Source organism: Myxocyprinus asiaticus, chromosome 35, assembly GCF_019703515.2.
Source record: "Myxocyprinus asiaticus isolate MX2 ecotype Aquarium Trade chromosome 35, UBuf_Myxa_2, whole genome shotgun sequence".
Lineage (NCBI taxonomy): Eukaryota > Metazoa > Chordata > Actinopteri > Cypriniformes > Catostomidae > Myxocyprinus > Myxocyprinus asiaticus.
The window spans coordinates 36,192,268-36,480,625 of NC_059378.1; the positions used below are offsets into that span (position 1 = coordinate 36,192,268).

The following is a 288,358-nucleotide window of genomic DNA, read 5'->3' on the forward strand; positions in this document are numbered from 1 at the left end:
AACTCCTACAATTAGATACGTCCTTGTCAAAATGAGACTAGTCACCCCATGCCAATAATACAGAGTCTTGAAATGACTCGCATTACATTGGAAACAATCTACAAAGCTCCAACAATGTGCTTAAGTTTATAACATCAGACTACGGTATTCATCTGGGCACTCTGTTTCAGGTGCCTTCTAATTTCATGACAACCAACTTTAAATGACATCGTTCATATGCACACGCAAGCATGTTTCCTGACATTGTTTCACATATGTTCCCGACATTTAATCTAGCAACAATTTTGTTCAGGCATCCGCAGTCGCTACGTTTACCACATTTTCTATTGACCCAACACAACCCTAAGCAGCACAAATGTGCTGTCCAGGTGCCGCAACTGCGGCATCTTTCGGATTGTGCATCTAGACCTCCCACTACACCATAAACAGTGCAATGCACTGACCAAACGGCGCAACTGTGGTTTCTTTAGGGACATACGACAGACTTCCACTACACCCACTACACCACAGCACACGCGCTGTCCAAGTGCCGCAACTGCGGCATCTTTCAGGCTGTGTAACCAAACCTCCTACTGCACTGCAAACAGTGCAAATACACTGTTCAAGCGGCAAAACCGGGGCGTCTTTAGGGCCATATGACAAACTCCAACTACACAGCAAACAGCACAAACACACTGTCAAAGTGCCGCAACTGTTCACGTGCCACAACCTCGGCACGTCTTTCAGACCATACATGTCAGCCCCCACCTAGTGATTGACAATCGGGCCGCTTTAGGTCTTCCCTAAACTGTCCGCCACAAGCTGACATCCCCGCATCAATCAATTTCAATCAAATATTGCCTACTATACACCCTCACATCGAACGCCACGCTTGATGACTCAACCCATTCATATCGCAGAGTGAGTTCTTGCTTATATGTTCACATGAATACACAGGCTCTTCCTGTTAACGGCATGTGATCCAATGCTCGAGGATTCTGCCCTTTTCGCATAGGGAGTTTCCTTAAATGCATCATCTATCACTTCCACAACAATCTAATGTCCTACCGTCGTATGCCATGCGGGCCCACGCCTATTGATTCAGCCACTCGCAGCTCTGAGCAAGCTCAGTATAATACAGCTAAAATATTCTCACACGAATCACACGCTCTCCCATTGAATGCTGTGCGGTCCAGCGCCTGAGGATTCAGCCCGTTCATATCGCAAACGCACATGCAAGCATGTACCCTGACATTGCCTCTAATGAGGGCATTTATTTCATTTTTAATCTGCCAAATCCCATACAGCCCTTCCAATCGCTAGCACACTATCTCCATTACAGAGGATCCCACTTAAATCCGGCATCTCAGAAAAAAATATACTCAAGACATTCCTTCCGTATTGGCGCCACAACCACAGCAGCCTAAAGGCCTGCCCGAGCACCACATCTGCTCTCTAGGCCGGTGGTCATCTGATGCATTCAGTAGTTACATATGTACAAACCATCTAAAAAATCAAGAAAGCGCACCTTGCCCTAATAAAATAAAAAAGGATGGGGCCACTCTCTCTACCTTGTCCACATTTCGAGGGCCTTTCTGTTCGGATGCTGCGAGGGTCCACCCCGGCCGGACCGGAAGCCCTCCCATTCATACTGCTGCGAAGGCCCTCCAAACTACAAACATCCAAGTGCTGTCCTGTTCAAATCACAGTGAGGGTCCTCCCTTTTGGATGCTACGAGATTCCACCCCGGCCAGCCTGGAAGCCCTCGCGTCTGTACCGCTGAGAGGGCCCTCCCACATACATATATCCAAGGGCTGTCCCGTTCAAAATGCAGGAGAGTCCTCCCATTCTGATGCTGCAAGGGACCACCACGGTAAGCTCGGAAGCCCTCCCATCCGTACTGCTGCGAAGGCCCTCCCACACACATACATCAAGGGCTCTCCTATTCGAAATGCATTGGGGGTCCTCCCGTGCGAATGCCGTGTGAGCTTACTCACGTTTATTTGTATCGTGTGCTCTCTCGTACGTACCGCTGTGAGGTCCTTCCCATTTTGAGTGCAGTGAGGTCCCCCGTTCGATTGCAGGATGGGCTCGTCCGTTCGAGTGGCAGCCGAGCCCCACACACGTTAGGGTTAGCCCTTTAGCTGCGCAGGCCCCTCCCGTTGAATGAACTGCATCTGGAGGGATGCTTAAGGTTTGGTCCAGACGGCTCGGTTTCTCCCACGTCTGGGACAGACCTGCCCCCCATTCTCAGGTGTGGCAAAGCCCTCCAGTTGCAATAACTCTCCACGAGAGCTCATTTCTACGCGGCCACAACCGCCACTGTCTTTCAGGGTTTCATCCTACATTTCACTCTCCATTCCTCCCTATCCTGCACCTATTGCTTTCCTATCCCCCAAGCAGACCCTAGTGTGAGACTTCCTCTGCAAGCGGCTCCGTTTTTGAGCTCAGGTCAAGTCTCAAGCCTCGATCCCTCTGCCAGGGACAGCAAGCCACATATGTTTATGCTATCCTCACTGCTGGATTACATTAACTGCAAACTACTGAAGTAGATCTGGTTGTCGTCTGCATAGCTATGGTAAGAAATCTGGTTCTTTTTCATTATTTGGCCTAGTGGGAGCATATACATGTTGAACAGAGTCGTGCAAGGATTGGGCCTTGTAGGACTCCACTCGTCATGGATGTCTACTCAGGTTCATTGTTGCCAATGTTCACATGGTAACCCCTCCCTTCTAGATATGAACTGAACCAGCTGAAGACCATCTCAGAGAGTACTATACCCAGTTTTCCAGTCTGTCTATAAGTATGTGTTGGTCAACAGTGACAAAGGCAGCACTGAGATCTAATAATACCAGCACTGTTAATTTGCTTGAATTTGTATTTAGGCAAATATAATTTATTATCTTTGAAAGTGCAGTCTCTGTGCTGTGATGCAGTCAGAAACAAGATTGGAAATTGTCCAAGTAGACATTTGAGGTTAAGAATTTTTTCAGCTGCTGGAGTCACATTACGCTATGCGAGGGTTGGTCGCTTAAAGGCGAGCTACACTTAAATTTTGCTACAATTATCCATTTAAACAATTTTAACCAGTGAGAACTGTAATAGTTTTGTTTGTTAAACTGTGCTGAGAGGGCAGGATGTCAGCCTGTGGGGACATTAAAAAGCACTCATGCTCTCACGTGTCGGACGCCTCACAGGATCAAGATGGCAGAGGTCCAGTCGATAGTGACAGCAGCGAGCTTCGTGACATAGGTTAGGATATCTCAAACATTTATGCAGCGCTGACGAAAATGTCAGCCGACATGGAGGGCCATGCAGAAATATGTCGAGCGATCACATCTATGAAGGCCAAACTTTCCACCAAAAAAAGAATATATATACATATACTATATGTAAAAATCTCCGGACTTGAGCAATCTCGTAGCAATAGTGTCGCGGAAAGTCTCGTTTGTGTGCATGGACCGTCGGATTTCCGAGTGATGGACATCAGTTGGAACTGTTATGCGCGAGGCTGAAACACATTTTTTTTTTCCTGATCTGTGGGTTATTAAGAATGTTTTGGTTACATCAGTATTGGATAGTGGTCTATGTAATTTAGCCTTGGGTACACAATTTATCTTTACTTGTCAATATGTCACACTTTAATATAGGTAACATTTTTCTCTTCACGTGGAATGTTAATGGGCTGGGGCACCCTATAAAAAGAAGGAAGGTTGTATCTTTTCTTAAGTGTAAAAAAATCGATATAGTGTTCCTTCAAGAAACGCACCTTTCTTCACAGGAAGCTGAAAAACTTGGCAGGGCATGGGGTGGGCATGTGTTTTGTAGTGCTGGTTCAAGTAAGAGCAGGGGAGTCATCACATTGATAAGTAAGCATTTACAATTTAAATGTCTCAAACAGATTAAAGATAATTTAGGAAGAGTCATTATTGTTTTGGCTGAAATACAGGGGCAAAATCAGATTTTGGCAAATATTTATGCACCCAACGTTGATGATCAGAACTTTTTCATAGTTGTTGAGGGTAAGCTACAAGCTGCTGGAATCCTTCATGATATGATTTTGGGTGGAGACTTCAATCTTTTAATGGATCCGGTCCTTGATCATAGTGATGCAAAGGTGTGTATACCATTTAGGGCAACATTGACACTACAGAGGATGTGTAAAATTCTTGGTCTTACAGACATTTGGAGACTTCTGAACCCATCTTGGAGGGACTAAACCTTTTCATCAGTTCATAAGATTTACTCTAGAATAGATTTTTTTTTTTTTTTTTTTTTTTTTTTAAAGTCACTTATTCCATTTGCCACTGACTGCTTAACTGGGAACATTTTAGTTTCAGATCATGCTTTGGCTGTGTTTAGAGATGTTGCCACATATAGAGAAAAGGAAATCATATAGATGGCACTTTAATACATTCCTTCTACAGACCCAGAATTTCAACAAATGTTAAAGATAGAAGTTAATACTTATGTAGAAACCAATTGGTCCTCAGTGCCCTCTGTGGGCATGACATGGGAGGCGCTTAAGGCAGTTCTTAGGGGCCAGATCATACAATATTAATTAATTAAAAAAATTAAAGCACAGGAATTCATAGAACTGGAAAAGAGTATTAAAAATGCTGAAACAGAGCTGAAGTGCAGAATGTCATCCAATTGTCTTATTGAGTTGACTCAGCTAAAGTATAGGTACAATACTATTTTGACACAGAAGGTAGAGTTTTGGTTATTCAGGTGTTTTGAGTCGGGGGACAAGGCAGGGAGACCTCTTGCCAGATACATAAAACAGAGAGAGTTGTTTTCCACCATTCCTTCAGTGAAGTCTTCTGGAGGAAATATATTTACTTCTCCCACAGATATTAATAAAGCCTTTAAAGAATTCTATTTCGATCTTTATAGTTCCACATCTTCCGATAAAGATATTAGCAACTTCATAGAGCCATTAGAACTGACGAATGATCAAAAAGACTTTCTTGACTCAGACATTACTTTGGAGGAGCTTGTTGAGGTAATTAAAGCCTTGCCAACAGGTAAGGCACCAGGGCCAGATGGTTTTGCCGCAGAATTTTTTAGATCTTATGTCACAGAACTGGCTCCACTTACTGTATAAGTTTACACAGAGTTATTAAAGAAAGGTGAACTACCTCCAACCATGATGCAATCCCTGATAAGTCTCATTCTTAAAAAAGATAAAAACCCAAATGAATGTAAAAGTTATTGTTCTATTTCCCTGATCTAGTTAGATTATTAAAATATTGTCTAAAAATCTGGCTAATTGATTAAGCAGAGTAATTACATCGATTATGCTTATAGATCAAGTGGGGTTTATACGTGGTCATAGTTATTCTGATAATATCAGACATTGTGGCAGCAGGGGCGTGGTCAAGCATCTGTCCGGAGACAGAGAAAGCAGTAAGGGCACTTGCACCTGAACTAAATTATGTCTAACACATGTCTCTAATTACAGTGAGCACGGGGAGAGTGGCATAAAAGAGCCACACTGCCAGCAGACCAGGGAGAGAGAGCCTGGGTCCATAAAGTTATTATTGTGAAGCTGAAGAAATTATTATTGTGAAGCTGAATTGATTATTATTGTGAAGCTAAGAAGCTGAAGTGTGGTCATTAAAATCCTTACCTATGAGTGGAGCAACCTGCCTCCCGTGCACTCCTTATCAACTGTCTTTACAGACATTTTATAAATATTATATGTGGTCTCTAGCGAATGATCAGACCCTGATCGCTGCAATCTCACTTGATGCTGAGAAGGCGTTTGATAGGGTGGAATGGGACTTTACTTTATAAACAACCAGTAGCGGCAGTGCAAACTAATGGATTAATTTCAGATTTTTTTTTCTCTTGGTAGGGGAACCTGGAAAGTCCTTTTCCTCTTTCCCCTTTATTGTTCTGTCTTGCCCTGAAACCATTAGCAACCGCAATAAGAAAGGAGGCATTGTAGCAGGAGGTGTGGTGCATAAACTTTTACTCTATGCAGATGATATATTATTATTTGTCTCCTACCCTAAAAGATCTATGACTAGCCTCCATAGAATTATTAATTCTTTCTCCAAATTTTCAGGATATAGGGTGAATTGGTCTAACTTGGAAGCTCTTGCTCTGACAGCATATTGCCCTGCCACTGCTTTCCAACCTGGCACCTTTCAATGGACCAAACAAGGCGTTAGGTATTTACTGTAGGTATTTTATTTCAAGCAAATTGTAGAGATTTAGTTAGAGTTAATTTTGACCCTTAATGAAAATGTTCTCGTGTGATGTGGATAGGTGGGCTTCAATATACACTATATTGCCAAAAGCATTCGCTCACCCATCCAAATAATTGAATTCAGGTGTTCCAATCACTTCCATGGCCACAAGTGTATAAAATGAAGCACCTAGGCATGCAGACTGCTTCTACAAACATCTGTGAAAGAATGGGCCGCTCTCAGGAGCTCAGTGAATTCCAGCATGGTACTGTGATAGGATGCCACCTGTGCAACAAGTCCAGTCGTGAAATTTCCTCCCTACTAAATATACCACAGTCAACTGTCAGTGGTATTATAACAAAGTGGAAGCGATTGGGAATGACAGCAACTCAGCCACGAAGTGGTAGGCCACATAAAATGACAGAGCAGGGTCAGCGGATGCTGAGGTGCATAGTGCGCAGAGGTCGCCAACTTTCTGCAGAGTCAATCGCTACAGACCTCCAAAGTTCATGTGGCCTTCAGATTAGCTCAAGAACAGTGCGTAGAGAGCTTCATGGAATGGGTTTCCATGGCCGAGCAGCTGCATCCAAGCCATACATCACCATGTGCAATACAAAGCGTCGGATGCAGTGGTGTAAAGTACGCCGCCACTGGACTCTAGAGCAGTGGAGACGCGTTCTCTAGAGTGACGAGTCACACTTCTCCATCTGGCAATCTGATGGACGAGTCTGGGTTTGGCGGTTGCCAGGAGAACGGTACTTGTCTGACTGCATTGTGCCAACTGTGAAGTTTGGTGGAGGGGGGATTATGGTGTGGGGTTGTTTTTCAGGAGCTGGGCTTGGCCCCTTAGTTCCAGTGAAAGGAACTCTGAATGCTTCAGCATACCAAGAGATTTTGGACAATCCATGCTCCCAACTTTGTGGGAACAGTTTGGGGATGGCCCCTTCCTGTTCCAACATGACTGCACACCAGTGCACAGAGCAAGGTCCATAAAGACATGGATGAGCGAGTTTGGTGTGGAAGAACTTGACTGGCCTGCACAGAGTCCTGACCTCAACCCGATAGAGCACCTTTGGGATGAATTAGAGCGAAGACTGCGAGCCAGGCCTTCTCGTCCAGCATCAGTGTCTGACCTCACAAATGCGCTTCTGGAAGAATGGTCAAAAATTCCCATAAACACACTCCTAAACCTTGTGGAAAGCCTTCCCAGAAGAGTTGAAGCTGTTATAGCTGCAAAGGGTGGGCTGACATCATATTAAACCCTATGGATTAAGAATGGGATGTCACTTAAGTTCATATGCGTCTAAAGGCAGATGAGCGAATACTTTTGGCAATATAGTGTATCTGTCTATGGCAGGGAAGGTCAATGTTATAAAAATGAACTGTATCTTCAAATTCAATTATATACTTCAGTCTCTCCATCTAGAAGTACTTCTTTCTTATTTTAAACAATTTCATAGAATATCTAAGTCTTTTATTTGGAATGATAAACAACCTCGGTTACATTTCAGTAAGTTACATAGAATTGTCAAAGGAGGCTTAGGCCTCCCCAAAATTTAGTTTTATTACTATGCTTTTAATCTCAGACACCTGGCCCATTGGTCTCTTCCACCTTAGAGAGCCCCTCCCTGGTACAACACTGAACAAGCATCCTTGCCCCAATCTCACCATTGCAAAGTCTTTCTATTAAATTGCCCAGAGAAGCAAAAATGCATTCTATTATTTCACATTTTCAGTCAGTATGGACAAAGTTTTCTTGCATGTTTAATTCTGATACTTACCTAAATGTTTCCTTAAGTATATGGCTGAACCCCAAATTATGTATTAAAAAATCCCCCTTTTGCTGAAAAGAATGGATTGAGAGGGGTGTTGCTACACTTGATGACCTTTATGAAAATGGAGCTTTGAGATCATTTAAAAAACATAACCCAGCAATTTGGGATTTGGTCTGTAGTTTAATATAGAGTTATCTAGATTGCTCTTTTTTAAGAGGGGCTTAACAACTGCGGATTTCAGGGACTTCGGAAAAGAGCCTGAAAGTAGTGAGGCTGTAGTGGGGTGACAGAGACAGAAACAGTGGGTGTGGCGTCAGGCCTTAAAGAGGCATTTATTTTAAATAATAATAAAAGAAAAGGGGTTTAGTGTCCAAAATAAAGGGGAATCTGGTATCCTCACAGTGAATGGGGCTATGTGAAGATGGGGAGTGAAAAATGTGTAAGGTGCAAGATAATGGGTGGTGTCCGTGATGTACTCCCCTCCTTGGTCCGGGCGCGAGGGACGGCGGCTTCCCTGGGCTGTGGCTTGTGTGGGGAATGGCAGCCTGGCATCCTGGCCCAATGGCTACGATGCATACTCTAAATCCACCGGCGTCACATCTAATTCGTATCGGGGTGTGGGGACCTTCCAGGACGCCAGCGTGAAAAGACAGGTCTCCTGTCACAGATGCATTTACTATTTCTAAGAGATCTATTTCTAGACAGTTAAACACATTTTTGATAAAGGATGTGGGGAGTGTTCCAAGGCAGTGATCGACGTTTTAAGATGCTGTATTGCTTCCTCCAGGGTTTAGCCATCAATTGCCTAGAAATAAGACATAGTGCATATTTTCTGAAGTTGTTGTGGTGGGGGCTGTCTGACCTCAGTGCAACATGAGGACGTGCTGATCGCCGTTCTATTGTTATTGATTTTCTTCATGAAAAAGATGCAAACTCGTTGCATTTGCTGTCAGAGAGCATTTCACAGGGAACCTTTGTTGTGGGGTTAGTTAATCTCTCTACAGTAGCATAAAGAAGAAGTCTGAGAAGAAGGTCTATCTAGCTGTGCCTAGTTTCACATTGAAAGCATGAAGGCTGTCTTTATAGATATTATAATGGATTTCAAGTTTTGTTTTCCGCAACATGCACTTAGCTTTCCTGCATTTTCTTTCATGCTTTGTACTTCTGTTGTTTCTCCAAGGTGCTTTACGCCTACCAGTAATCTTCCTGACCTTTACAGGAGCAATATCATTAATACTATTTTTTACTTTTGAGTTAAATTTATCATGGAGAACATCAACCAAGTCTGCAGATATACTTGTTGTCATAGATGTACTGTAGCTTTCATAAATAGCATGCTAGTATTCTCATTTATGTACCTCTTTCTGCCAGAGACAGATCTAGCATCAGTGACAGGAGAAATCAATATATCAAAGAAAATACAGAAATTACAGATCCAGAGGGTGTCCACAAGTGTGTGGGTCCATCTACATGCTGAGTCAGATCAAAAGTGTTTAAAACTGTTATGAGTTAGTTTGCAGTGTTATGTTCAGGATTATCTATATGAATATTGAAATCCCCAGCAATAACAAAACAGTCAAAGTCAGAGGAAGTTGCTAATACCAGTTCTGTAAAATCATCAACAAAGGCTGGAGAGTATTTCGGAGGCCTATAAATAATCATAAATAGAATGTCTGGAACAACTTTTAGCACAATACTTAGATATTCAATGGATAGGAAAATCCCCAAATGATGCTTGCATTGAAAGACATCTTTAAAAAGAGCAGCTATTCCTCAACCTCTACTTTTATGAGTGTCTGCAGAGCTGTCAGGAAAGTATGGAGGGGCTGATTCAATGAGGACTGTTGCACTGCAGCTGATATCAAACCTAGTTTCTTTTAGAAGCGTAAAATCCAGGTTGTTTGGTGGACGTTTAAAAGCACAAACTTGACAGTATCTGTTTTTGGCCCCACATCAATCTCGGATTGACGTATAATAGGAAACAAATTTGCCATTTGTCTTGAGAAGGTCTTAAAGCATGGTTACGCATACCTTTGCACAGCGAAATTCCACGAATATGGCATGGGTGGACATTGAGCACATGTGAAACCAGCTAAAATATAGTTGTCAAGCAGCCTCTTTTAATGCTGCACTCTGTGAGACTTAAGTTAAAAAGAAACTCACCACTAAAATAATATCCTTGTCCATTTTGAATATTCATTGAAGCTGTGTACAAAGCACCGCTCACACAGAGGTCACTACCAAACCAAGCAACTTCCAATTGGACACAACTGGACAGAACTTTTAAACATTCAGAGTGTCACTGAGGCATTTCACCCACAGAATTTCGCAGTGTGAAGGTATATGTGACCGTGCCTTTATTCTTTCTATCACTTAACATAACAGATATAGAGGAAGCTACAGGCAAATTGGGTTCCTGCTTGTTCTGTGAACATTTATGGATGTCGGCATCCCAACACATATCAGTCAGAGCTGTTATCAGTTGTATGTTGTTCACCTAGAGCAGATGAAGGACAATGTGTGCCCTGGCATTGTGGCAGCGACTGGAGAGCTTTCTTAGAGGGAGGACGAGTTGGGCCCACAGGCTTTGGTTGAGCAGCCCACTGTTTTTTGGTTGGTATCTGGGGCTCGCAACAATGGAGTGGAAGAGCTTTGGTCCAGCATACAATTGTTCCTCCATTTTCTCAGAGAAGCTAAAAAGTGGGGATGTTTGAGAGGGAGAAAGTGTGAGGTGAGAGGGGCTGTGGCTCTGGTGTTTCTGGAGACTGAAGTAAGTTATCTTGGCTTCTTTGACTTTTTTCCAGGAAGTCATCCTTTGGTCCTGAATCTTGCAGTTCTTAGTCATCACAGTCAGACTGTGGCATGCTCTGTGGGTGGGGCTCAGTCTGGGTTGTTTCCCTGGGCAGTGGTTGTTGTGGCTATGCTGTGTAATCGTTTACCTTGTGGGATGCATCGACAGAATGTCCATCCCGGTACTGAAGTGTGATCTTGTGGTCATCAAGACACTGGGTGGATTAGCACACATTGCAGATGAATGATAAAATGAGAAGTAGATATTGTCCTTTAGCAAATCAAAGTTTTTTGTGTGTGGAGGCCATCAGATTTAAACAGTTTTCTTTGACTCCAGAAAAGTTGTTAATGACTTAGATGTGTTGCAGAGGACTGAAGTACGCAATGCGGCCAATGCGTCAGGATCCCGGCCGTCATACCACTCATGCACTGCTTGCCCGTGAAAGCTGAGCCACTAAGCAAGCCACCTCTCCTCATGCCCCGGACAAGGAGGGGAGTGTGTGCGGCCACCGGACCCCTCTCATTTACCTAGACCGAACCCTTTTGTCACCCAGCCACAGTGGTGGAGAATGTGGGCAGAGGTTGAGCGGAGACAGCGCAGTTGGGGAACAACAATGATGTCATCTGCCCTCTCACTCTACAGTTTTCTGGAAAATCCTAGAGGGGGACAGAGAATTCACGGGGATGACCACCCAACCAGCAAAAGAGTAAGTGTTGCATCTTAATTGCCATTTACCGGGAGATCTTGGTATCCCCGACACACCCACTCCAACAGTAAGGCCTTGAGGAGGTAACATTCCTATGTGGATGGCTGAAGAGGGTGGATTTCCAGCTCTCCCTCTGGAATTAAAAATAGCCAGAACCCTTGGTGGGAGTTAGATGTGTCACTGAGTACTCGAGCACACGTCACAGCCGACAGGCCACAATTAGAGATGTGCACGGCAACCGTTTGTAATATTCGGTTAAACGCAAGGGTTCACAAATGTTAATTCAGTTATTTGTCGGGAGTGGAGACTCGGGAATAAAAAACACTTATTGCAATAAATATGCATCAAACACTATTCAAAATAGCAGGATATAAAGTGCAAAGTGAGCTATGAGCCTAAATAACACAACACATAGATCTTCAAATGATGAAATCACTTACATTATTGTCAAACAAAAATCAAAACAAAACGTAAAATGTAAAAACCATTTCTGCCTGGAACAAAGTATTCTTCACCAACGAAATAAAGTGCTAAACCTGATATGTGCTCTGCCTGGGCAGGTTCACATTTCCGCGAGGCTGCGAATACTCATATTGTCCTGTGCTAGAGTTACACTACTGCAGTTTATTAGCCTCTTTGGGATGCTTTGATTTTTAAATGGTTTAACATTTAACTTGTGGAATCATTGTCTGCAAACTAGAGCTAAAAGGAAAAAAAAAAAAACGCCCCGGATGCCCCCTCAGACCCTGGACCCCACCCTTTTTAAATGAAAGAGTGGCCATCTGTCTTCACAGGGATGCATTTGCCTTTTTATCTCTTTTGTTCCTTGACTTAAAACATATCAATTTGAAGCACCTTCTCTAAGTGTGGAACTTGCATAATTCAAAGGCCAGCCAATGATTTTGTTGAGAGAGGCTAGTGCCTTTTATCTCTCACCGTCTGCATGTTGCCATCGTGAAATCTGGAGAGCCGCCACACAGCAGATTAAGGAGCAGACACGGATGTGAGGGAAAGTTTTGGTCTCATTTTCACACTGTAATAAGACACATAAGAGAGCTTCTTTTAAGAAAGGAACAGAATGAGACTGCGAAGGTGATAGTTTTGTTGCTTTGTCATCAGGAACATTTGAGTTTAGAAGTTTTTTTTATCCAAAGTGTAGACTTTCATATAAAACTACCTTTTAGAATCAATTCAGTGAAATTTACGGTAAAATACTGGCAACTGAGGTTGCCAGAAATGTACTGTAAAAATACGGTGCCCATGTTTCAGGTTTTACGAGATGTAATTTTTATGCCTGTATATCTTACGGTTCACTAACGTTTATATTATTAAATAATATAAACTTAATATTCTATCTTTCTGTAACTATAAAAATCTGCTTTTCACTTTAAAATGTATTGTTTATCACTGTAGTAACTACAAAAGGCCACATGATGACTTAAAGTTAATCAAAAGTGGCCCTTCCAGGAGCAATAATTAATACGCATGTAGAGACAGTGCACAGTGTCACTTACACAAGCACAAAACACCATCTGGGTAACATGTGACACTAAAATTATGCAATAAACATTAACTAAACTACATAAAATATAAAACGGAACACCCCAATGCAAATAACTTGTATTAAAAAATAAGAAGAAACATAACTATACCCATAAAATGTAATGAAATATAATGGACTTGTGGGAATGCCAATTATTGGTTTTTTTACCATCATTTTACCATATTTTTACTGTAAATTACACTGTAAAATCATACTCTTTATATCTAAACATAATAATAACAATTTTTACCACGTTATCCAATTGAAATTTTTTAAATGTAGTATTTTTACATTATTTTACAGTTAAAATTATGGAAATTTTTACAGTGGCTACATTTGCAAATTGACATGTTGCTCTGAAAGTTCATTTACCCTGAAATCAACCCAACCAAAATAATTCAGCCGTATTACTGACAAGCACCATCCCCCATCAGACATTTTTGCACCAATTCAACTGTGATCATCTTTCACACTAGTGCTACTGGCAGCCTTATGCATGAGCAACCTCAGAGACACTGATTCTGGGTGGTTGCCAGGGTGTTGCTATGCGTGAGTTGTTTTTAGCTATTTGTTATGCGGCAGCTATTGTGTTTTGGGTGGTTGCTTACTGGCACAAGTCAAAAGAGCCCACCCCCAAGTCTCTATGATATTCTGCTCTCTAGATATGGTTCAGGTCCCTGATTCAATGCAAGTCTATGGGATTTTTTCACCTGTTTTATCGCCTGCCAGGGGAAAATTATATGCGTGATTGCTTTGAAAAGTATTTAAAATAATATGCGTGATTGCTTTAAAAAAAAAAGCTTGCCATGGCAAGGGCATCAAATGAGGGCCATCAGATAAAATTTACAAGTGCTGGCTAATGCTTAATGTAGATTTTCTAAGATTGTTATTCTCATTGGCACTAATGATGTCCAGCTTCGTAAGTCAGAGACCACTAAAGATAACGTTAAAGAAGTGGGTGAACTTGTAAAAACAATGTCAGACACTGTAATATGCTCTGGCCACCTCCCTGCTCATCGTAGTAATGAGGTTTATAGTAGATTAGTGTTACTGAATAGCTGGATGTCTGATTGGTGTCCGGTGAATAGCATAGGATTTATAGACAACTGGACAAGTTTTTATGGTAGAGATGACAAGCTAAAGAGAGACGGACTCCATCCCGCCAGGGAAGGTGCCACTCTCCTCTAGTAATTTGGCTCATCGTCTTCTTTATTGTTATAGTATTTGATAAACTGGGGCCCAGGTCAGGAAGCAGACAGACTGGCTAATCCGACCATCTGCTAGCTGCCTTGAGATGTCACAAAGGTCACAAAAACACAAGCTTCGAGCCAGACTATGATTCACCTCACTGACCTCTGCTTGCATCATCTTGGTCAAAGGATGGACTACACTCTCTTAAAATGGAATACATAGACAATAAATTTGTAGTGGTGGTGGCGTAGTGGGCTAAAGCAAGGAACTGGTAAGCGGGTTCGATCCCCACAGCTACCACCATTGTGCCCTTGAGCAAGGAACTTAACTCCAGGTTGCTCTGGGGGATTGTCCCTGTTATAAGTGCACTGTAAGTAGCTTTTGATAAAAGCATCTGCCAAATGCATCAATGTAAATGTAAATAAATTAATTGCCAACTAAAGCCTTCATCAGCCAAATAACAAATGACAATGCATCCATGTGCACTTCCGCAGTTAATTCAGGATGTACTTAAAAGACTTTTAGTCATTAATCTTACCGTTCATACAAAATCATTTTGTTTAAACACTGACCACCAATATTTACTTAGTTTACCCCCCAAGTGAGCCTGGTTTCCCCAAGGTTATTTTTCTCCATTAACCAACATCTTACGGAGTTTTATGTTCCTTTGGATTGCTCACTGGGACTCTAAACACAAATAATATATATTAGAATATATATTCGGGTAAATTCTAGAGACTGTTGAGTGTGAAAATCCCAGGAGATCAGCAGTTACAGAAATACTCAAACTAGCCCATCTGGCACCAACAATCATCCATACAATTATCTAATCAGCCAATCATGTGGCAGCAGTGCAGGGCAAAAAATCATGCAGATACAGGTCAGGAGCTTCAGTTAATGTTCACATCAACCATCAGAATGGGGAAAAAATGTGATCTCAGTGATTTGGACCATGGCATGATTGTTGGTTCCAGATGGGCTGGTTTGAGTATTTCTGTAACTGCTGATCTTCTGGGATTTTTACACACAACAGTCTCTAAGATGTACTCAGAATGGTGCCAAAAACAAAAAAAACATCTAGTGAGCGGCAGTTCTGTGGACTGAAATGCCTTGTTGATGAGAGAGATCACCAGAGAATGGCCAGACTGGTTCAAACTAACAAAGTCTACGGTAACTCAGATAACCACTCTGTACAATTGTGGTGAGAAGAATAGCATATCAGAATGCTATTCTGAGATGCAGGTTGGTGCTGTTTTGGCGGCACGAGAGGAACCTACATACAATATTAGGCAGGTGGTTTTAATGTTGTGGCTGATCGGTATATATATATATATATATATATATATACACACACACACACACACACACACACACACACACACACACTGGGGCCAAAAGTTTGGAATAATGTACAGATTTTGCTGTTTCGTAAGAAAATTGGTACTTTAATTCACCAAAGTGGCATTCAACTGATCACAAATTATAGTCAGGACATTACTAATGTAAAAAAAAAAAAAACAGCACCATCACTATTTGAAAAAAGTCATTTTTGATCAAATCTAGACAGGCCCCATTTCCAGAAGCCATCACTCCAACACCTTATCCTTGAGTAATCATACTAAATTGCTAATTTGCTGTTAGAAAATCACTTGCCATTATATCAAACACAGTTGAAAGCTATTTGGTTCGTTAAATGAAGCTTAATATTGTCTTTGTGTTTGTTTTTGAGTTGCCACAGAAAGAGATGTGGAAGACCAGATGTACAACTAAACAAGAGGATAAGTACATCAGAGTCTCTAGTTTGACAAATAGATGCTTCGCATGTCTTCAGCTGACAGTTTCATTGAATTCTACCCGCTCAACACCAGTTTCATGTACAAAAGTAAAGAGAAGACTCAGGGGTGCAGGCCTTATGGGAAGAATTGCAAAGAAAAAGCCACTTTTGAAACAGAAAATCTAAAAGAAAAGGTTAGAGTGGGCAAAGTAACACAGACATTGGACAACAGATAACTGGAAAAGAGTGTTATGGATCTTAACCCCATTGAGCTTTTTTGGGATCAGCTAGACTGTAAGGTGCATGAGAAGTGCCTGACAAGACAGCCATACCTATGGCAAGTGCTACAGGAAGCGTGGGGTGAAATGCCACCTAATTTTCTGGACAAACTGACAGCAGAGAAATGATCTGCAAAGCTGTCAATGCACGTGGAGGAGGTAGTTTAAGAAGTTCTGAACTTTTTTTTCAAATTGTAATATTAATTTTTCACATTATTAATGTCCTGACTATACATTGTGATCAGCTGAATGCCACTTTGGTGAATAAAAGTACCAATTTCTTTTTCCCATAAGAGCAAAATCTGTACATTATTCCAAACTTTTGGTATAATATATTTATATATACACACAACCCCAATTCAGAAAAAGTTGGGACAGTATGAAAAATGTTAATAAAAACAAAAAGGAGTGATTTTTTAAATTATATTCACCCTTTGCTATATTGAAAGCACTACAACTAAACATTATATGATGTTTTACCTTGTGAATTTCATAAGGTTTTTTTGTACAGTAATTTCAAATCAGATGATTGCAACACACTCCAAAAAAGTTGGGACAGTCGAGTGTTTACCACTCTAAAACATCACCATTTCTTCTAATAACATTTATTAAGCATTTAGGCACTGAAGACACACATTTGTTAAGTTTAAAAAGGGGAATTTTCCCCCATTCATCCATTATGCAGATCTTCAGCTGCATAATTGTATAGGGTCTTCGTTGCCATATTGTGCGCTTCATAATGCACCACACATTCTCAATTGGAGATGGTCAGGACTGCAGGCAGGCCAATCTAGCACACGCACGCTTATTCGGACAGTATGTGGTTTGAAGTTGTCCTGTTGAAAATTCCGGGACGTCCCTGGAAAAGATGGTGCTGGATGGCAGTATCTGCTCCAAAATGTTTACATATCTGTCTGCATTAATGGTGCCCTCACAGATGTGCGAGTTACCCATGGCACCAACAATCATGCCACGGTCGAAATCACTGAGATCACATTTTTCCCCGATTCTGATGGTTGACGTGAACTTAACTGAAGCTCCTGACCTGTATCTGCATGATTTTATGTACTGCACTGCTGCCACACGATTGGCTGATTAGATAATCACATGGATGATTGTTGGTGCCAGACGGGCTGGTTTGAATGCTATTCTGAGATGCGGGTTGGTGCTGTTTTGGTGGCACGAGTGGGACCTACACAATATTAGGCAGGTGGTTTGTTTGTGTTGTGGCTGATCAGTGTGTGTAATATATATATATATATATATATATATATATATATATATATATATATATATATATATACACACACACACACACACACACACACACACTACCAGTCAAAAGTTTTGAAACACTTGACTGAAATGTTTCTCATGATCTTAAAAATCTTTTGAACCGAAGGCGTATGCTTAAATGTTTGAAATTAGTTTTGTAAACAAAAATATAATTGTGCCACCATATTAATTTATTTCATTATAAAACTAAAATTTTATAAAAATAAAAAAAACTTTTTGACTTGGACCAAATAATAAAGTAAAGCAGCCAATAAGTGCCCAACATAGATGGGAACTCCTTCAATACTGTTTAAAAAGCATCCCAGGGTGATACCTCAAGAAGTTGGTTGAGAAAATGTCAAGAGTACATGTCTGCAAATTCTAGGCAAAGGGTGACTACTTTGAAGATGCTAAAATATAACACAGTTTTGATTTATTTTGGATTTTGTTTAGTCGCAACATAATTACCATAGTTCCATTTATGTTATTCCATAGTTTTGATGACTTTACTATTATTTTAAAATGTGAAGAAAAAAAAAATTATAATAAAGAATGAGTAATGTTTCAAAAATTCTGACCGGTAGTGTGTGTGTGTGTATATATATATATATATATATATATATATATATATATATATATATATATATATATATATATATATATATATATATAAGCCATAATCTACAATCATGTTTTTCATCAAATCACACACTGACTTTAAGTCATCACTGTGCTAAAAAGTGTAAAAGTGCTAATCACATTGGCTAGCACTCACAAATCACAGTCCATGTTTTTATTCTGCAAATCAGTTTGAGTGAACGCAGACAACGTAATTAATATTAATGAGCTCAACAACCTGCAATGCAGTCTACCTCAGACAAGATGTGAGCAAATAGTGAAGTCATCTTTGACTATTTTAAGTTAATATTGTTAAACAGATGAAAACATTATAGTTATAGTGATGCTTTCCATAGGAAGCACAGCTAACTTTCTTTTAGAATCAATAAACGTCTAAAAAAAACAGAAGATAAGGTATCTAAAGGTCATGATGATATTTATTCAAAGGCTAGATCTGTTATTTTTTTTCCCTCTGAGAAGAAAGGGTGAATAAACTCAAGAGTATTCCCAGAACACTGAGGTCAGTAGTCGCACTTTCTGTGAAATCTCTTTTGTTCCGGCCAGCGACAATATATCAACTTCACGCAGTGTAACAGAATGATGACATCACGGTCTGATAATGGAGCTTTTATTGCCACCAAGGTCATCAGAGAAGTAGCAACAGGCCCCTACTGAACACAGCATGTATGCAGCCCTCCAACAAAGAGCATCACTAATTAACCCTGACAGAGTTCTCAAAAGTTATGAATTCAGAAAAACATAAGGAACACAGTTGGCTTTTAAATCTGCTCACCTCACGGTTGGATTCAAATGAAATTTCCACCAGGAGAATAATCACTCTTATTTTTGTGACCTTGAGGTGTGATTATATTTATTGTACCACAGAGTGCAGAGAAATCATGCATTTCTCACAATCAAGGATAAGATAAACAAGTGTAGTTTGTTTTTTGTTGTTTTAGTGGTTGTGTAAAGTTCAATAATTCTATTTAAAGTCCACGTGGTATTCACAACCCACTTTGCTTTCATAATGTGAAGTATTTCAGAGTTAAACTGGATTTTTGACTAAAAATTAAATAAATTAGATTGGGACTTGATGGATTGTGAAAAGTAGGTGTTCAAAATCTGAATGTAGTTCGCACCAGATTGTGGGGGACTACTTCCCTTCAGAAACACCACCTTCACACAGTTTTGAGGAAGATTTTTGACCAGGATGTGGAGGCTGAAGGTCAAGTTCATCCTCAAGAGCATCTCCACGAATCTTAGTGCTTCTTTTTCAACTCTATAATTATTTGATATTATTGCTGTAATCATTACTATAGCCTAATTCCAAAAAAGCTGGGACAGTATGAAAAATGCTAATAAAAACAAAAAGGAGTGATTTTTAAATTATATTCACCCTTTGCTATATTGAAAGCACTACAACTAAACATTATATGATGTTTTACCTTGTGAATGTTATAGTTCTTTTGAATGTACAGTAATTTCTAATCAGATGATTGCAACACGCTCCAAAAAAGTTGAGTCAGGGGCAATTTAAGACTAATAACAATTTGGCAAGTTAAAATAACAAGGCAATGTGAAACAGGAGATGTTAAACAGGTGAGGCAATCGTGTCATAGTACTGTATACTGTATAAGGAGCCAGTGTTTAAACAATCTAAACCTAACTGTCAGTGGAGTGAAAATATAATTTTAGAGCGAAAATGTGACCTATGAATGGCACTCCCCATTGTTTACGTGAACACGATTACTTCCTGGTTTCTGTGCATCTATGTTCGTTTGGCCCCACTAAGATTAGAATCCACTATGAAGGTTTAGCCTGCTGGGAGAGAATGCTGTCCCTCTACTTTTCATTCTCTCTCCTGTCACTCGACAAGGTCAATTGGCTGCTGCTTTTTCTTTGTCAGCTGAGTTTCCCAGGTTGGTCGGCTGAGTGACTCAGGAGAAAAGGTTTAACGTGACCAACACACTTCTGTTACTTATATACGTAATTTTTCAAAGATCAAAGGGATACTGTAGTTCACCCAAAAATCATTTATTCACCCTCGTGTCAAATTCACATGACTTTTTTCTTCCGTGGAATGCAATAAGAAGATGTTAGGCAGAATGTTAGTCACCATTCACTTTCATTGCATCTTTTTTTTTAGCCAGATCCCATGATAAACAAACGTGCTATGACAACATTTTTGCCAAACGATATTACGTGGTTTCTTACACGTAACATGGCAGTTTTGAATTGAAATGCTCACTTAGTGGCGCTGAAAGCAAGTTAAATTTTCTCCCAAACAGATGAGGGTTTTAAATTGAATGCTCTATTGAGATTTAAATCAACAAAACCTACCTCTCTACCCTAAACCTTAAACCTAAACCAATAGTGTAATAAAAAAGCAAATGTGAGATGAAAAACACAATGGCAGAAGCAACCATGTCATTTTGTGGTGCTTCCAAGACTATTTTTACTCATATGTTGGCATTCGTACGTCAGATGGTACATCAGATGGCATTTTTACAAGCACAAGTACAAGTACATGAGCATGGTATCGGAACCGTTCCCTAATTAAAATGAATAACTCATTCTGGGTAATTGTACCCTAGGGACCTATTGTGTACCTTTAAAGGTACAGTTATGTTTTGTTCCTCTGTGAACAACAAAAAAATAACTTTTTTCTCCTTAAGGGTACAAATATGTACCCAAAACAAGGTACCAGCCCAGCGAAGACTTTGTTCCTTAAACAGTACCTTTTTTCTGAGAGTACCAAATATTTTTTTTTCCTAATGCAAAAAAATACTTTTTTCCTTCAAAAAAAACATTTGCTTACTGCAATGTATAATACTATACACTGCAGAAAGAGAAGTTACGTAAATTTGCTATTCCGAATGAGCTAAAAGGCTATGTGTTTTGGCATCACTTCAGAACAATTAATCTAATAAGCATAATCAACATCAGCTGTATATGACTGTGACAAGGAGGAGGGCGGGGCTGGGCCATGAGTAGGCACGCCCGCCCCCAAAATGGGCTCACCAGCCGAGGAGAGGGATAAAGGCAGCCGGATGCGGCAGTTCGGGAGAGAGAGCCACACGCAGCTGCCGTGTGTGCGTTTGTGTTTTGTCTTTATGTTTTAATTTTACATTAAATATTACTTTGACTGTTCAGCCAGTTCCCGCCTCCATTTTAACCCCCCTGTTACAATGACCTTCTGGAATAATTAGGGGTCACTGGTTCCTTTTTTATGCCAACAAAGCCTTTCAATTTTAATCTTGTACAATACAAATCACCACCGAATCCACCATGCCCCATATCTCCTAGCCAATTCACTGGTGCTGTTATGCCCATGAACAAAGTCTTTCCTTTTGAAATTAGGTGGAAAAGCTACAATGAACATCAGCATAAAAAACTAACTTGTAGTGCTCACTGGAACAACAAGGTTAAAAGGCAAACACAAGCTTTGATCATGTTCAGATAGAGGAAAAGTGAGGAGGGCTGTTTCGCAAAAAACTGTTTGATGTTTGTTGGTAGTTTCCATCTGAGCAGAGCATGTGATACTATAATCAAGTCAATCCTGAGAGCTCAAAGCGTTTGACAGCTTCAACAGGGGGCCAGACATCTTAACGGTTCACTAATGCTGTACTTTCACTCTACTGTTATCATCAAAGTTGATAAATGATCAAAGATATCAAAGCTGTCAGAGTGGGTAAACATTCTCGAATTCTAATATCACATCATATGACATCATTATGTTTATCAACTCTTTTTATTCATATTAAGACTTTAAAGGAATAGTTCACCACAAAATGATCACTTATTCACCCTTATGCCATCTCATTTATTAATTTAGCAGCTGCTTACTGTATAACCAAATTGATGTAGATGTGAATAATACAAGAAGAAGTGATTAAATCCAAGGGGAAAACAACAAAAGTAGTGCTTCCATTAGTCATATTTTTATGATTATTTCATATCTATATAAGTTTACTATAACAGGATGTAATTCTTTGTTTATTACAAGACAACTGAGTACTATATTCATACAAATTACTACTATATAACATTGATTTTCTGTGACAATGGCAAATTATCAGTATTCCATAGGCGTGTGCACATACACTGATGAGCCAAAACATTATGAGCACTCACAGGTGAAGCGAATAACATCGATCATCTCCTAACAAGGCCACATGTCAAGGTAGATTAGATGGTAAGCAAACAATTAGTTCTCGTAGTCACCGTGTTGAATGCAGGAGAAATGGGCAGGAGTAAAGACCTGAGCGACTTTGAGAAGGGCTAAATTGTTATGGCCAGACGACTGGGTCAGATCATCTCTGAAACGGCAAGGCATGTGGGGTGCTCCCGGTCAGCAGTGGTGAGTACCTACTGACAGTGGTCCGAGGAGGGACAAACCACAAACTGGCGACAGGGTGTTGGCGCCCAAGGCTCATCAATGCACGAGGGTTACGAAGGCTATCTGGTCCGAACCGACAGAGGTCTGCTGTGACACAAGTCACAGAAAATGTTAATGATGGTTATGGGAGAAATGTGTCACAACACACAGTGCATTGCATCCTGCTGCATAAGGGGCTACATAGCCGCAGACCAGTCAGCGTGTCCATGATGACCCCTGCCCACTGTTGAAAGTGCCTACAACAGCACGCAAGCATCGGAACTGGACTTTGGAGCAGTGGAAGGATGTCGCCTGGTCCGATGTCTCCCATTTATATCACGTGGACGGCCGTGTACGTGTGCGCCATTTACCTGGGGAAATGATGGCACCAGGATGCACTGTGGGAAGATGATCTGCTGGGAGATGTTCTGCTGGGAAACCCTGGGTCTGGCCATTCATGTGGACATCAATTTCACATGTGCCACCAGCCTAAACATCGTTGCAGACAAGGTACACCCCTTCATGGCAATGGTATTCCCTGATGGCAGTGGCCTCTTTCAGCAGGATAATGTGCCCTGCCACACTGCACACATTGTTCGTGAATGGTTTGATGAACATGATGAAGAGTTCAAGGTGTTGCCCTGCCCTCCAAATTCCCCAGATCTCAATTCTATTGAGCATATGTGAGCTGTGCTGGACTAACAAGTCCGATCCACAGTGGCTCCACCTCGCAACATACAGGACTTGAAGGGTTTGCTGCTAATATCTTGGTGCCAGATACCACAGGACACCTTCAGGGGTCTTGTAGAGTCCATGCCTCGGTGGGTCGGTGCTGTTTTGGCGGCACGCGGAGGACTAACAGCATATTAGGCAGGTGGTCATAATGTTTTGTCTCATCGGTGTACATGCTGTTTCTTACCCAAAGTGGCACTAACGTTTCAGTGATTTACATCTGACATTGCTATTTGATGATGAAGAATCATGGAAGTAAGCTATAGCAGTGTAACACATGAACATTATGTTTTGGCTGTTGTCATTTGTGTGTGATACTGAAATTATTTAAGTTGTGCGGTTTTTTTAGACTCAAAAATTGCCTGAGAAAATACATACTTGTAGCTTATGTGTTATATGTGTAGCTCAGTAGGTGTTTGACAGCCATTTGTGTCTCATGAAATTTCAATGTGGAGGTAATTAGTTCTATTCTAGATTTGTTGCATTTTCTCTTTGATATATGACAAATAAAACCTCAAAATATATCAGAATATATTCTATTTTATTATTTTCTTGAAAATGCTTTGAAAATTTGTCACTATCTGGGCATTTTGTAGAACCATTTGTGATATATATATACAGGATGTGCTGGGTCTCTAAAGACCCCAGTACGTAATAATGTTTGGCGAAACACCCTTGCAAAGGTTTAATGTTTGTATTGTACATAAAATATCCTGAATTTAAGAGATATGTGGAAATAGAGAATAAAACCTGCATCTCATTTCAGTACATTTACTGTACTTTTTCTAATTCAGGTCTGAAAACATAAATTGGATGATTATTATTACTGAGCATTATCTGTTTGTACTGTTAGTCAGGTGACTGACTCACCTACTAAAGGTAATATGCTGTGCATACTGTGGGTATAAACAAACACGGATATGCACACATCAACAATCCTTAAAACTTGTTTGAACATCTGAACTGCTCACTTGATGAACAGGATCTTTTGACTGAGTTTGAGGGGCGGAAGATCTAAGATTTTGTTCATACCTATATGTTTTAATAGACTGGTTTGTGTTTTAAGAAACATTTTAAAGGTGTAGTTCAAATAAATATGAAAATTCTGTCATAATTTACTCACCCTCATGTTGTTTGAAACCCATATGACTTAAAGGTGCTGTAAGTGATTTTTTGTTTTATGTTCCTTCTCCCTGAAAGATAATGTGGGCAGGAGACACATTCTTTGATCATAAAATGAGAAGACTTTGATGTGCTTTCTGCCTGTCAATCATTTTGCGCATTCTCATAGTGTAGTAGTTGAAGGGGAACATTCAGGCTTAATGTCATATTCAGACTCATAACTGCTGAGGGCACTATTTTGCTACTGTTTTGTTTGACAACTGTGAGAAGTTCGGTTATTTGGTGACGGTCTCAGCGCTATCTTTGGAAAGCGATGTTTTGGAAAGAGGGGGTGTGTCTAATTCAACGACTCAGTCTCGTGGAAGTTCCAGAACTGCTAAAATCACATACAGCACCTTTAAGGCCGGTTTATACTTCTGTGTTGAACCTACACCATAGGCTCTTTGTTTTGGCCAACATGGTTGAAATACAAAGTTACGTTCACCGATCAGTGGATATGCATAGATCTTAGAATAATCTTTGAGAAAATGAGACGCTTACATTAGGCATCTTACATAATCCTGGGGGATGGTCTCTGGTTACAAAGTGGGCCAATCACAGCTGTTGTGGTCTGCCTTGATGCTACGCATGGTTAATTTTTTTCTAGAGGTGCACGTATGGCTATGGCCTAGGCTACACCGTAACTGTCATAATTCATATGACTTGTGCACTATACTCTAAAGCCATATGTTAGCTTTGTGTGACCAATAGTCTTTATTCACTGAAAATCTTCCTTTGCGACATCAACATGATTACACAGGAAGTCAACATGTTTCTTTTAAATGTTCATGTACCCTGAAATCAACCCCATTCAGTTGAACTATTGACAAGCGGCATTCCCCCAATCAGACGTTTTTTCATAATTTCAAGCATGATTCAAGCATTTACCTCTACAGCTACTGATTGCGCATAGTGCAAGCAACCTCCTAGACATGGGTTCTGGTCCTGTGGAAACCAGTAAGTAATTGCGTTCACATAAGCAAAGTATTTTCGCTCAAAAATTACATTTTTACATCACTGACAGGTTTAGGCTTGAGGTTTGTGTAAGGGGGTAGGGTTAATAAAATATGCATTCCTGTTGACAGTCTTACATCACTTACAACTGAAAATACTACTTGCTTTTGGTGTCACTCTGTGGACATAACACCCAGGAACTGGAACTCACACGTGCCCATATACATTCAACAACACTTCCAGCCTTGGCCACTGGGGGCAGTGATTAAAATTTCGAAAAGCACTGACTGATTTCAGCAGCAAAACTTTTGTTGTCAAATTAACAGTTGGATCCGTTTGGCATAATAATTCTTAAATCTCAACTGTGCTTCCACATATTGTCAAGTTTTAATTACAAGATACGCAAGAACCAATGGCGTTCGGCATTATTGATGGCAAACCTTGGGTGACTCAGCGTGACGCACCATCAGTATTGGGGAAGCTACTTTGAAACTTTCCTTCCTAAGCTACAAACTGCTCATTATTTAAAGTAGTTAAATGACAGTTAAGCTACTCTTGAAGCTATTTAAAGAAGAAAATGTGGTAACATTTTCAGCAAAGTCCCTTTAAGGCTGTTGCGAGGCTCAAGTGAACCAGTGACACATTCAAGTGAACTAGTTCATTTACATGAGCTGTTCAAAAGAACCGACTCACTAAAATAAAGCTTAGTTCCCAATGCTAAATATATGGGATTTGTTTATTTGAACTGGTTCATGTATATGAACTGTCCAAAAGAACCGATTCACTTAAATGATTCAGTTTTCCCAGCACTACTTACAGTATGAGAGAGAGAGAGGACGGTTTAGGTGTGTGTTCGATGACTCCATCAGCTCAATTGATGCATGAGAAATAAAATATATCAAAAGTAGCGTTTTGTGATGCTACAGCGCTACTTGTTGGAGAATGTAGCTTTTACTAGAAAAGCTACACCATTCTGAAAATAGCTGAACAACTGTCACCCTACTGAAATTTTTTAAGTTAGCAGCATCTTAGTTAACTTCTCCCCAACAATTTGCAGGATATCTGAATGTTTGTGAACGCAAATAAGACTTCAGAGCAACGACAAAGGGGAAGATTTCCGGTGAATAACAACTTGAATATCAGCCTGTTTCTCGCACAAAGCTATCGTATGGCTTCAGAAGACTTGAAATATGATGCACAAGTCATTTGAACTACTTTTATGGTGCTTATTTTGTCCTTTTTGAAGCTTGACAGCCCCTGGTTACTAAATACATTTGTTGTATGGAAAAGAGTGGCTCGGACATTCTGCAAAATACCTCCGTTTGAGGTTCCATGGAACGACATGAGGTTAAGTCATTTATGACTTTCATTTTGGGGTGAACTATTCCTTTTATGTGCATGCTTTTGTCCTCAGTGGCATTCAAAATGCCTAATTAGTCTATTGTGATGTCTTTGATATCTCTCTTAATAACACACACTAAGAGCTGTGGGTAAAAAAAAGTAAACCACAAAGGAGAGAATCTAACTGGTCTGACAGCATATAGCAGCGAAACGCAGTGTAGTGTAACCTTCCACTAGTCACATCAGCTAATTAATGGCATCCAGGACCATGACAAACACACAAACACTATAGCCATAATCAACAAGATCTAGTATGAAAGAATCACGGTGTCTCTGCAGGCACAGAGGGCTTGCGTTATGAAGTGCTCCGATTGGCCGTTGCTATAACAATAGGGGAGGAGAGACAGCCATGTGGGGGGGTGGAGACCCAGCTTGATTATAAAATCCTTTAGACATTTGCTTCCTGTTTTCTTTTTTTTTCTTTTTTTTCTGTTATGTTTTGGTGCATCTCCTCCTGTCAGGAGGTCTCTCATGAATAGAGGTAGGAGGGAACATAGAGAGCAGGGAAAGGCAAGAGAAGCGGCTGTGCCTGTGTCTATTGCATTCATGCTAAATAAGACACCTCCAGTCTTGGATTATCTGTCTGGCGGTGCACTCGCAGCCTAGGACCCGGAGGCCGCCACCCCTCTTCTCTTTCTCCTCCCTTTCATACTGAAAGAAGAGTAGAGACACAGTCTACTGTTTGCCTCCTGCAGACTCCATACACTTCTGTGAGTATGCAGCTGTGCGTGCAACCATATCTGTGTTGTTTCTGCATTGGTTCAATGATATAAACTGTTTTGAACTGTTTTGAGTTTTAGATGCATTACTAATTGCTGACTAATTCAGACTGTATAGGCACTGAAATGAATTTCCACTGTTTTCATTTCATGCTAGACTTCAGTTGTGCATAAAGTTAAACACTTTAATACTATCTTTATGAAGTCGGACGCATGTTTTGCAGGCTCAGGCTGCTTTTAATCCTTGAATAATGGCATACATGTGCTGTTTTTGTCCTCTTAGGCTTGTTCCACACATTTACTCATCTTTCTAAACCCACACACAGGCGTTAGGGCTGACGTACTCTGATGCAACATATGCGGCTTTGGGGTCATGTGTGCTTGACGACGTGGGCTTTGATGTGCACATGATTCATGGTTGCATGTATACAGCTCAAACTATAGATTTCTGTAGAGTGCTCTCAGCCACCGCCGTCCTGAGAGTGGTGAGATGCTTTAAAGTGACACATTGCAATGTTATCATAACATGCCTGCTTCTTACACTTATATCTGACACCACTAAACCACAAATGCACACACAGAGTCACTCAATAACATGTATTTAAAGCAGGACCAGTATGAAGCAACAATAGGCAGTCAGTGGTGCCTCATTAGAGAAGACAAAAAAAGCTATTAGTAAAGTAGTCATGCATTTGAAAGTAAAAGGCAGTGACAGCTCACTGGTTGTGGATGCACTCTACATAAATAAAGGTTCTTTTTTTTTTTGCCATATAAGATTCTTAAGTTGGCTGTATGGTTGTTTGGAGTTGCTGCATTATTGGTTCTTGCGTATTGGTTTCCAGGGTCTTTAAACTACTAATAGATGTTTTTTTAGAGAATAAAAAGTTCTTTGTGGAACTTTGGAAGGTTCTGTGGCATCAGACTTGTTTTTAAAGGTATAGTTCACCCATAAATGAAAATTCTGTCATCATTTATTCACCGTGTCATTTTGTTCCAAACCCGTCTGACTTTCTTTCTTCAGCCGAACACAAAAAGCAACATAGTCTCATGACAACTTATTCATTTGTACGAGATGGCAAAACTGTAAGATATCATATGACTTGGCCAGTAAGAAAAGGTACAACTTTTATTCCCATAGAGATCAACCAATCAACAAACATGCATCACATTTTACCTAGCCTTCTATCCAACACTTTATTTTAAGAAAGGAAACATCTGTGAATACATTTTGTTACTAATTCCATATTTATTTATACAATTCAAATGACCGATATATGTCAATAACCTGTAATACGCTTCCCTCGCTCTGTTCCAAACCCAGATGTTTTCTTTCTTCTGTGGAAAACAAAAGTTATTGTTGTATTAAATTCACGGTTTAGGTTTAGGGTTTGGGTAAGAGGTTAGACTTTATGGTTAGGTTTGGGTTTGGTGTTAAACTTAGGATAAATCGCAATAACATTATTCATTAGTGTGTTTATTTTTCTCTGTGGGAGTAACAGTCATATGTTTTCATATGAGCCAACTTTTAGGAAGTCTCCTACTTAGACTTTTCTCCTGAGAAAAAGACTCCAGTAATTTCACATGTGTTTCTTTTAGAGTTTAAGAAGAGGTCTCAACATTGTCTCAAACTGTGCTTAGATTTGCCAAGATACCAAAGTCTGCAATCAAAAGTCAGAGATTTTAATATGAACACAAACATTTCACAACAACACCAGATTATGTGCTCTTTGCAATCCACATTAATTTGTATAGCTCTATACACTTACTGTACGTTAACAATTGACTCATTTATGTCCATTTTTGTTTCTCCAAAAGAACTGTGTCAGAATCATCTGAAACTAAGTCAATACTACTCAGTTAAATCTCCTGAGATATGAAAGATCAACTTCTGAGCAATAACACTGTCCTATGGGCCAGTCCCAAATTGGTTTTAACTTTTAAATAAAAGGAAATAAATGTTATTTTCCCTCTAGCAAACAAACATGTGTCTTTCCATCTGCCCTCACTGGCTGATCCTTGTGATATCACATGTTCTGAGTATTTCGAGACCTTCAGAGTCAAAAAGTTCAGTTGCTGATTGAAAGTTGTTTGATTCACACTTTCTCTGATCACAGGGTACCAAATCATGGTATACTCTTAAAGGTATAGTTTACCCAAAAATGAAATTCTGAAGTCATTTACTGACCCCAATGTTGTTCCAACTCACTATGACTTTCTTTCTTCAGTGGAACACAAAAGAAGATGTTAGGCAGTATATTAGTTTCAGTCACCATTGCCTTTCATTGCATTTTTTTGCCATACAATGAAAGTGAATGGTGACTGAGACTGATAACTCTTTTTGCAACTCAGTAACGTCTCATGTCAAGTCATAATAATAGATGGCAAAATCGTATGAGTTGGCTCGTACAAAACCCCTAACCCCTTACCCAAACCCTAAACCTAAACCATGGTTTTAATTGGAAAATAACTTTTGCATTCCATGAAAGAAAGAAAACATTGGGTTTGGAACAGAACAAGGGAAGCGTATTACAGGTTATTGACATACAGTCCATCATCATTTGTATAGCATAAATAAATATGGAATGAGTAACCAAATTTGTTCACTGACATTTCCTTTCTTAAAATAAAGTGTTGGATAGAAAGCTAGCTAAAATTTGTCACTTGTATTGAATTGATTTGAAATTATTTTTGTTGATTGGTTGGTCTCTATGGGAATAAAAGTCATACCTTTTTCTTTTTGTTGATTGGTTGGTTTCTATGGGAATAAAAGTCATATCTTTTCATGCAAGCTAAGTCTTATATATTAAGATTCCACCATCTCATACGAATAACTATGAGTTGTCACATGACTTTGTTGAGACTTTAGCAAAAGTTTCCATTTACTCTCCATTTAATCTTACTGCTATGAAACAACTGTGGAAATGTTTAGTCCAGTACAAGAAAAGGTTATTTTTATGAGTTAGTCATGCTGACCAGTCAGTTTCCTCATAATTTGCTCCACAAATTGTATTCCATTTGTGGGAATATAACCTTCATTTAATAGAAATAGAAACTATAAGGACAAACATGTAATTTAGAGAAGATACTTTTATATTGCCAGTTTATGAGTTCCTTTATAGGTCAAGAGTATGACAGATATTATCGCCAAAATCTAGACGGCTCGCATTTTCTCCCAATGGTAATAGTGCATTCAAGAAGGGAAACTGCTGTTTGTTGGTCTTCTATCTCTGTTAATTTCATTCCTTGGCTGTGCAAACATACTTCGCAAAGACTATTGAAGATAATTGTGCAATTGTGCCTTGGAAGAGAGCATCAAATGAGGGGTTTTATTGCTCATTTGAGATAAACTGTGCCTCCCATTGAGGCGTTTGTGAAGAGTGGATTCATATCAAACATTTCCTCAGGATAAAGTAAGGGCAATATATCAAGTGCTCGGATCTGGTGATGCTAATAGGTCAGAATAAGTGAGCAAAAATCCTCCATTAAAACATCAAGGTTTGGGTTCAGCATGTATGTAAAGTAACATGAGCTCACTGTTTTAAACTTCATCTGTGAATGTCCATATCCCACATTTCAGGCCTCTCGATTATAAAGGTGTTCTCTCTGCCTTTCTTCTCAGCCTTTGTTGTGTTAATGACCTGAAATTCCCAGTCCAACAAGAAATAACACACCAGGATATTTAATGTACACAAACACCACCCTGTATTGTGGATGATTCTTTTTAGTCAAAGCACTGTTGTGCTTTGATGGGAACAGGAAGAAGGTCAACCAAACATGGGCACCAGGGTACATACCTGGGGCAACGAGAGGCTCTTGATTCAACCTCTTCACCATCTGCCCTCTTTCTCTCGCATCGCTGGCATCATTGCTCACAGCACTGTGAACTAATAACCTCTCTTCACACCGCTAGCTAGCAGTTCTCAGTAACGTTTACAGCATGGACTGATTTATGGCTGATTTAAAAAGATGCTGTCCATCAGTGGTGATAGATTGCGATTGTGGTTGTGAAAAAAAAGTTTAAAACAGTTTGTTTTAATACACTTGAAATTGGCATGAAATTGCCTGAAGTTGAAGAAACACCTATGACCGTAATATTATAAATCACAATATAGTTATTTTTCTCTAATAATTCAATGAAAATATGGTTTATATTAAGTAACCATGTGGTATTGCCAATTTTGTAATAATCCAGAGAATTAAAACCTTTGTTTAAATGATTAAAAGCAATATTATTTACTTTTTTATTTTGAAATTAATGAACCAAAAGTTAAGATTATTCATAACACATGAATGACAAGTCCTGCATTGCATAACATTTGAGTTAAGAAAAAAAAAAACTAAAAACGGTAAAACTATCATTGTTCTGACTCTAAATTTTGATTGGATGAGCTGCGTTCAAAGCTGTTCTACAATAGCCGATATATGCACACCTGTGACAGCACTGTACATATGTTGATTTCTGTTTCTATGCTTCAAGTTGCGACAATCTGCAATCATAAACAACAAAACTTCAGTCACTTTGATGCTACGTCAGTAGCTGACACTGTGGGAGCTCCTCTCTGGAGTACTGATCTCTGAAACCATATTCAATCACGAAAATTACATACTTGTAGGTAGCACTTTCCTCCCGCCATATTTTTTCTGTGACAAGCGAGAGCAGGATATAGAGTACGGAGAGTTTGAGGATGATTTACCACAGACTGAGCCTTGTGTCTCTCCTCTTCTCCATTTCAAGAGCCTTCACCTATTTAATACAGCCGTGATGATGTATGCCTTACTTGGTGTGCATGATACGATCACGTTCTGCTGAGATTATGATATAGGTGGATGCTATATTTCTGGAAAACGATTATCCCTGATCAGGCAAAAAAAAAAAAAAGCTTATTTTTGATTGTGTTCATTGTGAGAGCGTGACACTCAAAATGCTTTGCTCTCAGCTTGCTTTCTGGGAAAGCTGATGCCGCTCCCCTCCCTAGGTCTAGCCAAGTGTGGATACAGAGCAGGAAGAGTTTTAAGATGATTTGTCACCGGCTTGAGTCATGGGTCTCTCCTCTTCTCCATCTCAACATTCTTTTCCTGTTCAGTGTGCCTGTGGCAATTTGCGGCTCACACCGCTGTGCTGTTAACGTTCACATTCGGCGATGATGATGATGTCAGGGATATTTTGTTGCAGACTTGCATTGGTGAGACATGAATGCCCAGGTAAGCACCTACTGTAATTTCCCCCTTGGAGCAGAAAAAGGGTACAAAGTGGCCTCTGAGACTGGAACGGGTTGGCAGCAAGACGCAGGTCACTTTCAGTGCCTGTTTCACCGTTGTTGGTGACGTGTCAGACCACTGTTACTGTATGTCGCAACATGGGGAATTAAGGCATACACAGTGCTTTCTTCATGCCTCATGATGGCCTGGTAAAGCGGCCTTCTTGCTTCCCCACCATCGACAAGCAGGAAACCAGAACAAGGTCCATTGTTACTGTTAGCTCCGTGTCATGATTGTCACCTTCCAAAAAAGTTTTTGAACCCTTTTGCTGTTGCATGGGGCTCACAACTACACACAAAATTTATGAAAATTCAATTTAAACCGGAAAACCTGGTGGTGGTAAACAACCACCACCGAAGGTGGGCTTGAGTTCACGAGGCTGCAGGCATGCCAGTTTTGCACTCAGAGGTACAATGTCTCCTTGCCAAATATTTGATAGGTAGACAGGGCTTCTACACCCGCTATTTTCTGCCAGCACCAAGAAGGATGGTGGGCTATTGCCTATGTTGGACTTGAGAAGCTTGAATTGGACACTCAGGAAGTCTCCGTTCATGATGATTATTTAGAGACCGATTATGTCTCATGTCCGTACTCTGGACTGATTTGTGTCAATCGATCTGATAGACGCGTTCTTTCATGTGCAGATAGTGCCTCGTCTCCGAGGGGACTGCATACCAGTTCAAAGTCCTGATCTCCGGGTTGTCTCTGGCTCCCCTCACATTTATGAAATGTGTTGAAACAGTGCTTGCTCTGCTGAGGCTGAGCAGTGTCGGTGTAATAATACTTCGAAGATTGACTGTTATTAGCACAATTCTAGGGACAAACATGCCAGCATAAGGATCTGCTGCTTACACTTAAGGAGCATTTGGACCTCAAAGTCATTTAGGCAAAAAGCTTGTTGGTGCCCAATCGGCAAGTTACCTTCTTGGAACGCACTCAATCTATACTCCGGTGCTTGATGAATTCAAGCCAGGATAGCCCTACTGCTTCAAACTTTCCAGTGGGTTTTGGGTTTAACAGCCACCATGACTGCCATAACCCCTCTGAGCTTATTACATACAGTTGTGGCCAAAAATTTTGGCACCTTTGGTAAATATAAGCAAAGGAGGCTGTGAAAAAAAATCTGCATCGTTTATGCTTTTGATCTTTCATTCAAAAAAATCACAAAAATCGAACCTTTAATTGAAGTCAAACAATTGAAACAGGGGAAATATCTCATTATTAAATAAATATTTTTCTCCAAAACACATTGCCATAATTATTGGCCCCCTTTTATTCAATACTTTATGCAACCTCCCTTTGCCAAGATAACAGCTCTGTGTCTTCTCTTATAATGCCTAATGAGGTTGGAGAACACCTTGCAAGGGATCTGGGACCATTCCTCCATACAGAATCTCTGTTGGTGGACTCTCCTCTTTAGTTCACCCCACAAATTTTCTATGGGGTTCAGGTCAGGGGACTGGGATGGCCATGGCAAGACCTTAATTTTGTTGTCAGTGAACCATTTTTGTGTTGATTTTGATGTTTGTCTCGGATCATTGTCCTGCTGGAAGATCCAACCAGGACCCATTGTAAGCTTTCTGGCAGAGTTAGCCAGATTTAGACTTTTTATCTGTTGGTATTTGGTAGAGTCCATGATGCCATGTATCCGAACAAGATGTCTGGCAGAAAAACAGCCCCACAACATTAAAGATCCAGCACCACATTTAACCGTGTGCAATGGGTACTTCTTCATCTCTGTGTGCGCCAAACCCATCTCTGGTGTTTGCTGCCAAAAAGCTCTTTTTTTGTTTCATCTGACCATAGAACCCAGTAGCATTTGAAGTTCCAATAGTGTCTGGCAAACTTAAGACACTTTAATTTGTTGCTGGATGAGAGCAGAGGCTTTTTTTCTTGAAACCCTCCCAAACAAGGTGATGTCTGATATTTTTTGAGACTTTCTGACCCCAAGACCCTTTCTAATTTCTGCAATTCTCCAGCTGTGATCCTTGGAGATTCTTTGGCCACTTTAACCATCCTCCTCACTGTGCGTGGAGACAATATATACACATGTCCTTTTCCAGGCCGATTTTTAAGATCTCCAGTTGATTGGAACTTGTTAATTATTGCCCTGATGGTGAAAATGGGCATTTTCAATGCTTTGGCTATTTTCTTATAGCCACTTTCCATTTTGTGAAGCTCAACAACCTTTTGCCGCACATCAGAACTATATTCTTTAGTCTAACCCACTGTGATTGATGATTAAGGGAATTTGGCCTGTGTGTTACCTCATATTTATACCCCTGTGAAACAGGAAGTCATGGCTGACAATTTTATGTTCATAGTCACCCAGGTGCACTAAAAAATTTAAAATATGAATGGGAATATACTTCAGATATATTTTACTCATAAGAATTTTTAGGGGTGCCAATAATTGTGCATTCACTCCCATCAAATTGCTGCACCAAGTGCTGTGCAAGGCTCACAAGACAGGAAAACTATGTTGCTGGTTGTGACACTGTGGCCCAACAGCATTTGGTTCCCTGAGCTGGTGGAGCTGTTGGATGCTCTCATGGAGCTCTGGAGACCTCATTTATGACCCCTGAATGGGGCTTGTCTGGCACAGTAGGGCTGTTGCAGCCAGTGCTCAACACCATACTACAGGCCAGAGCCCCCTCAATGAGGTGGCTGTATGACTGTTGTTCCTCTCTTGGTGAGGACCCAGCGTATTGCCCTGTACAGATGATATTCTGCTTCTTGCAAGAGCTCTTGGATGCAGAACTTACTGCATCCATACTTAAAGCATATTTCACTGTAATAGTGACCGGCCATAACCCCTTGAGTGGTTTGTCTGTAGGCAAACACAGTAAATATTCACATAGTGCAAGATGGCTTAGACCCTCTCTCCCCGCTACAGTCCCAGTCTTAGACTTAGCTTTGGTAATAAATATGCTCACAGGTACCCCGTTTGAGCCAAAAGAGGCTAAAAGCATACACATTCTCTCTTTGAAGACTGTGCTGCTACTCACTCTGGCATAAGTCAAAGGTGTCGGGACCATCAGGCCTTGTCAGTCAATGACTCTAAGCTTGGACCAGGCTTGTCAAAAGACATTCTCAAGCCCAGAGAGGGTTATGTACCTAAAGTGCTGGCCACTCCAATTAGGGCACAGATTGTTACCCTGCAAGCATTCTCTCCTCCTCCTTTAGAGTCGGATGAGATTAAGAGGCTGTATATGCTTTGACCGAGTCAATTCAGGCTTTCTGAACAGCTCTTTGTATGCTTTGGAGGCCATTCAAATGGTTTGACCATCTCCAAGCAAATAAATTCCCGCTGGATTGTGGAAGCCTTTGCATTCGCTTTTAAGTTGCAAGGCACACAGGGTCCCATTGGTACTAGTTCATATTACCAGGAGGTTGGCTTCCTTCTGGGCATGGGAAAAGGGCATGTCCTTAGAGGACATCTGTCTGGCTGCAGGCTGTATGTAATTGGCATGATTGAATAGGATTTCAGAGATCGATACTCCTGAGAAGAGCTCCCACAACAGCAGCTACTGACACAGCATCTCATTCCCTCCTTTCAGGGAACCACGTTACATTAGTAACAGAGACGCGTTACACCCTCTACTAACAAGTTCTTCCACATCTTGAATTTTTTGGGGTATGTTACGCTCTGTAATTTCACTTTTCTCATAGTTTATTTGTCACTCTCATATGTAAATAATGTTAAGCAGTTCTGCCAACAGATTGACACACAAATATATCTAAACAGTATAGCAAAATCTCTACCGGTTGTAAGATTTCTACCGCCACACTGTTAACAGCATCATACTGTACCACAGCTCTAGTTTGCAATGTATACTTTAGCAGTAATGTGTACAGTATGTTGATATTTAAGCAAATGTGATTATTGCTTAGTCCTTTAATTCATGTACAATTGAAATAATGAGTAATTAAGACTCTGCTAATTCAATTCACATATGGCAATTTTCCACTGCACGTTACGGTTCGACTCGACTCTGCTCGCTTTACTTTTCTGAGCTTGCTTTTCCACTGCAGTTTAGTGCCGCCTCAATGTGGGTGGGATTATAGGCTGATCGTCATAGTTGCGCCACCTCTACTGCCATGACATCATCTTAAACGCGACACAAACATTACTGACCATAAACAATAACACAACCGCTAGCTGTTAGCTACTAGCTCATTGTGCTGCATAAAGCAGTTGTTGCATGGTGATTTTACACAAGTGTAACAGTTAAATTGCCCTGGTTGTTTTAGAAGCAAGCTTTCCAGTAGCTGGTCAACTAAATAAAGTGAAGCTTTCAAGCAGAATATAGAGTTAACGTTACAAAACGTACCATCCTCCATCGTGGACCCCAACAACGCCGAATCCAGGGCACTCTCCCTCCCATTGCTCGCCAGTCTATTGCCATAGATAGCATCCATTTGGTCGAACCACTTCCACTTTCTTCTATTTGAACCACTCCGGCTGTTGTGGTCCTTGATGGTTCTGTAGTCACTTTTAAGATTTTTAACTTTTCCCTACACTGTTGGTAGGTCCGGTAGTAGCCATGTGCTGCCAACAGCTGAGACACTTCCTGAAAGACTTTTTCGTTTCGTACCGTTTCGTTCGTCGCTAACGAGAGGAACGTCTGCACCTCGTTTATTGACCACGGCGTGGTTTTGCACACAGCCATTTCTTTTTACAATTTGAAAGTCGCATGAACAAATGATATTGCTGTCAATGTTACTAACTTTAAAACTAGCGGGTTGATGTCCCGTGTCGCAAATCCAGTGACGCTGGTAGTGACGATTCTCTCTGACCAGTCAGTGATCAGCAGTGGTTTGACATCACATTTAGTATCGGCTCGGCTCGCTTGGAACCTCGACTGAGGTGGTACTAAAAAAAGTATCAGGTACCAGGTACTATCCACAGTGAAAAACCCCCAAAAAGCGAGCAGAGTCGAGTCGAGTTGAGCTGTACCGTGCAGTGGAAAAGCCCCATTAGAGAAATTATGTATTCTAGAAACACAGTCTGTGTGCAAATTATATGATGAATTTCAGGCGGTATTCAGGATGACATTCACTTCAACTTTTTAAAAGGAATTTCTATAACAAATTTTCAGCGCACCACTGATTGCAGTAATTCACATGACACAAACTGTATTTTGAAGTTAACCAAAAGTCAATTATCATTTTTCTGGTTAATCTATAAAAATACAATTGTTCACTGTAGACAGGTAGACTTTTACTGTTGAAAATGTATTAGTATATGTTCAAATTACCATTAACCAAGATTAATATGCTTGTATTCATTTACGTAAAGTTAAATTAAAACTCTTTACTGTGCACTTCTTTTTTAAACTTTAACTCCCCTGTAATTCACACCCTGAATATAGTCACGGCACGACATCAAGAAAGAGAGACAGAGAGATACACTATCGATCTACAAATAGCAATTATGGCTCTAAAGGTCTCGGCAACTATTGATTTACTACAAATAACTTATAGAACTGAGTGCTTATTGATTTTTGTTTTAGATAGCAGACCTGATGACATCACTATAAATATGTGAGCGATTACAGTAGATTAATGGACTACTAACTAGACAGATAATTAGCCTGTCATAATTTAACCCATGACTTCCACAGTTATTTATTACATAGCATATGGCACAAGGAAAAAATGGGCAAAGGTTGTCTGTTCAGCTCTGCATATTTAATTATAAGGGGCAAAGGTTGGCTATTTTATGCTGTGCATTTGAACAGAGGGTTATCTATACAGATATACACAGACTTAGCATTTCTGTATGAACTTCAATGCTGCTTCTGTTGCAGAATGGATATACATAAGCCGCTTTGTTTGTCTACTGTTCTGCAAGATCTGCAAAACTTCATTTTCTTAATACATTTTTGTTTTGTTTTCTAGTAAAATTATCTAAACATCCTTAAAAGAAGATAAATTGAATTTAGAAGCAAAAGGACATAAGATAGACTGTAACAACTTTTTCCTAGTAACATTAAGAAATGTGTTTTATGTCGAAACATCTAAATAATTTGTTCATTCAAGTCAAATATGTTATTAAATATTAATTAATCAACTCAACAAAATAGGTTATACCAACAAAGTTCATTTTTGAGGGTTATATCAAGTAGAAATAGATCATTAAGGTTCCCACTTTTTTGTGTATTAAAGGTCTGGTTTTCAGAGTAAAATTTAGTGAGGTTCATGCTTAAAACAAGTAAAGACTATTTGCCAGTATGGCAAGAACAATATATTTAAAGAGAGAGCTTTAAATTCCTTTGTTACAACATCAAGTTTTGATTTTGTATGTAACTTTATCTCGCTGTCCTAGACTTATCTATGAAAGTCCATATCCCACATTCACTGAATGCTTAGCATTGGTAATTGACAAAAGTTTTGGATTTTCCTGTTAATTTCATATAGGCTATTTGATTTCTGATTACTTTGGGTGTGAAGGTTAAGCCTTTTAAAATGACCCATGGAATTTACTGTATGATGACTCATATATCAGCGCAATGTGACACAAGAATCTGTAATAATAAATGAACAGTGATATTAGTCACAGTAAATCCCCTTTGTGTTGCATGTATTGTGTTTAATTTTGTCACTTTTAAAGAATAACAAACTTAGATCAGTGTCATCTCTGAGAATATCAGGGGGACGACATTCTACCAACATCACAAACAGAGCTAGTCCACCAGCAGCACTGAAAATGTCACCACAGTTTTATTTCTATAAATCATATCTCGTTGAGGCCATTAAAGGGTCATAAACTTGTACGCGGCCTCAAGCAAACCAGCACGGGACCAGTTCCTTCAGCACAGAACATACTGCCATGTCAAATCCTCCACAGAAAAGCATTTTTCATATCTGGCTAGTTATTAAGCTGTTTAGATCTATATTCTGTAGTATAGCCAGACATAGTCTGGAGTCCATTAGCTTTGCTAGCGTTGTACCGGTTGAGATTTATAAACACTGTACTGTTACTTTATGTCAACAAATGTCTCATTTGCGTTTTGTTTTCAAGGGAATTTTAGGAGAAACATATGAGACAAAGTTGATACCATAATATAACTGTGAACTCCGTAAGTCCCTTAAGCTAAGAAAGAACAACCTGAGAGTTAGCACTCATGCTTATGTATGCCTCAGCCTAGTAGTTAATTCCCGGTACTGTTTACGGTCTGCTGTTTGCTGAAAAAAATTAATTACTGTCTTTTACAGGAATATTTTCCAACACTTCAAGCAAATCCAGTTTTACTATAAAAGGTGCTACACACTGACCTTTACAGTAAACTAAACAAAAGTAGAATGTTGTTTTAACAGATCGCTAAAGGTTTTCATAGCGACTCAAGCCTGTTAGCAATTGGCTACAATCTCTGTGGATACAAAGCATGACAAAATGACCATGTAGTCTTCACCAGGCTTAGTTTCTTTTCACAAAGCCAGATGAACAAATAAAACTATGTCAAATGTTTAGCTGCTAGTTGGCAGTTCTCTTTTGTTTTGTCATCAGATGTTCTGTATTTTAACTAAGAGAAACACTGGGGCCATTGTTTTAGCTTATCGGTGAAAGATTCTTCTTTGTGCATCTACATATCTAAAGAAAGAGCTCCTTGTAGTGGTACAAGACATCTCGCTAGTCATAGGGACAACAGACTGAGAAAACAAAAGGTCATTTTTTTGCTCCATCAAAAATGGAGGCAAGAATTAAAGGCATTTTTGCTGCAAGGCTTCTTTCTAAAAATATACAATCACTCCATCCCCCAAATTTATGCGTGCTTCGGATTTGAACCCATGTCAAGTGTTTACTCAAGTAATAAAAAGCATACAAGCAAATGAAGGAAAATTATACGGAACCGGCACTAACAACATTACTAATGCATCATTCACAGATTGCTCCTTTTCAAAAAAGACACACTAATATGGCAATCCATGTAATATGCATCTTTATCTATGTCCACACATGCCAGGGAGCCAAAAGGGATGACAAATAGCCCTTCCTGACATGTCATTTGCAGCTTTGCCGAATATTGAACTGTCCTTGTCTACATGGAATCCATTTGTCTTCGTTTAGCTGCCGATTTTCAGCTTGACAGGCAGGAATATTGTTCGGGGAAGGGGATGGGGTCACACATGTAAGCACTGCCATCCATCTTAAGGCGGGCGTCTCAATTACACAAGCACTGGGACGGGACGGGGCGTCGCACAAGGTCTGTTACAGTGCATTCCATCAATGGAAAACAACAGCTGAGGATAATTCAGTATTTTGCTAAATACTTAATAGTTAAAGACTGCATAAAATTGAAATTGGAGTTTTGTGGCTTTAAGTTCATGTGTGTTAGCTTTGAAGTTGCCTATGTTGTAAATGTTGACAATATTCACTTTAAGCAGATATTCACATTTAAAATTTACAGTCTCTCTCTTCTGGGAACATACACCAAAACTATTGATGACTCATCTTGCACTCACTGATTTTGCCCAATAAAATGCTCTCTACAAAGATAATGTCCCTCCCCACAAAGACAGTCACACACCGGATGAGAAGCGCCATGCCATGTCCTTCCATGGGTAGGAAATGAGTGGAAAATATAGGCTACGGTCAATAATGTTTATTGATTTAGGTCGAATTTTGTGGAAGAATTTTGAGTAGCCCCCGGAGTTGTAGTTGGGTGCCACCGAAGGCATTCGAGAAACCCTAGTCTGCATGAAAAGAAAGTCCGTGGTGAACTCTGGTACGGTTTTCTGCTGAAATGAACACAATCATCCTAAAACACGGATGTGAACTGCTATTGATGATGAATAATTTGCGTCTTTGCATGCTCTTTAAATAAACGCCTTCAGAGAGCAGCTCACATTCATCACATCTTTACAAATTCAATGCATCCGCAGAAGACAGACGCATGTGCCGTTCTGTGCATGTAAAGTTTTGTTGCTAAATCCAAAAAGACAAATACTTCCATTACGCAGTGGAACTGAGTCATTACCTAGTTGAAGAGGTAAACAGCTGCCATTAGTACTTGCGTTGATGACACAATCGTACTGCGGTTCGGACTCAAATAATATGATGTGAACAGAGACCAGCGGGGACAGGGTGAGGGGTGAGGAATTGAACTGGGGTTTGAACCAAGTGTGAAAGCAACCCTAACCCTAAAACAAACCCTAACCCTTAAACAAACTAGTTCAAATGTTTTACTTTTCTTTTAGCTTCCCAAAAACATACAGGCAGTTGTAGACCAAAGTATAAAGGAATATTGTCTGGAGGAATACAATGCAGCTGCTTGCAGAGTTGTCGCTTTGAAAACAGGGGCAACACTGTGTTGCCACTTTGTGAGTAAAACCCCAACAGAGCATGCACTTGAATGAATGTTCCTACATAGCGTGTACGCCACTGGAGTGAAAACTAATCTGACCACAGGGTTGAGGCTGGCCTGTCTTTATTTGGTCTTTACTGTCTTTATTGAGTCAGAATTGAAAATTTGGGTTACTTGCTAATGTAGCCATTACGGACATTATTCCAGAGGCAAACCATCTTGACACGATAGACACTGAACATTTTAATGGACAGGTAGGCTAATTTATTGAATGGAAATGATTCCGGAAACTGCCTGTAGGGAGAAAAAAAAAAAAAAAAAAATCACAAATGAGATCTCAATATCTCAACTGTTTCCCCCAGACAGCAATAAGATAAAATGGAGAGCATTCATTTTGCTCGTCTGCTTCTCAAGTGTTTCTACTATAGTTTAAATGAGAACATTGTGTCTCCTGAGAAATACAATTTTCCTCTGGGCACATTTACATATGTATTTCGAGACATGTCTGGTTATTTAATATAGAGAAATTCTATAGCGAGAGTATAGGAGAGTATCCTGTAACTCTCTGAGAAAGTATCCATTACATTTTGGTGGTAATTTCAGAAAAAAATGTAAAATACATTTTATATTTCTGAATGTGGACCAGGCAAGGTCATAGTGGACAGGCACAGCCTAGTGGGCTCTTCTACTCATTAATCTGTCTAGACCCCCGGCCGTCCCTGTTTATTTCACTTTCACTGTGTCCTCATGACTTCCCAAAACAGAAAGAGAGAAAAATGAAGAGAGAGAGAGAGAGAGAGAGAGAGAGAGAGAGAGAGAGAGAGAGAGAGAGAGAGAGAGAGAGAGGGTTGTTTTTCCCCTGAGTTACTATCCCTTGTTAGTGATTCCTTTCTTTATTGATTTTACTCAAAAAACAGCAAGGCTAAATTACACGTCTGTTCCAAATTGCTATTGTTTTTACTCACTTTACTTGGAATATTGGTAAATCTGAGAAAAAACATGTTATCCACTGCTGGCTTTTAATTTCCCTTACCAATGGTAAAAAAACAGCTTGAAAATTTCAGGGTTGAATGATTTTAAGAATTTAAACACTATTGTTTCACAGATATGTTGAATTTAAAACCAAAAGGAAGTGGCTTTTGAAACAAAGTATACTGAGTTCCTTTATTTTGAAGCCTGACAGTCTTTCCTTTAGTAGACTAGCACCTTCTTTGCTCCAGGGATGATATTACAGGAGTGCACTTTCAGATGAATGACTCATTGAGTCCCTTGGGCATCTGATAGGATCTAGGTCATCTTTTTACAGGCACATGTTTCCAGAATCAGGAGTTTTGTACAAAATATGGTGATTGTTTCTGGATGATTGGTTTTTGGGAAAAACTGCAGTATTTTAGAGCTTAATCATATAAAAAAGTTTCAAAAAATGTGTGTAAATTAAGAACTTAGAGACTTTTTTTTTTTTTTTGTTCATTTGTTTTTTTCTTTCCCTTTCTTTTTTTTTTCTTCCTTATTTACTTACATTTAAGTCAACCTGAAATTGGAATTTGACTTTTCCTTACCTGTCTTATTATCCTATTCATTAGTGCACATTATTCCAAAAAATTTAAAAATAAAAATGGCATTTGTCTTTGTAATCTTTTATTATTCATAATGTTTTGCCTGAAATTACTTTCTTTTCACAAATCCCTCTTCTTTTTTTTAATCCCCTCCTATCACCGATCCCGATATTAATGCTTAAATTCGTAAGATAGATGTTCAACATTTACTTTATAGTTTACTTCAGTTTTGTGTTATTAGAATAAATAAATAGCAATTGAACTGCATAGATTGGGCCCTGTTGTTATTTTTTAATGAATATTTTCGTAATGTACAAAATTAGAAGGTTTCCTGTTTAATTACTGCATTACACAGTGTCCTAACTAGACGCAACGCTGCGACACGCGATAAAAGGTATCTTTTTTCATGTTAATCATAATTTTTGTACTAACCAGCTGCAACACACGACAAGCGACAGGGCATTCTATCTTTGACTTGTTTCTATTTCTGCGACGGATCGTTGGTACGCCACATCCACAAATGAACTCTCATGGGTTTAAAGTCCTTGTCATAACAGTATATTAAAGCGGCATCTTACAAGCCAGTTCAGGTGTCGATTTTGGCCGAGGGTGTCGCACCTACCAACTGTTTTGCTGAGGACTCGCTCTCTTCAGTCAGAGATCTGTCACATATACAATTATTCGGAAATGAGGAGAGGTGATACCCGGCTCGCTCTGACTTTTTTCTCCGCTTTCCTGTCACGTGAAGATCAACAAAATAACAACTAGATATTGCATAAACATTTAGGGTTAGGGTCAGACAATGGTAACAGACTGAAGTAGGATGCCATTCAATGTAACTCTGTCTATGTGTTATTGTATATTTATCGCCTCTGGGCTTGCCGTAAAAAGTGTACACTATACCCATCATCAGCTTCAGTGAGGAAATGATTTATGTTCAATAAACAGAATTTTCCACCTAACACCAAATTTTAGTGTATGAATAACACAGTGTTGCATCTAGCTTGGACAGACAGATTTATTGTCACTGGAATCTTATCACGTTGCGTCTTGTTAGGACATGGTGTTAGCTGAGAGAGAATATAATATTTCATATGTAATCAAAATGGGCATTCTAACTGAAATCTACCAAAATGAATCAGATATAAATCATATCTGAATTGAAAGATTGTGAATGGGAATCGCTTTAAAATATGTCAGAAAAATGGGAACACAATGCTGCCTCAAGTGTTCAATTTTAGATATTTTAGATAACTGAAAGAATTCTTTAAAATGCAACCCTGGTATTACACAAAAAGTGGAATTGCAAAATTGCATAGACACTGTTATTTAACAGTGACATTTCCCAAGTACAAATAAAAGTAACAAGCTGTCTTTCTAGACCTTTTGTGTGCATGAGTAGATAATATCCTCTTTCGGCTTCCAATCAAATCTCAATACTTTTCAGGAACAGTACCATTGGCTTCTCTTCGGGGTCCCTGCATGGCGGCCAACCCTGGATAAAAACTAGTATTTGATCAATTGCAGAATTGAACTCAAAATGAACTCAACCCACAGGCGGTGAAGTATCAATTAAAGCGTAGGTGAAATGAGTTTTATTTCAGTACACAGAGTACTTAGCCTCCACAATGCTTCAGCGCTGCTCTGCTGGAGGGCTCAACCTTGTTTGCCGGAGGCAAATGTCATGTCGTTTTCAATAAATGGAATTGGTAGACGGACATCTGTGCATTAATGCCAGTACAGTAATGGTAGCAACAAAGCTAGATGGCATGGAGAAAAAGCACCAGATTTTATCTTTTATACCAACTCTATAGGGTATTTAGTTGCCTAACAAGTCATAACAAGGAAGCTATGGTAGTTTGGTACATATTTACGGACAACGATAAACAGAATTGTAAAACATTAAGAGCCTGTTCTGACTAAATTTGATTTGATTATCACATCTGTCCATTTTTCAAACAATGGCCATATAATGATGACACCGGAGAAAGCCTGTTGCATAAAACAAGCTCACGGCTCAGTCATATTGGCACTGCATTGTAAGAAATGTAAGACATGGAACAACTTGCATATTAGAGGAATAAAATGCTGCCAAATGCAATCACGAATTGTGTGCAATGGCCTTCCGAGACGAAGAATTTCCCCTTGTCAGTTTCGCTTGGAGTTCAAGTTTGGTTAACTTTGACAGGTGAATTTGCAGCGTTGACCGATAGAAAGTTGCTTGGTCTGGTAGTGACCTCTGTGTGGGCAGTGCTTCGTACACAGCTATACTGAATATTTATATTGGACAAGGATATAATTTTAGCAGTGAGTTTCTTTTAACTAATGTCTCACAGAGTATAAATTGCAGCATTAAAAAGAGGCACATTTTTAAATGATATTTTTGCTGATTTTACACACACTCAACGTCCGCCCACACTGTCTTCGCCCAAGGTGTATGTGATGCAGATCGCTGATGAGATTGAAAATAAAAACTGACAATGAGCAGAGCTGACTCACATGACACATCTTTCCTACATGAAGTACAAGAAAATACACAGCAGGGGGCTTGGATAGCTCAGCGAGTAAAGACGCTGTCTATCGCCCCTGGAGTCGCAAGTTCGAATCCAGGGCATACTGATTGACTCCAGCCAGGTCTCCTAAGCAACCAAATTGGCCCGGTTGCTAGGGAGGGTAGAGTCACATGGGGAAACCTCCTCGTGGTCACTATAATGTGGTTCTTGCTCTCGGTGGGGCGTGTGATGAGTTGTGCGTGGATGCCGCAGAGAACAGCGTGAAGCCTCCACAAGTGCTATGTCTCCACGGTAACGTGCGCAAGATACGCGGGTTGACAGTCTCAGATGCGGAGGCAACACTACGCCACCACGAGGACTTAGAGCGCATTGGGAGTTGGGCATTCCAAATTGGGGATATTTTTTATTATAAAAAAATTTAAAAAATACACAGAGAGATGCACACGCGGAAAAGTCACTTGGAATCAAATAATAAATTACATCTTTTTATTTCGCCACCAGGCATTAGCATAATCACGGAAGTGAACTTGTTTTATCTGCATATAGTGTGGGAACTGAAGATTGGATTTATATCCGGAGACACACTGATTGCCAAGTGTAAATGGAATGGACTTATTCAATCTGATAGCAATCCGATCGGTAAAAATGCATGAAGTGACCAAGTGTAAATAACCCCTAAAGGGAAACAGTCCTTCAAACTGTTAAGTTTTAGAGTTGTTAAAAGAAGATTAAAAAGTTACCCCTTTTATTTTTAATTATTTGCTCATTTATGTATGTCATCTTTCATATTAGCACTACACGTTTTAACATCTGCAACGAAGATGCTCGATGCCATGTCATACATGTTGACAAATACCAGCTGTGTTTTAATGCGCAACCTCCTAATCATGTCGTGGGTAATAGGGGCACCAGTGGTTTTGGATTTATTGGATCAACACTCTTGGTAGTGCCCAAATTCATAGATCGAGAACCACTGCTTTCGGGGAGCAAAGGACAAACAGTCACTCCTGGCAATAAGAGTAATTCTAATGGATAGATTAATAAAAAACTTTGTTTTCTCTCTTCTTGAATGAACACAGAATAAAGGCATATGGTACACATTGAGGGACAAACAGAACTGAAGATCAATAAGGGTCTGTTCTAACTAAATTTGATTTTATTATCAGACCTGTCCATTCTTTGAACAACGGCAACATACATAACAATGACCTTATGGATGGATGATTCTTTAGGGAAGCATCAATGCTGTTCATACAAAATTGGACAGAGGGCAAACCCAACATCAAACAAAATGCAGCTGTCACAACCGGCAATAAGCGAGATTCTAATGACCATATGAGTAAAAAAAACTCCTTGATGTTTTCTCTCTAGTTTAGACAAACTCAGAAAAAGGCGTTCTGACATGCTACCGTGGAGAAAGCAGCTTGAGACATGACTGTTGCACCATCAAGGGCATAACTGCCAAATGATGGGTTTTCCCACTCTGAGCCCTCAGCCAAGTTGATTTGGCGCTAGCAACGGGAGCAGATGCCATTTGATGATGGCGAGCCAGAGATGGGGTGGCCAAACTCTGTCAGAGAGATCAGAATCATCTCATTATTTTCTCACATCTTTTCATGTGGGTAGTTGTGTTCCAAATCAAAAACCACCATGCCCCGCAGAGCATCCAGGCCACAGTCTGTAGAAAACAGAATTAGTCAAGCTACATGTTTGTTTTGGTGTGTGTTTCTCCATGTAGGGGTTCTAGTTGCAGTTTTTGCTCAGTATGCGGGGTTGTTCTCGGCCGTGAATGAGAACTGCGTGGATATTGAACTTTTGGCCAGGCGCACATTGTGCCAGTGTGCTCTTTGCTCTGTGCCAAGCCGGAGCGGTAGTCTGTAAAGAAGACAAATGGGGCACATCCTGATTTGGAATGCATTCATGGCAAAAAGCAATTAAGCTGCTGTGGAAAAAAGAAGGAAAACAAGAGAGGTGAAAAGGTGAATAAAGTTAAAGTGTCTAAACTGTCTTTTTTCAGTGCACAATCTTGCAAAGAGGAAAACATCACTATTACTATTGCTCATACTTGGGATTAGGGATTTTAACTAACCCTTAACCATAATTATTAAACTTGCATAAATCATCCCACACTGTTTGAGCTATGGACATGAATAAAAAAGTGTCTTTTAAAAGAGAGGTGTGCTATTACTTTTCAAAGTACTTTTCTGACTTACAAATTTCAAGTGGTGCAGACGATAAAACGGATGAAAAAAACCCCACAGACTTTTAACTGAGGAACCAGAATATCATAGAGTGAGGTGGGCTGTTTTTAACTTAAGCAACCACCTAGCAACCAGTCAGAACACCCTAGCAACCACTCAGAACAACTTTGCAAGTTCATTGCAATGCTCTGGCAACCATCCAGAACATCCTAGCAACCAAAAAGCAACGTGATAAAAAAAAATTAAAAAAAAAACACTCTAAGCACTTTGGCAACCACTTAGCAACACTCTGGCATGGTAACCATACAGAACACCCTAGCAAATGCCAAGTAATACCCTAGCAACTGGATAGTAACGCGATAAAAACCACTAAGAACACCTTATCAACCACCAAGCAATACTCTGTCAATTGCACAGCAATGTGATAAATACCACTTAGAACACCTTACCAACTGCATTAGAAAGCTCTGGCAATCACCCAGGACACCCTAGCAACCACCTAGCAACATTTATACATTTATTACATTCATTACATTTATATATTGTTTTTCTAGACACTCAAGCACTTTACATAGCATAGGGGGAATCTCCTCAATCACCACCAGTGTGCAGAATGCACCTGGATGATGCGACGGCAGCCATAGTGCGCCAGAACACCCACCACACACCAGCTGTTGGTGGAGAGGAGTGTACAGTGATGTAGCCTATTACTATATATAGGGGATTATTAGGAAGCCATGATAAATAGAGGCCAATGGGCAGATTTGGCCAGGACACCAGGGTTACACCCCTATTCTTTTACGAAAAGTGCCCTGGGATTTTTAATGACCACAGAGAGTAAAAACCTTGGTTTAACGTCTCATCCGATAGATGGCGGTTTTTTACAGTATAGTATCCCCGTCACTATACTGGGGCATCAGGACCCACACAGACCACAGAGTGAGCACCCCCTGCTGGCCTCACTAACACCTCTTCCAGCAGCAACTGTAATTTTCTTCCATCCGGGTACTAGCCAGGCTCAACCCCGCTTAGCTTCAGTGGGTAACCAGGCAAGAGCTGCTGGTGGTAGATACCCTAGAAACGGCACAGCAGCGTAATAAAACCACTCTTAGAACACATTATTAACTGCATTACAATACCACTAGCAACCACCCAAAACCCCCTAGCAACCACAAAGCTAAAAAAAAAATCTAGTTGTATCTGCTCATGTGTGATTTGTTTTTGTGAAACAAACACCAACATAGGTCAAACATTCCCCATTGTCTTTGCACATCTTTCCAGTGTTAATGTGATCTTTGATTTTGGCATCTGGCAGGAGAGGTAGTCAAGGACATCAAGGGCTTTTTGGTTGAGGGGTTGGGGTGGGGTATTTGCACAGCTGTGCCTGGACTCTCTCTATTTCTCTCTCTCGCTGCCTCTCGATCATCAACAGCCCCATTCAGGGGTCAATACGTACATTATCAGACAGTAGTTTTTGTGCTGTGCTAACAATGGAGAGCTAAATTTAGACTATCGCTACATATTGAATAATTTGGTGAATATAAGCAGAGATGGCTGTGACTGAGGGAAAACCAAGTATTAAGCATCAAAACAGCTGGAGAGAGAGTGGGAAAGTGGTGTTCGATTAAAATGACAAATAGAGGATGAATCTTCATGATATGGGTGTCATTTATTGCTGAGTTGAAATGTACTTAGATCTGAAGTGTATTTAGTTGGTTAATTAAGTAATGGATTCTGAGCCACAACATCAGGGGATAAGGGTATTGATATACACCATGGTGCTTACATGATAGGTACCTGAAGTATCTCAGTACTCTAATTTATTTTTATTAGAGCTGTCGAAATTAACGCGTTAACGCATGCGATTAATTTTTCTTAATCGTGCTTTGTTCGCAAAGGCTTTGGTTGGAAAATGTCAATTAAGGATTATATTATTACATATTGTTTTGCATTCTTTCCTAAAAAAGAAAGAAATGCATTTTGACAAGAAAATAATTATATATAGTCAAATTCCAGCACTTTCAAAATCTGTAATTAATCGCGGTTAACTATGAAAAATGATGTGATTAATCGTGATAAAACATTTTTAATCGACTGACAGCACTAGTTTTATATAATTTAAGCATCTGGAACCTTCTGAATTTGACAGAACTGTGCAGGTGAAAACAGATGTCAAACCAGGTGCAATGTGTCAAGGGGCTATTTTTTCATCTGAATGCGATTACAAGTTAGATTTAAAAGCTTCGGCGAAGGGACTGATTATCTTTGAATAAATAACAACTTTATTTTTTTTTTCTCAGTTCTCCAGGTTCCTGTTGCTCAACTGGTAGATTATGTTACTAACAATACCAAAGTCATGGGTTTAATTTCCAGGGGAGACATATACAGTATATACTGATAAAATATATATGTTTAAGTCACTTTGAAGCATCTGCCAAATGAGTAAATGTAAATGTAGATCTCTAAGGCCACACCACCAACAATACCAGAGAAGAAAGGATTAAGGATTAAATGTTGTAAGAAATGTAAATTCACATTTCTATATGGCTAGCCTGACTACTTTATAGTGCACTTAGTGAAACAGTCATCATCATGTTAATTGTATTTTAATTCTAGTGATTGAGCCCACAGCTATAGTATATCTCCCATTAAGAGCTCCACCCGAGAGAATCCAGAACAAGTCATAACTACAGAATTTAGTTATTTTAGAGGATTATGAGCGATCTGAGCAATCATAATCTGCTGGTTGATATGACATCTGGATTAAACATTAATGCATGTAGTTGTAGATGATTGCATGAACAGGAAAACTAGACCTAAAACTAGATGTCAGCTGCTCAAAATGCTGTTGTAGAAGCCAACCCTGCTTAAAAAAGCCTAGATGCTAAAGCTAAAATTCTTTAGATGCTGATCATCTTAAATGACCAGAGAAAACTACTGGTCAATAGTATAAGTATGTATACTGTAATTTGGGCACAAATTGACCAGCTTTTCCAGGTTGTGCTAGTAAAATACTAGCATTTCCTTCAGAGAAATTTAAATATAAACAGACAATCGTTGACGTACAGTAAGAATATAGAGACATAAAATTAATGTTATAGCTCATATAATTTGGTCTTGGAGGAATTTAATCAGAAATGTTTATATTAAATTTATATTAAAATCTTTGACTTTTGATTGCTAATTTTGGCATCTTGAAAAATCTGAGCACAGTTTGAGACACTGATGGGATCTTTTCTGAAATTTAGACTAGAAAAGACACTTGAAATTACTCAGGAGCAAAAAACAAACAAACTGGAAAGCAGTTGCCCTCCAAATATTCTCATTGCTGTCTGAGAGAAATAATTATTACTATTAAAGAAATCTCTTTAGTGTTTTTTCTTTCTTGAGGGACATCAAAAGAAGAGAACTCCACGCACCAGTCATTTTTATATTACTTTTCGCATATGTAGTTTCTGTAAAATTCTCCAGGGCCTGGTGTCTCAGTCTAGCTCAGATCCACAAAAACCAGCCCACTCCAGGAACGCAGAGTTCCTCGGCCTCCATATGCCACCAACCCACCGACCAAACAAAAAACGTATTAATAGATTCCCTGTCAAACAGAAGGCATGTCTCCACTGAGCATAGTGTCTACAGAGTGCTGAATAACCCAGGCTGAGTATCCAGAGCCGCCTCAGACGCATATGGAGGAGATCGCATCAGTCGTAGGATAGCTATCTCTATTTTGAGTCATCGCCATCCCCACTGAACCGAAGGAACCTTTGCAGCAAAAAAATTAAATAAATAAAAAATTGGGAGGCCGATTGGCTCAAATGAAACAAGATTGAAGTCTGAATGCAAGTAAGTTAGCAGCACATTGGTAAAGTCAGATAAATGCAAACTTATTTTGAGCAATAGAATTAGAAAGAAGGAATTCACCTTCAGAAGAAGAATTGGAATAAATTATGAATGGTAAATTAGCCACCAAAAGAAGTTTTGACAGAGAATACTGTATAAGGTCACTTCTCTGGATAATTCGGTTAACTTCTGCTTCTGACACCCTCACATCTTTGGGGGCGTCCCTGGAGTTCAAGACGTAATTACAATCGTACGCATGGATTACATTTTGGATTGAATACAGAAAAGCCAATTCTGAGAGACAGCATCAATAAAATATATTTCCACTGTGTTTGATTAATGCGAGTGAGCTATGAAATGCTGACGCCTCTTTAAAATCATGTTAATAATTTGCCCTTACATTTTGTGCTACCCTGGACTTTAACAGTGGATATTTTGAGTCATCTCAGTGACTTGAATCTTTTGATTCTGTTCACCATTTAGACTCATTCTGAAAATGTATTTTCCATCCAGTTATCTTGTGCACACTTATACACTGGTAGTATGCTATTCCAAACATAGCCAAAGAAATGATTTACGAGTGAAAGTGCATGGAAGTACACAAAAACGATTCATTTCATAAAGGTGAAGTGTGTAATTTCTGTGCTACTAGTGGCACCAAATGGAATTACAAAAATAAAGTGTGCTTTCAAACAACCTTTGCCAACACCACTTAGACTTATCACGCCCTTTCACACTCTCTGATTCCCTATGAACAAATAGGCCATGCCAAATAAAGGTGAAAAACCTTTAACGTCATAATGAACAAGACCACTATAACATATAAACACCGGACAGAAAGTGTAGCAGAGGAATCGGGTCATCCGATAACATCGCCAGATAGAAAGGCAGCTGTGTACGGTGCAGGGGATCCAGCACATGAGGTAGGATGGTTCTTCTTGGTAACTAGAAAGCATAACGTCAGTGCCGTTTCTGACCATTTTGGTGGAATTCGCCACTTTCAATATTTACATGCAACTGAGCTTTGCGGCAAACTGTTCATTGTTGCCGAATGTTTTCCCGGAGGTTAACCACTACCAGCGAAGTGCTGCAAACTTCTGGCAAACATTTGCGGTGAATTAAAAGCTCATTTGCATGTGAAAATAATGAGCAGCAAATTTGCTGCAAGTTTGCAACTAGTTATGATTTTTTGTAAGGGTGGGTGGAGCTGAGCAGGTCGCTCAAAATATAAATATCAATGTTTTGAGGTAGTCTCAGTGTTTATACTTTTGAGGAACCCACGAATGGCTTACTTATAGTTGTCAATGAACAATAAACTGGGATAGTAGTACTTATTTTGACATCAAAAAAGTCACATACTTCACCTTTAAAAGATTTGTTCAAACAACTGAAACACTGGACTTTACCAGAACACACTGTGTTCACACTGTGAATTTGGCAACACTGGACCCTTTTCACAGACCGCGTTTCCGCCTTCTTTAACAAAGTAAATGTAGCAAACTTTTTATATTTCCAATTCCAAGTGTAAATTTATAACATTGTACTTTGTATTATATTACCCTGGAATAAGTTTTAAAAAAATCAGATACCATAGCTGCGATGAGGCTTCTAACACAGCTGCTGAGGGAGTGACAGAAAATTCAGCCTGTTTCTCTCTTCTTACTGATGTTATCCAGCGCTGTATATTTTTTCTTATTTAGCAAAGCTGTAAAGCATAATCGTTTTCTTTTGCTGTTGGAGCAAATGGTTAAGCAAAAATGTAATTTGCTGTGGTCCCCCATTCAAAGCAATTCAAGTTTAGCCAACTATGACAACTTCTGCTTCGCAGCACACGGACATGTGAAAATGGTCCATAGGTTGAAAGTTCTTCGCCTGAAATCAGTCTGTGCTTACCAAACTTTGAATCATTGCCCCAGTAGCCAAAGCTGGAAGTGATATAAAACAAATTGAAAAGTTTGAGCACCAGTTTCCAGGTGAAATATCCATAGTGGTGCTAAAAGTGAGTTGTTTTAGTTGTAAATTATGTAATACAGTCAACAGAAATGTATATTTTATTAACCATACATCCTTACCCAAACCCCATCCCTAAACCTAACCGTAAGTGGAGTAAAATTTTTATTTTAGAGCATCAATGCAACCTCAGAATTGTGCTCACCATTGTTTATGTGAACGCCATTACTTCCTGGTTTCTATGTGGCTAAAATCCGTGTCTCTGAGATCGCTCGTACAACACGCTATCAGTATGCCACAGGGAAAGGTAAACACATTTGAATTGATGCAAAAATGTCTGATGGGGAAATGCGCTTGTCAGTAATTCGGCAAAATGAGGTTGATTTCAGGGTATATGAAAATTTGGAAGCAGCATGTTGATTTCCTATGTGATCATGTTGATTGTACATACTATAAACTGCAGAAATAGTATGGGTAGTATGGTAGTCAGCTATTCTGAACACAGCCAAAGAAATGACTTACGAGTGAGTTGCTGGAAGTAAGCAAGAACGATTCATTTACTTAAAAGTTTTGTTCAAACAACCGAAACACCACTGGATTTTTAACAGAACATTGTGTGAAATGTTGTTCCATATCGAAGCCACTAACCTGCCAGAAATATGAGCTAGTTGATGAGATTATTCAGACAGATTGAGGTCTGCATATCATCAACTTCATGACAGGACTGCATAAAACAATTACTGTCTTAAGAGAGTCGTGTTTCACAGACAGGAAGACTAAATTGTTATCCTTAGCAAAAAACACCCACCCTAATAAAAGTGGAGGAGAAAGCAAGCAAGGAAATTAGTTTGAAGGAAAAGCACAGACAAAACCAGCACGGAAGACAAGGGAACTTTTTTAGCATTAATATTTATTCTATTTTTGTTTCACAGGGTACTTTGAGAAACACTGGTGCTTTGACACACAGTTATGACGCTAATTGCAATAAGAGTATTGGCTAGTCTCCCACTTTGATTTCAAAATAATTAGTAAAGCACACAGTGCAATCTCACACCCAGAATTAAACGAACGGCAGTGGAGCCCTTAGCAACCGCTCTGCCTGGTAACGTGGGAATGGAGAAAAAGAACGAGAGAGTTTGACAAGCTGTAGTGAGACTGAGTTGGAGATTCAATAAAATTCTGTCATTAGATTATATCGAGTTGTTTTTGCTACTGTACCTTTAAGGACCTAGTGAAACAGGAGTTCGATGCAGGACATAATGTCCATTTTCTTAAATAGCCAATAGCCTTTAGCTTACATTACAGTCGCACAAAACCACAGCTTGAACCATGGACTAAGACCATGTCCACACTAATTCGTTTTTGGTTTTCAGTTTCCAAACGTCATTGTTTTGTAGTTACTGTATGGAGAGCATTTTTTAAAAGTCTCCATTTTCAGTGGAGGAAAACAACATTCTAGTGTGGATGAGTGGGCGTAAACGTAGTAATATCAATTCATTGTCAGACAAAAATGCATTAGTGTGGAAGTGGCCTAAAACCGCATTTCAAAATCAATATATTCCAGCCACTTTCTTCACAACCAATTGATGGGGAAAAGGAAATATAATAGGGGAGGTTATAATAAAAAAAAATCTAATAGTTGGGAAAGGAAATGTAATATGAGTGTTAACACAAACAAAGACATGTTGCAGACTATGATTTCTTTTTTGCTAGTAGGAGGCAGGTGGTATTTACAATTTAGGGGGAGGGGATCTTCTCGCTCTAGAGTGTATTTCAATGGACAAAAATTTGTATACATCCATGCGTGCAAAACGAGTCATATATTTTTGGTCTGTTTAGCTGAAATTGAACATTTGTTGGTTCGTTTTCCTGGATTTTTTATGTGTAAAATTGCTAAAAGTTTTCAAAACTTTTAGGAGTACACTAGCATATAAATGACCTCACAGCTAATGAGGTCATGGACTATAAGCTACAAAATGCCTATTTTAAATTCACAGGGTCTTTAAGACTTCTATGTAGACCTAAATTACCTCTGTTGTGATTGGCTATTCTAAGCGTACCAATGTAGATCACACTGCTGATCATCGGGGCAGGCCTAATTGTATAAGCATTGTTATGTAAATATGAGCAGTTATATGGGCTCATAGTTATGACATTATGAGCATTACGACTTCTGAACAACACTTTTTTTGCAGTTTCAATAAATGGTCTGTGTGGATTTGTTTAGGAGCATTTCGTTGTGAATATTAGATTATTTCTACATAGTACATCCAACTTTTATTGGTAAGAAGCAAAGAACATTCTAGGGGGAATTCACTAATAATGAATTGCTTTTTTCATAATCCATAGTGCTGTCACAGGTAAGAAAGTGTTTCTTCTTGTGATGTTTATTGGCAGTTGGCAATCCAGCTTTTGGTGCATTAGCACCACCTACTGAGCTGTGAAGTGTCACAAGAAAGTCTTTCAGTGGGTTCAAACATCTGCTTAAGACAATAAAATAAATGGGTGGTTAGTGAATAAGACAGGTTTTTGCACTGAAATACCACGTGCAAAAATGAAGAAACTGTCTTGAATTCGCCCCTCTGTTTTCCATGAAATGTACTGTTTAAAATGCAGCAATTCTTTGTGTAACGAACACTGAATTTAGCACTTTTACTGTAGTACAAGCAGCCAGTGATGACAGAACAGAGGCAAAACATTGTGAAAAGCTGTAAACATTAATTGCAGCACGACTCAATGTAACCACTTCAGTTTAAATTAATTGAAATTTGAAAGAGAGAAAACAACAATAGCACGAGAGAGCAGACACTGTGAGAGGCACATAATATTTTAACAACTTGTGTGTGCACTCATTGACTTTCATGTAGAGAACAAAACAAGATGAATGACCTCTTCTCGAGTTTGAAGAAGAAAAAAATAAAAATAGCACATGTGGACATTAATTCAAACAGTTCTTGCATCCCCACAGGAATTCTGGTCAAGCGAGATGAACAAGATGAAGAACTTCAAGAGGCGTTTCTCACTCTCCGTGCCACGAACAGAGACAATAGAGGAGAATGAATTTACGGAACAGATAAACCAGCTCAACATCCGCTGCAATGATGGTACGACTTTTCTCTCAATATTCAATTTTCTCCAATTCACAGTGCAAGATGTCCAAACAAATTTAGAACTTATTCTGTCATACACACTAGTCTAATTTACACAGTATTAACTGTTTGTTTTGTATTATAGGTGTGCATAATCAAGTGTGCTCATAGCTTGTATTACAGAATCTAATACAAAAACACATTTCAACTTAATTTAGACACTTTTATTTGAAACTACTGTGCAAAAAATTGCATATCATTCTTTGGTGGTTTGTTACATCTGTTCCAGTCTTTTAAAATCATTAAATCCAGACATAAAGTGTGAACAACTGTAGGTTTCTAAAGACAACATGAAACAGCATTTACAATGGAATGTGACACATTTCTGAGTGAAAATGTAACAGTATATTCAGTAAGACATATTGTAAAGCGGACTTGATTTTATCCATCAGCATTTGATTGGATGCCGAAAAGTGGGCTGTGATGTTATTGGTTAATATTTTTCCCCACCAACATGGCCTTGGTGACATCAGCATAAAGGAATAGTTATTTTAGTTTTGATGAAGGATTATGAAAACCAAACTTTTTTTATTTTTATTTCAAGTGAACATGAAATGGTTTTCTCAATTAATTTTACTTCCATAATGTAACGTATTTCACAATGAAACAGGATTTTTTTATGAGAAAATGAGGGCAAGACTTGATTTTATCCATCAGGAATTGATTGGATCGTGATAAGTCATTCTTGCAAATTACTGAAATGCGGCATATCCCATTAGACATTTTTGCATCAGTTCAAGTGTCAAGTGTGTTGCGCAAGGAACCTCCAAAACATGGGTTCTAGTCCAATGGAAACAAGGAAGTAATCGCATTCACATAATTTATGAGCACAATCTGCAGGTTGCATTTTCCCTCTAAAGCCCAAAGTATACTTTGGTCAGACCTGAATTGCGTATGCACCTGGAATTATTTGCATTGATTAGAGGGTCAACAAGGTGGCAACACTCACATTTAAGCTGTTGCTGTCACGAAGAAGCGATAGAAGAACATGTAATCGCTGGGAAACATCAGGAGACGAAGGTAAAAACAACAACAGTGAATGTGCACGTCAAGAGCGCATATGTGGGGAGGTCAGGAGATAAAGACAATTTTATGGTTCTAAACTCCCCAAGAGATGCTGAGCTTTCGCATCAAAATCGAAGTATACTTTTGGCTTAGGATTACATTTTTACTCCACTGACCGTTAGGTTTAGGGTTGGGGTTTAAATGAGGGAATATGATTAATAAAATATCCCTTCCTGTTTACTGAATTACATCATTTACAACTAAAAATACAGTTCGCTTTTGGCACCACTCCGTGGACATTTCTCCTGGAAACTGGAGCTTACACGTGCTCATATGTTCAACAAAATTTCTAGCTTTGGCAACTGGGGGCAGTCGTTTGAATTTTGGTAAGCAAAGACTGAATTCAACAGCTTAATTTTTGATCTACTGTTGCCGAATTTGCAGTGAGATCAATCTGGAAAAGTGGCTGTTACATACCAGAATGGAGCCAAATTTTTGGAAGGGAGTTGCTGAAAAATAAGAGGGCTTGGTGATGTCATCAAAAATGGAAAAGTGATTTAATTTGATTTAAGAAATATGAAAACAAACTGCTGTGATGGACTGGCCACCTGTCCAGGGTGTTTCCCTGCCTTTGGCCCGAGACAGCTGGGATAGGCTCCAGCACTACCCGCGACCCTGTATAGGACAAGCGGCTATAGAAGATGGATGGATGGATGGAAAACAGACTGTTTAAGAATGACATGTACATATGAATCTTGCCCATAAGACCAGAAACATGTATTAAAAAAATTAAATAGGGTCAATTTTGATTTCATGTTGACTTGAGTGGGGTTGCCGGAAGCCAACTGAGGGTACCTTTTTCTGATTTGAACCCTCTGGCTCTTTTCAAATGGAGTAGGATATCACAAAGACGCATGGAGAGTTAGCAGCCCATAAGAGCTTCTAAGTGATAGAAAAGTAATGTGAGGGGATTTGGTGGATCTACCAGCCTGTGTAGATCTCCAGGGGTCAGGGCTACTCCAGAGGAGATGGTAAGGAAACAAGTTCCTGGCCCTCCAGCGTCTGCGCTCATATGACCAAACGTCTCAACTTAAATTGCAGTCGTGGTTATCTTTGTGCCTACATTATTAATACAGAGGCAATAACACTATTCTGCTCTCCTGTCTGGCTCTATGGTGCTACTGCCTTCATAAGTCAATATTAAATCGAATTTCAAGTAAAAGAGTACAAGCGAGACCACTTTAAGAATTTAAGGCTCCGTGAAGATCTTCAGGGGGTTTTTGCACACCTGCGGTGTTGCAATATTAAAAAATACATATCTATACTGGGGACAATCGATAATGCTGATTATTGGACTGTCTGCATCTTGTTATAACTCAAAAGAAAGACTCTTTATGCTCGTTATTTCAAATTCCAATCATCTTCATATGAACAAGTCACAGAACACAACATATTTTTGTAACTGGGATTTGAAAGTGAACATAAATAATGATTAAGCCTACAGTCCATTCGCACACCATCTGTATGTTGTTTTAAAAAAAATGGTAAGTGATAGCTGAAATGACCAGTTCCAATGGGATTGGTTGGCTTTACGCAATTTCCGAGAGTGAGGGCACATAGGTTTTGTAATCAGTCTGCTTGGATACAAAGAACTATTGGAAAGAATCATTGGATTTGCCAAAGTTTGTCAGGTTTGTGGCATAAAATCTTAAACACATAAGCAGAGTTTTGTTTGGGTCACTTAGAAGCAAGTAAACTAGATGTCGACAAACAGAACTGTATACTGCCAGATCACACGACAGGAGGTCAAAAATTCTGCTCTTAAAATCAGTTTGTGGCGTCAAAAGCAAGTTGTATTTTCAGTTGTAAATTGTGTCATACAGTCAACAGGAATGCATATTTTATTAACTCTACTCCCTAACCCAAACACCAACCCTAAACCTAAACATCAGTGGAGTAAAAATTTAATTTTAGAGTGAAAATGCAGCCTCTGGATTGCACTCACCATTGTTTATGTGCATTACAATTACTTCCTGGTTTCTCTGGGACCAGAACCCATGTCTTGGAGATTGCCCAGGCAATGTGCTATCAGTAGCACCACAAAGGTGAACACACTTGAATTGCTGCAAAAAATGTCTGATGGGGGATGGTGCTTGACAGTAGTTGGGCTGAATGGGGTTTTCAAAGTAAATGACCATTTGGAAGTGGTATGTCAATTTCCCGTGTGATCATGTAGATTATTCTTTGCAGTGTTTGGGATGCTGTAGCTTGCCAAGCTACAACCTACTCTTAATTTAAAGTAATTAAACTTTAAGTAACCATTAAAGTTACCCTTTAAACCTTTAAGCTCTGAAGGTATTTTTTTAAAGATTTCCTCTTTCAATGGCATACCCAAAATTAAAGGCTTATAACTCGAACACATGGAGGGTCAAGTGTTTGGTATCATTGTAAAGAAAACGTTTCATTTTTTTTAATGATATAGATTATGATAAATTCTGACACTCTCAGCCTAAGAACTGCTGAAATATCACAAAGAAACTGAGCAAAAAATGTACTTTTTTTACTTATTTTTCTTATTTGACATTATATATCTCTGGGTGTAAATAAGGTGGCTCTGAAAAACTGTGTTTGTTTTGTTCCCAGTCATGTCAACTCTATCAAAATGTTTGTGTTGAAAGCAATCAAAAGTTATAGCATTACAGAAATAATTTATCGTAGTGTCTAAAAACGTCACCATGTGCCCAAAAGCCTCTCCAAAACTTTTTTACATAAGAACTAATTACACATGCAAACAAAACAATGACTAAAGGTTTGCATAGCAAGCAGACTTTAGTAATGAGATTTCACAGAATGAGTGCCATTTCACTCAATGAGACTGCATCATTTGAATCTGTGTCATACTTGCCACCATCTCCTGGTGGCCATATGTAACATTGTGCTTCATGTGGATTTTTCGTGAAGTGAAAACACGGCATATAAGAAACACCAATATAATTGTCAAAGACGTATACTTAGCTATTACATGCTATATTTTTGTCTGTGAGTAAAACAAATTGGCTGGTTGTATTCTACTCTTCGAGAGCTTTCCAACAACATATGACACATGTTTATTTGATGAGACTGATGTTTTTACTGATTGCAATAATATGTACAGTGCAATTTTTTTATATAAATAAATTATAAAAACGGAACACTTTGAAAAGTAGTACTACTTTGAAGATTCTTGAAGGTTCTTTGTCAAAAGTCAAAAATCTGGCAACACGACACATGCTAAATAAACACATTCTAAGAAATGAAACCGTGCATTGAACCTTCAGTCAGTGGTAGGACAGGGATTTAGCTCTAGGTGCATGCTGGGACGAAACATTTGTTTGGGGAGCATTCAGGCTCCTCAGCTGTCTGTTTGAGGCAGCTGTTTCCACAACAACCAATTTTTCCCCATCATGAGCCAGCTACACTGACTGGCTCAGAGGACGGCATGCTGTTGCCTCCACCAAGAGAGGCAGTGGCGACGGAGACAGCTGGAGCTGGATGGAGTTTGGAAGGAGGGAGTGGATTTGAAGACAGACAGGGAGGAGATTCGCAAGCAATTTTCGTATATTTACATTGTCACCTTCCCTCCAGCTGCAAATGAACCTCCAAGCCAAGCGTGGCAAGTGTGCACCAACCAGGTCAGGGAGAAAAAGCAATGGTTGAAAGTGCTTTGAAATCGAACACTCGATTCCAATTTGCTTGCCTATGTACAGTTGTGCTCATAAGTTTACCTATCCCTTGCAGAATCTGTAAAACATTTAGCTGCATAACATATATTGGAGTATATTCCACAAGACAAAATAATAACTGATATTACACAAATTATCCTGTTCAAAAGTTTACACACTCTTGGTTCTCAATACTGTATGTTGCAATTAGTATCACTTGCTTGTAGCATTTTGTTATAGTTGTGTATGAGAAACAAGGGTATGTAAACTTTTAAAAAGGAAAGTTTGTGTAAATTCAATTATTATTTTGCCTCTTGGAGTATATGTAAATATCAGGGCAATAATAAATGAAAAACACTGCATTTTTATGATTCCTCTTATTTTTTTAGAAAATGAAAAACATCTAGCAGATTCTGCAAGGGGCATGTTAAACTTACGAGCAAAACTTTACCTTAGATCAGTTTTCTTTTTTTTTTTTGCTGTTGTTTTTTTAATTTTGATGCTAAGTAATATCAATTCTCCAAAATTTTCCATGGACCCCTTGGCACTATTTTGCAGCCCCCTGACGGTCCTTGGACCCCAGTTTAAAATTCTCTGCCTTAGATTATTAGAACTCAGTTTTGGCAAGGTTAATATGGCAACCCGACGGAGACACCGATCTGATTCATGTTACAGAGGCTCATATTTCCTCCCTGGCAGCAGGTCTACCCTCATTTTCTCGTTATATTTGTGATGTATCGCTGATCGCGATGCAAGTAATTCTCGACTGAGTGCCTCCCATGATGAAGTCATCATGCAAATGTCGGAGGCACTCTTTTGGTTAACAAGTGTTTTTTGATTACCAAAAAGATGTAAGCTATACTTAATGATAATGTTTCCAAAATGGCTTTTTTCGACAGATTCCTTGGAGGTTCTAACATAATTAAACACCCAGACACACACACACACAGATCTTTTTAATAAGCACACCAAAAAGCTCATTGAGCAGTTCATACTGCAAAGGATGAATGCAAAATGTGTTAGGCAGAACTGAAAAGAGATGCATCTCATTTCGAGTCAGTCATAAAAATAATCACCAGCTGTTGTGTGGTTCTCTGGCCAGGCATGAATGAAAAGTGTTCTCACTTTTGATGAAAAAAATGTCAAGGACTGCTGTGCCTAGATTGTTCTGCTCAGAGATAAGAATGAAAAATAATCGTATGAACACTAGAACGAGGAATCAGGTTTTTAAATGTCTACTGTATGTTTGCAAAAATTGCTTATATTCCAGCAAAATTGCACATTGCAAAAAAAAAAAAAAAAAAAAACAAATAGGCCAAGTCCATACGAATACTATTTTGGTTAAAAAAATGCATTTATTTTTGGCCTGAAAACTTAGTTTTCAAACCAAATAAAAAAAATACAAAACTCTCTTTTACCGAATACTTTGGAAAAAGGAAGACGTTAGGAAATTTAAAACAAACAAAAATAGACTAATACGTTTTCATTTGAAAACATTATTTTTGCCACGTTTACAGCTCTTAACCACACTGGAACGGCACTGAACACAGAGACTTTCGAAAAAGCAGTCCATTAACGCATACTTAAGAAAACGATGACATTAGGAAACTTAAGATTTCGTAGGTACCTTCACACAAATATGCTATCTGTTAAGCCATTGACTGTCTGGGCAGAAAGTAGGGTGCCTTCGATTCAGAAACAGACAATGTTTAATTTCGCATTTTCAAGCCTAATTATTCTTTGGTTGCCTAGCAATATCATATCAATACTATCTCCCATACCAATTCAAATTCCCACAGCAGCAAGTAGTTCACCAACTGATTTATGCCCTCAAGTGCATCAAAGTAGCTTTTATATAATAGCTTTAAAAAAAAATTAAAGTTTTAAAAAAGGAAGTGAGCCTCAAATGCAATTCCTTAAGGGACTTACGTATGAGCTCTTGGAAGATCACAGAGAAGTCGGAACGTTAATAATAGACCTGATATATGTGTATTAGGTGTACAGACAGACTCTGCTGGAGTCCGGTGGGAGAAAGTGGCCCAGGCAGAGAGATGTTTGGGCCTCGGGGCCTCCAAAAAGTAGGACACACAAATAATCAGACATTAAGGGTCAACAGCAAACTCTCTGAGATGGCACACACAAATAATGTCAGATGAATAAGGTTGCACAGATAGTCATTTCAGAACAAAGCGCAGGAAACTCAACCTGGCAAAAAACAGCTAGCCGCATCGAGATGTTCTTTGACATATCTATATCTATTATTCCTTTTGACCTGTGCCAGTACACTGAGGATGTATTACAACAGGTCAGACTGCAGGGCTATCCATTTTACCTCTCCAATATTATTATCTGACAGTAAACTCTTCTGATCTGTAACGCTCTCTGCACTTTCGTCTTCAAAATTCACCGCTGTGAGTTTCTTCAGCTATGGGCACTTTTGGCCCTGTGTATTTTAGAAAATGCATTTTCACACTCACTAGTTTATTTAATTTGTCTACTAACAATGTCCAACAGCTGATATACTGCACATGCAACACAGGAGAATTCTGTTGTTTTTTCTAATCCCTAATTTTTCTGAATCAGAATCAGAATGAGCTTTATTGCCAAGTATGCTTAGACATACAAGGAATTTGTCTTGGTGACAGAAGCTTCCAGTGCACAAACAATACAACAACAAGACAGATATAATAAAAAATAGAATACAAATATAAAGCGAATAGAAAATTTACGTTTATATAGAAATACACAACAAGACAAATATATATATATGCAGGGTTGGGATGGTTACTACATGAGGTTCCACTACAGATTACAGAATACATGCTGTAAAATGTAATTTGTAACATATTCCATTAGATTACTCAAGGTCAGTAATGTATTCTAAATACTTTGGATTACTTCTTCAGCACTGGTAGATTTTTTCACTTGTTTTGACTATAAAAACTCTGCCAGTACAGTAAGATACAAAATACACGTTAAAAATACATTCTCTGAAAAACCAAAATATCTTATGCAGTGTTGTTTCTAAAACAAGATTAATCAAACTGATCTTGTTTTAAGAATTTTTAGATATTTTTACAGGAAAACAATACAAAAATTATTATCAAGAATATGATTTTTGCCTTAATATCAAAGGTCTTACTAGAAAAAAAGAAATTATGATCCAACATGAATTTTCTTGATAAAAAATTATGATCGTGTCTGGTAACGTGCATGTAAAATGGCTAGAAATAGCATTTTAGCTTAGCGTAAAGCTGACAATTTACACAAGGTTTATTTCTATTTCTTCTGCTCCAAACTTACTTCAAACTTACTTCAGATTTACTTCTCTGTCTGCTTGTATGAATATAACACATCATAAGAAAGTGTTTCACCGCCGTTCAAATGCACTTTGGATTGCATCATTTATATGGATAAATGTTTTCCATCTAAAAGGACTAAATATTAAATGAAACAAATTACAATAAAATGCAAAGTAATCTCTTCAGTAATCAAAATACTTTTTGAATGTAACTGTATTCTAATTACCAATGATTTAAATTGTAACTGTAGTGGAATACAGTTACTTATATTTTGTATTTTAAATATGTAATCCCGTTACATGTATTTCGTTACTCCCCATCCCTGCATATATATATATATATATATATATATATATATATATATATATATATAAATGTATGTACAATTACAAATCTGTTATATACAGATAATGCAAGGGAATGTAATGGCAGAAGAGGTAGGATACATTGGATAAATGTAAATAGACTAAGCTGTGTATTGTACATAATTATTGCTCAATGGGGCAGTTTTAACTGTTCATGAGATGGATAGCCTGAGGGAAAAAAACTATTCTTGTGCCTGACGGTTCTGGTGCTCAGTGCTATGTAGCGCCGGCCAGAAGGCATCTGTTCAAAAAGGTAGTGGGCTGGGTGAGTGGAGTCCAGAATGATTTTTCCAGCCCTTTTCACACTCTCATTTATCTTGTTAAAGGGATAGTTCACAAAAATAAAAAATAAAAAAAATAAAAAAATGATCTCATCATTTACTGACCCTTCTGCCATCCCAGATGTGTATGTATTTCTTCTGCTGAACACAAATGAAGATTTTAAGAAAAATATCTCAGTTCTGTAGGTCCATACAATGCAAGTGAATGGTGGCCAGACCTTTGAAGGTTCAAAAATCACATAACGTCAGCATAAAAATATTACATACAACTCCAGTGGTTAAATCCATATCGTCAGAAGCGATATGACAGGTGTGGGTGAGAAACAGATCAATATTTAAGTCATTTTTTAAAAACATTTTTTTACTATAAATCTCCACTTTCATTTTCACATCCTCCTCCTTTTTGTTTTGGCAATTCACATTATTTGTGCATATCGCCACCTACTGGGCAGGGAGGAGAATTTATAGTAAAAAAAAAGGACTTAAATATTGATCTGTTTCTCACCCACACCTGTCATATCACTTCTGAAAACATGGATTTAAACACTGGAGTGTTGATTACTTTAATGCTGCCTCTATGTGCTTTTTGGACATTCAAAGCTCTGGCCACCATTCACTTGCATTGTATGGTCCTACAGAGCTGAGATATTCTTCTAAAAATCCTCATTTGTGTTCAGCATAAGAAAGAAAGCCATACATATATGGGATGGCATGAGGGTGGGTAAATGATGAATTTTCATTTTTGGATGAACTATCCCTTTAAGGATAATTTCATAGCAAGATTTTTATGTATCCTAAATAATCACAATTAAATAATGTTTTAACACTTTTGGTATAATTTGACAAAATTATAACTTGACTGGAAATGACACATCATAAAATTATTCTGTTCACAAGTGATAATTACTGTGATATTTCTTTATATATTGATATATCTTCACTAATCACATCTCAAACATCATCCTTGGTAACCAAGAAGGTAAACATAAGTAATGTATATGTGTCATTTCCACCAACAAATGTCATTTCCCCCACATCTCAAATTATGAATTTTGTTTTGAAACATTTTGTGGTTTTTGGAATAAAATGTCTGATTCCTTTGTCTTGCTAATGCTAATTTCATAGCTACCTTTTTATGTATATTAAATACTTTTGGCATTACAGTTTGACTGGAAATGATGCACAATAAAAAATATTCCATCTGCAAGTAATAAAAATAAATAAATAAAAACACCCAAGGAAGTAAATAAAAGTCTAATGTCTAAAATTATGAATTTTATTTTCAAATATTCTGTGATGAAAATTATAATTTATTTAATTTTTTATGGAAAATTTGTTTATATTGTTTAGGCTAATTTCATACCTAGCATTGTGTATTTTCTAAATACACACTATTAGATAATGTTTTCAGAATTTTGGTATAATTTGACAAAATTGAAGATTGACTGGAAATTATGCACCATTAAAAATATTCTTATTATAATTACTTTAATTTTTCTTTGTTTTCTTCGCACATGACATCTCAAATCAAACCCTTGGAAACAGAGGAAATCAAACAGAAGTAAAATTGTTAGTTGTGGTAGAAATGGCATCACAATTGAGGTTACAAGTCATAACTTGTAAAAATTGATATTCCATTTTTTAGGATTTTTTTTTATGTCATAAATATTGAAAGGGCTGATGTTTATTTCACTCTTTATATTAACAGTTTAAAAAATGTATTAATGATGGATGTAATATTCATATTTTATATATTCCAATTCATATTTTTAACATTCATTTGTTTATTTCTGAAAGTCTGTATCTGGGACAAGCTTAAAGTAATAAAATCTATACATAAAAGGTGTTTAAAAAGTAAAAAAATAAAATGATGAAGGCATGATAAAAAGGATCCAAGCTAGTTTTAAAGTGACCCTCATATAACAAAAACAAAAAGTTAAAACTCAGACACCCCTCAGACACAAAATTGCCCATAGTTGAAGAAATGCCCAGCTGCTCTTCTTCTTTTTCAATACCCTTGTGCAGCACTACTCAACACATGGCTGGCGATCTTTTGCGGCCCACGTTATGATATCATCATCAGAAATATATCAGCAGCCTATCAAATCTGTATGAACTGTGAGGTGTCCATTTTCATGAGGATTTATGCTAGTTCTCTACATTGCTGAATCACATTAGAGAGGGAATTTAACTGCAAGAATATGTTACAAATAAATAAAAAAAATAAAAAAGTTATATCTGAGCATGGTTGATGTTATGAGAGCAGAACATGTCAAACACGTGTCAAACACACGCGCTCGCAATCTCACTTGAGAGTTACTCAGCACGGCGCGAATCTGTCCAACCTCTTAAATAGAGATATGCACTCGTCATGACAACAGTATTTACAGGAAAAAAATAACCTATTATATAAAATAACATTTTCCTGCAGTGACGGTGTTGAGACGCCTTCAAGCAAATGCTTTTTAGTGATTTACTTCAGCGCAAAATGCTAAGGGGGGTGAACAAATCTTTATGACTTGTCACTGAAGGACATTTGTTGCTAATTTTGGATATAATCGCTCTTATTTTTGAACACATTTCTGGTGTATGTGATGTTGGTGGATGCTATGTTGAACACTCATGGTGTTTGTTGGTTGACAATCTTATGTTTAAAATAAATACTAAAACCAGCCCATCTGGCACCAACAATCATCCATGCGATTATCTAATCAGCAAATCGTGTGGCAGCAGTGCAGTGCATAAAATCATGCAGATATGGGTCAGGAGCTTTAGTTAACGTTCACATCAACCATCAGAATGGGGAAAAAAATTTGATCTCAGTGATTTCGACCGTGGCATGATTGTTGGTGTCAGATGGGCTGGTTTGAGTATTTCTGTAACTGCTGATCTCCTGGGATTTTCACACAAAACAGTCTCTAGAATTTACTCAGAATGGTGCCAAGCAGCAGTTCTGCAGACAGAAATGCCTTGTTGATGAGAGAGGTCAACAGAGAATGGCCAGACTGGTTTGAACTGACAAAGTCTACGGTAACTCAGATAACTGCTCTGTATAATTGTGGTGAGAAGAACATTTGGAGATGCGGGTTGGCACTGTTTTGGCGGCACGAGAGGGACCTACACAATATTAGGCAGGTGGTTTTAATGTTGTGGCTGATCGGTGTATATACATTGGCAGCCAAAAGTTTGGAATAATGGACAGATTTTGCTGTTTTGGAAGGAAATTGGTACCATAATTCACCAAAGTGGCATTCAACCGATCACAAAGTATAGTCAGGACATTACTGATGTAAAAAAACAGCACCATCACTATTTGAAAAAAGTAATTTTTGATCAAATCTAGACAGGCCCCATTTCCAGCAGCCATCACTCCAACACCTTATCCTTGAGTAATCATGCTACTGATTTGGTACTAGAAACTTGGCATTATCTCAAACAGTTGAAAGCTATTTGGTTCCTTAAATGAAGCTTAACATTGTCTTTGTGTTTGTTTTTGAGTTGCCACAGTATGCAATAGACTGGCATGTCTTAAGGTCAATTTTAGGTCAAAAATGGCAAAAAAGAAACAGCTTTCTCTAGAAACTCGTCAGTCAATCATTGTTTTGAGGAATGAAAGCTATATAGTGCTTGAAATTGCCAAAAAACTGAAGATTTCATAGCAAGGTGTACACTAAAGTCTTTAGACAAAGGACAACGGCTCTAACAAGGACAGAAAGAGATGTGGAAGGCCAGATGTACAACTAAACAAGAGGATAAGTACATCAGAGTCTCTAGTTTGAGAAATAGACGCCTCGCATGTCCTCAGCTGACAGCTTCATTGAATTCTACCCCCTCAACACCAGTTTCATGTACAACAGTAAAGAGAAGACTCAGGGGTGCAGGCCTTATGAGAAGAATGGCAAAGAAAAAGCCACTTTTGAAACAGAAAAACAAAAAGAAATGGTTTGAGTGGGCAAAGAAACACAGACATTGGACAACAGATCATTGGAAGAGTGTTATGGATCGTAACCCCATGGAGCTTTTGTGGGATCAGCTAGACTGTAAGGGAGTGAGAAGTGCCCGACAAGACACCCACATCTATGGCAAGCAGTGTTGTAGTATTCGAGATCGGTCTTGGTCTCGAGACTGGTCTCAAAACCACTTTTTGAAGGTCTTGGTCTCGTCTCAGAATCGACCGCATTTTTACTCGGTCTTGTCTCGGTCTCAGACAAAGAGGACTCGGGATTTTATTTCAAGACCGGTCAAGACCACAACTGCGGGGATATCACCAAATCTGTCAGCCAAATCTTCTGTAATACAATTTGGCTACCTAAACCAGTGTTTCCCAACCACTGTGCCCACTAGTGTGCCGTGAAAGATTGTCGGGTGTGCCATGGAAAATTATCAAATTCCTAAAATAAATAAATACAGTTTTTTTCCCCAGTATTTTAGTGAAGGCATAGAGACGGTGGAAGAGTTTTAAAGTTGCCAATTCAGTATATTTTCCATTACAAAGTATTTTATGCAACCAGTTTAAATATTTTGAAAACTCAAGTCGCTCTCAAACGCAACTCCTCACATGCCCATAAAATGATGCTTCATCATCACACTTGTTGTAAAAACATTCAGTCAGTGAACCGAATGAATGAATAGAATAAAACAGATGTATTGTTTTACTCAAAGACTAAAAGCTGTTTATTTGTGCACAGCATAGAGTTACAGATGTTATGAACAGATGTGGCTTACTTGTCGCGTTTCTCTCATGAAACATAGAGAATATGAAAAACTGTTATATACGATTACTAAAAGCAAATTCTCCTGTTTTAAAAAAGTCCAAAAACACCGTGATTCGATGTGTAGATTCTGAGGTACTGTAATCTTCATGGAGGGCATTTGACATCTGAACCAGTAAATGGAGGCCGGGCGGCTGCTCTCGGGTCATAGTGCCTGCTGGATCCAACCTCTGTCAATGTGACTTCATAATAAATGTGCTTTTATTCTCTCTATCAACAACGCGATTTTGACCCGGTGCGACTTATAGTCAGGTGCGACTTTATTTTCGGAAAATACAGTAAATAAATAAATTAAAAATTAAAAATGTATTTGCTGTGCCATTGCAAGAATTTATTTGCAAGAACAAGTCAACAGACTGGAAAAGACACACATTTTTTGTTTTTTCATTATCCAATTAGCACTCTTGGAATCTGTGACCTCATCATACAGTGTACCTATGTTACTTGCGTTATTTGCATAGCCGAATTTCAAACATTACGAGTTCACCCTAATAAGAAAGACAGAAAACATGGACACGTTCTTGAGAAGGAAAACTATCGACGATGGTTATGTGGGATAGTGGTGTGCCATGGGAGTTTTTAATCGTAAAAAGTGTGCCGTGGCAGAAAAAAGATTGGGAAACACTGACCTAAACCACAAGTAATTCATCTGCAAAAAAGTGTCCAAAAGAAAACACACAGCAGTATGTAAATTCTGTAATGCAATGCTTACATAGACGGCTGGGACCACGTCAAACTTTTATCGGCATAAGGAAAGCTAAGCTAAGTGTAAGTGATAATAGCAAAGCTAGCTAGCTAACGTTAGCAATCTGCCTCTTGCTGCATTCCATTCAAATCGGAAAGTTACTATATTGTTTAAGAAAAGACAGAGAAAAGAGAAGACTTGAGTATTATTGTTTGATATATTCTGTACTTAATGATGGTTTCTAGGGAAAGAGTCAACCAGAAAACCTGATGCGATGCTTGCACAAACATTTTATTGTTTTAGGTGGATGGTAAAACTTGGAAAAGGAGTGTTGAATAAAGATGGTTAAGTTGATTTCAGCTCCTTAGTGTTTGTTTGTATTTGTTTGCTCATAGAAAACAAAAGAAAATTCACACATAAAATTCACCTCTGCACTGCCTTTTGATTATTTTATCAAGACATTTCTCATGGTACACTGATACATACACACACACACACACACACACACATATATGGCAATAAAAGAGGTGAATGAAGAGGAATCTTCATTTGTTTTCTGTGGGTGTTTTTATGGGAATGTGGATCTTTCAGATCAATTCGAGGAGTGCCTATGGTTTGCGTGTTCCACATTTTATCGTAACTGCGTCATCCTGTGTGGGACTCGCACTGGTCTGGTCTTGTTATTGACTCAGTCTTGACTCGGTCTCGACTCAGTGTCTACCCCTCAAAGTCTTGGTCTTGTCTCGGTCTCGATACACTCTGGTCTAGGTCTTGACTTGGTCTCGGTTTAGGTGGTCTTGACTTCAACACTGATGGCAAGTGCTTCAAGAAGCGTGGGGTGAAATGTCACATGAGTGTCTGGACAAACTGACAAGGATCTGCAAAGCTGTCATTGCTACACATGGAGGATTTTTTTGATGAGAACTCTTTGAAATAGTTTAAGAAGTTCTGAATTTTTTTTTCAAATTGTAATAGTAATAAAAATCACGTTATTAATGTCCTGACTATACATTGTGATCAGTTGAATGCTACTTTGGTGAATAAAAGTACCAATTTCTTTCCATAAGTGTAAAATCTGTACATTATTCCAAAAATTTTTAATTGATATATATATATATATATATATATACACAGTATATTCATAAAAATTAAGAGTGCGGCCCTCAAGGATACAGGGATCCAGCTTTGCAGCCCCTGACCTTACCAAAGTTGAGTAGCCCTGCCCAAGAGTCTAGACACCTAAAAATAAAGTGGAAAGACAAATCTACTGAGTGCCTCCGCTTTATATGATTACCCCACAAGTTATTTGCTCGTACCTTCTGCGGTGTGTCTATTCTTACTGCAGGATTTCAATGCTAGAGAAAGCGCGGGTGTAATTTGACACATTCAGTAGGTAGATGAAGGCTTGGGCAGGATATGAAAGATACGTGGGGAGTCCAGATCGCAACAGGATATCCTGGAGAGGACAATCTCTGTGATAGAGTGCGATAGAGTGCGATAGAGCGCTGGAGCGGGAAAATGACTCGCTTGCTACAACCCCAATTACCGCAGAGGAGATCAAAGCACTCGCTGCCACTGTGATATTTAAATGATGAGCCTGGATAGGACCTCGCTTTTCATATCTGCAGTGAAGGAAACCAAGGCCCATTGCAGCCCTCTCTCCCGTTCGCTGTGCCTTTGTGCTGTGTTTGAAAGCAATATACAGTTATTGCTTTCGCCTACCTTGGAATATTGATGAGACAGAATGCCAGCCACCCCTGATTTTAAAGGAATAGTTCACCCAAAAATGAAGATTCTGTCATCATTTACTTACCCTCATGTTGTTTCAAACCTTTGACTTTTTCTCCTCTGTAGAACACAAAAGGTGATTTATTATAAAGATCATCCTAACCAATCTGTTCAATATAATGAAAGTAAATAGGGAGCTCCAAACTAAAAAAAAAAAAAACATAAAAACTTGTGTACTACATTCATACAATAGCATTGTGTGAGGAACAGAGCTGAATTTTAACACCAGAAACATACTTTTCTGCAAATGCGCACACTTGGCCAACGTACTGCCAACACATGGTCCTGTTGAACATTCTTAACGTGCGCTCTTGCGTTACTGTGGTGGTAACAAACCGCAGTACTCAAGGGGGTGATAGAGTTACCTTCAAAAGTCTGTGCCATTAAACTGGATGCATTATAGTCAGGTAAGTTGCTATAAATATATTGACTTTAACTTACATGCTCTGCAATATTTTGTTCAAACTGTTGCTCCGCCATGACAGAAGTTGGCTAGAAAGAGAAAACTCACCTTAGAAGCGGACAGTTCACACTCATGTCCACTATAGCGCCCCTTGTGGCAACTTTGAGAATGCAATGGCACTTGCATTGTTATTAATGTAACCTTTAATAAACGGGGCTTGCCAAATAAATTGGTTTAAAGTCTGACACATTTTGGAATGCAATTATTACTGACTAAGTCGTTAGTCAGTAATAATCTTCCCCTCCACCTGAAATGAACTACAAAAGTCGTATGGACTACAGAAATGGTGTCATTGACACCAAATACTGTTGGTGCTAGCATGTCTCATGACTAAACGTCATTGATGTCAATGCCACTATATTTGATCAAGAGCTACAACAGAGGGGAAGATTTTCAGGGAATAATGACTTAAATTTCTGTCTGTTGCTCACGTAAATCTATCGTATATCTTCTGAAGACTTGAAATACAATGCGAAAGTCATATAGGCTCCTTTTATGATATTTCAATGGTTCATTTTTATCATTGTTTTGTCACACTTTCATTTGGAAAAGAGCAGCCAGGATATTCATAAAACATTTATCTTTTTTAAGTTCCACGGAAGAAAGTCATACACATTTGGAACAACATTAGGGTGAGTAAATAATGAAAGAATTTTCATTTTTGGGTGAACTGTCCCTTTAATAAGGACATGTGCACTAGGGGACATTACCTCTCTCCTAACAAATCAAGAATAGCAAAACATTAAGCAAACGTCTGTTTTGAGAAAAACCGTCCCCTGAGGTGTTCCTAGGCCAGGTGTGAACATAAAATGCAATTAAATCAATGTGAGAAAGATAGAGAAAGAGAGAGAGGCAGACATCTAAGGCTGTGTGGGGGACCTGGTATTGAATTTCAGATCTGCTGAAAAGCATGATGTGATATAAATATTGATGAATCAGATGGCTACCTGAAAGACAGAATAGCAATCTCTTGTTATCTAGATCCCAACGTTGCCTTTGTTAACAGTCCTTGTTGCCATAGCAACAAGCAATTAAATAGCAGCATGCATTTAAACATCAGAGATAAGTTGAGTTTCATGGCGAACAATAGAGTAGAAAAAAACGCAGGCTGTGTGTGATTTCTAGGGGAAAATATTTCAAAGTGAGAGAGAAAAGTTGTGAGGTACAGCTGAACTGATGGTACAGAAAAGGACTGTAAATGCTCTTTACCTCTATATTTAACAATATAATGGAGCTTGAAGCCTAATTTTCTAAAAACATAAAATACACAGTCTTGTACCTTTGTCTTTTTGTCTGATTTCCAAATATTTTTTGCTTCAAATCAAAGTTTGTAATGTTGTGATTCACCTCAGAGCTGGTTGGTTTGGTCTTTTACCTAAGAAGACTTTTATGAAATCCCTATAACAAAAAAAAAAAAAACAATTATGGGAAAAAAACTTCCAGAACCAAAAACGCTGAAAAGATGTGCAGGCACTGTTGCGGTCTGTTGCACTGTACCACTTTTATCTGGCCATATCTTTATGCGGCAGAAATAGTAAGAGTATTATGGTAGTATGACATTTCAAACTCAGCCTTTGTCTTAGCAGATTATATGGCTGTATGTTTGTTTATAAACCTGTTAATTAGGAGTACATGCAGTGTATGATTGGTTGAGGTATTTTTCGCCCTCCAATCAGACATCACACTACTGAAAGCACATTAGGAAACATTTGGAAACATCTGGAAGCATCTACAGAGGGATTCCATTATAAAATCCAGTTTAATGTTTAGTTATAGCTAAATTTAGACTAAAAAAAGATATGTTCCATACCGCAATTTAATTGTATGCCATACTGTCAAACATAATTTTTGAATTATTATTTTAAGATTTGCATCACAAATCAGAGCCACCTAGAGGTCATGCGGTAGAAATATTAATTTAAATATAAAAGTCTTTAAAATAGCACTTAAATAGACAAATAATATATCAAATGAAAGCTTTCATTCTCAGGAATGGGACTGTATAGTTTATTTTGTTACACTAATACCACAATTTGAAAGATTTTAAAAGAATAACAAAGTGAAATATGATATTTGTAAGACATCAAATACAAATGTCTCTTTTAGGCACTGATCGCTGCTGCTGTAAGCCCCAAGTAGCTAAAAACTTTATATATCTGCTTTTTCCATAGGCAGTTTAAAAACAAAATTACAATTTTTTACTTTTTCTGTGAGCTTGCTTGTGTGAATAATCCAATGTTATATCTTAAATGTCCAGAACAAAATATGCAGTCCAGCAGGAAATACATGCTAAACAATTCAACGGAAATGTATATTATCGACTACTGATGATAAAATGTTATACATCATTGGGCATGTAATGTTATACATCAAGATATTCGATGAAACAATGGGGGTGGTGCATGAACTGAAAATAAGACTGAATGTCTATGGACGGGCACATCTGCAAGGGCTAAAAAAAAAATTGTCTGAAAAAATTTGACCAATTTTTGGCAATTAGTCCACAGTATGTGTTAATGGTGCGCTTTTATATTTGAGTGTGAAAAATTGCAGGCAGCTGCCCAAAAATGCTACAGAGTTGAAGAGGTTAAGCACGTTGTAGGCCTACTGTTGCGCTGAACATAGCCAATAAATGCAAAATCAAAATCAAGTTGGCCCCATCATAACATTGCATATTAGCACTTAAATCAGTTTGCTGTGTGTGACAGAAAGCATAAACATAATGTTAGTCTACCGATAAACTTAATGAGTCATTATAAATCGTGTAAAACTGCATTGGATCTGGTAAGGATGTGCACGGGTAATCGAGTTATCGTTCTGCACCAGTTAGTTGACTATTAAAAACTATTACTTTGTACCAAAGTATTTCTAGCAAGTCAGTCCACTCTCGGCCATCTTTGTGCAGCTCCTATCTACTTGAATGGAGGAACACCGAAATTCCAAAAATGGTTGGTCAAGATTAAGATCAAAGAGCATATTTCAAATCAGCAATAAAATCGACAATACTGGAATCATAAACTATGATTATTTACCTCATTTTATGGTAAAAAAAATAGCTTGTATAGCTAATGCACATGCGTGTTCTAAAGTTGATTGACAGGTGATGTATTTATCTAAAAGGTGATCAGCTCTTTTAACTGTAAGGCGGGACTTCCTTTCTACATCTGTTGACCGTTGGCTGCAAAGCTCCTTGGTTGAGCGTTCCAATTTCTCCCATTCATTTTAATAGAAGTGACACATCTCTGCTAAATAATCTCTGTTTTTACCAAATCTCGCAGTTACAATTGAGTCCACTGGGGTGCTGTAGATGTGTCGTCAAGGTGTTGGATGAGAGGGAATTATGATGGCATCTTTGGACAAGTGTTAAGTGTGGCAATACTTGTAATATTTTGATTCTTATTGAATTATACTGTATTGGTATTCGGTTCTTGTTGGAGTTATGCCTACCAACGGACGAGGATCTGCTTTTATGTTTGAAAGAAAATGCGATGAAAATTCAGAAGCTTATAAGACCATTACCTGAAACCTCAAATATCTCTGGACGGAATCGGTGATTCATCTGCACAATTAGCCGTGTTAATGGGGATATACAGGTTTTGCCAAATAAAGAACAAAACAGGCTGAAGCGTTAATCTCATTAAGTATGGAGAGGGAGGGGGCGAGACAGGGCTTTTGATCACCCAACAAGGCCTACTGCAAGGCTGTCATTGACATAAAGGAGCATTAGTGATCTTTTGTGCACCTAAAAAAGGTTTTAGAAAGGCAAAGGGAGGAGGCATGAAAGACTACAAAACAAATGAAACTGTGAGTAAAAAGAAGAATAGGGCAATCTGTCCAGTTATTTATACAGAGAGTGACTGTTTAGGTTTTTTGTGAATCAGGGCTTTATCATTTACAGGTACATTCATTTTATCAGTTATGCCACAGTTATTCTTCTTGAGAGGATTGCATTATATCCATCACATAGTAGACACCTGAAGTTTAGATCCAGTAGCATTCGTGTGCGAGCTGATAAAGGGATAGTTCACTCAAAAATGAAAATTCTAAACCTGTATGACTTAATTTCTTAGTGTTATGAGATGTTAGGAAAAAAAGATTCAATAAAAGGCAGATGAACAGTGTAAGTCAAAACACAATGAAACATGACCATCCGGTCTTGCAGTGTTTTTATTATTATTATTATTATTTTTTTTTTTTTCTATGTAAACAAGCAATAGACTGAAGTTTATTCCCATTGCACCGTGTCTCACTGTTTTTTAAAGCACCTTGTGCAGGAGCCGCATGTATTTCAGATGCCATGACAGGTTAAAAAGACAGGTGATTTTCAAAAATGCATTACAAGACACCTGTGTCGTTTTCTATTCATTGCACTGAGCTTTTTTAGCGCAAAAACATGTTCTGTCTGAATGGCTCCTTAGAGCATTTTTTTCATCGGTATGCACTGGTTTTTAATCATTTTAAAGTGTACATGCGCTGTGATGAACATGCAACACATCTCAGGAGAGGCATGTATTTTATATGCCAGTATAAATTTGTATTTTATATGTTCTCAAAAAGAACATAATTTTTAAAAATGCATCTGGAGACACCTGCATTCTGTTCCATTCATTGCATTGACATTTTTTTTTTTTTTGGCACAAAAATGCATTTGGTCTGAATGGCCTCTTAGGACGTTTTGCGTCCATCTGCACGTTTTTTTTAATTTTTTTTTTAGTGTTTTTAAGAAAAAAAATGTTTTGACCATTGTGCTGCATCTAATTTTTTCAGCATCTTGCACAAGAGCAGCATTTATTTTAGTCGGCATGTCAGGTAATAAAAATTAAAAAAAAGAAATTTTTTAGAAAATGCATTTCGGCACCTGCGTTCTGCTTTTTTAGCGCAAGAAAAAGTCAACATGCGCTATATTGTCATTTTTTACCATTGCGCTGTGTCTTGCACTGAAGCGGGGTGTATTTTAGCTGCCATGTCAGGTTACAAAGAACGGTCATTTTTTACGCGTCTCGAGACGCCTGAGTTCTCTCAGAGACTAGTTAGCAGAGATGGGCCACTTCTATTAAAATTAATGGGAGATATTGGATTGCCCTATGACCAACGGATGTAGAAAAGGAATTCCCGCCTTTCAGGTAAAAGAGCCAATCACCTTTAAGATACAGACATCGCCTGTCAATCAACTCGACAACACACATGTGCATTAGCTATACAAGCCGGGAAAATTAAGTAAACTTTTATTAAGTAACTAAATTACGTATTTATGATTCCAGTGGTGTCAGATTTTACTCCTGATTTGAAATATTTTCTTTGATTGTAATCTTGACCAACCATTTTGGAGATTTCAGTCTTTCCCCATTCAAGTAGATAGGAGCTGCTATTGTATTCAACTTGTTTACATAGAAAAATAGCTGTCCAGCATGCCCGAGAGCATTCCAAAGATGGCCGCCAGTGGACATACTTGCTAGAAAGACTTTGGTTCTGTTCAATTCATTGCGCTAATCTTAGGTTAGCACAAGAACGTGTTCAAATGCTGCAAAAAATGCGGGGCTCCTGCACAAACCACTGGAAAAGAGCGAGACACGACGCGACAATCAAAGATGTCGTAGATTTAGTGTATGTTTACATAGGACAACAACTGAAAAACAGTGCAGAGGGACACAAAAACGTCCACGAAAACGTATTTGGTCTGAACAGCCCCTTCGGCTTTGATGAATTTCAAAGCTTCACATCTATCCTGCAGTGTTCGACAGTCAGAACCCAGCAACTGCACACAGTCGTGACAGCCTAGGCTCACGTGGTCATTCGAGTCGATGCAGGTGGTCATCTTTACCTTTCATCATGTCGCTGTTAGCCCTAGCAGAGAGGTATAGTGAGACTGTGATTTTGGAGGTCGGTTAGTGTGCCAGACTGGATCAGATGAGATGGTCTTTGATGTTTGGTGAGGGCCTGAGTCACTCAAGCAGTTCAGATCCAATTACTGACCCACACGCTCAGAGGTCCGGGTTCCTCTCCCTCTGATACCCTCAGCATGTCAGGATGGAGGGTGTCTGATCCCTGCAAAAACGCAGGACAACAGGAAATGCCAAGTAAGATTAGAGCCGCCACCTTACGTGTTAAGGCTCGATATTAACCTTGATATACCAGAAGGAATTAAAATGGTGATAAAGTGAAACAAGCCAAATTTGATCACCATTTCATCTCGCTGCTGTCCAGGGGAATCCATTGAGATATTTAAGAGATGTCATTTGTATTTTTTCTTTCCAGTGGGTGGCGACCTTGAGCGATAAAATCACTGTCAGTGTGAATGACAGTGTGAATCAGATTTGCTCATATAATGACCATCTCTGGCTTGATTGTTGAGCTTTCAGGGTCATATCAGAGATGCACAAAACAGCTGTCTCGATCATCTCCGATAGGATAAAGACAGCCGTGGATAATTCAGCCACGTCAGTGGCCGTCTCTGCCAGATGTGGCATTTTGCGGCATTCTCTCCCTAAATACCTGAGATAAAGATTTCAATCTGGCGGTCTGGAGAAGATGAGACCAGCATAAATGAGAACGAATAAGCCTGGCAGGCAATTCTCATTCAGCGATGAGCTCAGCCCAGTAATGAGGTGGATCTCAATTATGCTGCTACGGCGCTGTGAAATGGACCAGGGGCTCCCACCCTGATGCCTCCAGAGGGCCTTCAAGCCCCCTCGTCCAAATTGAACTGATGGAGCAGAAAAGCCATTTTGATTTTCGTTCTCACCTCTGAAGACACGGTTTGGCATCGATAATGCCAGGCTGCTGTGGGCATCTGCCGTGCGCTTGCAAAGGGGGTCAGGCGTAGCGTCGGTGGGTCCCCATCAGATGTGCCATATATGGGCGTAATTGGATTTGTGCTGACAGTCTGTTGACACAGACATTATTAATTGGGTTGGTTGGATTGACACGCACTAAGATGGCCACATCATAAATGCATGAAACTCTGTGCGATAATTGCTATCAGTCTGGTAACTGTGGTTGGCTTGATTAATGATGGCTCCCGTCATAAGCATATGTCAGCGCTGACCTCACGGTTATTGAGTTAACAGGCTAATCAGAGAAGAGGTGGGACATTTATGGCTCATTCACACTTGAGAGAGCTACAAGAGATGGTTGAATCCCTTTAAAACAACACTTAGAAACTAATGATGGCCATAGTGACCACTGAAGTTTCAAGTAATGGAAGCAACAACCAAACAAGGCACTGCAGGACTATGGATAGATGTACTAAAAGTTTGTACTTAATCAACCAAATTTCTGAAACTTTCCTGGCTGTGATTTTTTTTTTATTTGATAAATTATTTCCTGAAGTAAGATAAATAAACATAAAGGATGATGAAAGTGAAAATATGAAATGCTGTGGATCAATATTTACTGAGTAATCCATTATATTTGAATATCTTAATACCATATTTTGAATATCACGCATGTATTAATGCATTCACCATTTTGTTTTTCTGTTGTTGTTGCTAGCTATTAATATGGACTAATTAAAATGAGGGAAGTTATCTGAAAATCCCAAACTGATTTCTTTTTTCCTGTAATCATAAATTTATTGGATTTATGTTTCATCTGTCAAAGCGTTTCTGTTTTCTGTTAAGCTGTAGAAACATACTTTTTTTAAATGTTTTTATAAACATCTAACAGTGTCAACGATATGTAGGGACAATATGATAAAAATAAAACAAAATGATACATTTGTATTATGAACATTTTAGTGATCACTCTAGTTAATTTAAAATGGAAATGTGCCATTTTCAAAACTAATGGTACATTAAGTTGTGGGGCATGTATTGTCCCATGTCTCAAGAATCAGTGATTTGATAACTTGATCCTAGAACTGAGAACTAATGTGTTAAACCAGGTGCAAATAAAGAAAATAGAGGGATTGTGCTTTTTGCCCTACAGGCGTGGTGCCAAATAGTCTTGGTCTACACAGCCTGCAACCAAGTCCAGTGGCACCAGACAGCGAGGCCCAGTCCCCTACCCAACTGCAGTACTGTAACAAAGTCCAACATCGGCGGTTCTCCATGGAGGTGAGTAACATTTAGGGCCATATTTTAACGCTAAGCTCAGCGCTATGCCATAAGTGGTAAGAACAAAGTCAATGAGCATGGTCATGAAGTTTTGGTATTTTCGTGCAAGTATGCACTAAGTCTAGGCGCAAGTGGGTTTGGCAAGATTGTGCGTGCAAGGCGCAAATGGGCTAGGTCAAGTACAATTTAATTTGGAGGTTCTTATAGCAGTCTATTCCTTCAAGCACCAGTGATATAAACAAAGACAGCACATTCATAAGAGGCTGGTAGTGTAAATGAACTGTATGCAAAGAATTAGAATAACAGAAATATGGAGTTACATTATTTTGTGACACGCTCCTTTTATACGCATGAAAAATGTGGTTCAGGATATGGATGTAGGCTCAGTTAAATTATAGAGAATGAAAGTATAATTAATCATTTTCATTTACTGACACACAAATCATGGCTAGTATTAACAGTGATTGTATCGGCACGCACTTCACCTCTACCGGTTATGATTCGCTGTTGTCTGCCTTGTGTTTTGCCTCTGTCATCTGTTCCTCCCGGACTACACTTCCCATAATTCCCTGCCCTCATCACTGCCAGCTGTCCTAGACTGTTTTCACCTGTCTTTCATTTACTCATTACCCATTGTGTATATAATGCCCTGTTGTTTGCTTAGTCTTTGTCATTTGTTATGTGTTTTGACCTCCTGTGTAAGACCAGTACTCTTCGTGGATGTTTCTTTTGTTCCTGTGTTTACCCCATTATTCTGTACTTTGTTTATTTTATTAAATACTGTTTCGCCACACCTAGATCCAGCTCTCGTGACTTCCTTCCAAATGCAACAGAACAACTAACCTGCAAAATGGATCTAGCAGCTTACTTCGTGCAACTAAGCCAGGCGGACTTATCTATAAGGGAGTTTTCCCACTTCTCCACCATTGCCATCCACACTGGATTTGATGATGCCACCTTAAAATCCATTTACAGTATCAGACTCATAACATGCCAGTGGAGGGAATTGCCGGAGACCAGAAATTACATGTGGGAGGAATATGTGAGGCTAATCTTAGAGACACTCGCTGCAGAGGATCCTCCTCTCTCAATCCCGGTTCTGGCTTCCGAGTCTGCCACACCTGTGTCCGCTCCATGCCATGTCACAGCCACGCCTCCGTCTGCTCTGAACCATGTCACAGCCACGCCTCCATCTGCACCGTGCCCTGTCACAGCCACACCACAGTCGGCTCCACGCCATGTCACAGTAAAATCTGAGTCCGCTCCACGCCATGTCACAGCCACGTCTGAGTCTGCACCATGTGGGCTCCACGCCATGTCATAGCCACGTCTGAGTCTGCTCCACGCCATGTCACAGTCATGTCTGAGTCTGCTCCACGCCATGTCACAGTCACGTTTGAGTCTGCTCCACGTCATGTCACAGCCACGTTTGAGTCTGCTCCACACCATGTCACAGCCACGTCTGAGTCAGCTCCACGCCATGTCACAGTCCAGCCTTCCGTGACTCATTGCTCCAAGCATTCCGCGGCCCCAGTCTCGAAGCCCTTCATGGCCCTTGTCTCCAAGTTTTATTATCGGTGCGTAGGGCCATGAAGACCCTTCCCCGCAAATTGTCAGTGCCCTTGCCTGCCACGGCCGACGCCCATGCCTGCCACGGCTAACGAGCCAATGCCAACGCCTGCCACGGCCAACGAGTCGATGCCCACACCTGCCACGGCCAACAAGCTAGAGGCTTTGTCCGTCCCAGAGCCAGTGTTGTCAATCTCGTCCGTCCCAGAACCAGCGTTGCCAGCCTTGTCCGTCCCAGAGCCAGCGTTGCCAGCCTCATCCGTCCTAGAGCCTGCGTTGCCAGCCTCGTCCGTCCCAAAGCCTGTGTTGCCAACTTCGGCCTCCCGGAGGAGGAGGAGGAGGAGGAGAAGGGCTTCCGTTTCCAAGTCTCAGCCCATGTTCACGACCACGGAGGTCGTCTCCGATTCTCTGCACATATACATGACCACGGAGGTCGTTTCCAAGTCTCTGACCATGTACATGACCACAGAGGTCTTCTTCGAGTCTCTGCCCATGTACACGACCACGGAGGTCGTTTCCAAGTCTCTGCCCATGTATACGACCACAGAGGTCGTCTCCAATTCTCTGCCCTTGTACATGACCACGGAGGTCGTTTCCAAGTCTCTGTCCATGTTCACAACCACAGAGGGAGTCTCAGTCCATGCCCATGACCACAGAGGTCATACCCGAGTCTCAGTCCATACCCACGACCACAGAGGTCGTTCCCGAGTCTCAGTCCATACCCACGACCACAGAGGTCGTTCCCGAGTCTCAGTCCATACCCACGACCACAGAGGTCATACCCGAGTCTCTGAATACGTCACCGACCACAGATGTCGTTCCCAAGTCTCAGTCCACGGCCACGACCACAAAGGCCATTCTCGAGTCTCTGTCCATGCCCACGACCACAGAGGTCGCTCCCGAGACTCCGCTCATGTTCACCACCACTGAGGTCATTTCCCAGTCTACCTTCTATGGCCTCGCCCCTCAAGCCTGCCATGGCTCCGCCTTCTACAACTTCACCTCTCAAGCCTGCCACGGTTCCGCCTTCTACAGCTTTGCCCCTCGAGCCCCCCATGGCTCCGCCTTCCACAGCTTCACCCCTCGAGCCTCCCACGGCTTCGCCCCTCGAGCCACCCACGGCTCCGACTGCCACGGCTTTGCCCCTCGAGCCTCCCATGGCTCCGACTGCCACGGCTTTGCCCCTCGAGCCTCCCATGGCTCTGCCTGCCACGGCTCCGCCCCTCGAGCCTCCTATTGCTCTGCCTTCCACGGCTGCACTGTCAGAGTCTTCCACGACTCCAGTCTCTAGTCTGTGGTCACCACTCAGGCCTCCTGATCCTTTTTCAGCTCTGTGGCCATCAACCAGGTCTCCTGATCCAGTCCCACCCTGAGGTGGTCTCCCTGGTCTCCTGGCTGTCCACCTGATCTGGTCTGGTCTTCTGGGTCTCCTGGCCATCCGACTGATCTGCTCTGGTCTCCTTGGTCCCATGGTCGTCTGCCTGATCTAATCTGGTCTTCTGGGTCCTTTGAACACCAGCTTGTTCTGCTCTGGACTCTTTGTTCTCTGGCTTCATCTTGGCCCTGCCTCCCCTTCCTGCCCTCCTTGGGTGTCAGGAGCCGCCCGTTAAGGGGGGGGGAGGGGTGTTATGTTACGATTCACTGTTGTCTGCCTTGTGTTTTGCCTCTGTCATCTGTTCCTCCTGGACTACACTTCCCATAATTCCCTGCCCTCATCACTGCCAGCTGTCCTAGATTGTTTTCACCTGTATTTCATTTACTCATTACCCACTGTGTATATAATGCCCTGTTGTTTGCTTAGTCTTTGTCAGTTGTCATGTGTTTTGACCTCCTGTGTATGACCAGTACCCCTCATGGATGTTTCCTTTGTTCCTGTGTTTTCCCATCATGGATGTTTCTTTTGTTCCTGTGTTTTCCCATCATGGATGTTTCTTTTGTTCCTGTGTTTACCCCATTATTCTGTACTTTGTTTATTTTATTAAATACTGTTTCACCGCACCTAGATCCAGCTCTCATGACTTCCTTCCAAATGCAAAACTACCTGTCAACTTTTATTTTGAAATATGTAATTAATTTATTCAAGTATTTCTAAATTAAAATTACACTTCAAACAAAATGAAAATGTAATCAAAATAATGAAGTCATCAAAAAAATTATCCTAAATCCAAACATGTTATCCTCTCCAAATTCTTCCACCAGGCTCTTTTTGTAGTGACTTAAAAATCACTCTACAACAACAGGTGGAAAAATATCAATACAAATTAGATCATAAATACAATTGTATTTAAAAAAAAACTGTATTATTATTATTATTTTTCTCCCCTTTTCTCCCCAATTTGGAATTCCCAATGCGCTCTAAGTCCTCTTGGTGGCATAGTGACTTATCTTAATCGGGGTGTCGGAGGACGAATCTCAGTTGCCTCTGTGTCTGAGACCATCAATCCACGCATCTTATCACGTGGCTAGTTTAGCGCATTACCGTGGAGACATAGCACATGTAGAGGCTTCACGCTATTCTCCTCGGCATCCACGCACAACTCACCACACGCCCCACCGATAGCAAGAACCACATTATAGCGACTACGAGGAGGTTACCCCATGTGACTCTACCCTCCCTAGCAACCAGGACAATTTGGTTGCTTAGGAGACCTGGCTGAAGTCACTCAGCACACCCTGGATTCGAACTCGCGACTCCAGGGGTGGTAGTAAGCGTCTTTACTCACTTAGCTACCTAGGCTCCCTATAAATACAATTGTAAATATAAACATACTAATAATAATAATTGAAAAATAAACCATGACCAACTGACCATGAGCCCATAATTAACATGGCAATGTTTCACCAAAAGCTCTTCCCATTACAAACCAAAAGCAAGTCAAATTAAAGGAAGTAATTTTGCCACTCATGATTACATAATCCAGGGTGGTGAGTCCTTGTGATTGATTTTGAATCCTGAGGTTATTAAACTCTTACCTTGATTGATTTACATTTATCCAAACAAATCTAAAATTTATTCTAAAAGGGATTCTAAAACTCTCAATTGCTCAAGGTCTATCAATGGAAGATACTACTTATATAATTATGTATTGGACTATTCATGTTTTTTTCTTACAACCACCACACAGAGATCTTTCCAGAACCTTAGTAGTGACTCTTACAGAACAACACAAAAGCCTGTGCCAAAGTTCTGCTTGGAAGTCTTATCCGAGACCTTGATTATGTCCCTGCCAGAGGCGTTAATGCCTTGTTATCAAATTCTTTGTTTCGTATAAACAAAACCTCTTTAAGCTTAAAGGTGAGAGCAGGTAAATTCAAACCAAAGACTAAAGCAATGCTATGTTTGAGTCTGACAGTTATAAACATACTATACAGTATGTAAAACACTTCTTACAAAACTGTACAATGGTAAGCATACAGTAGTTACAATTACATGTACTGTATGCCTTAGGTACACCTATATTCAAAGTGTACATCAATTTGTGTGTTCTCTGCGAATCGAACCCATGAACTTGGCATTGCTAGCACATGATCTACTAGTTGAGCTAATGCAATCAAAATACCATAGGTATTACTACTGTAAATAATAGTAAATTAATATGGGATCTATTTTAAACAGTCTAAGACCATGTCCACACTAATACCTTTATGTTTGAAAACACATTGATTTTGCTCCATTCATGCCTCCCATCCACAACATTACCACATACTCAGGTAAATGATAATGTTAGGAGACAAGTGAAAACTGATTCGTGTGGAGTTGGTTTAAGGGGTCGTTCAGCCAGAATGCATTCTTGTGTTTAAAATATTTAGACACTTAAGTCTTAAGATGCATTTTTAAAGGTTTATGTTATTTGTAGCTTGACACGGTGCCTTAAAAATGCAGCACTTCTGCATGCAATGCTGAAAAAATAGACGTGCGGCACAATGATCAAGGATGTCCGTCTAACGCATGTTTACACAGAAAACATTTTAAAAATCTGCGCAGACAGAAGCAAAATCTTTTATTTTGTTTCGCTTCATCTATTGATGACAGTGGTATAGATATTACTGTAGTAACTATGATAATTTCAGCAGAAACTACAGTACGGTTACTATAGTAAGGTTTTGTAGTGTACACATCTATAATCATAGCTCAACTGATAGAGCATTGCACTAGCAATACAAAGGACCAGTGTACAAGTCCTGACAAGCACGAGAGTCGACACAGGATTCAAATGCGGCATTGAAGCACCACGAAATGACGAGGTTGTGTGAGCTATTGCGTTTTCTATGTCACATTTGGTTTTGATGACACTATCGGTTAGGTTTAGGGTAGGGAGATAGGTTTTGTTGATTTAAATCTCAGAGCATTAACTTTAAAAACTTTACCTGTTTGGAAGAAAATTTTACTTTTCTCAGTGGAACTCAGTGGACATTTCACCTCGTATCTCAATACGTGAAACGAGCAACATAATATCACTTTTCAAAAATGTCACCACAGTTACATAATTTTTATGAGACCAGGCTGGGTGCATTTCACCTCTTAGAAAATCAAGCTAAAAATAAACCATACCAACTGGACTCCCATATGAAAACAATTGATTATTCAGAACCCCACAAAGCCGCAGCCTTGATCATCTCCCTCTGTTTGCTGCTCTGCTCTTCCTCCATAATAATCCATGTGATTCTATATTGGGTGTACAGGAGAAAACCTTTTGCCTCAGTTGGAGTTGCCATAGAAAGATGGAGTCCATCATTAAATGGAGTGGAAGTATTACCCGTAAGTTAGTCTAGCGCCACAAAAGAGAGATTCCACATTCACAGTGTTCTCTGTCTCGCCTGTCAGCCTTCATATTCAGTGGGCATGAATCTAGAGAGGGAAAATTGGAATGAATGCCCTCTCCCATTTTCAAATCCGAGTTTTTTCTGCACTCACAAACCTTTTATCTGCACTGTGGACCCTTATTTTATTCCTACAGGCTTGACAGGAGAGCGGCGAAGACGTTTTATTCACCCGTTTAATTTAGAAGTGCTAGCTAGTTTCATTGCCCAACCGTACAAACTCAGCCACGAGGCAAAACAAGATAATTCACAGGGAGTGTTCTTATTTTTTTAGGGAACATACGATTCCTCTCATTTCTGTGCTATTTTTGTGTCTCACCTAACTATATTCAAATGAACTGAATTATCCCTGTGTGATACAGTGTAGCCATATGGCAGCAATTTATTTTCTTTCACTGTCTCACATTTTAGACAAAGCTAAAACTTAATGCATTATTGTAAATAAAAGGGCAGTCTTTAAAGTGACCAAATGCAATTTCCAATTGGGAACTGTTATAGATAAGAGCATCTATTATATTATTGCATTTATTCATTTATTTGGGTATGTTTACAATAATATAATTACATTTATGCATAAATAAAACAATCATGATTTGCCTTTGTTCTTTTTAGACAAAAATTAACATGACAATGTTTTATAGAAAGGAAAATTCAGTGATATTCGACAACATTAAAGCATGATATAATTTTATCCCCTTTTCTCCCAATTTGGAATGCCCAATTCCCACTACTAAGTAGGTCCTCGTGGTGGCGCAGTTACTCACCTCAATCCAGGTGGTGGAGGACAAGTCTCAGTTGCCTCTGCTTCTGAGACAGTCAATCCACACATCTTATCATGTGACTCGCTGTGCATGACACCGTGGAGACTCGCAGCATTTGGAGGCTCATGCTACTCTCAGTGATCCATGCACAACTTACCACGCACCCCACTGAGAGCGAGAACCCCTAATCGCAACCACAAGAAGGTTACACCATGTGACTCTACCCTCCCTAGCCGAGCCAATCTGGTTGCTTAAGAGACCTGGCTGGAGTCACTCAGCATGCCCTGAATTCGAATAGTCAGTGTCAATACTCGCTGAGCTTTCCAGACCCCACTAGAAAAAGAACTTGACAGGCAACTATGAATAGTCATTGTTTGGCAAGAGCTGTGCAACAATTCTTCAAAAATGTCTACTTTTGGGTTCCATCGTAAAAAATAACAGCACGAGTTTGAGTAAATAATGACAGAATTTCTATTTTTGGTTGAAATATTCCTTTCAATGTGAGAAGATTGGTGGATAGTTTGTCGAGGTTACACTACTGTATATTGTATTATGCTGCTTTAGCTTGTTGATGCCAGAATCCTTTATTGAGTGCGAATCTTCACACTTGAGAAAAGTGACAGATTTTCTCATTGTCATGCCAGGCTTACATGGTAAGAATAGTGAGCTCTGCCAACAAGCATAGAGTTGTGTTCTGCAGTCGAGAAAGCTGTCATATTCACCTTGACATTCTGTATTTTTATGTATTTTCAAGCTGTACGTTAATAGCTGACAGCTCTTTGATGTTTTGTGCTCTCTCTGTGTGTAGGACGTATCTAAGAGGATGTCTCTGCCCATGGATATTCGTCTCCCTCCAGAGTTTCTGAAGAAGTTACAGATGGAGAGTCCTCCACCATGCAAACCTCTCAGCCGCATGTCCAGAAGAGCTTCACTGGTGAGTGACCGGTTGTTAAAGGGATAGTTCACCCAAAAATTAAAACTATTTCATCATTCACTCACCCTCTTGTTTTTTTCCAAACCCTCTTAAAATCAACAATGAATATGCACACACAAATAAAATGGCATAAAATATGTAAATAAAAGAAACACAGTCTGACACAGTATGCTTTTGTCTTCCAGTCGGACATTGGCTTTGGGAAACTGGAGACCTACGTGAAGTTGGGCAAACTAGGAGAGGTCAGATATTTTCTCTTCTTTGAGTTCGGATAAAGCAAAATAAATAGGCTATAGGCTAGGGTGAAAATTACAAACACAAAACAACAGCATTCGAAATCAAGAATCAAATCTGTTCATTACAATATATGATTCCCTGCAGACGATTATAGTACATGAGTCTTGTTGAATGTAGACTGTGATTTAATGGGCTTCTCTTTGGTATGAAGAGACATCAATCTCCAATATGCTTAAAGCTGTACTACGACAAACCCGTCAATTTTCCATTAAGTGCAGCAAAGCATACACATTGCAAATCATGAGAAATAATGTACTACATGCAACCCTGAGGAAAACCATATCTAATGTCTCTGTGAGCAAAACCTGAAATATTGGAAAAAAAATACTGAACCGTAGTGAATTCGCACAGTGATACCACACAACAGTCAAATTAATTGGTAACACTTTACAATAAGGTTCTATTCGTTAATATTATTTAATGCATTAAGTATCATGAACTAACAATGAACGATATATTTTTTTTACAGAATGTATTAATCTTTGTTAATGTTAGTTAATAAATATACAATTGTTCATTGTTAGTTCATGTTAGTTCATAGTGCATTAACTGTTAACATATACAACTTTTGATTTTAAAAATGCATTTCTACATGTTCAAATTAACATTAACCAAGATAAATAAATGCTTTAAAAGTACAGTTCAGTGTTAGTTCATGTTAAAGGAATATTACGGGTTTAATACAACTTAAACTCAGTCAACAGCATATGTGGCATAATATTGATTACCACAAAAAAACAAAATAAATTTGAATCGTCCCTCCATTTCTTAAAAAAAAAAAAAAAAGCACAAATCTGGGTTCCAGTGAGGCACATACAATGGAAATGAATGGAGCCAGTCCGTAAACAATAAAATACTCACTGTTTCAAAAGTATATCCATAAGAAATAAACAATATGCGTTTTAACATGACTTTAGTGTGATAAAATCGCTTACTAACCTTTTCTGTGTAAAACTGTAGCCAATTTTACAACTTTGTTGCCAGGATGATGTGATGTTAACAAAACCTAAAAGCCTAAAATTACTGTAAAAATCACCATTTAAACAAATTTACATCTCAAATACTGTAATACGTGAGTTTTAACAGAATTTTATAAATTTTATAAAATTATAAGCTTCACATTTCTGCCTTTAAACCCTCCTAAAATTGGCCTCATTCACTTCCATTATAAGTGCCTCACTGTAACCTACATTTTTGCTTTTTTATTTATTTTTTAAAGAAAAGTGGTAATCAACATTACGCTACAATGCTGTCCATTGAGATTAACATGTTAAACTCCCGGAACATTCCTTTCACTAATGATGTTAACTAATGTTAACAAATTATACCTTATTGTAAAGTGTTATCAATTAATTTTATATTTTAGCATCAGCAGTTATAAAAATTTTCATTAACACTTTTAGAGGTGTTTGCTTTTGGCAAACAGGCCTTGCTGTTTGTGATCCAAAGAAATCTGCCAATATTTGCACTGGCCCCACAACAAAAAATTATTAAAAAAAAAAATGTAAGCAATGTGTTTTATATATCCAAAAGAAAAGGTATGTATGTTTATTTCATCAAACTTATTATGCTGTCTTCACAAAAATATTTTAATTTTTAATAAATAGGATTTTAATTTGCAGTAATAACTGGACATTATACAGCTAAAATTTAAAACCATGACACATTTTTTGCTAGAAACAATGGCATAAAACATAATTTGTTTATCATTTTAATCCCATTCATAGTGATGCCTCTAGGACTATTACAGGTCATTCTCGCAATTTCGACAAAACCTCTCCAGTGTTGGCCAGCTAAACAATGATACCTTGGTATCACGTTTAAATCAGCAACTTTCACAACAGGCATAGAAACACAAGAACATAAACAGGCAGAAAATGTATTGACAATGCAACACTGGCCCGATACCCCAATAGACTGGCCCTGTCATGAAAAACTGGAAGTCTCAGGGAATTTTGAAAATGAAAGTTGAAAGTGAAAATGTTATGGAAATTAATACAGTCTTTCAAAAATCACAGATATGTCATGGAAATGGTTTTATTTATTTTTTTACAGTCCGCTCCAAGATGTTTCACTTGCATGGAATCACTCTTTCTGAGTGCAATCTCTATCAAATATTTTTTTATTATTATTTAAAAAAATCATGGGAATTCATTGGTCCAAAGTTGTGGAAACCCTGGCCATGGTATTAACAGGTTTTTTTTTTTTTTTTTTTGTAGTTTGCCCCACAAATTACAGTTGAAGTCAGAGGTTTACATACACTTAGGTTGAAGTCATTAAAACTCATTTTTTAACCACTTCACAGATTTAATATTAGCAAACTATAATTTGACAAGTTGTTTAGGATATCTACTTTGTGCATGACACAAGTAATTTTTCCAACAATTGTTTACAGACAGATTGTTTCACATTTAATTGAATATATCACAATTCCAGTGGGTCAGAAGTTTACATACACTAAACTGTGCCTTTAAGCAGCTCGGAAAATTCCAGAAAATGATGTCAAGCCTTTAGGCAATTAGCCAATTAGCTTCTGATAGGAGGTGTACTGAATTGGAGGTGTACCTGTGGATGTATTTTAAGGCCTACCTTCAAACTCAGTGCCTCTTTGCTTGACATCATGGGAAAATCAAAAGAAATCCACCAAGACCTCAGAAAAAAAAATAACAATAGAAATAAAAAAATTGGACCTCCACAAGTCTGGTTCATCCTTGGGATCAATTTCCAAAAGCCTGAAGGTACCACATTCATCTGTACAAACAATATTCCGCAAGTATAAACACCATGGGACCACGCAGCCATCATACCGCTCAGGAAGGAGACAACATTCTGTCTCCTAGAGATGATCGTAGTTTGATGCGAAACGTGCAAATTAATCCCAGAACAACAGCAAAGGACCTTGTGAAGATGCTGGAGGAAACAGGTAGACAAGTATCTATATCCACAGTAAAATTAGTCCTATATCGACATAACCTAAAAGGCTGCTCAGCAAGGAAGAAGCCACTGCTCCAAAACCACCATAAAAAAGCCAGACTACAGTTTACAAGAGCACATGGGGACAAAGATCTTACTATTTGGAGAAATTTCCTCTGGTCTGATGAAACAAAAATTGAACTTTTTGGCCATAAAGACCATGGTTATGTTTGGAGGAAAAAGGGTGAGGCTTGCATGCCGAAAAATACCATCTCAACTGTGAAGCATGAGGGTGGCAACATCATGTTGTGGGGGTGCTTTTCTGCAGGAAGGACTGGTGCACTTCACAAAATAGATGGTATCATGAAGAAGGAAAATTATGTGGATATATTGAAGCAACATCTCAAGACATCAGCCATGAAGTTAAATCTCGGTCACAATTGGGTCTTCCAAATGGACAATGACCCCAAGCATACCTCCAAAGTTGTGGCAAAATGGCTTAAGAACAACAAAGTCAAGGTATTGGAGTGGCCATCACAAAGCCCTGACCTCAATCTGATAGAAAATTTGTGGGCTGAACTGAAAAAGCGTGTGGAGTGAGGAGGCCAACAAATGTGAATCAGTTACACCAGTTCTGTCTGGAGGAATGGGCCAAAATTCCAGCAACTTATTGTGAGAAGCTTGTGGAAGGCTACCCAAAACATCTGACCCAAGTTAAACAATTTAAAGGCAACGCTACCAAATACTAACAAATTGTATGTAAACTTCTGACCCACTGGGAATGTGATGAAAGAAATAAAAGCTGAAATAAATCATTCTCTCTATTATTAGTCTGACATTTCACTTTCTTAAAATAGTGATCCTAACTGACCTAAGATGGAATGTTTTCAATTCATAAAATCATGCAGATGCGGGTCAGGAGCTTCAGTTAATGTTCACATCAACCATCAGAATGGGGAAAAAATTTTATCTCAGTGATTTCAACCGTGGTATGATTGTTGGTGTCAGACGGGCTGGTTTAAGTTTCTCTGTAACTGCTGATCTCCTGGGATTTTCACACACAACAGCCTCTAGAGTTTACTCAGAATGGTGCCAAAAACAAAAAAACAACCAGTAAGTGGCAGTTCTGTGGACGGAAATGCCTTGTTGATGAGAGAGGTCAACGGAGAATAGCCAGACTGGTTCGAGCTGACAAAGGCTACGGTAACTCAGATAACCACTCTGAGTACAATTGTAGTTCAGTGCAGAATTGCATCTCAGAATGCAAAACATGTCGAACCTTGAGGCGGATGGGCTACAACAGCAGAAGACCACGTAAAGTGCTATGTGAATATAGATCCTTAAGTCACACTTAAATATGTATGAATGTCTTTGCATTAAATAACAAAATATATAAAAAAAATAAAACAATTGTACAAACACATTTTTCATTCCAAACATGACACTCTGTGGTTGTCAACTGACTGACTTGACGCATCCACTAAAAATCACCTTGAGACCAGTTGAAAGTCATTGGAAAAATAGCTCAGGAAAGTGAAGATGGCATCATATGTTTGCAGATGCCACTTGTTTTGATATTTCGTTATCTAATGCAAATACATTGCTAAATTTCTATTTGTGACTTTACTGTCCAAATAATATTTTGGGGCCACTGTAACTATGATTACCATGTAAAACCATCTGATACAATCTCTGTACCATGGTATCACCACAGTACTTTTCTTATAAGGGTGTGTGTATAGAACAGTTTTAAGTTCCTAGCTCGTCCTATCTGACATCATGTTTATAGAAAAACTAAAAGAAAACTAGACCAAAAGGCTTTTGTCCCCAGACTGACTGAAGTTTCAAAACAGTCTGATATTTCACACCACAATCCTCACCATTTCCCAAAAGAGTGATTTTTTTTTTCTCCTTCTGTCTGTCATACAGGGCACATATGCGACTGTATTTAAGGGTCGCAGCAAACTCACAGAAAACCTGGTCGCCCTGAAAGAAATTCGTCTCGAGCATGAGGAGGGTGCCCCGTGCACAGCCATACGGGAAGGTAGCGTCCTCTCTCTCAGACACAACTAACACCTGAATTACTTAAGATCCCCAGTTGTTCAAAACCCAGATTGTCACGAAGAGTATACATTCTAAACTAGCGAGCAACAGGCATCATCTTCGCCCAGCCAGAATCACTCCATCTAAATGAGATTGATTACGTGAGAGGGGTTGCTAATGCAAGACACCTGGCATGAAGCAAGGCTGCCCCCCAGTGGCTGTTGAATGCAAAAATATTGAGTTCACACTAACAGTGGGCTCTTGAGATAACATAATATCATGATGTATTGCATTCCAAAACACATCACTGGAGGTGTGGGTTGGTGAAAATCAGAATTTAAGAGTTTGAATTGAATTGGCCATGCCCCACAGAATTAGATAAGGCTAAAATAGTCAAATCTATTCTTAAAAGGCATTTGAAAAGTACCAAAAATAAATGATGAAGGCCTGGTAAAAAGTTTCCAAGTCAGTTTTAGTGTGACCTTTATAAAACAAAAAGAAATAAAGTTGAAATCTGTTTGTTTGAATAAAAATCAACTCCTGGGACATGAAAGTGCCCAAAGGTTTAGAAACCCTGATTTTCTTTAAATGTAATGCAATTTTAATTCTACGTCCTTAAAGGTGCACTCAGTCATTTTTTTCCTCATTAAAAAAGTTTAACTCCTAAAGACATGAATTGTAATTTTGCAATATATGTAGGAAATCCTGACCACCAGTTATATCAGTAACCATATAAAAGCTGTTTTATTCTACATGGAGGGGGTCCGCACATGGGGGCTGCCATGTTAGAATCACATGACCAGCCAAATACTACTCGCTTAATCTCAGTAACCATCCTGTTATTTGACACTTTCACTCATTGATTAAAGTAATCATGGCTGACTGTGAATACTACATTTCTACAATGGCACCTTAAACTGAAAACTATTGATTTTAAATTATGCTGCAGCCAAGCCGCTAGGTGTCATTGTAAGTCCAAGCTGACACAAAGACAAAAGTGACTGAGTGCACCTTTAAATTCAAATTTGAATTACAATTTTGTATTCTGTTTGCTACCTCAATTTAAATTCAGTTCTGAATGACGCACAACCCACCAGGTTAGTATTTTGGTTCATGCTAATTGTCATTTGGCTGGAGGAAGGGTTCATTGCTGTATTCTTGTCCTGTTTCAACAGTGTCCCTGCTTAAGAACCTGAAACACGCCAACATCGTAACACTGCATGACATCATCCATACAGATCGATGCCTTACCCTGGTCTTTGAGTATCTGGTAAGCCACACTGCACTGCTATTTGACAGCGTCTTTTCTTTTGAAATTATCTGAAAAAAAAGCAGGCTTTAGATGAGCTCCTACCCCAATCTGTTGTCTGCTATAGTCAGAAGGCTAGTGTCCATTCCATGATTCATTGTTATATTGGGTGGGGTGGAATTTTAAGTATTCGTACGAAACTTACATTTCCAAACATTTCGAAAAGTGACTGAACCATTCTGATTTTAAAAGGTGTTGTGACTACAGTATATAACTTCCTGTCTTTCTAGGACAGTGACTTGAAGCAGTACCTCGACAACTGTGGAAATCTAATGAGCATGCACAATGTGAAGGTAACAGCTTTTCAATTCTGTCACTCAAAAACATCACCAGCTTACTAATTAAAGGAATATTTAACCAGAAAAATAAAATCTGTCATAATTTACTCACCCCTGTGTCATTCCAAACCTTTATTGTTTTGTGGAACACAAAATAGGAAAGTATAAAAATCTCCATGCTGCTGTTTACCAAACAGTGAAATATTTTGTTACCAGGCATTTGCAACATAGAGTATCAAAAAATTAGCCCTATAGGACTCATGTACTATATTCCAACTCTTCTGAACCCAAATAGCTTTGTGTGAGAAACATACTGAAATTTTTAAGTGCCGTATCTCTCAAAGTCTCATTCACGCATATTCGGTTACAAGACATTCGGGAACCAATTGCATTTGGTTATACTGACGGCAAACCTGGAGCAACGCATCTTAATTCGCCAAGTTTGAAAACGTGCATGCGCAAATTAAATTAGCTACGACGAAGGGCAAGAGTTTCAGTGATTAATAACTTTCATTAATAATTTTAGTCTGTTCCTCACACAAAGCTATCTTATGGCTTCAGGGGACTTGGAATACAGTGCACAAATCATATTGACTACTTTTATGGTGCTTTTTGAATCTTTTTTGGAGCTGTAAGGAGATTCTTCAAAATATCTTATTTTGTGTTCGATAATGAAAGAAATTCATACAGGTTTGTAATGACATGAGGGTGAGTAACTGTTGACAGAATTTTCATTTGTGGGTGTACTAGCCCTTTAAATGAGTCACCATTTCTCCCTCTTTGTAGATATTTATGTTCCAGCTTCTTCGTGGTTTATCATATTGCCATAAGAGGAAGATTCTCCACCGGGACTTGAAGCCTCAGAATTTGCTCATTAATGACAAAGGAGAACTCAAGCTGGCAGACTTTGGTGAGTCTCCCTCAAAAGACCTAAATATTCATTTCCTTTAGTGTGATCTACAAAGTATATTTGGCTTGTTTTTAGAACATTACCCAGTGGTGGTCTCCCATACGACTCTATCTTAAATCGGCACTTTGCTCAGATTCTGGGTTACCCAGCAAAGTTTATTCATTGACTTAAGCATGTGTCTTATCTTGCTTGATAAGGTTTGGCCAGAGCGAAATCAGTCCCAACAAAAACCTATTCGAACGAGGTAGTGACCTTGTGGTATCGACCTCCTGATGTTTTACTGGGTTCCACAGAGTACTCCACACCAATCGACATGTGGTAAGATATTCTCAGAAACCTGCTGCTATAAAATACCATGATGATCACACTGGAAAGCGACATGTTGCTATCGAATGTTCCAGTTCCCTGAAATCAATATATGCTATAAAATACCAACATGATCACACTGGAAAGCGACATGTTGCTATCGAATGTTCCTTGACCCTGAAATCTCCATCTCCTATCAGACATTGTTCCATCAACTCAAATTTGTTTACCATTTCCTGTGGCACTACTTAGAGCGTGTTGCACAAGCAATCTCTGAGACGTGGGTACTGGTCCCATGGGATTCAAGAAAGTAATCGTGTTCGCATTGAGGTTTTCATAAATTTTCATGAGTCTGCATTTTTGCTCTAAAATTGCATTTTTACTCCATTGACCATTTAGGGTTGGGGTTTGGGTTAGGGGTTAGAGTTAATAAAATATGCAATGCTGTTGACTTTAATTCATCGTTTACAGCTAAAAATACAACTTGCTTTTGGCGCCACTATTTGGACATACGTTAGTAACACTTCCAGCTTCGGCCACTGGGGCATCGCTTGGGTAAAGGTTAGTAGTACCTAACCCTAACCTAACCTAATCCTAACGGACAGTGCTTTGAATTTTAGTAAGCACAGACAGGTATCAGTTAAAGAACTTTTGACCTACTGTGCGTACGAAATCGTGTACTTTCACAGTATGTACTGCATTTGATGAAGGAATTCACAGTCTTAAAATAATTAACACAATAGTATTATGGGCAACCAACACAAATGATATGACAAATGATATTTTGACCCCATACTGGTAATATGCTTTTTAAATTCGCAGAATTTTAGTCTACATCAGCAGTTACTTTTAAAGTCTGCTGTACATCAGAGTAAATAATTTTACATGCGTACGACTTAATTTGCATTTGATTTATTTGATCACGTTTTACTTTTTGGCACTCAAACACGTTCGATTTCAATCTATTTTATGTGTTTAATGTCTCATTGTCAGATGAATGAAATGAATGGCTTCAAGTAACCTTTTGTTTTTTAAAAAATAATCCAATTTATACACTTTTATGAAAAATGTTGTGAAAAAATACATGAAACTGCCTTCTGATCATCTCAAAGTGCTTTTGACTCTCAGCCAGTCCTCCAGACAAAACATAAAGTTCAAAAATGTAATTCTGTCTTTACTGGCACAACCTTTTAACACCATGCATGCCCTGACACAGTCCTCAGGCAACCTCTGATAGCTGACATGTACTCGGACAATTTTAAATTAAGCCGTCCTGCTCAATAAAAATATAGTCGCATTAAATCTGCAGGATTAGTCCAGTGGGCTAATCAATCCGTGTTTGACAGCCGCCACATGTGTCTTTCCCATATCTCGACCTTGCAGACTTCCCGAGTGTACCCTCGAGTCAAGCACATGTCAGATTGTGATAGGAAAATATTCTCAAACATGGCTTATCCAAAACATCTATGACAGTTCCAGTCTGATGTATTCAAATGATGCTCGCTGTTTTCATTAAGAAGTTTTGACATATAAAATAACAGTATTAAATTAAAAATATATTTTATGATCATAACAGAGAGTGGTAGCCCTGCAGTAAAATGATGGATAATTGTTTATGACTAGGGGTGTTGGCTGTATCCTATATGAAATGGCAACAGGGCGTCCCATGTTTCCTGGATCAACAGTGAAGGAGGAATTACACCTGATATTTCGGCTTATGGGTATGAATACATTTCATGTCATTATTTAAATGGTATGCACAAATGTCAGAGTTTTGTCATAAGGAAACACTTTGAAAAATCATTAACACCAAAAAGTGTCATTTGAATCACTTTATTGGTCTTTTATGTGAATTACAAACCTAGTGTTTGTTTAGTTTGCAAGTATTTCTTCATTACTGGAATGGAGGTTTAAAGGGATAGTTCACCCAAAAATTATAATTCTGTCATCTTTTACTCACCCTCATGTCGTTCTAAACATCAAAGGAGAAGTTGAGCAGAATGTCCCAGGTGCCCATTTCCATACCATGAAAGTTAATGGGGTGATTCTCACGAAAACCTGTGAAGAAAATGTGCTGGTCATATTTAACCCCTAATCGACCAAAAAAATTTAAAAAAATTAAAATGTATTAAGAAAATAAAGCCTACAATTATGACCATTATGATTTTTTGCATTGTGACATTATTTTCAGGACACTTAAGCACATTTAACCCACAGTTCTCATTACCGTAACGCGTCTGCTCATTTTACTTTTACTATTCCCATTGTTTCCAATGCTGATTCTCGTTACTTGATTTTACTGTATATTACATTTAAAAGATGATGTTGTACAATGATTTTCTAAATTAAAATCAGCGAAAATGAAAGGGAATAACAAGATAGTACCACTTTGATGTATAAATACTTAAAAATGTAAAAAAAAAAAAAAAAAAAAAATATATATATATATATATATATATATATATATATATATATATATATATATATATATATATATATATATATACATATGTTGTGGTAATGAGAATATCATAATGACCTTTCACATTGCGGTAATGAGAATTGGGGGCTAAAACGTGCGTACATCATGAATGTAAAAAGTCTTAATGGCCCTACAAATAGGCTTAATTTGTTTTTGGTTTTTTTTGGTTTTTATGGGCAAAACCTACATTCAAAAAATATTTTAGCCGATTTTTAAGATTTACGCATTTCAATTTCATAATAAAATTTCATCAAATTGATTTGTGTAATTATTAACAAAATAATGCTTTTATATATATTTAAAATATATTATATATATATTATTATTATTATTTTTTTTTTTTTATTTTTTTTTTTGTGAAAGATTACTCAATTCAATATTAAGGAATTTTGTTATGAAATTGAAATGCATAAATCTTAAATTTATTACTATTATTATTATTTGTGTATGTGGAGGGCGGGGGGGGGGGGGGGGCAGGTTTAGGTGGTTTACTAGGACTTTTTTTAGGTTACAAACTGGTAATTACAAGTGTTTAGGGGTAGGGAAGGATAGCTGCACCAACGTGTGTGTGTGTGTGTGTGGGCAGGTTTAAGTGGTTTACGAGGACTTTTTTTAGGTTACAAACTGGTAATTACAAGGGTATTATGCTAAAAATGTGGTTTATGAGGACATTTCTAGTGTCTCCGTAATTCAAATCGCTTAAACATTCTAAAGGATGTTTTATTGAAAATGTAAAAATGCAGAAAGTTTATTGTGAGGGTTAGTTTAGGGGTAGGGTTAGGATCAGGGGATAGAATCTATAGTTCGTACAGTATAAAAATCATTATGTCTATGGAGAGTCCTCATAATGATAGCCGCACCAACAGGTGTGTGTGTGTGTGTGTGTGTGTGTGTGTGTGTGTGTGTGTTTGATTCTCTTGATTTTGGAGTAAAATAGGACCAGGACATTTTCTTGACAGGTTTTGTGAGAATCACCCAATGGTGACCCAATTTTTGACAAGCTCAAAAAAAGACAAAAAAGCTCCATAAAGAAGTCTATATGACTCATGTGCTATATTCCAAATCTTCTACAGCCATATAATAGCTTTGTCTGAAAAACAGACTGAAATTAGAATGATTTATTTATTGAAAAAGTTGCTCTAAAGTTGCAATTAAAAAAAGCCTACTTTTTCTGTTTCTCTGGGGGGGGTAAATAAGTAAATGATGATATATTTTTCATTTTGGGGTGAATAAATCCTTTAATTATCTAACTTTAGGACACATCTTTTGTTTCTTTGTAACCAGGCACCCCAACTGAAGAGACTTGGCCAGGAATCACAGCTAATGAGGAGTTCAAATCGTACCTGTTTCCTCAGTACCGAGCACAAACACTCATTAATCATGTGCCCAGGTACCAGAAAAACACAAAACACTGACCAACAAGCAACTGGACTAGCCTTTGGCTCCTGTGTATAAACCGCACAACAAAAACACACCTATAACTATAAACAACAACAAAGAATGAATGAGTGTAAATTGTTGATGGGGAATATTGTAATATACTCACAAGCTTTACAGTAGAAGCTAAATAAAGTAAAAAAATATGAACAGTTCTGATGCTGGAAGGGTCATAATTAATATTAATGTTTGTATGTTTTTTTTATTTTAAGGCTCGACACAGAGGGGATAGACCTTCTCACAGCTCTATTACTGGTGAGTGTGAACATTTGAAACATCATGAAATGGTGCAACATTATGACTCAGGGCAATAACGTATTCTATGCAAGTACAAAAATGCAGACGTGGTCTGGGCAACACATTGCAAGTTTACATTCCCATTGGACACACTTTTTCCCTCTTATGCACGGTTGAACGATCAGCCTTTCAAATTATACTCTTTTGACCGTGAGCCCATACAGGCGCATTCGAAGCATGCGCACTGTGCATGAGATGTATTGTGCACCATGCATAGCGGGGTTTAAGTGTTTATGGTTGCTGAGCAAGTTTGCATTAACAGGATTCAACGGTTGTGTGTACATCCTATATTTTACAATGGCTTCAAATGTGGCTCATTCAGTCATAATTTAGAGTTAGAAAAAAGTCTTTCTAGCTAGTCCATCCACAGTCGGCCATCTTTGGAATGCTCTCGGGAGGCTATTTCCAATCATGCAGCTCCTATCTACTTTAATGGTGAAAGACCGAAATCTCAAAAATGGTTGGTCAAGATTACGATCAAAGAACATATTTCAAATCAGCAATAAAATGTGATAATACTGGAATCATAAATTGTGCTTCCTTACCTCAGATTACACTAAAAAAATTCAATTTTCCCAGCTTGTATAGCTAATGTGCATGCACATTCTTGAGATGATTGACAGGCGATGTCTGTTTCTAAAAGGTGATTGGCTCTTTTAACTGTAAGGCGGGACTTCCTATCTACATCTGTTGACAATTGGGTGCTAGAGCTTCTTGGTTGGACATTCCAATTTCTCCCATTCATTTGAATAGAAGTGGCCCGTCTCTGCTAAATAGTCTATGGGTAGAATTACCTGTTTTATAATATTAGTTTTATTGTTTAGACATCTTGTTTTTGCACTGATGCCAGAATTTTCATTTACTTATTATGAATAATCTTTTGGTATACTGTACATCCATCAAGTTACAAATAAAAAGAGAAAATAATCAAACAATTTACTGCATTATCCAAATATAGGTTATCATGTGGTTATTTAATATCTAAACAAATTTTTTGTTAAACTTCCATAAAAATAACTGTATGTGATACAGAATCATTTTAAAATATAAAACAATAAAAGTAAAAAAAAAAACAAACAAAAAAAAACATGTTTCAAGTTCATAGAAATGTCATATATGTGTCCATGTTGGTTTCATAAATTTTTTTTAAACATTTAAAGCATTTTCTCAATAAAAACAATTTCAAGTGGTGTTACCATAATGTATTACAATTATTTCCTTGCTTCTTGAATAGACAATTGTTATTGAAATAACAAAAAAAGTTTTCAAACATATTTTTCATGGTAAAAATTATTTTTAACAAATATTGTGAATTTTTGATTCACAAATATCCAGAAGTTTTCTTAGGGTTAGGCCTGCTTAAAGGTGCTGTAAGCGATTTTAGCCGTTCTACTTCCACGAGACATTGATTTAGCCACGCCCCTTCTTTCCAAAACCCTGCACTCCAAAGATACCAAATTAACTTTATTGAGGCCGACATCATACAGAAACAGTTGTTAAAAACAACAGCAGAAAAATAGCACCCTCAACTGACAACTGTTACGAACAACATGGCACAAAATTGGCAGTAAAGACTCAATAATGCGCTGAAACTACAATACAATGAGAATGCACAAAATGATTGACAGGTCAAAAGTGTCAGAGACCGCGGCCCACGGACACATTTTTGTTTGCTGTTTACCAAGACACGACACTTATTTCAGTAATATTTTTCAGGGAGTAGGAACAAATTGCTTACAGCACCTTTAATTTGACCTGAACAAAATGTGCCTTTTTATAAAATAATCTTATATCTTATATTTTTAAAAAGTTCACACACAGTCATGAGGGTCTAAAGGGATCTTCTTAGTTTTATTTATTTATTGTCTGTTTTTTTTTTTTTTTTTTTTTTTTTTGTCACATGACAACAGAATGCCTGACCACCTGACTTTAATTTAGTGGACACATTTTTTTCAAATATTAATAATATATGAAAACAAAACTTGATCCGGACAAAAAATTTGCTTCATTTGACTACGACTGTCATTGACCCATATTCTGTTACCTTGATCAAATGAAATTACTCATACCATGATATAAGATTTTGGTCATAATGCTCATCTCTGCAGTACTTGCAATGATGCAAGCCATGCATGCATCCATGAATGCAATTACATTTACAACTGCATGAACACACATTTATCTGTAAAATTTCAAACAAACACACACCACATGTGCAAAGGCCAGTGAGGAGTGGTATAAAACCATGGAACTACAACTATCTTGGCTCCCAGAAATCCCTGGGTGAAAAAAGCCCTTGTTAAGAGTTCCATTGCCAAGCCAGAGTGAGCTCAGAAGCTAATTATGGTGTCGACTTCCTCTCTGCCTGCTCTCCTCCAGGTCCAATTAGTCTGATACAGCTAGAGGTGTCAGGCACAGAGTATTATGGCGTTATCAAAACACAGGTAAACAAATGCAGGTTGACACCACAGCACTGCACTAAGGTAGAGACAAGAGTAAAGACTTTTAGGGAGAATACTGCTTAGGGAGATAATGTTGGGGGAACTATTGGACAAAAATATCTGCAAGGGAAGTACATGTTGCATATAGTAGCAAATATGTTTATACAGTGGCAATAAAAAGTATGTGAAACCTTTAGAATTACCTGCATTTATGTGTAAATTTGTCTTAAAATCTGTTTTGATCTAAGTTACAATAATGAACAAACACAATCTGTTTTAACTAATAACACACAAATTATTGTTGAATACAACATTCACAGTGTGGGTCGGAAAAAGTATGTGAACCCCTAAGCTAATGATGTCAACAAATGCTAATTAGTCAGGAGTTGGCAAACCTGGCATCCAATTAATGAAACAAGATAGGAGGTGTAGGTTAGAGCTACTTTGACTTATAAAAAGCACTCAAACATTTTGAGTTTGCTATTCACAAGAAGCATCTGCTAATGTGGACCATGCCTTGCAAAAAAGAGATCTCAGATTACCTACGATCAAGAATTGTTGCTTTGCATAAAGCTGTAATGGGTAATGAAGTTATCTTGAAGAGCTTAGATATTCATCTGTCCACAGTTAGACAAACTGTCTATAAATGGAGACTATTTATTACTGTGGCAACTCTCCCTGAAAGTAGACGTCCAGCCAAGATGACTCAAAGGGCACACCGCAGAATGCTCAGTGAGGTAAAAAAGAACCCTAGAGTGACAGCTAAAGATTTGAAGGAATCAGTGGGACTGGTTAACATCTCTGTTCATGAGTCTACTACATGGGAAACATTAAACAGGCATGGTGTCCATGGCAGGACACCATGAAGGAAGCAGCCGCTTTCCAATAAAAACATTGCTGCGTGCCTGAAGTTTGCCAAAGACCAACTTGACACTCCACAACGCTACTGGGAAAATGTTTGTTGGACTGATGAAACTAAGGTTGAATTGTTTGGGAAGAACACGCAGCACTACGTATGGCGTAAAAAGGGCACAGCATACTAATATGAAAACATCATCCCAACAGTGAAGTGCAGTGGAGTGAGCATAAAAACAAAAAAAGAAAATCCACCTTTAGGTGTGGCCCAGTCAGAGCCCAGACCTTAACCCAATAGAGATGCTGTGGAATGATCTCAAGAGAGCAATTCATACCAGACATCCTAAAAATATGGCTGAGCTGAAACAGTTCTGTAAGGAATAATGGTCCAAATTTCCTTCTGAATGTTTTTCATGTCTAATCCGCAGCTACCAGAAACGCTTGGATATTAATGCTGCCTTCATGTGCTATCATAATTATCCTACTTCCCACTTCTGAAGTGGTAATTACGAGTATGTCGTGTTCACATGCTTTGTTGTCGGAAAGAGCAGGAAACATGGATGACGCCAGGTTCATTCATACATATTTCTTAAGGAACTTTTATGTTGACACTATAATACATATTACTCAGTTAGCTTGCAGACAATAATGGAATTTTGGTCTAATACAAGCTATTTCCACAGTGTAAAAATGTACAACATGCATAGAATGGTTGCTGATATACATAAATGAATATGACCAAAACGGCAAGCGCTAACAATTAGCTCTATTTAGAAAAATGAATAAAACCTGTAATTCACTACAGAAACTGTACTTTCCTAAGCCATGCTGAAAGCTTAGGACATCTCCCACCTCGGAAACTCAGGTATAAAAATTATCTCCCAGTCATAATTACGACTTGAGTGGTCATTCATGTCACAGCTTCCTAGTGGGAAACTCATATTTACGATAATTCTGATAGCACGTTTTCCACAGAACTGTTAATGTTTAATGGGATGTGTTCAATAAATAAATGAAAGATTAAAATAAAATGAAAATGAATGATACCTCGTGCTTCGGGTTTTTCCACTTTTCTACTATTTCAACTGCATGTATTTTACCGCACGCATCTGTTTTCTCTCTTTTTTTCTTTTTTTAACACTTGTCTACATCTCGCGTCTCGACTGCGTGCATTCGTTTCTCCACTGTGTTTTACACGGATTATTGCATCAATCTCAAACATCTGCTGATTAGGAACCACATCGATCTCAAACCCTCGCTGCTCAAGAACAACCATAACAACAACAACAAACAATTATGGTAAGTCATGGCATCCTCTCATGTTATTTCTTCCTGCATTGCATGCCACATGTTTACTATAGCTTCTTCCATCAGCAGTGAGGGATTCACATGTGATAAATGTAAGGAATTAGTCAGGTTGAAGAAGAAGGTAAATGAGTTAGAGGCTCACATCAGAATGCTAGTGGAGGTCAGTGAGAAAGAGAAGCCAGTAGATACTGTTTCAGATGCAGATAGTACAGAGAGCAACACACACACTTTGGTTCCGGATGTAGAGCCCCTGCAGCAGGGCGTTTGGGTGACGTCTCAGTGGCATACTCGCTCAGCAAAGCGACACCACTCTCCCATTCCTGTTAGGGTATCCAATTGATTCTCCCCACTCAGTGATGCACCCACGGAGAATCATGTTGAAAGATCATTAATAATTGGTGATTTTATTGTGAGGAACATGGAAATAGAGACTCCAGACACCATTGTTAAATGCATTTCTGGGGCTCGATCATCTGACATCAGATCAAATTTACAAGTGCTGGCTAATGCTGAATGTAGATTTTCTAACATTTTTATTCATGTTGGCACTAACGATGTCTGGCTTCGCCAGTTGAAGATCACTAAAGATAATGTTAAAGAGGTGTGTGAACTTGCAAAAATGATGTCAGACACTGTAATATGCTCTGGCCACCTCCCTGCTCATCATGGTGATGAGGTTTATAGTAGATTAGTGTCACTGAATGGCTGGATATCTGAGTGGCGTGCGGAGAGCAGCATAGGATTTATAGACAATTGGAAGAGTTTTTGGGGTAGACCTGACCTGCTATAGAGAGATGGACTCCATCCCTCCAGGGAAGGTGCCACTCTCCTCTTTATTAATTTGGCTCATAGACGTAATAGTGATAGTATTTAACTAACTGGGGCCCAGGTCAGGAAGCAGACAAACTGGTTAAACCGAACGTCTGCTAGCTGCCTTGAGACACAGGTCACATAAACTATAACACATAGGGACTGTATCACCTAGATATCATATTGAGACTGTGTCTGTTCCCCGAACTTCCAAACACAAAACCCTCACTAAATAATTTAGAATTGTTTTTATTAAGGTCAAACTTGACAAAAAAATAAATACATTAAAAAAAATAATAATAATAATGAAGATAAACATCATATAAAGTAGGTCTACTAAACATTAGATCTATTTCTACCAAAACACTAATTGTAAATGAAATTATTACAGATCATAGTTTGGATGTGCTCTGCTTGACTGAAACATGACTTAAACTGGATGAATATTAGTTTAAATGAATCTACTCCCTCAGGTTATTGTTATAAACGTGTGCCTCGTCTGAAGGGTCGAGGAGGTGTTGCTACAATTTACAGTGATGTTTGTGGTGTTACTCAGAGGACAGGATATAGTTTTAAGTCTTTTGAACTAATAATGCTTAATGTGACACCATCAGATCCAAATTAAAAATATCTGTCGTCTTTTGCCCTTGCTACAGTGTATAGATCACCCGGGCCGTATTCTGGTTTCCTTGGTGAATTTACACATTTTCTATCAGATCTAGTAGTTAATGTAGATAGAGCTTTAGTTGTTGGTGACTTCAACATTCACATAGATAATGAAAATGACACATTGGGATTAGCATTTATCGATATTCTCAACTCTCTTGGAGTCAGACAAAAGGTGATGGGACCAACTCATCGCCATAATCATACACTAGATTTAATTCTGTCATATGGTGTTGATGTTGATACTATAGAAATTCTACTGAAGAGCGATGACATCTCAGATCATTACCTCGTCTCTTGTTTGCTGCAATCAGCAAATGTCACTCAATCTACACCACGCTATCGTTCAGGTAGAACTATTCTTTCGACCACTAAAGATAGCTTCACTAATAACACCTCCAGAATTGTCTTACATACTCGGTAAGCCAAAAAGTACAGAAGAACTTGATGTAATAACAGAAAATATAAATACAGTCTTCATGAATTTCTTTACTGATAAAACTGAAATAATCAGAAATAAAATTGGAACTATGCAATCAACTGTCACAGCACTGCAGAAAACAGTGTCTCATAATTTTCCTCACAAGCAACGTAAATCCTTCGCTGTCATAGGTCATGAAGAACTAACAAAGCTTATAAAAAAATCAAAAGCCACAAAATGTATGTTAGATCCAATACCAACAAAGCTCTTAAAAAAGGTATTCCCTGTAATCTCAGAACCTCTTCTTAATATTATTAACTCCTCACTACCCTTAGGACATGTCCCAAGAAACTTTAAAATGGCAGTTATCAAACTGCTTATTAAGAAGCCACAGCTTGATCCTGGAGAATTGGCTAATTACAGACCGATTTCAAATCTACCATTTAAGTCGAAAATACTAGAAAAGGTTGTGTCCTCCCAACTATGTTCATTTCTACAGAGAAATGGTATATATGAACAATTTCAGTAAGGATTTAGGCCCCATCACAGTACAGAGACTGCACTTATCAGAGTTACAAATGACTTGCTCTTATCATCTGGTCGTGACTGCATTTCTCTTCTAGTGCTTTTAGATCTTAGTGCTGCATTTGACATGATAGATCACGACAATCTTGAATAGGCTGAAGAATTATGTTGGCATTAGTGGACTTGCATTAGCATGGTTTAGGTCCTATTTACCACTTTGTATGTGTAAATGAGGAATTGTCAAATCAAACAAAAGTTAAGTATGGAGTGCCACAGGAATCAGTTTTAGGGCCGCCTCTTTTCTCCTTATACATGATTCCCCTGGGAGATATTATCAGGAATCATGGAATAAGTTTCCACTGTTATGCCGATGATACCCAACTTTATATTTCTTCTAAACCCAACGAAAATTCACAATTCTCCAAATTAGCAGAGTGTATCAATGAAATAAAAGATTGGATGGCCAGAAATTTCCTTCAACTCAATTCTAACAAAACAGAGGTACTAATTATTGGACCAAAAACCTCTAAAAATAAGCCGCTAAAATATAATTTGACTCTTGATGGATGTACTGTTACGTCATCTTCTACAGTGAAGAACTAAGGTGTTATATTTGATACCAATCTGTCCTTTGAAAATCAAATTTCCAATGTTTGTAGAACAGCATTCTTCCACCTCAGAAATATTGCTAAGTTATGACACATGCTTTCTGTTGCTGATGCCGAAAAACGAATTAATGTTTTCATGACCTTAAGATTATTGTAATGCATTACTGGGAGGATGTCCAGCAAGTTCAATAAATAAACTTCAATTGGTTCAAAATGCAGCTGCCAGAGTGCTGACTAGAACCAAGAAATATGATCATATTAGCCCCATTTTATCGTCGTTACATTGGCTACCTGTTAAATTTCCTATTAATTTTAAAATTCTGCTAACAACATACATAGCTTTGACTGGTCTAGCTCCACAATACTTAAGTGACCTTCTGACACACTATATTCCATCACGTTCATTACGATCACAAAATTCTGGCTTGTTAATAGTTCCTAGAATATCAAAATCCACAAAAGGAGGTAGATTATTTTCCTATTTGGCTCCTAAACTATGGAACAGTCTCCCTAACACTGTCCGGGATGCAGACACACTCAGTCAGTTTAAGTCTAGACTAAAGACTCATCTATTTAGCCAGGTATACACCTAATTTTTCCATCAACTCACAATAAGGCTGCTTAAGTTAGGTCTGCCGGAACCAGAGACATCTATCATGATCTGTAACTCTGCCTAAAATTGAATGGCATCTACGCTAATATTATTCTATTTGTTTCCATGTCTCAACCACGGGATTCATATCCCAAGGTTACCAGAGCTGGCCAGATCCAGCTCTGTTCCTGTTTGGTGTCGGACTCCACTGCTACGTCTCGCTGAGTGATGATGACAAACTACAACCAGTGCTAGCCAGACATTACTTCAACCTTTTAAGATGGACTTCAGAGGATGAATTGATGCCATCTCCAACTGTAAGACATCGTATACTTCATATGCCACTGCCTGAACATTTGACTTAGGATGGACCCCACCGAACCTCACCGAAATGACCTGCCGGTTGAACTGCAATGCACCTCATTGATCTCTGCCTGCATCACCTTTGTCTATTGATGGACTACACTCTTGAAATGGAATACACAGACTGCCAACATCATTTAACTGCCAACAAAAGCCTTCATCAGCCAACTAAAAAAGGACAATGCATCAATGTGAACTTCTGCAGTTAATTCAGGATGGACTTCAAAGACATTAGTCATTAATCTTATAGTTCATAAAAAAATCTTTTTTAAAACACTGGACCATAACACTTACTTGGTTTACAAATTTTAAACCATGATTTGCACTGCACAAATAACTAATATTGGCATCATGTTGTTTAGCCAGAGGGGAACTGGCCCCCACAGTGAGCCTGGTTTCTCTCAAGGTTATTTTTCTCCGTTAACCAACATCTTATGGAGTTTTGTGTTCCTTGCCACAGTCGCCTTCGGCTTGCTCACCGGGTTACTAAATACAATTATTATTTAATTACTTATATTTAAATACAATTTACAATTGTATTTAATCAAACTACACAATGATGACTCTAAGACTTTACAGATATTACAGTTTAATTTTTTGTTAATGCATGATTTTCTGTTAAGCTGCTTTATAACGATGTGTTTTTGAAAAGCGCAGTACAAATAAAAATGACTTGACTATAATTGTTTGTGTGTTATAAGCATATGCACATTGTGTCTGTCTATACTTGTGACTTTGATGAAGATGAGATCACATTTTATGACCAATTAATGCATAAAATCAGCTAATTCCAAGGGGTTCACATACATTTTCTTGACACTGTATGTGTGTTTCTGACCAAGCTATAGGCTACTTTAGGGAACAATAGTTGAAAAATGTATCCAGAAGATAGAAACTATATCTGAAGAAAAAAACAAAAACATCATTTGTGGACTTTCCCTAAGGAGAAATGGTTCTAAATAATGTCTTTAATTACTTGTTTATTCAATAAAACTTGTATTTTTTTAGGTTCTCCAGTATGATAGCTAGATGAAGATTCATGGGGATGTATTTTATATTATTTTTATTTTATTTCATCTTAGTTTATTTTTTACAATACTTGTGTGGGACAAATGTCTGAAAATGTCAAACATTACAAAAGTAAAAACATTACAAGTAAGATTTACTTCATTTTTATTTTGCAAGTTTTTTCACATAGTTTTTCTAATTAAATTTTAATGGTATAAAATTAAGTAAAATCTACTCAACTTCATGACATAATATTGATTAAAGTGAGTTAATGTAAAGTTAATATGGTACCTTTTATTACAAATCTGATGTACATTTAGTAAAATTTAAATGAACATTTTACTGGAATTCTTAAAATTTTGAACTTTCCTTATAAACACGTTTAATCCTGTAATTTTTAATCAATTAAATGTTTAATCAATGTACCACATGACATACAGAACCCTTCCACAGGGAAGCTTAATGCATTTGATGCAGAATATTGGACAACATCATCCTGCATTACAGGCAATAGAAACAAGACACAGGGCTGCGCACACAGACCTCAACACTTGGCGTGCAAAATATGATAACGGTAACAATCAACAGATATTTTTTATTTTATTTTTTATTGTGAACAGGTCATTTTAAGTACAAAATGAACTTCACAAAACAAGAAGTTCCCAAACAAATCAGGAAAATAAAAGAATAAAAACTGTGTAAATAAACTTGCAAACAGTGCAAGCTCGTTAATTATTCAAGCCTGGTACATGCTGGGAACACCAGCTTCGAAAAGTTAAGTACAATTTACTTATTTTATTTACCTTTGAAATGTACTCAAATTGGCGAATAACAATATTCGAATTAATATTCAATATTATGGCGAATAATATAATTGTCAATATGACATGGTTTTCTACTTTAGGATTGATGCATGATGATGCATTGTAAATATATTTACTTATAAGTACAAGAATTTACTTAATATTTTCAAGTTCACGCTTCAACTAACTTATTCAATGTAGAAAGTACTTAATATTTTCGGCTATATTTACTTCACCACAACATATATTTCTTTATTTTATTTTTTTCAGTTTAGATGGTCCTCATTAGTAAAATAAATAAATATTAAACCTTCATCAAAATCTAAAAGTGCCCAAAAGTGTCTGTAAGTGGTAGAGTTACTCTTACAAAAAGTACTGTGGTGATACTATGGTACAGTGATCAGATAGTACTTTGATAAACTATATACCATGGTACTGATACTGGTATTACCATGGTACTTCATTCAATACCATGGTATCATGCCCCAAAACATTGGTAGTAACATCATGATTCTTATTCATTAGTGTAGTCTACTTATAATTAATTTTATTTAAAGAGCAATAAGGTCCACATAAAGTCTCCAGTTTGATAGGTAAATGTATATGGGGTGTATTTTTTCACTAAACTGTAGGCTACTTGTGAGAGCAAAACATATGAGAATTTCCTCCATTTGAACCTTCTTATGAATGTTTCTCACATTCATATTGTCTTATTTAAAATAGGCCTGATGGTATCAGATGTTAATACTATGGTTCTTTGATATACAGTATATCAAGGTAGGCTACTGAATAATTACCATATACATATATGATGGTGTTTTTTTTTTTTTTGTTTTTTTTTAATAAATGAAGGTAATTTAAAGAATACCATGATACATGCCCAAGGTGACAAGGTGTCTTTTGGGTGTAGTTACCTAGCTTAATTTAAGAACAAAGGAAGTCAGATGGAGATATATAGGTTTGTGTGTATATTCAGGTAAAAAATTAGATTTTTGTGTGCAGGTAGAAATGTGAGCGCATTTCTACTCTCTGTGCGTTCTAATGGCGCGCACGCAGTGTGAGTGCGCGCTGACCTGTCATTATGATGAAAGACCGTGGTGCGCCGCAGAGCACTCGATTCGTTAATGGTGACAGCGCCCTTAATGAGTCCGAACCGCACACCTGTTTCTCATCAAACCCCGCTGACTGATTGCCCTGTCAGAGGCACACAATTCACTCTCAACGCTCTGCTAGCATGAAACTGTGCCAAACTTTGCCGGAGACCATTTTATAACTTTGTGTGAGATGACAGCAGGATGATGGGTGCTTCATTATTCAAAACTATTTTATAGCTCAGGGATCAACAAGTCAAAGGAGTAATGCTGAAATCGACACATTAGTGAAGAGCATGCACGACAAGAAAGATCAAAGGCAAGTTGTATTTGCTGTATTGCACAAAATATAGCGAGTGATGCGTTACGCATGCGCAAACGCACAGGGATGTTTAGGAATAGTTCACCCAAAAATGACAAATTTGTCATTTTTGGGTGAACTATTTGTGAACACGTTTCTAACCCTGAACTCACCACTGACGTTTTTTTTTTCTATTGTTCTGAAATTACAATTGTACTAATTCTAAATTATATCTGAACATAAATCTTAAATGTTATATTATTATTAGGGCTGTCAATCCATTAACATTTTTTATCAAATGAATCACATATATAAATGTTTGCTGATAAAGGCCCTCAAATAACAAAAATTTAAATATAATTATTCAATATAATTATTAAAATAATTATAAATATATTATAAATAGAATAATTCCTATAATTAAAATGCATTACATTATGGCAGACGGATAAAGCATTGCTAAGACAACACAAAAAGTGGCCTGAGAAAGCAATATATTGTTTATTTTCGTATTATTGGACATATGCATATCATTGGCCTACAGTCCACAGTAATCCATTTTGTATATGAATTTGTCAATCTGTCCAAGATAGATTTATTATAAGGGCTTTTTCAAGGACACATGCGTCTGATGGACGCTTTTGGAGAGGCTCACTTTGGTCGCGTCGTGTCATAAAGCGGTTTTAGGTCGCTGTGTCAAGTTAAATGTAGTTTGAAACTCGAGATCACCGCATTCGGAATTGCGCTCCATCCAGCTGTGTTTGAATGCAAGAACGCATTCTCATCTTGCGCTGTTGCTAGCATCAAGCAAGCCTGAGTGTTTTTTGTTGTCTGTACCACTGTGTGTTGCCTATAAAGCTGGAGTTTCACTTACTGCCCCCTGCTGAAAAACAGGTAGTACTTCAATGCGATTATCTAAACAGCCAATCGTGTGGCAGCAGTGCAATGCATATAATCATGCAGATATGGGTCAGGAACTCCAGATAATGTTCACATCAACCATCAGAACGGGGGAAAAAATTGTGATCTCAGTGATTTTTACCGTGGCATGATTGTTGGTGCCAAACGGGCTGGTTTGAGTATTTCTGTAATTGCTGATCTCCTGGGATTTTAATGCACAACAGCCTCTAGAGTTTACTCAGAATGCTGCCAAAAACAACCAGTGAGCGGCAGTTCTGTAGACGGAAATGTCTTGTTGATGAGAGAGGTCAACGGAGAATGGCTAGACTGGTTCAAGCTGACAGAAAGGCTACGGTAACTCAGATAAACACTTTGTACAATTGCAGAATAGCATCTCAGAATGCACAACACGTCGGACCTTGAGGTGGATGGGCTACTTTATGTTATAAGCATATTTTAAAGCTGTGTTTTCCCTTCTTCTTTTGTTTTGTTTCTCTTCAGTGCGACACCAGACGCAGGATTTCAGCCGAGTTGTCTCTGAGACACTCTTACTTCTTAAGTCTGGGCGAGAACATCCACTCTATACCTGACAGTGAGTTCATCCCTATATACAGTATTTACATGTATAGAAAGTCTTCTCGTATAATATCAGCTCTACACGAGTCTTACCTGTTTTTTTACCTTTTACCTTTAAAACACAGTCAAGGTTGTAGGTCACTATAAGAGACAACATGGACAATAGATTGGCTTTATTCCTCACCCATTTGTCTTTTAACCTCCCTGTCTTTAATTCTCTAGCATCGTCAGTGTTTTCACTGAGGGAGATCCAGTTACAGAAAGACCCAGGACATAGGAGTTCAGTATTCCAGCCTCCAGGTATTCAGTTCCATTGCTTTGACATGACTCAGCCAGTCTCTTTATTTGCAGACTGCAATTTGATCCTGTGTAGTCATGCATAATCTCTAATAACCACACATTACATACCTAACCGTTAACCTGTGATCTGTCTAACAATGGGTTGTTTTCTCCAGGTCGAGGGAAGAACCGCAGACAAAGCATATTCTGAGGAAAGAATCATAGTGGTATATATGAAGATCACATCACCAGAACAAAATCACTTTGAAGCAAACAGCTGTACATGGCCTATTGTGTTACAGAATTATAGATTTCTCACCCCAAAACGTGCATACATGCATCCATTCATATACACTCCAAAAACATGGAGTACTATTGGCTGTAGCTCAGACAACTGACTGAATAAATCTGAATCAGTCTCAGTTATATTTTGGTTAAGGCCAGAAAACACCAAATCTGATCAAAATTATATTTAAAATGGCCCTAGACAGTACTGACTGGTGCTATGTTTGGAATAAGCATTCTACACTTACTATTTCTTAAGTTTATACAGAAGATACACCAGAAATGTTTAGAGTAGTATAGTAGTACACTATTTTCGAACTTGCCATGTGATTTATCCATAAGACAGACTTGAATTGAACTCAAGTTAAACTGGATCTGTAGTACTTTCAGGTGTTCAGAATTATATATTTAGTATTTTTAAGTGTGTGTGTGTGTGTGCGTGCAGTATATGTGTAAGAAACATGGTAGCTTCATGTCTCACTTTTCCCATTGCTTGAAATTTCCTTCATTTCCTTTTTGTTTGAACTTGTTTTGCCATATGTATTTAAAGAGTCATTGCACAAGCTCATATAACAGTTTATTTTGCAAGCATTTGTTCAATACTATAATATTTGGAAGGGTTGAGATGTATTAAAAATTTAAATTCCATCATAAACATTTGAGCCATTGAGTAGAGAACCCTTCTTGAGAATTACTTGAATTCTGTCATGTTGCCATTGAACTTCAGATATTAAAGGTGCTGTATGCGATTTTAGCATAGACTTCATGTCTGCAAATCCAAGCATCCAAAATGATAGACAGGCAGAGAGTGATTCTGACTGGCTATGTTTTCCTAGTTTTGTTTTTTTTTTTTTTTTTTGGCTGTTTGCAGATAAATCTGTTTGATTTTTCAACACACCCATTTCACTGATATTTGTCAGGTAATAGTGACATTTTATGTTTTGTATTAAAAATTGCTTACGGCACCTTTAATATTCTAGTTACTATTTTATGAAATCATCAAAAGGTGCCTTTTGAAGACCATAAGAGATAAATATTACACCTTCGGAAAATACAATCTACTTCAATTTTTGCAATTATTTTGTTCCTTTTAAGTATAATTGCACATATTAATTGCTAAACCGTATTTGCACATGGCATGCAAGTGTCCTCTTGGATTTAGACTTTATGTTGTTCTCCTACTGTACCTTGTAGTTTAAAAAATAAAGCACTATGACTTTTTATTGTTAATGGCACTGAGCACATACTAGTTTTGCAGTGGACGAAAATCAAAAGTTAGACATTTTCAAGGCTAGAATGACTGATGGAGAGAATGAGAGGTCAGAGCCAATTCTATAATACATTATGACTTACAAGGCTTTCGTTTGACATGACTGCAGCCAGGGGCGTAGATTCCAGGGGGAATCGATTCCGGGGAAATCCCCCCCAATAATAAAAACAAGCAAGTACAACTCCCCCCCCCCCCCCAATATTTATACCATGATTAATGGAAACATTCTTCACACTGTAACCCCCCATGTCCATGCCAAATCTACGCCCTTGACTGCAGCAGTGGCACTAATTTATGTGTTTTGTGGTAAATTAAAATATTTTAAATACTCTATTGAAAATAATTAATATATAAATATATGTATTTTGACAAGTGTTTTCTTTATTCTCAGTGCGTTTATGCCAGAAAAAAAAAAAAAGAGACTACTGTATTACATGATCTTAGATGACGTCTAAATGTTTTATAAAAGATTTAGATTTTTGTATGGAATGTGACATTAAATATTTTGTGTGATTTGTCTATTCTATTATGATATTCCGAAGCTGAATGTATTGTGACTGCGAAAATGCCAAAAGTAATTAAATAGTAAACTAAATAAATTATAAAGTTCAACAAATTGCAAAGAGTTTGGTTATTATTTGGCAATGGGGTGGCCCATGGTGGCCAATGCAGTGTTTCTCATCATGAGAGTAATTCCCTCATCTCAAACAATAGTCTTACTGTCTTGCATGGTGCTGTTTGTCATTAGTACACTTCAAAGTAAACTTAAAATTGTTTAAAAGTAATACTTGCTTACTACTAAATACTACGCAGTACATTATACAGTATATATACTTTATATTTTATTAAACATGTTTCATACACTAGTTTGATACATGACCTCACAATGTTGTGTTTGATTCAGGAAGTGCGATGAACTTGGAAATAAAAAGATTTAATTTTTAATCCAACTTTGTGTACAAATGTGTTTAATTTTGGCAGTCTGATCACATAATGAGTCTATAGAGATGTTTAAATGTAGTAGTTCATCAGGGCACACTATAAAGGCCTACTGCAGAAATACTAAGAGTGGTATGGTAATATGCAATTTCGAACATAGCCTTGGTCCTTTGATATGTCGATTACACAGCCAGAAAAACGTGTTTAAGTGCGTTTAAAGGTGTCTGTCTGTGATTAAAACGCAATGTCAACATGTCTATAAAGGATAGGCTAGACAAGAACTAGTCAGACCTGTAAGTTGCAATGGTAGACTGCAAATGAAATATATAACTAAACGACTCCAAATATGTAGCTATGTCGCCCCAGGCACAAGAACGTGATTTCTTACCCTGAAGTGTATTTTTGCTTTAATGCATTCTGTGGGAGGATTAAACTGTTGCAAACACACCTGTGGAACACTGAGCTATTTTGGACAATGTTTAGCGAATCGGTTCATTTCAAAGAATTGAATCTAAACACGACTCACCACTTTGAGTCACTCATTATGCTCGTATGTCTTTTATGACGTATATTTTAGTTAAAACTACCGATTACCATTACGCCTATGTTTTCGATTAAGTTTTGAATATTTTAAGTAATTTCGAAATGGTCGTTATTTTGAAAATGAGGGCACGTGAACGCCACCAATGGGAACTTTTTTTTTTTTTTTATCGATTAATAAAGCACACTTAATACACAAACTAAACTATTTACTGTTCCAGTAGCGCTACAAAGCTTATCATTTTTGCCGGAAAGTGTAAAAGAGAGAAAGAGGGAACTTTCTAAGCCCAAACATTCGAGTGATTCACAAACGCTGTGCGAATCGACTCGGCCGAATCATTCAAAAGAACCGATTCGATGGAATAATTCATTCGCGAACCGGACAAACATCATCACACACGCGTGTCTTTCTATGAGTGAGGTTTATTACGTTTGGGATGAATTCAATTGTGTAATGCTGAAGAAACCGGTCGAAAACTGCGTCGCGAAACTTTTCCAGCATGAAGCCGTTGCTGAATGAACGGATCTGCGCTTTATTCCGCAGTAACTGGCAGCATACGTTAACATACTGGAGTGTGTTCTTCAGTTTTGGACTGTGTGTCGCTTTTCTGGGTCCGACCATCCTGGACCTGAGATGTCAGACCCAGTCCACCCTACAGGAGATCACTCTGGTCTTCTTCTCCCAGCAGTTTTTCCTCTTCATTGGAAGCACAATTGGAGGATTCTTTAGTAAAACGTGAGTACTTTTGAAAAGATTATACAAAAACTAAATTTAGCCTTTAATTATAACATTATATTATTTTTATATAATTAGATTTTATATTTGACTTTACAGTTTTTATTTTACAGTTGTGAACTATTTAGTTACCTCTTTAAAAAGTAGCCAATTGCCATTCAAAGTAAATACTTCCCTTTAGTACTAATGTTGTTTACAGTATTTCAGTGTTTTCTATATTTAGTGAAATGCAATGTATTCGGCTTTTAATGTGATTCCACTGATGATGAGAGACGTTTTATTATTATTATTATTATTATTATTATTATTATGAATTTACATAAAATAATTAATTAAAATAAAATAATTAACATTTAAAGTACATTTCAAAGTTTAAGTTTCTTTATTTGTTTCCCTCTCTTAGACACCTTTAGAGAAAAATACATAGATATTTATACAAGCATACAATTATGTAACCAAATATTCAGGATTGCTGAAGATGTGTCCCCTTCAGTGTTATTGATGCTTGTGGCATTTACAATCATCTTAATGCCAAAAAAGTATGACAACAGAAAACAAATAATTTTCAAACTTGTTTTTGTCTGATACTGTCTTTTATCCAGTAGAGTTATTAAAAAGAGCATATTTGTCACTTGTTAATTTTTTTTTCTTTTTGTGAAGCATTTTGTTTTGGCATCTTAATGTTTCCTCCCTGTTGTGGTCATGTGCTCATTAAAGTAATGCTGTCTCAGTGGTGTTATTCAGTTAGTGTGGTACTCAAGCCATAAAAACACATGCTGGTTGTTCTTTTGCATGGAAAATATGATAAACAAATTAAACTTTTTCTTTTTTGGCATTTGTAGTTATTTTCTTAGAGATCAAAAATTCCAGTACAGGAATTTGAAAAACATTTGAATTACTGTTTTAATTTGCTTATAATTTGATGGTTATCTTTAGTAGGAAGTACGTCCCTGACATAGTTACTTCTAGTTCAAATGTTTTTTTTATTGTCGTTCAGCCATATACAGTTAGTACAGTACACAGCGCAACAAGACAACGTTCCCCCAGGAACATGGTGCTACATAAAACAACACAGGACAAACACAGAACCACATGAGACTACACAGACTGAATAAGACCTACACATTCCTACATAAAGTGCACATGCAAACGTGTGCAAAAAGTACAGGACAGTACAATAATTACTAAAAAGGAAACAGGACAATAGGCAAAGTAAGAGACAGTGAAAGACAGTGCAGCACCGACCAGAACACATTTCTAATCTGAGTAGTGCAAAAAGATGACACTTTCTAAAAATGCCGAATGTAAACATAACTTACTATGAAATAGTGTTCTATGGACATAGCAGTTATTGAGGTAGCAGCCAGGTATAAAGTGACAATGAATTAAGTGCAACTCTGGACATGTGCAAAAGTTGGATGGTGTACAGGTGTGTGTGTGTGTGTGTGTGTGTGTGTGTGTGTGTCAGTCCAGTCTCTGAGTATTGAGGAGTCTGATGGCTTGGGGGAAGAAGCTGTTACACAGTCTGGCTGTGAGGGGCCTGAATGCTTTGGAACCTCTTGCCAGACAGCAGGAGGGTGAATAGTTTGTGTGAGGGGTGTGTGGGGTCATCCACAATGCTGGTTGCTTTGCGGATGCAGCGAGTGGTGTAAATGTCTTTGATGGAGGGAAGAGAGACCCCAATGATATTCTAAGCTCTCCTCACTATCCTCAGCAGGGCTTTTCAGTCCGAAACGGTGCAAGTCCCAAACTAGGCAGTGATGCAGCTGCTCAGGATGCTCTCAATATTCCCTCTATAGAATGTGGTGAGGATGGGGGGTGGGAGATGTGCTTTTCTCAGCCTTCGAAGAAAGTAGAGACGCTGCTGGGCTTTCTTGGTAATGGAGCTGATGTTGAGAGACCAGGTGAGGTTCTCCGCCAGGTGAACACCAAGGAATTTGGTGCTCTTGATGATCTCCACAGAGGAGCCGTCGATTTTCAGCGGAGAGTGGTCACTCTGTGCTCTCCTGAAGTCAACAACCATCTCTTTTGTTTTGTCCACATTCAGAGACAGGGTGTTGGCTCTGCACCAGTCCGTCAGCCGCTGCACTTCCTCTCTGTATGCTGACTCATCGTTCTTGCTGATGAGAACCACCATGGTCGTGTCATCGGTGAACTTGATGATGTGGTTCGAGCTGTGCATTGCTGCACAGTCGTGAGTCAGCAAAGTGAACAGCAGTGGACTGAGCACACAGCCCTGGGGGGCCCCAGTGCTCAGTGTGGTGGCGGTGGAAATGCTGTACCCAATCTGGACTGATTGAGGTCTCCCAGTCAGGAAGTCCAGGATCCAGTTGCAGAGGGAGGTGTCCAGGCCCAGCAGTTTCAGCTTTCCAATCAGATGCTGAGAAATGATTGTGTTTAATGCTGAGCTGAAGTCTATGAACAGCATTCGAACGTATGAGTCCATTTTATCCAGGTGGGTGAGGGCCAGATGGAGGGTGGTGGCCATGGCATCGTCTGTTGAACGGATGGGACGATACGCGAACTACAGTGGGTCTAGTGAGGGGGGCAGCTGGGTCTTGATGTGCCTCAAGTATGATAATCAGTATCTTATTTAATGTACAGTTTGTTTTGTATGTCATTTTACTGCTCTGATACTACCACTATATGGCATGGAAACTTTCCACATGTATATACAGTGTGTGTATAAATATACACTTGCAATCGGAAATATTCAACCCCCCTCATCTTAAAAGGTATTATGGTGATGTGTATAGAATTTAATGAAAATATACAACAACAAGTCTCAGTAAACAAATAAAGAATATTTGATTCTTACAAGCAATTTTGATAACACATGTTTACATAATTTTGAGTTTTAATGAAAAACATCTAGTTCTCTTGACAAATGTTCATGTGCACTATTATTCAACCCCCAACCTCAGCACTTGGTGGAACATCCTTTTGTCTTGATAACCTCTAATAAGCAATTTCAGTAATTGCTGACAAGCTTCTGACACCTCTCTCATGGAATCTTTGCCCATTCTTCTCATGCAAAAGCTTCCAGCTCATTGAGGATTGATGGCTTCCATGCTGCAACTGCTTTCTTTAAATCCCACCAAAGATTTTCTATGGGATTTAAATCTGGAGACTGAGAAGGCCACTCCAGGACTTATTCCTTAACCAAGCTTTGGTTGATTTGGAAGTTTGCTTGGGATCACTGTCTTGCTGGAGAGTCCAATTATCACCAAGGTTCAAGTCCACCACAGAAGGCATAACATTCCTCCTTGAAATGGCTTGGCATTTCTGTGAATCCATGATGCCCATCACACGGTCAAGATGGCTAGTTCCTGCAGCAGCAAAACATCCCCGCATAATCACTGACCCACCTCCATGCTTGACCGTGGGGATAGTATTCTTCTGGTCATAAGGCTCGCCTTTCTTGCACCAGACAAACAGCTGATCCATATGGCCAAACAGTTCCAGTTTTGTTTCATCACTCCATGTAACTGTGTCCCAGAACTCTGCAGGCCTATCCAAATTCCTTCTGGCATATTCCAGTCGACCCTTCATGTGCTTCTTGGTCAAGAGTGGTGTGCGTCGTGGAGTCAAGCCATGAATTCCTTGGTTGTTAAGTGAGCTTCTTTTGGTTGCCACTGACACATTTGTCCCAGCCTTCATCAGGTCATCCTGTAAGTCTTTTGCAGGAACACCTCTTGATGAAATTTTGGGCTTTCTCCCATGGCCAGGCAGGTTTGCTGCTGTGCCATAAGTTTTGAACTTCCGTACAATGCTCCCAGTATTGTCTCTAGGCATATTCAAGGTCTTGGAAGTCTTCCTATACCCATAGCCCTTTTGGTGCAATGAAATTATCTCCTCTCTCAGCTTTCGTGATGGCTCCTTAGTCTTCACCATGATTGCAACACAATTGAGCACATCCCTGGGTTGTGTTTATATAAGCACATCACAGCTAAAACAAATTAAGAGTCGTTATTGAGTTCCCAATGGGTTAATCATGTTTTAACCCAACTTTAGGTCATACAGACTAGCAGTAGGTTTTAAAATCAGCAATATTATTTAGGGGTTGAATAATTGTGACATGGCAGTATTAACAAGATGTCCTGCTACTCTAAACTATTACATCATTCATTTTATTTGTTCATTTGCTCTCTCATTCAACTGAAAGACTTAAAGCAGAATCTAGCTCTGCAGAAAAGTTAAAAGTTTATAAATGCTTACTTCCTTTGGGGGTTTGAATATTTCTGATTGTGTGTGTGTGTGTGTGTGTGTGTGTGTGTGTGTGTGTGTGTGTGTGAATCCATGCATACAAAAAAAAATATTTGCATTCCGTACCAATGTACTATGCAAGGAGGAAGCTGGCCTGAAAGTAATAGTGCATTACAGGGTCAGAAATTTGCAAGGGCTCGTGTCAAAAATGCCATTTTTATTTAAAATGTGGGTGGCAATAAATGCCTCCATTGTGCATTTCTCTTTTTTTATATGTTGCATGCTGTGTGGTCATGAAAATGCCCTCATGAAGGTAATGCAATCCCCTGAAAATCAATTCCAGGGGGCAGATATTATCTCTTAGTAAAAAAAAGTTAATTACTGAAACACAGAATTATTATTTATTTTTTTTTTTACGTTGGTTTAAATTAATTAAATTGTGGACACTGGTTCCACAGAATGAAAATTAGTTTAGTTGATATTAAATTAATTTGTAGGCTCTTTGTAGCGAACACCTAAATGAACTGAGTTAACCTAACTTAAATTTGATCTGTTCAAATATCTCTATTGGACCTTGCAGCTTGTTGCTAGTTTGCAAAAAAATAAATAAATAAATAATAATTTAAATAACACTTAATTTTAAAATGTACTCTCCCAATCCAGTCCGATGCAAAGCATGCTGGGAACTGGAAATCCCCTGCCTGGTTTCAACACTACACTGATGCAGTAAATATTCACATAGTCCTAACACAATTGAATTATGTGAACATAGATGGATTTTACACAATGAAATTAAGTTGAGACCAAATGCTAAAGAATTGTGTTGCATTAACTCATTTTAAATAAGTTAACTAAGCAAGCAGTAAAAGTCACGTTGAGTGAACACCATCCATTAGATATCTGAATCTATTAAAAAAAAAAATGTAATAGCAATGTGATCATATCACTTTTTGATGACTGTTAAATATCACTTGGACATTACGCAGTATAATTATGTACTCTCACACATGAATGTTTTGAGTTGATTTCAAGTGTACTGGTTTAGTATTTTAAATAGAGCTGCTTTCCCTTTTTCCAGTGCAGGTGCATTACATACGCACTCATGTGGCTGTATTATCAATATTTGATAAGCCATGTAAACAGAATTTTACTGGGCCAAGGTAAAAATGAAGCCAGTGATATTGATGCCTTAGGCAGTACAGATAAATGCCACACAGAAACAACTTTATTTCAAAAGACTCACCAGAGGACATTTTAGGTTGGATCTGTTTGTAACTATTATTTACCGGTATATAGTACACCACAGCAAATTAAAGGTGCAAATAACTTCCACTGTAATGAAGTTTTCCCCCCAAGGAAATGAATTGTGCTTCTGACAAATATGTTTAAAATGATGTATGAACATAAACATAAAATGACTTTGTGCACCTTGAATAATACTGCTAATAGTACTGTTGCTTTAATGCAGTTTTGTGAAACGCATCATTGTTTAAAGGATAATGACTTGTTCTCCTTTGTCGTAGGCTTGTGAGCTCTTTGTCAGCCCTGGCTGTGTCCACCCTGATCATCTCTGTGGTTTTTGCCGTCATCCCACTATGCCATAAATTATTCTTGCTGGCGTTCGCCATGGCGGTGTCTGGTCTTGCCATGGGCAGCATTGACACGATATCTAACCTGCAGTTGGTGAAGATCTACCAGAAAGACTCCACAGTTTTCCTGCAGGTGGGCAATGGCTCACTATGTGGTCAGCGGGATGGTTTCTCAACATTGGTTAAGGATAATTCAAGGCTTAAAGGGGTAGTTCACTCAAAATGAAAATTCTTTCATCATTTGCCTTCCCAGATGTGTATGACTTACTTTCTTCTGCTGAACACAAGCAAAGATTTTTAGAAGAATATCTCAGCTCTTTAGGTCCATACAATGCAAGTGAAAGTGAAGGCAGCATAAAAGTAATCCATACGACTCCAGTGGTTAAATCCATGTCTTCAGAGGCAATATGATAGATGTGGGTGAGAAACGGATAAATATTGAAGTACTTTTTTAAATTCGCCTCCCTGCCGAGTTGGTGACGAAGAATGCAAATCGACAAAAACAAAAGAAGGAGGGCTGTTTGAAAGTGGAGATTTATACCCTGCCTACACTGGGCGTGTCTGTTGACAATATGTGACGTGCCGCAACGGCTTGAGGCTGTCTACACTGGATGCGTCGATGCAAACGTTCTAAATCGTTTATTGGTGTTGTTGGCAGTAGTAGCGCCAGCGCATGCAGCGCAAAATGTAATGGGACACCCGTTTACTGTTGGTGCGACGGATGCGCCGCAACGGACGATTCCAGTGTAAACAGCATCATTGATTATAATGGGGTTCTATTGCTTTTGAAGCGATGCGAGGCGCCGCCCACATCCAGTGTAGAGAGGGTGTTATATTGTGTTATATATAGGAAGTTGGTGACGTATGCAGACTGCGTTATATGCGTATAGGGAGTGCCAGTACTGGTCCTGTACATTAATTCCGTAAGAAGGAATGTTCCTACCATCAGAGCATTTCAGGCTTGATATACCACCTTGATGCAGTAGAGGGCAGTCAGCACTCCAGCTGTACAGGCAACACTCCTTCGCAAACCAGCGAGCAGGCAGCACAGCCTTCCACAGATGACACGCTCTTGCGCTCAATGACATCTGGACCAAGCACAACAGAATGCAGGGATCTTGCAATAGATTTTTGCATTTAACTTGACACAGCATTTTAAAAGCACAGTGTTTATAATAAGAGGCACTGAAAACTACTGAGATGCAATGCAACAAAAGTAAGATGCTCCAAAAGTGTCCATCTGATGCACGATTAGATAGACCAACAATTAAAGTAGAGCAGAAGATAGTAGGTCAACAATAGTGTTATGTTCAATGACATGGAAATAAAACAAACAATATTTTCACTTTTAAAGCCTATTATTGTTTTATCTAAATGGTTCACTTGTCTGTTGCCACAATATTATATATAAGTATTTGTACATGAAGTATCTGAATTATTAAATTTGAGGCCTACATATTATTTTAATTATTCGAAATTACCTTTATTTGGGGGCCTTTCTCAGTAAATGTTGGTTTATGATTCATTGTGATTTAATTCTATTAATTAATCAGTTTAAAAAAAAAATTAAACTATTGACAGCCCTAATTTTTAGGGTGGGTTTGGGGTTAAAGTTCATAAAATATGCATATTATAGAGTCAGTACCATCAGTTTTATAATGCTGCTTTTAAACTTTTAAAGCAGTATCCTAGCAGGATTGCTGATTCTCCTAACTGTCTTTGTTTTCTCTGATCTCTTCTCAGGCTCTACACTTCTTTGTCGGTCTCGGGGCATTAATGAGCCCCCTTATAGCTGACCCCTTCCTGTCTGATACCAACTGTGTAATAGGAAACAGCAGCATCAATACAACATCATTAAGTCATCTGAGGAACACACTCGCAGGCAGACAAATACACAATGTGTCCAGTGTCCACCTCCACACCGAGGGCGAAGTGGTGACCAACATCTCCTACGCTTTCTGGATCATGGCTCTCATCAACGTAGGGCTGGTCTTTCTTGTGTCTTTAAACAAAAATGAAAATTTTGATTTCTGGGTGAACTATCCCATTAAACAGTTTTTTGAATCCATATTCAAACATTATTGATGGTGGCAAGCCATTAGTAGAGTAACCAATGGATTTCAGTACTAACGGAAACATATTAAAGTAGTGTGCAGTTAGTCTGCATACTAAATGTTCTGTCAGCTCTAATGTCAGAGTAAGGGCCAGCTGGGAGGGTATTTGAATACGAGAAATTAATCGAGATTGTCTCCTTGGCAACCATCTTCCATCCAATAGTTTTTGCATACAAATTGGGTATAATGTCTTATGGCTGTGTTTGGCCTGAATTAAATAAAAAGTAATAGCATATTGTCATAATAATGGACACACAATTACAGTATAGAACTATTTGCACACATCTTGATAATTTGGGACAAAAACTTTACATTCCATTTGAAACTATATTTTTGATGAATTGGTTCAAAAAACAATTTGAGTCATCACTCAACAATTTCCATTTAATAAATTAAATGACATTTAATTCATTAAAAATATATTTTAGTTAAATACTACTGTTTATCACTGTGTTTTTGATTAGGTTAAATAGATTGCATCAAATGTTGTACAGTTTATGGTTCAAGTTATACCTTTAGTCCAAACCCTTCTTTGGTTTTCCGCATACCACTACTTCTCGTACACAGTGTGCATGACACAAATTTTTTCATCAGCACAGTAAGCGTACTGTACAGTTTTTGTAGACAAGCGGACAATCTACATAAGCATTCGTCGTCTGCGCATGCTGCGAATGCGTCCATATGCCATGCGATCAAAATAATACTTTAAAAGGCTAGAGCGCTCAAACGTACATGAGTACCAAGAACAGCACGCGGAAAAACAAAGTATACCCTTCACATTCCAGTTATGTAAAACCGCTTTGCAAATAGATTTGTTCATTAAAAAGAATCAGGTCATATAAATTATTCCTTTCTGGACATAAATAATTGTTACTGGTTGTGTGTGTTCATCCATGTCTAAATGCATGTGTAACTTTCTCTTCTCTGTGTGTGTGTAGCTGCCTATACCCATTGGAATATTCATCCTGATGTATCGGGAGCATTTGTTTGCATGCGGTTCCCCCAGTCGCCGTTTGCTAGATGGAGACGTTCTGGTGAAAAAAACCTGGGGAACCACAGGACAGTCAGAAGAAAATGGGCATCAGAAAGAGGATCCTAAAAGTAAGAATTAAAGCTGAAGTATGTAATTTCTGCGCCGCTTACGGCTACATTTTATTTTTGGAATTCCATTTAGTGCTACTAGTGGCACAGAAATTACATACTTTGGCAATTATAAGGGTCCAAGCAGTTTGGAAAAGTGGAGAAAATGATCAAAATTGCTAAATTTGAAAGAAAAGAAACAAAAAGAAAAATAATTAAAATAAAATTGCAGTTCTTGAGTTAATACCAAAAAAGTAGATATTAGCTTATTATAGTGAGACCTTGTGGCCGATTCTTACAAAATTTGGTATACAGCATCATTTTGGCAACCTATAAGCGAATGCCAAATTTCATAAATATCGGCCATTCACAACGCAAGTTACTAGCTGCTAAAATTTGATTGGCTTCTGGAAGCCATTTTGGTTGAGTTGGCCAATCAGTATTTTAAGGATATGTTAGCACTTGACCCAAAGAAGATGAATGCCAAATTCTAACTTCCTCGACCAAACTGTTGTGGAGTTATATTAACTGGTTTTTAGTTGTAGTACCTCTTTAGATAGAACAGGACAAAATTTGGCTTGCACCCTTGAAAAAAAGTCTTCATGACGAAGATTTGGAAGAAATATGTCGATTTGGGCCACGGTCAAAAAAATTAACTGGCTTCTAAACGATTTGATCTTTGGTGCTGGGACCCCTAATAATTGTTTTCAAACAGGTTTCCCGAACACTCCCCCATCTGCCTTTGGTCAAGAAGCATGTAGTGCCACCAAAAACTCATGCCATTGGTAGAGCCAGTGTCGTTAAGTCGAGCTGCTCAAACAAATGGATTGCAATTTCATTTGGTGCCGCAATTGATGCAGAGATTAAACACTGCTCCTTTAAGGCAAGAGCATTTGAAGCTCTTTCCACTCAGCTTGTACACCCACCTCACTTCTATACCAATGACATTGACGAAACAATCACTGCTTTGGATCTGACATGAAAGTAATATATGCCAAATACTGTTAAAACTGCAAGCATAAGTTCTAGTCTCTGTACATACTATGTCTGTGTACAAGATGTGAGAAGCAGCCTAAAAGGATGTTTTTGTAATCTTCCCCCCATATATCCGAGACTTACTGTGCTGTCTCCACAGGCCAAATAGAACTGTTCAGCTGCTGTCTCCTTGGCAACATGCACAGGCTTCCGTTGTCTTTCTTTGGTATCCATATCCTTGGGGGTCTGGTGCTCTTTTTTTACGATGGTATAGTGGTAAGTAGGATTAGCACTTCACAGCTATATCAAGCTTTGTAATTAAAGAGTATTTGCTTAATTACGTGAATTAATGAATAACTTAATTTTACGTATCTTAGGGGTCATACACAGGCTTTGTCTACACCTACGCAGTGGCGCCCCCTATGAGTCTACCTCATAAGACAGCCGGCTACTTGACGTGCGTCTTCTGGGCGGCCATTACCGTGGGACGCTTATCTGCCATACCTCTGTCTTACCGCTTGAAACCTGTAAAATTCCTAATCGTTAGTCAGGTATGTAACTCCCCTCTCTCTATAATCAACCAGCCAATGAGCAGTTTGACTCTGCCTTAGAGGGCAAAATTTTAAAAGATGGGCAATTTTCTTTGAAGCACTTAGGCCCCATTCACACCTTGCATTAACATGCGTTTAATATCTGGATAGTATCTGTATATTCTTTAGCTGGATTGCATTTACACCTTGCAGTGTAATACGTCTCCACTGTGATCGGATAGAGCTCTGATTTTTACCTGCACAAAATCTAAAAAACTACTTGCATATTACATCAGTGGCTGTGGATACTGAAAATTCAATGTCTTTTAGCTACATTTAAAAACATTAATGGATAATTCATATGCTTTCTATCACTTTAATAGTCAGGGTTTTCCCTTCATTGATTTTTCATTACATTACGGGTCGCCAAAGCAAATCTAATGATATTCATCTCGCGTTCAGCACTTTGTATATACTTCTCATCTGAAATGCGTGAGTGAAGACTGGTTACACGTGAGTGTCGCAAGTGATTAGACAACAGGACAGAGATGCGAGTGAGTGAGGATTTCAGGAGAGAGATGAGATATTACAAGTGTATACCAATGAAATATTCATGGGATATTATTTATTGTTCGGGTGACAAGATTGCAAACCGACAGTGTCTGCTGTGTTCTTCACATTGTGGTGACTGAATTAACAGAAAAAGGCAAGAACACAAACACAGCACTTTAACAACGGAAAACTGTAGCGCAGTAATTAATTACTGACGTAGTTGGGTCCATTTACACCTGTAATTGAATGTGGTCAAGCATTTAATTTTTTATTGAAATAATTGCATTTAATTAGTTTTTACCACACTAGCTTACTTTTGTGGTATTTCATAGACAGTAGACCCACCTAAACTTCAAACTACTGTCAATCAAACAATGTCTTCCTGTCTTACACCCTGTCTACACCTGACGCAAAAGATGTTGAATGTTCTAAAAAATTTTATTGCTTGTTGGCAGGAGTAGCGGCAGCACGTGCTGCGCAAAATGGCTATTTACTGTTGCCGTGTTGCGCCACTCGCATCTAATGTAGACAAGATGTTAGGCCACGTCCAAACTAATCTGTTTTTGTTTGAAACATTTTCTGTATAGAAGAATGTTGTTCCAGTGTGGATGAAAGGCATAAACATTGTAAAATCAATTAATTTTCAAATGAAAACCAATACACTAATTCGGTAATAAAGAGCGTTTTCGTTTGTAAACTCAGTTTTCAGGCCACGTAAACACTAATCCTTTTATCTCTGAGAACTCTGTTTTTAGTTTCCCAACATCAACGTTTTCTGAAGTATGCGGTTGTGGAGAGTGTTTTCTAAATTTTCTGTTTTCAGTGCCGCTCTAGTGTGGATGAGAGGCGTAAACATCTCAAAATCAATCAATTTTCAAATGAAAACCATTACACATTAGTTTTTGTTTGAAAAGTCATCATTTTCCTAAGCGATAATGGAGAGTATTTTCAATTTCATTTGGAAACTGTTTTCAGACCACGTCCACACTAATCCTTTTATCTCTGAAAACTCTGTTTTTAGTTTCCTAACTGTTTTTAATTTCCTAACATCAACGGCCTCATTACTTTGGCGGTTCTGACGATGGGGATGATGCTATGTCACTTGCAGCTTCAGGCAAGTGGTCCACAGAGGATGTTGCCACCCCTTTCCCCAGCGAGGGTGAAGAACGTGCACACGCCACAGACAAGGAGCTTCTTCACGTCCTCGCGAGGTTGGTTGAAGAGCTTGGTCTTGAGTGGTCCCCTCCAGAAGAGCCAGAGAAGTCTCGCCTGGATGAATGGTTTTTGCAAACCGGCCATCGTCAACAGACCGTGATTCAGCGCAGCTGAAAGCTACTACTGAGGCCACCTGTGAAGCCACACAAACTGTGGTACAAGCATAAGCACCCGCTGTCTCGGCGCGAACACTGCACAGAAACGTTCCTGATATGCCCAGCCCCGTGAAGAGGTACCCAGAGCTGATGAAGGCTCGATTCAAGGCACACAGTTTTTCTCCCCTCTTCCTCAAAACTGTTCTTCGGGAACTGTTCAAAATGTTGCTTCTGTGTGTATTACTCAAAGATTGTTCTCACAAAAGAGAAAAAAGCGCTCGTTGTACAAACATGGGACGCTTACACATTCTCTGAAAAAGGGCCATTTCCTCTTCATGTATCATACACCCCACACATTATGCTCAACTGCTTCCCTATGGTGAGCGGCGCTCTATCTCCTATAGCGAGTGAATCAATAAGCCCGCTGTCCCGGGGCTTCAGCCCATTCTATATCTGAGATGCTTGAATTGCGTGCTCGCGAAGCGCCCATTCAAAATGTTAACTCAGAAACAGATCTTATCGCACATCCGTCCTCAGGACTGGTTCCCGATCTAATTCCAGTCACCTCACGAACGAGCGTGTACAGACCATTCTTCGTTGTCTGTCTCAGTTCAAACTGGGAAAAACATTGCCACTGAAGTCATTTCAGAAAATGCTCCTGCATTCGCCGTCACATGAGACCTCTCCAGTACTGGCTCAAGCGACACGTTCCACATTGCGCACATCACAGTGACTCGCCCCTGCTCTAGCACCATGGACAGCGCCGATCTTCTACCAACAAGGTGTTATGCTGGCTCAAATTTTCAGAAGAAAAGTGGTGACCACAAATGCACCATGGTGTGCGATTGACGCTGACTTTCAGCGCCTGGACAGGTGCGAAACGGGCGTGGTACATCAACTGCCTAGAACTACTGGCTGTCTTTCTAGCTTTGAGAGCTTTTCATTCCGACATTGTGAATCACCACGTTCTGATTCATTCGGACAACACAACAGTAGTAGCGTGCATAAATCCTCAGGGTGGACTCCGGTCACCAAAATGAATGAGCATAACACAACGCCTCTTCCAATGGAGCGGATGTCATCTCCTCTCATTGCGTGCGACACATGTCCCGGGCCATCTGAATTGCGGAGCAGATCTTATGTCATGCCAGAGAGCATTACCAGGGAAATAGAGACTTCATCCTCAGACAGTGATGAGGATTTGGGAAATATTCAGCAAAGTGGATGTCGACCTATTCGCCTCCGCAGAGAACGCCCAATGTCCCCTTTGTTACTCCATGTCCCAAGCCCCGCTGGGTCTGGACGTGCTGGCTCACAAATGGCTGGCGAAATGCAAGTATGTATTTCCCCCGGTGCGCCTCCTTCATTCTGTCATCAGCAAAGTCCTAGTGGACATAGAAACAGTTCTGTTAATTGTGCCGAAATGGCCCAATCAGTCCTGGTTTCAGGAGATGATAGAAATACTAGACGGCCCTCCATGGGAAAGAAAGCCGAGGAGAGACCTTCTCTCTCAAGCACAAGGCACGATTTGGCATCCCCAGCCAGAGCTGTGGAACCTACATGTGTGGCCCCTGAACGGAGCACATCGGACGGGCCAGAATTGGCTCAGTCGGTGATGAACACTATTTTACAGGCTAGAGCACCGTTCACGAGACGCAAACATAATCTAGTCATAAAGTTCCTTAGGGGAGCGAGGCATTTGAACCCCCCTCGCCTTGCTATGGTGAAGACTTGGGACTTCAATCTGGTGCTGAAGGCATTCACAAACTCCCTGTTCGAGCCATTGGAATCTGTTGAGCTGCGGGTGCTTTCCTTAAAGACCGCACTCCAATTGGCTTTGGCCCCTTTTAAATGGGTGGGTGACAAGCAGTGGGTGGGTGACTACATTAATTTCCATCTGGCATCTGCCATGTGGGACTATTCATATACACTTAAATATAACTTATGTCATCGGCCTGTGACTATTTAGTGTTATAACTCTGGGAGTGTGATGTCACGCAGGGGCGCAACTACACATTTGTCGAGGGGTAAGCAACCACCAAATGCACACGCACACTCTACAACACAGATAAAAAGCAAAAGACCCATAGGTAAATTACGTGGCTCTTTTAACTTTATATTAAATAGTAATGTGAAAGTGACACAAAATTTGACACCTAAAACGGAACCATTAATAACTCAACACTTTTCAAACTACTTTAAATTTTAACAAATATTACAATTCCGAACACACACACACAAATAATAATAAAATATATTTTTTTAAATAAAGAAATCAATAAAAATGTTACAAATTAATGTGATGCCAATTATTTAATTCGAACTTTTGTATTTAGAATTTTAACATTAACAGTCATGTACACAGCTATAACCTGTGAGTAACTGTCTTACCTAAAGCAGCAAAGTCCAACCTGCATCATATATGTTATCATGTGCTGGGCCCATCGACAATGTCAGAGTCAACTTAAAATGTTTTCAAAAGTCAGGATAAAATTCAGTGGGGAATGCCAGCCTAACATGTTCAAGGAATGTGTCTGATAATAAAGTAATATCTTTCATCAATACATTTCATTTTTCAAGTCATCTTAGTGCACGCTTGTTTTGAGTTGATCCACAGTGCGTACAGATGCCACTGGTTGATCGCATACAACTTGAATGGAATCGTTTTTAATGCTGCCAAAATGTCATTAAAAACGTTTTTCATGAATCAAACTACTTGTTTATTATAAAACAAAAATTTAGAATCTTTTTAGAAACTAAGACGTTTTCTCTGCATGCACAATCGATGTAGAATGTTGCTCAGAGCCACTGATCCAGAGTCAGCTTTTCTCATCCCATTCTCCCAGTTACAGGGAGCTGTAACACGGAGCAGTTCGGCTGCTTAAGTCAGTGAATTGAGCGAGTATTTCACCCTGTGTATCATGTCATGGCCAGTGGAAGACTAGTCTTATACTCCCTCTGCCTAAACACGTCTACTGATTTCTTTTTTTTAATGCAGTGTGTATTAACACATGAATCAATCGCGTTTCACTCAACCGAATGTTGACCTCATATTATGCTAAAACATTTCCCGGCTTGTATAGCTAATGCGCATGTGCATTAGCGAGTTGATTGACAGGCAATGTCTGTATCTAAAAGGTGATTGGTTCTGTTACCTGCAAGGCAGGACTTCCTTTCTACATCCATTGAATGGAAGTTTCGAATTACAACTGTATCAAATTAACTCTATAAACCCGGTTGTGGTTGCACTGGTTTACCGACCTCCAAAACCTAACAAGGATTTTATCAATGAGTTTGCGGACTTTCTAGGTGGAATTTTCACAAATCATGATAGACTTTTAATTCTTGGGGACTTCAACATTCATGTTTGCTGCGTAACTGATTTCTTTATCTAAGTCTGCACAGGGATGGGCAGGCTAGTTACCTTACTCACAGGTCCATACTCAGGGGACACCCTTACCAACTACGAGCACAATTAAAGGAAAACAGCCCAGTGGTCCTCCGAGAGGTGGGATGGAAGATGGACCAATTTGGACAGACAATATGGACACGACTGGAACGCCCATGGATAATGAGCAAAGGATCCTTAGAAGATGCAGTTGCGGGTGGATGAGGGTAACAACTTACAAAGGCCTGCGGATTCATCAAGGAAGGATGAAGTTTGTTGGGAGCAGCCAGACACAACCTTGCACTGCACCAGAAGGTCAGACAAGAAGGTTACAGAGCCCGGTTGAACACCACAGTGCTACTGAATCCACTGTTTTGGAGGGGCATCATGAAGACCAGTACTGCCAGCAGGACAGGCAGAACTTGGAAGGCAGAGGAGTTCGTAAACCAGGCGGTTTCAAGACTGAAGCATCAAGAGATTGTTGGAAGAACACAGTCAGGAAGAACAGGCCTTGGATAGGGGGAGGCTCCCAAACTGTGGTGAGCAGCCTCCCGAAAACAGAGGAAAGCACTGGTAGTTACGGAAGTAACTAGGATGGAAGAGGAAGGGCATAAGTTTAGGGCAGTCAGCCAGCAACAGCAAGGGTGCTGGACCATATGGGAGGAGACATCTGATAGAGTGTTAGGATGGGCTAACCTGTGGAAGGTGCCCAGGCCAGGCTAAGTTTTATAATAAGATCCACCTACGATACCCTACCAAGCCCTGGGAATTTGTCTCTGTGGTATGGCAAAGAGGAGAGTTGCCTCCTCTGTGAGGCCCCAAGAGCAAACTTGCAGCACATATTGGCTAGGTGCAAGACAGCCCTGGCACAAGGACGGTACAGGCGGCAGCATGATCAGGTCCTGTGGAAGCTGGCAGAGATCCTAGAGGTGCATAGAGTGAAGGCAAATAAAGGCACCCATGCTCCCCAGAGGCAGAGTTTTGATCTTGTTAAAAAGGGAGGTGCGAAACATTGAAGAGAGGTGGCTCCTGGCTGATAACCCCGCAGCTGGGCTGAAGGCACTGGTGGAGGTGCGGCAAGCAATAATGCCTGGCAGGTTATTACAGATACCTGTGCATCTGTTTAGGAATTTTTTAACCTTATTGATTCATTTGATCTTACCCAGTGGATGATTGGCCCTACTCGTACTTGGGGCCACATGTTAGACCTGGTTTATCATATGGTTTACATGTCTCTGATACTAAGATTTGTGATATTAATTTCTCTGATTTTAAGCATTTTATTTTGAATGCCTCAAAAGGTTGTGTGGTTGTTCAAAAGGAAAAACCACATACCACTGTCCGATGGTCCCGCACGTTTAGCCCCACTATCAGTGAAGATTTCTCTCTGATGTATAAAGAAGCCAGCGATTCTCAAATACTGGAGTGCCCCTTGCCCCATTTATGTGTGGATGATCATTTTAATTCCACTTAAGTATTTTAGATTCTGTGAGCCATGGTTAAATGTTAAAACACGTTCTCTTAGAAAGTGGTAAAGGCTGCAAAGATTAAATATTATTCTGACATTATTGCAATGAACTGTCATAAACCGGGAATTCTTTCTTTCTACAATAAACTCCATAATTAATCCATCTGGTAAAGCTCACCAAGAGTCATCTGCTACAGTCTGTGAGAATTTTTGCAGATTTTTTGTTGATGAGATTGCTGGTCAGAGATCACAGATCCAGCCAGCTGCCTATGATCCCTCTGAACCCCCTGTTTGTACTGCTGGTTGGAGTGAGTTTGAGTCCATCTCTCTTTCCACTCTTCAGGAAATTATTGCTGAACTTAAGCCTATGTCTTGTTTTCGTGATACTATCCCTTCACGTCTTATCAAGCAGCTCTTCGACACTGTGGGGCCCAGTCTTCTTTCCATAATAAATAAATGTCTTAACACGGGTACCCTACCTGATCACTTTAAGCACGCTATAGTGATACCATCGCTTAAGAGACTGAACCTTGATCCTGTTGACATGGTGTATCCCTCCATTGTTATGCTGATGATACCCAGATTTATTTGCCTCTGAGATGCACAGGAAAAATTCTCAATCCTTTATTGGCCTGCCTAAAGGACATAAAATTATGGATGTCCTCAAACTTTTAAATTTAAATGAAAATAAACCTGAGATTATCTTGTTTGGTCCCATTGACAGTACTGCTACCTGCAATTTTAATTTAAGCCACCTTGCCTCCCAAGCTAAAACGTGTGTAAAGAATTTGGGATTCTTATTTGACAGCGATCTTAAATTAGACAAACAGATAAATTCAGTTGTTAGATCTAGTTTATTTCATTTACATCTTTTAGCTTAAGTTTTTACAAGAGATATTGAAAGAGCGATCCATGCGTTTGTTACGTCCTGTTTAGACTACTGTAATTCCCTGTATTACGGAATAAACGTATCATCTCTTGTCTGTCTACAAATGGTCCAGAATGCGGAAGCGAGACTTTTGAAAGGTCTTCAGAAGTGTGAACACATTACACCTATCTTAGTCTCATTACACTGTCTGCCAGTCCACTTCAGAGTTGATTTTAGAATTCTCTTATTTGTTTATAAGTCCTTAAACAACTTACAGTTAGCTCCATCTTATCTCTCTGATCTACTTAGTATATATAATCCCTCCAGAGCTCTTAGATCGAGGACTCAAAGACTGCTTATTGTACCAAGGTCTAGACTGAAGCAAAGAGGTGAAAGTGCTTTTGCCATAGCTGGACCCAAGCTTTGGAACAGTTTGCCAATACACATAAGATCTGCTCCGACATTGTCGGTTTTTAAATCTTTGCTAAAAACTTATTTTTTCTCTTTTGCTTTTAATGTTGTCTAATGTGTGTTTTGTCTTACTGTTTTATTCGTTTTTAAGTCTTACTCTACTGTACAATTGTGTTTTATAGATTTTGTTGTAAAGCATATTCAACGTCTGATGTATAAATAGTGCTCCATTAATACATTTTGGCATTTGACTGTTGGGTGCTAGAGCTTCTTGTTTGGGTGTTCCAATTTCTCCCATTCATTTAAATAGAAGTGACTCATCTCTGCTAAATAGTCTCTGGCCTCACACTCTATAGAAATACAATGCCCATCATGCACTACTTCTCCTCGAAGTTTGCACACTTTTACTCCTGATTCCTCGCAATACAGGGAAAGTAGAGTTGTACAAAAGCAACGCGTTACTTTATTTAAAAAGTAACTGATATTATGGTCTAAAATAAAAATAAAAAATATTGTATTACTTTACTCGTTACTCAAAAGTAATCTGATTACGTAACGCGCATTACTTTTAACGCGTTACCCTCAACACTGGCTATAACCTGGTAGTTATTTAAGACCAGTTCTTAATTTTATTTTATCTGCATCGTTATTTTTCATCCAAACAGAAAAAGAAAGAAAATAATGAAGGCTTAATTGTTCAACATGATTGATTCTGAAGCAAGCCTCTCCATCACACATTTCTTTGCCCATTTTTTGGGATTTAGTCAATAATTAATCCAGGTGTTGCTTAATAATTCCTGCCACGAACGTAGCAAAATTAATGTGTTCTCAAACGAAAACGTAGCCTACTAGTTTGTCTCGTTTGAAAACTCAAATTTCAGTTACCTAACTTTTAGGTAAGTTTTCTAAAGTGTGCGATAATGAAGAGTGTTTTCAATTTCGTTTGGAAACTGTTTTTAGGCCACAACCACATTTTATGTTTGAAAATTTCATTTTTAGTTTTCTAACGTAATATTTTTCCAAAGTATGCAGTAATAAAAGCGTTTTTGTTTGTAAACTCAGTTTTCAGGCCACGTCCACACTAATCCTTTTAAACTCTGTTTTCAGTTTCCTAACGTCAAGGTTTTCTGAAGAATGCAGTTAAGGAGAGAGTGTTTGAAAAGTCTCAGTTTTCAGTGCCGTTCCAGTGTGGTTGAGTGCTGTGAACGTAGCAAAATAAATGTTATTAAAAATTAATGCATTTTCAAACGAAAACGTAGCCTACTAGTCTGTCTCATTTGAAAATTCAGTTTTCAGTTTCCTAACGTCATCGTTTTCTGAAGTATGCGTTAATGGACAGCTTTCTCAAAAGTCTCAGTTTTCAGTGCCATTCCAGTGTGGTTGAGAGCTGTAAATTTAGCTAAATTAATGCGTTTTCAAATGAAAACGTATTCGTCTGTTCTCACATCTTCGTTTTCCAAAGTATGCGTTAATGGAGAGTGGTCCAGTGTGGATGAGAGGTGTAAACGTAGCACAAAATCAATCCATGTTTGTATTAATGAAAAACATATTAGTGTGGACGTGGCCTTCATTTTCATTTAAAAAGTTTTCAGTTTCCTAACATTATAGTTTTCCGAAGTATGTTAATGAAGAGTGTTTTTAAATGAAAATGTATTAGACTAATCTGTTTTTGTTTGAAAACTCAGTTTTCAGTTTCTTAATGTCATCGTTTTTAAAGTATGAATGAAACAACAGCCCTTTATCTGAATATTTTTTGTTTCAGTAGACTCCTTTTTGCATTTACAGGTTTGGAACGCAGAAGTAAACTATAGCGGGGTCAATTTATATTGTGGTGAATGGGAGATCACAGCAAATGTTATTTTTGCTCCAACAGCAAAAGAGTGTTTCTACAAATTTCAAAAAGACAGTTGGTCTTTTTTTTAATGCCAGAGCAGTATAACACAAAGAATAATTTTCTTAATGTACACACACACAAACACACACAAAATGATGTACTGGATTTACACTGCAAAACAAGATGGAATAACTTCATTATTTTGTCCATTCTGATTCAGAAAACCTCAAATACACTCGACAGATTTGTGTTCAGTTAGACTTTAAAAATGGGTCATGCTTTCATAACCTGCAATGTCACCATGGCCATAAAGGTGTGCCACCCATTAAAGTGCACCAAGGGAAACTTTGGACAGGAACAAACATCCTCGTCCTGTATCCTGCTCTGCCCTGTCCATTTGCCAGTTGGCAGATTTGTTTATCTGACGTGCCTAAATTGAGGCTCTTTTTTTTTTTTCAGTTCACAGTTTTATTTGCTCAAAGTTTATGACAGCAGGACTCTTAATTTCCATTCCTCGGGAGAAAAAGCAGGGTGTTCACCTCAAATAACAAATGCTTCATTGGCGAAGCGTGTCCAAATGCAGATCTTTTCCCTTCTGTTCTCTCTTGTAGGTGGGTGTGATAGTCACACTACTTCTCCTACTGATTTTTTCTAACAGTAGTGTGTTCCTCTTCATTGGCACCTGCTGTCTTGGTCTGTTCATAAGCAGTGTCTTCCCCTGCATGCTTGCGCTCACCGAAGACATCCTAGAATACAAAGGTACAGTATAACAACAAACTGTCATTTTTTTCTTGCATTGTTAAAGGAATTGTTTGCCCAAAATTGAATGTCATCACTTATGCATCCTCATGTCGTTCCATACCTATATGACTTTGCTTCTTATGTGGAACACAATAAAAGGATTTTTCAAGAGGATACTGGTCGTTTTTTCCATGCAGTTAGAACGAATGAAGACTGGAGCTTTCAACTTTTTTAAAAGAAAGCAAAACCACCATAAAAGTATCATGAAAGTAGTCTATATGACTTGTGCGCATTATTCCCATGTCATACAATAGTTTTGTGTTAGGTACAGACTGAAATTTAAGCCGATATGTACTGATTACATTCCTTTAGTGAGCTGTTAACTCGAGAACTGCTGCAACCGAAGCATTGAATCAATTAAACTTGAGATACAGATCAGTTTGATTCATGAATGAATCTTTCTGATCGGTTTTGTCAACCGAATCAACTGATTCATTAAATAGATCTGACTCCAAAGAATGATTCATTTACGCTTCTGATATTGTTACTTCTCTAAAGAAGTCTCTTGAACGAACCGAGAAGTGCTAAGGTGACCTAAATTATATAAAATAAAATAAAAATATTGACTTAAATTATGGTCTGTTCCTCACACAAAGCTCTATTGTATGGATTCAGAAGACTTGGAATATGGGTCATTTGATAAATACTTTTTCTGAGATTATACAAAATTAGAAGTCTTTTAAAAATCTAGTTTAAAACACGTTTCAAGTGTGTAGAAATGTAATTATTGTGTCCATGTTGGTTTCATACATTTTTTGAAAAACATTTATTGCATTTTCAACCAAAAAATTAATGTAGTTACTTCAAAATTTCAAGTGATATAACCATCAAGTAAAATGTATTAAAATTCTTTCCTTGCTCCTTGAATACATGTGTACACAGCTTTATTATTAGTTTAAAAAGAAGTTTCCAAACATATTTTGAGGTAAAAAAAAATTTTTTTTTACAAATGTGATGAATTTTTGAGTCATGAATGTCAAAACTTTTTCTTAGGGTTACTCCATTTGACTCAAACAAAATGCACCTTTTCATAAAAATGTCTAAAAAAAATTTGATATTGTTTTTACCTTTTTTTCTGGACAAAACATTTTAAACAAAAGTATTATCAATTATTATTAACTAAATATTAATAAAATAAAAGTTATAAAAATATAAATAATATATACATATTATTAACAAAAATGTTCACTGATTATTTTTTTCTATGAAACAATAGTAAATTAAATTATTCTAACTACTTTCACCAACATTTTAAAATGACTGAACTCAAAAATGTATTTCATCATAGTAGATATGTATTCAAGTAATTGTTTTGTGTGAATTGCATTATCAGTGTATTTTTGAATAACTTAATAAATCTGGACAAAAATAAAATCGTCAAGTCATATGGACTATTTTTATGACACTTTAATGGTGCTTTTGCATCCTTTTTGAAGCTTGAATTCCTCTAATGTTCCAAGGAAGAAAAACATCATACAAGCTTGAGACATAAAGATGACAGAATTTCAATTTTTTGTTGAACCAATCCTTTAAATCATTTGTTTTTTATTTGTGGGTTTCATCAATATGTCAATAACCATTGATGCTTTTGCAGTTCAGTATTTACTCAGTTTACTGCTGAGCTCACCTCTGTTACTGTCGACACTCCCATCTGCGCCCTTAATTCTTTCCGTTGTTGGCCTTTTACATCATGGGAAAGTTCTGCTTGACAGGTCTTGTATCTTGCAGAAAAAACAATCCTTTCAAACCCAATAGTGAAAGCCACTGGGAAGAATCATTGTGAAATAAATGGCTAATTACTAAGTGCCCTCTGTACACTACAGCTCTGGGGGGTTTGATAGGTTAAAGCAATAAAAAATATCAGTAATGAATGAATGTCAGCAGTCCCACCAGTGCCTGTGGGTTTGGAGTTTGAATTAACAACTGGCTGCAGCTGTAGCAGTTGTTAAATCATGCGGGGAAACGCTCACAAAGAGATGGTATAATGAGGAGACGGACCACTTGTTGAAAAATGAATGAAAGAATTCACAATACTCAATATGGCAGCTAGGAATGGAAGTTCCGACTGAAATCGCCAATCACCTTTATGTACTCTAGAATAGTGCATCTCAACTGGTTTAGCTTCGGGACACAGATTTTACTTTGGACATCAAGTGGCGACCCAACACAGTACCGAAATTGATTATCAAAAAAAAAAAATAATGGAATAGAAATGTATAAAAATTACCTTGAACTGCAAGGGCCCAACAATATGGCTGACTAGAAATGGAAAACAATTTTGCATTTTGTCTTGAATTTTGATGATTTTGTGCTCTCAGTAGCCAGTGATTCACAACACAAAAGGCATTGCAGTCAGCACAAAGTGAACCTGTATTTAATGTAGTCTGGATTACAATAGTTTTTGAGGATGAAGGCTTGTTACACAACCTGTCCATGTTGGCTTATGCCTAATTTGGCTCTAATTTGTACGAAGTGACAGAGGAATTTGTGGCAAAATAGCTTACATTTTCCCAAACATATAATTAAATGAAGTGATTTTGCTTAGAGATGCTACATTTATGATACCATTGTTCTCAGATTTTATTGCTGATTTTGACATGGTATTTAAACTAGGGCAATTGACTAAATTTAATCAAATTAATTACAGTGTCTATTTAATTGTATTAATCGCAGTTAAACTCATATATTAATATTACTAAAATATATACAGAAATAAAGATAATTTAGTATATAATCATTAAAATATTTACAAAGGTATTATACACTGATGAGCCAAAATATTATGACCACCTGCCTAATAGGTTGGTCCTCCGTGTGCCGCCAAAACAGCACCAAACCGTCGAGGCATGTACTATACAAAACCCCTGAAGGTGTCCTGTGGTATCTGGCACCAAGATATTAGCAGGAGATCCTTCAAGTCCTGTAAGTTGCGAGGTGGAGCTGCCTTGAAATCTTTATCATGTTCCTCAAACCATTCCCGAACAATGTGTGCAGTGTGGCAGGGAGCATTATCCTGCTGAAAGAGGCCACTGCCATCAGGGAATACCATTGCCATGAAGGGGTGTACCTGGTCTGCAACAATGTTTAGGTAGGTGGCACGTGTCAAATTGACGTCCACATGAATGGCCATACGCAGGGTTTCCCAACAGGACATTGCCCAGAGCATCACACTCCCTCCACCGGCTTGACATCTTCCCACAGTGCATCCTGATGCCATCACTTCCCCAGTTAAACGGCGCACATGTACAAGGCCATCCATGTGATGTAAAAGAAAACGGGCCTCATTGGACCAGGCAGCCTTCTTCCACTGCTCCAAGGTCCAGTTCTGATGCTCCTATGCCCATTGTTGTCAATGGTGGATAGGGGTCATCATGGGCACTTTGACCGGTCTGCAGCTACGCAGCCCCATATGCAGCAGGGTGTGATGCACTGTGTTGTGACATTCCTCCCATAACCATCATTAAAATGTTCTGTGACTTGTGCCACTGTAGACTTTCTGTCGGTTCGGACCAGACAGGATAGTCTTCATTGTCCTCATGCATTGATGAGCCTTGGGCGCCCAACACCCTGTCGCCAGTTTGTGGCTTGTCCCTCCTCGGACCACTGTCGGTTATTACTCGCCACTGCTGACTGGGAGCACCCCACATGCCTTGCCATTTCAGAGATGCTCGGACCCAGTCATCTGGCCATAACAATTTGGCCCTTGTCAAAGTCATTCAGGTCTTCACCCCTGCCCATTTCTCGTTGACTATGAGAACTGATTGTACTCTTACCATCTAATCTACCCAGACCTTGAAATGTGGCCTTGTTAGTAGATGATCAATCTTACTCGTTTCACCTGTGAGTTGTCATAATGTTTTGGCTCATCATTGTATATTAAGGCAGCTGAAAAAGTAAAGCATTTAGACCATACAAAAGTGTGCCAGACACGCCTTTGGAGCATCTCACTTAGGTTGCGTTGCGTCGCACTAGTTTTCAGAATCTTTAGTCACATGCGTTGTCAAGTTAAAGGTACCGGTAGTTTAGAAATTAAAAAATGCATCTTGAGAGACCTGCGTTCTCTTGTGTTCGGTCCAGTTGTCTTTGAGCGCAAGAGCGTGTCATCTGTGGAAGGCTGTACAGCTGGAGGTGTGCTGACTGCCCCCTACTGCCACACAATGATAGTACAACAAACTTGAATTGCTCTGATAGTAAGAACATTCCTTATTATGGAATTAACGCACAGGCCGGGGGCATGATTATTTCACGTTATTTTTCATTTAATTTAATGCAATAAATTAACGCATTAAATTGACAGCCCTGATTGAAACGTAATCTTGACAGGCAGTTTTGGACATTTCGGAGCTGTACTTGCATGCCTATTGCCTAGATAAAAATAGCTCTCTTTAGAGTTGTCATGATGGCCTCTGGGTGAACTCACAAGCCTTAAAGGGTGATTATACGCATCTGAGCTTGTTGCGTTTTGTGTCGGCTCATAGGTTGCGCCACTACAGTCCTGGTGACCAGTGCTGGGATGGGAGAGATGTTACTACAGGTGCTTGTTGGATCGGTAAGGCTCTGCTAATCGATGCTTTGCATGCTCTGGCAGTGCACTGTTTTGATAACTGTGTTAATTTGAGATTCTTTCCTGTCACAGGTGATGTACAGTTGCGGCAGTTTCAGCTTCCTGTTGTGTGGAATGGTCTTTGGCTGCATGGGATTCATTTTCTTCATTTTGCTGTTCTTTGTCCAGCAAAATCACAGAAACTTCACGGAAGGTTTGTTGACTTTGAATTCACATTAATTCATATAAAGGCCCAGATGGAATCTATGATTTTTTTTTCTCCAAATTTTTGTGCTAATTTGGTGGAATGGATTCAAACATTGTCAAATGTGAAATGAGAAATAGTTTACCCAAAAATGAAAATTCTCACTTAGTTTTCTCACCCTCATGCCAGCCCAGATGTGTAACTTACTTTCTTCTGCAGAACACAAAGTTTTTCAGGAGAAAATTGGGCACTGTAAGTCCATTTCAATGCAGGTGAATGGTGACCAAAACATTGAATTTCCAAAAAAGGACATAAAGGCAGCATACAAGTAATCCATAAGACTCCAGTGGTTTAATTCATGTCTTCTTAAGCGATCTAATCGATTTTGGGTGAGAACAGATCAAAAATGACTCCTTTTCTCTGTACATTTTACCATTGCAGTCTCTAGGCACTATCATGATTTCAAGCTCGATTACATTTCCTAGTGCTTTGACGCATGTGCAGAGCACTGTGCTGCATTTGTGCTTTTCGGAGCTTCAAAATTTTGGTCACCATTTACTTGAATTGTATGAAGCTACAGAGCTGAGATATTCTTCTAAAAATCTTCGTTTGTGTTCTGCACAAGAAAGAAAGTCAGACATATATGGGATGGCACGATGGCGAGTAAATGGTGAGATAATTGTAAATTTTTTTGTGTGAACTATTTCTTGTAAACAGTACCGAGGCTAGTGCAGTATTGGTAGCTGAGAATGTAATCAAATTAGCCTAAATGTTTAAATAAACTAGCATGCAAGGGCCAAGGAATGTGTAGAACTTGTCGGGCATTGTAATTTAGCAGAAATCCACTATGATTTTTGCAAAGTTCTGTACGCATAAGTATTCTGCACACAATTTACCGCATTTTACTGGCTTTCCAAAATAAAGTGTCACCTTACTGAATAAAATTGTAATATTACTCAAATATTGTTCTTCTCACATCATCTAAAACTGGCAATCTACATGGAATGTGTTTTTCTCATTTTACCATTTTTAAATCCATTCTGCATATTCCCCCCACAAACACCTTTCAATATTTTTACTGGAAAACAGACAAAAATACTGATTTATACAATGATTTTTGCAGTGCAGCAGAGATAGTGTAAGAAAAATATGGAAGTCTGTGTGGACCACCTAATATTAAATAAAACTCTAATCAGGGTCAGAAATTAAGGGGGGGTCTCAGGCTAAAAAAAAATGCCACTAATATTGACAAAAATGCTACAGAAATTCAAAGTGTGGGGGCCAAAGATGCCCTTGTAATTAATCTGATGTAGTTATTAATATTCTATTATAATCCTACATAATTCTACACTGCCTGGCCAAAAAAAAAGTTTCTGTTGGGATTTAAATTAGCAGATACTTAAGAGCCTATGATTGGATCGTTATTACAGTGATTAATATGTTTTAGCCTGCAACAATTCTTTAAAACCTAACTAATGCAGTGCGTAGCTTCTCATTTCTTTTTCTTTTTTTATCCTCTTTTTTCCCCAATTTGGAATGCCCAATTCCCACTACTTAGTAGGTCCTCGTGGTGGCGCGGTTACTCACCTCAATCCGGGTGGTGGAGGACAAGTCTCAGTTGCCTCCGCTTCTGAGACTGTCAATCCACGCATCTTATCACGTGGCTTGCTGTGCATGACACCGCAGAGGCTCCGCACGTGGAGGCTCATGCTGTTCTCTGTGATTAATGCACAACTTTCCACACGCCCCATTGAGAGCGAGAACCCTAATCACAACCACAAGGAGGTTACCCCATGTGACTCTACCCTTCCTAGCAGCCGGGCCAATTTGGTTGCTTAGGAGACCTGGCTGGAGTCACTCAGCACGCCCTGGATTCGAACTTGCGACTCCAATGGTGGTAGTCAGCGTCTTTACTCTCATTTCCTAAACAACCACGTCAGAAGACGTATCCCGTGGTCGTGGAAAAGCTGTTACTGTGTTTCAGAAGGGGCAAATTATTGGCCTGCATCAAGCAAAGAAAATATGGAGATTGCTGAAATCACAGGAATTGGGTTAAGAACTGTCCAAGGCATTATTAAAACGTAGAAGGATAGTGATTAACCATCAGCTTTGCGGAAGAAATGTGGTCGGAAAAAAATCTTGAATGATCGTGATCGGATCACTAAAATGCTTGACGTCACATCTTAAAAAATCGACAGTAGAACCCACGGCTATGTTTAATGGTGAAAGTAAGAGCATTTCCACACGCACAAAGCGACGAGAACTTACAGGATTGGGACTAAATAGCTGTGTGCCCACAAGAAAGCTATTCCAAAGCGATGGCCGCATCAGGGTAAGAAGGGAAGCACATGAAGCGATGCACCCGTCATGCATAGTGCCCAATGTACAAGCTTCTGGAGGCAGTGTTATGATCTGGAGTTGCTTCAACTGGTCAGGTCTTGGCTCAGCAACGTTATGCAGCAATAAAATGAAGTCAGCTGACTACCTGAATCTACTGAATTACCAGGTTATCCCATCAATGGATTTTTTCTTCCCTGACAGCACGGGCATATTCTAGGATGACAATGCCAAGATTCATTGGGCTCAAATTGTGAAAGAGTGGTTCAGGGAGTGTGAGGAATCATTTTCACACATGAATTGGCCACCACAGAGTCCTGACCTTAACCCCATTGAAAGTATTTGGGATGTGCTGGAGAAGACTTAATGGAGTGGTTCAACTCTCCCGTCATCAATATAAGATCTCGGCCAAAAATGAATGAACAGAAATAAATGTTGTGCCATTGCATAAGGTTGTCGGAACAATGCCACGACGAATGTGCGGCGTAATCAAAGCTAAAGATGGTCCAACGAAATATTAGAGTATGCGACTTTTTTGCCAGGCAGTCCATTATAGTCCAAGATATACATATTATAGCAGATTTATTTTTAGGATAAAAGGTAATCAATTCTTAATCTTGAAAATCTGTATTAATTCATTGATTACATTGCAGTCAATGCATGAGACACATTGTTTTAAATGGTTAGGGGAAAAAAGGTCAAATAAAGGTAAAGAAATGCACCTGAAAATCAAACCAAGGGGCAAATATTGCCCCTTAATGAAAAAGTAAATTTCTAACATTGACTGTAATATTAGCTAACTCTCATCTATCATCTAAAACTAATACTATTTAGATCACAAATAGCACTCGAAAGGATGCAGAGGTCAGTTGCTAATGTATCTTCTGGAATTTTCTTTGTGCAGTTTTACCCAATAATCCCCCTATAGAAAGACTTGAGGAGAATGGGATCAAGACCTACTCTAGTGCAGGACTGAACTCATGGGAGATCTCAGAGTGGAAAGCATCAATCGATCCAGAGCAATGACAGTCTGAGGGTATCCAGAGAGAACATGGATGCAGAGAGGACAGCAGTAGAGGGATGGAGTTGTTGACTCAGGGCACTTGCAACATTCCCATTGCTAAACTAACAGAAGCAACCAAATATATTCTTGGACAATGATACAAATCAATGACAATCTTGAATGTACAGCTTTTTTGGACAGCATATCGGAATGTTAAAAAGATTTATTTTTGATAAATGAACAATGAAATTTGTTATTGCACAAACATCGCAATTTAATCGTTTAATGGATCCAGTGTCACTGAATATGTGCAATACAGTAACTTAAAGTCAGTGGAAATTGTTTTGTGCTCATTGGTCAGCCTTTTTCCAAGAGTCAGCACTTTAATATCAGTGGTCATCAAAGAAAATGGTTTCTCATTAGATCAAAGTGTCTATACTAAGAAAGCAGAATTTTTAATATTGTATTTTTTAATTCTAAAGCAAATCTAAGAGTTGGGAATTTTACTGGGCTCTATTCTCGTTCAACTTTGCCTGACCAAATTTGCCTGTCTTGTTCATACATCAGTTGCCAAATTCTTTGCCAAAGTCGACATCCACATAACACTTTTGTGGTGGACAAATTGAGGTCAAATGGACATCCTACTGTCTTCCTGTAAAAGTTTTCTTACATTGTGTTGTATAGCTTCAGGTCTAATGGTCCTAATGTTCATGAACTTAATGTACAGGTGGACGAACCTGATTGTTGGAGGTTGCTGTGTCAGCGAATTTTGTTTGGCCTTTGTGAAAGTATATAGAGTTTTGTTTTTCTCGTTTGTGCAGGTGTATAACACGCTAACGTTAACACAATTACAGCATAAATTGTTTCCGTTTGCTGCTGTATTTAATAAGGAAACACAAGCCAAACGATCATTTTTTTTATTTTTATTATTTTGTATAGAAATCTTCCATACCTTCAAACATCCAAAGATTAGTACAACAGGTACGCCAATAAACATTTGTAAACATTTGAGCTGCTAAAGATACAAATACATTTTGCACAAAAATACTGAATAAAACATTTGGTGTAAATCTTGTACCATAAAAGTAACACACTTTTTTTTTCACACAATTGATTTGTAATTTTTTTTTTTTTTTTTACAAAATACTATACTATTTTTGCTAATGAGAAACAAACATTGTGTTCCAAATACAGTGCAGTCTTGATTTGTGTCTACACTTGGCCAAAAAAAAAAAAAAAAAAGTTTCAGTTAGGGGGCAGTGTCTGTAAATTTTATATTTCTCTACTTCTTTATTAAACTGCAGTAAAATATAGGGCTTTCTGACTTGATTTTGGTGTAAGAATCTATAATCTCTTTAATGAAAACAAAAAACTGTACTAACTGATTAACCGAAGCTAAAACGATCACAAAAGAGTTTAAAGTTGGTCTGGAAACGTTAAAATGATTTTTAAGTCTTACTCCGTGCAGCAGAAGTATCGAATGCATAGTTTTCTAAAGTTTTATCCAGAAAATAAAGTTGCGTGTGTTTGGGGTAAGGAAAATCACTGCTAAAATGAGATTAGTTTTTCAACGATTCTACAAAATACAAAGTGCCAGTAAGAAAAAAAAAAGACAAATTTAAGTGCTTTAGACTCACATCAAGTACAACAGATGTTCGGTACGGCTACAATAGTTAAATACGCTCAAGTTGGGAAAAAAAAAACTTAAACTGAGTAGGAATAAAACAAAACATCATTGCTTGTAAGCTAAACACATAAAACACATCCATTTGTATCCATTACGAAGAACAATTTAAACAAACGACTATTTAACAACGTAAAAAAGATTTTAAAAATACGGTCTTGTTGAGCTCATTTTTTTCCCCAAACACAAAGATACACAGTGAGTAAGGGAGTGAAAAACAGGTTAAAAACAACATTGCATACTGCACAAAATCCATTATTAAAAATGTTTAAGGCATTAAGCAACTTGATATGCCCTCAATTAGAAAACAATTGCATGTGCAGTGCTCACAATTCTAGACGCTAAAGGAATGCAAATTAAAAAACATTTAACGTTCTGATGTCTCGCTAAACTACAAATTCTTTTCAATATGAGTGTTGCAGTTGGAAAGGTATTTGCACGCTTTCATCACGAGAGTGGCTTTAACATTGCTGTAAAGGTGTCTATGCCTGATATGATACATAAGTACAGCCTGAAAATACTAATCTTATAGTATTAAAAAGTACTAAAAAAAAAACTGATTTAGAATTGTTCCAGGTTAAAGCCGAAGCATTGTTCGAGTTTCCACGTGCCGCTGAATCTCGTGCACAGTGAACGCAATGCAAATTTCGTCATCGGCACAGTAATCGCGAACTGTCCACATGCAGCCCAGGTTTTCTAGACACAGACAGTCTGTCTTTTCGCCTAACATTGACAGTACTAAAAGAGTATCGCAAAACAGTCGTAGTCTGCATGCGTTGAACACGTCCGTATGGGCCTGCGGTAAAAAGAGTATACTTTGAAAGGCTGTGCGAGAGAGAGAACCTCACATGGAAAAACAAAGTATATACTAGCCTTTAAATACAACTTGCACTCTATCAACAGCATGCCCAAAATAATGTAGTGTTGACAGAAATCCACTTACAAGAATTCCATTATTAGGGCATAGCTGTTAGCACGTTTTGTTTTTTTAAACTGCGAGCCAATGCAGAAAATACTGATAGACCTTAAGTTGTATTTAGCCCTGAACATTTATTCAAATAGCTGAAGTTACGTTTTAGTTCGTAGCTCTTTTCAGCACCAGAGGGCAATAAGTTAGCCTTTCAGCATAGTGAAACAAATACTTACACTGTTGCCTAATTTCACTTTATTCACAATAGAAAACAGGACGAGAAGGCACCATGTTAGCATGTGTGTGAATTCGCCATTTACGTAAACACTTCTACTGGATTTCACCTCAAAATATGACACTTATAGGGAGTTTGCCGTTATTGAGAATTCTGTGCACATAACGCTTTGTGAAAATATAAAGACTGTGGGTAATCATTTACAATACCTGAGACCTGATATGAGATGCATTTCCTGTTTTGGTGTTATCAACACTTTTTCTTTTTTGTTTATTATTATTTCCCTTTCTAGTATTATCATTGCACTTTAAGTGGTCCTACAGGGAGCTCAGTTTCTTCTTTGTTAAAGAGAGTCAGCATTTTAGCTTTGTTCCAGTTTTGCATCTAATGTATGTCAGTTATAGATCATGCCTTGTGTTTGTTTATGAGATACTCTTAGAGGTAGGGTTATATATTGTGCAATATTTGGGAATTGATATTCTATATTGGTTTATCAGTGGAGATGTAACACTGCACAAAAGAAACTCTCCACGATAGAACAAACCGATACCGCACTGAGATCAGATCCAATGGCTGTATACAGATTTGGTACAGACATTTAGCAAAGTCTTTTGGAAAAGCAGATAAGTGCAGGAATGGTTTGAAGCATTTGGCTTGGGTTCTACAGGCAGCTGTACAGTTCCGGACACACTTACAGCCAATCTCCACCAAATGAACCGTCCTACTGGTGGGATGAGGCCGAACTGCTTTAAGCACTGAGCTGATGCCGTTCCAATCTATTTTATGCTGCGTACGCTCCATTAGCTTAATGGTGAATCAGCAGTCTACAGGAGTAAAGCAACTCTTCTGATTTCCACACAACTGAAATCGTTCCTAATGGGTTCCAGTCTTCAGAGAAGGTAAATGGTTTCTACAAAAAGTTTTGCATGATAAGCATCGCTGCAGCTCCATATATGGCGGTAGTATGGTTTGATGGCATTGGGGGTGTGATTGGAAACACGCTTAATCAAACAGTTGCCATCAAGCGTTGCAGCAATGGTGGCAACAATTTGGCCTACTAAATGACCCTCTTAAAAATGTGTGTCATTGTTAGAACACCAAAAATGTTGGTGTTAACATAAAGCTTACACTTTATGATGATGCAGAAGTCTGTTTTCCAATGTTTTAAACTAATTCTTAAAGAAATATTCCAGGTTTAATACAAGTTAAGCTCAGTCGACAACATTTGTGGCAAATTGTTGATTACCACAGAAAATATTTTCGGCTTGTCCCTCATTTATTTAAAAAAATAAAATAAATTGCAGTTACAAAAAGGCATTTACAATGGAATTGGGGCCAGTCCATACACATTGAAATAAATGCTGTTTCAAAAGTACAGCAACAATATCTAAACATTATGTGTAAACAATTTTAGTGTGATAAAATCGCCTACTAAAAGCATGTTTACATCTTGTGGCTATACTTATGAAAGGATGTGTATTTTAGCATTTCTGGATTGGCCCCATTGACTTCTATGTGTCTTGCTGTACCCATGATTTTTGCTTTCTTTTTCTCCAAGTAAACAAGGGACCAGTTGAAAATATATTAATGGTAATCAGCATTTTGCCACAAATGCTGTCGATTGAGCTAAAGTTGTATTGAACCCAGAATATACCTTTAAAGTATGTTTCTGGCCTAAATGATCTTCCATATTAAAACAGGAGGGCATTTACATAATCATTTCGGATGCAGTGATTGTGGTTATGTGGCTCTTGAATGAAGGTTTTACTTTACAGAGGGGAATGTCCTTAACAAGACCTAGTGCAGCTTGAAGTGCTGTTCAGGTGGTTAAATTGACAAACACTTTTAGTACATGGCAATTAGTGCAGCATGAGGAAAGGTACGAGATAAAACACCATTATCAAAATCACAAGGCAAAAAGGGGCGGTTTGGCTTGGCAAGGCAGGTTGGTTTGAGTGCTTTCCCAAACTAAAGGCAAACATGGGTTGAGGCTAGTTGAACTTGCTGAATTATGTACAAAATGATCCCACTTTATCCACCGTATAACAGGGAAATCATCGTACAAACACACGGTTCAAATGTCATTCGATAATTTCTTCCGTGTCTGAACGAATCATTCCAAAAAAGCTCAATGAGAGACAAGACACAAGAAAATTCCATTAGCATCCCAATTACTGGTTGTTTTGCCATAAAAAAATACACTATCCCCATTTTGGCAGCTTATTAACAGCTGTTTAAATCAACAGCCATCTTCCATTAGTCACCATTGTAATTCCCTTAAAGCCAATCCCTGAAGATTAGCACATTTACAAAGAGAAAAAATATAAATACATTGTCCTGCAGAATGCGAATACATAATGCAATGGCTTGTTGAACAAACAAATTAACAGTATCCAAACGGATCTGTGACATCATAAAAGTTCAAGAGTTAAACGGATACTCTTGACGCTCAATCAATGGTCGTAAATCTTCTTGACTTGAACAGGGGCAGATCAGGTTAACAGAATGAGGTTGATCTGATTGACTTTGTCAATCAAGAATAAGAGGCAAAGATGAAGTGTGGCAATTGTTCTTCCTCTTTATGTCTTCTGTGGGTCGGGGGAGATAGGGCCAGGCGTGTTGGTGCCGTCTAAAGTATGCACCGGTACAGAGAACTGGGTGGAACTCAGGACAGAAGGAAACTGATACATGGAAAAAAAAAAAAAAAAAGAAGAAGAGAGAATCAAAAATCGGAAGCATTTTTACTATAATATTGGTATTTTATTGTCAGACTTTTGGCATCTGTCTGAGGGAGTTTTCGCACTAGAGTTTTTGGCGCGGACTGAGTTTTTGATTCATATGGTTTGTGTGAAAGCTGTTTTCTGAGTGCTGGTGTGCACCAAGAAACCGCACTTGAAAGTCGACTTGAAAACGGTCCAGGGGCCGGTTGCATTTACATAGCCATTAAATTAAGACTGCATCTAACAATTAGTTTGACTAGCTAAAGATGCCATAGAAAGCCTGTTGCATAAAACAAGCTCACAGTTGTCTTTAGTAAGACAGTCTAATTGGCATTGCATTGTGGGAAAAATAAGTCACTGAACAGCTTTAAAAAAAAAAAAGCTTACAGTTTTTACAGTTTTCATTCGCTGAAAATATTTGATTATTTGAGGACTACAGTGCTTCAAATTTGATTGTAATGAACAAATTTAGTGATTTTAACCCAGATAATAAAAAAACACATGATATTTTGTTACCATCGTTAAGTCAAAGTCTCAACTGAAGCCCCTTTCAGCCCTCAACTGACAGTTATTTTCCATGGCAACATAGAATGTCAATGAATGTTAGCCTAGGGGTCTGCTTAGAGCGATCTAAGTTTTTTTGCAATTGACTGAAAAAATTAAGAGCAACATTTTAGACGACTAAGTCTAAAACAGTTTTATGCAACCAGCCCCAGGTTACGATTCATCTGGACTAGGGCTGTGCCAAAATAGGAATATTCATTGAATTTAAGACAAATATGCACAATCGAATGCTATAACTGTGCATTCGAATTCTGGATGTGTGCCATGCGGCTGCATCTTGTTTTAACTTAGAACTGTCTATTGAAGTATTTCTTTTCTCGTTTTACTTTTTTACTTAAGATTTGAGAATATGACCTTGCTAAATCTTATGATTTTATCATTTTATGCACTTTAGTTTAAAATGGAATGCACTTTTGTTAACAGCCAGGTATGTTCTTTGCAATAAGCAATGTAAAATGGTGCTGTTCAGTTTCTATTTATTCATTTATTTGTGCTCTCTTGTGGACTTGGAGACAACATTGATTTAAAATCTGGTGGTCACTAATGTCTCGTAGCTTTTTACCCTTAACTGAAACAATGTCTTTTCAGAAAAATTTAAAATTTGATTAAATGAAAAATTATAATTTAGTTTCTCAGCCCTCTTGACAGCCCTAAAAATCACCTGTGCACAAGTACACATTAGCCGCTTTTCCACTATCGGGCCAGTGCGAAGTGACAGTGAGAACGCAACTGGCCCTGCCACGCACTTGCATGCCCTCGTTTGCCCTGATAGTGGAAACGTGGCTATTGATGCTGCAAAACATACAGAGGTTCGAAGCCCAAAAATATAATGTGAAAAGAGACCTGCGAAAATAAGGGAGGTGAAACGATCTCTGGTTCGGACCAAGCAATCGAAGTGTGAAAACACCCAGAATGTTTTGATGAGATTAAATCACCATGGCAGTGGATAATCTGTATTTGAGGGACTCACCTGAAAAAGGGTGTGCGTGCCTTGTCTTCGGGCAGGGCTGAGGGGTGCAACAGGACTAAGTGTGCTCCAGAAATGGATATTGGATAGAAGTGGACTAGGGGTGAGCAGCAGGGGTGTCTGCAACAAACACGCACTTTTAACAGACTTCTACACAAACTGAATTTCTTTCCAGTCCGCATTCATTAAGAATGACTCTCCATTCGCTCATCAGCATCATACCACAAAGCATCAGCAAGAGGCATAACCTCAATATATAAATGTTTAATTAAAAGCATCTTAACAAGACTTTTAAAAGCCATAAAAACTAATCACAGGGCAAGGGTTCTGTAATTCATGAAAAACTATAAATAATAGATTTAAATTAAAGTATATTTCATCTTTCATCTCGCAGAACACACGGCAGTGGGTGATTCTCTGGGGTGAGCTGTATGAGTGCTCATAAATGCAAAGATTGGGAAGTCTTAACGAGGTGATCTATCAAAGTAGCATCCACCTAAACCTCACCATATGATCACATTCATGTAATAACCAACGAATGTCTTGAAAGCCTCTGCAAATCTGGTTGAAGTGGTGCGCTACTGTCCTCTAGTGCTTTTAAAATGTAAGAACGCTCAAAATAACTAAATGGACCTTTCACACAGACTGTGATTGTGCGTTTCCGCCTTATCTCTCCTTTAAAGTCATGGAACCGTAATAGTTTTTCTTTCTTCCTTTTTCTGTTGGAGCAAATGTGGAATGCAAAAAAAGTATTTGCTGCTGCCCAAATAATTTTGGAGGCCACTGTATATCCTGGTTTTATGTGCCATGCATATATCCATGTAAAAAAAAAAGAACAGTCAAACTAGGATTGGCTATCCTTGAAATGAAATGGAAAAGGTGACCTAGAAACTAATGGAAACTGGAAACTGATGATGGTTTATGATTCTAACAAATCAAAATCTTACAATAGCAAAAATCAAGCATATCGTTGAGAGTGGGGAGGTCAGGAGAGCACTGACCTGCAGGAATGCTGGGGTCAAAGAGGCCGTTGGGAGGGAGGGGCTGGACAGATTGAGAGGGCTCATGTCAGAGCTAGTCACCAACAGCGCGGGCATCAACTCCAGGCCTTTGGGTTTCTTAGACTTCCCGCTATGATTGTGGGGTGAAGACTGTGACATATCAGAAATTGGAACTATGTCCTTGAAAACAGAAGTGGGCTGGACCTAAGACACCAAGAGAGAGAAAGAGAGTTTTTTTTCTTTTAATACACTGCAGTATTTTAATGAAATTGAAGTGGATGAGAGATTAACATACCTAGATAGGCACATTTGAAAATAAATATTTACAATATATTATTCTTAATGTAGAAGACACATTATTATCCTCAGGTGAATACATGGGTCATTCACAAACAAGATTGTCCAAGGTGATAAAAATAAGCAATCTTTTAAAAATCTTGTTAAAAACACGTCAAGTTTGTAGAAATGTAATGTGGGTGTCCATGTTGGTTTCATAAATGTTGGAAAAATGTTCATTATTATTTATTTTCTACAACAACAAAAAAGAAAAAAGATTTCAAGTACATATATATATATATTTTTTTTAAAGAATCCTGCAAGTTTGAGACCCTATTTAATGTTTTGTTTTTTTTTGTCTCATGGCAACAAAACGGCTACCTACATGTTGGTTACACCACCTGACTTTAAACTTCTGACTTCAAAAGTGACAAGAAACAATAAACGTGTAATTTAAATTATGAAAGAAATGTAACAACTCTAAATTAAATCATGTAAAAGCACTAAAGTTATGCATTTTGGGAATTAAATGGAATGATATTACCAGATGAAATTACAACTATAAACACTAGATGGCTGCAGAGAGCTACTTATTTATCCCTGACTGAAGAGATGAGTTCAAGATTTTTTCAGAAGTTCTCCAATTAGACATACAGTATGAGAAACATTATCAAAGACTACTTTTGTCAAAGTTTGTTTGAGGTTATTTTTTATTTTTGGTTTATGCATACCTGAAATGAGTAGAATAACAAGTAATAACCTAATTTATCTCTGGTTGTAACAAGATGAATGTGTGTGTGTGTGTGTGTGCGTGCGTGCGTGCGTACATGTTTATACTACATTGTGGGGACCAAATGTCCCCACAAGGATAGTAAAACCTGAGATCACCTACCTTGTGGGGCACAGCCAGCAGTCCCCACAAGGGAAATGGCTTATTAAACATACTAAATGTCTTTTTGAAAATGTAAAAATGCAAAAAGGTTTCCGTGAGAGTTAGGTTTAGGGTTAGGGGATAAAAATTATTGTTAGATCTGTATAAAATCCAAAAAATGCATGGAAGTCTATGGAGAGTCCCCACAATAATTTAAAAACAAGTTTGTGTGTGTGTGTGTGTGTGTGTGTGTTTTGCACTCTTGATGTTTGGTAGTCTCACCCCTTCTTGTCTGTGTGGTTTTTCTGCATTGTGGCTGTTATTTAGATTTTTTATTATAAATAATGAAAAAAAAATATATATATATATATATATATAATAATCTGTGATTTTAGTGTTTCCCATTAATTTCCTATGGGCGGTCACTTTTGACCAGGAACAGTACAAGTGTAACTTTTTTTTTTTTTTACCACTTAGTCTGATCAAATCAACTCCAATTTCTTAGTGTGTGTTCAGATATCAAATGGAAGAAAAGTTACCAAGTATCGTACGAGTCAGATAAAGGAAACCAGTTTTATTGAAGAAATAATATTGATTTTGGTCAAAAATGACCAAACAGTGCATGATGGTTAATCATTGCCGGTAGTTGTTTTTTGGAACTATTGGTTATCAACAAAAATCTATGCCGATAGTTTGTTTTTTTCTATATTTTTTTTTATTCCTTATCAATAAATCTCAACTAGTGAAATACAGTTGAAGTCAGAAGTTTACATACACTTAGGTTAAAGCTAATTTTTTAACCACTCCACAGGTTTAATATTAGCAAACTATAGTTTTGGCAAGACGTCTACTTTGTGCATGACATAAGTATTTTTTCCAACAATTGTTTACAGACAGATTGTTTCACTTTTAATTGACTATAATCACAATTCCAGTGGGTCAGAAGTTTGCATACACTAAGTTAACTGTGCCATTAAGCAGCTTGTAAAATTCCAGAAAATGATGTCAAGCCATTAGGCAATCAGCCAATTAGTTTCTGATAGACTAATTGATTTTAAGGCCTACTTTCAAACTCATGGGAAAATCAAAAGAAATCAGCCAAGACCTCAGAAAGATTTTTTTGACCTCCACAAGTCTGGTTCATCCTTCTGAGCAATTTCCAAATGCCTGAAGGTACCACGTTCATCTGTACAAACAATAGTATGCAAGTACAAACACCATGGGACCACGCAGCCATCATACCGCTCAGGAAGGAGACGCATTCTGTCTACTTGAGATGAACGTAGTTTGGTGCGAAAAGTGAAAATCAATCCCAGAACAACAGCAAAGGACCTTGTGAAGATGCTGGAGGAAACAGGTAGACAAGTATCTATATCCACAGTAAAACAAGTTCCATATCGACATAACCTGAAAGGCTGCTCAGCAAGGAGGAAGCCACTGCTCCAAAACCACCATAAAAAAGCCAGACTACAGTTTGTAAGTCCATATGGGGACAAAGATCTTTCTTTTTGGAAAAATGTCCTCTGGTCTGATGAAACAAAAATTGATCTGTTTGGCCATAATGACCATCGTTATGTTTGGAGGAAAAAAGGTGAGGCTTGCAAACCGAAGAACACCATCCCAACCGTGAAGCATGGGGGTGGCAGCATCATGTTGTGGGGGTGCTTTGCTGCAGGAGGGACTGGTGCACTTGGTGCTTTTTGCCATAGGAGTAAAAAAATAAAACTGAATTCAAAAGAAAAACAAGTTGTTGTTTTTTTTTAAAAACCCACTGGAAAATAGTTTTTTCTTGTTTAAAGCAAAAACCTCACTAAATTTTGTTTAGTTTAGAGTCCTCTGAAACAAGACTAAACGTCATTTTTCGTCTCAAGTAAATGTATCTTGTTTTAAGGATCTTTAGCCATTTTACTGGACAACAAGACAAAAATACTTTTTAAATATATTTTGCCATTTTGTCATCAGCACTGTGTGTATGTAATACCTGCAGCTGTAAATCTGAAGGCTGAGAAGAGATGGATTCAATTTCACTGTCGATCACCAGCTCCTGTGAATCCGTCATCGGAGAAGAAGAGGGTGATTCGGAACGAGGGAGCAGTGAAGACGAGATTCCTGAGAGCGGAAAGTCAATCGTGGCATTTTCTGTGGATGGAGTATCAACAAACGCACACACTACTTGCGGCACACCTGTCTGTTTTATCTCGGGGTCTGCTGGAGTGGGCAGCTGGGCTTGAGCAGGGTGACCTGGAAGTTCAGACCTCTCTGCTGTGGACTGTATGGTTGGTCTGCTCAGATTCATGGTCCCAAATTTGATGACTGAGGGTGGCTGGGGCATCTCCTGGGCTGGCTTTTTCTCTGAGAGCTTTTCTCCTGGGTTTTCGATCTTGATGGATTTAAAGAGCTGCGTTCCTGACTGCAGAGAGTTCAGAGTGAAGGATGTGTACAAGCCAGAGTGGATGTAGTCATTCCGATTGGATGCTTTAGACTGGCCTGGTAGTCCGCTGATCCGGTCCGGGGCTGGTTTGCTGTCTTTATCTCTGGAGATGTTTGTAGGTTTGTCGGAGTGGGACAGAGGCCCACCAGAGCCACCATCTACAGTCTCCGTTCTAACCAGGACGTCCCCCTTTAAGATATCAGGGTACGACACAAATCGATACACAAACTTCTGGCCGTTCACTTTTTTGATGATGTTCTGTGGGAGGAATTAGAAAAAACACCATTAAACTAAATGTACCGCACAAAATACAGTATAAATATATGAAATATCTACTTAAAAAACAAACAATTGTACAAACAAATCAACTGAAAAAAAAAAAAAAACCCTCATTGCACACCCTCACATGTTCATTTTTAAAAGCCAATCAGTGGTGTTCTCCTCCTTTTTGGCTAAACAAAATAACATGCAATTAAGTAAATAGGCCCGACTTGAGAGACCAGGAGGAATGTGGAAAAATGATAGCCCTTGCCTGGGGTGCCAAGATGAGGCTTAAAGACGGCATGAGCTCTTCAAAACCCATAAACATACGGCTCCCACTCAGGAATAAACCCCTGCTGACTTCCTTAACATTGCCCACTGCGGTAACAGACGCACGTGACCCTTTTGTTTTAGTTCAGAGTGGCGAACACTTGATTGCGGTGTGTTTACAACAACACAGAAACCAGAGGAGTGTGTGTAGGTGGTGAGAGGTGAGAGGGCCGAAAGCTAACAATTATAATAAACACTGATTTAAATATAGGACAACAGGACACAAAACTATTCATCTGATAAATCAGAAAAGCCTGAAAGGAATATTTCACCTAAAAATGTACAGTAAACTCTCCTTATTGTCATTCCAAGCCCGTATTACTTTGTCTTCCGTGGAATCAGAGGTGTGTAGAAACGAAGTACAAATGCTTTGTTACTGAACTTAAGTACAGTTTTTGAGTATTTGTACTTTACTTGAGTATACTGTTAATATTTCTGTTGACTCTCACTATTACTTCACTACATTTTAAAGAGAAAATTAATACTTTGATAAATTTTTCCAGACCCTTTTATTATTTTTGCAACTGAACAATGCAAAAATTAACATCGTTGTACGTGTAAATTGCATGCGGAACAGTGATGTCCAATTTGTGAAAACATCATTTGAGTCCTTTCTTTTAAATTTGATTCCCTGGAATAGGTCAAAAAGGTTCAAAAAGTAGTGTGAATGATTTGTTTTGCAAATCAAAATCCCAAAGAAGCATGTTGAACAAATGGGAAAAACAAATGATGCTCGTGTAAGTTTTAATCTGGTTTGACTTTGAATTAATTTAATACGCTGAAATAGTGAAGTTACAGTTGAAGTCAGAAGTTTACATACACTTAGGTTGAAGTCATTAAAACTAATTTTTTAACCACTCCACAGATTTCATTAGCAAACTATAGTTTTGGCAAGTCGTTTAGGACATCTACTTTGTGCATGACATGACAAGTCATTTTTCCAACAATTTTTTACAGACAGATTGTTTCACTTTTAATTGACTATATCATAATTCCAGTGGGTCAGAAGTTTACATACACTAAGTTAACTGTGCCTTTAAGCAGCTTGGAAAATTCCAGAAAATGATGTCAAGCCTTTAGGCAATTAGCCAGTTAGCTTCTGATAGGCTAATTGGCTAAATGGAGTAAATTGGAGGTGTACCTGTGGATGTATTTTAAGGCTTACCTTCAAACTCAGTGCCTCTTTGCTTGACATCATGGGAAAATCAAAAAGAAATCAGCCAAGACCCCAGAAAAAAAATTGTGGACCTCCACAAGTCTGGTTCATCCTTGGGAGCAATTTCCAAATGCCTGAAGGTACCACGTTCATCTGTACAAACAATAGTATGCAAGTAAAAAACACCATGGAACCACGCAGCCATTATACCGCTCAGGAAGGAGACGCATTCTGTTTCGAGATGAACATAGTTTGGTGCTAAAAGTGAAAATCAATCCCAGAACAACAGCAAAGGACCTTGTGAAGATGCTGGAGGAAACAGGTAGACAAGTATCTATATACACAGTCAAATTAGTCCTATATTGGCATAACCTGAAAGACTGCTCAACAAGGAAGGAGCCACTGCTCCAAAACCACCATAAAAAAAAGCCAGACTAAAGTTTGCAAGTGCACATGGGGACAAATATCTTACTTTTTGGAGAAATGTCCTCTAGTCTGATGAAACAAAAATGTAACTGTTTGGCCATAATGACCATTGTTTGGAGGAAAAAGGGTGAGGCTTGCAAGCCGAAGAACACCATCCCAACCGTGAAGCATGGGGGTGGCAGCATTATGTTATGGGTGTGCTTTGCTGTAGGAGGGACTGGTGCACTTCACAAAATAGATGGCATCATGAGGAAGGAAAATGATGTGGATATATTGAAGCAACACCTCAAGACATCAGCCAGGAAGTTAAAGCTCGGTCACAAATGGATCTTCCAAATGGACAATGACCCCAAGCATACCTCCAAAATTGTGGCAAAATGGCTTAAGTACAACAAAGGCAAGGTATTGAAGTGGCCATCACAAAGCCCTGGCTTCAATCTGATAGAAAATTTGAGGGCAGAACTGAAAAAGCATGTGCGAGCAATGGGGCCAACAAACCTGAATCAGTTACACCAGTTCTGTCTGGAGGAATGAGCCAAAATTCCAGCAACTTATTGTGAGAAGCTTGTGGAAGGATACTCAAAATGTTTGACCCAAGTTAAACAATTTAAAGGCAATGCTACCAAATACTAACCAAGTGTATGTAAACTTCTGACCCACTGGGAATGTGATGAAAGAAATAAAAGCTGAAATAAATCATTCTCTCTACTATTATTCTGACATTTCACATTCTTAAAATAACGTAATGATCCTAACTGCCCTAATACAGGGAATGTTTTCTGTGATTAAATGTCAGGAATTGTGAAAAACTGAGTTTAAATGTATTTGGCTAAGGCGTACGTAAACTTCTGACTTCAACTGTATGTGCGATCATTCTCCCACCTTTCCAGAAGACCTGAGTTGTGTCCCAAATGACACACTTGTAAAGACCACCCACTAGTCCAACATCGGTATCCAATGGAATGGCAGTAGGGATCTTGCATGTTAATGTTTTTTCTGATACACTGTAGTAACATTTGAATTATTCGAATTTGTTTGTCAAATCGGTCGTTCGTTAACGACTAATACTAAAATGAATGATTACTACTGCAGCTTATCTATTTCTAATTAGTAGTTTTGCTTAGTTTCTATAGATCTGTATACACTTAATTAATGTAATATCTCCAGACAGACGTAAATGACTAATACTTTGATAAAGCCGACCAACATACCATTACCCAAATAGTATTTTTCTTTAGTTCTATAGTTTCCTATTACACTTGACTAGAATAATATTAGCATTAAACAGGGGTCATGACTAGTGCTATCTGGACTGGTCGATCAATATTACATTGTGCCAGATAATACTTTCTGTAGCCTTTACTGTCTATTACACTTAACTAAAGCCAAATGGTTAATCAGAAAGCTTAAAATCCCAGTTGATGTGCTTCATGCGCCATCAAATGCTGGGTCTTAGTATGTATTAACCCTGATCACAGATTTGCGGTAACAGTAATTTAACAATCTACTAAAGCCAAGAATTTCAGAATAAGTCAGAATAAAACCAAGTTTAACAATTTATTAGCCAGGTAGGTAAAACATACATTTCAATTCAATTAGAATAAATCAAATCAATTTCATCAATAAAATACAACATCATCTAAAAATGTAAGTAAGAAAATCAAAAGCATACCTGACAGCAAAACGACACAGCGATTGTGCGGGAGATCTGAATTACAGATTCCCTGATGTCTTTGTCAACCTTCCTTAAATACCCAAACATCAAAGACCAAATGGTTTAACAATAAGAACTTGGGGGTGTATAGGTTTTACATTCCCAGGGTCACACTTTATCTGCATTCAGGAGATAACTCAGATGAAAGACCAAGGAGGGAGACACGCCCCCCAGTAGTGGTCAGAATTCCTGTAAATTCTCAAAACTGTGCTATCATGCATTTTACAGATGTGGTACTAAGACCATTATAGTTCAATTCTTTGTTTACATAGAATGAGATATTTTTATACATACAGGATTTAGTTGAGTCTTAGGTGACTCTGAGCTAGAGTGTAGAGGAGGGAGAGAGCAGGAGAGAAATACAGATGTGAAGGAACAATAATGAGTGAATTTTATGGCCCTTGCATTGTTGGGTGTGTTGTTTCAGGTGTAGATTTTAACTGCGTGATAGGATCTGTGTGCCCTGTTCTTGCAGAGGCCCTTTGCCACCTTGGTGAGTTTTTCCTCTGTATTCAGACCCCCTGGGCACACTATATTCTATGCAATTACAAAATATACTATGCACTCACAATACGCCATGTAGTGTATGAATTTTCAAAGTGTAGTATTGTCCCAAATGAAACACTTAAAGTTTTTTTACTACACGCCACAGAAGCATTCGCTGTTTAACAGCTGACAGAAGTGACGTTTCAAGTGCATGTGATATGTTGCCGTTAGCTTTAGCACATTAGCCAACCTCAGTTCAACCCTTGTATCTTAAATAACGTACATATTCACGCAGCTTGGGGTGATGGTAAAGCATTCAACTCACATTTGTAAGATGCTGTATCCACTGAAGTTTCACTAGCTGCTACATTCTTCAGTATTTACAACTGTTTTGTCAGACCAGCAGCGCAGCCAGGTAACTCCACCCCTTCCTCTATGTATGGCAAGCCGCGTGCGCTGAGTGCATAAAGTGTCCAACATTCCACACTCTGTTTTGACGGTTGAAAAAGTGCATCATCCGGGTATTTAAAGTATACTTCTTTTTGCTGCATTTTCAGTGTTAACATACTACTTGCACTACAAAATGGCGTAGAATAGTGCAGAAATGTGCAGTTTGGGACGCACCTCCATTCATATCATTTCAAGACAATCGGTGCAGTTACCTTTTACATTTAACCAAGGTATGATGTGTATATAATGAGCATATGTGCTCATGGAAATGCCAAACAATAACATTTGCAAAATTAATTTAACCTTAAACAGATAGTAACCAGAGAATAATCCTTTTTTATTTTTCTGAAGATGTCAATGGTGCTTGCCTAAGCAAAAGCCAGTTTTCTTTTCAGTCTCCTATTTTTTTCTCTCTTTTGCACTTCTTTCAATTTTCTTTTTTGCTTTTCTTGCACCAATGCAACAAAATGAAGACTATCCATGTAGTTTAATGCTTTTCTTTGATCCTTTATCTATCTTATCTTATAATTTTTTGCGGCCACATATACTGCTAATAAACCAGCTAAATAAGTCTTATCTTCTGGCAAGCTTTATTCTTCATCAGTGGTACAAAATCCACAGTCAAAATACACAAGTAAAACAGAATTATGTCCAATACCAATTTGCTTGATCCTTGCCAATGATGACGGTGATGGAAATAAAATGTTAATGTTTTTGAAATAAAATAGCCACCTCATTTGTCTTGCTACGGCTAATTTCATAGCTGATATTTAATGTATCCAAAATACACACAATTAAATATTTTCACACTTCAATTTGGCAAAATTACAGCTTGATTAGAAATGGCGCCCAATAAAAATATTCTGCTCACAAGTGATATTTATCTTGAATTTTCTTCAAAGATCACTTGTCTCCAAATTTTGTTTTGTTTTGTGTGGTGGAAATGACACCACATGCTTTGATTCTGAAGCAAAACCCTCCATCATGTACTTGTCTTGGATTGAGCCTTCCATTGGATACTGGAAACCTGTTTAGCGACTACTGTATAGTTAAGCAATAAGGCATGAGAGTCCGTGTTATTGTAAATATTGTCACGTCTGAAGGGCGTTGTAGTACCTTGTACTTATAATGGTTTTTAAACAGCCTATCTGCTAAAAGGTCAATGGAAATTGATACATCAACTTATGCATTTCTGCAACTACACACACACACACATGAACACACATGAACACACATTTAGGGAACCTCAAAATTACAGCACTGTTATAAAATACCTGGAAGTCAATAATATTAGTAAACATGTTACAGTAACTTCACCAGAAAACGTAGCCTATTAAACATATCATGATTGGTAAATAATGTTTGATTCATTAAAACATGACAACCAATATAAGCTTCAGCAAACCTACCAGAAAACATTTTCAATCTTCGCCAAAGCGTTAACAGTAAAACATTTATCCGGAGACTGGTGTCCTGCCGCTGCTGAAACTGCTGCAGCTTTCCCAGCCGGAACACGCAAGGCCGAATGACGTAAATCTGCGATTTCGCGGCATCCGACCCAACAGCTCAAACTAAAAATCATTATTGTAGGCTTACTGTCGTGAGGCGAAGATGAGGAAAATTACACACTCTATAATGGAATTGTATTAATTTTTCACCCAAACAAATTACATAGTGCAGCTTCAAGATTATCATAGTTTTTAACATGTAATAATTAGTATTAATAATTAGAGGTCAACCGATATATCGATATAATGGGTGCCGATAGCTGCTTTTTGGAGCTATCGGTTAGCAGCAAAAATCAACGCCGATAGTTGCAGATTTTTTTTTTTACTATTATTATTATTCCTCCGTGGAAGACTCTACTTGTAGAACTGCTAGGTTCTCCAGTTTAACAACAGCCTCTAGAGGTGAAATAAAAACAATCACTGACACCTCGTGGATTTGCTGTATCTAAAGTTGTTTAAAAGTTCCACATTATGCACCACATCTTCTTGATGTCTTGATATTTTTTGTATTTTGGTTGTACAATTAAATAACTGCATCTGGGATTTTATTAATTTTGGACTCTTGTAGCCTCCATGTCTGTACCCGTCACAGTAAGTAACATTCAATAAATAGATTTTAAAAACTATGGTCCAATTAATTGGTCCTCTGCCTTTCCCACCACCTTAATTACCAGTATCAGCAAAATCCACTATCGGTTGACCTCTAATATAATTAATTTTCATAATTTAATATTGAAAGTCTGGGTCTGGGACAAGGCTAAACAGTAAAATCTGTAAATATGTTTCAGTCAGTTTGACTGTGATCTTCATATAACAAAAAATAAAAGTGTTAGTTTTAACAAAAATCACACATCCCACCAGGTTTGGCATTGTTTTTCAGGTGTCTTGTGTCAAATATAAAGCACCAAGTTTGAGCATACAGAAGTGCAAATGAGATTTGAGAGCTAAGGTGGAGGGTGAGTAACATTTCAGTGAATAACAACTTTCTCAAACAAAGCTATCGTATCGTCAGAAGACTTCATACGCATGAGTAAATGATGACTGAAATTCATTTTGTGTACATTATTCCATGAACTGTTAAGTTTTCCTTGTCGAGTCCTTTCAGAAATCTGTGCTAGATGATATTACGCACCTTGTCGTAGTAGTAACGCAGAGCCCGGCTGAGCTTGTCATAGTTCATGCTGGGTTTATTCTTGCGGGCACCCCACAATCTGGCCACCTCTTCTGCCTGCAGCAGTTTGAACTCTCCATCCTCATTAGTCCAACAGATGAGCTGGTCATTGCTGGAGTCCAACAGAAGCTCCAGTAGGAACTGCCACAAGGTCACCGAGCTGTCCATGTTCTCCGTTACTGAGAGACGTGGGAAATGTTACACGATTCTTTTTATGGTCACAGCCTTGAACACACGTCACGTCATATTGCGGCAAATTTCCTGACAAAGGCTGAAAGATAAAATGATCAAGATTAGAGCAATATGTCAGCGATAATCTCAAAATGGTCAAATTTTGGCCAGTTAATCAGCCTGATTTGGCCATTTAGAAAGATGGTCAACAGCCGATAACTATGCCAGATTGAATAGTCAATCCACTGCATATTCAACAGAACAATGCAAATTTCTTTTTCAGAATTCTGAGTTGTACAAAATAGTAAGTGGCCATTTTAATTCAGCAATTCTGTGTGCATCTTATTTGCTAAAAGTAAACTGTAGCAGGTATATAGGCCAACTTACTTTCTAGATATTACATTAAAATACACTGGTGGCCAAAAGTTAGGAATAATGTACAGTTTTTGCTCTTATGGAAAGAAATTGGAACTTTTATTCACCAAAGTGGCATTCAACTGATCACAATGTATAGTCAGGACATTAATAACGTGAAAATGTACTATTACAATTTGAAAAAAAAAAACAAAACAAAAAAAAAATGCATAACTTCTTAAACTACTTCAAAGAGTTCTCATAAAAAAGTCCTCCATGTGCAGCAATGACAGCTTTGCAGATCTTTGGCATTCTAACTGTCAGTTTGTTCAGATACTCAGGTGACATTTCACCCCACACTTCCTGTAGCACTTGCCATAGATGTGGCTGTCTTGTTGGGCACTTCTCATGCACCTTACAGTCTAGCTGATCCCACAAAAGCTCAATGGGGTTAAGATCAATAACACTCTTTTCCAGTTATCTGTTGTCCAATGTCTGTGTTTCTTTGCCCACTCTAACCTTTTCTTTTTGTTTTTCTGTTTCAAAAGTGGCTTTTTCTTTGCAATTCTTCCCATAAGGCCTGCACCCGAGTCTTCTCTTTACTGTTGTACATGAAACTGGTGTTGAGTGGGTAGAATTCAATGAAGCTGTCAGCTGAGGACATGTGAGGCGTCTATTTCTCAAACTAGAGACTCTGATGTACTTATCCTCTTGTTTAGTTGTACATCTGGCCTTCCACATCTCTTTCTGTCCTTGTTAGAGCCCGTTGTCCTTTGTCTTTGAAGACTGTAGTGTACACCTTTATATGAAATCTTCAGTTTCTCAAAACAATGATTGACTGACGAGTTTCTAGAGAAAGCTGTTTCTTTTTTTTTACCATTTTTTACCTAACATTGACCTTAAGACATGCCAGTCTATTGCATACTGTGGCAACTCAAAAACAAACACAAAGACAATGTTAACCTTCATTTAACGAACCAAATATGCTTTCAACTGTTTGATATAATGGCATGTGATTTTTCTAGTACCAAATCAGCAATTTAGCATGATTACTCAAGGATAAGGTGTTGGAGTGATGGCTGCTGGAAATGGGGTCTGTCTAGATTTGATCAAAAATGACTTTTATTTCAAATAGTGATGGTGCTGTTTTTTTACATCAGTAATGTCCTGACTATACTTTGTGATCAGTTGAATGCCACTTTGCTGAATTAAAGTACCAATTTCTTTCCGAAACAGCAAAATCTGTCCATTATTCCAAACTTTTGTCCACCAGTATATATCTCTATTTATTGCATTAAAAACTCACCAAATAAACCGATAATGCCTGCAAAGGAGAGACATTATATTCAGGAGCTATTATCAGCGCGTTTACATGCACAGCAATACATGATCAGCTTAAAAAAACCTGACAACATAAGGAACTCATGTTTACATTATTCTCTGCTTTTGGCATCAAAGCGTAAAGAGTCATGTGCACATTGGATAAGCTGGTAAGATCACAATAAATGTGTTTACATGCACCACGAAATCAGAGTAAAGGGCAAAACTATGTGCCGATCGATTTTTGCTTAAACCGTTTATGACCTAACCCTGATAAAAGAAAACAGTTTAAGGTGTTTACATGACCTTACACGTTGTTGGTTTATTAAGCGTTCACTCAAAATGTGGTGTCGCTCTAAGCATGTTTACATGCATGCTTACATCAATTAGGCTAATAAGCCGACAATTTGTCATGTAGATCATGGTCATGTAGATTTTTGCCCATTACCCCGATTTCGCGGTGCATGTTAACACCTTCCCAGCAAACACATAACTTTTTACCAAACATTAGCATATGGTTCCCTTTGGTTATTTTTTTGGGAACCAATTCCTAATGTTCTATGAATGTTCTCTTTAGGTTCTATAGTTTTATAACCATAAACTAACCTTCCCAGAACATTGCAGGGAGGTTTTTGTGAGACAACTAAGACAAACTTCTACAGAATGTTCTCAAATGGTTATTTTTAGGTTTTATTTTTAAAACTTTAAAGAATGTTCAGGAATGGTTATTTTGAATGTTTTATTTTTCATTTACATTTTTACATAACATTATCATATAGTTGATCATTTACATAGTGCAGTACAGCATTTCATTAAATGTAGAAATAAAGATCACAGTTGTTCTTAATGCATTATAATGAACGGATGTGAAAATCATACAAGAATCCTATAATTCGTGCCTTCTATCTTCCTATCATACTTTCTGTTGATTTGCTATAAGCGATTATAGTTGATTATATAATCATTATAACTGATTACAATAACTAATCATCTATCGATGGCTCCTCTGTTTATTGAGGTCGCAGCATGGTTGCAGAAAGGTTCTGGGAATTACAAGTTAAGGTAAAGTTAGTGTTAGAAAAACTTACGTTCAGAACGTTCTGGCAACCTAAAATTGTTAGTTGGGTTTACCACCATTCTGACCAGCTTATCCAATGTGTGCAAGACATATGGTTTGACATCAACAGCAGAGAACAACTCGATGATTTTAAATCTCATGTAAACAGTTTTATTGCGTTATCTAATTTTTTGAAATATGCTGATATTTAGTAGTTATTAAGTGCGTTGATGTGCGTGTCAATGCGTTCATGGAGAATACGCAAACATCTATTACTGACTTTATGGAAATTATTGTTGCTAAGGCCAAATCTGTAATCGAATATTCCTGAGTCCATAAAAACATGTCAAATATTGACACCATATTCAATAGCAAAAGGTACTGACATGTTGGTGAGTGCAAACTGACTGTAGTTTATGTGTGCGTGTGTGTAAGCAGCTTAGATTAAAAATAAATCTGCCTTGACTCATCCAATATCCAGCTGGGAGTTGTGAGAGTGAAGAAGAGAGTGAAAAAAAAAAAAAAACATTCTCCCACATACAATCTGACAGAACATTAATGCACAAATATAGAAATACAGAGGCGAGACATGAAAGCTACTTTCAGACTGTAGGAGAGGAGGTTGGGGAATTTTAAACTACACATGAGTTTAGGCCAAAGTTAACATATATATATATATATATATATATATCTTCACCATAATTAAACTTTAAGTTAAAAACTATGGCATGTTGCATGCCTACAGTCATTGAAATCAGGCCAAAAAACATTCAAGAGTACTTTCTTTACACTTAAAAGTGCTTTATGTATTTTTAGTCTTTACAAACAGTGTATAGGTGGTAACAAATGTATGAAGTGAGTTATATTATGTATGTAGTAACAATTGTCACATTTTATAGTATATGTTAGTATTCAAAATTGATCCCAGATTTTACTTTAAGTTCAAAATTCTGGCTTGCTGCATGCTCATAATCATCGCAATAAATACTATAAAGTGTTATGGTTACACTTTACAACAAGGTGATTTTTGTTAACATTAGCATATGCATTAGATTCCATAAATTAATAATTAACAATATATTTTCACCGCATTTAATTATCTCAGTTAATGTTAGTTCATAATACATTAACTAATGTTAACATACACAACTTTTAATTAAAACATTTATTAGTGTTTAAATTAACATTAACCAACATCAATAAGTGCTGTATAAATATTAACTAATGTAGTCCTTAGATAATGTTAACAAATACAACCAAAATGTTACCCATTTTATACTGTTGTTAAAAATTTAGCTACACCTTAGTTAATTTACCACTTGAATATGTAATTCAATGACAAATTATCACACATACACCTGATTGCTGGTCTTTTCACCTCTGGATAATGTAGGCAACTTTTTTCATTTACCATCTAAATCTTTCATTTAAAAAATGAAATTACAGATGAACCTGAATGTTCTTGGCCTTGAATTATCATCTTGACTGTATTATAATTTCTCTTGTAGTTCAAAATGAACTGCATGCTGATATTCATTGCATAATCTAAACTATGACACTAGTTATAGACCCTCTCTAACTCACTTTGTGCATTTATCTCTTAACCCTTGTGTGACCTTCGGGACATTTTTTTTTCATTTTCATTTTTCATTTAGGCTGTGTTAATGCCAACGGCATAAATTTAGCAAAAGGTGTGTATTTTTGGGTGAATTTTGATATTTCAACCTCAGTTACTAAAATACATCAATAATACACTGTGTACACAGAATAGTTACGCTCGGGACCTTCAGGAAAAAAATGTCCCCATTGAAACCCATTAAAACTGCAATATTTGATCCCAGTCCCATTAAAGCATAAAATCATGAATTCTATAATATTATGCTTTCTTTCTGGAGCCCTGGCTTAAAACTTTTATATTTTCCACCAGATGGCACCATTTTTCTCATGTTTAGCCTATGGAGCAAATACAAGCTTTTTTCCTATTTTCTGTTTGCTGTATGTGTGTGTGTAAAAACAACAGTGGCATTATGTAAACAAACTGGCATTTAAAGGGTTAAAATCCTGAAAATGAATGAATATGTGGTAGTTATGATCAGGACTGATGTTGGTTAAAAAAAATTCTCATTGAAAGTGGAAAATAATATTAATACATAATATTATTATGGCAGTTTTTTGACATGTTTGTCCTCGAAGGACCTCTGAGTAAATTTTTTGTATTGATGCACAAGGGTTAAACCAAGTTTAAGACCACATTTAGTCTAAAATTACATACACTCCAGATCTATCATCCTAAAGCAGTGTATGCAAACAAGCATATTGTAAAATCAAAGGTTGGCAGAACAGTAAAAAATAATTCATAGCTAAAGCCTACCAAATAATTATTCCAAAATAGCCCCTTAAACTCACATCAGACTATTTGTATTGGTGCGTTAAGATTTAAAGAAACCAGTATGTCTTTCTAAAGTCCAAAGGTAAGGTTTAATTGTAAAAATGAAAATCATGCAGCACTTTTATTGGGTTGTTTATAGCTGCTAATGCAAGACCTCCACGTCAATTCAGCCATATTTTAATCGTGCAGGCGGGTCAAAGTATATAATTTACGATTATTTGTAGTCCGCAAATTCCTGAACTATACTTCTAAAGTCGAATAAATAAAATGATTAAAAACAAGCCTGAATGTACCACAAAAAAAATAAATAAATAAAAAAATAAATAAGTAAATTGCAACCTGCAAGAACTTAGCACATTAGCATGAAGCTGATGTTTGTCAAACTCACCTGAGGCTTTGTTTTCTTCAGAGGCAGTTTTCCGACAAATCAAAGCAAAAAAGAAAGAATATATATATATACATACATATATATAAAAAAGCTGAAAACTGTTTGTTTACATCGTGTAAGGATATGTAGTGGTCAGCTAGCTTAGCGTGCTAGCCTGCTAGCTAACAGAGTCTTAGCAAAGTTCAGACTCATTGAACGAGTTGATTTAAATCGCGGGTTTAAAGCGGTTTTTGGTGTATTTACAAACGAAAACGATAAAAGGAGGCAAAGAAAGAGACAAAGGAAACGCTAAAGTAACTGTCTATCCATCTCACGCACTCTTATTTTTAGCTGCAGCTTCAAAAACAGGAAGCAACAAGCATCAAGACCACCAGATTAGAACACTTTCACTCCGACAGAGCATATAAACAGTGAATAATAATGGCTGAGGGTTCATAAACGAGGTCCATTCAGTATGAGATGGTTAAAGCGTTAGTGTCTTCCATATGAAGGTTCTGCAGCTCATGAGAGATAACTGGAGCCAGTGAAGTGAACACGATCGATCGATCGAATAGATAGACAGACAGACAGACAGACAGACAGATAGATAGACAGACAAGAGTCAGATAGACAGACAGATAGATAGACAGACAAGAGTCAGATAGATAGAGAGACAGACAGATAGACAGACAGAAACACAGTCAGACAGATAGATAGACAGATAGATAGACAGACACAGTCAGACAGATAGATAGATACACAGACAGATAGACAGACAGACACACAGTAAGACAGACAAGACAGATAGATAGACAGACAAGAGTCAGATAGACAGACAAGAGTCAGATAGATAGACAGACAGACAGATAGACAGACAGAAACACAGTCAGACAGATAGATAGACAGATAGATAGACAGACACAGTCAGATAGATAGATACACAGTCAGACAGACAGATAGATAGATAGATAGATACACAGTCAGACAGATACCGTCAGACAGACAGATAGATAGACAGACAGACAGATGCAGAAGAACCCTAGGCACCATCTCCATTAACACATCCATTATAACAATCTCATTGATACTCTATTGTCATGTGCATAGGAAAAAGTGGCAGAATAAAAGTGTAAATTCAGTCTTCTGTGACCACGCCTTCCAAACAGATTCCAACACTGGGGGGAAGAAAAAAAGAAAGAAAAAAAAACATGCAGTAGAAGGTCAGCATTCCCGCCTTACAGATTTAGTGATGGATGCTTTCGTAACATTTTCTGGAACATTCTTGTGTGTTTATTGGCCAAAAATGTGTTCTAATATTAACAATACGCATTTGTCAGGAAATTACTGCATTCTACATTCAAACTTGACTTTACTTAAAAATAATCAAAAATATCACTTAAATTGTTCTTTTTTTTTTCTCCCCAATTTTGGTATGCCCAATTCACAATGCGCTCTAGGTCCTTGTGGTGGCGTAGTGACTCGTCTCAATCCGGGTGGTGGAGGACAAATCTCAGTTGCCTCCGAGTCTGAGACCGTCAATCCGTGCATCTTATCACGTGGCTTGTTGAGCACGTTACCGTGGAGACCTAGCGCGTGTGGAGGCTCACGCTATTCTCCATGGCATCCACGCACAACTCACCATGTGCCCCACCAAGAGCAAGAACCTCATTATAGCGACCACGAGGAGGTTAACCCAACGTGACTCTACTCACCCTAGCAACCGGGCCAATTGGTTGCTTAGGAAGCCTGGCTGGAGTCACTCAGCACGCACTGGATTCGAACTCGCGACTCCAGGTGTGGTAGTCAGCTCTTTACTTGCTGAGCTACCCAGGCCCTCCTATTTAAATTGTTCTTAAAGGAATATTCCAGAATCAAAACAAGTTCAGTTGCGCTGTCCATTAACAGACAAAAATGGAATTATTGGATTTTATTTTTATTCAAGGACAAAAAGACAAAAGGTACGAGACTGTGTACTTACTGCCTTTTAATAAGAGCATGAACTACAATCCCATGGAGCATTGTGAATGATGTAATCAAATTGTTGTTGATTATAGTTATAGAAACAATACATTTTCATTTCATATTTATATTTAGATATATACAAATATATAAGTAGTTTGAGATGGAGGAACGACTCGATTGCAGCACTTACAGTAGGCCTACATCATGAAAGTGGGCGGTCGCTGCAGCGCTTGTTTGACATGCTTTGTTTAGCTGCAATTCTCTGATTGGTGTATCACTCTCTTCAGGATCATGGACAGTGTAGTTCACCAGAAATTCTGATATTAAACAATTTCTAAAAGTTGAAGTTGAAATAATGTGGACTGATGGCTTTAATTAAGCAATAAGTCATGAGAGGTCGTGCTCCACTTCGCATCAAACAAATATTAAGGGTTCATAAATATTCATTAAAAAAAAAAATTCTATTTTGTAAGTTTAATCAGAAACTATTTAGAGAGATGCTTTATCATGAATAAAGCACGGCTGTTGACCAATCAGCATCCAGCACCGGAATTATCCATTTTATAATAGAAACATATACCATTGATTAACAACCTCTGAGATCATGGCAAGTCCATCTTGAAAGGTTTATAAGTTACTGTTAAGAATTAATCATGGAAAAAAAGGAATGGGATTTTTACTTCAGGAACCCGAAGTATTGTGGCTATACCAAAACAGTATAACATTTATTCCAGTTCTCCATTGTAAGATTTCAGCAAATTAGATTTTTGCATGTTTTTACAAACTGAGAAATGGGTAAAAATAGCATGCCACACAACTTGAATATGAATTGAATATTTTTGATTAGATTTATCCAGACCTTAAATGTGACATATCACAGCTTATTCAAAAGATTGTTGTTTTTTTTACTTTATTTTCTTACATAGGAAAATAGCATTTTTCAATTATTCCAATATATAGCCTAAATTTTACCAACTATATGGTATGAGAGCAGCTATAGTTGGATGGGCTGGTAAATAAAACCTGTTAATGCATTAACATGATGTTGCATGTAAAGGAAATAATTTAAAGTTTTTATTGAGATGAGGGTGACAGCAGAGAATCAAGGATGAGCCCTTGTCATAATTCCCAAAACAGACAGATTTCTTCAAAAAAGAAGAGAACAAGGAAAAATATTATATAAAAACAGGAGTGATAGTACTAGTTGAAACACTAGAGTTCTCTTGGTGTGAAAAGGATGATGTTCCTACTTGATCATTCAGAAATCTTACAACAGCTACAAACGTTAAAGTATTATTGATTCCAGATACTAAGTAGAGTGTAGAGCACCCGGTTATCTGCAGAAACAGAACATAATATGCATATAGTAGTTGAACTTAAAGCAATAGTTCATGCAAAAATGAATATTCTGTCATCATTTACTCACCTGTTCCAAACCTGTATGACAGAAGTGGTAAATTTTCTTTTTTATTAATTATACTTAAAAAAAAATAAAAATAAAATAAAAATAAAAAAACGCACCTTTTATGTTCCATGGAAACTTTTATGTTCAGGTTTGGAACAACATGAGTTGAGGCCGCTGCCATTTTGGTTTTTTTTACATGACGTCACGACAACCACATCAAAGATTCCATAGAATTCTAAGTTTGTAATTACGAGTTCTGTGAAGACATGGATGTTTTTTTACAAGTCAGAATCTTGTAATTACCATTATTCCGACATGACGTGAACGTTTTTACAAGTCGGAATCTCGTAATTATGATAATTCCGACATTATGTGATCGGTTTTTACAAATCAGAATCTCGTAATTATGGTATTTGCATCATGATGTGATCGGTTTTTACAAGTTGGAATCTCGTAAATACAGTAATTCCGACATTATATGAACAGTTTTTACAAGTTTGAATCTTGTAATTATGGTAATTCCGACATTATGTTAATAGTTTTTACATGTCGGAATCTCATAATTACGTTAATTTCCGACATTACGTGAGCGGTTTTTACAAGTTGGAATCTCACAATTATGATAATTCCAACAACACGTGACTGGTTTTTACATGTCAGAATATCAGAATTACAGTAAATCTGACAAAATGTTAATGGTTTATACAAGTCAGAATCTCGTAATTACAGTAATCCTATGGATGGACTATAGAAGTCTTTTGGATGGTTTTAAACAATTTTTCTGAAATGGTCCAAAAATACAGTAAAACAATGTTACTGGGGCACTTAAAATAGTGACTCCTCGTGGTCGCTATAATGTGGTTCGTTCTCGGTGAGGCGTGTGGTGAGTTGAGCGTGGTTGCCGCGGTGGATGGCATGAAGCCTCCACATGCACTATGTCTCAGTGGCAACACGCTCAACAAGCCACGTGATAAGATGCGCGGGTTGACAGTCTCAGACGCAGAGGCAACTGGGATTCATCCTCCGCCAGCCGGACTGAGGCGAATCACTACGCGACTACGAGGACTTAAAAGCACATTGGGAATTGGGCATTCCAAATTGGGAGGAAAAGGGGAAAAAATCCCCCCCCCAAAAAAAGTGACACAAGGTTTGGAACAACATGAGGGTGTGTAAATGATGACATAATTTTCATTTTTGGGTGAACTCTCTCTTTAAGACCAGATGTTAAAAGGCAAAATGTCAAGAGTTCGACAGGAAACAGGAAATTCACCTCCATGTGGTAGATTAATTTGAACCTTCTCAAATTGGACACTAGAGCATAGTCCCAAGGATGAAGTAGAAGTCTTCAATGACGTATCGGTTACATGATGTCCAGATAGCTTCATTTCGTCAGGAAGCGATCAGATGCCAGTTTTTTTGCGACCAGTTCACATGTCCCCAGTGATTTAGCTTATCAACTGTGACGGCACTAAGTAGAAAATGCATTGATCTTATGCAAAGCACATTACGAAGACATAAAGGAAACAATTTTCTTTGCGTGATTACAAATCTTAGAGAAAATTGTTTCTAGCTTATATGTTTTACAGAACATCAGTTCGTCCTTACATGTAGTGATTTTATCCATTACATTGTTATCCACAATATCCATCCATGTCTATATCCATAAGACTTCCATAGTCCCATAAACAGGCAGGACTCTGGTTTGGCATTTACTCTCAATATAGCGAGAGAGATGAGGCACAAGTAAATGTGGAAAGCAACTTGATGCACAAATACCTTTCAGCTGGTGCAGGGATGTGATTGGGCCAAGAAAATTCTTGATTGCGATTGGATTTGCACAGGGTAGGGGGCGGGGACTAAAAAATATTATAAACAGCATAAAACCTTAAATATATATCTCGCAAACAATTGCATTGGACCTATTCTTGCAATAAGTAACAATTATAAGAGCTATAATCCACCAAAGTAATTTAATAGTGTTAGGCTATATAATGAATCAAATGAAAAAATGTCCAGGTTATAGATAACCCCAAATATTAATATAAATATTTTAAAAGCTTATTTTTAGAACTGTTAAAAATACAAATTGCATTGTGAAATTAAGTACATTTCCATCAAAATTCTTATTAATGTAATGTGAATAAATCTGATTTTCATTGCTATGCAAAAAATAAATAATGCTCATTACTGTAATAAAGTAATGAAAATCATCTTGTCTGAATAATTTTTTTTAATTGTACTATACAAATGTACTTTACAATTGAAAATCAAAAAATAAAAAGAATTACAGAATATTGTTTCGCGTTCCAGTAATGAGAATTTTTTTTTTCCATATTTTTTCGCATAACCCTTACATATGCTAAGTTTCATGAAAGCAAAAATCTTCGTGGTGCTAAAATAGGTAGTATTTTCTTTAAACAAAATGTCAATAGTCAATAGAATAAAATAATAATGTATTTTTTGCATATCATCACAAGGCTTCATTTCTTTAAGCACATTTCGCTCAAACTCATTACCGTAATGTGGATTCAAATTTCATCCTCATTACTGTAATACAGTAATAAAAATCATACTTTCAGGACACAATTTTTTTTTTTTAAGATCAGCTAAATTAAATTCAGTAAAACAAATACTATGATGATTTACACATATAATTCTACTTTACAAATGTACTTTAATTGAAATACTTATTTAATAGTAGTAATAAAAACCATTACAGAATATTTTTTTCACATTACAGTAATGAGAATTCTTTTTTTCGAATTTATTTTATCTAACCCTAGCATATACTGAATTTTTATGAAAACAATGCAAAAAAATAAATAAAATGAATAAATAAAATTTAATCTAATGGTCCTAAAATAGGATTAATTTTCTTAAAGAAAAATGTCATTTCTTACTGCATTCGATTTTGGGGTGAAATATGACCTGAGCATTTTTTGACCACTTTCAAGAGATTCACCATATAATGACACCAATATTCTGTATGATAATGAATATTATCATAGCCTAAATCATAGTGCATATTGTCTCAATTTAATTGAAAAGTAAGGGAAATTCTGCAGCGTTTTGGCCTTAGTTAACACACTAATGCCAACCAAAATACTGAACTCTGTTTAGATTTCCACCAGGTTAGACCTAGGTTATAACACAATATTCACAAAATGTACACTAAAAGACACTCTTTTTCTCCAATTATATTCCGTTTTGTCCTTTAAATTTCCACAATTTCTGTAAAATCTGTTTAAAGGCAATAAAACAAATCCCAAAATCTGCTGTAGCTAAACCTGTAGCTTTACACAAATAATGGACGAAAATGTGATGAAATTGGACGTGAGCCTGACTTTAGCCCACCAAAAAGCCAGATATCTGCTTTGAGCTTAACAATCACATCCCTGAGTTTCAAGTTAGCTGACTGCAGCACCAAGAAAAACATCTGGATAAACTATAAAAAGTGGTGGAGGAAAGAGAGACAAAAATGAAGGCGAAGGGTTACAGCTTGTGAGCCCGTTTCGATACCATAGCTTTCCCTCTAGAACTCGAACGATTGAGAGATTCCAGGTTTGTCAGCTGATCCGAGGGTCAGACGTTTGCCCGAACCAGTCTGCCGGCACATGGACCCCGGTGCACCTTGGTGTGTTTGGATAGGTGGTCGCTCCTGGCAAACTTTTTGTCGCACATTGTGCACTCGTAAGGCTTGACTCCCGAGTGAGAGCGCCGATGGCGAGACAGCTCATCAGAGCGAGAGAACCTTTGAAGTGGAAAATACAAACATCAGCTCATGCTGGAAGATAATCTTGTTTGTTTCACTAATTAAAGACGCAATTACAGTCTTTGATGTTCATTTGTGCACTACTTATATTAAACTGACCCTTCACTAAGCCAGCATTAAAAAGGTATACTCTTTTTCTAATGTCATGCTGCGTTCATGTCGTGTCGGATTTACAGTAAATACGAAATGCCAACTCGGAGATTCAACTCAGAGCTATCCACAGTTTTCCTAAACACTGGGCGGCGCCATGATGATTCTAATTGCCTGTTTTCTATTTCTGGTCTCAAGACGCTATGAAAAAACTGCCAAAATGAGCAATCCAGAGGAGAACAACAACCATTTAAGTGTTACTTGGAGTAAAAATTCATTTCATGCTCAACTTTTGCAGTTGTTGGCTGACATAAAAACTCAGAATAATTAATGATATCAACATAAATAAACTCGGACCATCTCTTCATGTCATACACACACTTTGACCATTTTTACAAATATAATACCTTAAACTTTTCACAACCCACTAAGAATTTATGACGATGCAAGTGAAAACACTGGAGACCAGAAACTGAAAACAGCCGAATCGTGAAACACTTCCGTGTTCAGGAAAACAGTGGATTCATGTCCACGGACATCAGAAATCATTTGTTTCTATGGCAGCACTCATAACCCCAAAACATATCCATGTGTTGCTTTGTTGTTGATTACAGCAAAATATTTCATCACAACATTAATTCACCTCTATATGTTCTTGCAAAATGTTTAAGACCAAAGAAAGGTAACAGCTGCTACAAAAATGTTACATCAAACAGAAATATAAACTACCTTTAATGTTGAGGTCACTTCCATTTTGGTTCTATATATGATGTCACAATGGTCAAGTTGCAACTTTCATAGAATTCTGAGTTTACAACTTGTAATCATGAGTTCTACAAAGACATGAAAGTTTTTACAAGATGGAATCTCGTACTTACAGTAATTCTGACATAACATGAATGGTTTTTACAAGTAAAAATCTCACAATTACAGTAATCTCGACATGATTTGAACGGTTTTTACAAGTCGGAATCTCCTAATTACGGTAATTCCAACATTATGTGACTGGTTTTTACAAATCAGAATCTCGTAATTACAGTAATTCCGACATTACGTGAACAGTTTTTACAAGTCGGAATCTCCAAATTAAGATAATTTCCACATGATGTAAATGGTTTTTACAAGTCGGAATCTCCAAATGACGGTAATTCCAACATGATGTAAATGTTTTTTACAAGTCGGAATCTCCTAATTACGGTAATTCCAACATTATGTGACTGGTTTTTACAAATCAGAATCTCGTAATTACAGTAATTCCGACATTACGTGAACAGTTTTTACAAGTCGGAATCTCCAAATTAAGATAATTTCCACATGATGTAAATGGTTTTTACAAGTCGGAATCTCCAAATGACGGTAATTCCAACATGATGTAAATGTTTTTTACAAGTCGGAATCTCCTAATTACTGTAATTCCAACATTATGTGACTGGTTTTTACAAATCAGAATCTCGTAATTACGGTATTTGCGTCATGATGCGAGCAGTTTTTACAAATCAGAATCTCGTAATTACGGTAATTCCGATATTAGGTGAACAGTTTTTACAAGTCAGGATCTCGGAATTACGGGAATTACGACATGACGTGAAGAATATGGAAGTCCTGTGTTTTTGGAATGTTTGAAACAAAATTTTACATAAATTATCCCAAAATATGGTAAAACATTGTTGCCACTTTCCACCAAACTTAAAATAGTGACAAGAAACTCAGAGAGAATGCATTAAGTATTTTCTTTCCTTAATCTAAATCTTAAAATGTTTCATTTTATTTACATATTTATTTTGATCATAGTAGAGGTGACATTAACGTAACAGTTCACATTACCATAGTGAGTACCTTGTAGAAACATTAGGAACAGTTCTATTCAATTACACTAATTTTATTATATATATATATATATATATATATATATATATATATATATATCACCATCAAATTAGGTTTTTCTTTTTTCTTATGACTGTAATTAGCACTTGTGGTCTCCACAGTTTTTAATCATGTTACTGCTGCATAATTTGTTTAAAGGAAAAAGAGCAGATATAAAATGCTTTGCAAAGTCACACTTCATTCCAGCTCACATAAGTAATATACATTCAGTTTTTACCATTTTCAGCACATTTAATCGAAAATTAACGCTTTTATGGAAATCTGCAATTTATTTCCTCGAGACATTCTATAAAAATTTCAGAGCAAGCAAAAGTAAACAAGATGGGTGAATCTTAGCGAAGGGATACATAATCATAAAAGTATGACACAGAAGCCGAAAAATAACACATTTGGAGTTCACATCATTAAGTAAATGACACACTTTTGACTTTCAAGTAGTTAAATTTTATAACAAAATTATAGTATCAATGCTCCTTACCTCCACCCACAGTCTGGCCAGCTGCACAGGTAGGGCTTCTCACCCGTATGCCTGCGGAAATGAGCTTTCAGGTGGCTGCTCTTGGTGTACATCTTCTCACACCCTGGGTGAGAGCACTTATGTACCCTCAGGGTTTCTGTGGAGGACCTGGATGGACGTGGTGTGATGGCTTTGACCAGGCCTGTGCCAGCAATTCCAACCGCCCTGACTGTGATCGGTAGGGGGGCGATCTTCACATACTTTTGGTCTTGGTTCACGGCCTCACCCATGATAGGGAGGAGAGTAGTAGAGGGCACCTGTGGTGAAAGTAGGGTAATGTTCTGTGCCCCTTGGAAACCAAGCACCAGGTGGGCTAATCGGATCCCATTAGTGACGCCACTTTGAGTGTCTGGCTGCGGAAGGGTGTGGCTTAGCTGAAGAGGCTGCAACTGCAGCACCAATGGAGCACCAACAAGCACTGGAGCAGCACTTGATGTGGCAGTAACACTCTGAGTCGCAGGAGGCATTGGTGTAGAGGATTTTGGACCTGCATCGCTGTGGTCACTAGGGGAAGACAGTTGCACTGGAGGGTCTTTGTCCTTCGCCCCTTCTTCTGGACTTGGAGGAGCATCTTTCACCAGCTCCATCTTCTCCATTAGGAACTCTTCAATGTCCTCCAGGGTTGGAGAGAAGGTGCTGGGGAGCTGCGATATAAAATCGGGCAGCTTGGGCGGCTGGACCAACCAGTCCTCAGTGGAGTCAAAAAAAATTTGCAGCGGCCCTTCCTCTTCATCCTCCTCAACGGGGCTGAAGCTGAGCTGAGCTGCAGCATCTACGGTTTCGGGACTGGAGCAAGAGATGGAACTGCCCTGCTCACTGCTCTCGCTGCCACCCACCTCTACGAAGGGTATGGTGGCCAAGACGTGGTCCGCAAACGATTCATTAGCAGTGGCCACCGCTTTGTCACTTATGGAGACCATTTGTTGGTGTGCAGCTCAGAGGAAGGGTGAAGGGGTCACCAATGACTGCCACGTTTGTAAACACTACAACAAAATGACAGTAAGAAATGGGAAAAATTGGAAAAATTAGTAATGTACAGTGGCACCAAAAAGTGTCTGTACATTTTACCCACACTTTAAAGTTCATCTCATGAAAATATTTTCCGGTTTCACCCCAAAATCAAAAGAATAAAACTAAGAGATTATATTTTTCATACAGAAAATGTAACCTAATTTATGACCATTCATTTGTTTTTGCATTGTGACAATTTACATGACAATTACCCCCCAAAAGTCTAATTTCCATAATGCAACGTTTTACTTGCAATGTTTTTTGTAATTACAATTAATTTCAATAATGATTCTCATAACTGTAATTCAGTATATATTTTTTACACTGTATTACAGAAAACAATACTGTAATACAATGTTTTTTATTATTTAAACAGCATAAAGGCAGCACAACAAATACCACAATGATGAATAAATGCTTTAAAATGTATAAATGTAGCTAAACTCATGAACAAAATACCACAACATATTTATTTTAATTCTGTGGTGAAATATGAAGGTTTCGAAATAGCATAACTAATTATCAAACCAAGTTATATTTATTTTAATAAAAGCATCATTTTGTTTGCATATGCCACTTGATTTGAAATTTTGTGTATATATTTAATGCTATGAAAATGCATATTCACAAGTGTGCCATAAGTATCCAAATACTTTTTGGGGCCAGCATTTGCATGCACAATACCAATACCCATTAGAAACATTGCCATGCTTTCAGAGATTAAAACACTGAGGTTTAATCGCTAAAAGGGGAGGGGCTGCTTAAAAAAAACCCAACACAACACAAAAACACTCGAGACTTTCGTGCACACTAGTACAGTACGCAACGGAATAACTGCACAAGCCAATACCCAAAAAGAAACTGACTATATATTACACAAATTCTCAACTATACCGTGCATATACACGAGGCACAAGACATGTGTTTGAGATAAGTGCGTCAGCGGGGCAGGAAAACAGGCCTGCCAACAATTAAATTTTTCTTTATTTCTATCTCATTACCTCGAGTTAATATGGATTGAAACGTCCAAACTGTGGATATGCGACATAGGATGAGTCCCGATGTCCCTTTCGCTGTTATTGTTGGAAAGAACATCGTCCTTGCCACGGATCCATGTTGGCATTTTTCAGCGAGGCCTGTCACATGACACGCATCGAAATGCACTCGAGGGTACGGATCCGATTCCTCGTCTCTGATTGGTGGCGCGGACGGGGGCTCGCTCCGAAACTAGGTACGTGGTTGGTGGAGTAAACGAGTCATGGATTATTTATGAGCACTCGAAAAACATTCAAACTAGAGCAAGATATGTAAAAACAAAAAAACAAAAAAACAAAAACGATATGGTATATTTAAATACAGGCGTCGCGTCATTATTTTTCTTTTTAATATTTAAAAAGTGTAAATATAAATATTTTTTATTTAAAAAAAAAAAGTATCTACTAGACACATTTAAAGGTGCACTCAGAAATTTTTTCCTCATTAAAAAAAGTTTAACTCCTAAAGACATGAATTGTAATTTTGCAATTTATGTAGGAAATCATGACCACTCACATTAAAATGAAGACTCCAGTCATATCAGTAACCGTATAAAAGCTCTTTAATTCTACATTGAGAGGGTCCGCACATGGGGGCTGCCATGTTACAGTCACATGACCAGCCGAATACTACTGGCTTAATCTCAGTAACCGTCCTGTTATTTGACACGCACTAATTTATTAAAGTAATCATGGCTTACTGTGAATACTAAATTTCTACAATGGCATCTGAAATTGAAAACTATTGATTTTAAATTATTCTGCATCCAAGCCACTAGGTGTCAGTGTAAGACCAAGATGGCACAAAGACAAAAACATTAAATAATTTTATTGTTATTCACATAGAAATGTCCAAAAGATAAAAAAAATAAAAAAAATTCAAATTCAAAAGCTTGACATTTGACTGAATTTGTATCTTCAAAACAGTTTGATCTAAGGTGTTATGCTTAATTGCTGTGCTTTGTAAATAAACATAAATTTAGCCTACAAAATGAATTTCTTTACTAAATTACAAATGTATTTATTTAATTTTTACTCCTTTATTTTTATTATTTACTAATTGTAATGGATAAGATGGTGTGTGCAGAGCTATAATCTATTTAAAGTGTGGCTACTTTGAGGAAGCTAAAATATAAGATAAAATATTTATGTATTTATAAAATATAAATTTAAGTTTAAAACCCATACTTCCATTTGTGTTATTTCAAAGTTTTGTTGACTTTACTATTACTCTAAAATGTGGAAAATAGTAATAATAAAGAAAGAGTCGGTGTGTCTTATATAACTTTTATAAATTTTAACTGGTAGTGTAAGTTCCAAGACTTGTTATTCATGCATTCAAAGATAAAATGTTGAAAGATGAATAATACAAATTATAAAATGGTCAAAACACCATATGCTTGTTCGAAACACAGCCACATGTTAGGCCTACATTTAGAAAACTGTAGAGACTAGAAAAGAAAAACAGTAATGGGAAATATTAAAAAGACTTTAAATGAATGAATTAACTACTAAATCAATGAATAAACTTATGTGGGTGTAAATCTAGCATCTTTGGCAATAACTGCATAAATGAAAACAGCTGTTATAATACCACAAGATGGCAGTAGCTTACAAAAAGAACCTAATGATCCTCCCAGACACTGGAAAACTAGCCTATTTTCAGAATAGCAAAGAGCTTACTACTCATACTATTTCTGCAGCCTACTGTATGTATACTGTGCAGCCTACTGTATGTAACCTTCCGTTTCTAGTGTGATGAATGAACATACATCCGCTGTAAAATATGTTTTAACATAATTTTTTGATTCATTATTCGATCAGACTACCAAAACGTTAAGAGACTTTACATATATATAAATATCTGTTGTAATTTGCAAGTTAATTGCTCACATGCAATGTGATGGTCATGTGACAACAATATCAAATATAACTGTTTAAACATTTATTGTTGCATAATGACTACTGTTTTACTAATTATTAAAAAAAAATATTGTAGTACACAGTATATTCTGCACAATACTGACAAGATAGTAAACTAATATTAGTATTCCATTCAGAAGGTCAAGTCAAGAGCATGGCATTTTGGCAAATGTCTAAAAGAACATTTGCATACTGCATGTGCAAAATACTGCATAGCAACTGTAGTATGGTAGTATTAGTGTGGCCAGATGTCCCGTTTTTCCTGGGACAGTCCCGTATTTAAGCACTTTTCTAGTGTCCTGGCTTATTCTGAAAAAAAAAATTGTGTTTTGTCCCATATTTCCCCTCTCCTAAAATTTTTCTGTCACATATGCGGCTTTCTCAGTCACGTGAGTATTCTAATCAAAGGTAACCAAGGATACGGCTTGTAAAACCAATAAAATCACACTGTGTTATTTGAAGTACATGACTGGATTAAACTATCCAATCACAATCCCCTATCAATAGACATCCAGTTAGTGAACTGATTGAAGAGTCAGTTTGAAAAAGCACACAAATGAAATTGCGGCTGGAAAAATGTCAAGGAATCGTGCATATACATTTAATGAGGATCTTCAAAAAGAGTTTATATTTCTAAAAAAGGAGTGACAGACAGAGCCTAGTAAAGTGAGGTGTGAGATTTGAGGAGCTCGCTTTTCCATCGCCCATGGAGGCCGCACCGACATCGCGCAGCATGTTCGTACAAAAAAGCATGTGGATGCTGCTAAAAGTAAGTGTGCCACACCAAGTGTTAGCGATTTTTTTGTGAAGCAAAGTTCCGAATCTGACAAGACTTTTTGCTTATTATTCTGTTGTGCACGGCCATAGCTTTGCACATTCATGACCTGAGAAAAGTCTTGCAGGCCAGGCTGGAGGAATCATTCCTACCCTCTGGCATTTCAAAGCAATAGGACGCCCTGGTTGAAGCTGGTGACATGCGAGCAGATGATTTCTCTTGTGCAGTGAGAAACTTTTATTCAGCATCGCTGGATTACCTCCAAAATTGGAGCCGCTTATTGGAGAACACAGAAAAACTTGAGTGGGCTCTACTGAGAGACATCCCAGAGTGGAAAGACATTCAGGGCAGCCTCGAACACTTCTACTCCAGAATCCCCGCTCTCAGTTTGATTGACGAAACCACGCTCTTTGATGAATGGGCTTGTGCGAATAACATTGTCACTCGTCGCATCACTGAGTGGAACATGAATAAGACGGCCGTGTCTAAGAGATGGACAGATGTTTTTCATGAGCTGGAGAGCAAGACTATCAACTTCGGAGTCTTAGCCAAGGTCATGAAATTAGTTTTTGCCTGCCTGGGACATCTGCATCTGTGGAGCGTGTGTTCTCATTAATTAACGCAGCATGGACATTGGGTAAATCTCGACTCTAATCTCGAGTGTAACATTCATGAAGGCAATGCTTTTCGTACGTCTTAATTTTGGACTGGACTGCTCTGCATTTTATGATAAACTCTTGAAAGACAAGCGCATACTAAGAAAAACTGCTGCCAACGAAAAGTACAAGGTGACAACAGTTACAGATGCGGATGCACCCTTTACTTTGCATTGATCTGCGCCTAAGATACATCAATTTCATTTTTGCTGGGAGGGGGCTGTCCCGTGTTCCACAAGCAGGAATCTGGTCACCCTAGGTAGTATGCCATTATAAACATAGTCAATGTTTAATAAAAACAACAATAATCCGCAACTTCAAACTAACCAACTTTAAAGACACGATATTTGTGTTGTAGATAGCTTTTATCTTTTAAAAAGGTTGCTATTTTGAGAGATAGCAACTTTATTTCATCCGAAACAAATAGTGAAGATGTACTTAAAAATATAATAAAACGATAAAATAACTTATTTAAGACACATGAAATGAAATGCATAGATAAATTATTGAGACATGTAGACACCTGTTTTTCCAATAAACTAAGCACAAATCATGATAAAGCGAAGCATAACCAGCTAATCTTCAGATTTGAAGATATCTATGAACCAAATATGTAACCAGACATCTTAAAGGTTTACTCTGTTAATTCCAAAAATGTGTTAGAGTAAACACTTTTATATCTTCTTGAAAAGTTTGTCTGACAGTAAAACATTATACAGTATTAATCCATTATTAGAATATTACTCTTTTGCAGAGTTCAACACACACAAATCTATTACTACCTTCATCGTAAATTGTGTAATTGCTCTCCTTGAAGGGTATAAAATTGTGCAAAATTGCAATTACAATGTCAGAAGCCATAGTGAAACAAGACACTAATGATTAAATAATTATCATTTTGTCAACTGAATTGTGCACTATTAATAATAAGAATGATAATATAATTTAGGCCAATGCCATTTGAAATTAAAGGCCACATTTTTTTCCAAATATTTTACAAGCAATGCTTTTAAAATAAAGTGCTTGCATTTACATTTTAAGTTCTTTACCATTTTTATTTTGTATATATTATACACTAAAACATTTAAATATCACTGAAAACAGAACCAGATGCCTTTTACATTTCTGAAGCCTTCTGTAGTCTTTTAAGCTTCTTGTCACAATCCAGAGTCCTTGCCTCTATAGATGAAATTACAGTCATCTTGTGTCCAAATCAGCCTTTTCAAAGACAATCTTAGTGGAGAAGTACACAGCCACCACACTCATCAAAGATGCACAGGCCATGTAGGCAGTTACGCTGTTAAAGAGCTGCACAATGGAGCCCATGAAAAGAGATGGTACCACCTGAGAGAGCAGGTAGGCACTGTCCAATATGGCTATGTCTGTACCCATGCCTCTGAGGGCTGGGGGCGTGGGTTGTGACTCCATGGAGACAGACACATGCAGATCAAGTGGTTTTGAGTTTGCTATATTGTTTTGGAAGGGTATCGTATTGGGCGTGCCACCATGGTAGCCGTTGATGCACTCATTGGTCCTTTTCTGCTTGGTCAAGAACTGTATGTCTGCAGACTTGACCAAAAGCAGATCTTCTTTACTGAGATAAGGTTTGCGTCTGTCACTGGAAAAATACACCTGAAAAATAAGTGCAAATATTTGTTTTAGAGTTGTTGAAGCAAAAAAAAAACTGATTAAAAAATATGGTTGGTTTATGAACTATTTTTGATTCTAATACTGTGTCCTAATCACTCAATGCAACAAGTTTCCACCAATACATTTTTTTTCTGTTCTTAACTTAAACTCTGGTGCATTTTTCTGCTGCCGACTGCAATTTTTCACACTCAAATTTAAAAGCTCTTTATTCACACATACTGTGGTTTATTGCAAAAAATATCTAATCCCCCCCCCCCAACCCCAAAGTTTGTTGTCCTAATTTTGTAAGCATTTAATTCTGATTCTGTTCACTCTATCTTCATGCAAAAAGTGTTATTTCTTTCCACTAAATGGCAGCAAGCACTAGGAAAAATAATTTTTCCTCTATCATCTTCCATCACGATATGCAGATCTGAAATGTAGGTGGTGCTCTAACGCAGGGGTTCTCAACGGGGGCGTTCAAAGGATGCCAGGGGCGCTGAGAGCAAATTAGTAGAGTGGGGAATTAGGTTACAAATGGGGGGCGTTTATCAGTCATAATAATCAAATCTATCATCAAGTTCCTCTTTGCATTAAAACGTTTATCTAGACTTGGAATATATCAGTTGATTCTCAATTATACAGGTTGGTTCATCCGATTTTGAAGTCTAGCGATGCATCTGAAATACACAGGCTAATGCACCTGTATGTTTCTGTAGATGAAGGGAATGAAGTAGGGAGGTATTCATCAAAAAAAAGTTGAGAACCACTGCTCTAACGGATCTCAGCCTTCACAGATGTGCTCGACCATAGACATTCAGTCTAATTTTTAGTTCATTCACAACCCCATTGTTTCATCGAATATCTCAGCCTCTGAGTGGACTATAAGCTCAGAAGCTGGACTAGATGGTTTTATCACCTATAGTCAGTAACATATTTTCCCAATTATTTGTTTAGCATGCTTTTCCTGCTGGACTGCATGTTTTGTTCTGAACATCTTAGAAATTGCACTGGATTATTACTCACAAAAAATGTTTTCATTTTGAAAACTGCCTTAGGTAAGAGCAGATATGAAGTTTGTGGCTTCTTGGGGTTGAAAGCAGCAGTTATCGGTGAATAAAAGAGACGTTTTTATTTGATGTCTTACAAAAATCATATTTTATTTTGTGATTCTTGTGAAAATGTTTTGAACTGTGGTATAAGTGTAACAAAATATATAAAAATTCCTGATAATGAGAGCTTTCATTTGATGTATGACTTGTCCATGTAAGTGCTATGTGAAAGAATATATTATATTAATATTAATATTTCTACCACATTACCTTTAGGTGCCGCTTATTTGCAATGCGAATGATATCAGCCCTTATTTTGTTATTTTATGTAACAAAAATGCATAAGTGATGTTGTTCTATGAAAAGTTCAGATTCTAAGATTTCAAATGATACCACATATGCCTGACTTATGTATCCGAGGAATTTAAAGTTTTAAGCGTTAACTTATTTTGCGATACAGCACCCACCTATGGACCCGCCGGCACCATGGAACAGAGTTGTGTTGTTACTAGAGCTGACGATTTCATACGTTAATTTAGTGTGATTATTTATATGAAAAATAATGCATTAGAAAATTAATCATGTTCCCGACCTGTACATAATTCTGTAATAAAGAATTGTCCCACTATCGGAGCAATTCAAGTTTGATGTACCACCTTGATGCAGTAGGGGGCATTCAGCACGCTAGCTGCACAGGCAACACACCTTGTCAAATGAATGAGCATGCAGCAGATGCGCTTTTGTGCTTAAAAACATCTAGACCATGCTAGGATCTCGACACACGTTTTTCAAAGTTTCAAACTATGTTTAACTAACATACTCCTATAAACACACCGCTTAGGACTAGAGGGGCTAAAAATCTAGTGACATGCTCCAAAAGTGCCTGTATGACGCATGAGTACATAGACCAACAATTAAAAATGGAGCAGAGGGATGTATTATATTCTAAATATCCTTTATTGGGAGGCCTTTTGCAGTAAATATTAATACGTTACTATTTGCACACCTGCTACACAGCACGGCTATTTCCACCCCAATAGTCTATTGGAAACATTGAAATTTATGACAAACTGCATTGTGAGTGTTGCTTCAGTGGCATGGGGTGTAACTGGTGAGATTGAGCCTTTTTGACCAGGGTTCAATTCCACTTCCACTCTTTTTCCCATTCTGTTTCCTATCTCCTCTCTTAATTTTATCTTTAATTCTACTTATAATAATACATAAAAATTCATATAAAGGTAGTTTTACTATAGTAATATTGAAGTAACCATGTTTTTTTGGCAGAAACCATAGATTTGCTGCAGTTAACAATGGTGTTACTACAGTAATATGATGTTTATATAGTAAACATGTTTAATTTTGTGGTTACTATGTATTTTCTACAAAAATGGTTACTGTAGTAAAACCATGGTTAATTTTTGTATAGGAATGTTAGAGTTAGATTTATGGATAGGGGTTAGTGTATTTGTGGGATTTTAAATATACACAATAAACATGCTACAGTGATGCCCCTATACTGTTAGTATTATAGTGTAAATAGTATCTGCCACTACAAACAGCATCTACCATTTTTTGTACCAGGGTTGGGGTGCAAATCATATCTGCCACTATTTGCACTGGGGTGTAAATAGCGTCTACTTTTATTTGCACCAGGGTGCAAATAGCATCTGCCATATTAATATGTAATGGTGAATTAATTTAATGAATCCGCACATCATGTAAATAATCCAATAAAAATGTAAATCGACTGACAGCCCTAAAAACATAACATTTGTAAAATAGTATTATTTTGTGTAGTATTTTTCATAACTATTTAGTAAGAACCAATTATTGGAGTTCAAAAATACTAAAAGAATCAATAACGGAATCGTTAAGGAACCATTACATGGAATCGAAACCAACATTAAATTCCTTAAGATAACAAGTATTTGTACAGAGAATTTGAAGAATTGTGTTCCATCTCCCTGTACTTAACTTTTGCATCTTTGTATGTTTTCGCAAAAATAAATAAGTAAGTACAAATGTAAAAAATCCTTATGATTACCACCCCTAAACATGGAAGAAACAGAATATATCACTTGTCACTTGTAATTAAATCCCTTACCTGTGTATTAGAGTGGTAAAGGCATGTTAGCGTGTAGGGCAGAATCTGCAGGGTGCAGAAGGTGTATCCTGTTGCAGCAGCCATAATGGTGACTACTGTAATGTTGTGAGAGACAGTCATGATAGCTGTACTCACTGCCAGGATCACCACGCTGCTCAGATACAGCTTCCTAGCACCAAACCGCAACACCATACGCTCCATAACCACCGAGAAGACCACAGACGTCACACATTGCAGGAAAAGTCCCAGACTCGCCATTCGTACACCTGGAGTGACAAAGAGGCACACAATTCTGTAATTAAATCATTAAATGATCATCAGAAGGGTTGGGGGTAATGTTTTACAATTTTGCTTCTGTTGTGTTTGACAACCATGAGAAGATGCACTGCTCTACTATCTTTGGAGGGTGGTGTTTTGGAAAAAGGGGGCGTGTCTAATGTAACAGCTCAGTCTCGTGGAAGTTCCAGAACAGCTAAAATCGCTTACAGGACCTTTAAGCACACAGCAAGTGGTATGACGTCTATACAGGGGTGTAGTCATTGCAAGGAAACTATGCAAACAAACAAAAAATATAACGTCAAATAAAAAATAACAAACTTGCGAGCAAATCATGAGCACTACCAATTTTAAGAGAGAGAGCATTAGCCAAATGATGGCGAGATAAGGTAATCCAAAAGTAACTCAAAAATAATTTTCCACAAAAAGTAACAATACATTTATATTCATTTGTTTCGCTGATGTTTTTGTCTAAACCACTTACTGTGCATTCCAGCTATATTTTATCAGCATTTGCATTCACTGTAAGGTTGCCAACTTTTCATCATGCGAATATGCAATGCTTGAGCACTTTGCTGCTTTAGTGCGGGACACAGTGCCTTCTATATGGGACGTTTGGCCATCTGAATGGGGGAGCGGGTCAATAGGCATCTAAATCAAAGCAAAAAAAAAGGCTAAAATATTTGTACGTGTAAATATTATAGATAAAACTGCACCTTCGTCATAGCGTATCCTTCCAGGGGAACCAGGCTCTGCACTGGGCACCCCATCATACAGTCCTTCTCCAACGAAGTCTGTGTAAAACAGCATAAAGGACATAAGGGCCATCCAACTGCACAGCTCAGCGACAAACAGCCTTGCAATGACTTTTGGCATATGACTGCAGAGCGTGTAGAGTCGCGGAAACACAGATAGGATGCTAGAGAGAGTTCGTCGGCAGAAAAGAACCCTGTGGAAACCTGCACAGGGGTTCCAACAATTCTTAGTGTTTGCAGGCTTTCTTAACACCTCCACTTCTCTGACCCTTTCTCTACCAGTGTGCTCTTCGGAGATAAAGATTGTACCCATCAAACAAGCAAGAAAGATAAAGGTAAGTACAATGTAAATGAAGGCTTCTTGACCACCCAGGTAGACCACAGTATCCGAAGTGGTCCAGTCAACTGCGGGTAGCAGGTAGCCCACACATCCACCCAGGCTGAGCATTAGGGAGTACACGGAGAAGGCCTTGCGGCTCTCATCTTCTCCAGGAAAGAGATCTGATACCAGGGCCTCCAAAGGGGTGAAGCAGGCCTGGCCGCAGAATTCCATCAAACAGATGGCAAGAACCAGTAGTGGGACCTCCAGCCAATGGCTTTCTTGTGTTGTAAACAGGGTAACGAGGGTGGACGTCTGAGGGATGATCAAGAGTCCAAGAAGGACACCCATGCACAATGCCCAGATGAAGGGTCGTCGACGACCATATTTACTTCTCAAACTATCACTTGACGAGCCAATCAATGGAACAAAGATCAACCCCAGCACAGGCCCCACACCTGAAAAATGTAACAAATAAAATAAAATCGTAGATGCATACATATAACAGGGTTAGAAATCTAATTAGAAATCTAGTTAGAAATCTAATTCCTCAGTGATCAACAACTTTGGTTATGTTACCTCCAACAAGAATATACTGGAATAGAATGTGACCTGACCATCATTCCGAGTCAGTATGACCAAGAAACACATTTTAAGTTTTATCCAATAAAGCAAAAGCGAAGGTCTTGACTTTCTAATGATATACTTAAGCCAATATACTTACAGACTTTGTTTAGGGTTTTTCCAAAACTTCTAAACCTAGATCAATTGTAACATCTAGAGCTTGCAAGCTCCATCCACCAAGCTTGGCACAGACCTGCTTCAGACTGTTCTGACTTAGGTCATGTCCACACTTATATGTTTTCATTTGAAAATGCATTAATTTGGCTACATTTATGCCTCTCATCCACACTAGAATGGTGTTTTCCTCCTTCAGAAATAGAGACTTTTGAAAACACTCTACTAAAAACCCACACAAGGCCTTTGATCTGCTTTAAGTTGCTGTCTGTCTGTCTATCTATCTATCTATCTATCTATCAGTGTTGTAGTACTCGAGATCGGTCTTGTCTCGGTCTCAGACAAAGAGGACTCAGGATTTTATTTCAAGACCAGTCAAGACCACAACTTCGGGGATATCACTAAATTGCCTGTGAATTGTCTGATTTATTTGTTAACATCATTACTGTGATTGGATGTTAAACTTCCTGCTTCAAATGCAAGCAATATAATTTGAAATTTTTGTTACTGTTAATGGCTGTCACCCCTCCCCGCCCCCCTTCACATGCACTCCAAGAAAGTGAATGCGGGAGACAGAAGAAGAAACTGTGGCTGTCTGAGAGATGTCAGCCAAATCTTCTGTAATACAATTTGGCTACCTAAACCAGTGTTTCCCAACCACTGTGCCCAATAGTGTGCCGTGAAAGATTGTCAGGTGTGCCATGGAAAATTATCAAATTCCTAAAATAAATAAATACTGTTTTTTTCCAGTATTTTAGTGAAGGCATAGAGACGGTAGAAGAGTTTTAAAGTTGCCAATTCAGTATATTTTACATTAAAATGTATTTTATGCAACCAGTTTAAATATTTTGTCCATCATAACATTTTTGTTCTAATAAACTCTAGTTGCTGTCAAACGCAGCTCCTCACATGCCCATAAAATGATGCTTCACACTTCTAGTAAAAACATTCAGTCAGTGAACCGAATGAATTAATTGAATAAAACAAGTGTATTGTTTTACTCAAAGACTAAAAGCTGTTTATTTGTGCACAGCAAAGAGTTACAGATGTTATGAACAGATGTGGCTTACTTGTCATGTTTATCTCATGAAACATAAAGAGAATATGAGAAATTGTTACACACGATTACTAAAAGTAAATTCTCCTGTTTTAAACAAGTCCAAAAACACCGTGATTCGATGTGTAGATTCTGAGGTACTGTAATCTTCATGGAGGGCATTTGACATCTGAACCAGTGAATGGAGGCCGGGCGGCTGCTCTCGGGTCATAGTGCCTGCTGGATCCAACCTCTGTCAATGCGACTTATGTGTTTTTATTCTCTCTATCAACAACGCGATTTTGACCCGGTGTGACTTATAGTCAGGTGCGACTTTATTTCCGGAAAATACAGTAAATTAATAAATAAATAAATGATAAAAAATGTATTTGCTGTACTGTTGCAAGAACAAATCTACAAATTGGAAAAGACACAAATTTGTTGTTTTTTCATTATCCAATTAGCGCTCTTGGCATCTGTGACCTCATCATACAGTGTACCTATGTTACTTGCGTTATTTGCATAGCCAAATTTCAAACATTACGAGTTCACGCTATTAAGACAGACAGAAAACATGGACAAGTTCTTGAAAAGGAAAACAATCGACGATGGTTATGTGGGATAGTGGTGTGCCATGGGATTATTTTAATCGTAAAAAGTGTGCCATGGCAGAAAAAATATTGGGAAACACTGACCTATACCACAAAGAATTCATCTGCAAAAAAGCATCCAAAAGAAAACACACAGCAGTATGTTAATTCTGCAATGCAATGCTAACAGAGACGGCTGGGACCACATCAAACTTTTATCGGCACTTAGAAAGGAAGCATAAAGAAAGGTAAGCTAAGTGTAAGTGATGCTAGCAAAGCTAGCTAGCTAATGTTAGCAATCTGCCTATTGCTGCATTCCATTCGACTCGGAAAGTCGGATTTTCCAACTTCCTACTGGGAAAAGTGCAATGGAACACCACTTGAAGTCATAATTACAACTTGGAAAGTCGTGCAGAAATTTTAAACTCTGATTTCGCTGAGATGCAGGTGCATGACTTCACACAATATTGTTGGCACCCAGAAGATGTTCAAAATATGTGATAAACATTCACTTTTATTAAATAATATAGATAAATTAGTCAAAGTTCCTACATTACATAATATTAAAGCTTGATTAACAAACGTTAGCAGAGTAGCAGGTGTTCAAAACATGGTAAATTATACTCTCTTTTGATAATCGTACACCTGTAGCACAAATGCTAGCATTGCAGATTGTTTATGAATTGGGGTCCTAGGAAATATCTCTGGTGACAGTCAAACACCCGCTAAGCTAACGGGAGCGTTGCAGTTTTGTTTCTTTTAACGTCATCTTCCGAGCATCTGACATTGGAATGCCTTTAGTCGGAGATATAAAGTGGAATATCCCACATCTGATTTGAAACTCATCTTCACCCCTCACCCAAAGAGATTTAGCGAGTATTAGCTATACATATTAGCTACCTATGCATTTACTGTTTTTTAGGGCACTAGTTTCAGTTGCTTGCCAGCTATTTGCCACCTAGCTAGGTGCGCAAGCTACCTAATTTAGTTAATATATTGAGGGATGTAGCTAATGCAGTGTTAACTTTGTGAGAGATTGAGTGGACAGGGCATGTAGTGAAAATTGTTGTTCCCAAGTTACCTTTTTGCTTGTGATAAACAATGACGAGACAGGCCACATAAAGCTATGTGGCTAATGTATATAAAGTTATGTTACATCAACGATAGCTAATGTCAGCTCCGACATAAACGCTACACACCGCGGTAACGCTCCCTCACTTGGGTGAGAGAGCTAGAGATGGGACAGCAGAGAGTGGAGACCAAGTAATGTGCCTCCACTTGTATAAAAAAATTACATTTTAAATAGGCTGCTTTGCTTTTTCTGGCTTTTTGTTTTGTTGTAATGACTGCATAACCATCAAACTTTAAAAACTAGTTTAAACTTTTAGACAAAGCTTTGTCAAGCCAACATCAAAGTTTGTCTTAACAAACTTTTCCTTATTTAGTTATGTTTCCACTTTAAACCGTTTTTGTGATATAATCACCTAGATGTTAGCTGTTATAATAATTGCAATGCTTTCCTTTTTACTTAAATGCATAAACACCACTAATAAAAGTTCATTATATCAGCCCACCTGTTGAGTCACTTACCCAGAACCATGGTCATGAAGCGCTCCTCTACCCCTGCCTCCAGCAGCATTGGAGGGATGTAGATGGTCCCAGCAGCCAGGCATACCTCCAGGCCACACGTTAATGCATTAATCAAGAACAACTGCGAAATCCTGCCATGCATGTCCAGATTTTCCACTCTTTTGCCTCTTCTTCTCTCTTTCTTCTTTTTTCTTTCCTCTTCAATGGTGAAAGAAGTTGTTTAGCCATCTGACCTCCCTAAATACTCTCAGCATTAATGCATATATCCAACATTATGTCTATCCAGTATGTGTTTTCTGGAATCTAACCCATGACCTTGCCATTGCTAGGTTTATGCTTGACCATAACTACATTTTAGTGGCATATAAAACAATAAATGTTTTTAAGTAATTGTGATGTCATAAACACATCCTTTTTAGTCAATGCATACACACACATTTCACAAAGATGCAAACCAACCTAAACTTGCTGATGCTGACTTTCAAGCATTTGATTGTGACCACTGAGTACCAGGATGTGTGAGTACAGAATATGACACCCCTTTAGTCAACACAGAGCAGATGGCAAAAACACACATACTCTGTGTTTGTTCTGTACATATAAAGTAATAATGACTTTCTTAGCACTCTACAACCGATGATCTTTGACTTTAAAGAGAGATCTTGCATTTTCTTCTACGTGGGGCTATTTGCTAATCACGGTAAATCTATTAAAGCAGGTTTTTCATAGATTATGGTGGATGTACCACATTTGCATTTATAGATTTGGCAGATGTTGTTATCCAAAGCGACTTAAAATGTATTCAACCTATACATTTTATTTGTATGTACATTCCCTGGAAATCAAACCCATAACCTTGGCTACAGGAACACAATTTGCATTTATTCAAAATGATTCAATATTACCAATAACAATATAATCTTGACTGTTATACAAATTTAAATAGACATTAATAATCAAACACCATATGTGACAAATGATTTTCCCACGGTGTTGTGCAATTTCTTCACTTTGCCAGTTTCACTTTTTGCATTGTTTTTGATTTCAAGTAGCCTATAACAATCTAGTAATCAGTTTGTGGAAGACAATGTACGTTGTTCTCTTTAGTAATTTCCAGTTTAAGTGACTCAATGGATATTTTCGTTCTCCATTGGTTGGAGAAATGTGAGATCCCCATAAAGTTCACATTGGCATGAACTACAGAAACATTGGAATCGCCGCCCATTTAAATGTAGTCCATTTAGTAAACCATACAGTAAGTCTCACATTTCACTTAATAGGTGAATCTCACAAAACCCATCAAGAAAATAGCAGGTTTATTTTTTACCCCAAAATTAACCCTAAAAATGGCAAGAAGGTACCTCTGAAAATTTATTAATTGCTAATCACCACTAAGACTAATGGAAATGATAAAGAACTCAAAAGTAAAATGTCCAACCGTACACACATTACGGTAATGATAATTTGGTGGCAGATGTGCTTAATTATGCATGTTTTTTCTAATAGAAAAGTTATGTCTTTTTAAGGTCCTATACTATTTGCATATTTTACAGAGCTCAGTTAATTCATAATCCTAAAATCTGATTACATTTTGTATAGATATACTGTGAGGTCACTTAAGTTCACAGTATTTTCTTGTGAACTTTTATGATGACTGAAACGGCTAAATTCCCCTTCTAACGGCACATTGAGAGCCTATTGGGAAGGAAGCAGGCATATCTTTAGATGCAACATGCACAAATACATTTGGATTTAGGTGCTCCACTTTTATTTTAATGTTAACTCAATACATTTGACGCATGCCTTGCTTTAAAGTAAAAAAAGTCTTTAGGATAACCTGTGTTGTATAAAACATGTTCAAGACAGATAAAAGCACTCACGCAAGCCACATCTTACCCGACACGACGTTTGTCACTTCAGGTACTGTGGAGGCAATGGTAATCTGTTGGTGTACGAATACACCTAAGATAAATGTAATTAGTGTTAGAGTGAAACAATAACTTAAGTTATTAATACCTATTTGTACAATTAAGTATTAAAGCAATTCTCTCTATCTCTCTCTCTCTCTTTTCTTTTTTTTTTGTAAAGGAACAGAACTAATCACAAACATTTATCAACTATTTTAGCTTTCAGAAATACATGGTATTAAATGCACTACCAATATCAGTTACCAATATCAATAAACTATTTTATGGTTTGACAACCACAGGTGCACTGTTAGCTAGGTCCACTAAGTCTTATGTCATGAAATAATCTGTTGTAAAAGTTAACAGTATACAACAGTTGAAATACATACGTTTTATTTCCTTCTGAAAATACAGTGTGAAGTCAAATCACAATAGTCCTCTTTTGTGGTAAGTTACTGTCTTTCTTGATTCCCATGTGAACATGTACAACACAGTACTGACTTCATTATGGCTTTGAGGAGCAGTTTCCAATTGTGCAGCAGGAAGTGGGAGGGAAAACAGTGTGAACACACACGCGACTGGAAAGCCACATCATAAAGGCATTGCTTGCCATTCCACATTCTTAAGAGTTTGTTGCATATTAATAATGAGTTGGAGTACTTGAGTACATCACAAAAGGTGTGTCTCCTTTTTAGTACAATATTTTCTTTCATGTATATATATCAAGTATGGGCTATATATATTATATAAGCTAGGCAGAGCAGAATTTTAGTATGTAGTTGTGGTATACGTAGGTTCACGTTAAGTTGAATGGTACCAATAATAGGTCCATAATTAACAAATAAGAAATGTTGCTAAATCAACAAGTTTCTAAAATGATCCATAGATGAACTTTTATTTAAAAAAATTCAACAATAAGATATTACGTTAAAATATGTACAGTATATTAAATAGCTTACAGTATATACCTAATACAAATAGTCTATTAAATAGCCTATATGTATAAGGGAATGTGTACATTTTATAGCCAAACCTTTCAAGAACATGTCTGGGTCATATTTAACCCCAGAATTCGGGTTAAATCATTTATTTTAGCAGTGATGGGGAAACTACTTTGAAACTGTAGCTTCCCAAACTACAAGCTACTCATAACTTAAAGTAGGTAAACTACAGTCAAGTTCCACTTTAATAAAAGTAGCTACACTCTAGCTACTAACAAAAAGTAGCTAACTACACTGAAGCTAAGAAGAAAATATTTTTTAGATATATAACAATTGGATAATATTCTTATATTATTCTAAATGCAGAATTCAGTAACATCACCAGTTATATATTTAATTTGGGTGACATTACCTTACAAAAATGAATCATGGTTTTACTATAGTAACCATAGTTTAAACATGGTATTTGTAGTAAAACCATAGTGACCACAAAATTAACCATGGTTACCACAGTCATGGATCCTACATTATTGCTGTAGTAAAACCATGGTTTCCACCAAAAAACAAAAACATGGTTTCTACCAGTGTTGGGTGTATCTGATTACAAAGTAATTAGTTACTGTAATCGAATTACTTTTAGTCAAAATTACATTTTAAATTCTTGTAATCAGATTACAGTTACTTTCAATTAAAGTAATTACTTTTAAGTTCATTATTTGCACTAAAGTACTATGTTTAATACATTTAAAAGATGAATTCATATGTAAGTCTGATAGTGTTTCTGTGACAGCTGAAGGTTGTGTGACAATGAATGTGGAAATATAGTTGTATATCATTGTGTAATAAAGTTGTATTTATTCAGTACAAGAATTTAAAATCACTGCACAACACTGCTGTCTGCTTGACATGTCATGTCAACAGGTTTTATGTGAAAAGATGGTAATCAAAGGACAGGAACAGAAAAATAGACACAAATAATGAGGTGGACGGTTCAATTGTATTTCCTTTCGAGAACTCATTCCATAGTATATAGGTCTTATTTCAAATTACAGCACCAAATGATGAAGCACAGAGGAAGTGTAGATGAGACATTTGATGTAAATCTTATAACGTTATAAATGAATTGTAGAAGGGGTGTTGGTGTATTATTTATCCCATGCGGATTGGGATGGGATACATTTTTTTTATATTTGACAAATAACACTTCGAGCTTCATTAAATCTGGGAGGTTTTTGTTTCTATGTGAGGTTGTAAGAGTTCTAAAGATCTTTTTGTTATTAGAACCAAACTAATAACAATATCTACTGATGAGCCAAAACATTACGACCACTCACAGGTGAAGCGAATAACGTTGATCATCTCCTAACAAGGCCACATGTCAAGGTCTGGTTAGATGGTAAGCAAACAATTAGTTCTCATAGTCACCGTGTTGAATGCAGGAGAAATAGGCAGGAGTGAAGTCCTGAGCGACTTTGACAAGGGCCAGATTGTTATGGCCAGATGACTGGGTCAGAGCATCTCTGGAACTGCAAGGCTTGTGGGGTTCTCCCGGTCAGCAGTGGTGAGCACCTACCGACAGTGGTCCGAGGAGGGACAAACCGCACACCATCGACAGGGTGCTGGGCGGCCAAGGCTCATCGATGAGCGAGGGCAACAAAGGCTATCCCGTCTGGTCCGAACCGACAGAAGGTCTACTGTGGCACAAGTCACAGAAAATTTGAATGATGGTTACGAGAGGAATGTGTCACAACACACAGTGCATCGCACCCTGCTGCATATGGGGCTGCATAACCGTAGACCGGTCAAAGTGCCCTTGATGACCCCATATTGGGTTGTGAGTAATAATCTGGGACACACACACACATCCTACACTAGTACACTAAACATAAATCCTAACATATTACCTCTATTACGTGTTTTGAGTTAGGTGCATGTTTCATGTTTTCTCTCACTCTACTGAAATTCTTGAGTTAAATCAGTTTATCTGAGCTTGTTTTAGTCTGTTGCCAGTGGCAATAAAATGAATATAATATGAAAGTACAACTTTCACAAGTTGACAACTTACAGACTGAAAACTTTTCCAGTCAACTTAACATGTTAAGTTGTCATTTTGTAAACTAGTAAGTATTTTTACTTCAATAAAACTGGTTTCCTTTATCTGACGGGTACGAGACTTGGTTACTTTTCATCCATTTCATATCTGAACACACACACACACACACACACACACACACACACACACACACACACACACACAAAAAAAATGTATTTGATCATTCAAAGTGGTAGAAGAAAAAACAGTCACACTTGTACTGTTCCTGGTCAAAAGTGACCGCCATAGGAAATGACTGGGAAATACTAAAAATCAGAATTTTTTTTTTTTTTGCATAATTAATTATATCAAATCTAAAAAAACAGCCACAATGCAGAAAAAGCACACACAGACATGAAGGGGTGAGACTACCAAACATCAAGAGTGCAAAATACAAACACACACACAAACTTGTTTTTATATCATTGTGGGGACTCTCCATAGACTTCCATGCATTTTATACAGATCTAACGATAATTTCTATCCCATAACCATAACACTACCCCTAAACCTAACCCTCACAGAAACCTTTTTTCATTTTCAAAAATACATAATTTAGTATGTTTAATAAGCCATTTCCCTTGTGGGGACCGCTGGCTGGGCCCCACAAGGTAGGTGATCTCAGGTTTTACTATCCTTGTGGGGACATTTGGTCCTTGTTCAGGGTTGACTGTAATAATAATGTGACATTATTGCGAAAACTGAAAAATAAATAAAATAACCTCAAACAAAATGCTAAACTTAGTCTTTGATAATGTTTAAATATATATCTAAATGCAGAACTTGACAAAATCTAGAAATAATTTCTTCAACCAGGGATGAGTAAGTAGCTCTCTGCAGCCGCCTACTGTTTATAATTGTAATTTCATCTGGTATACATATATTTTTACAAATGGACACCAGTTTGATTCTTGAGACTTTAAGCTTTCAAATATATATGATTTATGAGGATTGGTTCAGTACATGAGAAAATATTCATAAGAAAAATACATTTTCAATTTGAAGTTCAAGGTCACAGTAAATAAAAAAATGTCTAAATACCCAAAAACCCACTCAAAATGCACAACTCTAGTCTTGTCCTTTTAGTCCTAGTTTTACTGTAGTAGCAACAACTGTTGTAATGGTATTTTAGGAGAAACTATAGTTACAATAGTGAATTTTCAAAAGAGGTGTAATCTTTAGTCTACTGCTACATCCAAAATAGGTTTACCATGTCTGTGCATTAAGTCACTGACTTGCACAGACAAGTAAAAATGTGCATAAGGCAATCCGGTTTTAAAATGTGAAAACAGTGTCACCATGTGTATGAATGTTAGGCCTACAGTAGCAACTGTTCATAGATGATGTAATGAGTGAAAAGATAAATGTGAATCACAAACAATCAGGTAGAATGGTGTAAAAATGTTGTTGCTTTACTTAGTGACTGGCATTGTCCTGCACTGACCCTATATTAGTGTTATCTGGCGTCATAGCATGCAGAGCCTATCTGTGACAGCATTCTACACATTTTACAAAGAAGTGCATTTCATGATTGATGGAAAAAGTATGAAAAATCTCTGATTTCCTCTCAAAAGTGTTTACCAGTGAACAGATATGAGTCAGATAAGCATGTACTCATTGCGGAAGCACCAAGAACCTCCTGAAACTTGGTAAATCAGTGATTCAATGTCATCATTTAACAAGGTCGAAATAGGAATTACAGCATAACCACTAAAGGAACTAATAGTTGTGACCTTGGCAATGAACATACATTTTGATTAAGAATTAATGGTTATTGTATCATATTTGATTACTGATTTATTGAAATTGTGAGCTGTGAAATGCCAACGCACTATAAGTGCTTAAATAATAATTTAAAAAGTAAATATTTTAATATATAAAAATGTAGTCCAGAAGAAAGGCACAGTCTTTCCCAGTAAAAGACACACACACACAAAGTTTGTCATTAAAATGAAGATACATTTTATTTCTTTTCTTAAAAAAACAAACATTACAAAAAAAAAAATCTGAGGAAAAAATTAAACAAAAATGAAACCAATTTAAAATAAAATTTTAAAAGCACAAAAACAAAACATTCATACGTGTTTTTGGACTGCAAGGTTAAAAACCAATTTAGACAGCACGAATGGAAAATATTCAGAGATGCCTGGCAGAAGGATCGAACCATATCAGGATGCCATTTATGCACTGCAGACAGAAAAGCCCCTTAAAATGCATCACAGGATACACATCATGTGTCTGAAACTTAAAAACAAGCAGCAACAGATATATATTTTACGAGCAAACACACATAAGGTATGAATAGTACAATTCTTCTCCATCGTCACAGTGCAAATATGCCAATCTCTGTCATGACATTACAAATGTATTTGATCCAGGGCGTAAATAGCAACAATACTCTTAAAACGTAATTTGCTTAATTGAAGAGCTCCCCCAACATTCGGCAATACAATCTGCGGACAAATCAGGTATGCGTCAAAGCTAGCACTGGCTTGTAATGCTTAACTTTGCGGTACAATATATATATATGTATAAAAAAATAAAATAAAATAAAAACAGGCTTCGTAAGGCGGCAACATTGCGTGCGACCTCAGATTCACGTATTCCGTACGATTAATTGCTTTTCAGGACCGGTCTCACCACGCTCATGCATGCCTCCTTTGACAAAAGAGATGAAAGCATTCGTACTGCAGCCTTTATACGAGATGACCTAGTGGACAAAGAAAGAAAGGAGGAAAAAAATAAAAGGGGCAAACAAACCCACATTATAGGAGGACAGATCTAAATTAATGCAATTCCTAAAAGTTAAGCTCTTTTTGTGGCATGGTGTTGATTACCACTGAAAATTGGATACGTAGCTCAGTTTGTAACAACAAACAAAACAAGTGTCAAAACACACTTGCAATGGAAGTCTATGGGGCAACCATTGTGCACTTGCGCCATTGACTTCCATTATAAGTACTAACTATGAATGCTTATTTTATTTGTTTTAAAAAAACGGAGTTTCGAATATTTTCTGTGGTAATCAACAGCATACCACAATCTTGATCTGAACCTGGAATACTCCTTTGAAACATCAAAATGCATAATGGTATAGTTCAAACTGGGGAACGATAGGGTAATATGGTAAACGTTATTCTCAAAACATGAGCATTAGGTCTCAGTGTAGATGTGTTTCTCCATCTTCAGCGGTTGATCGAAGTTAAAAAAGGAGCTAGTAGCGCACATTGAATAAATACAAAACGACTTGAGTCCTGGGATAAGGGAGAACCCTGGCCAACAGTAACAGAAGAAAACACCTCAAATTCGAACAAAAAAATGAAATTGCGTAACAAATGGCTTTCTAGAGATGTCAAGACACAGCAAACTCATTGGGCCTCATGCATGAAAATATCTGTAGAAAATAGTTCGTAATAAGGTTCCAACATAAAAACATTTTACATAAAGAATGCTTTAACGAACAAATCAAATAAGAAAATTTATGTAACAATGGGCCTTGTTCATGAAACGTAACAAAACAAATCTCTGTGTAAATTGTTCGTAAACCACTGTTACGCAAAATTGTCTGTTTTACGTACAATTTACACAGAAATGGTATTACGTGAATTGCTTAAAATCATTTATAAGAATGGTATTATGAAAGATTTACACAGAAATTTGTAATGGTCGATTTTCATGAAAGAGGTGTATTACTTAAATTGCCACATTGAACTGACAGCACAAATTGACGTCGTGTGTCATGAATAAGGCCTAATGATTGGTCGCAACAATGACAGAGTGGACGATAAGCTTTAAAAATGTTATGAAAACAAATATATGAGCTTTTGCGCAATGGCTGACCAAGTTTTTTGGAGCATACTATCATGTTATTTCCCTGGGCGAGCGCCAACCCTACTAGTTGGAAAATGGGCTTCCCTTGAGATTATATATGCTACTCATAAATAAACTCGGACACATTTTACTCAATAATATATATAGATATATATGATCACAAGTTCTGGGGAAATGTCCTTTGTGATATGGAAATCATAGGCAAAAAAAATATAAAAAAACCTTTCAAACCATTGAGCCAGGCCACAAGAAACACAAAAAAAAAAATTACTAGAAACAAACCAAAAAAAAAAAAAAAAAAAAAAGCCAAAAAGGAAAAGAGTGTAAAGGGAAAGAGAAGGGGAAGTTGTTAATCACATGGCTAATCTTCCCCGGATGGAGCCTCCTCTGAGCCATCTTCTTCCTCTTCATCTTCCTCATCCTCAGGGGCGTCTTCCTTTGTCTTTTTGGGAGGAGACTCTTTCTTCTCCACCTCATCTTCTTCCTCGTCTTCCAGAGGGCTTTCGGGTTCTTCATCGTCTTTGGGCGAGGATTTCTCCAGTGCTTTAGCTGCGCTGGGGCGACCCTTCCCTTTACCTTTTGCAGGGCTGGGGTTCACTAATGGACAAACAAACAGCGAGAGTGTTTACCAGAATGTACTCCTACTGGCTTAGTGCATAGCTGCAAACATCGCATTGTGTTTGGGGGGGGATACAGGGTTCGTATGTTAGCCGGTGGAGTTTCTGGTGCCCCCCTAGGGTAAGATGGGATTAGATGCACTACGCAGACTGCATAATATGCATAAAGTGGCAGTACCAGTCAGTAATACTTCACTGAAGATGAATAATACCAAGAAATGTATTCAGATGGTCCCTTACCACATCCTCCACAGTTTTAGCAATAAATGCTTTTTGAATTACTAATAAAACATGCATATACTTTCCTCACCCATGACTTCTAAAAATTATAATTATTTCTATTTCTTCGATTATTTATCTTATGCAAACATCTGTGTTGGTTTATATGTATTTTTAAATGTTTTTATTTACTTTATTTTAATTATTTCTTTTTTACCTTAACCTGTACTTCTTGTCTTTATGACTCAGTGATAAAATTCATTGTTGGATCTGTGTAATTTTGTATATCTTATTGAACCTTCTGTTTTTTTAAATAAATAAAAAAATCCAGTTTTAAGTGTGGACTTTTCAGACGGCCCCTTAAAACACCCTCCACAGTATTAGCACGTTTCAGCACAATGCGTGGACTTTTTAGGCGATCCCTTACCCACCATATGAAAAATGTTGAACTTATATCAGTGTTAAATTAACGATCTGGAACGATTTCGCTGTGACACCATCTGACCAGCTTACAGGACAAATTGCATCTCGTACAGATTCGATACGGGACACATCATTTCATATTTAAATACGGGATGATCCCATATTATATGGGACGGGTGGCAACCCTACCTACAGGTCTAATACATTCTCATGAGCAAAGTGTGGATGCGGAAAACCATACGTTTACCGGGAGAAACTGTAAATCAGGAGGAGAGGTGGAAAAAACAGGGGAAACCTAGTAAAATTGGGAGTGTTGGCAGGCATGGCTTTGTGCAAGGCTGTTTACACAAAACTGCATTAAACTTTGGCATCTTTTGGTCAAAAAAAAGTGTCAAAGTGTGTCTGCCTAAAAACTTTACCGGTTTTTAAACTCAAGAGATTCAGGATAAAAATATGTTTAACTGATTGATAATTTAAACAAATGAAATTAAGGTATAGTTCAGCCAAAAATGAAAATCCTGTCATTAGCTCCTTATCCTTAAAGTTGTTTTAAACACGTATGACTTTCTGTCGTGGAACACAAAAGGGGATTTCTGCATAATTTCTAGGGGTGTAACGATTCATCGATCGCGATCCAATAACCAACGATACAATGTTATCGACAACGTGTAAATATCGATAGACATTTATTTAAGATGCACCTTTATTTTAATACTCTCATGTCAGCCACGTCCATACACATTTCCGTCAGGCGATGAAGCAACCTTATCATATTAATTTCATTTTATGAGCGCTAAATACGCTTTTCATGTGGGACACATATGTGCGTGGGTCTTTGAAGCCAAATTGCGCTCTGCTGTCCATGCGCACATGTCAACCAGGCTTCCCGCGAAACGCGAGCTCCAGACCAGTGACAGGATCAGTGCGAGTACATCAACTGGGTGCTCCTTAAAATGTGACCTCGTGACAAACGCAGAGCGGCTCACATGCGTGATTAATTCGGGCTTCCATCAATACTGTTGCGCATGAGACCCATTTGAAATTTACAAGAGAATTTGCTATTTAAAAGTTCAACCATGTGATACATCTTGACAACGCTGACATTCTGAACAGCACTAATGAGGGAAAGAGAAACACCGGCTCAGCTTCAGCATCAGTTAAAAGATTTTATACATCTACACATCAACACCCTGACTTTTTTTTTTTTTTTTCCCTAATTTGGAATGCCCAATTCCCAATGCGCTTTTAAGTCCTCGTGGTCGCACAGTGACTCACCTCAATCCGGGTGGCGGAGGACGAATCCCAGCTGCCTCTGCGTCTGAGACCGTCAACCAGCGCATCTTATCACGTGGCTTGTTGAGCGCGTTGCCACGGAAACATAGCGTGTGTGGTGGCTTCACGCTCAACTCACGACGCGTCCCACTGAGAGCGAGAACTACATTATTGCGACCACGAGGAGGTTACCCCATGTGACTCTACCCTCCCTAGCAACCGGGCCAATTTGGTTGCTTAGGAGACCTGGCTGGAGTCACTCCGCACGCCCTGAGATTCGAACTAGCGAACTCCAGGGGTGGTAGCCAGCGTCTTTACCACTGAGCTACCCAGGCCCCCACCAACACCCTTACTAACATTTATCCCAGTTAACTGTAATAGAATTATTCATTACAACTCTGGAAGTTGTAACCAAGAAAACAGCGGATAGCACGGATAGTTGGAAACAAGTCATGGGTAAGTACTTTGAATTGGATTCAACTGAAAAATAAGCTGTAATCAAATGATTGATGATCACTTGTGTGTGACGTTATTTTTTATATTATTATCTGTATGATTTTTTTTCAACATCTGAAGTCTCTTGTTTTGTTGTGGATGTCCCAATGTGGATACTAAATTTGTGCATTTCAGAGAGCTCAATAAAATATTCAAATTATAGTTTGGTTGCATTTGTGGCCAACATTTTTTTAATTGATTGTGTAAAATAGGCACATAATATCGGAACATTGATCGCAGGGCCCTGAATCGAATCAAATCGAAATTGTGGTAGACTTTGAAGTATCTGCAAATATCGGATCGCAAGCCAGGAGAATCGATATAAGATCGTATAGTGATGAAACGTCCAAGCCACTCTTTTCCATAGAATGAAAATTGATGTTTTTTATATTATATCTTCCAATGAAATATTCTGAAGCCATACTATAGTTTTGTGAAAGCAACAGACTGAAATAGAAGTCGTTATTCACTGAAAATCTTTCCTTCCACCATGGCTCTCAAATTTAATTTGAGTCACATAATTAATGCTAATTAATAATTACTAATCATGCTCAAACATAATTAGTGGTCGACCAATATGGGTTTTACAATGTTCGATTCCGATACTGATATCTAGAGAGCAGGGTGGCTGATAGATATATAATTTTTTTTTTTACAAACTATGGGATGAGCTATAGTTTTCTGTAGGGCTGGGTATTGATATTCCGATTCACAAGCTCTCGATTGGATATCGACTCGTGTGTATATTTTGGTAACATTTGCTTACATATAATAAACAAAATTACTGATATATTTTCATTAGTTTTACATCATATTGGTCACATTTTAGTTTTGATAAAAAACAAAAAAAAAAAACAGTTAAGATCAGAAGATCAGGATTCTTTGGAAAATCTATATTTTTACATAATCCTAGATTAGTATTCCCAGAACAACAAAAACATTTTAAACATGCTTTGTGAGTCAACCAACAAACTAAGTACACAAAGATTACACTCTCTTTACTTAATGCATGCACAGTGGCCAAAAAAGTATTTGGACACCAAGGCCACACTAAAAATCACCTTGACACCAGTTGATTAAAAGTGAATGCAAAAAATGGCTCAGAAAAGTGTAGTTTTGAGAAAAGCTCGAGCATCATTTGTTTGCAGATGCCACTTGGTTTAGTATTTTGTTATCGAATGCAATGACATTCAGACATTTTAAGTGTGACTTAAGTGTTCAAATACTTTTTGTTTTGGGGACACTGTAACTCCTTTATCTTTAAAGTGCCAGTGGCTACCTGTGGCCTTAAGACGGGGTTTAGGAGACTTCTTTTCTTTCTTCTCCACTTTCCTTCCTCTTTGGATCACTTTTTTGCCTTTCTTTTTAGAGCGTCCGTAGTCACTGTCATCATCGTCATCAACCATGAAGTCTTCGTCGCTGCCTGACTCTTCTGCAACAGAGAAAATGGTAAATGTAAACTAGACATTTACTTTTCCTGAAGAAAATGAGTGGTAGTTTGACCATGCATAAGTTGTTGATGAGAAGATGCTTGTTAGGGTGTTGGTAGTAGGGCTGGGTTAAAAATATTGATTTCACGATGCATCACAATATTGGTATCGATTCCTAAACTCCAAGAACTATCTTTTACTCAACCCTCTACAATGCAAGTTAAGTGACTTATATGGGACCAAATTCTGATCTATGCGACTAAAAATGTCTGTCATGAGACATTGGCTGGTAAACAAATCAATCTACAAATCAATGTAAATACTTGTAAATGGTACAAATTATGCATGTGTACAATAAACATGTAAAATATGTACGCAATATAATTCTGTATATGAAATTTTAAGACATGATATTTATTGATGGCACATGGAATATCATATGTACATTTTAGAAAGATAAAATGTGACAAATGAAAAACTAATGATTAAATAAGAACTGGAAGATTCATATTTTTGTAATGTACAAAGTTAGGTCTCCTGTAGAATTAACAGCATTAGCTGAGGGAGAATTTATTTTCTATGCAAGCAAAACGGACATTATAACCAAAATATACCCCAAAATCTGTATCAATACCCAGCCCTAGTTGTTAGGGTTTTTATTTGCGAGGTTACAGTTAAAGCTAGACACTCACGGTCTACGAACTGCTGTTCTTCCTCATCTTTATCCTCATCCTCACTGCCTCCATCTCCCAGCAGGATTTCTCTCTGTTTAGACACAGCCTTCGATGCAGCCTGCCTCACCTGTCTGGGTTTCCTGCTCACTTCTTTATCATCATCACTGTCATCTGCAGAGAAATAAACATGCACATCAACAACAACATGCACCCCAACAGTTGGAACTTAATTGGGATCGTTCTAAACCCATATAACTTTCTTCTTCAGTAGAAAACAAAAGGAGATGTTAGCAACAATGATATCCTCAGTATATCATTAATAAATATAAAGTGAATGGTGACTTTTTGGGTCAACTATTCCTTTATGGCTAATAGTCAAAAGTCATGGTCACCATTTTTGTTGTTGCTTACCTCCACCTCGTTTCCTCTTCAGTGACCGTTTGCCCGGCTTCTCCACCTTTGCTTTCTTTGCCTTTTTGACTTTTTTATCATCATAGTCACTTCCTCCATCTTCCTCCTCTCCAAAGTTGTTGTCTTCATCACTACCCAAGTCATCTAACAGACAATATAACTTTAGAACTGAATAATTTTTTATGAATCTTTATGGATCAAATTTCAATGAAACAATCGCAATTTACCCGCAGAATCATTTTTGGATTTGGAGAGTTTGTCATCTGAATCCTCACTGCAAAACAACAGAGAAAGACTCAATTGTAGGTTATCAGAAATGTCAGATTGATCTTGTCAAAAGAACGCCCTTGTACATGGGATTTATTTGCTAGTTATAATTAACCACCGCTTATGTGGGTCATAGGAAGGAAATGATCTCAAAAAGGTACACTATCCCTGGAGATCAACAAACCAAACTGGTGAATCTCATTAAACCGGTCAAGAACATGTCAATGAACATTTTTCTTAATCGTGATTTACACATTTACCGTTACTACAGCATAAACACTGGTTTGAAGGGCGGAACCTTGGTAATGTTGCCGCCCTGCTGCGAATCATGAACGTGGCTTCACGATTGCTGTAGCAAAGTAAATAGTCACAGTCTACCGGCAGATTAATATTGTGGAGGATGAGAGTTTACGAGACTTAATGCCCAATGCAATGAATATGCAACCTATGGGGAGATCAGTGCTCTCAATTAGCCAACCTTCCACTGGGAAACATTTAATGTTACTTGAATTGGTGTTATTTTAGTGCACTTTTATCTTTATACTGTGGAAGGCTTTGTTTGGAAAGTGTTAGTAAAGCTTTATATTGTTACTTATTGTTTTCTTTCACAAGATGGAAATAAATGCATTTTGACAGGAATAGTAATATATATCTATCTATTAGGGGTGTAACGGTACATGTATTCGTCCCAAACCGTCACGGTACTGACGTCACGGTTCGGTGCATGCAGTCAGACAAAGAATTCATCTGAGTCAGTCACAGGCGATCCACTCCAGTCCAGAAGGGTGCGTGAGCGGTAATGCAACGCTGTTTGCTAACCACCACAACAGGAAGAAGAGCAGAAGAAGAAGAAGAGACCATCTATGCACCAACCCAAAACAAGAATGGCTTCTCCTAAAGCACAAGTTTTATTTTTCATTCTTCTATTTATTTTGTACTTTTATAACACAAGAGAGTTGATTGTGACTAAATACCTTTTGTTTTTTTTTATCAACCCTACAAAAAAATATGGCCTATGCAAGAGTGCATACTGTTTACTGCTTAGTGCTTAATACACTAAAGGAGGCTGTACTGTACCAACTACCTCAGGGGGGGACTAAATGCCACTAGGTGGAACAAACTGTAATTTGCACTACTGTCTGTTCAAAATAAACAAAAAGAAACCTATTTGTTGCATTTTCCTGTTGTACCGAACCGTGACCCCAAAAACCGTGGTACGTACCGAACCGTGACTTCTGTGTACCGTTTTATATATATATATATATGAGCTGTCGCATTAACGTGGTAACACGTGCGATTAATTTGAAAATGTTTTGTGCTAAAAAATGTTTTAACGCATTTACCAATATGACATTAGATTCTCACATTTTATTCAGCTCAGAGGGAGTTCCCAACACTGGTTGGAATAGGGCGGAACCTTTGTGATATGTCAGCGTTCACTACACACACAACAGCAATTCCGTGTCAATTATCAAATGACCTCTTCACCATAATTTTTTTGGTACAAAACAACCCCTGGTGGGACTTGTGATAGACACAATCACATGACCCGCTGGAGTGAAGCATCAGCATTTCCCCGTCGTCACGTTGTGCTTGTTTTACCGGACAATTCAAATAAATATCATTATGTGGGCAGTGCCAGCGCTTAAAGCAAAACAGGACGTTCACTGCTAGTGCTTTAATTTGGAGCTGAAAGTGGCGCGAATCATGTAAATGCGGCTTCACAATTGCTGTAGTAAAGCGGATAGCCACTATTACTGTATTTTCTCAAAATAAAGCTGCAACAATGTAACGCTACGTCCACACTTATATGTTTTCGTTTGAAAATGCATCTTTTTCTCTACGTTATGGCCTTGCGTCCACCCTGAAACAGTGTTTTTGTCAACGAAAACTGAGCTTTTTGAAAACGCTTTCCCAAGTGGATACATTTGAAAACGGTGTCTTCGCGTTGTAGTGTGGACTGGGAAGACGGAGATATCTGAAAACTATATTTGTTGTCATGTGACGCAGTCACGTGATCCATTCAACCCAAAACAATCAAGATGGCGGCCCACATTGTAGAGGCATTATTGTGCCAGTTATTCACTTTAAGAGCGTTGTTAAAGACAAATGTTACTTCGTACGGCCTTCACAATCCAAAGGCGACACAATGATTACTAAGAATTGCGGTCCGGCGACGAAACACGAGGACAATTGTATTTCAGGTCGTACATGGAACACCGATTTTTTGCATGCGCAGTAAGGGGATTTAAGAGTTTTCATTCGTTTCAATGTGGATGAGCAACTTTTGTAAAACGTTTGAAAATGGCAGTGTGGACATACAGCGTTTCGAAAATGAAAACGCATTTTTAAATTTAGCCTAATTATGGTAGACATAGTCTCACCTCGTCAAAATTGTGTTACTGAGAGAAAAAACGGCAGGCACTAGGACTCGGGAGCAGCCTCCCGACTTCCCTTCAGCTGCTCAACACGTCAAAATGTGCTTCGTGAAGATAACTTCAGGATCTACGCAGTCTATGCATAGGATCAACACATATCTATTGTTATTTCTGATTTTTGCAACCCTCTTTGCTCTGCACTGATTATCCACTTCACTGAATGAATGTTTGAGTGTGAAGAAACGTCATTTTGTGGGCATGTGAAAAGTTGCATTTGACAGCGGTCTAGAGTTAGTTAGAACAATAATGTTATGATGAAACAGAATAATTAAACTGGCTGTATAAAAATTCTTCTACCGTCTCTATGACTGATGTTTTCATCTGTTTGTGTAAGCATATATGTTTTAGTGTGCAGTTTGTATGACTGGCTGACATTACGTATAAGTTATGTAAATAAGTCGCAGGACCTTTCTGATGATGAAAAAAAATGGTTATATTATATTCCAGAAAATACAGTAATAAAATTGGAGGATGAAGGTTTAAGAAATGTAATGCCCATTGCAATTAATACACAAACTACAAGACTTGTTCTTTCAATTAGTCATCCTCCCACTTAAGACTTTGGGAAATGTTTAATGTTACTTGAATTGGTGCTATTTTAGAGCATTTCTATCTTTATACTGTTGAATACTTTGTTTATAAAATGTATATATAGTGCATTACTTCCAATATGTTTGCTAAATATAGTTTTACACCATAGTTCTGAAATTGGAGATTCTTGCCTGTCATCCTTCGAGTTCTTAGGCTTCTTGTGCTTGACTTCACGAGGGGGAGCACGAACCTTCTTTACCGTTTCCTTGTCTTTGCCATAGTCCTCATCTGGAAACAGAAACGAGATGGATCAAACAATGAAATACACAATTGCACAATCTGAGACTCTTAACCAAACAGTCTATAAAAAGTCACCAAGTTGACCTGCTGTACACTTGATTAATAGCTTTAATCTTTGCATAATGAAGCCTATTTAGGACTAATCAGATTTTTTTGCATTGTGAAATCACATTATTCTCATTACGGTTTCATTCACACAAAATATTTTTTATGAAAATTAGCATTAAATAAAATCAGTACAAAAAATACTACCATGATGCATACATTCAATTATACTTGGTCTGTTTACTTTTTGTATTACAGTAATAAGAATATGTTTTCACAGTACAGTAGGTTTCTGTAGGATACCAAGATTGTGTGGGGCTTTTAATTGTCTTAAAATTGTCTTTATGCAAAAAAAAAATAAATAAATGAGAAAAATAAACCAGACATGATCAACAGTTTTCGTGAGATTCCCCCGAATGGCCTTATTCAAGAAACAAGCAGAATTTGCATGCTAATCAGTAGTAATACCATTTATGTTTAAATCAGGGTTCCACCCTTTTTGACCAATTAATTTCCATGACTTTTTCAGGCACTTATGATTACAGTACAGTTTTATATAGATTATAATATACACTGTATATTGGTTTAATATTTTGTAGTACATTTTTCCATGACTTTTGAGATTTGATTAATTTCCATGACTTTTTCCAGGCCTGGAAAACACAATTTAAAAATTCCCTGATATTTCGAGGTTTTCCACGACCATAAGAATTGATTTGTAAGCAATTTACAAACAAATCTGTTCGTGTTTCATGAATAAAGCCCAATTTGAGCATTTCTGAAAAGGAAATGTTTGTGAAAGTCAAATGAACTTGAAAGATGCATTCTCGACACATATTTAAATGTTTCTAACTGCTGAGTGATTACCTCCATCATCAGATTCGTTAAACTGGGAGTAATTCACCACCTTTCTGTTCCTGTAAAAGAGACAAAACACTGTAACGAGTTTCAAACCATACATTTGTAATTCAGAGGTACGTGTGACGTTAATTAGTGTTCTCAGAGGTTAATGACCATCAGAAAACGGTCAGCGTTTCTTCAGGAAACGAAAGCTCATTTAACATGCCTCGCTTCATTATGTTTACTTGAATTAATGGCTATTAAACAGTTTGTCAATTAACATTTCATTGAGGGTTTCTTTAATACTGCAGTCTTGTCCCATTTTACCACTCAGGCCAGACACTGGGTTTAGACAAACCGATCTCATGAAAAGTCATACATAATTTACGAGTTGGCTATTTCGTATGGTCTGGCACAATGTTGTTCGCATAAACTCGTACAACTTCATCACGTGCAAATTCCCTGATGTCTAATGCGGAAGCACGAGTTTCGTGCATGAGGCGTTAAGGACATATTAATATTATGCCCTAACCCAAACCCCTGAACTAAACTTAACCAGTCGATAAGTGTGTGTAAACATGATAGGAAGCTGTTGTGTGTGACAGAAGCAAGTAAATGTCGTGTAGCAGATGGAAACGATGTCCAGCAATGTCATTGGCTGTAGTGAAAGTCGTAGAGATTCAAACGAGTGCAGTCGCATCATATCATACGAATTAGCCAAATTTAGAAAAGTCGTACAAATCCTGATGATTTCACCGTGAGTGTGTTGGGATGAGATGCTACTTTAAAGTAATTAGAAGGATTACAAGTTGGAATTTTTGAGGGTATAAATTATAATGAAGCAACACACATGTATATGGGTGCAACAATGGTAACTACAGTTAACCTTTACAAAAACAGTACTGTGATGTATCAGATGGTAATACCATGATACTTTTTGGTTAACTAATAATGATAGTTATAATGCAGTGGTAATCATAGTATTTCAATGGTAACTTGTAGTATAAAAAAATGAGGTAGGGTCAAAATAAACTGTTGAGTGCAAAACAAATATGAGACTTTTGGAATGTTAGCTAAATAATAAAATGGCACATAGTTATGGGATGGAACAATGGGCCATGCCCCTTGTATAGCCACAGTTTTATTTGGGATCTCCGCTAAGAGCTTTCATAATCTTACTTTCATTTGCTGATTTTTAATTATGAATGTAACATTATACATTGCTACCAAAATTACAGTTTAAATAAAGTAACAAATAACTGTAGTATAATTTGACTAACACTACGGTTACCATGGTGAATGTTCATAAGGACCGCGGCCCGCGTGCAACATTTCTCTGTAAAGTCAATACATGACGAAAGCACGCGACAATATCGATACATTTTATCTCTTTATGTCAGGCCCTCTGTCATTTATGTAGCCACAAACAACCCGAATATCACATACGGGTCTGCTAATTTCATTATGTGTCAAAATGTGCGCCAAATTTGATACAAACCATCCACATTTTTCTCAGCACACAAAACAGGGGGTGTGGTCGCTTCACAATACCCCGCCCCCTTCTGACGTCACACGCGTCGTGCTAATTATACGCGTTTTCCACATAAACACACACAAATTTCACAAGCTTTAGATTCTGCATTATCAGAAGGTGTGTTGTGGAATTTGCGCATTTATTAGCCTGTCTGGAGGGGCATTCAACGGTGCAAAATCACTTGAATGAGCCAATGAGCGCCTCCAGTGTGGGATTTTATTACCCCCTCCTAAAGCATTGGCGTGGATAAATGGGAGGCCATATTCTCATGGGTTTACAAGGAAACATATGAAGCCTTTTCGTTATTCTCATACAACCAATATAGAATCGGTAGCAAATGTGTGTGATGCATGAGAAAGATCACATGCTTGATGCATTTTGGACACGTGCAAATTACAGCCATATACATAAAATAGAAAGACATCCGTAGCCCTCGCCACTGGAAAAGACAACGAAAGCAATATGCATGCACAAATGATCCTACAATGCTAAGAAATAAAGATATTTTGTCCCAAATCTAAGCATGCACAGCACATGCGTGAAGCCTAGTAACTCAAGTGTGCATGCAACGCAGCCCAAAAGCAGGACGAATGTAAACCCACGTACCTCACTGGTCTTGCCATTTTGCAGGAATACTGTAGAGGTTAAAATGGTAAGAGACTAAAAGAAAAAGCAGGGAAAATGCGAATCAAATTTTGTATTTTAAAACACAAGGCAAGATAAAGCTGACGTCGCGAAACCAACGCCCTCCCCCAGTCTTAGGAATGAAAAATACGGGAAATATTCCTGCTCTACGAGGGTATTTAGTTTAAATATTACCTTCAGCTACTCAAAATGGTGAATAAAACAAACTGAAACTGCAGCTTTTGCGCAACCTAACGATTGGGCAATGGGCGGGAATTTAGGTCGAAACACCGCCCACTTTGTTGTCTCAGAGGCAAAATTTGCCCAGTGAGCGACGCTATTGGTCAGTTTGAAAGATAATGTGATCCGGGATTGGATGTTGTGGTTGTCCATCAAAACTAGTACATCCAAAGCAATCCCCCTCCCCCTCGTTTGCGGATAGGTTGAAAGCTCGGAAACAAAAAGAGGCCCTTACGATATGTAAGATGTCCCAGTTTGAGTGCAGAATACATTTTTGTTGTTGTTGCTTTTTAAATCAGGTTTATATAGATGAACATGCAGCTTATATAAACGAGAGAATGGAGAAGGCATGGAAAATACCCCCCCCCACCCCCAAGTATAGATTTTAGCTGGCTATTTACACTGGAATGTTAAATGGTATTGCAAAGTGATAATAAATTACTTTAATCCTTACCATTAAAAGTATTCACAATATTATCAATAGTATTTACAGTTATGCAATATTTATTTTTTAAATTCCAATAATGTTATCCTAATCACATCTACCATTTCTGCTGTGTTGTAAAATGATGTGTATAACTGTATAGACTACTTGACATTCAGTCTCCATAATAACATGAATGGAAGGCATCTTTTATTCTATCACAAGCAATGCAGTGCATGCTGTCGAGAAGATAAATCACTTACAACCTCGAAGTAATTTTTAAGCACACATCATATACAGTGACTGTGTAGGCCTTTTCCTTTATTCTTGTTCTTGGAAAATGGATTTCTTTCTCTTTATTCCCCCAGTCTTTCACAGCAGACTCTGAAATCCTCTCTGCTCAGCAGTTATTGAAGTGAGGAGAAGGTATGTCTCCATGGCAACCAGGTAAGGTTTTCATCCTTTTGATTTTTTATTTATTTATTTGCCCATCCATCAGTGTTTGCATGGCTTTAACATTCTATAATCTTCAAAATCATCCCTGTATGAGTTTCTGCAATATAAGTCTGCTACTATTAAAGGTTAGTCATATCATATTGCTTGTGTTTATTTGAATGCATGTCATCTGTTGCCACAACAACCACTTACTTCTCTCTCTGTAAGTGCACACAGAAATAACATCTTAAATTCGAAGGCAAAATGCTGATGCAAAAAAGTAGGACATGTAAAAAAATCTCTCGGAGACTGTCATATCAGGCCACATGCATGATAATAGCCCACAGTTTATGAACAAAGTGTAAAATAGTGCAATTAATGCACTAGCTGCTGTTACGTGAGGTTGTTAGAAACTTTCTCAGAAATGATTAGAAATCTAAATAGTGTGGTGGGTGAATCTCATGAAACCTGGCAAGAACATGTTCATTTATCCAAAAGAAATAGAGTAGAAATGGTATTTTTCTTAAAGAAAGGGTATTATATTAAAGTATAATGCAAAACATATAATTCTTATTATTTATATTGTAAAGAGATTATACATCATGGCAGTATTTGTTGTACTGCTATTAGTTTATGCTCATTAAAATTATGTAATCATCAAAAAAATCACTGTATTACAGTATTATTTGTGTAATATGTTAAAAATATTACTTATATATATAATGAGAATAACCGTTAAAAATAATGGGAATTACAAAAAACTCAAAAGTAAGACACCTGGATGCATCTACAGTCATAACAATGTGGTAGGAAAATGTGTTCAGTTGTCGTGAAAATAATATCATAATGCAAACAGTCGTATTGGTAATAAAAATCATCTTAATTTTCATTCTGAAACATATAATTTCTTATTTATTTATTTATTTATTTAATAGCGGAATATGACCTGAATATGTTTTGTGAGATATACCTCGGTAGGCATCAAGTGCCATAGTAGGACAGACCCTGTCTGCAACATGTTGTGGTCTTTGCAACGCTTTAGAACAGAAAACTATTAAAAGTAGCAAAGGTAGTAAAGGGACACAAGAGGGCAGTAGGACACTGCATGGCACAGTATGTTAATCCAGTCTTATAAGGCTCCTTTGATTGCTTAATAATACAGCAATTAGAGTATGTATATTTTTTTTATTTTTTTGTGTCCTTTACGCATACATAATGCATTGTACATGTTTCAAATGGAACATGCACTGCATCCAAAACTGCAAGTGTTCCTGTGCAAACAGACCCCACTTTGATCATGTTGGGGTTGACTGACTGTATGTAACTTCTATGTGGGCTTTTTTTGTGCATTAGTCAGTATCCATTTACCTGGGCACATTTGCAACAAGTCCAGTGGCCCCAAAAAGCATTTGGACACTTAAAGAAATATTCCGGGTTCAATACAAGTTCAACTGACAGCATTTGTGGCATAATTTTGATTGCCACCAAAAAATAATTTTGACTTGGCCCTCATGTTCTTAAAAAAAAAAAAAATTAAGCAAAAATCGTATTTACAGTGAGGCACTTACAATGGAAGTGAATGGGGCCAATCCGTAAACGTTAAAATACTCACTGTTTCAAAAGTATAGCCACAAGACATAAACAATATTTGTGTTAACGTGATTTTAGTGTGATAAAATTGCTTACTAACCTTTTCTTTGTAAAGTTATAGCCAATTTAACAACTTTGTTGCTATGTAGATTTAATGTCAACAAACCCTAAAACCCTAAAATGACTGTAAAAAATTACGATTTAAACAACTTTACAGCTCAAATAATACATGAGTTTTAACAGAAGAATTAATGTAAGTGCTTTTTATAAAATTATAAGCTTCACATTTTTGCCTTTAAACCCTACAAAAATTGGCCCCATTCACTTCCATTGTAAGTAACCTGTAACCTCCACGGTAAACTTGATTTTTGCTTTTTTTGAAGAAAAGGAGGGACATTATCGAGTCGAAATAAATTTTTGAGGCAATAAACATTATGCCACAAATGCTGTCGTTTGAGCTTAAATGATTAGTTCACCCAAAAATTATAATTCTCTCATGATTTACTCACCCTTACGCCATCCCAGATGTGTATGTCTTTCCTTCTTCAGCAGAACCGAAATTAAGATTTTTATAAGCACATTTTAGCTCATTATGTCCATACAATGAAAGTAAACAGGTGCCATGAGACTGCTGGATGTTTGACGGTCCAAAAGTCATATTTAGGCAGCATAAAAGTAATCCACACGACTCCACTCGATCAATGAATGTCTTCTGAAGCAAATCAATAGGTTTGTGTAAGAAACAAATCGATAATGAATTTTTTTTAAACTATAAATTGTTACTTCCTGTCAGCTCTATTGCTGTTTGAAATGAGTTCAAATGAACTCTCGTGTGACATTCCTTCCTCTGTTGTAAACAAAGCACACGCTTCCATCTTCTCGCGTGAACGTGCTATTGCGCTTACGTCACGCGTTAAAAAAAAAAAAAGTTTTGGGGGTTACCATTATGGTGAAAAGTGGAGCTTGAGCTAACGTTAAGGACAGGTTACTGAAGCACATAATTGTTTGCTTGCTTCGTTGAGCAATTGCAATTTTGTTGAGTTTACCCAATTCAGTTAGGTTCTTTCTACACAAAGTGTTAGTGTTGAGATTACATTGTAATTTAAATGTAAAATAAAACTCATCGTAATCATGTGGAATCACTGTTCACGTTTGTATCAAGTTCAGCCAAAGAGCTATTTTTTGAGTGTGTACGGTACAGTACTGACTCCTGTAACTGGGATGATTGGCAAGTGATAACCATAGCAACGCTGCAGCATCTTGCGCCTGTGAAACATAATTGCCACCAGTTTAACCCATTTTGTGTTTCATGTTTTTGAGCAAATAGATTATTCACCACAGATTTATTATCATCCGGCAATGTTTCTTTGGCTGCCGTTGACAGAATCGCAGAGTTTTGTTAATGGTTATCTAAACGGCTGTTGTTAATCAGCGCACATGCTTTCTCTGGACTGTATGTTCATGTTGCCCCAAGACCATAGGGCTGATGAGAGAACCTACAGTGGAGAGAGACAGACTGGAATATATGAATGAATGAAGACACATACCTCTGTTTGTGTGATTTACACCAGGAGAAGATGGACACACCTCACATGCACCATTAATCACATCATTAACAACTAGTTGTTCAGTTCGGTTCTGTACACACTGCGTAGAATTTTTGAAAATGCGGTTGTCTTTGGGAGTTACTTTGGTTGTAGAATGAGGTTGTCTCTCCCGTATTTATCGAACTTTGTGTGTACAGAACAGGATTAACCCCACTAGGATGGGCCTGCCGGCATGCCCGTGAGAAAAAAATATAATTGTCTAGATATTAATAACTTCAGTCTAGACCAACACAAAATATCGTTTGAAAGCTTATAAGCTCTACTTTCCAATGCATGTAGGCATTATTACCAAAATTGAACAAGTGCTTTGAAATTTGCAGGCAAATCAGAAGTGTTCTGTTTTGATCATTTGGATAAAAATGTTTTTACTGTACATATTATTGCAATCAGTAAAAACATCAAACTCATCAAATAGCCATGTATCATATGTTGCTGGAAAGCTCTCAGAGAGTAGAATACAACCAGTCTTTACTCACAGACAAAAATATAGCAAGTAATAATAAAACATAAAATATCACACCATTACTTACAGGAGGTGATTATCTTTCAAACGAGCCCACACACAAGGTAATCGGATGCATAGATCATTAGATAATCCACATGAAGCTCAATGTTACATATGGCCACCAGGAGATGGCGCCATGTAAATGACACATACTCAAATGATGCAGAGTCATTGAGTCAAAAGGCACTCATTCTGTGAAATCTCATTACTAAAATCATGTCTGCTTGCTATGCAAACCTTTAGTCATTGTTGTGTTTGCATGTGTAATTAGTTCTTATGTACAATTATTATGTTTTAGTTGTTTAGATAGACTTTTGGACACATGGAGTTTTTGTACACTATTTCTTTTGCTGTGAATAGTTAAGTGAGTAGAAGATGAACTGATCTCCAAAAGGCATTAAGTTAAAGATGAAACATTCTTTTCAACATTTTAAGCAATATTAGTGTATTATTTTTATTTTGTACAATTTTAGAGTGGAAAAAGGGAAAGGAGCACCATGCAAAATTTTGAGCACCTCAAGAGATTTGAGCTCTCAGATAACTTTTACCAAGGTCTCAGACCTTAATTAGCTTGTTAGGGCTATGGCTTGTTCACAGTCATCGTTTGGAAAGGCCAGGTGATGCAAATTTCAAAGCTTTATACATACTCTGACTCCTCAAACCTTGTCCCAACAATCAGCAGCCATGAGCTCCTCTAAGCAGCTGCCTAGCACTCTGAAAATTAAAATAACTGATGCCCACAAAGCAGGAGAAGGCTATAAGAAGATAGCAAAGTGTTTTCAGGTATCCGTTTCCTCAGTTCATAATGTAATTAAGAAATGGCAGTTAACAGGAATGGTGGAATTCAATTTGAGGTCTGAAAGACCAAGAAAACTTTCAGAGAGAACTCCTTGTAGGATTTCTAGAAAGGCAAATCAAAACCCCTGTTTGACTTCAAAACACCTTCAGGAAGATTTAGCAGACTCTGGAGTAGTGGTGCACTGTTCTACTGTGCAGCGACACCTGCACAAATATGACCTTCATGGAAAAGTCATGAGAAGAAAACCTTTCCTGCATCATCACCACAAATTTCAGGAGCAGAAGTTTGCAAATGAACATCTAAACAAGCCTGATGCATTTTGGAAACAAGTCCTGCAGACTGATGAAGTTAAAATATAAATTTTTGGCTGCAATGAGCAAAGGTATGTTTGGAGAAAAAAGGGTGCAGAATTTCATTAAAAGAACACTTCTCCAACTGTTAAGCACTGGGGTGGATCGATCATGCTTTGGGCTTGTGTTGATGCCAGTGACACAGGGGAACATTTCACTGGTAGAAGAAAAAATGGATTAAATGAAATACCAGCAAATTCTGGAAGCAAACATCAATACGTCTGTAATAAAAAGCTGAAGATGAAAAGAGGATTGCTTCTACAACAGGATAATGATCCTAAACGCACCTCAAAATCCACAATGGACTACCTCAAGAGGCGCAAGCTGAAGGTTTTGCCATGGCCCTCACAGTCCCCTGACCTAAACATCATCGAAAATCTGTGGATAGACCTCCAAAAGAGCAGTGCATGCAAGACGGCCCAAGAATCTCACAGAACTAGAAGCCTTTTGCAAGGAAGAATGGGCAAAAATCCCCCAAACAAAAACTGAAAGACACTTAGCTGGCTACAAAAAGCTTATACAAGCTGTGATACTTGCCAGGGGTTGTTACTAAGTACTGACCATGCAGGGTGCCCAAACTTTTGCTTCAGGCCCTTTTCCTTTTTTGTTATTTTGAAACTGTAAAATATGAATATAAAAAAGTAAAATTGCTTAAAATATTAAAGAAATTTGTCATCTTTAACTTTAAGCCTTTTGGAAATCAGGCCATCTTTTGCTCGCGTAGCTATTCACAGCAACAGAAATTTTGATCAGGGGTGCCCAAACTTTTGCATGCCACTGTATTTTACACTTTTTTTTTTTTAACCACTTGCGAATAAACAGAAAGAAAACCAGTCATGCTATGGATCCAGTCTAAAGTACACACCAAGGGTACTCAGTCTGAATTATGCAAAATTGAAGACAAACTAGTTTCTAAAATTTACAGATCAAGTTTACACTCCTGTAGAACATCTCTTTGCCACAACTTGACATTGGGACCTTTAAGATTACATTTTATATCCAATTGTATGGATTTAATGGAATTCCTTTTTTAGCCATAGCATATAATAAATCTTATAAACTTGCCTCCTTTTTTGCAGTTGACTGCTAGAAATTAAAATTTTGAAGATTTAATAATTTAAAGATTTTATCTTACTGTGTGAACATTTTTAAACCCTTCAATACAGTTACTTAAAACCTCTCTCTTCAAGGCATTAGCATTGAGTATATTCCAGCATTAAAATGCCCTCTGGCTGAGTGGAATATTTCATCCTGAAATGTCTTAGTTCTTATTTAAATAATTTGCTATATGGGGTGTTGAAGCTACGCACTCCTTAAATTTTCAGCCATTTCTTCTTGTTGGTTTCAAAGTCCTTCTGCGAGCCATCTGCAGTTTACTGCAGATTAAAACCCAACATTCCTTTGCATAAATGTTAAGGAATGTTTTTGTGGAGGATCATGGCAAGCAATTATTTTAAGGATTAAAGCAATTTGTGAAAAACAAATCTGAGAAAAAATATATATATATATTTTCAGAAGCTACTTGCAATTAGCAATTAATGTTCAGTCCAAGCATAAGTACTCTTTATATTATTCCAAAGTCATTATTTGTGTTAAATTAGCTGTATCTATATCTGGGCCACAAAATTGTCAAGAACATGTCCAGGTTATATTTCACCCCAAAATGCAACATACTTCCTGTCGTGCCTGTGGAGAAGGTAAACAAACTTGAACTGATGCAAAAATATCTGATGGGAGATGGCACCTGTCATAATGGGGTCGATGTAATGGCAAAGTTCCGACTTCCCGTAATGTTTTTTTTTTTTGTTTGTTTGTTTCTTTTGATATTGGGGTGAAAAATGACCTGGACATGTTTTTTGGTGTTTTTCAATTTTTCTATATAAGCATATGTCAATAAGTTGATATATGCACAATTCTTCTGTGCTTAAGTCAAAAGAGAAATCCACCATTTAGACAAACAGTAATGAGTCGTGAGGTTTACCAAAATGAGTTTCTATTTTAAACCGTTTGGTGTTATATTTTAATCTGACATGCTTTGTCAGACATTTTAAATAATAAGAAAGACATTATTGCTTTTCCCCGCTGTCCTCTCACTGAAAGTCTACCCTAATTTTTTTCTGCAGGCTTTTTACACAAGAATAGTCTGCCTGATATTGTAAATAAGTATGTCTTAAAATTCAAAATCCCCTGCCTGTGTGTGAATGTGTATGTTGTGTGTGTAAAGCAGACTGCAGGGAGCTGAAATCTATTTGAATAAACTCCCCACAGCACTCAGTGGAGAGCACAATCAGAGGTTCAGCGATAGGACAGAGCGGCATCTGGATTTCGGCTGCTTTCAGAATGGAGATGCTTGCCAGCACTGGGCAGAGGAGGGGGTTTTTAAAGCACCTGCTCATTCAAATGTAACCTGCATCCCAACCTGAACCTGCTGAGCAACCTGACACAACCTATTTCCATGAGGTTAAATGTTGGACACATCACCCAAAGTTTAATACTTAGAGTTAGGGGTTTGTTCAAATGCCTTAAGTTAGCCATCAAATGGCCATGTGCTTAAGCATAGGCAATAGGATATTTACTACAAGGGTTTGCAATATACAGAATGTAAATCAGCTTATTTTTAAACCATTTCCTTGGCAAGGCAAATGAGCAGCATTTCTCTTCATATGTTCATACAAGTAAACAAGAGATGGTGAACTGTGTCATAACTGTTTGTCTGTATAAACATCAGCCACCTGTTGGGAAAATCTGCTCTTCTTGACTCAAAATGATATTGTGACACATCAGATTTTGTCACCAGAAATTGACAGGTGTGTGTTCACATGTATATGTGTGAGTGAAGTGTGTCGACTTTAAATTTTGAAGTAAACAGTTAAGCAAAATTTCTAGATTGGAGCTCTAAAATCTTTCCTTCAGATCACAGGAAAGCAGTCGAGCGTTCTGCCCTAGTGTGATAGTATAAGCTGTCAGTGTACAAAAGCCAAAATATTATCTGGTAAACATTTACTATGTATTCAGTTGACAGTATATCTTTTTTTCTAACAACCAAGGGTTTGCAATCTGTTGGACAAGGCAGGGGCATCGCTAGACCGTTTTTACTGGGGCACAAGCACAATCATGGCTGACTGTGAATACTAAATTTGTACAATGACATCTGAAAATGAAAACTATTGATTTTAAATTATGCTGCATCCAAGCCGCTAGGTGTCAGTCTAAGTCCAAGATGACACAAAGACAAAAATTACTGAGTGTACCTTTAAATTGCTAGGAGTAAATTTGAGCTAATTACTGTAATACAATTTCTGGGAGCGATCAGTGGGGTAATGAAAGTTAACATTGTTCAGTACAGTACAGAGCTCCAAGTAATACAAATATGGAGTTTCTCATTGCCATCAACCACACAGTAACCAATTTTGACCCCCCCCCCCCTCCCAATAATCAAGACTAGCAAGTACAACAACCCCCCCGCCCCCACCGCTTCACAATATAAAACCACATCTACACCCTTGAGTGGATGTAATTTGAATTCTGTTGCTTTTAAATGAAACTTAATATAATGAAAATGTCATCCAAAGTACCTGTTATTTAATTCCCCCAAAAGCCGTGTCTTTTAAACTTTGATGGTATAAAAATTGACGTGGCGCTGGCGCCAAATTAAATCAGACAAAATTTCAAACTGACATGCACCGCTTGAAGTTAGGCGCCGATTGGTCTGCGCAGCGCTGCATGAAGTTGAACACACCTATATGCTGAATTTGCTTTGTGATGAGCAGAATTTGAGGCTCATTTGAGTTTTGCTTATCTCAGATGAGCCTCATAATTCAGTGACAAGTGACTCAATCATTTGATCCTAGAATTAATGATTTCCACTTTTGCTAATGCTTCAAGGAACTGCTCCAAACAAAGTCCTGACCAGTTCGCAAATTGGACTGAATAATCATGTCGCAACAGTTCTCGAGTCATCAGTACACTGATCTGGTCATAGCCAATAAAACGTTCTGAAAATATGTTTATGAATTTATTGTATTTTTTTAGCACCCATGTGAAACAGTTGGTTTTTAATAAATTGCTTTTTATTAAAACATGCAAAACTTTTCTGCTAAGGAATGTAAATTGATTTTATTATTGTTTATTTTAAATGCAAATTATATTTAGGTTCTCAATAAATGTTGTTATGAGCTGGATCATTGCCCAGAGTATCACACTCCCCCACAGGCTTGTTGTCTTCCCACAGTGCATCCTGATGCCATCACTTCCCCAGGTAAACGCTACATAACTACAGGACTCATTGGACCAGCCGACCTTCTTCAACTGCTCAAGTACGCAGCAGGGTGCGATGCACTGTGTGTTATGGCGCATTCCTCCCGTAACCATTATTACAATTTTCTGTGACTTGTGCCACAGTAGACCTTCTGTCGAATTGTCCAGATGGGTTAGCCTTTGTTGCCCTCCTGCATCGATGAGCATTGGGTGCCCAACACCCTGTCGCTGGTTTGTGGTTTGTCCCTCCTCGGACCACTGTCGGTAGGTACTCACCACTGCTGACCGGGAGCACCCCACAAGCCTTGCTGTTTCACAGATGCCCTGACCCAGTCGTCTGGCCATAACAATTTGACCCTTGTCAAAGTCACTCAGGACTTTTCTCCGGCCCATTTCTCCTGCATTCAACACGTTGACTACGAGAACAAATTGTTCGCTTACCATCTAATCTACCCAGACCTTAATGTGTGACCTTGTTAGGAGATGATCAGTGTTATTTGCTTCACCTGTGAGTGGTCATAATGTTTTGGCTCATCAGTGTATTGCCACGTGGGAGGTGCAAAAAATTTTATGTAGTTGACTTCCTTTGTAGGTCCAAGATCTAATCAGTATTTGTCAGTCATATTCGAAGTGCAGGAAAATCACTGAATAAAACACTTATGACAATAAACACTATTTAATATGACTTGATAGAAATAGAAAATAAACCACAATATGTGCCTATGATTGGCTTTTATTTTTGAGCATGTATGCTGCATCGCCGTGATGTGAGGAATTGTGACGACATTACGTGAGGATGTAAAAAGAACCTAGTGAATAGTTTTTTGAACTGGTTAATTAAAACAAATTAAAATGAATCGGACTTCACATCACTACTTTCAATACTCCAAAGAGTCCCCTGCATAGGTGCGGTGCCCCACATACATCTGACCTGGTGATAAAATTTGTAAAAAGCTTCTCATCCCCCCCCCCCACTCACCCAGTGGCACATACGCGTTGAGAAACTGTCATCTCTTCTGGTGTCTGCAGAGGAGGATCAAAGCCAGAAAGAGAGATAGAAAGACAGAGATTTCGGGGTGAAGTAGAGGACACTGCCTCTCCAGCTAAACAGGGTAACCCAGATTGAAAGGGAGTCTGCTTCTCTGTAAACATATTCAATTAAGAAATCAAACTTCAAACCATATGATGAAAAAGACTGTCGACGAGTAAAAGAGGATTTGGGGTCGAGCGGCATGCTTCCGTGTCTTTTCTCTGATTTAGAAACAGGCTTCTTTTGATTAAATAATCATTGCTTGCGTAGAATTTTGAGTTGCGGTTCAGACACGTACACAGACACAGCTGAAATTTAATGAGCTCGGAAAGATACCGCAGAAGTGCTGCTGTTTTTAAGACCTCTAAAAAACTCTATAGCTCAGGCGTGCTCATGCTGTGCTTATAATTTTTAACTGCGCATACATGAGCACTATGAGAGAAGCTCATTCACGGTGGATTGCATGTTCGTGCGAGAACTTGAATCCCACTCAACTATAACTTCTATAGATTTGATCCAGTTGTTGTCATCGCCGTTGATCAAATACTAAGACACCACCATGAGAATTGGGCTTGTTTGGTCTTTACCCAAATCCTCACCCTTACAAAAATCGAGAGTTCATGGGAAATTTGCAGCAAATTGCCGCACATTTGCCACTGATAATTTCCACATGCAAATGAGCTTTGCGGTAAACTTGCGGCAAATTGTCCATTGTTGCCAAAAGTTTGCTGCAAACTTCTGGCAAACATTTTTGGCAAATCTCAAGTTCATTTGCATGTGAAAATAATGAGCGCCAAACTTGTGGCAAATTAGTTTCGTTTTTTTTATTTTTTTTTTTATTTTTTTTTATTTTTTTTGTAAGGGTAATGAAATGCACCACCATTTTCAGTATTTGTATGTTACTAACCTGATAGCATGGTCTCAATGCAAACCCAACAATCATGTCAAAGATTGTTTTATCAGAGGACATCTCTGTATTTGACATAGGACGTCCATGTGTTGATCTGGGATCAAAAACTGTGATGCCCCTCAGAGGTGGCCTACGGCCAGGCACAAACGAAACCCACTGTAACACTTGCTTTATTTTGCTTGCCCTCTCTAACTCTCTCTATCTATCTCTAGATGATAGAGATGTTGGGTTTTTGACATAAGAGAGTTTGAATGCTGTGTTATTGCTTTCTCCTCCAGTAGAGGTCGCTGTAGACACTGGAGTTCTGGTTTCATATTGACTTCAGCTCAAGCTATGAATTCAAGGATGAATTTGATGGGGAACACATTAAAATAAAATTTTCTGCACTCTTGCTCAAGGTTTGCCCTCATTCTTTATAGCATCCATGGTATTGGCAAACAGAATCACAAATGCATCGTTTTAAGGGGCTTTTTTTTTTCTTAGTTAAAAGTACTTAAAGGGATAATTCACCCAAAAATGAGAATTCTCTCATCATTTACTCACCCTCATACCATCCCAGATATGTATGACTTTCTTTCTTCTGCAGAACACAAATTAAGATTTTTAGAAGAATATCTCAGCTCTGTAGGTCCATACAATGCAAGTGAATGGTTATCAGTTGTATCTCAAAAAGTCACATAAATGCAGCATAAAAGTAATCCATATGACTCCAGTGGTTAAATCCATCTTCAGAAGTGATGTGATAGATGTGGGTGAGAAACAGATCAATATTGAGGTCATTTTTTTTTTTCGTCTTTTTTTTTTTCATCTTTTTTTTGGTTTTGTTTTTTGGCACACCACATCTATGACATTTACCGTTATTTATGTTTATTTTTTACTCATTTTGTTTTCTCAGATCAAGCATCAGTGCAAGACCTAACAAGTGTGCAAAAAGCAAAACAAATTTAGTAATTAGTAATTTTAATAATTAAAAAAAGAATTGATTTCATGTCATTGGTGTTATCAAAGTTAAAATCTTGTATTTTGAAAAAACAAAATTTTGTGAAAAAGAACTTCCAAGGTTAAAGTTCAGAGGAAGAACAGGCTGCTCACATATGCATTTAGTGAGTCTCCCACCATGTTAAAATGAACCTCTTTTTTCACTATAAATCTTGACATCAGCAATTACACTTCCTAGCGCCATCTAGTACTCTGCGCATATCAAGCACTAGGAAGTGTAATCAAGCTTGAAATCATAATCGTGCCTAATAGCAAAATGTACAGTGAAATTTTTTTTACATTGTTGGCTGTTCTCACCCAAAACCGATTGGATTGCTTCAGAAGACATGGATTAAACCACTAGAGTCTTATGGACTACATGTATACTGCCTTTATGTGCTTTTTGGAGCTTGAAAATTTGGTCACCAATCACTTGAACTGTACTGGCATACAGAGCTGAGATATTCTTCTTTAAAAATCTTTGTTTTTGTTCTGCAGAAGAAAGAAAGTCATACACATCTTGGATGGCATGAGGGTGTAGCACATCTCAAATTCTGTATTGTGTTTAATTAGGGTGACCAGATTCCTTCTTGTGGAAAACGGGACAGCCCCCTCCCAGCAAAAATGAAATTGACATATCCTTAACTAGGCGCAGATCAATGTGAAGTAGAGGGTGTATCCGCATCTGTAACTGTTGTCACCTTGTACTTTTTGCTGGCAGTTTTTCTCAGTGTGCGCTTGTCTTTCAAGAGTTTATCGTAAAAAGATAGAGCGGTCCAGTCCAAAATGATTATGTACGAAAAGCATTGCCTTCATGACTGTTACACTGAGCCGAGATTTATCTGGTGTCCATGCTGCTTTCATTAATGAGAACACACGCTCCACAGATGCAGATGTCCCAGGCAAGCATAAGACAACCTTCACGACATTGGCTAAGACTCCGAAGTTGATGGTCTTGCTCTCCAGCTCACGAAAAACATCTGTCAATCTCTCAGACACGGCCGTCTTGTGCACGGTTAAAAGTGGCTGTTTGCTTGAGTGTGAAGCCAATCCAAATTTTAGTGCAAGGATCACTGAAAATGTCTCTTAGAAATTTTGGCCATTTTCTTGAGAAAGACAGTATGCACGCATACCATTGGAAAGGTGTAGTATTCTTTCAAGAGCTGGACCAAGAGAGAGGAAACATGTGTTGCCATGCTGCAGTAATTTCTGATAGTCCAGCTGCACAAAAGCGAGTATGTTGCATATGACAGCTTCAGATTTGGTGAGGGCAGAAGAAAATTTAGAATCATAAAATTTCTTGATCAATTTCGCAGTGCAGTCAGCCGACCGAAAACTATGGCTGTGCACAACAGAATGATAAGTAAAAAGTCATTCACTTGCGTGCACCTTGACAGATTCGGAAACTTTGTTTCACAAAAAAAATAGCTAACACTTGGTGTGGCACACATACTTTTAGCAGCATCCACATGCTTTTTTGTACGAACATGCTGCACAATGTCGGTGCAGCCTCCATGAGCGATGGAAAAGCGAGCTCCACAAATCTCAATCCTTACTTTACTAGGCTCTGTCTGTGACTCCTTTTTTTGAGAAATTTAAACTCTTTTTGAAGATCCTCATTAAATGTACATGCACGATTCCTTGACATTTTACCAGTCGCAATTTCATCTGTGTGCTCTTTCAAACTGACTCTTTAATCAGTTCACTAACTGGACATCTATTGATAGGGGATTGTGATTGGATAGTTTAATCCAATCATGTACTTCAAATAACACGGTGTGATTTTATTGGTTTTACAAGCCGTATCCTTGGCTAACTTTGATAAGAATACTCACGTGACTGAGAAAGCCGCATAGATGATAGAGACATTTTAGGATAGGGGAAATACAGGACAAAACACAAGTTTTTCAGAATAAGAATAAGAAAAAGTGCTTAAATATGGGACTGGCCCAGGATAAATGGGACATCTGGCCACCCTATGTTGAATAGAATACTGTGGTGGAAATGACGGTGATGGAAATGACCTTTTAAAGGTGCACTCAGTAATATTTTCCACTCATCAGTAATTTTTTTCCACTCCTAAAGACATGAATTGTAATTTTGCAAAATATGTAGGAAATCATGACCACTCACATTAAAATGAAGACTCCAGTCATATCAGTAACCTTATAAAAGCTGTTTTATTCTACATGGAGAGGGTCCGCACATGGGGGCTGTCATGTTAGAATCACATGACCAGACGAATACTATTCACTTAATCTCAGTAACCATCCTGTTATTTGACACTTTCACTCATTGATTAAAGTAATCATGGCTGACTGTAAATACTACATTTCTACAATGGCATCTGTAACTGAAAACTATTGATTTTAAATGATGCTGCATCCAAGCCGCTAGATGTCAGTGTAAGTCCAAGATGACACAAAGACAAAAGTTAATGAGTGCACTTTTATTGTTTTTGTTATAAAATGACAGACTCCTTTGTCTTGCTTAGGGTAATTTCATAGCTAACATTTTATGCATCTTGAATGCACATCATTAAATAATATTTTTACACTTTTTGCATAATTTGGCAAAAAATTACTGCTTGCTTGGAAATTGTTTTTGATTTTTCTTTGTTTTCTTCAAACATTACTTGTCTCATATTTCATCTCTAGCTTGCTCTTTGCTGACTCTTTTGCCGACTTGGTTAATGCAACTTTCTTCATCTGCCTGAAACAATTCTGTCTCCTTTGTACATTTTTGTCCGTTTTTGTCCGTCCTTCCAAAGAAATGGAACATGTGCGTTTTTTTGTGGAGTGTTTCGACCTTGAAGTTTTCCTGGTTTGTAGAGTATGGATTGCGAGCACAAGCTCTTCGTCAGATCGGCAGACAGAGGTGTAGCCTCTTACTGTCTGTATTGATCGCTCTTTGTGCGCTGCCTTGGATCTATAACACGTTTCAATCACAGCTGGGCTACGATCTTCACTCGCAGCAGGATGAGAGTTGAGAGGTTCAGAGAGCACGCCGCATGAAAAACTAAAGCATTGATTGTTGCTTTTCTTAAGTGTTGGGGAAATGAAGGTGTAAAATAGTTGTAATTTAACTTTTCAGCATCACATAGCAAACAAACAAATAAAATACATATAAAGGCTAGTTAATTTTCAATAGGATGTACTTAGTTATCATGGAAGGTACTGTTGTTTGCAATTAGATAGATAGATAGATAGATAGATAGAACCAATCTGTGTCAGTAGTAATTACTCTGAATATGACAGTATCTCTTTGTTTAATGGTCATTAATAATTCTTCAGTCATCACACTGACTAACTAGGATTCCCTTGAAGAAATGACCTGCAAAGTCTCCAATTATAAATGGTTTCCACCACCAAATCTAATACTCCTGCACTACTGGCCTCCAAGGGAGGTTTCTGCCCATCTAGGTCAAGGTTAAAGAGCACGGCAGAGAGAAAAAGTGAACGAATGAGAGTGACGGATTAACCAAGACACTCCAGATACATGTCGGGCTCCGTCAGCTGTCTCCAGATAAATAAACAATTTCAGCGCAAGTAGTGTCACTCCTCTTCTCAATTAATTGCTTTCTTTTTTCTCACTTTAAATAAGGCAGAAATTCAACTAGTTAGTCAGGGATTTGTAAAAAGGCAGTAAAACCTTCAAGGCTCAAATTGTCAATACATCAAACTGAGCAAGTTGTTTACCCAGACAATTAAAATGCCATTACATCTGACGAAAGGTAAAAAGGCATTGTATGTAGATAGAGCATTTATTCTTGGCTACTTGAGACTAGGGCTAAACGATTTGGACAAAAAAATCGAATTGCGATTAATTTGGAAAAAATTGTGTTTGTGATTTGAACTGCGATATGATAAACATAAAACAAAACATGTGTGATTCCTTTTAACCTAAATTAAACCATGATTTGCCCATGCTTTACTGCCAACCAGAAATACTGTTCTAGAAAGGGTGTTCACACTTGAGTCCTACTAAATAAATAAATAAAACAGTGAAACAGAGGGGGTGGGGGAAAGCATCACAATCACATTGCAGCTGTCTGCTTTGTAAAAAATTTTTGTCCAATTTGTGAAAGGGTCAGTTCACTTTTCATCATGATTTTTTTGAAACCCAATAAACTTGAATATTATATTAATGCAATAATAATAATAATGTTAAATTAAGACATTATTATAGAAATATATTATTGTATTATAATAATAATTATCATTATAACTATTATTATTATTTATTATTATTTTTATTATTATTACTACTATTTAATAGTAATTTATTTCTTAACTTACTATTCAGTCACCGTAAACCCTCAAGCCTTTTTTCAAACCAATTTTGGCAGAAGCTTTTCTTTTGAAAACTTAAGGGACGGAAGTTTATGTTGTTTGAAGATGAGTTGACAGCAGCCTTTTAATTCAGTGAAATGCTCTCATCTGCCTTGCTGTCAAAAAACGTCATAGTTACTTTCGTAACCTCCGTTCCCTGATGGAGGGAATGAGACATTGTGTCAATGTAGTGACACTAGGGGTCACTCCTGGGAGCCCCAAACACCTCTGCTTTTTTGAAAGGCCAATGAGAATTGGCGAGTGAAATTTGCATGCCACTCCCCTGGACATACGGGCATAAAAGGAGCTGGTATGCAACCACTCATTTAGGTTTTGTGCTGAGGAGCCAAGATAAGGTCCCGGCCATTTCAGCAGGTAGTTCAGCGTTGTGGCAAGAGGGACACAACGTCTTGTTCCCTCCATCAAGGAACGGAGGTTACGAAAGTAACCATGACGTTCCCTATCTATAACTCACTCGACGTTGTGTCGATGTAGTGACACTGGGGTTCCCTATACAAAACGCCACAACTAACTGAATGGTGTTACACGAAGTGGCGGTGTATGACGGGCAGACTGCTGTGTGCCTCGTAGCCAGCGCACCAGGCCATCACGTAACCTCCCCCAATGCTCTTTATGAGATAAACGTTAAAATACATACTGTTTCAAAAGCCACAAGATAAACATTATATGTGTTAAATTAAATCATAATGTATAATGTAGGTGTGGTAAAATCAGGATTTACAGACGTTACATTGTTTTACCAGATTAAAGGTTTTCTGACATTCTGCCATCATGACAATAACGTTGTTGGATATAACTCTACACAGATGACATTAGCAAGTGATTTTATCACACTTAAATCATGTTAACATGTTAACATGTCATGTTAATGTTTACGTCTTGTGGCTTTACTTTTGAAAACAGTGTGCATTTTAAGGTTTATGGAATTCACTTCCACTGTAAGTGCCTCATTTTAAAGGCAGTTTTTACTTTTTTTAAATGGTGCATTCAGTAGTTTTGTCCTTATTAAAAAGTTTTACTCCTAAACAAATAAATTGCCATTTTGAAACATTTGTATAAAATCATGACCACTCACATGAGATGAAGGCTCCAGTAATTTCAGTAACTTTATAAAAGCTGTTTTATTCTACATGGAGAGGGACCCATTATGCAGCCATGTCAGGATCACATGACCAGTCGAATACTACTTGTTTAATCTCAGTAACTGCCCTGTTATGGTCATGGCTGACTGTGAATAGTGATTGTCTACAGTGGGGTAAAAAAAAAAAATGCTGCATCTATGTCCCTAGGTGTCAGTGTAAGTCCAAGACAACATATAAAAAAGAATGCACCTTTAAATAAATGGGGGACGAGTCAAAATAATGTTTATGGTAATCAATATTGTGCCACAAATGCTGTCAATTGAGCTTAACTTTGAACCCATATTGAACCCAGAACATTCCTTTAACTTTTAAAGAACTGCCCAAAGGGAGTGTCTGTTTCTTATACAAAGTGATTTTATGGCCTCAGAAGACTTGGAATATGACGTTCATTAGTCAATGAACGTCATGGTTACTTTCGTAACCTCCATTCCCTGATGGAGGGAATGAGACGTTGTGTTGATGTAGTGACACTAGGGGTCACTCTTGGGAGCCCCAAACACATCTGATCTTTTTTAAAAAGCCAATGAGAATTGGCGAGTGGAATTTGCATGCCACTCCCCTGGACATACGGGTATAAAAGGAAATGGTATGCAACCACTCATTCAGGTTTTGTGCTGAGGAGTTGAGACCAGGTCCCGGCCATTTCAGCGGGTAGTTCAGCACTGTGGCAAGAGCGACACAACATCTCATTCCCTCCATCAGGTAACGGAGGTTACGAAAGTAACCATGATGTTCCCTATCTGTCACTCACTCGACGTTGTGTCGATGTAGTGACACTAGGGGTCCCTATACAAAATGCCACAACTATCTGAACTGTGTTACGTGAACTGGCGGTGTGTGACGGGCAGACAACTGTGTGCCTCGTAGCCAGCGCACCAGGCCGTCACGTAACCTCCCCCAACGCTCTTATGAGCGTCGAACTGTCCTTCAGGAACAAGTCAACTGCCCAATGATAGGGACAGGCTAGCCCAGCCGAGGCCTCTTTCCCTCTCTTTTCTCCCCAAAAAGAGTGGAATTTGTTAACCGACTGGGAGCCATATGTGTCTGCGTCAGGGGGTTTCCCTCCCAAGGGGAAGACAACGCAGAGACCACACCCCGCCCAAAAGGGGGGGGGGGTATTTTGAGTGGAATACGTCACATGGTCTTACCGAGTCTTGTCAGAAGTATGTCATGTGGAGAGGTGTGTCCTACCCAAAGGGGGAGGAGTTTCTACAGAGCATGGCGACCAGGGGCAGAGGGGCCTCTGACAGGGAAATGATTTTGCAGAAGATATCACATGGGGTTGCCTTCGGGGAACTAGCACATGTGGAGCACCTACCTCAGTACAGGGTCTCATTAGTGCACGTACTGAGCCGGCAGCGAGTTTCTCCGCAAACCCTGCTCGTGCCTGTCAATACACGGGACGAGACCGGCTCAACCCAGAGATTGCAGAACCTTCCAAAAGTGTTGGGTGTTGCCCAGCCCGCTGCTCTGCAGATGTCTGCCAAAGAGATGCCACTGGCAAGGGCCCAGGAGGCCACCACACTCCTGGTAGAGTGGGCTCGTAACCCCACAGGGGGTGGCACGTCCTGAGCCTGATATGCCGGTTGATGTACGCTACCGTTGCTGTGTTGTCTGTCTGGACCAACACGTGCTTGCCTTGGATCAATGGCTGGAACCTCCGCAGGGCGAGCAGTACTGCCAAAACTCTTTGCCAATGCAGCCGTGGGCCAGTCCAGGAGCCGGCGGCTGTGTGCCCATTACATACTCTAGGGGATCCCCTGCCCATTGAAATGCAAGGTCGGTCCAAGGACTGAAGAGGCGGCCACAGATCGGCGTGATGGCCACGCGATGTGTCCCGCAGCGCCATGCCCATCTTGGGACTCGAGTCTGAAGCCAGTGCTGAAGCGGTCTCATATGCATCAACCCGAGTGGTGTGGCTGCCGCTGAGGATGCCATATGCCCCAGGAGCCTCTGAAAAAGTTTCAGTGGAACCGCTGTCCTCCGTCTGAATGCCTTCAGACAATTCAGCATGCGCACGTTCGTGAGGAGCGCTGTCATCGAGACTGAGTCCAACTCTAAACCGAGAAAAGAGATGCTCTGAACCGGGGAGAGCTTGATCTTTTCCCAGTTGACCCGAAGCCCCAGTCGGCTGAGGTACTGGAGCACGAGGTCCCTGTGTGCGCACAGCAACTCTCGAGAGTGAGCTAGGATTAGCCAGTCATCGAGATAGTTGAGGATGCGGACGCCTACTTCCCTTAGCGGGGCAAGGGATGCCTCTGCGACCTTCGTGAAGATGTGAGGGGACAAGGACAGGCTGAAGGGGAGGACCTTGTACTGGTACGCCTGGCCTTCGAAGGCAAACCGCAGGAAGGGTCTGTGTCAAGGTAAGACCAAGACATGGAAGTACGCATCCTTCAGGTCTACCGCCGCGAACCAATCTTGATGCCAGATGTTCGTTAGAATGCATTTTTGCGTCAGCATCTTGGACGGGAGACTGTGCAAAGCCCGGTTCAGTACTTGCAGGTCCAGGATTGGTCGCAACCCACCGCCTTTCTTCGGTACAATGAAGTAAGGGCTGTAGAACCCTTTCTTCATCTCAGCTGGAGGGACAGGCTCTATCGCGCCCTTGCGCAGAAGGGTAGCAATCTCTGCACGCAAGGTAGCAGCGTTCTCGCCCTTCACTGAGGTGAAGCGGATGCCTCTGAACCTGGGTGGTCACCTGGCGAACTGAATTGTGTAGCCTAGTCGGACGGTCCGGGTCAGCCATCATGACGGGTTGGAAAGCGCGAGCCACGTGCCCAAACTCCGGTCGAGGGGGACCAAGGGAATGATCACGTCAGACGTACCGGCGGGTGGGGCCTCGCGGCGGGGCGGAGCTCGAGGTGCCACGTCGAGGGGACTTGAGCCCCGTGGCTGTGCTGAGTCCAGGGACATCGAAGCACTTACCTGGCTCCTGCTGCCCACCATAAGATTGGCCGAGGAGGGGGGAGGATGAATCACGTCCCCGTAGTCCACTGGAACCAATCCCGTGTGGGTGTGTTTGTGCCACAGCTGGGCGCCCAGGGGCGGGGGAGCGATCGTGGCCATCAGAAGCGGAGAGATAACGACCGCAACCAGGAATAACACACAAACGGAAAGACATCTTTAAAAAGACGTTCCGTGTGTGCCGCTCTTTTTGTGAATGAAAATATACTCTTTTAGAATATACACTCTTATTTTCGCTCTGCTGAAGCGCCCAGGGGCGTTCTCTGCACTCCACGGGTGCAGAGGGGGAGAAGCCGCTGAAATGCGCCATAAATCCAGCAGTTTTGAGGTACGTCTTTGGAGGGAATTGAATTCAGTGCACTGAATACAACCATTCAGCTCTGAAGAGAAAAATCTGAATGAGTGGTTGCATACCCGTATTTCCGGGGGAGTGGCATGCAAATTCCACTCGCCAATTCTCATTGGCCTTTTTAAAAAAAGCAGAGGTGTTTGGGGCTCCCAAGAGTGACCCCTAGTGTCACTACATTGACACAACATCACGTGAGTGACAGATAGGGAACCCCTGCTCTCATGGGATTATTTTAAATGCTTATAGTAAATTGTAGTGGTCAAACATAGAGGTATGTGAAATTACACAAATGTGCAATTGAAGTAAATCTGGGGCACTTTAATAATGTGCTTATATCACGATAGCACACCAACCCGAACTCAGAGCACATCTGTCACTCAGGTCACCAGATTTTGTGTGCATGGATCACAGAACCACTCTGAAACCACACGTGTAATACAATGATCCCGTTGTATTTAAAAAGTACTACACACTACAGACAAAACAGCCGTGCACATAGGTGCAACATAGGAACCAGCGTATTGAGACTATAATATTTATTTAATTAAATCGCAGCCCTAGCGGTTTGAAAATCACACTGGGTCATATCACGATTTTGATTTTATTTTGGTTAATTTACCAGCCCTACTTGAGAGACTATTAAAACAAATTGTAATTAACCATGTGTAATACGCTGACAACATGCATTTTAATGTGCCATTAGGTCACTGCTATTTTCTGTAAATATTAATTAGATTATGTCAAGTGGTTTATTGAGGGGGAACAAAAAAGGAGTCACAATTTGCATGGGGTATATATGTAGCACTGGCCACAAAGTACTGCTGTTTGCACTCCAATTTCTGGCTGAACCAGTTGAAAATGTAAAAATGCAAATTGGATGTTGGAAAATTAGCCGTAGAAAACAAACACACACACACACACATACACACACACACACACACACACACACACATATATATATTCCTTAAATGTCCTTAAAAAAAGATACATTTTCTTAAGCAAAATGGCATATGATTTTAAGGAAGGATGCATTGATTTGAAAATTTTTGGCCGATACCGATTTTAACAAAAAACTATATGCCAATAACGATTTTTTTGCCACTTATCTTATTTTGTAATAAGATTTTGAAATATTGTAAGAAGTTTTAAATAATGCTTTAAAATTTTTCAAAGAGGTACAAAAGCTTTTTTTTTTTTTTTTACTGTTTTAACAATAAATAATTTCCTTTGAACATGGATTGGATCTGTTGAACACATGACATGCAAACACTTAAGAGAGCCACAATGAAAGATAAATAGAAGATAAAAAGATACAAAGACTCAAAAAATAACAAAATATGTTAACATGATGTTTGAAATTAAAAAAAGGTCATTTTGTACTTCTAAAATATTGTTGCACTTCTGTTTTTGCAGTTTAATAAAACAGAACATTAAAACAGAAATAATCTTTTCAAATTCATGCATATATATATATAGACATAGACTATGCATATATTGGGCAATTCCATGGAAATATCAACCACATCATGGAAAAATAAAAGGTTTTAACCAAAGGAACCAAAACACCCTTTTAAATTCTGTATTATAGTGGTATAAAAGATAATGGATAATGCCGTCCAGAATGCTAGAGAACGTTGCTTGCTCATATAACGCTGACTGAAATGCTGAATGCAGACCATTTTAAAATGCAGGCTTTTAGGGTTTAGTAATCATTCAAGGCCATATTGCGATTTCAATCTTAATTCAATCAATCATGCAGCATTAATGGGCATCATGCCGATGTCTCAAAAGTCAAAGTATTCTACATATTGCAGCATATTATTATTTCTGGATTGTGCATTTGAATTCAAAGAGTTTTGACAGTGTGTGTTACTAAATAATTATAAGTAAGCCATTTTTATATGTCAGCATTTTCATCCTTATAACCAATAACCAACCTTATAAGCAACACTCTAGGCGTATTGCCAACACTATGTGAATAACACTCACGTAATGCCGGGCAACGCACTGTAATGATGTGGAGAGATGGGAGATGTGGATCTAGATGCAGCTTTTAATAAAATAACTCAAAAACACATGCAAGAAACAGAAAACACTGGAAACAAGAAAGATTATATACAGGAAAGCAAACACTAAAGCCGTAACTTGACAAGAACCGACAAAGACAAGGAGAATATGAGGGCATTATATAAACAAAGACTAATTAGGTAAACAAGACACACCTGGGAACAATCAAGGAGAACACACATAATGGAGACAAGACAAGAACCCAAAACTAAAATTAAAGTTCATACAACAAAATTCCATTACATATACAACACAACATTACAGAGAAAACCCCGCCCCCCCAAACAAAAACAAAAGATCTGGAAGACCAGGAGAGGTCGGAAACCACTAGTGGTCTGGCGAGCAACCAGGAGACCAGGGTGTCGGCAGCGCTGGAGACCAGTGCAGAGCATGAGACCACAAAGGATCCGACGGTGCTGGGGCAGGGCACTTGAAGGGTGAGGTCAGGGCAGCCAGGGACTCGGAGGGTGAGGTCTGGGCAACCAGGGACTCAGGGGGCAAGGTCAGGGCAGCCGGGGACTCGGAGGGTGAGGTCATGGCAGGCAGGGATTTGGGGGGTGAGGTCAGGGCAGCTGGGGACTCGGAGGGCAAGGTCAGGGCAGCTACAGTAGATACTCAGGAAATGACAAGGCACTAGAGAACTCTAACAAGGGCAGTGGCACCGAAGGTAGTACTACTGGGACCACCGAAGGTGGAACTACTGGGACCACCAAATCTGGGACCACCGGCACTGGAACTTCTATAACCACAGAGGCTGGGACCATTGGGACCACCGAAGCTATGATCAGTGAAGCTGTGACCTCTTGGACCACCAGAGCTGGGACCACCAGAGCTGAGACCTCTGGGGCCACTGAAGTTGGGACCACCTGAAGATGGGACCACTGGGACCACCGAAGCTGGGACTTCTGGGACCACCGAAGCTGTGACAACCAGAGCTGGCACCTCTGGGACCACCAAAGCTGGGAACACTGGAGGGGGCAATGGGGAAGGCATCTCCACCAGCACAACTGACGCTGATATCTTTCTCCCTCTTCTCCTCCTCCTCCTCTTACCACTCAGTGCCTCTGGTGAGAGAGTGCTGGGTGCAACAGTGGGATAACTGATGTACTCCACTTTGTAGGGGGAAATACTCAACCTTAGCACATAGTCTACGTAATCCACCATGGAGAGTTCACATCTGCCTCCTGGCAGACATGACTGCACGGGCATGTCTAGCCCAATGTGAAAACAGTCCTTAAGCTCTATGTCCACCCAATTTAGACCATTGGCCAAAGCGCAAAACAGCTCTGTATACTCCTTGGAGTTCATTGCTTCCTGGAGGGACAGGAGTTCCATGGCTGCTAGATCCATGTTATGGTTGGTTCTTCTGTAATGCTACGGAGAGACGAGAGATGTGCTTGTAGATGCAGCTTTTAATAAAATAACTCTAAATACACACAAGAAACAGGAAACACTGGAAACAAGAAAGATTATGAACAAGAAAGCAAACAACATAGCCATAAATGGACAAGAACTGACAAAGATAAGGAGAACATGAGGGCATTATATAAACAAAGACTAATTAGGTAAACAAGACACACCTGGGAACAATCAAGGGGAACACAGAGAATGGAGACAAGATTATTCCAAAATAAAAGTCCATACAATAAAAGTCCAAAGACATACAACATTACACGCACAGACTGACATCCTGACAAGCAGCGTGATACAAATGGTCAAGCGTCCCTGTGCTGTTACACAAAATATAAGTACTCTTGAATCACTGCTTGTCCAACAAAATTAGACAAAGATGATATATTATATGTTATTAAACCATATGTAACTCTTAGGGCTGGAAAATTAACGCTTTAATTTCTGTGATTAATGTGGACTTTTTAACACATTTAAAAAATGTATGCAATTATTGAAGTATCCATTTTTCCCCATTTCCTATGGCTTGCGTTATTTGCACATGCAAATTATGGCCATGTAATGAATTTCATGTTTCATTTTTTGTACAATATGTGCTCAAAAATGATGTCAGATTGTAAGTGAACTGCACTAAGGACAGCTCCTGAAGAACGTATAAATATTAAACACTTCTGGAGCGCTTCTTCACCCCTAGTAATTATAATAAATATATATGCTATACATGTTATTATATACTGTTTTATAATAGAATATGTCACTTTACAAATTCAAATAGTGTATGGTAGTATTTATTGTACATTGGGGTGAAAATAGCATCTGCCATAAAAATGGACCCATACAATATTTCACACTTGTCTTAATAAAGGTGGTACCTTTATAGGTCTTGTAATTGCCTCATTGTTGTTTCCCACTCAAGCGATAACTAATCCGCCAATATAAGCAGTGAGACACTTACATTTTCAACTTAACAGGTAAGAGATGAGAAGGGTATTGGATACAAAAGGGTGATTAGGGGCATGTAATGTCACTGTCAGCGAGCCAGTGACCTCTGTCACAGCGTCTGCCATTTAAATGTCAAAATGTGCATCTGTGTCGGATGGCCATCATCTTTCCCCCACCCACATTTGCATTTCAGAGAGCCCCTTGCTGTCATTCCATCAGTCCTTGTGTGCCACCGAACTGGGCTTGTCTTCAAACAGCCCCCACACATGTGTGCTCCAGCCAGATGCTAATTCACAGCAATTAAAACAGATATCACAGACAGTTACTCAATCTGATGTTGATGTGCGGGATCTAAATATAAATTTAAATGAGTGAGATGTTGTCACATCAGAGTGTGAGTGATGTTTGTCCTTCTTAAAAGTGTTCGCAAATATTTCCATGCTTGAGTGTAGTATCTTTGATGCATAAAAGTTGAAAAATAGCACATGGAATTGCAAGGTAAAAAGATTTCAGACAATGTGCATGGTGCATTTGTAGGGTTAACTGGTTAGTCTACATGTAAGCATTAATGCTCGCTGTGATGTTTATGTGGTACATTTTTGTTTTGCATGTGTAAATACAAAAAGAGAATGTCTTCAACATTTTAAGTAATAATAATAATAATAATAAAAAACAAAAAAACAAACAAACAGAAAAACTCGTAGTTTTTATCACACTCACTCAGACGCATTGAGATGTGGTGTTAATGCGGGCAATGTGAAATTTAGTCTAGCTCGTAACATTTTGCCAATTCCATTTCTTCCCAACATTTCCATTAATGAAAGTGGCCAAAAAAAAGAAGAAAAGTTGCTAGGTTGTGCAGAACTCACTGCCACAATGCGAGGGTGGTTGCCACGGCATTGCTGTGTAGTTGCTAAGGGGTTTCAAGTAGATTTTAGCATGTTGCTATGTGGTTGCTAGGGCATTCTAGGAGGTTAACAAGTAATTGTTTATTGGCCAAAGAAAGAGATTCTCCCGAGTCTCTATGATATTCTGATCTCTAGATATGGAGATGTAAGTCTATGGGACTTAAAATAATTTTATTATTCGCCAGGTGGAAATCTGACCTGATTGCTTAGAAAAGCAATAGCCTTTAATAGCTCTTTTGGCGCACTTTGTTTGCCGAGATTCTCTGATTGGTGGATCTTTTCTCTTCAGGATCATAGGCACTGTATTTTTTAACATTAATAACAAATTCCACTGTTTTTTGAAAATAAAGTTTTTTTTTATTTATTTTTTTTATCCCCTTTTCTCCCCAATTTTTGGAATGCCAAATTCCCACTAGTTACTATGTCCTCGTGGTGGCACGGTTACTCACCTCAGTCCGGGCGGTGGAAGACAAGTCTCAGTTTCCTCCGCTTCTGAGACAGTCAATCCACGCATCTTATCACATGGCTCACCGTGCATGACACCGCGGAGACTCACATCATGTGAAGGCTCATGCTACTTTCCGCGAAGCTCACACAACTTACCACGTGCCCCATTGAGAGCGAGAACTACTTAATCGCGACCACTAGGAGGTTACCCCATGTGACTCTACCCTCCCTAGCAACCGAGCCAATTTGGTTGCTTAGGAGACCTGGCTGGAGTCACTCAGCACACCCTGGATTCAAACTCACGACTCCAGGGGTGGTAGTCAGTGTCAATACTCGCTGAGCTACCCAGGCCCCTGTTTTTTGAAAATAAAGTTAAAATAATGTGGACTGATGGCTTAAACATAAACATATACCATCGATTAAAAACCTCAGAGCTCATGGTAGGTCAGTCTTTAAAGGTTTATCAGTTATCATTAAAAAAATCAATTCCCCAAAGTAAAAAATGAATGTATTTTTACCATTGGAACCAGTTCAATAGTGATGCACCTCTAAGAATTGATAAGATTGCATCTATTTATTTTTGGGTGTGATGCATTTATATTCCTAAAGGGAATGAGAAGTTTATCTTGAGCAAACCACTATGACATGGCATCAATCAACTCTAGCATCTTCACCGCATCTGCTGGGTTAAAACAGTGCTTGATGGCCGCTTGCTGCTGTCGTATTAATAGATATTTTAAGAACTAATACTAAGCAACAAAACAGCTTTGCGCTTCCTCATATTTGTGAAGACAAGCAAGACTTAACTCCTCCCGAATATGTTAGGTCTGGCTGTGATTCCTCTGTGTACTTCATTAAAACAGCTTTGAGGAGCACAGCTTGAGAGTGATGTATTGCATGGCTCCCAGATTGAAGCCCCATACATCATTTTCACTGCCATATTTTTCCTTTATTTTTACCCCATCTCTCTTCTCTTGAGCACTCCTACCAGATAATTTACTTTCTCAAAGAGAGTTATAATTCTTGAAGACAAATATGACATCTCTGTGTTTTAGAGAAGTTCTCACGGCTTGTTCATCAAACCAATCGAAACCTAGTCTGCCGTGATATTGCGAAGAGTGGCAAGCAACCAAACCGAATGTCCACATGGTGCTAATGAAGAGAAGTGGGTTTTATAACTGTCTCTGAAATGAAAACCTATCTTTGGACCGATTTCAGTTTGAAGCTGGTGACAAAGTTGACACCCAAAATGCACTAGGGCTAACTTTTGTCACTTTTAACACTGTGGATTTCTAGAAAGTCTCATTAAAACATTTTTCTCACCTACTAAACTTTTTTATTTGTCTGCTAATGCCCAGCAGTGTTTGTACTGTATATGCATCACAGGAGTTTTATGTAACTGTTGCTAAGGCTTATTTTACAGCAAATATTTTGAATGCATCCAAAATACTCATAATTAAATAATAGTCAAAACTTTTTCTGCATAATTTGGCAAAATTAGAGCTTGTTTGGAAATGACACCCAGTAAAAATATTCTGCTCACAAGTGATATTTACCTTTAATTTTCTTTGTTTTTTTCAAACATCACTTGTCTCATATTTCATCTCAAACATGCGCTTTACTGACATGTTTGTTGACTTGGTACACTAACCTAAACATGTGTTAGGGGCTAAATGTTTGGTGTTGCGGAAATGACGGAACAACTGTGGGACAGTCATCATTTTTGAAAATGTATAGAAATAATTTTCACACAAATACTAAAATTGTTTGTTTATTTCACTCTTTTAAATTATCATAGTTTTAAACATGTAATAATTTGTATTTTATAAGGTATTTTAACAGTTTAATATTGAAAGTCTGGAAACAGAATGGCTAAAACAGTCAAATCTGTAGATAAAAAGTATTTGAAAAGTATCAAAAAAGAAAATGACGAAAGCCTGGTAAAAATGTTCCAAGTCAAAAAAAAAAAAAAAAAAAAGTTGATCGGTTGAATCTGTTAGTTTGAAAAAAAAAAAAAAAAAAAAAAAAATCAACACATGGGACATGAAGGCAATCGATTAAAAATGTAGAATTGCAATTAACCTTGTAAAGCCTGACATATGAAAGAATTGTCAGAAAATTATAATTTTGTGACATTAAACTGTTTTTAGTACCATTAGACAAACTATAAAAAGAATTAGTTAAAAAATTTTTTTTGAAAGTTTGGCCATGACAACGTCCTCTCCTTGGATGGATATGGTTTGAAATATATCACAGTTCAATTCAGCACATCAATTCAGCACATCAATATTTTATGGTATGTATTTTATGCACCAAACACTATGTTGACATTTAAAAAAGGGAAATTGTACAACTGTTTTCACTAGGTCTCAGGAACTTATTTTAAGATAACATCATTTTAGCTTGTAATGTAAAATAATCAGATCTTTATAATGACAAAGCAGGCTGCATATATGAAAATACACAGAAATATTAGTTCACACTTCAAATATATCTTATAAAATGTATATGTCAGCATTTTCAAAGCTCTGTGATTTTTTTTAATTTTTTTTTTTTTTGGGGCATGAATGTAATGGTGATTGAAAGATACCTCAAAAGCCTGTTGTATCATATTTGATATGTGGATTTCAAAGGGGGGTTTTCAATAAAATAATATTCAAAATTTTAACCAAGCACAAGTTGCTTATATTCAGCAAATACTCATTTTAAAATATCAGTAACAATATAAACATTACTGTCACTTTTAATTTATTAAAATAAGCTGTCATTTATCCCAAAATAAGAGACACTTTTCGCCACCATTTTTAAATAGATCAATATAAACATTGAAACCACTTTCTTTTTTCTTTTTTTTTTCTTTTTTTTTTTTTTTTACAAATAACCACTAGATGGTGCCATAAACATGTGAAACTTACATACCATAGGTTGTTTGGCTCATCAGCTTGAACAGAGAGTGAAACAGAAGCTGTCAAACGTTGTGTTTCATATTTGATACCCATGGCTATATAGGGTTAATTGAATTTATCTATATTTGCTCAGAAAGGCTCCCAAATAAAGATAATTCAACATACAGTATAATAATTCAGATATAATATAGGATAAATACATAACATTATTGTGAAAGATGAGTAAAGCAACCAAATCAAATGTCCACTGGGCTCTACAGAAGAGAACTGGTTTCTTAACTGTCTCTGAAATTAATATTTAAGTTTTTAAGTTGACAGCCAAAGAGCGCTAACTCACACATTGGTCCATTCCAGTCACGTAATGCATGCCAGGCCCTCTGGCTCCCCACACCACACATCACTTATGCATTTCATATGTGTTCACTCCAATTGGCTGGATATAGACGCTCTATCGCTTTCCTCAAAAACCTGCAGCAAGCCAAGTTTGGGCTATGTTTTAATTATCATTCAGCCCTTCCTGTATACTCCCGATCAGGAAAGCATCTATAAATACCTACTAGAATGAATAATTGTAGCCCTTGGTGGCTTACCTAGGCCTTTCTACAGGAGGAAAACAAAGGAGACCGATATTAAAGTGGGAATTTACAGTATCCATGGCTGTAGTGCAGAAACTGCTCTGCCGATGTCTCTCAAAAAGGCTTGATTCGCTCATCGCCCTTTGAAATGATGCAGCAATTATGTTGTCTTCCTTCACCCAAAGACCCCAAATTAAAAGGAATGAGCCATCAAAGTTCTCTGTGGAATCATGCGACAGTGCAAGAGATGCATGTAGGCTTGGACTTTGTTTGGAAAAGTCTAAATTACGCTGTTGTTGTCGTTATTGATGAAATCTTGTCTCCCAATTTCCCACAGTGGAGAACAAAAAGGAAAAAAGTACAGCCGATTTTCAGACTGCAGAGAGCTGTTATCCAACAAACTGTAACACAATAATAACAGCAATAAAATCAATATTGCTTCATCTCGGTTTTTTTCCCTTGAAATCATACCAAACTTGTTTTCTTTGTGCTTAGATTGCACATCGAAGCAGTCAATGTACGACACATTTAGGGAACTGTACAATGTGTAACGATAGCCAAACAGTACAACAATTGACATAAAATTTACACATCCATAATTGAGGTATTTTGAAATAAGTACATAATGTAGCATTTCAGAAATTCAAAGCTCTCAGTTGAAATCTTCTCAGCTATTCACATGGAGAGACATTGTAAACTTTATTAAGAATATGGTGCATCTGATATTTAGATTGAATGTTCCCTCTCTCTCAGTCAACATAAAATGGCATTCACAACCAATTTACTTTCATTTCAAGGCTTCAATAAAGTCATACAGAAATATAATGGACAAAATATTACCTGTCGAATAATAATAATAATAATAATAATAATAATAATTATAATAATAATAACATTTAAAAAATGAATATTTTGGAACAATTTTGTAAGGTGAATATTTATAATGACATTTTTTTTAATGATAAAATTTTGTGCGAAATGTATTCAATTAAAATATTCACAGCTTAAATATACAACGATTTGAAATTGCAGCCCCCAAAATGCAAGTACTGTTAATATTAATGCAATGCATTTATTTTTCAATTAGTGCAATTCAGCATGCTTTTTCCCCAAAGACATTTGTCATTAATATACTTCCATACTATGTTATTCCAAATCTTGGCAAAAACTAATCTGAATGTATGCTGTACATTTTGTGAGAGTTTAAAATTATAACATTAAGATAATAGTTCACAGACTGAACTAACTGAACTAAACAATAAAGACATTCATTGTCTACTCTTTCGTTATTCATTTTTATCGAGTAGTTGTTGCAGCACTACTAGAAAACATAAAACTTTGCAAAAAAAGCAGTTTGTTCCGGATCAAAGTACCATAATATCATAATAAAGTCTCTTTAGTATTCATAAGCCTTCACTCATTTGTAAAGTGTACATTGGATCAGTAGCGGTTCTAGTTTGTATGGCGCCCTGGGCGAAACCCGCTTCAACGCCCATACCCATGTCGCCCATGCCTAAATCCGCCACTGCACTGGATAAACACTGATATGTACAGTATCAATGAGTGGAACACTTCTAACACATAAACCCTTTTACTGTACAACTTTGGAGACATACAAGTCGTTATAAAACAGTCTATCAAAAAGTACAAAAAAAAAAGTAAACTAAACTTTACGTACTAAATCTAATACTAATATCTACAGATACTAATGACCTCATGTTGGTAATACAAGTCCAAATGGAATAAATACCAACATGTTTCTGTAGCTCAACTTGTAGAGCATGGCTCTAGGAACAACAAAGTCCAGACTGATCTCACTGTGAATTCGGTGACAATAGGTTGAAAGTTCTTCAGCTGACATTCGGTCTGTGCTTACCAAAATTCTAATCACTGCCCTTAGTGGTCGAAGCTGGAAGTGTTGTTGAACGTATGAGCATGCATAAGCTCCAGTTTCCAGGTGAAATGGCACCAAAAGTAAAGAAGGAATGCCAGTTTTATTAACTCCCTCTACCCCAAATCCCAATCCTAAACTTAACCATCAGTGGAGTAAAAATGTCATTTTTAGAGGGAAAATGCAACCTTTGAATCACGGACATCATTGAAAATGTGAACACTATAACTTTCTGGTTTCTATGGGACCAGAACCCGGGTCTCTGAGGATGCTCACACAACATGCTATCAGTAGTGCCATAGGAAAAGGTACATATTTAAATTGATGTCTGATGTGTGATGGCACTTGTCAAAAACTCGTTTTTTTCTTTTCTGACCAATGAACCCTTTCTCACCAAATACAGGTGGGGCAAAGAAACAAATCCAGCAATGACAAACTGGTCTACAGCTCTGAGAATGGACGGCGCTGCCATACTTGAGTTTTCTCAGATAGATCAAACAAAATGCCTCAACAATGAACAATTCTGAGAGAAACGGCACAAAGGTCACATTTGGAAAATATGTAATTCCCGTTTATATGTATGGATCAGTCTATACTCCCAATGCACATGGCAGCAGCCATTCCGAGAGCTTTAAAAATGGTATGAAAAGAACAAACAAAAGACCCTTCTGACTTACCCACACATTCTTAAGGATTAGCTTGCATGCTGAGCCGCTACACAAGCAGGGAGGAGGAAGAGGGGGCTGTGAGGGCTTTTAATCGATTCCCAGGCTGTCGGGACCACCGGCCTCACACAAGGGAGCTATTATGAATGTTACCTGCCTTCTAATACCCACAAGCACAGTTCAAAGGGGCTCGAGATGGACTTTCAAGCCTGCTGGGGAAGTGTCACCCTACACCGCTGTGAACAGACCACAGGTTTTGATGATCTGGTGGGGTAATATCAATGGGATACATCATGGTTTTAAATGCGCACTTACTGCACAAGCGACAATGCAGGGGTACTAGAGGTCAGGGAAGGATAAGGCCACTTAAAATGGGGTTTTGATAAGTCTATACAGATAGGGAGGCAAATAAAAAACTAAAGAGGAAGAGATACATTTGGGAAGCACCTCTTGGCAACAGCTTATGCCTGGGGTAATATCTTAAAAGCGTGACTCAGTGTGGCTTAAAACTGCTTGTGAAACCATTGATGCTACAAATGAAGTTCGATGCATGGCTGAGTTAAATTTAGCTTGAATTTTCAAGCATATCCTAAAACAACACCATTGAAAGGATCATTATTTGTAAAAAAAAAAGTGGATTTTGAAATGCTTTCTCCTATCCCATCTTCCCTTACAAAAAATCAAGAATTCTTGCAAACTAGCAGCAAACTTGCAACAAATTTTCCACTCATAATTTTCACATGCTAATGAGTTTGTATTTCACCGCAAATGTTTGCCAGAAGTTTGCAGCTTTTCACCGGTAGTGGTGAACCTCTGGCAAACCTTTGGCAAAAATGGATATTTTGCCGCAAGTTTGGCGCAAAGCTCATTTGCATGTGAAAATTATCAGTAAAAGAAGCTGTTATAACCACTCTATGAGAATTAATATAATATCTGTTCAGTAGACAATGTCTAATTTGTAATGTTTCTGTAAAGTATTCATGGCACAACTGTTGCATGTTAACCTTCGCCATAGTATGTATCTGTTACCCTTTTTTATTATATTTTATGATAAAATGTGTAAAAATATTCCACGTAATCAGAATCAGAATCAGAATCAGAATCAGAATCAGAATGAGCTTTATTGCCAAGTATGCTTACATATACAAGGAATTTGTCTTGGTAACAGGAGCTTCCAGTGTACAACCATAGAAAAACAATACAAAAACAGCAGCAAGACATAGATAATAATAAAAAATAAAAAAATAATTATACACATACGTACAGACACACACATACATACATACACACATACACATGGGTAGTGCAAATCTAATACAATCTGTTATGTTCAGTGTAAATACAAATCTGTTAAATACAAATTTATTTTGTTTTTTCCCCAGAGGAATGAAATGGCAGAAGAGGTTGGATGTGTTGGATAAATATAAGAAAGACTAAACTGTGTATTGCACATAGTTATTGCTCAATGGGGCAATTTAACTGTTCATGAGATGGATAGCCTGAGGGAAAAAACTGTTCCTGTGCCTGACGGTTCTGGTGCTCAGAGCTCTGAAGCGTCGGCCAGAAGGCAACAGTTCAAAAAGGTAGTGGGCAGGGTGAGTGGGGTCCAGAGTGATTTTTCCAGCCTTTTTCCTCACTCTGGAAGTGTATAGTTCTTGAAGGGGGGGGGGGCAGGGGGCAGGGGGCAGGGGGCAACCAATAATCCTCTCAGCAGTCCGAACTGTCCTTTGTAGTCTTTTGATGTCTGATTTTGTAGCTGAACCAAACCAGACAGTTATTGAAGTGCAGAGGACAGACGCAATGACTGCTGAGTAAAACTGTATCAGCAGTGCCTGTGGCAGGTTGAACTTCCTCAGCTGGTGAAGGAAGTACAACCTCTGCTGGGCCTTTTTCACAATGGAGTCACTGTGGGTCTCCCACTTCAGGTCCTGTGAGATGGTAGTGCCCAGGAACCTGAATGACTCCACTGCTGCCACAGTGCTGTTTAGAATGGTGAGGGGGGTCAGTGTTGGGGTGCTCCTCCTAAAGTCCACAATCATCTCCACCGTTTTGAGCGTGTTCGGCTCAAGGTTGTTTTAACTGCACCAGACAGAAAGCTGTTTAACCTCCCTTCTGTATGCAGACTCGTCATCTCGGATGAGGCCGATGACAGTGGTGTCATCTGCAAACTTCAAGAGCTTGACAGAGGGGTCCTGAAGATCATGAAAAAGTTTTTTTATACTTGTTTTATTAAAGAATCATTTAAAATCAATAGTTTTCAATTTCAGATGCCATTGTAGAAATTTAGTATTCACAGTGAACCATGATTACTTTAATAAATTAGTGCAAGTGTCAAATAACTGGATGGTTACTGAGATTAAGCGAGTAGTATTCGGCTGGTCATGTGATTCTAACATGGCAGCCCCCATGTGTGGACCCTCTCCATGTAGAATAAAATAGCTTTTATAAAGTCACTGATATGACTTCTACATATATTGCAAAATTACAATTCATGTCTTTAGAAGTTAAACTTTTTTAATGAGGAAAAAATGACTGAGTGCACCTTTAAAGAAAGTTATTTATTGCTACTGCAAAGATCGGTGTTTAGATGCATGATATGAGTGTTACTATGGCAGACAGGTAGGATAGTCAATGGACAAAAGAATAGTAATGAGAGGCACATTAATGTGCCACAGGTGTTAATGGTTTACAGACTGCTGTTCCGCACAAAAATGAACATTTCTAGCATTTGCCATGTGTCCCTGCGTTACAAACGAGATAAATCAGCCTCCGAAGAGCACTTCAGAGGGAGAACAATCACAGTAGCCATGCTGTAAGATTGCTTCAGACAGAATAAAGATGACTTAAAGGTGAGTTCCAAATAAACATTATGTTTAAGCCTCACACCTTTCAACCATCCAAAGCTGTCACAGTGGATGTTAAAGTTTTCAAAGGGAATACGGCATATTTCATATGAATGAAATGCACATGTGTTGTTGTTGTTGTTATTGTAATCTTCTTCTTCTCTGCTTTGTGTGGCATTGACCTCTGTTTCATGGAGCATGCACATTATGCCGAGGCCTATTGCGGTCCGACTGATATGTTTACATGCTAGAAAGAATGATCTACAATTGCATTATCTAGGTCTGTTAGCTAAATTTAGCAAAAACCAGACTGGTATGATTTTGCATTTACATGACATTTTAAAAAGACGAATTATTGCTTTTGTTCAACTGAAATCAGACTTTTAAAGTGCTTGTAAACACACTGAATGAGTGACTTTTTTTGAGCCAGTCCTTTTCGATCTACAGCTTAAAATATACAGTGTGACCTGTGAAGTCCAATTCCCAAACAAATTATTCTTATGAACCAGTTCTTTTGAATCTAGAGCATGACAAGTATAGTGTGGTTCTGGTACAAATGACTCTTATGAGTCGGTTCTTTTTAGTGAACCAAAAACAATTAGCTTTTTGGTATCTTTCTAATTTTCCAACAAAATCATTGTTTCCTGTTACAGTATCTTATATAATTCTTTGAGAAGAAGGAAGTGATGTGGTGTGCTAGAGTTCCTTTGAGGTTAGATTTATCGGTCCTAAAGATCATCAGTTGACATTATCTTTATTCTCCCCATCTTACCATGTGTGAAACCCATTCTAAACTCAGCAAAAGAAGAAACTTAACATGTGTAAATATTTGTATGAACTTAAAAAGATTCAACAACTAAGACATAAACTGAACAAGTTTCTAACAGAAATGGAATAATGTGGGGTCAAAATCAAAAGTAACAGTCAGTGTCTTGTGTGGCCACCAGCTGCATTAAGTACTGCAGTGCGTCTCCTCCTCATGGACTGCACCAGATTTGCCAGTTGTTGCTGTGAGATGTTTCCCCACTCTTCCACCAAGGCATCTGCAAGTTCCCGGACATTTCTGGGGGGAATGGCCCTATTCCTCACCCTCCGATCCAACAGGTCCCAGACGTGCTAAATGGGATTGAGATCCGGGCTCTTTGCTGGCCATGGCAGAACACTGACATTCCTGTCTTGCAGGAAATCACACACAGAACGAGCAGTATGGCTGGTGGCATTGTCATGCTGGAGGGTCATATCAGGATGAGCCTGCAGGAAGGGTACCACATGAGGAAGAAGGATGTCTTCCCTGTAACGCACAGTGTTGAGATTGCCTGCAATGACAACAAGCTCAGTCCGATGATGCTGTGACACACCGCCCCAGACCATGATGGACCCTCCACCTCCAAATCGATCCTGCTCCAGAGTACAGGCCTCAGTGTAATGCTCATCCTTTCGACAATAAACGCGAGTCCAACCATCACCCCTGGTGAGACAAACCACGATTCGTCAGTGAAGAGCATTGTTTGCCAGTCCTGTCTGGTCCAGTGAAGGTGGGTTTGTGCCCATAGGCGATGTTGTTGCCGGTGATATGTGGTAAGGATCTGCCTTACAACAGGCCTACAAGCCCTCAGTCCAGCCTCTCTCAGCCTATTGCGGACAGTCTGAGCACAGACGGAGGGATTGTGCGTTCCTGGTGTAACTCGGGCAGTTGTTGTTGCTGCCATCCTGTACCTGTCCTGCAGGTGTGATATTCGGATGTACCGATCCTGTGCAGGTGTTGTTACACGTGTTCTGCCACTGCGAGGATGATCAGCTGTCCTTCCTGTCTCCGGCGTCTCACAGTACGGACATTGCAATTTATTGCCCTGGCCACATCTGCAGTCCTCATGCCTCCATGCAACATGCTTAAGGCACGTTCACGTAGATGAGCAAGGACCCTGGGCATCTTTCATTTGGTGTTTTTCAGAGTCAGTAGAAAGGTCTCTTTAGTGTCCTATGTTTTTACAACTGTGACCTTAATTGCCTTCCATCTGTAAGCTGTTAGCGTCTTAAGGACCGTTCCACAGGTGCATGTTCATTAATTGTTTATAGTTCATTGAACAAGCATGGAAAACATTGTTTAAACCCTTTACAATAAAGATCTGTAAAGTTATTTGGATTATTACAAAATTATCTTTAAAATAGTGTCCTGAAAAAGGGACATTTCTTTTTTTGCTGAGTTTAGTATCTCATTATAATGTTTGTGTCAAAACTCCAAAAGGACTTTTCCTTCCTTGGTTTCTGTCTTTGAAAAGAGGAAAACCATGATCAAAGCGTGACTCTCCCTAACGAAGTCCCACCAGAGATGTAGGACACAAAGGAAGACTTACATTTTTTTTTTTTTTAACTGAGACGCCAACATGTTAGGAGCAAAAAAAAAAAAAAAAAAAAAAAGACATCCAGAAAACAGAAAGGTCTCATCAAAAGTTCATGGGTTTTTCAAGGTTCTTTTTATATCTGTAGCCTTCTATTTACCTCTGTTGTCAAAGGAGCGCTGTTCTCCCTCTATGTTTCAAACACCACAGAGATGAAAAGGATCCAAGATGGAAGCTTTAGTTGATGCTGTCATATTTGTATAGCACTGCGGGTTCAACTCCAGGTTATGAGGTTCTCAGTAGCATTGTTGCACCTGCCATTGAAAAGAACAGGAGGAAGAAAACGTGGATTTAACATCGTCCACAAACCGTCCCCTAAGGCTCTGTCAGCAGCCCTCTTTTTTTCTTTTTTTACATTTAGCTTTGTTGGGAATGGTTTAATATTTTCACTCTGGCATCTGACATATGCCCATATGGAAGGATAAAATAAAATAACTGGGATAAACCAGGACACTTCCTATGAAGTTGAGGGACACTTTGGGACAACCAGAGCTGGTTATGGACAGGTCATCCGTAATGGTACTAGTGATACCACCCTCTTCCCCATGCGTGAGTAAAGCCTGTATTTTGTCCATACAATAATTATATGTCTCGCACCTAAAATTCACACATACCAAATATTTCCTTGTCTACTTCACTTGTAAAACAATGTCAGACAATATCCGAAGGATGATGACCAAGAAAACCCAACAGAACTCTTACTATGTTTTTTATGCATAATGCTATCAAACAAATAGTCATATCAGTAACAAATGTATCATTTGTGCTATTCGAGCAATTAGAAATAACTTTATCATTGAGATCTGAATGTTCTACCAATTTTAAAGATCATCCAAAAAAGAAAATTCGGTCATCATTTACTCACCTGCATGTTGTTCCAAACCTATATTTCTTTCTTCACTCTCCTTTTTTCGATAAAGTGAATGCCGATGAGTCATGTCCTGATATCAAATTTTCATATTGTGATAATTGCTGAAGCTTTTATACCAGTATATACAGTAGTATTATCGTGCTATTGTTACTTATGCGGTATTGTAAATACATTACAAAACTGGTTGCACTTTGTGCAAATAGCATCTATCACTAGATAGCCTCTGCCTATTTGTAAATTATAAAAAAATGTCCCATCCATAAATAATCCTTACCGGCCATTTTTTTCACTGTATTTTGAAGTTTCACAACTACATAACCATCCGTGCATGTAATTATCGCGTTATACCATATTACCAAATACTGGCACGTCTAATGGCGATGGGAGCCGTTGAGCTCCAAAAATGACAAAAGCGGCATAAAAGTAGTCTGTATTACTCTACAAGCACTCTATTCACTTTATTTATGTCAAGACACATCGTACAAGTTTTGACATCAGTGACGAGACATGTAATAACAACTGACATTTAAATGCACTGTATGTGAACACGAATAAGATTTTCCAAAGAATAATGATTAAAATTTTAGTCTGTTCTTCACACTAAGCTATCTTTTTTTCTCTAGGAGACTTGGAATTTAATGTATGGACTACATTTATAATATTTTCATTGTGCTTTTTTAGTTATTTTTTTATTTTTGGAGCTGAACAGCCCCCATCTCCATTCACATACTTTGTATAAAAAGAGCCGCCAAACATAGCAAATTACTTCCCCTAAAGAAAAATAAAATAAAACAAGTTTAAAACAACATGAGTGTGAGTAAATATGAGAGAATTTTCATTTGTGGTGAACAACTCCTATAAAATTTCACATGACTTTCACAAAGCGTTAATTCCTATTTAATTATGACAGACACAGCAGGAAAGTTGATACTTAGCTCAGCACAGTAGAAAAAGTGTGAATCTGAGTAACCAGCCTCTGTCCTGACGTCTGCCCTGCTCCTAAATACGTCTCACCCCGCTGTGTCCTTCTGTTTAATAGAGCTCTGTCCTTCAAGTCCAGAACAGCAAGATCCAAGATGATGACCACCTTCGGTTTATTACAGCAGCCAGTTTTGTTGTGGGCTTTAACAAGGCGGACCATTCTTGTTATGAATTACCTTTTCAAACTCTATAAATGTAATTTTGGAGTGGTGGTGGCGTAGTGGGCTAAAGCACAGAACTGGTAAGCAGAAGGTTGCTGGTACGACTCCCACAGCCACCACCATTGTGTCCTTGAGCAAGGCATTTAACTCCAGGATGCTCTGGGTGGATTGTCCCTGTAATTAGTGCACTGTAAGTCGCTTTGGATAAAAGCATCTGCCAAATGTAATGTTATTTAATATATATTTAAAACACTCAGGCACTTAAACTTATTAATTATAACTTGATTATTTACACAATGGCAAGTAAATTAACAGCATGCATAACCAGATGAATCCTAACAGAATGGAATTAAAGAGCTAAAGTTAAGCCTAGTTTATACTATTGAAGAAGATACACTTTTTTTTCTTCTCCTGGACTAAATAAAGCTCCAATCATTTTAACCAATCATCAGTGGCCTTCGGCCACTCGTGTTCTCCTAGGTCAAGAATTTCAGAGATGTGCGTTAAGAGAAATATCACTCAAACGAAAAACGTCACTGCATTTCTTCATAATTTTAGGCAACCTTAAAGAAGCCTGTTTGCACAGTATGATTTCTAGTAAAAAAGGACTTAAATATTTATCTGTTTCTCACCCACACCTATCATATTGCCTCAGAAATATGGACTTAACCACTGGAGTCTTATGGATTACTTTTGCGCTTTATGTGCTTTTGGAGCTTCAAAGTTTTGGTACCCATTCACTTGCATTTTATGGACCTGCAGAGCTGAAATATTCTTCTAAAAATCTTTGATTGTTTTCAGCAGAAAAAGAAAGACATACACATCTGGGGTGGCATGAGGGTGAGTACATTATAAGAGAATTTTCATTTTGGGAGAACTATTCCTTTAAAAAAAAACCTAAGTAACAATGCACTTATACAATTCTAACTTATTTCTTAACCCATTAAAAGGGTTTTCTTGCAACTGGGCTCAGGCTTTTGTATATTACAATATTACAAAATATAAAAAGGATGAAAAGTGACATTGAGGGAAAAGGACAAAAATATATAAATTGATTGCTAATTAAAACAATATTCCCAAGAAATCATATTTGTAACCAATAGCGTAGAGTTGGCTTGAACTTTGCAACGTGAATCATTTACATGTTTAAATTGATTATGGTATAAATACTTTATGATTATGGGGGTTAAGTCTTGCCAGTTGTCTGCAAAAATGGGTGCTCAAACCAAAGTAGTAAAATTATAAAAAATGGGAATTCCTTTGTTCACTTAATTATGATAAACAAAAAGTAATATGATTTGATCTTTAAAAATTGTAAATGTATTATTTTGTCCGATATAGTTAGACATACATCATAAGGCATGAAAATGTACTGCATAGTAGGAATGATCCAGGTAAGAAACACTCTCAGTCTATTTTTGACTTGATCATTAATGTTGTTTAACGTCCTTCTCGTTAAAAATACTTTGGAGCTGATGAATAAATGAGATACAAGGAAATAAAAAGATGAAGCCTCGTGTGTGGTCCGCAGAGACTCAAACAAAGCTGGAATTAATGTCAGACGCACGTTCTGAACACTACGCTGAAGAATATGGGCATCGCTGCCTCATTATCGCCAATAAGCGTCAATTAGCCACTTTGTAAAGATACTGCTGCCACACATGCTAACAAGGCAAATTTAAATAGGGCTATTAAAAGCAAAATGATCTGTGTTTATGATAAGGGTGTATATATCGGGTACAATTCCAGGCTGTTAAACATGTTTTTTGTTTTTTAAGTTATGAAAATAAATAATTTAGGACTCTGTTATATGTTTTTTTTTTATTTATTTTTTTTAGTTATTGTCATGTGTATTTTGTTGATTCATGTTTTTCATGTCTTTTATTTTGAAAAGTTTAGTTCCTGTTTCATGTCATGTGTTCCTGGTCATGTGATGTACTGTTTTCCCTCCATGTTCATGTGTCTTTTTCCCCTTCTGTCACTCACTCGACATTGTGTTGATGTAGTGAAACTTGGGGTCGCCCTTGGGAGCCCCAAACACCTCAGATCTTTGAGAAAAGGCCAATGAGAATTGGCGAGTGGAATTTGCATGCCACTCCCCCCGGACATACGAGTATAAAAGGAGCTGGCTCGCAACCACTCATTCAGATTTTTTCTATGGAGCCGAGCGGTTGTGTGTCAGCAAGTTGTCTTCCACTACCGGTCCATTCACCTCCCAAGAAGCGTTTGCTGTTGGATATACGCCACATTCCAGTGGCTTTTCTCTCCTTCTGCACAGATCTGTGCAGATTATGCCCCTGGGTGCTTCGACGGCGCTAAGAGAGTTTATATTCCTGCAAAGAGTATATTTTCTCTATTAGAGCAAACACATTGACGTGAATGTCTTTTTAAAGAAGCGTCTTTTTCAAGATGCCTTTCTGTCTTTGTGTGATTCCTGGATGCGGTTACTATCTCTCCGCTTCCGACGGCCACGGGCGCTGCCTCACGTGTCTGGGTCGTAATCGCACTGAGGCAGTGTTCGTGGATGGTTCATGTTCTCATTTTGAGAATATGACCATGGCAACGTTGCAGTCGCGGCTTTCCTTCTTCCGGGGGAAAGCCACTCTAGCCGCCCCCTATGCCATGCCTTCTACCTCCGGGTACGAGGCTGGCCTGGCTGGTGCTGGAGACGATTTGGGGGCTTCGATGGGCGCAGCTCCACCAGGTAAATCCCCGCGGACCTCCCATTCCCCAGCACACTCGTTTGCCCCCAGCGAGTTCCGAGAGGAGACCAGCTCACCCCAGGGCCAGCTTAGTGTCCTTTTCGGAGCTCTGATCTGATTCTGGCGATATCAGGCGCTGAGGACTCGATTGGGCTGCCACCTTCGGGTCGGCCCGCCCAGTCTGAGGCTGACAGCGAGATGACCGCCATACTTGCCCAGGCCGCTGCGTGTGTCGGGTTGGATTGGAAACTTCCACACTCCCCTGAGCCCTCACGGCTAGATGATTGGTTCCTGGGTTCGGGGCGCCGCTCACAGCCATGCCCCCCCAGTCCCTTTCTTCCCGGAAGTGCACGACGAGCTGATGAGGTGGTGGAGGGCACTGACCTCCCAGTTCATCTGCTCTCACTACCTTCAATGGGAGGGCGGTATACGGAGGTCCCTCGGGTGGATAAGGCGGTTGCTGTGCACCTATGCCCGCAAAGTACAGCCACCTGGCGGGATTGCCTGGTACTCCCTTCCAAGGCCTGTAGGACGACGTCGTCTCTGATGGCCAAAGCCTACAGCGCCACTGGTCAGGCCACCTCTGCCCTGCATGCCATGGCCCTCCTTCAAGTACACCAGGACAAGGCATTAAAGGAACTGCACGTGGGTAGTCCTGATCCCGATTTGATGTAGGCGGAGGCTATACAACACATCTTGCCCCAGTGTGGCTCAAGATCCCTTATCCCGTATGCTCGCCGAGGGCATCCCCCTGCGGCAGCAAAAGCCCAGATGGCTCCGCCTCAGCCTGAGCCCAGTTCTTGGCCCCAGTGTAGAGCCCCCTGCAGGAAGCTGACGCCCCCTGCCTCACGTGCCGGCACGAGGACCAAAAAGGCTCCTAAGCGCCCCAGAGACAGACGAACCAAAAAGTCCCTCCTCCCCCATCGATGACCCCCCCGATGCCGGGTATATGGAGCAAGGTAAGTGCTGCGAGGGTCCCATCAGCGCAGCCACGAGTTCAAGATGAAGCGAGGCTCCTCGACGTGGCATCCCCTGCTCCCTCCTGCCGCGAGGCCCCACACACAGGTACGTTAAACGCGATCATCCCCTTAGTGCCCCTCGCCCAGTGCTTGGACACGTGGCTAGCGCTTTCCAACCCGTCGCGGTGGTTGGCCAGGACCATCCGACTCGGCTACGCGATTCAATTTGCCAGGCGCCCGCCCTGGGAATGCCGCCACCTTGCGTGCGGAGATCACGATGCTTCTGCGCAAGGGCCCGATAGAGCCTGTCCCTCCAGCCGAGATGAAGAAAGGGTTTTACAGCCCTTACTTCATCGTACCGAAGAAAGGCGGTGGGTTGCGGCCAATCTTGGACCTGCGAGTTCTGAACCGGTCCTTGCACAGACTCCCGTTCAAGATGCTGACGTCAAAGCACATTTTGCCGTGTGTCCGGCATCAAGATTGGTTTGCGGCGGTAGACCTGAAGGACGCGTACTTTCACATCTCGGTTCTACCTCAACACAGACCCTTCCTATGGTTTGCTTTCGACGGCCGGGCATATCAGTACAAGGTCCTCCCCTTCGGCCTGTCCCTGTCCCCTCACGTCTTCACGAAAGTTGAAGAGGCAGCTCTTGTCCCGTCCGGAAGTGGGCGTCCTCGATGACTGGCTGATTCTTGCTCACTCTCGAAAGATGCTGTGTGCACAGGGACCTCGTGCTCAGGCACCTCAGCCGGCTAGGGCTTCGGGTCAACTGGGAAAAGAGCAAGCTCTCCCCAGTTCAGAGCATCTCTTTTCTCGGCATGGAGTTAGACTCAGTCTCGATGATAGCGCACCTCACGAGCAAGCACGCGTGGTCGGTGCTGAACTGCCTGAAGTCGTTCAAGCAGAGAACAGCGGTTCCACTGAAACACTTTCAGAGGCTCCTGGGGCATATGACATCCTCAGCGCCGGTCACGCCACTAGGGTTGATGCATATGAGACCGTTTCAGCACTGGCTTCAGACTTGAGTCCCAAGATCGGCATGGTGCCATGGCACACATCGCGTGGCCATCACACTGATCTGCCCCCACTTGTTCAGCCCTTGGACAGACCTTGCATTTCTACAGGCAGGAGTTTCCTACAGCAAGTGTCCATGAGCGTCGTTATTACGACAGACGCCTCCAAGCGAGACTGGGGTGCTGTGTGCAACGGGCATGCAGCCGCTGGCTCCTGGACAGGACCGCGACTGTGTTGGCACATCAACTGCCTCGAGTTGCTGGCAGTATTGCTCACCCTGTGGAGACTTTTGCCATTGATCCGGGGCAAGCATGTGTTGGTCCGAATGGACAACACAGCGACAGTAGCATATATAAATCGCCAAGGCGGCTTACACTCATGTTGCATGTCGCAACTCGCCCGCCGTCTCCTCCTATGGAGTCAGTGGTGAATGAGGTTGCTGCGGGCCACTCACATCCTGAGGAAGCGGATGCGCTGTTGCGTCAGGTGACACTCAGGGGAGAGTGGAGACTCCACCCCCAGGTGAACCAGCTGATTTGGAGTCGGTTCGGCAAAGCACAAGTAGACCTACACTACCGGTCAAAAGTTTTGAAACACTTACTCATTCTTTATTATAATTTTTTTTTCACATTTTAGAATAACAGTAAAGTCATCAAAACTATGGAATAACATAAATGGAACTATTGGAATTATGTTTTGACTAAACAAAATCCAAAATAAATCAGAACTGTGTTATATTTTAGCATCTTCAAAGTAGTCACCCTTGCCTAGAATTTGCAGACATGTACTCTTGACATTTTCACAACCAACTTCTTGAGGTATCACCCTGGGATGCTTTTTAAACAGTATTGAAAGTGTTCCCATCTATGTTGGGCACTTATTGGCTGCTTTTCGTTATTATTTGGTCCAATTCATCAATTTCAAAAACTTTTATTTTAATTAAATTTTAGTTTTATAATGAAATAAATTAATATGGTGGCACAATTATATTTTTGTCTACAAAACTAATTCCAAACATTTAAGCATACGCCTTCAGATCAAAAGATTTTTAAGATCGAGAGAAACATTTCAGTCTAGTGTTTCAAAACTTTTGACTGGTAGTGTATTTGCCTCCCGAGAAACCTCCCACTGCCCGCTCTGGTATTCTCCAATGGGGGCCCCCCTCGGCCCAGATGTGCTGGCACACAGCTGGCCCCGGGGGCTGCGCAAGTATGCGTTCCCCCCAGTGAGCCTACTTGCACAGACCCTGTGCAAGGTCAGGGAGGACGAGGAGCAGGTCACCTTTGTGGTCCTGTATTGGCCCACCCAGACTTGGTTCTCAGACCTCATGCTCCTCGCGACAGCCCCTCCCTGGCGAATTCCCCTGAGGAAGGACCTTCTTTTTCAGGCCTCTGGAACCTCCACGTCTGGCCCTTGGACGGGACATGGAAGACCTAAGTGGCCTACCACCACAGGCCAGAGCTCCCTCCATGAGGCAGCTTTATTCCCTGAAGTGGCATCGGTTCGCGAATTGGTGTTCTTCCTGAGCCGAAGACCCTAAGAGATGCGCAGTCAGGTCAGTGCTTTCCTTCCTGCAGGAGAGGCTGGAGGAATGGCTGTCCCCTTCCACCTTGAAGGTGTATGTGGCCGCCATAGCGGCACATCACGATACAGTGGACAGTAAGTCCTTAGGGAAGCACGACCTGATCTCAGGTTCCTGAGAGGCGCCCAGTGGCTGAATCCTCCTAGGCCATGGGATCTCTCCATGGTCCTCCTGGGCCTTCGCAGAGCCCCCTTTGAGCTGCTAGAGTCAGTCGAGTTGAAAGCCCTCACCTTGAAGACGGCCCTCCTGATTGTGCTTACGTCCATCAAGAGGGTCGGGGACCTGCAAGCATTCTCTGTCAGCGATACCTGCCTGGAGTTTGGTCTGGGTGTCTCTCACATAATCCTGAGGCCCCGGCTGGGCTATGTGCCCAAGGTTCCCACAATCAACTTCAGGGATCAGGTGGTGAACCCGAAAGCGCTGCCCCAGGAGGAGGCAGACCCAGCCCTGTCGTTGCTGTGTCCGGTGCATACTTTGTGCATCTACTTGGATCGCACACAGAACTTTAGACGCTCTGAGCAGCTCTTTGTCTGCTTTGGCGGACAGCAGAAAGGGAACGCTGTCTCCAAACAGAGGCTTGCCCACTGGATTGTGGATGCCATCACTATGACATACCAGGCCCAGGCCGTGCCCGCCCCTTCGGGAATACGAGCACACTCCACAAGGAGTCTGGCATCCTTGTGGGCACTGGCCCATGGCACCTCTCTAGCAGACATCTTCAGGGCAGCGGGCTGGGTGACACCCAATACTGTTGTGAGATTTTACAATCCCCGGGTTGAGCCGGTTTTTTCCCGTGTTCTGTCAGGTATGAACAGGTAAGTTCGGGAATACGGACAGCTGGCCGGGTGTATCGCTTGTGTATAGCGCCTTTCCCCTCCAAAGAGGCGAAGATGTGTGCTTCTTTTCCCATGCGAGTTCACAAACATGTGAACCCTGGATGTCCTTCCTCCCTAGCCCTGTGGCTCGTGAATTCAGTGGAGGAATTCACAGCTGGAACCAGTATGTGTGCTAATATGCCCTTACTGAGATATGTGCTCCACAGGTGCCGGTTACTCCGGTAACCCCCTGTGATGTATTTTCTGCAGTGCGGTCTCCCTGTTGGCAGACCTGCATATCCCTTTGACAGAGCCCTCTCTGTCCCGGTTGCCGTGTTTGTAGAGCTCCTCCCCTTTCAGGCAGGACCTACCACCGTGCCTCTTTCATGTGTGGCTCTGAGCTCACATCATGTGCTTGCCACATATTACCTCCCCTACGGGCAGGATGTGGTCTCCACAGGGTCTTTTCCCCTGAAAGAATAGGATAGGAAAAGAACACCTTCCTCGGCGCATATATTGAGCATTAAAATGGCCCCAGCTGAATAGCTGAATACTCTGTGGAGAGAAAACATAGAGTGAAAAGGCCGCAGCTGGCGTGGCGTGCTTCCATACTACATACGTCTCTTCCCCCACCCTAGGGATTTGGGGAACTATACGACGTTTTCTGGGGCGTTGGGGGAGGCTACGTGCAGACCGGTGCACCTGCTACTACGCTCTCAGCAGCTTGCTTGCACCTGCACCGGCAGTCCATGTAACACGGTTTAGCTAGTTGTGGCATTTCGTATAGGGACCCCTAGTGTCACTACATTGACACAACGTCGAGTGAGTGACAGAAGGGGAACGTCTTGGTTACTGTCGTAACCTCCAGGGAACGAGACGTTGTGTCCCCCCTGCCACAATGCTGTACTAACCGCTGAAATGGCCGGGACCCTGTCTCGCTCCTCAGCGCAAAACCTGAATGAGTGGTTGCGAGCCAGCTCCTTTTATACCTGTATGTCCGGGGGAGTGGCATGCAAATTCCACTCGCCAATTCTCATTGGCCTTTTCTCAAAGATCTGAGGTGTTTGGGGCTCCCAAGGGCAACCCCTAGTGTCACTACATCGACACAACGTCTCGTTCCCTCCTTCAGGGAATGGAGGTTACGACAGTAACCGAGACGTTTTCATTGGTTCATTGTTTGATTATCTTGTTTAGAGTTCTGTTTGTTCATTGGTTTATGTTCTTCCATGTCCAAGTATTTAGCCCTCATGTTTTCCATTGTTCTTTGTGAGGTACTGTGTGTTTGGTAATGTTGTCATGTTAAGTCAAGTCAAGTTTATGTCTAGTCAAGTTTATGTCAAGTCAAGTTTATAGTCAAGTTCATGTTTTGTATTTTGCTCACATTTATAGTTAGGGTTTTTTGGATTTTACGTTTGGAATAAAATTGCTCTTGGGTTCTTCACATCATCTCGTCATCGTCTTCGTCATTGCCAGCACAACGGTACAGTTATGATCATAAATAATCAGGGCTCCATTATTTAGGCCTATGATTTTCAAAGTCTTATAGCTACCCGAAAAAGAAAATTCTGTCATTATTTACACAATTTTCGTTCTTTTACAGAACACAAAAGGCAACAATTAACAATACTCTTACATAATTTATTAATCTAAATTAATGTTAATTTCAACATACAGTATACTAATACATTTTTAAAATGAAATGTTGTATGTTAACATGAGTTAATTCATTATGAACTAACATGAACTATATAAAATATATTTTTATAAACTAATATTAACCAGTATTAATAATTGCTGTAAAAATATATTTTTCATTGTTAGTTCATGATACTAAATGAATTAAATAATGTTAACAAATGGACCTTATTGTTAAGTGCTACCACACAAAAGGAGATGTTTTGCATAATGTCCTGTTTATTTATATATTTTTATATTTTTATAGTGATCAGGGGCTGTCAAGCTACAAAAAGGACAAAAAAGCACTATAAAAGTGTCATAAATGTCGTCCATATTACTCAAGCACATTTTTCCCATTATTTTGAAGTTATTTATTAACAACCTACACCACCATTGCTCTAAAGTCTCATTTGCACTTCAGCGTCTCGATTTGTGAGTAAATGACAGAATCGTAATTTTTGGGGGAACTATCACTTTAAGGAGTGATAATAAACAATTCAGCGCTCACTAACTAGTTGTGGTCTTTTTTAAAAATGTTTTGCTCAATACTTTGGCTTTCTTCTTAAAACTTTCTTTAGCTCATGTCCATTTTGATGTTTTTATCATATTTGTGCAAAAGTCACATCAAACATTAGAAACACAAGACACTGGAATTTCCTGTAGAAAAAACTTCAAAACCACCTTACATGCATCACAAAATTGGAGGATGTGGCAACGGGGGTGTGGTCAAGCAACTCTCCGGAGAGAGAGAAAGCGGTAAGGGCGCTTACACCTGAGCTAAATGATGTCTAACACCTGTCTCTAATTTCAGTGAGCACGGGGAGAGCGGCATAAATAGAGACACACCGCAGATAGAAGGGAGAGAGCCTGGGCACCACAGACCCAAATGAAACAAAGAGTGTTATTATTACAAATGATGAGAGTTTATTTTGTGTAGTGGTGTGCGATTGGAGATTAACTTAGTGGATAACACAAAGACTGGTCTCAGGGGCTGAAGTCCTCCTCATCTGCGTGGGGCAGGAACGGGACCTGGAGAGAGAGCAGAACGAGAGGAGAGAGGGGAGGGGGAAGAAACAGAGGGAGGAGAGAAAATGTAGGAGGGCTCTTCCGCCCTTGGGATCGCCGCCATGTGGTCCTCCGCAAGTCGGACAGCTTCCTCCAACGACGCCAGGCAGTGGCACTGGACCCACTCCGCTGTCCCTTTTGGCAGTCGATCTGTGAATTGCTCCAGTACCACCTGGTTGATAATTCCATGGACGTCGCGGTCCCCCGCTAGCAGCCATCTTCGGCAGGCGTCACGGAGCCGCTGGGCGAAGGCAAACGGGCAGTCGGAGCTCTCCAACTTCAAGCTCCGGAAAAGTTGACGACTTTCCTCCGGAGTGCGACCAACCCGTTGCAAGATGGCTCTTTTTAAATCTCCGTAGGCCAGGAGGCTCTTCGCTTGCAGTTGTTGAGCCGCAAGCTGGGCTTCCCCGGACAATAGTGGGATCAGTTGGGCCGCCCATTGGCCGAGCGGCCAGCCCCAGATCTCGGAGGTCCGCTCAAACACGTGGGAGTGTCTGGGGTTGCGGCTGAGGACGCCTCCTGGTTGAGGAGGCTCCGGATCGCCTGCCGGTCCTCGGCTTGTGCGTGCAGGAGCTCGACAAACCGGTGGTCTTGATCTTGTCTGAGCTCAAGCAGTGTCTGTTGGTGGCTCTGATGCAGGTTGGCGAGGGCTTGGAGGATCTCCGCCAATTGGGAGGACTCTACAGGACGACTTCCATCCATCTTCGACCCAAACTTCAATCCCGGGTTTTGGCACCAGTGTAAGGAGGAGGCGAGAAGCAGCTTTCCTTGTTTAGGTAAGGATTTATTTTCTCCGTCTGTAGCACAATTACAATCTCACAGTCTTTGCGTTATCCACTAAGTTAATCTCCAATCGCGCACCGCTACACAAAATAAACTCTCATCATTTGTAATAATAACACTCTTTGTTTCATTCGGGTCTGTGGTGCCCAGGCTCTCTCACTTCTATCTGCGGTGTGTCTCTATTTATGCTGCTCTCCCTGTGCTCACTGAAATTAGAGACAGGTGTTAGACATCGTTTAGCTCAGGTGTAAGCGCCCTTACCGCTTTCTCTCTCTCCAGAGAGATGCTTGACCACGCCCCCGCTGCCACAGAGGAATTTTTCAGTAAGTATCCTGTTATCTGACACTTTCACTCACTGATTAAAGTAATCATGGCTGACTGTGAATACTACATTTCTACAATGGCATTTTAAACTGAAAACTATTGATTTTAAATGATGCTGCATCCAAGCCGCTAGATGTCAGTGTAAGTCCAAGATGACACAAAGACAAAAGTTACTGAGTGCACCTTTAAAAGAGTTTTTTTCCCCCAATAAGAGGAACATAATTTCAACCAAATGGCCATTGTAAACAAGTAGATTCAAAATGTTTAATGCACAAAATAAAAATGTATTTAAAAGTAATGTTTTTAATCACAGGTTTTCACTAAATGAAGCTAAGGAAGAACAATTTATTTATATGCACCAATATAACAATACATAGAAATAAAAGCTATATATGCATAAATATTTACTTTTTTTTTTAGTAAAAAAATAGGTGTGAAAAAACATAACTTCACTTATTTTTTTGAACCCAGTCAGTTGGATATTATTATGATAATGCTTAATTATTATTATGAGGATTATAATTATTTTATACAAAAGTAATATATTTCTGACATATTTGCTGCACTTTCACCCGAAGCCTTTATTTTGGCTGTGACGAGGCAGACGAGGAATGAGGATCTAAATGCAGCTTTTAATGAAACAAAAGATAAACAAGGTAACTTAGAATAAAAGGAAACAAAACACAGGGAACCAGGCACAAAACATGACAACACATGTGAAGACTGACAAAGAAACCCAGGGTAAACAATGGCTTAAATACACAAGGGCAAACAAGGGAACAAGGAACACCTGGGGAAAACCAATCATGAAAGGAAACTACAAAAGGACTACAAAACTAACTGGAAACTAAACAAGAATTTCAAAATAAGCACAAAAACAGGAAATATGTGACAGAGCTCCCCTTTAAGGAGCGGATTCCAGACACTCCACAAAAAAAAATAAAATAAATAAATATATATATATATATATGTATATATTGTCCATAGGGTGTGGGGGGAAGGGGGAAACAGGCAGTTCAAGGGGTCACAAGGGGCAAGGGGAGCAGAGGAACATGGAAAAGTCAGGGAGGCTTGAGACCAAGGCAGAGCCAGAGGGATGGAGAGCCAGGGAGATGCTGCAGGCTTGGAGGAGACCAAAGAGGCCAGAGCAGATCAGGCGGATGGCCAGGAGACCAAGGAGACCAGAGCAGATCAGGCGGACAGCCAGGAGACCAAGGAGACCAGAGCAGATCAGGCGGACAGCCAGGAGATCAAGGAGACCACCTCAGGGTAAGGACTGGGTCAGGAGTCTTGGGAGGCGGCCACAGGACCGAGACAGTGTCAGGAGGCCTGGGAGGTGGCCACAGGGCCGAGACAGGGACAGGCGGCGGAGCTACTGGAGGAGGGGTGGGCAGAGCCACTGTAGGAGGAGCGAAGAGTCTCTGGGAAGGTGGATGGAACCGCTGGAGGAAGGGTCTCTGGGAAGGTGGATGGAACCGCTGGAGGAAGGGTCTCTGGGAAGGTGGATGGAACCGCTGGAGGAAGAGTCTCTGGGAAGGCGGATGGAACCGCTGGAGGAAGAGTCTCTGGGAAGGCGGATGGAACCGCTGGAGGAAGAGTCTCTGGGAAGGCGGATGGAACCACTGGAGGAAGAGTCTCTGGGGGAGAGGGCGGAGCCGCTGGAGGAAGAGTCTCTGGGGGAGCAGGTGGAGCCATGGAAGAATCTGTGGGCGGAGCCGTGGAAGAATCTGTGGGTGGAGCTGGGAGAGGCTCGACGGAGGCAGGCAGAGCTGGAAGAGGCTCGACGTGGGAGGCGGAGCCATGGGAGGCTCGAGGGGCGGAGCTGTGGAAGGCAGAAACGTGGGAGGCTAGAGGCTTAGAGTCCTGGATGACCTCCGTGGTCGTAAGCATGGGCAGAGACTTGGGAACGACCTCCGTGGTCGTGAGCCCTGGCAGCGACTGGGGAACGACCTCCATGGTCGTGAGCCCTGGCAGCGACTGGGAAGAAGGTGTCCTTTTCCTCTCCTTTGGCCATGGCAGGTGTGGGTGCTAGCTCGTTGGCCGTGGCAGGTGTGGGCGCTTGCTTGTTGGCTTGGAGAAAGGAGCCATGAAGGCTTGGAGCAAGGAGCCGTGGAAGGCTTGGAGCAAGGAGCCGTGGAAGGCTTGGACGAGGGAGCAGAAGATGCAGGTTTTGGTCCAGGGTTCCCACCATAATCCACTGTGTAATCCACTGTGTAAAGGGATCCGCAAAGTTCCAGAGACTTCTCCACATATTCGCAGAGTGTCCAGTGAGGATCAGCCGGAGGCATCAGTTCCTTCAGTGCACTATTCAGACCGGTCCGGAAGAAAACCACCAGAGAGCAGTCTGGATAGTGCAATAAATTTGCTAGCTCTAAAAACTCACAGACGTGATCCTCAACTGGATGGTCCTCTTGCTTTAGAAGCAGAATTCTGACAGTCGCTAGATCCATTTTGGTCAGTCTTTCTGTGACGACGCAGACGAGGAATAAGGATCTATACGCAGCTTTTAATGAAACAAAAGATAAACAAGGTAACTCAGAATAAAAGGAAACAAAACATAGGGAACCAGACACAGAACATGAAAACACATGTGAAGACTGACAAAGAAACCAGGGGAAACAAGGGCTTAAATACAAGGGCAAACAAGGGAATGAGGAACACCTGGGGAAAACAATCAGAGGAAAACCAATTATGAAAGGAAACTACAAAGGACTACAAAACTAACAGGAAACAGGAATAGGGAACTAAAAAAGAATTTCAAAATAAAAGTCTAAGCACAAAAACAGGAAATACGTGACATTGGCGGACAACTGACAAAATACCTTTGAGTTTTAGCAAAGTCCCTTTCAAGGCAAGTCAGTCTCAACAGCTATATTGGGAATGCGGCCAGGCAGCTATTTTTTATGAATACAGGTGGCATAAAAGTGTAGCTTCTATCTAAGACTGAAATCTCCAAAACAGTGCGTCAAGATTACGTCTAAATAACATATTTCAAATCAGCAGCAAAATCTGGCAACAATGGTATCATAAATTGTGCTTCTTTAGTTTGGTTCACAATTAAAACACTATTTTTCAGACTTGTCCAGCTAATGCGCATGCGCGGACTTCCTTTTCTGCACCTGCCATATTGGGTGTTCCAGTTTCTACCATTAATTTTAAAGGTGAAGTATGTAATTTCTGCGACACTAGCACCACCGAACAGAATTGCAAAAATAAACAAAGTTTTCAAAACAGCTTTCTGAATATGCCCCTCATCTGCAGTTGTTCAAACAGGTAGTCCCGCCTCCAACTCATGCCATTAGTTGAGGAATGTTGTTGGGTCAGGTCTTAGAGGGTCTCTCAAAACAAACACAGGTATATTTATAGTGCCACAGAGACTTAGGCTTACTTATATTTGTCTCTGCATATTAAGCTGGGATTGAAGAAAAGGTTTTAACACTGAAAAAGTTACATCCATTGTACTTTAGCTTTAATACAAGTGGTCTATCTCCAGCTAAATAGTCTCTAGTTAAAGTGTGAATTTTACAGTTTTTGCCTCATTACAATTCAGGTGAAACGCTGTCATCTCCTTTACTGTGATGCTGTGTGCTGTGCACTCAAGTTTGCCAGGGGAATCCTGGAGTATGATGTAAAAGAAAACCCCACTTTTGCAGCACAAAGACCTGCTGCTTAAACAGTGCATGCACTGCTTTCGTGTCTTATGCAGCTTTCTTGCAATAAACGGCTTTCTGATGTCCATTTAAATTAGCTATTATAATTTGACATCCCTTTGATCTCTGCAGAAGTTATTACTCCACCCCCTGTGTAAGGTCATTGTCAAGCTCTATATTGTTAAACTAACATTTGAATGGCGGATGTGCAACAATTACTACGGTTGGGGAAAGTCATGAGTAGCTAGTTAATTTCTTCAATGTTGCATTGTACTATGGTGGTTAAACAGTGAGTTACTTTGTTGTACAGGAAACACACCCCAGAACAATTTAGAAACCGCATAGCAACATCCTGGCAACCACTCACTACATCCTAGCATTGTGGCAGTGAGTTTTGAATGGGTAAGCATCACTCATATTTTCTTCAGGAAATGTGAATGTTCATCTGGGATCTTGCTACAAATAATATTATAACAAACCATTAATTTCCTCTTTTTTGTTCCATGCAAAAAGTTATGCAAAGATCCCATATCATTTCAGCAATGTTGTGTTTTCAAATTTGTGCATATAGTTCTGCCTAGAAAAAAAAAATCATTACTAAAATCATTGAATCATTACTCACTGGCCTTGAATTTCATTTCTCTAGCTATTTTGACAGTAACTGCAGAATAGTGGAATGATTAGCTGTCAGAGCGTGTTCGGTAATGACATTCGTTGTGGTGGTGGTGCACCCTACATACTAATAATGTAAAAAATCTAATTGTGTTTAGTGTCCCTTCCTGCATCCAATTTCCCACCAACAAAATCCTGTCATTGGGGATAATTCCAATCTTCAAACCAATCAGCTATTAGTATATCCCTCCAGGTCCATTTGCATATTTATTGCCCAGTCAAAGTGCTCCTGTCATATCTCAAACATATGTTTGCCTGACCGTGGTCAAAGAATTGCCCCCGACATTTTAAATTATAGCATTTAAAGGATTATGAAGAGGTCACGAATGAACTTTCAGCGATGTAAATAATCGCTTGACATCTTGGAAAGCTTCAGAGAAGTAAATATATTAGATTCTGAAAGCTATCAGGATGTACGTGCATATAAAATGGTTCTTAGGCAGTAATAATGAATTGTATTCTTCTTGATAACAAGCTTCCGGATGGATAAAATTAGATACATATATTGCGACAATTGCCAAAGCAGCATATTTAAGTGTTTGTACTTGCATATCTACAAATATAATTTATTTGTTTTGTAAATATCGACATTGAGATCTCTGAATAATGACATTTCTGAAACGGTAAGGCTTGTGGGGTGCTTCTGGTCAGCAGTGGTGAGTACCTAACAACAGTGGTCTGAGGAGGGACAAACCACAAATCGGCAGCAGGGTGTTGTGCGCCCAAGGCTCATCAATGCACGAGGGCAACGAAAGCTATCCCATCTGGTCAGAACCGACAGAAGGTCTACTATGGCACACCTGAGCAAGTCACAGAAATGTTTAATTACAGTAGGAATGTGTCACAACTCACAGTGCATCGTACCCTGCTGATTATGGGGCTGCGCAGCCACAGACCGGTCAGAGTGCCCGTGATGACCTCTGTCCACAGTCTAAAGCGCATACAATGGGCACGCAAGCATTGGAACTAGACCGTTGAGCAGTGGAAGAAGGCCGCCTGGTCCGATGAGTCCCGTTTTTGTTTTACATCACATGGATGGCCGTGTACATGTGCGCCGTTTACCTGGGGAAGTGATGGCATCAGGATGCACTATGGGAAGGCAACAAGCTGGTGTAGGGAGTGTGATGCTCTAGGCAATGTTCTGCTGGGAAAACCTGGGTCCGTCCATTCATGCGGACATCAATTTGACACGTTCCAGCTACCTAAACATCGTTGCAGACCAGGTACACCCCTTCATGGCAATGGTATTCCCTGATGGCAGTGGCCTCTTTCAGCATGATAACATGCCCTGCCACACTGTACACATTGTTTGGGAATGATTTGAGGAATATGATGAGGAGTTCAAAGTGTTGCCCTGGCCTCCAAATTCCCCAGATCTCAATCCAATTGAGCATCTGTGGGATGTGCTGGACCAATAAGTCCGATCCACAGCGGCTCCACCTCGCAACTTACAGGACTTGAAAGATCTACTGCTAATGTCTTGGTGCTAGATACCACAGGAAACCTTCAGGGGTCTTGGAGAGTCCATGACCCAGCAGGTAGGCACTGTTTTGGCATCATGCAGAGGACCAACAGCATATTAGGCAGATGGTCATAATGTTTTGGCTCATCAGTGTATATACATAGTAAACATAAAAATTCAGATATTCAGGCGGATATATATTATTGTAGCAGACAAGTAAACCACTGATTAGACAATACAAAAAAGTGGCTCTAGAAGTCAATATATTGTTTTTAAATTTTTATTTCCATATCATTAAATACAGTAAATGCCTATAGTGAACAGCAATCCATTTTACGGCTGAGTTTGTCAATCTGTCCTTTTCTAACAGATTCTTGAATTTCATCTGCGCTATTTTTAGTCATGACTAGATTTAGCACGTTAAAGGTGCTGTAAGATATTTTTATTTCATGGAACAGTATGCAAAAAATTTTCCTACTCCCTTAAAGATATTAATGAAATAAGTGTCCTGAGATATCGCACCGGTCTCAGTGACAGCTTTAGACTTAGTAAACAGCAAACAAAAATGTGTCCACAGACATTAATGCTTTCACCTGTCAATCATTTTGCTTGTTCTCATAGTATTGTAGTTGCAAGGAATTATTGAGGCTTACTGCCATTTTTTAAGCCATGTTGTTCATAACAGTTCTCAGTTGAGGGCGCTATTTTGCTGCGGTTGATTTAAACATCCGTTTCTGCATGGACGCAAGTCTTAATAAAGCTAATTTGTTAACATTGGAGTGCAGGGTTTTGGAAAAAGAGGGAGTGACTAATTCAACAGCTCAGTCTCGTGGAAGTAGAATGGCTGAAATCGCTTACAGCACCTTTAATTAGGGTATGTTATATTGATGGGATATTGGTCTTGGTGGACTAGATCTGCTACGCTGCTACTGCAGAGCAAGTACAGAGACTTGCTACTGCTAGAACATACACAGACATAATGACTTAATCCTGTGGACATGCAGCTGCTGCTGCACAATTAGACAAACACAAGACATGCTGCATCAAGCATGTATGACATGCTGCATCACAATTAGACATAAATACAATTTCCATGTAGCAAATCTAGGCAAGTGGAGCTGAGGAGGAGGAGGGTTTCAGAGAAAACTCTGGCAGCACTGCAGTGAAGCCAGTTTACTTGAAAACTGAGAAAATTTAAATGTTAGACTAAGAGAGAGTACGAAAATTGATTGGCTACCAGATTACATGTCAAAAGACCTATCAGCTTACACCATGTGAGCCGACTGGCTCGACATATCACATGTGAGCGAGCTGATTGACAAACGGATAACAAGTTCAAAGAACCTATCAGTTTGCGCCATGTAGAGTTTCATGCCTGAACTTAGTCATTTCAGTCATGACAACTCTCTGAAAATTTTTGCATGTTAATGTATGACATATTGACAGGATATTGGTCTTGGCAGACTAGATCTGTTAGGATGCTGCTGCTGCTGCAGTGCATTTACGGAGACATGCTACTGCTAGAACATTCTGTAAAGAGACATTCTGAGCAGGTGGACATGCTGCTGCTGCTGCAACACAATTAGATAATCACAAGACATGCTGCATCAAGCATGTATATGACATGCTGCTGCACAATCAGACATAAATACAGTCCCCCATCAAATCAGGGAAGCTGCACAAACACAAAGCACAACTATCTCAACCAAGCAGATCTACCGCCAATAATTTTGTACTGCTGCTGCTCTGAAGAACCATGTGCACCGAGTGTATGCTAGAAAAGTGTGTCTTGACCTGCTTGGCCGAATGGCATAACACTGCTGAACTAAATCTCTATATGTGCCTGGGCCTGCTTTGCTGAATGGCTTAAACGGCTAGTGATCTGACCCATAATGTGTACCAGGACCAGGAAAGCCAAGAACATATTTAACTAGTGATATAGCCTAGCTATGTGTAGATTTATTCAAACTAATGACATAAGATAGCAATGTGTGCCAATGCCTGATTTGGCTATGGTTTACCTAGTTAAAGATGAGCTTTTATGTGTCATGGACAAAAGCAGATGTGATGAGGATGAGGGTGTGGCCGGGCTGTGATGAAGTACGGCCGGCACTGAAACAGCTGATCAGCAGGAGAGCGATATAAGGGGCGGCCGTATAAATAAACATATAAATGTTTACAAGTATGCAAATTGATTAGCTACGTGATTATACAGTATGTCAAAGGACCTATCAGCTCTCACTATGTGAGCCGATTGGCTTGACTTATCACATGTGAGTGAGCTGATTGGCTGATTGGCTAGCTGATTGACGTGAATTATCACATGTGAGTGAGCTGATTGGCTAACAAGTTCAAAGAACCTATCAGCTTACGGCACGTAGAGTTTCATGCCTGAACACTGTAAATAAGATCTCGACATCTCTGCATTGTGTTGTGCTTTTGTCCAGCTGTTAAGAACACATCCTGTGTGACAAGCTCTCTTTCTGTGGCTGCGCTGGTTTTGAGGTTTGTTGAAGCGCACTGATTGCCCCCTGCTGATGTGGCTTGTAAAAATGTGAAGTTACTGTACATACACTTCAAGCTTGAATTGAATTGTGCTTTTATTACAAAATTTACATACCGGTCAGGAGGCATGATTAAAAGTTACAAGAAATGAATGAGAAGTTTCTTTTTAGTTTTCTAATAACTAAAACAGTGCATGATTGCATTGCTGGCATGGATGAATTTGCTTGACATTGCATGTCTGTTAAACTCAATGAACACAGCGGGTGAGAAATTCTGAGGAAGCTGCTAAGTCATTCATGATCCCAGCTACATTCCTCTCAAGGGTATGAGAGAAAGAGAGAGTTAGTGAAGTTAGACTGACATGCATGTCACTTTGATTTCATGCTGAAAGCAAGGTGGCTCACACCAAAAGTCGTTTGCTTCGCTTTTGAGTGCTCCAGTGCAGAAACCGTGCATGTCCCTGCTGCTGAATATTTGCATGCAGATATGAGATTAACTATGAGACAGTGGCTATGTTTGGAATAGCACACTACTCTTACTATTTCTGCAGTATATAGTGTCTATTACATTTATCAATGCACAATGCAACTATTTCACTTACAATAAAAAAGGCAATTTACAGTGTATACTGCACAGTACTTCAGTAAGTAGTAATTTAATATTCCACTCCAAACACAGCCAGTATTTCAAGAGTGAATCATTCAGTTGCATCAGTGATGTTATGGAAATATCAAGAATTTCCATCATAAATCTCATCAACACCTAAGTTAAATATAAGTGTAGCAGTAACCCAAAAAAAGGTGGTTATTAGTTTCCCAAATGCACTCATGACAGTCAGGTGCTGGTAAGAAATTCTGGAAGAATCTGTAAATAACTCAGAGGAGTGCAAAGGAGTAGTGATAGAGATAATGAATATACATAATTAAATGGTAAACACCTCTAAAAATGCCAGATATCAGTATCATACTGCTGACTTTTTTATCAGGAGAAATGAAGGCAGGTGGGGCAGTTGGTGGGAGGAGGGGGTTGATATGGAAATTATGTCATAATCACAGGAAGATCAGCTGCAATATATGAGCTACAAATTTGAGCGAAAATCATACACAAATTTGTAGAAATGAAAGGAATGTTCCAGGTTCAATACTATAAATGCTGTCGATTACCACAGATAAAAAATGTGACTTGTCTCTCAGCTAAAAGCATGCAAAGTTTAGTTTACAGTAATTTACTTACAATGGAAGTGTATGGGGCAAGATATTGCACCTGTAAAATGTGGAAAATCATAATACACATTATTGCTTACACAGACACGGACTGTCCATATGTCTAAAAAAACTGGTCTGCACACAGTCCATGCTTTCTGTGCTAATGACGAAATTTGTTTCACGTGCACTGTGTAGCATAACGTGGAAAACTGAAAGATACTTTGGCCTTTAAGGCTAGGCTATACTTTGTTTTTTTCACATGCTGTTTACATCTCGCACACAGTTGAGCGTTCTAGCCTTTCAAAAAATACACTTTTGACTGCAGGTCCATATGGAAGCATTCGATGCATGCTCACTATGCATTTTTAGTGATACTCTTGAAAGTAGCCAACGTCAGCATGCTGTCGAAAGAGCTTAAAAGGGATGTTTTGGATTCAATACAAGTTAAGCTTAATCGGCGGCATTTGTGGCATAATGTTATATACCACAAAAATAAAAATTGCAGTGACAGTAAGGCACTTACAGGGAAGTGAATAGGGCCAGTCCATTATACAAATACACACCGTTTCAAAAGAATAGCTAAAAGATGTAAATTTTTGCATTATGCCACAAATGCTGTAGATTGATCTGAACTTGTATTGAACCCAGTACATTCTTTTGTATCATTTGTATTGAACCATTCCTTTAAATTGTGGCTGTGAAAATTTTAAATTCAAGGACCTTTTAAGTCCAACGCCCAACTAAGCCAGTGGTAGAACTGGTGTATGGCATGAAGGTTTACTATTGTTTTGATTGTTGCACGAATAGATAAGTGATCAAAGTTTGAGCCAGTCGTAACATAGATCTAGAAGGGCACTTGAGAGTATGCGCGTGCAGAATTTAAGGGGCAATTATCCATCAGTGTGCCCCAGTCCCCATCCGAGACTGGTGCTCATGCTTTTTTAATGCTGTTGAATGGAGCACGTGATCTCCCTCGCAGCAGGGGGCTCCTGGGCAAGTCACGGAAGCCCCTGCTCAGAGCAGTAAGCCTAAGATATCTCACGCCACTTGCATGCACGCATGCACACACACACACACACACACACACACACACACACACACACACACCACTCTCGCTCCAGTTCTGCTAGACAGAGGCATTTCACCAACCTGATGTAATGATCTTCTTTTGAGGACAAACATACACACACATACAATATGTGCATACGTTGGCTGTATAGCTATACTCCTTGAATTTCCTTGCATAGAAAGGTTACTCTTTCATACCTCAGGATAATAAATTGTCTTCTATGTTATCTTCTCAAATTCCTTAAGTGAGATCAAAACAGATACAAATGGGTCACTTGTTAATGTGCAGTAAGAGTATAGAGCTATAATATTAATGAGAATTGCATAGCTCAGACAATTTGTTCTTGGAACAGGCTTTTCATTATCATGAAAAACCTGGAAATATCAGGGAGTTTTAGAATTGTGACTTCCAGGCCTTGAAAAGCCATGGAAAGTAATAAAATCTTAAAAAGTCATGGAAATATCTATAGTGAATATACATTTTTCAAGTATGCTAACCTAGTTTTCAGAGTTTCAACTCACTTCATCAGTAATTAAATTCAACATGGTCGAAGAATACAATGAATTTGAAAAAATGTAAATGTAAATTTTGATTTTTTCTTCCTTCGGGCAGTCTTGTCTGTTCACATATTCAACATAGGACTCTTTCCCTTTGGTCTTTCTCACACGCACAAACACAAATGCAGACATGCAACTAGGTCTCGTGGGATCTGTCCTCAGCAGTGGCGGTAGCAGTCACACACTTCCTGTTTGCCCACAACTAGCCTTAATCCTGTTATCTGTCCTTGTACAGTGTATTGTGTGTGAGCAGAATTAGAGCCTATTTAACAGTGCATTGGCTCATACACTCATTTGCATTATGCTATTAGAAATGTGTCCTCCTGATTACATTGGGGGCTGTGTAATCTCATACCAGTTTTATTTATAGCTGATTATCACTAGAGAGTCAGTGTTAATATTTTAAATTCAAAAGACTAACTTTTCTCTCATAGTGTTTAACAGTCACTTGTGACTACTGATGTCAAATACTAACTATAAAACAGAGTTCAGGCTCTAAAATCTGATTGGATGAGCCCCGTTCAAAGCCACAAAATAGCCAATATACGCACACCTGTGACCGCACATCAATTTAATGACATTTTATTGCACTGAGTAAACAACCTATAGTTAGGCTATGAACAGTATTACTTGATGTAAGAACTGTTTATTGTGAATATTTTTATATCAGTGAGTTTAACTATTTATTGAACATTGTTGTCTTATATTGTTACTACCATACTGTTATAATAATACTGTTGCCACCATATTACAAAAGCAATAGCCACTTGGGACAGAGCATTACTGTGATTTTTCCAGGGTTACCGATATTTAACTAAAACCATGGTATTACCACAGTTATATTATATTGATATTGTTTTTGCACATGGTACCATGGTAATACTATAGTTTTTAGACATGTCCAATGGTAATACCATGGTTTTTGGACATGGCACTGTGGTAATACCATATTTTTTGGACATGCACAATGGTAATACCATGGTTTTTGGACATGCACAATGGTAATACCATAGTTTTTGACATGGAACCATAGTAACATCATGGTTTCTGGACATTTACAATGGTAATATCATAGTTTTTGTATATTTACAATGGTAAAACCACAGTTTTTGTACATAGTACTATGGTAATAACATGGTCTTTGGATTTAGTACCGTGGTAATACCTTGGTTTTTGGACATTGTATTGTAGTAATATTATAACTGTTGGACATGTACAATGGTAAAGCTTTTTTGAACATGGTACTGTGGCAATACAATTGTTTTTGAACACAGCGGTAATACTATGGTTTTTGGATATTTACAATGGCAATACCATGGTTTTTGGACATGGTACTATGGTAATACCATGGTTTTTGGATTTGTTACTGTGGTAATACCTTGGTATTTGGACATGGTATAGTAGTAATAGTATAATTTTTGGACTTGTACATAGGTAATACAATGATGTTTGGACATTTACTATGGTAATACAATGTTTTTCCACATGTACAATTGTAATACCATGTCTTTTGAACATGTGACATGGTAATACAATGGATATTCTTTAAAGTAATGTGAATTACCATGTTAATACCATAAATATAATAATCATTCAGTACCATGATATCAAAGTGCCATGGTATTACCATCTGATGCCATAACTGTACCATGGTACTGCCACAGTACTTTTTAAAATGAAGGATGACATTTCATCAGTAGGACTACCATTTTATTTCTCTGTTCCACAAAAAAAGAACTAGAAACTTTTCATATATATTCTCATGATTAGGTGCTGACTACCATATACTGATGACACTGTACACCTTCTCTGGAGCATGCACATGTTTGTCTTCCATAGCTACTCTGGCTCCGCTGGGACTTGGCAGATCCCGCTGGGATTTTCCTCCATACTCTCAGCTCGTTTATTTGTGCTACACTTTGTTAGAACAAGGCAAAACGTGAAAGAAAAATGTGTGCTGTTGAGGAAGCGGAGGGAGGAGTAAACTATAAAAAGAATCCTGGGGGCTGTTCCAGAAAGCAGGTTGAGCTTACCTTGACACAAACTCTGAACTCTGGGTTGCTTAAACCAAGCATTGCTTACTCGCAGTTACTGGTTCCAGAATACCAGTTTTGGGTTAGTTCACTCTACCCTGCTTGGAACTTGAAACAGTTTGTTCGCATTCATAGTGAACTCAGAAAGGCGTTCTCAGCAGAGCGCTGAATCCATGAGCCACCATGGAAACAGACACCAAGAATAAATGTGCGCCACATTAAAGTAACGCAGAACTTGAAGTTTTAATGACTGCGAACAAGCATTGTAAAGTTGCCTTCACTATTAATAGCAATAGGAGCTGCATCGGTTTAGGACTGGGAGTTTGCTTGACTGGAATCATACTGAATCAATGCGTGAGTTTTTAAATTAATAAAACTATAACGTTTTACCGTATATGTAAAAACCTAATTCAACATTTAAATTAGACCGCTCCCGCTCACATTAGTGTTTAATAGGTCAACAGCTATGTTAATTGTTTGCACTGAACTTCATAATAGGTATTAACATATTCTATGAATATTATAATAATAGCCTATATATAGGTTTACTTTTTTTTTTATTTTAAGTTTAATTTTACTGGTATTTTACCAATTACTGTGCCTGCTCACTTTATTTTACTGCATGTTATGTGTACTGTATGCACTTCTTTTATTTTTCATTGACCTCGCCAGAGTCCCCGGCAGCTTTGACTGCGCCCTAACCAGAGTCCCCTGTTGCCTTGACCTTGACTGTGCCAGAGTCCCCTGTTGCCTTGACCTTGACATTGGCAGAGTCCATGGCCACTGCCGCCCTGGCCTCCAGGTCTGTTGGTTATCCGCCGGTTTCCCTCTGGTCTTCTGGTCATCCTCCTAGTTGTACGCCAGATCTCCTGTGGTCCTTTCAGCCTCAGAACATGTCCCTTGTTGGCCCCGGTCTACATTTTTTATTTCTTGTTTTGGGCATCAGAATCCGCACATTAAATGGAGGGATATGTCATGTTTGGAACATTCCCTTTCAGCCAGTAGGGGCCGTTAGTCTTGTGGGTCTTTTATTTTGAAGTTTGGTTCCTCTATTCTTGCATTGTCGTAGTTCATTTTTATTTTTAGTTTAAGATTAATTATTAGTAGTGTTACATATAAATACATAAAACCCTCTCTTTACAGTGATGAGTATGGAGGCCTTTCCAATGTGTTCTACATTGACAATATTACAGTATAAAAAACTTTCCATTAAAAAAACTTCTGAATGCAAATCTGCATTGTGTGAGACTGGAAAGGTAAGGCAGAAGAAGATTTTTGAGGTAAATATTGCTGTGTATCATATAAATGTTTTAAAATTATAATATTTCACAACTACTGTGTTGCTATCAAAAGGGCACACATGCCAACAACCTCTGAAACTTAATTACATTTCCCTGAAATAAACTAACTCTGGAACATAACCTCTGGAGCAGGTTAGGTTTGTAGAGTAAGTTGCTATAGTTAGTTACTTACTCTGAAAGATACTTTGGTAAACCCAGTTTAGACGCTAAACCTGCTTTCTGGAACAGCCCCCTGGACTACTCTGTTCAAGCTGGGCTGAGGAGTAGCTAACAAATGCTATTAACAAACGTTTCCATTAAGGTTCACATAACTTCATTACTGAAGCATGCTGTTGCAAAGGAAGGAAAAATGATGCAAAAACATAATTAAATACTTGTGGATAATAAACAAGTATAGTCTTCACTTTGTTAACACATTATCCTGTAAAGCTGGTGCCACACTAGCAGACTGAAAACACCTCATTTTTGCCAAGGGTGTCAGACATGCAAACTGTTTTGCTGAGATCTCAATCTCTTCAGTCAGAGGTATGACAGACTTGCTGATACAAAATGGAGGAGGGGTGACACACATACCAACTCACCGCAGCTCTCTCTCTCTCTCTGATTCCCCGTCACGTGGAGCTCACCAAGATAGCAACAGGAGTACCGCGTGAGCACAAACAATTGTAAAAGAGTGATTTTGGAAGTGACTGATGGAGTAACATACCTTATGAAGGTGTGTGATTGTGTATTTATCCCCTCGAGGCTTTCCGTAGAACGCGTATGCCCATATGCAGCTTTCAGTGAGTAAAGAAATTAAGTTAAATAAAAACAGACTTTTTTTTGCATCCGTTCATTTTTGTAGGGAATAATGTAGAGGAAAAGCGCTTGGTGGCAGAATCACTATGGATTACAATCAGCATTTGTGATGATATGCAGCTGAGTGCGATCGCAGATGAAAACGTTCAGATCAGCTTGACGTCTTATCAGTTCTCAGTAAAAGAAGAACCTCATTGGTCTCTTGAAGAGAACACAAAAGCCTGCCTCGTTGACAGAACGATTTTTTCTGTCATGTTGGATCCTTTTTCTCCATTGCTGGAACCATTAATCAGCAGGGAATCCTGATGGTCAAGTGATTAACGACCTCCCGCTGGCAGATGCTAATGCATGCTTCATCTCCCTCCGCCTGGCTGCCGATAATGTTAATGAAGCTCAAACCTGAGAATCACTGGAAAAATCTGCCAATGTGGCCTCAGGTTAAGACTAATCATAATTATGTTTAAGAAATCAAAATTGAAGTTTTGTGGCTTTTAGTCAATGTCTGTTTGCATTGAGGTCATCTATTATCTAGTGTACTTCTAGAAGTTGATAAAACTTACTTTTATCAGACAAGCTTTTATATGTTTCTTAATTTACTCTATTTACTAATTTATTTCTCATACATATAATTTCTTGTTCTGCCTCATCACATGAGCCATTTTGACTTCAAAGAGCTGTGTAATACGTAAAACAGTTAATAACAGGACAAGAGGGCATACAGGTTTAATTAAAGGGGGGCTATTTCTGCCCACACATCTTTAAAAATAAGACAGAGCTTTATCAGATGGAAGTAAGAGAACTAGGAAGGTTAAATAAACTGTTTTCTGACCGGAATGAGACAGTCATTTGACAAACTTTAAGAATCGACATATGGGTGGTTGTCAGGGCATTACTATGCAGTTGCTGAGGCATTCTGATTGATTTTTAGCATGTTTCTATGCTGTTGCTAAGGTATTCTCGGTGGTTGTCAGGGTATTTCTATGTTGATGCTAGGGTGTTCTGGGTGGATACTTACTGGCCCAAATCAAAAGCCCACCTCCAAGTCTATATGTTATGAGGAGCCCTAGATATGGCTTGGGAACCTCTTTCAACATAAGTCTATGGTATTTTTGTGTGTGCAAGTTTTACATTTACAATACATTTACATTTAGTCATTTAGCAAACGGTTTTATCCAAAGCGTCTTACAAAATGAGAACATAAGCAATCCGTCATACAAAAGCCAGCAATATCCACAGTGGTGCACTACTAAGTTCTAATTGTAGCTGGAGTAGTACAGAAGTTAGAGCATAAGAAATATATATTTTTAATAAATATAAAATGCAAATGCCCTATATTTGTGGACTGATTAAGTGCTCATGGAAGATATGTGTCTTTAGCTGTTTTTTGAATGTTGAGAAGGTCTCTAAAGACCGGGTGGAGGTTGGAAGCGCATTCCAAAACTAAGGAACAGAGAATGTGAATGATCTGGAGAGTGACTTTGTGCCTCATTGCAATGGAACCACCAGGGCTCCCTCATTCTTTGGTTGCAGGGAGCAAGAGGGCACATGGACCTGGAGGAGTGAGTTGAAGTAAGAGTATGCTGTTCCATCGGCTGTCATGAAGCCCAAAGTCAAAGACTTGAATTCGATGTGGGCAAATACAGGTAGCCAGTGGAGTGAGATTAAGAGGGGTGTGATGTGAGCCCTCTTTGGTTGATTGAAGACCAGACACACTGCTGCATTCTGGACCAATTGCAGTGACTTAATTATGCTTGTGGGGAGGCCGGCCAGCAGAGCACTGCGGTTGTCAAGTTCTGAAAT

General features: G+C 38.7%; 6 protein-coding genes across 9 annotated transcripts; 2 read left to right on the top strand and 4 right to left on the bottom strand.

Moving 5' to 3' along the window:
- The first annotated feature begins 27,202 nt into the window (after positions 1-27,202).
- LOC127426091 (cyclin-dependent kinase 18-like) lies at positions 27,203-117,740 on the top strand. Its single transcript, XM_051672606.1, has 16 exons — positions 27,203-27,463; positions 57,068-57,203; positions 81,537-81,664; positions 89,624-89,749; positions 89,935-89,991; positions 94,889-95,003; positions 96,178-96,272; positions 96,542-96,604; positions 97,376-97,499; positions 97,697-97,817; positions 99,429-99,526; positions 101,572-101,677; positions 101,937-101,979; positions 115,215-115,305; positions 115,512-115,589; positions 115,745-117,740. The coding sequence occupies exons 2-16, from the start codon at positions 57,086-57,088 to the stop codon at positions 115,777-115,779; spliced, it is 1,398 nt and encodes a 465-aa protein (XP_051528566.1). The 5' UTR covers positions 27,203-27,463; positions 57,068-57,085; the 3' UTR covers positions 115,780-117,740.
- Positions 117,741-119,014: 1,274 nt separating this feature from the next.
- On the top strand, positions 119,015-149,308 carry mfsd4aa (major facilitator superfamily domain containing 4Aa). Its single transcript, XM_051672604.1, has 10 exons — positions 119,015-119,338; positions 125,068-125,266; positions 126,877-127,113; positions 128,186-128,348; positions 129,463-129,578; positions 129,680-129,853; positions 140,275-140,422; positions 144,943-145,013; positions 145,101-145,221; positions 148,454-149,308. Exons 1-10 carry the CDS (start codon positions 119,103-119,105, stop codon positions 148,573-148,575), a joined length of 1,587 nt encoding a protein of 528 aa, XP_051528564.1. The 5' UTR covers positions 119,015-119,102; the 3' UTR covers positions 148,576-149,308.
- A 449-nt stretch (positions 149,309-149,757) lies between these two features.
- On the bottom strand, positions 149,758-174,308 carry elk4 (ETS transcription factor ELK4). The gene is made up of 6 exons (XM_051672607.1): positions 173,393-174,308; positions 167,675-167,984; positions 159,762-160,469; positions 156,634-156,837; positions 155,636-155,752; positions 149,758-154,062 (listed from the first exon to the last, which is right to left on the bottom strand). The coding sequence occupies exons 2-6, from the start codon at positions 167,879-167,881 to the stop codon at positions 153,961-153,963; spliced, it is 1,338 nt and encodes a 445-aa protein (XP_051528567.1). The 5' UTR covers positions 167,882-167,984; positions 173,393-174,308; the 3' UTR covers positions 149,758-153,960.
- A 975-nt stretch (positions 174,309-175,283) lies between these two features.
- LOC127426096 (Krueppel-like factor 15) lies at positions 175,284-185,218 on the bottom strand. 3 transcript variants are annotated; one of them, XR_007894737.1, is made up of 4 exons: positions 185,017-185,194; positions 182,966-183,987; positions 178,009-180,489; positions 175,284-176,670 (listed from the first exon to the last, which is right to left on the bottom strand). XR_007894737.1 is itself a non-coding variant. In XM_051672618.1 (3 exons), exons 2-3 carry the CDS (start codon positions 183,922-183,924, stop codon positions 176,667-176,669), a joined length of 963 nt encoding a protein of 320 aa, XP_051528578.1. In that variant the 5' UTR covers positions 183,925-183,987; positions 185,017-185,218; the 3' UTR covers positions 175,284-176,666. The 3 variants fall into 3 exon arrangements, 2 of the variants coding, with proteins under 2 accessions (XP_051528578.1, XP_051528577.1); XM_051672618.1 differs by lacking the exon at positions 178,009-180,489 and having other exon boundaries at positions 185,017-185,218; XM_051672617.1 differs by having other exon boundaries at positions 175,284-180,489.
- A 775-nt stretch (positions 185,219-185,993) lies between these two features.
- LOC127426086 (solute carrier family 45 member 3-like) lies at positions 185,994-200,943 on the bottom strand. 2 transcript variants are annotated; one of them, XM_051672599.1, is made up of 6 exons: positions 200,789-200,943; positions 200,389-200,454; positions 198,493-198,690; positions 194,181-194,996; positions 193,189-193,454; positions 185,994-190,035 (listed from the first exon to the last, which is right to left on the bottom strand). In XM_051672599.1, exons 3-6 carry the CDS (start codon positions 198,632-198,634, stop codon positions 189,601-189,603), a joined length of 1,659 nt encoding a protein of 552 aa, XP_051528559.1. In that variant the 5' UTR covers positions 198,635-198,690; positions 200,389-200,454; positions 200,789-200,943; the 3' UTR covers positions 185,994-189,600. The 2 variants fall into 2 exon arrangements, with proteins under 2 accessions (XP_051528559.1, XP_051528560.1); XM_051672600.1 differs by having other exon boundaries at positions 200,373-200,454.
- Positions 200,944-205,370: 4,427 nt separating this feature from the next.
- On the bottom strand, positions 205,371-219,643 carry LOC127426104 (nuclear ubiquitous casein and cyclin-dependent kinase substrate 1-like). The gene is made up of 10 exons (XM_051672629.1): positions 219,579-219,643; positions 219,366-219,419; positions 217,253-217,302; positions 216,232-216,328; positions 213,032-213,078; positions 212,805-212,948; positions 212,412-212,564; positions 211,569-211,721; positions 207,621-207,860; positions 205,371-206,142 (listed from the first exon to the last, which is right to left on the bottom strand). The coding sequence occupies exons 2-9, from the start codon at positions 219,380-219,382 to the stop codon at positions 207,625-207,627; spliced, it is 897 nt and encodes a 298-aa protein (XP_051528589.1). The 5' UTR covers positions 219,383-219,419; positions 219,579-219,643; the 3' UTR covers positions 205,371-206,142; positions 207,621-207,624.
- Between the last annotated feature and the right edge of the window lie 68,715 nt (positions 219,644-288,358).

Excerpts from the sequence above, each read along its gene's own strand:
- LOC127426096 (XM_051672617.1), bottom strand. The coding sequence starts at position 183,924 with ATGGTCTCCATAAGTGACAAAGCGGTGGCCACTGCTAATGAATCGTTT. Across the intron at positions 180,490-182,965 it reads TGGCCAGACTGTGGGTGGAG|GTTCTCTCGCTCTGATGAGC; the intron begins GTAAGGAGCATT and ends TCCACTTCAAAG.
- elk4 (XM_051672607.1), bottom strand. The coding sequence starts at position 167,881 with ATGGACAGCTCGGTGACCTTGTGGCAGTTCCTACTGGAGCTTCTGTTG. Across the intron at positions 155,753-156,633 it reads TGACCCCAGCATTCCTGCAG|ACACCCCTGCTGCTCACCCC; the intron begins GTCAGTGCTCTC and ends TGTTTGTTGCAG. Across the intron at positions 154,063-155,635 it reads GCACGCACACCCTTTTTCAG|TTTCCTTCTGTCCTGAGTTC; the intron begins GTGAGTCCCTCA and ends TCCATGTATCAG.
- mfsd4aa (XM_051672604.1), top strand. The coding sequence starts at position 119,103 with ATGAAGCCGTTGCTGAATGAACGGATCTGCGCTTTATTCCGCAGTAAC. Across the intron at positions 127,114-128,185 it reads GGATCATGGCTCTCATCAAC|CTGCCTATACCCATTGGAAT; the intron begins GTAGGGCTGGTC and ends GTGTGTGTGTAG. Across the intron at positions 129,854-140,274 it reads AATTCCTAATCGTTAGTCAG|GTGGGTGTGATAGTCACACT; the intron begins GTATGTAACTCC and ends TCTCTCTTGTAG.
- LOC127426104 (XM_051672629.1), bottom strand. Across the intron at positions 216,329-217,252 it reads TAACGAATCTGATGATGGAG|ATGAGGACTATGGCAAAGAC; the intron begins GTAATCACTCAG and ends TTCTGTTTCCAG. Across the intron at positions 212,565-212,804 it reads GAAGAGGAAACGAGGTGGAG|ATGACAGTGATGATGATAAA; the intron begins GTAAGCAACAAC and ends ATTTCTCTGCAG.
- LOC127426091 (XM_051672606.1), top strand. The coding sequence starts at position 57,086 with ATGAACAAGATGAAGAACTTCAAGAGGCGTTTCTCACTCTCCGTGCCA. Across the intron at positions 89,750-89,934 it reads TGTCCAGAAGAGCTTCACTG|TCGGACATTGGCTTTGGGAA; the intron begins GTGAGTGACCGG and ends TTTGTCTTCCAG. Across the intron at positions 115,306-115,511 it reads CATCCACTCTATACCTGACA|CATCGTCAGTGTTTTCACTG; the intron begins GTGAGTTCATCC and ends TTAATTCTCTAG.
- LOC127426086 (XM_051672599.1), bottom strand. The coding sequence starts at position 198,634 with ATGCATGGCAGGATTTCGCAGTTGTTCTTGATTAATGCATTAACGTGT. Across the intron at positions 193,455-194,180 it reads AAGGATACGCTATGACGAAG|GTGTACGAATGGCGAGTCTG; the intron begins GTGCAGTTTTAT and ends TTGTCACTCCAG. Across the intron at positions 190,036-193,188 it reads TTTACCACTCTAATACACAG|GTGTATTTTTCCAGTGACAG; the intron begins GTAAGGGATTTA and ends CTTATTTTTCAG.